The following is a 288,358-nucleotide window of genomic DNA, read 5'->3' as shown; positions in this document are numbered from 1 at the left end:
TCAATAAAATACTTAATGAGATTGAACAGAAAAATCATGTAATTGGAATATTTATTGATCTAAGTAAAGCATTTGACACAATTGAGCACGATAAACTCCTGCATAAACTTGAACACTATGGAGTAAGAGGTATTGCACTAAAAACTCTTGCTAGCTATCTAACAAACCGTAGCCAAGTAACTTCTTTTCAAACTGAAAAATCGGACAAGTGTTCAGTTGAGTATGGTGTACCCCAGGGGTCAGTGTTAGGACCTCTACTATTTCTGATTTATATAAATGATATTGTGAGCTCCTCATGTTTGGCTGAATTCGTCCTGTTTGCTGATGATACAAATATTTTTGTGATAGGTCGTTCAGCACAGGAAGCTTTTGAAAAAGCTAATCATGTAATGAAACAAGTCAGTAACTATATGGAGTCTAACAAGTTACATATAAATGCAGGGAAAAGTTGTTTTATGCATTTTCAGCCAGGTTTGTCAAGAGCAATACAGACCTGTGCTAGAACACGGCCCTTTAACAGGAATCTAACGATTTCAATAGATGGCAAAAAGCTAGAAAAAGTTCAATGTACAAAATTTCTTGGGGTGACAATAGACGAACAGCTATGTTGGGAACCACATCTTAATCATTTATCTTTAAAGCTGAACTCCAGTATTGTATCGATTAAGAGAATTTGCAAATTCATTCCCAAATCTGAATATTTGAAACTATACAATGCTCTTTGTATGTCACATCTTAGCTATTGTATAAGTTGCTGGGGTGGGATCCCTAAACATAAGCTGAATAAAATCTTTGCTATTCAAAAACGATGTATACGACTGCTATTTGGTAACATTCCCAATTTCGATCATAAAGAATACTACTTAACCTGTGCACGTTCAAGAACTTATAACGAACATATGGCTAAAAAGAACTACTGTCTTAAACACACTAAACCGCTATTCACTGAGCAGAAAATTATGAACCTGGAGAATCTGCACATGTACCATACATTTATGGAGCTATTCAAAATTCTTAAATTTGATGTCCCCCAGTCGATTAAAGATCTTTTCAAGTTCTGTCCTAGAAATGAAAAACTTCGTCTGATTGTCCCATTACTGAGGTTAGATATCTCCCAACAGAACTTTTTGTACACCTCTACGAAAATATGGAATGATCTCATCCCCTATGTATTCGAAATATGTGATGCTAATATAGATGGGATAATAATCCCGGGTTCTTCCAAAAATTCAGACTTATCAGCCTCGTCAGGTATTATTAAATCTAACCTTAAAAAGCACTTGCTATCCCTCCAAAATCGAGGTGACCCTAATATATGGTAACTAATCTATCACAATGCTGGCAAGCATGACCGTGCCTCTTATATTCACAATACTATTTACCCCCTTTACTATTTACCCCCTTTACTATTTACCCCCTTTACTATTTACCCCCTTTACTATTTACCCCTTTTACTATTTAACCCCTTTACTATTTACCCCCTTTACTATTTACCCCCTTGACTTTTATACCCCCTTTACTATTATACCCCTTTATTGTTTTTCAGGCATTAAGACTCATCGAAAGTAGTTCAGCAGGTATATTTATGTTCAAAACAGTCTAATTTAATGTTAAATATGACAGGAATAAGAAATAGTTATGTGAAGGTTTTATGAAATTTGCGCAAAATACGCGCCAGCATGTTATACGAAATTCGGTAAAAAACCCAAAATCGCCATATTCAGGTGCCTTAAAAACCATGTTAAAATTGTGTTAGAGATCTGAAAATTTGCAGGGCGTCTAGACGTTGACCAAATCGACTGCAAAAAAAGTTTCAAGTTTCCGGAGCATCGGGAAATGGGTTTTCTAGAACCCCTGTTTTACGACAGATTGTCGGGACATATACATCACAGTGCTGGCAAGCACGACCGTTGCATTTATTGTAGGTATACTATGTTCCCCATTTACTATTATACCCCCTTTACTATTATACCCCCTTTACTATTATACCCCCGTTACTATTATACCCCCTTTGGTACACGTTACAAGCCTCTTTCGTGCACGCGAAGCGTGCACTCCGGCCGGAGGCGGCGGCCGAAGGCCGCCGCCTCCGGCAGGAGTTTTTCAGGCATTAAGACTCATCGGAAGTCGTTCGACAGATTTATTTTTAGTTCAAAACATTCTAATTTGATGTCAAAGATGACAGGAATAAAAAATAGTTATGTTGAGATTTTTAAGAAATTTGCATAAAATACTCGCCAGCACTGTTTAGTTATACGAAATTCGGTAAAAAACCCAAAATCGCCATATTCAGGTGCCTTAAATTTAAAAACCATGTTAAAATTGAGTTAGAGATCTGAAATTTTTTAGGACGTCTAGACGTTGACCAAATCGATTGCAAAAAAAGTTTCAAGTTTCAGGAGCATCGGGAAATTTTTTTGGCAAGTTGCAGACTATATAGCAATTAAACTACAGCAATCGTCAGGAACTTAGATTAGATTTTTTTTTGGAAAACGAAATTAGATATATACAGAATAGTATTACAGGTTATATATAATGAATATCATCATTGTCAAAAATAAAAACCAGTCCATGGGACTGAAAAATTTAATTAACTTTCGATTCGAAAGAGTTAAATTCTAAATCATCCATGTTAGATAATTCTACAGTTCTATTTGAGGTTTTTCTAGATCCTCTTATACATAATAAAATCATTTTTCTAATTAAAAAAGATAACTTACACCGATAATAATTAATAATATCGTTGTAATTCTGTTTTTGTTTATATGCAAGTTTATTACATAGTAGTTTCTCGAACGTCTTAGCCTGCGGTCCCATGCCACCCGTCACTGAGTAGATTAATGGAGCAAATGATCCGTGCTCTACATTTAAAATCCTTTCGTTGTAACATCTGGATTTCTGTTTCTCGGCATTCTCCATGACTTTCTTTGTCGAATGTTGAAGGTAGGAATTAGAATTAGGATTAATTACCTTAACATCGAAAAAAGCCACTTGGCCTGCCCTATAGAAACCACGAGCTTTTATATCCGGTCTCGCCTGGTCACCCGTAAGTGTCGAAGACCTCGTGAACTGCTCTCCTTCTAGTTCTTGAAGCTGAGGTTCAACTTCCACGTCCGAGCAAACCGTCTTCAACAAGCCTGCTAAAAAATCCCTAATTTCGTTGTGTCTGATAATGATGTAGCCACCAAGGTGGCAATTCAGAGAATGGTTCACATCAAAAGTTTTTCCGCATGGACATTGTGATGGTAAACGATCCAGATCTAAGTTGTACCGCAATCTGATAGAATCCCTAAATTCAGATTTATTTAGAACGAATCCATGTTTTCTTAGTGGTAGACATGAGAGCCAATTTGAGCTCCCTGGTTCGCTAATCTGATCCAAAACCCTTGCAGTCTTCTTATCAACCTTTTTAAGTATGTTCTCTTGTTGTTCTTTATATTCAGAAACACGTTGTTTTAATATATCTTGAAGCTCATCTGTCGATTCCGAGAAGGTTGTAGCAAGCGATTTGCCTTTCATGGAATTTACCAGTCCCCGAGTTACCAAAAGCGATGCAGCATGCTCTCTTTTTGCCAAATACTCCAACTGTGGCATTCCCATACCTCCGTTCTTTAATGGTAATGACATAAGCTCTCGGTGTATAGGAGATATTGGACAACCAAATATAGTCGGAATGAGCTCGTGGGTGATAATTTTGTCAAGAGGGCCCATATAAGAGCTGATATCTAGTGTCCTCATAAAATATGTAAATTTGTGGCGGACACCGTGTGTGAAACAAGCGTAGGCTGCCTGAGGTTGTGATTTGGCAAAATGTACTAACTTTTTTAGCATATCACTCCACTCAACTACCAGGTTGTTAATGTAGGTATCCTTGAATTCAGGCGTCCCCAGCACAGCTCCTAAATGCCTTTGACCATCTACCCTGATATCTTTATTGCAATCTGAAAATATTTCCTGAGCAGAATGTAAATGTTCAGGATTTTTCAGGATTAAGCAAGATTTCTCCTGGTTCACGAAGTAGCCATACTTAAGTCCTTCTACAATGATATCTTTCCACCAGCCTAAAAGTGCGTGAAGAGTACCCACCCCTGTGGCGTCATCTGCTAACCACACTTGTGCCACTTTTTCGTGATCTTCTAATTTCCGTAGTACTGGTAAAGTTGCAATGGCAAAGAGCGACATTGCCAGGTTATCGCCTTGGGTTGTACCCTCCCGACTGGGGATTTCTGTTCCCCCAACAAATAGCCGACAAGGTTTGCGGTACATGTTGATTGCAATAATGCTCAACTCCGGGCATAGTACTCTCACGTTGTGTAAGAGAGCTTGTCTGTTAACGGAATTAAAAGCGTTACTGGCGTCAACTAAAATCACCGCCTCCGCAGATTCTGTTTCGAATTGTTCCCGCATGTAATGCACTGCAGCTTCCGATCCACTTTTTAGTCCTGTACAAACCTGCAGTGGTCCAGCCGCAACTTGGATGGCTGTTTTCAATTCCCAACTCAAGCATTTGCCGACTATTCGTCTAAAAGTCTCCCCTATTCCTATTGGCCTCACCCCTGGGCACTTGTTTAGCGGGATGAGTCTACTGTTAACGTAAGAGTCCAACAGATCAGGGTTAAAGGGTTTTGATGCTATCAACCTTGCAAACTTAGCTATCTCCTCTCTCAATTTCTTTCCTTCTTCTTTAAAATTCTTATGCGTCAAAATGAATCTAAAAAATTCCGCATCAGTTTGTGATGGTCCAGCAGACCCGTTGGTAAATTTTGCCGCCCTCAATACCATTGTCTCATCTATATTATAAAACAACGATTCTTCTATTTCTTCGATTGGTCCAAAAAGTAAACTATTATCCATTATAGGCATTGGTTTTGGATGTTTCTTCAATAGCTGATCCATAGTCTCTGTAGACATTTCTAGTATTCCTTTATTATCATTATCGCACAACATGCGCACTGCAGAGCTGACTTTCCCTTCAAACATGAGGTTGGCAAATGTTCTCGCACAATCCTTTTCTTGCTTCCGAGAGCTCCTCGCTAGCTGTCGTTGTATAGTTCTTGCTTCCCTCATAAGTGCAGAAATATTCCCCTGCCTCCATAATTCTATCCTTTTTTTCAACAGGACTTTATGTTCAGCTGTTTTACTTTTTGCAGATGGCTTTTGCAGAAGCAAAGCAGGAAGAACAATAAATGTTTTGATTGATGAACCCTGAAAAACTGATCCCGTATTAAAATGTTCAAGCCAAGTAGATAATTCCTTTACAAATTCCCTCCCTATCTTACATGTCGGGGGCTCAAAAATATTCTTTTTCCAATGTACAATTTCCTCATAACAACTGTCAATTTGTTCTTTAAACTCCGTGCATTCTGCTGGTAAGTCATCATGCTCACTGTTTATTGGTGATGGTAAATACGGAGTCCGTTGATGTATTCGAATCGCTGTGTCTGAAACCTGGCACGATTCCAGCATTTCATCCAAAGGAGAGTACTGTCCAATGAATGAAAAAAAAAGCAACTCAACTTAAACGACCACCAAGCAAACTTTTAAAATCGATTTTACACCATCAAGGAGTTATTTTATTCAACATGTGAGGGCCTAATGAAGTTAGATAATTCAAGCAATTGAACAAAGAGCATCGGGAAATGGGTTTTCTAGAACCCCTGTTTTACGACAGATTGTCGTGATACATACATACATATACATATACATATATCCAGGGAAAGACGCTTTGCCAGTCAATTATAGGCTACATTCAGGTGTCTGTAGATTTGTACCTATAAAAGATACAGCCATTTCCGACCACAGGTCTTGCAAATAATTGTTTACAATTTAGTTTACATTGTATAAAAAAATTATTTGACGTCATAAACACCCCTTGATGACGTCATCAAGTTAACCGTTTTTAAAACTTGATTTTTGACAAAGTAATAACTTTTAAAATTAATTTTAAACCATTAAGATGTAATTGTATTCAAAATCTGAGGAAATTTTCATCTTAGATAATTGTTCAAGCATTCTGAAAATCTACCGGAAAGTTTTTCTAGCTTGCTCCTTCATAAAGATATTCGTTATTGAAGTTTGTGCTTTTTTGAAGAATTATTTTATAAAAACGTCAATTTTGCGATTTAGTATTCTCTGGTGTTGGGCCATGCCTTGGGTTGTGGAGCTCAGTTCGGCTTCCTATAGGTATAAATTGTGCATTAGGCTAGTTTTAAAGTTGAAAATCGAAAAGTTGCACACGTGGGTCACGCCCAAATTGAAAGAAAATTGCTAAAATCACTGAAAATTGCTGTTTTCGTCATTTTCTGTCAACTTTAGAGTGCCGTTGTGATTACAGTTCTTCTTGAAATACTTTGAAACTTTGCATGCTTATCAAGCTATATATAAAACAATTACATGCAAAAGTTTACGGTGATTCAATATTGGATGCGCACGCAACGTCCACTCAAAGTTTGCACGTGCGAAAGGTGAGAATTTTGATCATTCGTGATTTCCAACAAATTCTGCTTTGCCAGGACAGTTTAATGTCATTATATATGAATTTAATGCCAACTTGAATAAGTATTAAGTGGCATATTCAGTCAGTGATCGACCGATATGCTTCCCTAAACACAAGGATATGTTTTAAAGGAAAAATTTCGAAATCGTTGAAACTTCCTCCTTATTAATGAAGATATCAGTTTATATTTCGACTTTATAAAGTACCCTGACATTATAATCAAAAAGAGATGATATTTTACCAAAACCCATAATCATGGGTAGAGTGGACCGCTGCCAGTGTCTCTCTTTCCCAAACAAAAGGAAATGATATTAATTTGATTGACCGTTCTCAAATGCAAAAGATACCGAGAATGAAATCGGTCGCTCGCGCTTTTCCCATTCATTTACAATTGTAATAGATTAAGAAGAACTACCCAAAGGCAGCTGTACTCGGCAATGAAGATTCAATAAACTCCAGCTTGTTCAATAAGTAATAACTACCACCCTTGTCCCTTACCCCGAAATACTAGGTATCCGCGACCCGAACGCAACCCAAAGAGATTTTTACAGCATCTGATTGATGTAATCAATCGAAACTTATTTATACAATTCGTAAGCCGTGAATGAATGGGAAAAGCGAGCGACCGATTTCATTCTCGGTATCTTTTGCATTTGAGAACGGTCAATCAAATTAATATCATTTCCTTTTGTTTGGGAAAGAGAGACACTGGCAGCGGTCCACTCTACCCATTATTATGGGTTTTGGTAAAATACAGATATACAGATATACATATATATTCAGGGATAGACGCTTTGCCAGTAAATTATAGGCTATATTCAGGTGTCCGTAGATTCAGAAGCTTTAAAGATACAGCCATCTCGGACCACAGGTCTTGAAGATAATTGTTTAGACTTTAGTTTACATTACATTAAAAAGTAATTTAACGTCATCATTACCACTTGATGACGTCATCAAGTTAACCATTTAAAAAACCTGTTTTTTGACAAAGTAATCACTTTTAAAATCGATTTTACGCCATTAAAGAGTGATTTTATTCAAAATTTGAGGGCATATTGAAGTTAGATAATTGTTTAAGCATTCTGAAAATCTACCGGAAAGTTTCCCTACCTTGCTCCTTCATAAAGATATTTGCCATTGAAGTTAGTGCTTTTTTGAAGAATTATTTTATAAAAACTTCAATTTTGCGATTTAGTATTCGCTGGTGTTGGGCTATCCCTTAGGTTGTGGAGCTCAGTTCTGCTTCTTATAGGTATAAATTGTGCATTAGGCTAGTTTTGAAGTTAAAAATCGAAAAGATGCACACGTGGGGACACGCCCAAATTGATTAAAAATTGCTAAAATCACTGAAAATTGCTGTTTTACCATTTTCTGTAAACTTTGGTGTGCCGTGGTGATTACAGTTCTTCTTGAAATACTTTGAAACTTTGCATGCTTATCAAACTATATATAAAACACCAACACGCAAAAATTTACGGCGATTCAACATTGGATGCGCACGCAACGTTCGCTCATAGTTTGCACGTGCGAAAGATGATAATTTTGCTCATTCGTGATTTCGAACAAATTCTGCTTTACCACGACAGTTCAATGTCATTATATATAAATTGAATGCCAACTTGAATGAGTATAAAGTGGCAAATTCAGTCAATGATCGACCGATATGCTTACCCAAACACAAGGAAATGTTTTCAAAGGAAAAATTTCGAAATCGTTGAAACTTCCTCCTTATTAATGAAGATATCAGTTTATATTTCGACTTTATAAAGTACCCTGACATTAATCAAAAAGAGATGATATTTGACCAAAACCCATAATCATGGGTAGAGTGGACCGCTGCCAGTGTCTCTCTTTCCCAAACAAAAGGAAATGATATTAATTTGATTGACCGTTTTCAAATGCAAAATGATACCGAGAATGAAATCGGTCGCTCGCTTTTCCCATTCATTTACAATTACAAATGTAATAGATTAAGAAGAACTACCATACCCGAAGACAGCTGTACTCGGCAATAAAGATTCAATAAACTTCAGCTAATTCACTAACTACCACCCTTATCCCGAAATACTAGGTATCGACCCGAACGCAACCCAAAGAGATTATTACAGCATACAGTGATCGATGTAATTTATCGAAACCTATTACGGTACAATTCGTATAACTATAAGCCGTGAATGAATGGGAAAAGCGAGCGACCGATTTCATTCTCGGTATCATTTTGCATTTGAAAACGGTCAATCAAATTAATATCATTTCCTTTTGTTTGGGAAAGAGAGACACTGGCAGCGGTCCACTCTACCCATGATTATGGGTTTTGGTCAAATATTATATCTCAAATTCTACATCTGGTACGGCTCTGCACACATGATATCACTCTCTGCCATGAAACATGGCTAACCTTTCAAACTATGATTTAAAACATAAACCTAAACTAAAACTCAACTGGGCTTTCCTATGTCACCAAACTAGACCAATAAGCAATTTTAGCTTAGATAATTATATTTTTCTATATTTGTATAATAAGTATTATATTGACGTAGTGGATGGTTGAGGGGGTTTCAAGCACAGGTCACTCTCAAATCCTAAAGATAAGCAGTGGCCTTCGGCACTTGAAACCTCTTCAAACCTCCACTGATTTATTTATTATTGATATTGTTTGATTGTGCCGTAAAAATAAATATTTGTTTTATTAAATATTTGTTTTATTTTTATTATATATACTTCACGACAATCTGTTGTAAAACAGGGGTTCCTGGTTCCAGAAAACCCACTTCCCAATACTCCTGAAACATGAAAATTTTTTAACAGTCGATTTGGACAAGGTCTACACGCCCTGCAAAGTTTCAGATCTCTAACTCAATTTTAACATGGTTTTTAAGGCACCTGAATATGGCGATTTTGGGTTTTTTACCTAATTTCGTATAACATGCTGGCGCGTATTTTGCGCAAATTTCTTAAAAACCTCCACATAACTATTTCTTATTCCTGTCATCTTTAACATTGAATTAGAATGTTTTGAACTTAAATATACCTGCTGAACTACTTTCGATGAGTCTTAATGCCTGGAAAACAATAAAGGGGATATAATAGTAAAGGGGGTAAATAGTGTTGTGAATATAAGGGCGACGGTTATGCTTGCCAGCATTGTGATGTGACGAAATTTACATTTCTTGCCCCTGCCCCCTATTTTGAAGAATCAGATTAAAATATAATGTTACCTCACCATCATACCTATGTCGATAAATTAGTTATTTTGCCGACAAGGAGCAATTAATAGAGTTATAATTTGTTTTGTGACAAAATTGACATATTTTTACCATGTTGAGATGGTACATATAATTGTGCCAATGTTAACAAATTACTGCCACATAATAATTAATGTGACCGGTGAGCGGTGCGTGGTTGAAATAGTGTTGTTTGATCCATAGTGCTTAAGCTGGTAGTGGTATATCAATATTTGCCCAATTTTACACATGTTGAGATCAGAAATAACTATAAAATCGATTTCGAGATAATTTTGATGTGATTTAACTGTGACAGAAAGTTACAATTGTCAGTATTTTATAGAAGTAAAGAACATCTGGTAGATCTTGCTCTCCTCTTTTAGAAAACGTCACAAAATCAATCCATAATCGAACCCCACACCGAAACAAGGTTCCGGTAAAGCAGCAGTACACAGTTTAAATTTATTGGTGATCTCCATCGTACCTAGAATGGGATGTGTAACTTGAATTTAAACGATCCACAGTTTTTACTTGCCAGAGTTCAGAGTTGATATCATATTTGATGATGAATCAATAATTTCGAATTATGTTGTACGTTTAGTTACATCTGATTGAAAGAGAAACAGAAAAACGAGGCGAATTGAATAATAATCTAAATATTTTGAAAAAATTTAAATTCCCGCAATCAGGAAGCTTTTCTCTCCGCAGGTGACGGTGAGAAGCTATAGGAGTCACTATGATGCAGTAACTGATGTGATTAGGGCATATTAATACAAAAGTCAGCCGCCTTTATCAAACTAATTATACAAGCCATCTTAGAAACTGCGTTCGCTCTATTTCTTTTCTTGCATTGACCCTCATATATCGCTTTGAGGCACCATTTCAAGTCCCCGCACCAACCTTTTCTCTTGCATTTTCTGAAATTATCCTTGCACTTCTGTTTCTCGCATTTTGTTGCTGCGACATTCAAAGTTTGAATCAATTTTTCATCATCGATTAAATCCTCATCTAAAGTACCCCAACCAGTATCGTCGTCTTCTTCGAATTCAGACTGCACCAGGAAGACGAGAGAGGAGACAAGGAGGATTAGTATCAGAGTGCGCTTCATCGCCAAGTTGTAGAGAAGTGTAGAGTGCTGAGTCGAGGAAGAGTTATATAGTTATAGTTCCGGTCGGTGTAAACTAACGTTTATAAAGCTATTAGCCTCTGAGTTAAGAAAGTATAGGTGTTTAGCGGTTATAGTCGCTCTATTACACGAAGCATCATGGAATAGTGCAGGTTCTTTCTCTACAAGTACAACATATAATAATGCCTCGTTATTTAAGAGAAACAGAAAGAGAAACTCTAGTTAATAGTGAGGGTTCTTAGTACGTTATTCAAGGGATAGAGAAAGACAAACTTTAGTCAGAGATTGTTCTTACATTACGTCAGCCAGCCTTGGGGGTGGGGGAGGGGCCGGGGTGTATTGTATGAGCTGTTATTTCTATACACTTATACAGTAGCTATGTGCAAATTGGGTCTAAAAAGTGGTGTTCTAACATGGCCGAAATCTGGCTTACAGAGTAACTGATATCTTAACTATTCCAAAGAGAAAATGAAGTGTACCATTTGTCCACTTACTATCAATGATATTTCCGCACAACTAACTTTAACCCTAACCATTACCATATCACTACCGCACAATTAACCAAAACCCTAACCACAACCCATATCTTAACCATATAAACCCCAAACAATCGAATTTCCATTTTACTATCCAGGCCAATTATTCAAATGCTGTTCCCTTAATTCAAACCCCCGTGGCCCGCGTAGTAATACTTCAAATTATTTGAAGGATTAACTCATCACTAAATATTTCTCCTAAAACTCTTGGTCATTGTTTCTGTATTTAAAATAAAAAGGATGTAGGACTATAATGATCTCAATACATTCCTCATTCCCAGAATGTAAATGTTAATATTTGCAGTAGAATTATTGGAATGCTATAGCTCATTTGTCAGACCGGATTAACTCACGTGCAGACGCCTAATACCCTGTAAAATATGGGTCTGGCATAACGTGACTAAATAAACAGGCATGTACGCAAAGTGAAAGAGAAACTGATATCTTTAGCTAGCTGCAATACTGCAACTGCCCATCTCAATAGTCAATCGTAAGAGAAATGCGTTATTTTTATGGCTGAGAAGGTTAACAAAGTTAGTTTTCAAGGATATATAATTGTGATCTGATCTAATAGGGTAACTAGTCACTAGTCATTAAATTACGGCCAAGATCGAAGATCAAATATTCCACCTTTTGGTATTTCGCCCATAGCATATTAAGCAACATTTTTTTGTTAGTATTAAATCTATGGTTAAGTTAGGGTTATAGCCACAACTTTATCCGTAACCCAAACTTCGACCTTAAGGCTTAACCATACCACGTCAACACCAACACCAACACCAACACCAACACCAACACCAACACCAACACCAACACCAACACCAACACCAACACCAACACCAACACCAACACCAACACCAACACCAACACCAACACCAACACCAACACCAACACCAACACCAACACCAACACCAACACCAACACCAACACCAACACCAACACCAACACCAACACCAACAGTCAACACCAACACCAACACCAACACCAACACCAACACCAACACCAACACCAACACCAACACCAACACCAACACCAACACCAACACCAACACCAACACCAACACCAACACCAACACCAACACCAACACCAACACCAACACCAACACCAACACCAACACCAACACCAACACCAACACCAACACCAACACCAACACCAACACCAACACCAACACCAACACCAACACCAACACCAACACCAACACCAACACCAACACCAACACCAACACCAACACCAACACCAACACCAACACCAACACCAACACCAACACCAACACCAACACCAACACCAACACCAACACCAACACCAACACCAACACCAACACCAACACCAACACCAACACCAACACCAACACCAACACCAACACCAACACCAACACCAACACCAACACCAACACCAACACCAACACCAACACCAACACCAACACCAACACCAACACCAACACCAACACCAACACCAACACCAACACCAACACCAACACCAACACCAACACCAACACCAACACCAACACCAACACCAACACCAACACCAACACCAACACCAACACCAACACCAACACCAACACCAACACCAACACCAACACCAACACCAACACCAACACCAACACCAACACCAACACCAACACCAACACCAACACCAACACCAACAGTCAACACCAACAGTCAACACCAACACCAACACCAACACCAACACCAACACCAACAATCGAGTCGAGTGATATAGAAGAAATGTTTTCAGGCAAAAAAGAAACGCCTCCTAATACTGCATTGTCCGGGTCACGAAGCTCTGTGCATTTGTATATCTCTGGGTTGTCTACTAGCTCGGCATAGCAGACAAGAGCTTTAAGATCATTATACACGTACAAATTTATCATCCTGTCCTCTCAGCGCTAATTGTTTGAACATTCATAACTCGATAATGATCAGCTGAGCTCAGTTGTAGCTCACAATGAGGAGGTTCTCTTTCTCTTTCTCTTGGCAAAGCTCACAATGAGGAGGTTCTCTTTCTTTTTCTCTTGGCAAAGCGAACTACTCATCTCTGTATGAGTAATGAACAGTATGCGATAATCCATCCTGATGTAGCAGGAGGCCCACACGTGAGTCCTTGCTGACTGGGTGAGTGGGGCTATGATATTTTCATATTTCAACAATTCCACTACATTCGAATTAGTCTGCGGTGCATTCCGATGATAAGTCTAATTGTTTGGATTGAGATCATTGTGCTGTTTGTGTGTTTCTGTAGCTCCGCAGGTGGAATGCGGAGAAGGACAAATATTTAGTGAGTTAAACCGAATAGGAGGAAAGGAAGATAAACATTTAGCGAGTTAAACCAAATAGGAGGAAAAGGGAGGAGAAATATTTAGTGAGTTAAACCGAATAAGAGGAAAGGAGGAGGAGAAACATTTAGTGAGTTAAACCGAAAAGGAGGAGAAATATTTAGTGAGCTAAGGGGGACCAAAATTCAGAATTTGGCCGCCAAATTTTTGTGGAGGCCTAAATCAAAAATTTGTTCTCAAAATAAGGTTGAAATGCAATTTCAAGTCGATTCCGAAAATTTCACGCAAAACTTTTTAAAACTGATTGAGTTGTTACAATTTTAATGAGATCAATTCCGCAAATATCGCGAACCAAGATATGGGCAATTTAGTTCATTGTTTGTGGTTTTTTCGCCTTAGTATCCACATTTAAACAAATATAAAGCTACAACTTACAGAGAATATGAAGTTTAAGCTTTCCTTTCATTAAAAGTAAGTCTCATTCAAAAATATTGATATTTGACCAATTTATGGGACGAAATCTACCAAATTTGGTGCGTATGCCCAAATATGGGCATATTGTTTTTGGCTCATAACTCAGTCATTATTTGTCCAATCTTGACGAAAGTTTATATACAAGTTCAGGAGACCACTAGCTACAAGTAAAGCACCATAAACCTGGGTTTTGGGCATGTTCAGGGTATTTGGCTAAATTGGGCCTAATTTGGACCAAATGTGGGTGTGGCTGCCCTGCGCGCACCGTTTGGCGGTTGGGATCCGGGACCCCCTCAAAAGTTCGGTTACTGGTCCTAGTTTGTTGGTTAACTGCTATCTTGAAATCAAGTTTCACAAAAAAATACCCATTGCTTTGCCAAGAGAAAGAGAAAGAGAACCTCCTCATTGTGAGCTTTGCCAAGAGAAAGAGAAAGATAACCTCCTCATTGTGAGCTTTGCCAAGAGAAAGAGAAAGATAACCTCCTCATTGTGAGCTTTGCCAAGAGAAAAAGAAAGTGAAACTCTACATTATGAGCTACAACTGAGCTCAGCTGATCATTATCGAGTTATGAATGTCTAATTGTTTGGATTGAGATCATTGTGCTGTTTGTGTGTTTCTGTAGCTCCGCAGGTGGAATGCGGAGAAGGACAAATATTTAGTGAGTTAAACCGAATAGGAGGAAAGAGGAGGAGAAATATCTAGTGAGTTAAACCGAATAAGAGGAAAGGAGGAGGAGAAATATTTAGTGAGTTAAGGGGCCGGGGTCCAATGGGTATTTTTCTTGTGAAACTTGATTTCGAGATAGGACCAGTGACCGAACTTTTGAGGGGGTCTCGGACCCCAACCGCCAAACGGTGCCCGCTGGGCAGTCCCGCCCATATTTAGTCCAAATTAGGCCCAATTCAGCCAAATACCCGTTACATGCCCAAAACCCAGGTGTATAGTGGTCTACTTTTAGCTAGTTATAGTGGTCTTCTGAATGACTGAGTTATGAGCCAAAAACCATATGCCCATGTTTGGGCATATACGCACCAAATTTGGTAGATTTCGTCCCATAAAATGGTCAAATATCAATATTTTTGAATGAAACTTACTTTATATAAAAGGTCAGCCTAAACTACATATTCTCTGTATTATAGCTTTATATCTGTTTAAATGTGGATACTAAGGTGAAAAGACCCCAAAAAATGAACTGAATTGCCTGTATCTTAGTTCGCGGAATTGATCTCATTAAAATTGTAACAACTCGCAATCAGTTTTCAAAATTTTTGATTTAGGCTTCCAAAAAAAATTGGCGGCCAAATTCTGAATTTTGCTGAGCAAATTAGGAGGAAAGGAGGAAAGGAGGAGGAGAAATATTTAGTGAGTTAAACTGAAGAGGAGGAGGAGGAGAAATATTTAGTGAGTTAAACTGAAGAGGAGGAAAAGGACAAATATTTAGTGAGTTAAACTGAAGAGGAGGAAAAGGAAAAATATTTTAATTTAGTGAGTTAAACCGAAAAGGAGGAGAAGGAGAAACCCGATTGGAAATTTGCAGGATTGTTTAATATATGTTTTCTTGTTTTTATCTTGCTGTGGATGATGATCATAACTTTAAGCTGTGTTCAGTTTCCCTTATCACGGATAATTGGTCACAAATTTGAGCATTTTAGACCCCCTCCCTTTTCCGTATGTTTTAACAGTTTATTTAATAATGAAAATATTGTTGCTTGTGTGGGTGAGGGGCAGCTCAATAACCGTGGATTGAGGTGCCCGGGTGGAAACATTACTGAAGAAGAAATTATGTCTGAATGTAATTGAATCAGCCCTTTGCATCCGATAGCCCCAACGCTCGATATTGATATACATAAAGCTATTGAATAGCTATCACCTTTACAAATCATTATCCGGTTCCATTCACAAAAAATAATACGACATAAAACACTCCTTATAACTTTCTCGGGACGACACTTAATTAAATTGATATCAATGAACTATTTTCCCGTCATAAACGTAATTATACAGGCTGCTAACGACTCACCTCTGGTATTAAACCACAGACCCTCCTAAAACTTGCTCCAAAATCTTAGAGCCATTTCCCCCGAGTGAAATCGGTCGGTCGCATTTCCCATTCATTTACAATAGTAATAGATTAAGAAGAACTAACCGAAGGCAGCTGTACTCGGCAATACAGATTCAATAAACATCAGCTAATTGGACTGACACTAACTACCACCCTTATCCCGAAATACTAGATATCGACCCGAAAGCAACTCAAAGAGATTTTTACAGCATGTGATTGATGCAATTAATCGAAACTGGCAATTCGGTAATGTAGCTACGCACGGTTAAGGCACGGTTATAAAGACACGGTTAAGGCACGAATCCCGAGATTCATGCAAACTAATTATGTACCCACTAGACGGAAATTTTCTTCCAGTTCACATCTGCACACCTGTTTATTTGAGTGAGGTGATCTGCACAACCTTATACTTCGCAGTCATGTACCAGTAGCTCAGATCACATCACTCAACCAATTGCTGCGTGCTTACACCACCCGCACACCTCACCAATTCTGTGAAGATTGTCAGACCTATACATGAAGCTGAAGCCCTGTTCCCCTTCCAGCTGTTCCGAGATGGATTCTATTGGTCCTGTGCTGGAGGCGGAGCTGTACACACCCTCTCCATCGGAGCTGGAAGTATCCTCTCAAATCGGAATATCTTATTATCCTTATTTCTACATCTATTGTGGATATTCTGCAACGGTACAAGTGTGGCCAATGCTGTTAAGTTCGCACTAAACTTATTATTCGAATTAAATTCGCATACGAAATTTTCTCTATAAATTGCCACATTTAAAAAAATATACCAAATACGGGAACAGGGAATCACTTGCCCACATCAAAATGTTCACAATCACTATAATTGGCTTTGTATGGTGGAATATTGCCAAAACATGTGTTTCCCGCAACTCATTCGTGGTTTATTCACTGTGCCATACCTCAGCTTTGTTCCCTAACCGACAACCGTGCCTTAGTTAACCACTTGTATGTTTATAGGTTATATTTCCCCAACCGTGCGTTAACCGTGCCTTAAGCGACCATAATGGTTGCTTATGGGCAGTTTGTGCGTTAACCGTGCCTTAAAAGTGCGTTAACCGTGCGTTAACCGTGTCTTATTAAGTGACCGTGCCTCAACCGTGCCTTATGTAACCCTTGTGCCTTAACCGTGCCTTAACCGTGCCTTAACCGTGCCTTAACCGTGTGTAGCTACATTACCGAATTGTCTCGAAACTTATTAAAATTTGTAAGCCGTGAATGAATGGGAAAAGCGAGCGACCAATTTCATTATTGGTATCATCTTGCATTTGCGGACGGTTATTTAAATTAATATCATTTCCTACTGTTTGGGAAAAAGAGACATTGGCAGCGGTCCACTCTACCCATGATTATGCCTATGGGTTTTGGTCAAATTCTTAATACATGTATCAGGTGGCCAAGGAGTGTAATTTAAAAAATAAAATAAAACTTTTTAAGAATGACACTCCTTGGCAACCATATACAATTTTCATACGTATTTTTTGCTTACAAAAATAGTCTTATTTACATACTGAATAAAATATAATATAGTTATACGTGACACTGCATCAATTGTGTACATAGTAATTTATTTTTATTATCAAACTATATCCCAAAGTAAAACTAGGTTTGAATTTATTAACCGAGCGTGCTACATGCTAAATCACTTTACACTCGACCTTCAAGATTTTTCTAAAAGGGCCCCCCGACAGTTGCATTGAAACCAACCTTAACCGATGTATTTTCGGACGCTGATTCCGAATCACCCCATAATCCACATGACATAGGGTTAAATGTCAAAATGCTTCCCTGGTAGTGCGTAAGATATTGGCGAAAAAAATGTTCGATCATGCGTGATACGATTATGACCGTACAAGGAAGTTGGTCTAATTTCTCGTTAGGGTTAGGGTTTCAGCAATTAATCATTAATGCTTTTGTTAGGGATTGGGTTAGGGTTCGGGTTGGGATCAGATTAGAGGATTAGGATTTGCATAGTTGGGGAAGTTGGTCGTTTACCTCCGGACAGTCTATGCAACGTCTATGCAACGTCCGTGCAACAACAAAAGAACCGTCTATGCAACGTCCCTGCACAATGAACACTCTATGCACACTCCCTGCACGGTCAGTCTATGCAACGTCTATGCAACGTCTATGCAACGTCTATGCAACGTCCCTGCACAGTACCATATGAACACCGGCTACTAGCCGGCTACTAGCCGGCTAGTAGCCACTTTTGTAATAACAGCTCCTCAACTTCACATTAACAACCGGCTACTAACCGGCACTTGAAAAGTGGTCACTAGCCGGCTACTAACCGGCTACTAGCCGGCTAGTGACCACAAAGTGGCTACTAACCGGCTACTAAGCGGTCACTAGCCGGCTATTAGCCGAGCTCTAAAGCAGACCTACTAGTAGCCGGTTCCGGTTAGTAGCCACTTGGTGGTTACTAGCCGGTTAGTAGCCGGTTAGTAGCCGGCTAGCGACCGCTTTTCGAGTGCCGGCTAGTAGGTCCGCTTAAGAGCCGGCTAGTGACCGGTTAGTAGCCGGATAGTAGCCACTTGGTGGTTACTAGCCGGTTAGTAGCCGGTTAGTAGCCGGCTAGTGACCGCTTTTCAAGTGCCGGCTAGTAGCCGGTTTAGAACCGGCTACTAATAGGTCTGCTTTAGAGCTCGGCTAATAGCCGGCTAGTGACCGCTTAGTAGCCGGTTAGTAGCCACTTTGTGGCCACTAGCCGGCTAGTAGCCGGTTAATAGCCGGCTAGTGACCACTTTTCAAGTGCCGGTTAGTAGCCGGTTGTTAATGTGAAGTTGAGGAGCTGTTATTACAAAAGTGGCTACTAGCCGGCTAGTAGCCGGCTAGTAGCCGGTGTTCATATGGTACTGTGCAGGGACGTTGCATAGACGTTGCATAGACGTTGCATAGACGTTGCATAGACTGACCGTGCAGGGAGTGTGCATAGAGTGTTCATTGTGCAGGGACGTTGCATAGACGGTTCTTTTGTTGTTGCACGGACGTTGCATAGACGTTGCATAGACTGTCCGGAGGTAAACGACCAAGTTGCCCATAGTTGTTTAGAGCCAGCTAGAGAACAGATTGAAAAAGTCGAGTGTAGAGTGATTAATCACTGATTAATCATCATCCTTTATTAAAAACTATTATAGATATAAGTATAACACATGCAAGTATGAAAATGTAAATATTTTAATTTTTCTATTATGATTCGAAAATAAGTCTCACTAAAAGAGCATGTATCCAACAAAGACAGCAACAAGACAGAAAGACATTGGGAGAACATTAGCGCTACTTTCCCAGATCATGTCACCGCCTTCTCCAGAGTGTTCTCCTTCTCCTTCTCCTTCTGATCCTTCTCCTTCTCCTTCTCCTTCTCCTTCTCCTGAGCTTCCACCTTCAAAGTCGGCTGAAAATTTGAATTTGTGACGTGGTTACCAAGTGGAAATACCCAGTAGATACTGAAAATTTCCATTCCACAAGAACTAGCCGACGTAGCCATAGCCATAGCCATGATATTAGGCTTACCTCTTATAATAAAAAACAAATCTAATTAAAAGCATCCAGTAGCATTAAAATAGGAATTTTACCATCGAATGTTTAATCGATACTTATGACTTACCCATGATTATTCCTCGGTATGCTTCAGTCGCCGTGTCGCTGTTGTAAACCTTTACTTCGGTTGGAAAATTAAACCAACTGACTTCAAACGCCTCATTGCACATTTTTGTCATGTCAAACCTATACACTTCCATGTCTTGACACATAAAGACCAGCTCTTTTTCTTCTGTTCTTGTGATCGTCCAAACCAAAGAGTCTTCTTGTGCAAACTCCTCTGTTATGTCAAATGAATCAGTAGTACCCGCAGGTGAGCAATACTCCAATTTGATTACAACTGAGTTGCCTCCCTCAGGCATAGTTAAAGTCACCTCCATGTGGCCTCCATTATTTGTTCCGTCATTTATTGCGACCCAGATTTTTCCTTCATTAATTTTTTTTGCAGCAATTTGTAAAGAATGCGTTTCGAATGCTAGCGGGACATATCCGCTGGTTTTGGGGGACCAACCGTCCGAACCGACCGACACTGCCAGGAAATCATCTGAAATACACTCATTTGCTATTTTTTCTATATGAATTATCATTATGAATATCAATATGCACTTAATATTCAGTTTGTCAAGAAAACTCACTAATATGAAAATAAAAATAATTCAGGTCATGTTTATAATTAATTTGATAACATAATGTATTTTTGTTGGTTTTCCTGTTTAGCGATTTACTACTACCTCTATTAAAGGAGTGATATGAAATGGTGATATTTTTATTACCTGAGTACTTTCCAGCGTAGGCAAAGGAAATGATGCTAACAACCACCAGGGTCAATCGAGTCATACTCATCCTTGCTGTTTGAATCTTGATGCAATATTATTTTAAATATGGTCTTATACATTATATTAGTATATTGAACTATTTTAACAATACCAAGTACTATCACAATTTTATAAAAATGTATAACTATATAAGTATTACATTTACAGCTAGGTAGTGCGCCATCGACAGTGAGCCGTGCGTGCCGACTGTAGGATGGTTTTTTAGCGCTAATTTCGGCCAGCACAATTTTCTTCAAACAAATAGATATTGAGTATCCTTCCCGACCTCCGATTACAAGCATATCCAACCATCAGACACTTCGAACTTTTTGTCCAGAATATGAAAAAGATGATAACTTAATTGTACCGTAAGTTAACAACGGAAAGGTTCTCCTTGGTCTGCTGGAGGCACAGCAGAGGGTTTTCAAGGTTCACTTGGCGGAAAAAGTCAATAATAAGTGACGTTCAGGAAAATTTGATGGACGAAGAAAATTGAAAATTGAAAATAAGTCCAGAAATGAGCTGGCAGTGGGATCGAATGATAAATTAGCTTAGCCGACTGAATGATTCAATGAAACAAGAAATATTGTAAGACTGTATTATTGGTGTGGAACAGCCCTTAAACATTTTGCAATTTTTGAAGTATTTCTGGAATTTCTGGAGGATTTCTGGAAATGATCTTATTCTTACTTAACCTCACGTTTGCACCCCGACACTAAGTGGACCGACAATGGTATGGGGGTCACGACAATGGTATTGGTATGGGGGTCAAGACTTCATACAAATCTTAATCAGGTAACCGGAAGTTAACCCAGTAAGCAATCTACGAATCTTTCCTAGCCGTAAACATCTACGGTAAGGTAATATTAAATAAACATCTACGGTAAGGTAATGCTTCCGCCTTCACTTGACGATAACCTAGCCAGCGGACATACTAGGTATGTTCTAAGATAAACATAATATATGCGGCTATTTCTATCCTCAGGATGCCAGATAATATTAATGTGAAAAAACATTTCAGTTTATATTGGTCATTTGCTTTTCTTATTCTGATTCATTCACGGCCGATTTCATTCTCGGCAACATTTTGCGTTTAGTACAGAAGCGGTAATTTAAATTGATATCAGTTCCTTTTATTTGGAAAAGGAAAATTTTGTTACGTTCCATGCACTTTATATTATTACCCAATTTTGGTTGAAAACTATTTCCAATGGACATGGAATTGAACATGAAATAATTTAAATTTAACTACATGTATATTGTAAAGTGTCAGTGACAAATAAAAGTGTCAATGCAATGCAAAGATTTATATGTGCCAATAATTTACGAGAGGGCCGCCAAAATTTTTGTCGAAATAATTTTTTGGGAACTAAGAGTAAAATAATAAACTTTCTAATTGTGGTACGAGAGAACATATAATTGTTAAGAAATTAATACTATCAAAATTCTTGTTACTAAGCGGCGCTTGGCCTATCAATTGTCATTCCAATATATAGTCAATCTGTTTATGAACAGAGAAGCCTCGAGGTCCCCAGGTAAAATTCTTGGGGAGATATAATTAAATTTCTCAATCGTGATGTGGTAGTTGTTACCCTGATTTTTTTTATTTTTATTTTTTTATTAAATACTTTTCAAATTTTACAGAGTACAGCAATAGATGAATATAAAATAGAATTGTTCAAAATATCGCCCCCATCTGTAAAATATGATGGGCACCCAAACACGGTAAACACATAGTGAACTATGTCCGCAGTAACTTGGACCCATTACATCGAATTAATCTAAATCCAAAAATTTATGAAAAACTATTTAATAACAAACAAATCCATGGTGAATAACTGTGGATATATAGTCAAAATTGGTATTTCAATACGTCAAATTCCAGATACATTAGATACAGGTCTGATATGGTCGTTAATGTGTGAGGTGTGCGGGTGAAGTGTGATATGATGTTGAAAGAAAGGGAAGGTAGATAAAAAATTAATAAAACAAAAATAATAATAATATGGGGAGCAAAGAGACTAGGCTAGGCTGTTGTTTCACTATCCAATAAACATTTCCATAGATGCTTAGTGACCTCAGCTTTGAAAACACTAGTAGACACAATCTGTCTTACCTGTAAAGGGAGTCCATTCCACAGTATATGAGTTCTGTAGAAAAATGATTTTGCCAGTGGGCTATTTGAGGTACATAAGGTGTGTGAATTCTGACTTAACTTAGGTAAAATTGATGACACAATAGACAGACTGTCGAGGTGGCAACGTCTTAGTCGAGAAGTGCCCTGATATAAAGTGAGATAGTGAGGCAGCGATACAGGAATTAAATTGTTCAGAACTTTGTGGAAAAAAATAAGATCATTCAAGTCAAACTTTTGAGACAAAGGGAGAATGTCGACAAGCTTGCACTTTTTGACATATTGCTCAGGTGGATAACTGCGGCCCTCTTCAGACAGAATCCATTTAATAGCTCTCTTTTGGAGACTTTCTAATTTATCACTAAGTGATTTATTACAAGGGCGCCAGATTATGGAACAATTTTCGAATTGGCTACGAACTAGGGATAGGTAAAGCGCCCGGCGACGTTTCAGATCAATGACAATATGGCCATCTCTTCTAACCATACCAAGTTGTTGGCAGGCCTTAGTATAAATTCTGTTGCACTGACTATTCCAACTTAGCTTAGGAGTAACATCGACTCCAAGATCTTTTTCTAACTCTACATACACAAGAGGAGAGCCATCAAGATTATATGCGAATGGAGGAGATAAAGATGGTTTTCCTGAAACAATAAGCACTTTACATTTTGCTGGATGGAATCGCATTTTGTTTCTAAGTGCCCAGTCAGAGAGATAGTCTATATCCATTTGTAAATTGGTATTATCAGAAGATGAATGTATTTTACGCCAGATTTTTGTATCATCGGCATACAAAACAATATCAGTATTATCCGAAAGGCCAAGAGGAATATCATTGATAAACAATACAAAAAGTAAGGGACCAAGGATAGAGCCCTGGGGGACACCAGAATTAACTGAGAGGGTAGATGACATCTCATTACCAATAACCACTCTTTGGTAACGGCCTTGAAGGTAATTGGTAAGAAATTTGAGAAGTGTACCATCAATGTTATATAAGGTCTTTAGCTTATGAAGAAGGATATCATGATTTACAGAATCAAATGCCTTAGCAAAATCAAAATACACAACATGATTGATAATGTTTTCGTTAAGAGACAATGCCAGGCTATCACAAAAATCAACCATATTGGTTGTGCATGACTTGTGCTCTAGAAAACCATGCTGCCTGGGATCAAGAAGGGTACTTGTCAAAGAAAGCAGTTTACGTTTAACAATGCGCTCAAAAACTTTCATGACTAAACAAGTAAGGGATATTGGTCTATAGTTTTCAACCTCACTTTTCTTACCTTAATGACTTGTAAGTTATACTTATACTTAAACCCATGTCTATACTGGTGCTACGCGTTTCCAAGAAAGTTTGATTACTTGATTCAATTTTTATTCAATTTCCCGTAAAACTAAAATAATTCCTCCTGTCCTACCCCTAGATACCTTGCAATGTTCACATTTAATAGCAGATAATTCAGGGGTGTAGGAATGATTTTCTGTGCGCCACAGTCAGAATTTCAAAGATTTTATAAATTTCAATACTATAGTAGAAGTACCGTAAAGTTAAAGGTTGCCGAAGGCAAACATTTTTGAGCATTTTGCTCGTGCAAAACGCCTGGAAGCAATTTGGAAATAGAGACATTTTTTAACTATGCTTGTACTGTACACCATTAAAATATTCTCAAAAAAAATATAACTCTACTAGTATATGATGTTTTCAAGGGTCACTTGGCGGAAAAAGTCACCGAAATTATGGCACTCAACAACATAGTTCAATTTCATGAGCTATAAGTCCCCGCCATCATGACAAACTTGTTCCAGCCTCTAGATATTACGGTAAATTGTGTTGCCAAGGACATTGTCCGACGTTGCTATAGTTGAAGTTCATATTACTCAGGGGAGGTAATGAAACAGTACTAGGAAAGCTCCACGTGATGTTAAGGTTAACCTAAAGTTACCTGGGGACCTCAGGCTATCATGTTTATAAATAGAGATTAGGCGGAATGACAGGCTGAGCGCGGCCCAGTAAACCTAAAGTTGTCTAAGATAAAACCACTTCACGCCGAATGGCTTGTAAAAGTTAACACTGAAATGTAAGACCGGGGTACTGGGGTAGTTTGATAAAAAAGGTTTCCATAAAGCTAGAAATCACTGATGCTTTAAGGGGACATACACCAAAAGCTTTTATGCCGTGGCCCTGTTGTTAACTTCATATTAAAAAGTATACATAAAAACAATAAGATTTGATACATTAAAAATTATTTTTGAGAGTACGCACATTCGAAAAATAAATTATTTTCCTTTTTCCAAGGTTTTGGAAATTTGGAGAAGTCACTGTAATACCGATATTTTAGTCATTTTAAACGTTTTTTGACTGATTTATTTACTGAACATTACTTACAATCCGTACAAGAAGCCATTGAAAGGATTATATAATCAAACAATAAATGACAAAGTTACAGGACAAACAAGGTCGAAAAAAGAAAAATTGAAATTTTCGCCTACTTCTAAAGTTGTACATTTCACCAATCGCCCGGGTCAGCAGATATCGCTTCAAAAATTCTTGTGAGTGTACCTGATGATCATATTAAACTTTTTGGAGTAGGATTTTGCTCAGATTTGAGTTTTAAGCTATGAAATGTGGCCTCAAACGACTTAGTAAAATTCATCGTAAAAAGGACCAAAAATGGCAGATTTAAGGATTAAAATGCCTGTAACTCAAAAAGTGTCAGCTTTTTTGAAATAATTTTTACAGAATCGTAATCATTTTGATAAGACGAATCTTTTAGTACCAAAAAGGTGATTTTAGAAGACAAATTGTCCTAAATAATTTTCTAGCTAGAACACTTGTATAAATTTAAAAAAAAAACAAATTTTGTGTCTTTAAGTATTATAAATTTGGTACTAAAAGATTCGTCTTACCAAGCTGATTACGATTCTGTAAAAATCATTTAAAAAAACTGATGCTTTTTGAGTTATAGGCATTTTATGTCTTTAAGTATTATAAATTTGGTACTAAAAGATTCGTCTTACCAAGCTGATTACGATTCTGTAAAAATCATTAAAAAAACTGATGCTTTTTGAGTTATAGTCATTTTAAGCCTTAAATCTGCCATTTTTGGCCCTTTTTTACGATGAATTTTAGTGACAGACTTCTCAAAATTTCCAAAACTTTGGAAAAAGAAAATAATTTTTTTTTTCGAATGTGCGTACTCTCAAAAATAATTTTTAATGTATCAAATCTTATTGTTTTTATGTATACTTTTTTAATATGAAGTTAACAACAGGGCCACGGCATAAAAGCTTTTGGTGTATGTCCCCTTAAGCATGGACTATTTCATGCACGAAAACCCATTTGATGAAGATGATATGTGATATTAGACACTGATCAAGTACACATATTTTAACATTTTTACTGCTTAACGACTGCCTTTCTTACTTACTGTATAAAAATGGATTTAAAAATCATTTGCTGAAATAAAAAAACGTCAACAAAATTTAACAAAATTCGGATTTTTGATGGTTTGAATGCCTTCTAGCGTTCATATTAATGTCCATTCATTTAATGTCCGTCCAAATAAGGTCCGAAAAGGTAAATACAATAGTTATAGTAACACACTGCACTACGTATAACTGTCATGACTAGTGCTCAGTAAACTAGTCACCCTGCAAAGCAAAACTTACTTTGTAACTACCCACAGCTGTAACTGATAAATAGCCTTTGTCAGCTCAGTTTTTTGTTGGTTTAACGTTTAGAGTCGTGATGTATGGTGCCGGTGGCTATTCATCAAGCTGTACCATCTCACTACGCATTTATACTTATATATAATATATATTAATACTATTATAGTGTGGTCGGTACAGTCGAATCGGGCTTCCAATGACCGTCTTTATAATTAGTGCCCAGGTAATTGATGGACATAGTGTTTGTGACAGAAAATGGACTACCCCCGGCTTGTGGAGTGAACCCTTGGTTAAAGATCACAGCCATGGTACGTCACGGCACCACGTGAAGCCAATGCCATATTCAGACAGAATTACCTACCTAAGAGTAACTCAATAAGCCCAAGGGCAACTCCAGGATATTCACGCAGAATATTGCAGCCACCTGATATGATTTTATACCACTAAGACAGTTTTTCCCATATAGGAGACCCTGTGAACTAAAAGGCTAGTCACTGGATGCGATCGTCAGACAGGCTGACCATCTACTAGTACTATAACACACATAACCCCGGCATGCGCAGGGATTATATTTCAATTTTTCCCGCGACGCGCGGGAAAAGTTTATAATAATTTCGAGTGCGAAGCACGAGGGATTATTATGAAAATAACCCCGACGTGCTTTAGCACGAGGGGTTATTTTAATATAACTTAAGCGTGCCGGTGTTATGTGTTATAAACCCCTCCGGGTTAGTGCTAGGACCAACAAATTTGACATTCTACTCTTAAATATAGCTATATGAGATCATTATGGAAAATATGAAATGGAATTGGGGACTACCAAATAAATACAACTAAGGTACTATGACTTTTGAAATTGGCGTTATATCTAAACATTATTCCTCAGTCAGAACGTTGAATGAATATCGATAAGGGGCGTCGAGTTAAGCCTGGCAAGCGATAAAAGCTAATAATGATATCGTGTCATGAAGTTTATCAAAGTAGACGACTATAATACATGGCTTATATCAAACACGACAAAATTAACCGAACCGGACAAAATCAAATGTAACCGTCGAGACAAGTTTTGGAACTGGTCCAATTAATGTAAGAGTTTAAGTAATGTAAGCAGTGTGCTGGAGTTTTGCCAGCGCCTGCAATTAGACCGATACGTAGATCGAGTGTATTTATAGTTCTTACGTTAAGCCATTAGGTGATAATCAATAATTATTTTGTTTCTCGGATTTATAAATTTTTGGTATCATGGTATAGTTCTAACGATGATGAGATCAGAACACACGGCCATAATTCTGGGAAAACTTGCATTGTTGGAATATCGTGATTTTAAAACGGCCTTGAATCAAAAAAAGTGTTACGAAAAAACGGCGTTATTTTGCTGAAATTTGGGCTCAGCGTCGGACTGTTTTCAAAAGCTCATGATAAATTGTAATAAAATGATGCAATCATGAAAATTTCTGGAATCTATGTACAAATAACTTTTCCAAACGATAGCATAAAGTATGATAAGTTTACAAATATCCGTGTATTTGATAAACGCAATAATATAAGTCAAGTCAGAAACACGCCTACTCGCAAACATTTTGAACTATAACTCGAGCTACAAACGTCGCAAAACAACTGCAGTTTCGGTGAAATGGCGCCAGAGAGTCTGTGGAACGCGCAGTAGAGCTCTCGCACGTGAGAAATGTTCGAGTCAGTCTACCTTGTTTGGCGCGTTGTTTCGTTTCCGTTACAAATGTTGACCTTGTACGCCATTTTGTCGCCATTTTGTCAATTTATACGTAATTTCGTAAATTTCGTCAATACCACGTTTAGCCGAATTCCACAGAGAGCTTATAATTTACTTCCAACACGAAATAAACATTGCTAAGGCCATGAAGTTACCTAATGGCTACTTTTAACGGAAAATCAAGTCATTCTGTGACATGTAGCGTCCTTTTGTCAATTAAATGGATGACGTTGACTCTAGAACATCGTGAAACTTTCCATCAGTAAAGCTAAAAGTATTTCCATTTAAAAAAACTTTACTTCAAGATAATTGCACGAAAGATGAATAAGTGTCTAAAGATCCATTTGATTGAACTTGTCTTCAACTTTTAAGCTGTATTACGTCTCGAAATAAGCGATCGACCGCGCAGGATTACCACCTAAAGCCATAGGTCACGTGACATTTTTTACCAATGCGCGTCGTAGTAGTTAGTCACGTGATACACCTCATCAAAACACGTGACAGTACGCGGTTGAAATTCTCATGGAATGTCAAAACAAAACAAATCTTGTTGAGCCAAATTAGCGGGGCGGGATTATAAAAGCTGTGCCGGGGTTATTTATTCAGCGGGAAAAAACTAACAGCGGGAGCCGGGATTATCAGAATCTATTTAGCGGGAGCCGGGATTATCAGAATCTTATTCTATCCCGGAGGGGTTTATAAGGGCGATCAACAGCTTAAATTAATGCAAAGCGAGGACAAGGGAAATAAACCAACTAAGCACACCGTTAAACAATACCCCCGCCCCCCCCCCCCTCCCTATATAGCTATATGACCATTGCCCCTCCCCCCATGATCAGCCCACATCAGCTCAGGAAATTTCTCACATTGTTGTAAGATATTTCGTGGCCTGGCTAAATTGGTTCATAATGTCATTTTGCACGAGTTTTAATCGAATAAATTCGTCCAACTTCCGGCCCAGGGGAAATGAATTTCGTTGATATACAACATACATTTTTTCGTCTCTAATTGTCAGGCAATTAGAGCTTTAGACTTCGAATCCTTATCACTGTATCACTCGCAAACGGATAAGTTGATCCTGATAAGTTGATAAGTCTGAGCTGGTATCAGTGGAACTGGGCTTGTAAATTATACTTACTAGCAGGAACCCGTCTAACCCTAAAATCACCGACTCAAGCAATATATTGCTTGAGTCGGTGATTTTATATCAGTGAAACAAATCCCAAAGACCATTTTATGGAAATTTTGTCTCCTTACTCAACTGTAATTCCGCAAAATCACCAGAGCCTCCATATAATATTCACTGCCACCGCTCACTTAATATTCAACCAAACACCCCACAGTATATTCAATTTCAAGAAAGGCGCTCCTATGCTGTCAATTGTGTGTGCACTTACAGAGCTAATAGTAAATTGTTTAAGTTTCGTGCATTTGAGTTGACGCATATCTTGATCGGTGAATCTATTTCGCTCTTCGGAGCAGCGAAGGAAATAGTAATACTATCAAAGTATCAATTTGGTGAGAACCTCGCGAATTAGTCATAACTAGCAGGAACCCGTACAAGGTTTACAAGGTTTACAAGGTTTACAAGGTTTACAAATATAGATCTATATATTACAGTATAATAACGTTAGATCGGCGTTGCTAAAATAAATCCAAATTCCGTAATCCAAATGGGAGAGAAAACCATTACCAAAATGTCGTGGTGTCACTCTGAAGCCAGAGTCGAGTGCAAATCGATCAAGATAGAAGCTACCAAAAAGAGCGAGAAAAGCACGCAAACCCTAGCAGGAAAACAACATCAAAGTGAAGTGTGAAAAATAAAGATGCTTGATGTGTGATTGTGTAGTCGACGATGTGATTGTGTTGGAGTGGAGTGCAAATGTAAAGTGCAGATGAAGGTGATGCGATGTAAAGGTGATGTCTCGTACTGTGATACTAGTGTTTGTGTTTCTTCTTCGCAGGAAATCGTGTTCTGCATAGCTGAGCGACGAACTTGGTGAATTCCACTATGTGTTCCGGGAGAAAGAGGCTCTTCATGTCATGAAATAGCAAGGACTTTGTGGGCTCCTTCATGTTAGTCCTACTGGAATGGTACCTGGGACATGTTCTAAGGAAGTGTTCTTCATCTTCTATGATCGGGTCGACACCTGGAAGGTTAAGGAGGAGCTCCATCACGGGCTTCTCGCTGCAGAATTCACAGATTCTATAATGACGACTACCAGTTCGTCTCCCATATCTTCCTGTTTCTACGTTGAGCTTATGTCCACTCATTCGGATCCTAGCCACGAGGTTGCTTCCAGTTCTCGACGGTAGAGTGAGGTACGGCTCTGCTTTGAAAGCCTCTTTAACTTTATTGTAGAAAGTAAGCTTCTTATTGCTTTTTCTTTCTCTTTCCCATAGATTAATAAATCGATTGTGTGCCCTTTCTTGACACAGCAATGGGTTGTAAAGTTGATGTTCTAGTTTGTTCTCGTCGAGTATCATTAGCATCGATTCTAGTGCTCTGAACCATCCTAGGTCAAGTTTCTTCTGCTCCACAAATGCGTGCCTGGCCAGAGCTGGCGAGTCTTCTAGGTTAAGTCTTGCAAGTCGATTATGGAAATCAGTGACTTGTTTGACATATTGAACTACAATAGGGGTTCTTCCGCAGTCTCCCCAAACCGCTGCGTTGGATGTAGTTTTGCCAACTCCAAGGGTCCATTTAAGGATGGTGAGATGCATTCTTTTTAATATAACCCTAAAACGGTGTCAAGACTCAAGAGACTAAAATAATTATTACCTATTTAATTTGCGTTTTTGACACCGTCACCACTTGGGGGTCCAAATTTTGGGCACTTAAATTCTTATTCCTTGGCCAATATTTTATTTTTCATGCTAATTTGAAGGCTATTAACTTATTAAAGCATTTGAACCAGTCAAAAAAGTTTAAGTTGTATATCATTTACGTTTTTTTGCGGAAAGTCGTGTTAAAGTTGATGCCGTGGTGTCAGTAAAATGGTTCGGATAAACATATATCTTACTTCGGATAAACAACAAAGAATTGTTTTTGTAAATTGTACGACCGCCCACGTGCAAATTAGGTGAATTAGGTGTCTATCACATTCTCACATTCCATACCTAGAGATCGAGACTGATCATATTATGTTTCCGGGAAACAACATTGAAAAGTAAAACTTAAAGCTTTATAGGATGTCTTCTAAGATAAAATGTATTTTATAAAATTATCAAATTATGGTCACTACTTGAAGAATTATTTACAATTATGTCACATTTTTATACGCATGTCACTTGTTTTTCTAATTTCCCTCGCGCGTTATGATATCAATTATCATCAATAATACGCACCTTGGCCATGATGAGGAAAGCCTCATCTTAATTTAATTTCTAAATAAAAGTAATTTATTTATTATTATCCCGACATCCCGTACAATCACCAATCTCTCCTCGTCAAAACAAGCGTCGAAATGCTGGTATAATTCCGATTAGAAAATAAAATTTTGTTAGCAATAAGGAATTGAAAGTTTCATTCCCGCTCGTTGCCACTATTTTTTAATCCTTAAGGAGTGTTTTCGTGTTCTTAAAGTTAAACCATCACCAATCAATTTGTCGTAAAATTTAATTTAGGTCAGAATGATTGCAAATAAAGTTCCCATTAATGTTGGTGCACGTTAAGTACTTTTCTCAGAAAACGAAACTTTCAATTTCAAATTTTTTATTTCAGCGTGTCCCAATATTACAACCAGTGTTTCATCACAACATTTTTAGGCTACTTTTTGTTATATTTTTGATGACCAATGGTCTGAACGGGTCATTTTCATCAGAAGATGGAGTTTCTGCCGATGTGGCTGTTCTTAAGTACTTTTCTAAGAAATTCAAACTATAATTTGTGATTTTGAGGCAGTAATTTCCGAGAAGTTAGGATGATGAAACCTTGTCATAAGTCTCAAAGGTCGACAAAGCACCTTAAAACATAGTAGGTGCAGTTTAAATTTGACAGCAGCTATTATACTTATAGCCCAGAGTAATTACAGAATTGAAATCTTTAAAGTCAATTTGCTCAAAATGATCCTTGTGTTACTTAAGCACTTTTGTCAAAAAACGGCAGACGTGACGTCATAAAAACACCACGTGAAGTCATCACAACACCACGTGACGTCATAAAAACACCACGTGAAATCATCACAACACCACGTGAAATCATCACAACACCACGTGACGTCATCACAAGTCACAAAACCACGTGATGTCATCACAACACCACATGATGTCATCACAAAACCACGTGATGTCATCACAAAACCACGTGATGTCATCACAACACCACGTGATGTCATCACAACACCACATGATGTCATCACAACACCACACGATGTCATCACAACACCACGCGATGACATCACAACACCACGTGATGACATCACAACCCCACGTGATGACATCACAACACCACGTGATGACATCACAACACCACGTGATGACATCACAACACCATGTGATGTCACTATGACAACAGACATGTCTACCCGTTACCAGATCTCCATCTAGAGTAACACATCCGTTACAGTCATTTTCTGCTTTTACGCCGCCCCACTAAAACTACCAGTTGTAATATACTGTGATTCACGATGTCAATCTTTCGCAGCTCGACGTGGCCCATGAGTGCTGGTGTGTTTTGCCGATCTACCGAGATGTGGTTGCGAGAAACATTATTCAATGCGCGGCGCGACCCAGTGGCAGTGGTGCATCGGTTGATTTATATTTATTGGGTTAAAAATAGAGATACACGTTTTGAAATTGAATTGAATGACTTATTGTACAGCTTTACAATGTTATTATGCATGTATTTGAATAAATTTAAAAAGCCAAGATATATGTACACTTACTTATAGTTATATATTTAAACAGAAACGTTATTTGAATTTCAGTCACGTGTCATTAATGCTTTCGTCATTCATTCGGTGAGGAAAAACCGAGATTGCCACTAGAATACAAAATAATAATAATTACTTTAAAGATTTTTCATTTTATACTCGTAATATTTTATTATATTAGCTGAACCGGAAGTGATTTAATAAGCTATTCTACCAGCAACGTAGCTTGACAAATGTATTACTTTACTGACTTTAGATCATTAATCATTATTTAATTTTGTTCATCAAATTATGAGCACGTGTCAGTTTTTTAAAATAAATCTAACTACATAACAATAACTAAAAATTGACAGATTTAATTGTAACTTGCCAATAAATAATTCAATAATATCACTTAAATAATTAATCTATCAGCACAAATAGATAACTAAATGGAGCCATTCGATCCATTTCCAAGGATATGAAGTACGCGGCACGCGGGTTTTTATTTAACACGTGACAACTAGTATCCAATCAAATTGCACGATATTTTTGTGTGCCCAATCAAATATTAATCCGCAGGTCTTCAGATAGCGCCATGATATTATTTACATAGTCGTGACAGTGCGACTTTTGAAGCACAAACTAAATAAATATACAATTACACATGTTAAAACTAAAAGCGGGTAATAAAACTAAAATCGTCGTAATATGTTGAAAACGTAAATGAAAAGCCCCAACTCCGATATATCAATATCAAGATGTCCCCGTTTACAAAATAACGTGTGTGTTGACACACATATAATAAAGGGGTCGTTCACATATTATGTAATCACGTTTTGGCCAATTACTGTCGTTGTAGAAGATAGCTGTGTCGGGGGTGGCTATGTGCACTACTTCCCCTCCCATAGCCCGGATTATAGCGTGCGGTCCACACGTGTCCCATTGGTTTGTGCTGCGGTGAAGAAGGTATGGTTACTAGCGTTACTATGGTAACCACGTGATGTCATGGTTACCACGTGATGTCATGGTTACCACGTGATGACATGGTAAACACGTGACCACGTGTAATTGTTGAGACGTTATAATAACATACATCATCCAAATCACAATCATGAAAACATTATTAAATAGTTAAATGTTCATATTTATTATTTCCTTTTTAATCAATATTTTTGCTTATAAGTACTCTATACCTTTTCTTGGAAACGTACTAAAAAGAGGCTGTCCCAAGTATTATACCGCCTAATTTGAATCCTGCCCCTGTTGGTGTTTCCACCTGAAGAATATTAAATAAAGTTATTACAAATTATTATAAAAATCAGTGTAATAACTACTTAATTCAGCTGGATATCTTACTATATATAAAGCGAGACGATATATATCCGTGCTATTTTACTGACACCACGGCATCAACTTTAACGCGACTTTCCGCAAAAACCGTAAAAGATATACAACTGAAACTTTTTTGATTGGGTCAAATGCTTTAATGGCCTCCAAATTGCACCACGAAAAAATAGAAAATTGGCCAAGAAATAGGAGTTTTAGAGCCCAAAATTTGGACCCCAAGTGGTGTCAAAAACGCGAATTAAATAGGTAATAATTATTTTAGTCTTTTGAGTCTTGACACCATTTTAGGGTTATACGGGTTCCTACTAGTATAATACTAAGTGGTAAAAGACGTAAAAGTTTTAATGAACTTGAATTCAGTATTCAGATGCCAACAGCTCCCATTTTTCCTCCCAGCTTTGAATCTGTGACGGATGTGATGGAAGGCTTGCGTTCACTTTTATCCCTACATGGGCTCCCGGCCGCGCGTCCATGTAGGAGCTGTGGGGCCTTCCGAGTGATAGGGTTACAGTGACTGCTAGTAGAGAAAATATGAAGGTTCCACCAGTAGACATAAGTATCGAAAGCAGGGCATTGGCTCGACCTCCGAGGCGGGGTATCCGCGAGGACCCTGGTCGTAATCAGCTCTGCACTGTTTCAGTGTATCCTGATTCCTGAAATCTCGGACACTGCCTACGTACGGGGTAGACAGCCACGGATGATTTTGTCTGTGAGCTTTTCATCACTTCCTGACATGAGCCAGACCTCAGCTGGATCCTTCCTTTTCCTTTTTCTTCACTTCCCGTTCAGTCTACCTCTTCATCATCAGTTTGAGTTGCTTCGCCTTGCATTCGAACTTAGCCTCGACAGTTCACCACGCGACGGCACCTCTTTTGGATGCCTCCTGCCGGGGAACACTAGCTCTCAGACACTGGCTAACTTACCGCGCACGGTTTAGTTTCTGTGTCTTTTCTGTGGCCGTGTATTCCGTTTTATGCCACCCTCTCTGCCGTTCTCGCGCCTGCGCTCACCCACTCCTCAGTGGGCTGTTCATTTGACAGAGTTACTGGCTGGCACTCCCATCATCTTCTCACTCACCATCACTGCCCAATCAAATTTATGCAATCAAAATCACTATACACCCATAATCATATGATCAAAACACAAAGCTTTGAAATATACTTTTTTTGTTTGAGATTTGAATAACGTTACTGTAATGTTCCAAATTATATTTTAAATGTTCAAAAAATGTACCACAATTTGCGACGTTGTACTTTATCATGTTCTTGCCCTTGGATATCGGAACTCCTTCGACAACCGTCCCGGTCCAACCGAAAAATATCAGCGAAACTCATGGCATACACTACTCAATCTGCTGAAAAGTATTAGACTTTGTGATTGTCCAAAAACTAAAAAAGGAACTGGTAACCAAATCAAAATGACCGTTTGCTCAAAGCAACGAGGATTACCAGAACTAACCTGTTTGATGTGTCAAGTGTCCTCGCATTCTGGATCAGGAATATGGAAGAAGCCAATTCTGGAGGGCGGAGAAAAGGCAAAATACCGAGTTGATCGGAATTCGTGGACCGGAACTATGAAACTCGGGATCTCAGTGATGCTCATTTGGGGTTGGGGTGGGGTTCATTTTAGGATAAACATTTAAATTTGTTATTCAATGTTCTGTGGTAATTTGAAAATTTCCAAGAATCTCACATAATTAAATAAATTCAGTAATTCTGCAGTATTTAATCATTTTATTTGTAGCCATGAGTTTTCTTTCACAGGGGAATCCATAATCCATATTCAGATTTTATCAGCTCTTGCGAAAAGTGCTGCTTAAAATAAGTTTTAATAGTCTCAACAGGAATTTGTTTTCAGTCGGATTTTAAACCGGGAATGTAAAATGTAAGTCGTTAAAAAATTGTTGTGCTAAATTTTGGGGGTCAAAGTACTAATTCCGGGAATTTTGGGAAACAAATTCTAGGAGCAAGATTTTATTTAGGGATGGATAAACAATTTTTGTGGGTTAAATTTAATGAGAGCACAATCATATTGGGGAGGATGGGTCAAGATCTTTGGGTCCCCTCCTAATTTTCATTGCTAATTCGGAGGAGGGGGATGATAATACATACCCCCGAATTTATGGGTAGATATACACCCCCGAATTTAGAGGATGGATATATACCCGATAACTCCGAATTTGCTGGAAATCAGGAGAAGACCACCACTGAAATTCCGAGGAAAACATTGCTCAGGTATTTCTTCTCTTTAGTAGCTGTTTAGTCGACTGAAAATATTCGGATTTATCAATCAAGCTGCAATAAAATGTTCAGGCGGAACTAATCCCTAGAGGACTAGTTCCATACCACTTATATAACCCGTCAATCACCCTCGTTTTAGTCCTACATGTTACCCTTAACCCTTACATTATAACACTATCCCTACTGTAAGTTTTTAGGCGGTATTCGGTCGGCTTACCAATAAAACAAATCAAGCTTTCATTGCATGTGTATTGTATCATTTTCTTCATTTTAATGGAAATATGGATAAAAATAAAAATAGATCCTGTATATAGATATTAGGTCTGTGGCTATATCCATCATCAACCAGCTGTGACTGAAGATTCCGTATCATGTTTGACGTACATTTCAAGGGTGCTTTCCTCGCTAGGATAAACTGAAATAAATAGTAATTATGTGAACAGCGGGGGATCAATCAAATTCCATATGTTTTATAAGGCCCCTTCCAGCCATTGCCACTGCGAATTTAACCTAAAACCTGCCCAGTTAATAGCGAAGACTGCGAAATTACCACTCCTGCCTAGTAATCTAATTTACCCTGTCCAGATCAGCAGTATATTACACTAAATCCGCAGGTTTTCTCTTAATTTTTTATGTCAAAACCTGCCTAATTAACTAGTGATCCTGCATCAACAGCGCAGGTATTTGTTATTTGGCAGGTTTTCTATTAACTTGGCAGGATTTGCTATAAAATTATCAATCCTTTCCGGATGGATTACGGCAGTGATAAAGTTAAATCGGCAGGTTTTCCATTAACTTGGCAGGATTTTTTATAAAATTATCAATCCTTGCCGGATAAATTACGGCAGTGATAAAGTTAAATCGGCAGGTTTTCCATTAACTTTGCAGGATTTGTTATAAAATTATCAATCCATGCCAAATAGATTATAATGCTATAATCTTATTATGGCAGCGTTAAATTTATAAATTGGCAGGTTTCTTTTATCTTTCTTTTAAGTTCTTAAGTTATTTGGAATTTTGCTTATTTGGCACCAAAACTAAAAGTCAATAAAACCGAGTTGATTAGCGCAGTCAAGAAATTGGCCGGAGTTGATAAAAAGCTGACAACCATGGCACTGAATCTCCAAATGAGAGGTATAGTACGCTATATACTTATATAGTACGGTACCGCAACAATTGACCCCCCCTCCGACAAATGACCCCCTGATGCAATCTACCCCCGACAATTGACCCCCCATGTAATTACACTGGGGTCAATTCAGGGTTAGGGTCAGGGTTAGGGTCAGGGTTAGGGTCAGGGTTAGGGTCAGGGTTAGGGTCAGGGTTAGGGTCAGGGTTAGGGTCAGGGTTAGGGTCAGGGTTAGGGTCAGGGTTAGGGTCAGGGTTAGGGTCAGGGTTAGGGTCAGGGTTAGGGTCAGGGTTAGGGTCAGGGTTAGGGTCAGGGTTAGGGTCAGGGTTAGGGTCAGGGTCAGGGTTAGGGTTAGGGTTAGGGTTAGGGTCAGGGTCAGGGTTAGGGTCAGGGTTAGGGTTACTGGGTAACACGACTCCTGTCAGCGACATCTGTCCGACAGCGACATCTGTCCGATTTCTGTACGACTCAGGGTACCAGAAAAAACGACATTTGTCCGAAATTGTGATCTGATTTAAATACAACACATTTCCAATTAGAGACGTGATCTGAACTGTTAATTTGAATACGTAACATTGCCAATTTGAGATATGATCTGAGCCATAGTGTACTACTAGTTTATTTTCGACCTAGGCAGGCAGGCATGAAGCAACTGCGTTGTGAATGGCGAGCTCGTAGTCCATGAGAATGTATTGTGGTTGGTAGCCCCAAGGCCTCAGAAGCCCAGGTGTCTATCTCCTCGAACATGTTGCGGTAGAGGGTCGTCGATTTTCCAGGAATGAGTCCTTAGAAGAGGGGGAGGTGCCAGCCGTCAGGGAAGAGTCCGTGGACTGTGAAGAGCTGATGGAAGAGATTAGGTGCGGATTTGAAGGTACCGTTGGGCGTTGACTACGCAATGCTCCGCGTCCACCATATGATCTGCGTTCTTAGGAGTCCCCCAAAGGAATGATCGACGAGTCTGTTGATTGTCCCATCCAGAGTCCCAGAGCATCATTGGACTGTTGTCGGTAGAGAGGATTTAGTTTGCAGGAATAGATAGCGTTTCCAGATCTCTCGGGTATGTTTGCTGCAGATCTGGGTCTGTTTACTGAAGATTGGTTGCCATTGTGGATTGCGATAACCGATCTCCATACGGCTGCTATCCTTAAATAGTCAATCACGTATCGATGGATCAGATCTCAATGGATCAAATCAGCATTCGAACAATGGGAGCAACGTCACGAAATTACCCGTGAGTTTGTGAAATACGAATGTGAACCGAAATTACAATATGATCCGAAATTCGGACAGATGTCGCCAAAAACGACTCCTGTCCGACAGCGAAATCTGTCCGAAATCCCCAATTCGGCTGTCGGACAGATTTCGCTGTCGGACAGATGTCGCCCAATCGGGTTACTGTTAGGGTTAGTATAATAAATATATTTGTTTGGTCAATTGTCGGGGGGGGGGGGGGGTCAATTTTCAAGTATTATATCACTTGCACCGTTTAGCTCCACGTGGTTTCTTAAGCTTAAATACTTAACTGTCCTGTCAAGATAAAGTAAATCACTATCACCTCTCATTCTTAATAAGTTAGTAAGCAAGCATCTGATCATTTTAAAACAGTCACCTCCCAATTTAGCAAGTTCTTACATCTATATTACAGTCTACACCCTTCAATAATGAGATAATATGTTTGGCCGGTGGAGGGTCCGCAGTAGTCCCATTAGGTACAGCATTACCTCATTACCTTAGCATTGCTGTACAGTGTACAACTACTATAAGAGTATAAGATATACATCCTTCACCAAAACTGGTTTGTCCGCTTTCTATTACTAATTTTCCGCTGAAAGTGCCACATCAGTGATCAATTAATATTGGTAAATAGCAATAATTTGAGTTATAGGTTGACCTCCCACTTAGAGCATATGTGGGAGGTCAACCTATAAATTATAGTACGAGCTATTTCCAATTCGTGAATACGAATTTCGATTAAGGTCCAACTTATTAAGTGTCACTTTAACGTGTGACAAATTTCCGATCAAATATCTCATAATCTGAAAATAACTGCATATTTAGAACTATTATATTAATTGTAATTGAAGATTCTTTCAGAATCACTTCATTCACTAAATCTTACAATGTGAACAATGAACAGGTAGAGGCACTGCAACTGAAAAAGTGCTGTCCTCACTACTTAAGAACATAGCAATCTAATCTAAAAATGGCAACCTAAGAACTGAAGTTAAGCAAACAGTTATTTTCCAATAATCGGTTTTTGTTTTTGTATTTTTATACTCAAACTTATCATAGACCCCGTGTTGGTAACAGTGGATAATATGCAGTGGCGAAACGTACCTAAGAGGCCGCAGCTGCACCCCCCCCCCCATCCCCTTCCGCATAGCAGGGGTTGCCGGAGTGTCGGGCGGTCGTTTCGCCACTGACTAGTGACTGCATGTATAAAAGTATAAACTATAGAGCCATGTAGGCATGTAGCATTCTGTACTTCTGTAGCTTTGCACAAACCAAGTCTCAGTCCTACACCCTACCTAGTAATAAGGTTATACGATCATTACAGTATTCCACATTGTACACTCAAATTATCCAAAACCCCTGCCAATATAGGTTTAATCACGCCACAAGTTGATTCAAATTATCTCAACTTACGCAGGATTTGCGTTAAATCTGCAGCATTCGACTTTATATTTAACGGAAAACCTGCCAAAATAGAGCAAACCTGCCGAGAGTAGGTGAAAGGTGAGGCAGGTTTTGTGTTAATTTTGCAGGCTTTTCTATAAATCAACAACTCGATTAAATAATTACGTGAGATAAATCTCTGCACGAATACGATAAATAGGCAGGTTTTCGGTTAATTTTGCAGGAATCATTTTAAGACTTCAAATTGATTATCAGTCTTAATGTAAAACCTGCCAAATTAGGTGGCAGGTGGCAATGGCTGGAAGGGGCCTTTTATAGGAGCTCGTAAGTAAGAGATTTAAACTGAGGTCTCCTCAAGCCAATCTTATACATAATGTACATAATCTTATACATAATCTTAATTCTTATACATAATCTTATACATAATGTCACAGAGCAAGCAAGGGTTTCAAACTGCAATTGAAACCAGGAGTGACACGAATGTCTCACTCTCAATAAATCAGACTATGGATGACTATGAAACAGTGCAGGGAGTTCACGTGTTGTTGCACTCAGTGAACCGGAGAATGAGGAGTCGAAACCAAAGAAAAGGAGTAAAACAATATACTCATGGTCATTACGTCAAAAGCCAGCTAAACCAAAGCGGTTCGGTTTTTCACTAGTATCAACTTCTATAAAGAGCTCTACCAAAAAGAAAGAGAATCTTCAAAGTAAAAGGGGGACGAGCGAGAAGTAAGATACGTTTATACATTATTATTCAGTCGAAGTTCTAAAGGATCTAGGTAGATTCACGATCAATTAAGAACCACTAATAATTTATTTAGTATGCTATCGTTAGCATATTTAATTTAATATAGCAATTACGGACGTTGCAACAGTAATCACTGTGCACTCACGCTAGATGACGCTAGATTACGCTAGATTACGCTAGATTACGCTAGATGACGCTAGATGACGCTAGATGACGCTAGATGACGCTATCTAAATCTAATGCGCTCAATTTGAGGAGTGCGCTTTCGGCAGAGATCTAACCTGCGCCTTTCAAATATCGGTAAAGGTTCATATTATATAGCTGTCTTACTTGTACAAACCAAAAGTCAAATCAAGTAAACTACTTAAGACAAGTGTTCGCACTTAAAACAAGGGTTAGACGGGTTCCTGCTTGTGATTATAATATTGGAGGCAGCCGAACACTGGGACGCAAGATAGTGTGAGTTTGCTCTGAAACACACAAGATATTATGAGTTTGCTCTGAAACACACAAGATAGTATGAGTTTGCTCTGAAACACACAAGATAGTGTGAGTTTGCTCTGAAACACACAAGATAGTGTGAGTTTGCTCTGAAACACACAAGATAGTGTGAGTTTGCTCTGAAACACACAAGATAGTGTGAGTTTGCTCTGAAACACACAAGATAGTGTGAGTTTGCTCTGAAACACACAAGATAGTGCGAGTTTGCGCTGAAACACACAAGATAGTGTGAGTTTGCTCTGAAACACACAAAATAGTGAGAGTTTGGTCTGAAACACACAAGATAGTGTGAGTTTGCTCTGAAACACACAAGATAGCGAGAGTTTGCGCTGAAACACACAAGATAGTGTGAGTTTGCTCTGAAACACACAAGATAGTGTGAGTTTGCTCTGAAACACACAAGATAGTGTGAGTTTGCTCTGAAACACACAAGATAGTGTGAGTTTGCTCTGAAACACACAAGATAGTGTGAGTTTGCTCTGAAACACACAAGATAGTGTGAGTTTGCTCTGAAACACACAAGATAGTGTGAGTTTGCTCTGAAACACACAAGATAGTGTGATTTTGCTCTGAAACACACAAGATATAAGTGTGTGTTTGCTCTGAAACACGCAAGATAGTGTGAGTTTGCTCTGAAACACACAAGATAGTGTGAGATTGCTCTGAAACACACAAGATAGTGTAAGTTTGCTCTGAAACACACAAGATAGTGCGAGTTTGCGCTGAAACACACAAGATAGTGTGAGTTTGCTCTGAAACACACAAAATAGTGAGAGTTTGGTCTGAAACACACAAGATAGTGTGAGTTTGCTCTGAAACACACAAGATAGCGAGAGTTTGCGCTGAAACACACAAGATAGTGTGAGTTTGCTCTAAAACACACAAGATATAAGTGTGTATTTGCTCTGAAACACGCAAGATAGTGTGAGTTTGCTCTGAAACACACAAGATAGTGTGAGTTTGCTCTGAAACACACAAGATATTGTGAGTTTGCTCTGAAACACGCAAGATAGTGAGAGTTTGCGCTGAAACACACAAGATAGTGTGAGTTTGCTCTGAAACACACAAGATAGTGTGAGTTTGCTCTGAAACACACAAGATAGTGTGAGTTTGCTCTGAAACACGCAAGATAGTGTGAGTTTGCTCTGAAACACACAAGATAGTGTGAGTTTGCTCTGAAACACACAAGATAGTGTGAGTTTGCTCTGAAACAATTAACCGTATAATTCGTACTATCGAATCCAGGTATTATTTAAAATATCAAACTCACCAGATTTCGCTGTTGATTCCTGATCAGATCAGTTTTTCCCGCAGATTTCGTCCCCATGATGACTTTAGCGCGTGTAGAAGGGAATAATCTCAGGTCGGATAACACTCTTCGTTTCGGCTAGGTATCCGTGTTCAGCGAAAAGGAAGAATTCACCCTGTCAAGACAAAGTAGCCAACGAATGACATCGGGAGCGGAATTCCTGAAATATTCGTTCCTTTAAACATTAACAAGAGCAATCCGAGGAATAAATAAGTTCAGCACCAAAAATAGTACTAACGAAATAACATTAAAGTCATCAAAATAGGACAGTAAAAGTTTTAATGAATTTGTATTCAGTATTCAGATGCCAACATACCACAATTTGCAAGAATTGTACTTTATCATGTTCCCTCGACAACCGTCCAACCGAAAAATATCAGCAAAACTCATGGCATACACTACTCAATCTGCTGAAACCAAGTATTAGACTTTGTGATTTTCCAATAATTAAAAAAGGAACTGGTAACCAAATCAAAATGACCGTTTGCTCAAAGCAACGAGGATTACCAGAACTGACCTGTTTGATGTGTTAAGTCTCCTCGCATTCTGGATCAGGAATATGGAAGAAGCCAATTCTGGAGGGCGGAGAAAAGCACAATACCGAGTTGATCGGAATTCGTGGACCGGAACTATGAAACTCGAGATCTCAGTGATGCTCATTTGGGGAAAGGTGTGGGGTTTATTTTAGGGTAAACATTTAAATTTGTTATTCAATGTTCTGTGATAAATTGACAATTTCCAAGAATCTCACATAATTCAGTAATTCTGCAGTATTAAATTATTTTCTTTGTAGCCATGAGTTTTCTTTCACAGGGGAATCCATATGCAGATTTCATCAGCTCTTGCGAAAAGTGCTGCTTAAAATAGGATTTAATAGTTTTAACGGGAATTTGTTTTCAGTCGGATTTTAAACCGGGAATGTAAAATGATAAATCGTTAAAAAAATTTTGTGCTCAATTTTTGGGGTCAAAGTACGAATTCCGGGAATTTTGGGAAACGAATTCTAGCAGCGAGACTGGAGCAAGGTTTTAGAAAGGGATGGATAAACAATTTTTGTGGGTTAAATTTAATGAGAGCATAATCATATCAGGGAGGATGGGTCAAGATCTTTGGTTCTCCTCCTAATTTTCATTGCTAATTCGGAGGAGGGGGTATGATAATACATACCCCCGAATTGGGGGGGGGGGGGGGTGATATATATTCCCCCGGATTTGAAGGATGGATATATACCGGATAACCCCGAATTTGCTGAAAATCAGGAGAAGACCACTACTGAAATTCCGAGGAAAACATTGCTCAGGTATTTCTTCTCTTTAGTACTTTAGTAGCTGTTTAATCGACTGAAAATATACGGATATATCAATGAAGCTGCAATAAAATGTTCAGGCGGAACTAATCCCTAAAGGGCTAGTTCCATACCGCTATAACCCGTCCCTCACCCTCGTTTCAGTCCTACATGTTACCCTTAACCCTTACATTATAACACTATCCCTACTGAAAGTTTTTAGGCGGTATTCGGTCGGCTTACCAATACATCGAATCAAGCTCTCATTGCATGTGTATTGTATCATTTTCATCATTTTAATGGAAAATATGGATAAAAATAAAATTGATCCTGTATATAGATATTAGGTCTGTGGCTATATCCATCATCAACCAGCTGTGACTGAAGATTCCGTATCATGTTTGACGTACATTTCAAGGGTGCTTTCCTCGCTAGGATTAACTGAAATAAACAGTAATTATGTGAACAGCGGGGGATCAATCAAATTCCATATTTTTTATAGGAGCTCGTATAAGTAAGAGATTTAAACCGGGGTCTATTAAAGCCCGTGATAACAGGGAGGAAGATAATAGTAGTTTTTATCGCATCAAAAAATATCCGCCACAACCAAAGATACAGCTGATTAAAATGTCGCTTGCACTGAACACAACGTATAACTGTATAATTGAGGGACAACATGCAAAACTGGTATATCTGAACATATACAAATTTTGCGCAGGTAGCACATAGTCTTCAGGGTGAAAAGGTGCATCTTAGGAACTTTTTTTGAACAATTTTGAAGAAATTTTTGAAAAAAAGTGAAATTTTATTTTTCCAAAACTGGTATACGTTAAAATATACCATTTTAGCTTTTAACAATCATGAAAACAAAATGGTATATCTGCAGATATACCACCTTCAAGAAACTTATCTTCTATAAAACCGGTATATCTATACACATTTTATAGACTTTAGCCAACCCAAATGGTATATCTTTAGATATACCATTCTCAGTTAAATTATTTTCTTGTTTATAGTATAGAAAAAATGGTATATCGTGAGATATACCAGTTTGGAACAATTCTAGTTTTAAAAATGGTATATAGACAGATATACCATTTTTTAGAAGTTTTTTTACACATGAAATAGAATCTTTTAAATCAGTAAAATACGTTTATCTCAAAACTATCAAAAACAGATATACCAGTTTTGCATGTGGTCCCTCATATATATAAATTACCACAAAACCGATTAAAATGTCGCTCGTACATCTATGCGATTGCGATTATTTAAACTATTAAATCTTCAACTAACTTGGTTCGTAGTTAATAGTGCATCTCTTTAATTAAAGTTAAACTTGAACTCCTCCTAGAGTTAGAGTGAATGCAGCTTCTTATCATCCTTGTGGCTGAGCAAGGGTCTGTAATAAAGTGTTGTAATACTTATCGTATAACATAATAACAGAATAATAATAATATAACATAGTAACAATGCATTAAAACTTTTTAAATCTTTGAATTGATTTTAAATATTTTATGTTAAATACCTTGTTAGATGCACCACAGTATTTAGGTTCCTGCATGCTGTTCCCTGGGTGGAAATCAAAGAGAAGTAATCTTCGCTGCTCTTCCTGGACTTCTGGGGACTGGGTTCTTGTTGTCCTAACTTTCCATTTAGGGAAATTTGAACTTATTTTTAATTATTTAAATATCTACGTTATAGATTACAGAATCATCTGAGCTGTTGTAGGATTTTATTGAATTAGTGTTTAGTAGCCAACTCTTCCCATTATGTTATTATTTAACCCCCCTTTCCTTGGTCCTGATCGATACTTTTACCCTGGGTGTATATAGAGTAAGGTTTATCCTTTAGTGGAGGTGATTTAGTTATTGTTTACTGCTTTAATACCTTGATATATACACTTGGGCTCATTAAATTTGAAATTAAATTCTGTTTCTGAGATGCAGGTCACTTCACTGCTCCCTTTATTTAGAGCTACAGAGTCAGAACAAGTCACTTCCACCACAGTTCCTGGGTTTACTGGGAACTGTGTTGAGGTCTCAATCGTACTTTTCCACTCATTTTTCAGTCCAGTGCAGCTCACTGAGATTGGTTTGTGGTAATTGTGGTTTAATGAAGAAGAATTGTTGTATGGTGAATAAAGTAACAAGTCAAATAAACACAAAACACGACACAATAACATATTAAACAGCTATGTCAAATAATCAAAACAGATATGTTAGCACGGTTTAATGAAGCGCATTACGTGTTACCCCACTAAGCTCCACAAGCTAGTTTAAGACCTCTTGCCAGTTGTACCTTGGAAAGACTTCTCACAATGTATGCAGGTCACGTTGTCTCCATCTTTTTTGAAACGTTTCCAGATCTCTTTGGTTGCCATATCAAATAAAACAGTTTTCATGTGACACGACAGGGAACAACCAAGCACCTTATCAGTTAACAATTTAAGCAAATGAGCGATCAAATGTTGTTTTGAAACTAATTATGATGTCATAAAGTGTATCAGATGACTTTATTCGTGAGAAGTTTTAATTTAAGTATAGAATTAGCATCTGACCAACCGACGTAAAGATCCGGTGACCGACAACCGGGAACCTCTCATTCCGGGCTCCCACAGGTATCACATCACATGGCCCAATCAGTGACGTATCATTTGTGATGTGATCCGCTTCTAGAATTTAGCCTTTAAGGGGGGGGGGGGAGGTTCACCCTGATTTTTTTGTGAAACTTGGCTTGAGATAGCAGTTGACCAACAAACTAGGATCGGTGACCGAAGTTTTGAGGGGGTCCCGGACCCCAACCGCAAAACGGTACCCGTGGGGCAGCCACGCCCATATTTGGTCCAAATTAGGCCCAATTTAGCCAAATACCCTAAACATGCCCAAAACCCAGATTTTAGTTGCTCTACTTGTAGCTAGTGATCCCTCAACCCGTGTATGAAATTTTATAAATATTGGACAAAAAATAACTGAGTTATAAGCCTAAAAAGCTAAAACTATATGCACATTTTGGGCATACGCACCAAATTTTGACCAAATTTAAAGCTATAAATTGATCAAATATCAAATATCAATATTTTTGAATGAAACCAACTTTATATGAAACAAGCATGTCCAGGGCCAGAAGGCATCATGAATTGCGTCGTTAGTGTTTCATGAATGTTTGCGCCTGAATGAAAAAGTTAAAATAGCTACAAATGTATTGTACCTGTACAAAGAGAGTCAGAAGAAGTGCCGTATACTTGAATTTCTGCTAGATTCCATTCACCCACCTTTCCCTCCTGACTCATCTCAATTACATTTCCGGTTCCTTCACAGTTAAAAGTGTATGAAGTTTTTGTACTGCTGATCTTACCACAATCTTTAACATAACTATGTCCTGCCTTTATGAAGATTGAAGCTCCAATTATCCTTTCTTTACAGCAATTGTGCCTGTTGTAGACGGTCACTTTAGTGACAAGAGAGCACTGTTCTAGATTTATGCGTATCCACATACCGTCTTCAGCTCCAAATGTGTGCGCATAATTGTTTAGATTTCCATCGATGAGATTTGGAGGAGGGTAGTCAGGCCAGCTGCTCTTCATCTCTGCACTTGCAATGTTCAATCTGCCTACTTCTGAAACGTTCTTTAATTAGAAACTATACATCGCCCTATAAATATTATCTCTATTATAATTCAGAGAATTGTTTTTGTTGTTTGTACGACCGCCCACATGCAAATCAGACGAGAAATAGGAAGTTGCGTAGTTACCATGGTAACGAGGATTGTTACACGCACGTACACACTACACGTGCAATGATTGTTTTAACGTCATTTTGATCGGTTTTGTTGATATTACGCTGTGTTTAGTACAAGCAACATTTAAATCGGCTGTATCTTTAGTTGTGACGGATATTTTTGACGCGATTTAAACTTACTAACAAGTACTATTTAACGTTTAACAACGTTTTATATGTAACCTACATACAAGTACAACCTTAAAATGTAGTTGAATTTTGAACTCTGCTTACAGTTAATAAGGTAACCTTGATCTGACGTCAAAGAAAACCTTTAAGTTTAACCAACGTTGGCTATTTAACGTTAAACAGCGTTTTATATGTAACCTACATACAACCTTAAAATGTAGTTGAATTTTGAACTCTGCTTATAATTAATAAGGTAACCTTGAATTTGATCTGACGTCAAATAATAACGTTTCGCAACGTTAAAAAGAAATCCTTAAAACAACGTTAGCTATTGAAGTTAGTGCTTTTTTGAAGAATAATTTTAATTTTATAAATTAACACAAAAGTTGTGAATTAGTATTCTCTGGCACAAATAAATCATAAGGAGGCAAATTAGGTAGTGCGCCATCGACAATCGACATTGAGCCGCGCGTGCCGACTGAGTATGGTTTTTAGCGCTAATTTCGGCCAGCACAAAATTCTTGAAACAAATGCGTATTGAGTAACCTTCCGTTGAATATTGATCCAAATTTAACAAAAATTGGTTAGCTTACTCATAGACTTACAAGGAAAGTGTCCAAAAAATTTAAAGCATATCCAACCATCAGACATTGTCATTATGTTACAGCTGAAAGTAGCGTATTTTACCCCATTTTGCCCCATTTTGGCATTTTCATCACTATTGACTATGTCAACTCCGATATCCACTAAATTTTTCGGACAGTTGTGAAAGCCCTATTGGAAGGTCTTACAAATTAAAAAAAAAAGAATTTTAAAATCATTTGCTCATTTGTCATTGCTGAACTTCTCGAAATAATGTTTTAAATTGGTAAATAAGTTAAGTTTATAAATTCTCAACCTGAGCAGTTTCTTTCGTCTGACCCATCTTTACAATCATTATCTCCATCACATACATAGCTAGCAGGGATACATTGTGCACCGTCCGAGCACTTCAAATATCCTTCTCCACACTCTATCTCTGGAGAGTAGTTGATTATTATTGATTATTGGATGCTATATCATAATTACAGAATAATATACTTTTGTGAACTATAATGAGGGCTTCTATTTTGGTCAGGAAGTCAACACCCCTATCAGTCGGTATGATGGGAATAGTGAAAAGTTAAATGTAGCAAGAGAGATCAGTCAGCACTCTCACTCCACATCTATGAAAGGAATTTTGAATATTTTGATCAGTAACTGGAAGACGTCCGATTTACCATATTGCAATAGGTCATTTATACAGAGGCGCCTCGTGGGAGGTGGCTGGCAGTTTTGTTGGGTGTCCAATCGACGGACTGGGGAGGGAAGGGGTGGGGGGACTTGGGGCCGGCCCAAGCTCCCTCCAAACTACCGATTGCATTACACACAAGGCCTCATGTATGTAATGTGTCACACTTCACAGGCGACAGCAAACAAAAACAAAAACTTATAATATGGGTGAAACTTGGAGGACTTCGCCGCTTCGACGCGCCGCGCGAACTAGCATTCTTGCTTCGCAACGATCTCGATGGGTTGACATCGTCAACTGCAAGGTGAAACAAGACACCACACGTGTACGATCTCAGCCGCGCACTCAGTATCATAACAGTCGATAGTCCAAATTGCAAGGTGTCCTGGACGAGCAAATCATATAAATTACCTGTATAGTAGTGGGATGCGCTTGATGTGCTCTGTACCGTTTAAAATTAACTATGTGTTAAAACTGCGCGGCTTAGTCGTCCAAACGTAGGATTGGACGACCAACAACAAAAAATTTCAAAAAGATCATGCGTTCGCTTTCACTCGAACGTTTGAGTAAATAAAGAGCCTTATATTGCGATAAGATATTTCCGAACACTATTACTAATCACTATTTCTATTTTTAAGCATCAGCCACCAGATGGGTGTCCACGGACGCCTGGACGCCCTCAATAGCCGCCTCTGGTCATTTAATCCGGAGTATAATCTGAAAAGATGGCGCGAAACAGATTTAAAATGATGAAGTTATCAAGCAATTTGTTTATCTCGTGTAACAACTTAATAACCCTCGTTACCATGGTTACTATGCAACTTCCTATTTCTCGTCTAATTTACACGTGGGCGGTCGTACAGCAGAAAGAATTCTCTGAATTATAGTAGAGACTAGAAAACCCGTGGTCACAGGGAGGAACCTAATACTCTAATAGTATTCTTTGGAAGTCAGTTTTAATCGTGTCAAAAAGTATTCATCCCACCGAAGATACAGCCAATTAAAATGTAGCTCGCACTGAACAAGTGAACACAGCGTAATATCAACTATACCGATCAAAATGACGTTAAAACAATCATTGCACGTGCACGTGCGTGTAATAACCCTCGTTACCATGGTAACTACGCAACTATCTATTTTTCATCTAATTTGCACGTAGGTGGTCGTACAGACATACAGAAAGAATTCTCTGAATTATAGTAGAGATTTTAGCCTAAACTACACATTCCCTATGATTATCAGCTCAATATCTACCTAACTGTGGATTCTGTGTGCAAATAATCGCAAAAATGAACAAAATTGCCCATATGCAATAAATGCATTTCGACAACGTTAACCATGATATATGCACATACTGTCATACTGTGTAAACTCAAAAATAATCTTGAACCAAAACAGTTTTGAGTTTACAAGATTTATAAATTATAGTTTGCTATTTAATTTTGTAATCCGCTATCGCCAATATAGCAATATGATTATAACTCTGCCTTCAGTGAAAGAATGTGATTTTATCTCATTCGGAGAACAGTAATTGATAAAATTATGACCACCTTATTAGGTTATGAATAACAATATGCTTACTATCCTATATCCCATATCCTAAATATGTGTTATATCTTATTACTTTATTAGTATTCTTTGAAATACATCACATACAGACATATTCATCCCAACTGAAGATACAGCCGATTTAAATACAAACAATTTAAACACAATTACGTAATTACCACAAAACCGATCAAAATGTCGCTCGCCAATCTTTGCACGTGCATGTACTTGTAACAACCCTCGTTACCATGGTTACTGTGCAACTTCCTATTTTCACCTAATTTGCATGTGGGCGGTCGTACAGACATACAGACATTCTACATACAGACATAATTCTTTGAATTATAGTATTAAAGCACTAACTGCACTTCTATCGTATTTCACAAACAACGCTCTTTTAAAACTAGTATTAACTAATTATAAGTGTTACTGTATTTACATAATATATTTACCTGTATTTACTGATTAATGCTAAATGTAACGCATAACGGCATAATGTCTAAGACTAAAACATTTTAGTCAGAAGTGTTACGTAGTTACAAGTGTTATATTATAGTGTTACGTAGTTACAATTGTTATATAGTGTTACGTAGTTACAAGTGTTATATTATAGTGTTACGTAGTTACAAGTGTTATATAGTGTTACGTAGTTACAAGTGTTATATAGTGTTACCTAGTTACAAGTGCTATATACTATATAGTGTTACGTAGTTACAAGTGTTATATAGTGTTACGTAGTTACAAGTGTTATATAGTGTTACCTAGTTACAAGTGTTATATACTATATAGTGTTACGTAGTTACAAGTGTTATATAGTGTTACGTAGTTACAAGTGTTATATAGTGTTACCTAGTTACAAGTGCTATATACTATATAGTGTTACGTAGTTACAACTGTTATATAGTGTTAGGTAGTTACAAGTGTTATATAGTGTTACGTAGTTACAAGTGTTATATAGTGTTACGTAGTTACAAGTGTTATATAGTGTTACCTAGTTACAAGTGTTATATACTATATAGTGTTACGTAGTTACAAGTGTTATATAGTGTTACGTAGTTACAAGTGTTATATAGTGTTACCTAGTTACAAGTGCTATATACTATATAGTGTTACGTAGTTACAAGTGTTATATAGTGTTACCTAGTTACAAGTGCTATATACTATATAGTGTTACGAAGTTACAAGTGTTATATAGTGTGTCTTTATATTTACCTGGTGCTGGTCTGTAGTAGTCAGAAGCTGTGTCCGAGGAATCGAATTTGATCTGCTCCACTTCTTTACTCCAAACCTTGCTCCAAACATTGCGATAGTGAGTACTACACGCCTGATCTGACATGGTAATATCCACTACTTTTACCTCGTTACAGTGCACCGTTATCCTTGGTCCAGAGAACTTAGTGATCTTCCATGTTTTATTCACGTCACTAAGAAGGGCGGAGAGGAGTCGAGAGAAGAATTTCGCGCATGAGCCAATACGGTACTGTGGGGGAGAGAAGAACTTGAGTCTGAAAATCCCTGCTAGGTCACCCTCTGCAGTGTAGAACCACACATACACTAGTTCCCCACTCCCATCAGCACTATTTGTCCGTATCTCTAGCGGAGTCCTTGTCAGGTTGTGAGGTATCTTTACACCACGTATCACTGGTTTCCAAGTTCCTGTAAAACAGTATTCTTTATGAGTTCCATTTATTATGAATCCGGGTTGACCATATAGGTTCAATATAAGCCAATGCTGAGAATGAGACAACTTAGTTTTCTTGATACAACGCCTATTCAACTTAACAATTTTATTATATTATATTGGTGACCAGGAATAGCAACTGACTGGAGATTAATGGAGATGAGCGGACTCAAGCAGATGGTACATGGATTTTCATGCTTATTTAATGTTACTTATCTATCGTTATTTTACTTATATTTGCAGTAAAATGACCAATATTAGGGAAACCCAAAAATGTTGTTATCATTGACGAGAAGAATAGACAAATTACTATTTTTCAAAACTACTGTCGTAATGGGAATTCCGTGAACATAGTGACAAAGAGATTTTGAAATATTAGGAACGTTATATGATTTACCACGGGCCCACGGCACTCAAAAATGGTGGACCATACTATTTATACTGCTCGAATTATAGGCATGCTTAGTCGTCTGTCAGCCTTTATTTGCAGATAGTCAATATATCACAGCTCACACATAAGTTTTTATCAATCCTATGTCGTAAACGATACCATATTTAAATTATTTTTAGTAGAGATGTGCATTAGAATCTAATTTTTAAACTTCTTCTCATCAGTACCAATAGGAGGAGGATAAAAATAAAGAATCTCATAAGGCCTTTATAGGTCATCTTTAGTATATTAGGAGATTGCTTGAAATTCTATGAAATTTATACAATAAGTTTACTACTGCTAGAGTCTTATCGAATTATTATATAGATTATAGGGTTACTGATAGGAGAAGTCAGACAATAGCTACATGATATAATTATATGTGCGATGGATACAAAAAGGATCATTTGTCTAAAATATTTGTCGTTGTTTGACATTAAAGTACAAATTCTTACCGTCGTTCGTATCAGCACTTGCAGTCCCAAATAAAAAGAGAAACGAAAACAATTTCAACATTCCTAATTTTAGAAGACATATTGAGATGAGAGAGACAGATAAGTCATAAGAGGGACGCACGAGGGACATAGTTCAGGGGGTTAAAAGCAATTATATTTATAATTATAATTATTTAATAAAAGTTCTAAACAAGGGATAGTTAAAAACGAGCGTGCTCAATCAATCTACACTCGAACATCGACATTTTTTCCTAAACATAGGGTTAAAATGCTCCCCTGGCGAGTTATCGACGAAAAGCTGTTTCGATCATGTGGCGTGACCACCATATAAGGAAGTTGGTCTAATTTCATGTTAGGGTTAAGGTTTTAGCATATCCAGATCCTTCAGTTAGGGATTGGGTCAGGGTTAGGGTTGGAGTTTTGAATAGTCCCTCATCTAGAGGACGTTTTTAACTTTAAGTGAGTCACGTGATAGTAGAGTGTAGAGTGATTGATCATCATCCAGTTAAAAACAATGCCCAAGTCAAGCTTCACTGTAGTTTTGGGCTGCTTTAAAACGAAAGCAGTGTACTGCTAGCTGTTCCTATGGCCTGTTCGTACTTTAAAGGATGAGGGGACCTTAGAAAAAGTTTTTATCTCGTGCAAATCCTTTTATTACATTAATCGTATAAACCACTTTAGTGAAATCCGCAAAGTTGTATTTCATTCGCGCGCCGAGGTATCCAGCCAAAACAATTTGAACCTGTGACGTCAATTATGTGAGTTGCTCTGATCCGCGCATATAGAAATACAGGTAAAATGAGCGTGCGGGCCGACTAAATTACTAATTAAGAATAAATTAACAATTTACGATACTAACGAGCCTATAACCAATGGAGAGGAGACTTTTTATGACCGGTTGAAAAAAGAATTATCACCCTACGATAACCATGAGCCGAGATACACCTGGAATAAGATTGAAGTCACACAGAAAGGTATGTAAATTATGTATATTTATAGCTCCCAACGTAACACCTAGCAACTCCCTGTTTCGTACCACAGTTGATATATCAACATGTCATATCAACACAACACGGTCCTAATAAAAATGGATCGGGTAGGTATGAAATGCATGTCTTCATTCCAGTTGGACAAGCACCAAGCACCAAGCTTTTAAGTTCTAACTCACTATGTGACACTACTTATAACGTAAGCAAGATTTGCAACTATTACACCAAGCAATATTATACCAAGCATAGCAGACGAACACATCCACATTCGTTACGCTTTACACCCAAGTCACAGCAAACTAAAACGGTAAATTATAAATGAGTGTACAACTAAAGGCCGGTACACGCGCAGTGTCAAACCGCACGTGCGTACTCAGATAGGACTAGAGGCGCCAAGGGCCAGCTAGTAAAATGTCTTCTACTACATCATACATTCTTTTTAATTGTGTCCATATCGGGTTTCAAACAAGTCAAAACAAAATAGCAGTTTGTGGTTTAGTTAGCGGATGCTACTTATCTTAGCTATTTATAAATAGAAATACCTACTACAACTACAAGAAAGCCTTTCTGAGTTACATTTAACTATTATTATTAAAGAGAATTATTCGTAACTTAGACTAATTCAGTGCAACCAAAGATACCGCTCTCGCAAACGCCAAAGGTAACACGACGTAATTAAAACAGAACAGAACAAAATGTTGACACGAGCAAAGGGTGCGCGCGCACGTTGGTCTTAACACATAAGTGACGTCACAGCCCAAAATTGCTATCAGCCAATAGGAGCGCGGCGTGATATTGCACGAATTATCGATTTCACAGTCCGGCGTATTTTTTGATTCTACACACTTTCACAGGACTTAAACGCGAATATTTGGAAGTAAATTCTAAGGTCCCCTCATCCTTTAATTCTTGGCCAAGGTCATATGGGACAAGCAACCGATGAAAAACAGAAAGACCACTGCTCGAGAAGGTGAAGGTTATCAGGTTTCAGCGTGGCTCAGTCCAAATGGAATGGAAATCAGAGTACAACGAGGGTTACAACGAGCTTTTCTTTACAGACCGGAAGGAAACGAGGTTTCCTTTCGTTCTACTCCATTTCTGCGGCAGAAAGAAAAGAGATTGATCCGGTTAGGGTCAATTGTTTTTCTTTGCCTTGCGCGTTACGATATCAAGTATCATCAATAATACGCAAACACCTTGTCGTATATGAGAATCAAAGCCTCATCTTAATTTAATTTCTAATAAGAAAAGTAACCCGTACAATCACCAATCTCTCCTCGTCAAAACAAGCGTCGAAATGTATAATTCCGATTCGAAATTTTATCAGCATTAAGGAATTGCAAAGTTTCATTTCCGCTGATCGTTGCCACTATTTTATAAATATAATCCCCCGGGAGGAGGGAGTGTTTTCGTGTTCTTAAGTATCACCAATCAATTTGTCGTAAAATTTTAGGACAGAATGTTTCAGTTTGCAGATAAAATTGATCCCACTACTAATGTTGGTGCACTTAATCATTAATCACTTTTCTGAGAAAACGACATTTTCAATTTCAAATTTTTTGTTTCAGCGTGTCCCAATATTACAACCATGGTGTTTCATCACAATAGTTTTAGACTAATTTGTTGTCATATTTTCGATGACCAATGGTCTGAACGGGTCATTTTCATCAAAAGATGCAGTTTCTGCCGATGTGGCTGTACTAAAGCACTTTTCTAAGAAATTCAAACTATAAGTTGTGATTTTGAGGCACTTTCCGAGAAGTTAAGATGATGTCAAAATCTTGTCATAAGTCTCAAAAGTCGACAAAGCACCTTAAAAACATATAATTAGGCGCAGTTTAAATTTTACAACATCCAGCCCAGAGCAATTGCAGAACTGAAATCTTTAAATTCAATTTGCACAAAATGAACCATGGTGTATTTAATAAAATATAAGCGCTTTTGTCAGAAAACGGCAGAATATTAGACTATAGTGGCTTAGTGGCGTAGTTCGTTTACGTTAGTCGACCTGCCTTACTCGTGATATGCTGCTCAATCACGAGGTTGCGGGTTCGATCCCCGCCTGTGCCACTAGCCATGGGGTGAGCGGCGTTGCTGCTCTGCGAAGGGTTCCGATGGACGGTGGACCTATGCAGCCCCTCGGTCTACTCAGCCGAATACTCGAGAAATCGTGTGTGAGGGTTAAATGAGGAGCTGTACGTGATCTACACAGCGGAGCCACGGGCGAAGAAAGTGTGGTATAATACCTTAACCGTCGCTGGCCTTTAACTTTACAGTTATTGACCCTTCGGGTTCCTGTTAGTGTTGGTGCCGGCCATGGATGTCCGAAGTAAAAGAAAAAGGGTGGTTTTCATAGATGACCCTGCTGCCTAATTGCAGCTTAACAACGTAAAGTAAAGTGGAGTAAGTAAATATGATAGCTATCGCTTAATAACTTATATCTAGCGCTAGTTGTCGGAATATAATTATCGCTAGATTTATTTCTATATCGAAATAGAATTTTGCGATTATATCGATTGTCATCTAGTGACAGTGCTGGTTAGCGTCAGTAATAATACTATAACTCTATAAGAGTATAAGTATAATTGTTTTAACGAGTAATATCGCAGAAACTGACGCCTGCGCTAGCTGTAAGCTGACGAGTAGAAAAATTGTAGTTCGATATTTTACGATAATTAGCGCTAGCTAGCGTTAGTTAGCGATAGCTATCGAATATCGCAGGCTCTTCAAACTAGCGCTAAAGCTACCGCAAACTATCAGGTTCACATAGCTAGCGCTGACTCCCTTACTTATACACTGTACAGTAAGCTCTTGAAGCAGCAAATAAAATTGTGCTACCCTAAAATGAGAGCACGGTCTCTACCCGATCATATTATAAATCTCATGTGTGCTGCGTGATTCAAGTGTGTCACGTGATGAACGTTGGTCAGGTCTGCACTGGGTTATCTCTTTCCGTAGAAGAGTTATAGCCGAATAACCTGATGACTTGAGAGATACCAGGCAACCTACCACTGAATAAGTCAATAGCTTGTGAGACTTGGAGGGGGACCTTTGATATAAGCTTAAGAAATAATGTAAAAGATGTCAAAGCTTGAAGGTGAGATTTTGGGCAAGTATTGTTTCCCGATGGGTAATCGACGATTAACACAAGATAGCTCATTGCTGAACGGCTTGTGGGAGATCGATGACCCTCGTATTATGTTAATGAAATTAGGAACATACCAGAATTCTCACCAAACCGATAACCGCACTGGTAACAAAATTATAGAAAATAGGGCACAATTAAAAGTTTAATTAAAATCATATTATAGTAACTGATATTTAACCCGTTAGCGAGTTTGATACTCCCATTGTTACACGGATATTGTTGTATTTATCAAATAGGAGATAAGTCACCAGTTAAACTCAGTCTGAAAGTAGAAATGATAATTTAATCGCATCACAATTAATAACAAGACGTGCTGATGAGAGTATTTTAAAATAGGGAGGAGAGTACCGGGGTATGTTGATCGTGTTCATTGCAGGGATCGACCGGGGACGACATTTCACCATGACCGGTTAATATTCAAAAACGATATGCTGAGGCCGGGAGTTCGGAAGTTCGACGGGGCCGGGATATTTAGGTGAATTTAGCCGGGGCCAGGGCCGGAATTTGTTCACTCAATTTCGATTTTTCTAGTACTCGAGGTTGACGTTAAACTTAAATCTTTTGATAATCTCAAATCATGTTACATGCATGAATTATTGATACATTCATTTTGTTTATCACAATCTTTTAAAATTTTAACTTAAATTCTATGAATTTTTGAGCAAAATCTTCGAGTTTTTAACCTGGAAATAACCAGTTAATTACACAAAATAATCTGGGAAAATCCCAGCAAAAATGTGTTAATTAGCCGGGGCCGGGGAGAAAACGCAAATCCTAAAAGGAAGTTGCCGCATCACGTACATGGGGCCAAGGTATTTCAAACGTTTTGCACCATGTTATTAATATTATTAATTATTATTACTGTTTTTATCAAATTATGGACAATATTTTTTATTAGGTGATGACACTAGATCTGCGGTATACTTATAGGACTTGTGTCAAAAACCCAAGTACGGATCACCAAAATTAATACGTTGTACTTTTAAACGACGTCTTAATTATATTAATAGGAAAACTTATAACGTTGCATTATTTTTTGAATCACATAGAATATGTAGAACCTCAATTAATCAACAATTTTCATTTTGCTCAATCTAATATCATTTTGTAGAGCCTGTACTGGCTGTACTGGCTGTACTGGCTGTACTGGCTGTACTGGCTGTACTGGCTGTACTGGCTGTACTGGCTGTACTGGCTGTACTGGCTGTACTGGCTGTACTGGCTGTACTGGCTGTACTGGCTGTACTGGCTGTACTGGCTGCTTAGTGCTTTCCTGTTAATACCAACCCTTCATTGAACCTTGCTTTTCTATAAGTTTCAAATTTGTTGCTTTCTAGAGTCTAGCTTGGATCATCAGTTTTATATTTTCTGCCATTTCAAATAGTCGAGTTTTTGAATATTCAAATTTTAGGGCGTTGACTTTGCCTACGAAATGTTGGTAAGCTCAATCCCCCGTGAATAAAATTACAGATCTATTGTTAGGTGACTATAAGATATGGGTGCATGATATGGAACCGGCTCAAGGACGTGGACTATCACCGAGGAGAGTAATTTAGTCAAGAATTTAGTCTCTTTTCTCAAGTTTAGTTAATCAATATTCAAAAGTAAGACCCGAGATGAAGATTAACTCGCGTGTATTCTAATGCTGGACCAAATGTTAGTATCCCAAGGGTCCTGGGTTCTTGGATTAAATATGCATATTTCAACATTCAGAAAGCCCAGAAGATGTGAGAGTCCTAAAAACGATTTGATAATTTAAATCTATGTATATTGCACATTCTTTATCAATTACAAATTTACATTATAGATTTACAACTTATTGTCATCAGACAGGACGTGTTTTATAAGTTGATTTCACTATTTTAGCGTTTTTCCTGTTACGAAATGAAACAGTCCATTTTAAATAAGGTTGAAAAATGGTAATAAGGCAACATAGATATTCTTATATTATCAAAAATGTTCTTTAAGATGTCAATCAATGAAATGATTCAGTAGCACTTAACTCGAAAACCAAGTTGAAATGTTTATCGATACTAAAACTAGGTAGATACTTAAATAAAATATACGGATCAGGGTTTCAATTTAACCACTGCTCAAATGAAAAGTATACGATGGAAAATAAAAGAGGTGTATCATATTCTTCAATTTTCATATAATTAATACATTGGCGTTACTAATAAATCATCAAAAATTGAACAAAGATTAAGACTAGATAGGGGGACTAGATAGATCCTGCACCCTTTGAACATCCTCGATTTGCTTGAATCTCAAAAATTGCGATCTGTGGGCCAGTCTTACAAGTCGGACGTACCAAAGCTACTTCAGCGGGTGAGTTATGTCAAATTGAAGGTTAAAACTGGATCTGTAGGAGTCATTTTATCGCCTACGAATAAGTTTCCTTCGGTAATTTGACGAGCTGAACATCCTGCACCCTTTGAACGTCCGTGATTTGCTTGAATCTTTAAAATAACGAGCTGGAGGCCAGTCTTACTCTTACAGGTTTTATTCCGACGTATCACTATCAGAGCTACTTGAGCTAGTATTATAGTGAATAATAGTTATGTCAAATTTAAGGTTCAGATTCAAAGACTGGATCTCTAGGAGTCATTTTAGGGCCTACGAATAAGTTTCTTTCGGTAATTTGTCGAGCTGAACATTTTGCACCCTTTGAACATCCTCAATTTTTGTATCACGTTGCGACCCCCACGGCGTCTCACTATGGTCCTGACGATACAGGGGGAGCCGCGCACTCGTGCGCGGCGGGTCATACAACGTATGACAACTCAATTTGCTTTATTCTCAAAAATGGCAAGCTGTAGTCTCAGGTTGAGGAATTGTGAGTTTCATGTCAGTTATGTCAAATTTAAGGTTAAGACTGGAGGATCTGGAGAATTTATTTTAGGGTCTTCCCTGCAAACCTTACTGGCGTGGCTGAGTGTGTTATTAAATTAAATTAAAAGGTTATTGCGTCTTCACATCTAGTTCATGCTTGCACGAGCGCTTAAGTTTACTGATTGCATGCTTAACAGTTAAAACATTTCGATGTTCAAGCCGGCCGGCGGCCAACCCAGAAGGCTTGCTAGATACTGATAGAAATTGTATTTTTAACAGCCGGTTTGAGTTCGCGCGCAACATTAACAATTAAGTACGCTCGGCACATTCCACATTTCATTGAGCACGCTGCATGGCACGTGGTCGTGACACAATTCGGAAGATCAAAAGACGGGAATCCGCAAAGTTATACTTATAGTTAAAGTTGCAAGCTTCTATTTGGCCCGAAAGAAGACTTTTTGAGATAACTCAAAACCTACGTTGTCTCAAATTATGCTTTTATAACTTTTAATTTGCGAGACGAATATTTTGTTGAAAACTGGAGTTTGTTTTATTTTCGAAAGTTCCACTTCCCACGTAACACGATTCAGAAAATCAAAGCACAAAAATTTACAAATTGTTAAATTTGCAATTTTATATTTTTCCCAAAATAAAACTTTTTGGGACATTAACTTTTATTCATTATTGGGTATTAACAATGAACTTTTATTGGGCGTCGCTCATCCTGTCATTTGGTCGCTTAATTTTTATTTGGGCTGAGTGAATTACGCACTGAAAAAAAGTGCGAATACTTTATATAGGCAGTGCGCCATCGACCGTAAGACGCACGCGCTGACCATTGAATGGTTTTTTAGCTCGTATTTCGGCCAGCACATTATTTCGGATACAATCAAAAAGTTATAATACTTCCCATATAATTATAACAATTTTGTTGAAATTTGGTCAGCGTACGTAAACATTTATGTTCTACTGAACCTAAATTAGTTTGAGCAATTTCGATGGTCATAATTTGAGTTATCAACGAATTTATACCTATTTTGTCATTTTTAGACCTCTTAGTCAATGATCAAGGCCAATCTCTCACAACTAAATTAGGTTCGGTAGTTAAGTATGATTGGAAGGTTCTGACAAATTTTCAGCATGATTCATGTTCAGGAACCGAAGATTGGAAGATATGATAAAATGATACGACAAAAATCAACGAATTTGGTCAAATTACGCAAGTTTTACACCTAATTTTGCTCCAAAAGCCGCGCACCATCAAATATGGCACCTAGGCAAAACTCACTGATCATTCCAAAAAAATATGAAAAATTTGGTACTGTGAAAATTCTCACAGTCTCTAGAAAACAATGGTACACAAATTTAAAAAATCTGAGCAAGTTTATTTTTATCGTGCACCCCCTACTTTATATTGAACGAATGCCAAAGTCTCCAGAACCAGCAGTCCGCGTTATTTCAACATTTGGCAGCGATCAAGAGTTAGTTGAATCGGTAAAAAGATTGGAACCAGAACTCAGTAGAACCAGGAGCTTCTCAGGATTATCTGGTTCCCATACAAGTGGAAACACCCCAGGCTCCCCAATATCATCTAGAGCCAGTACATCACGCCCTATCTTCAAATTCGTCAGACGTACTGGAACATCATTTAGAAGGAAGTTAGTCAAAGCAAAACAGTTTGCGGATGACTTAACCCAACCTCACACAAGACCATGTGGGGGCAGACACTGCGGTACCTGTAACATCATATCTCCACATCCATCAATAACAGTCAATGGACAGCGAGCCAAAGCAGTGTCTGGTACATGTGTCAGCTACAATGTTGTATACATCTTCAGTTGCCAACTTTGTAATATGTGTTATGTAGGAAGAACGGTGCAGCCCCTAAGGGCACGAGTAAACGAACATCGCGCCCATTACTACAAACTCATTTCGGACAATACGTTTGTCCCTGAAGAAAACGACGACGGATTCAGCTTGGGCAAACACCTTGTAGAAGTTCATAACATGAAACAACGTGACAATTTCAACCATGCTTATAAAGTGTCAATTCTCAGTAATAGTAGCCCAAGAACTCTAGAAGTGGATGAACACCGTTATATTCAGAAACTAAGAACTATACGTCCATTGGGGCTCAATGCCGTGGACCCGTTTGGGATCCCATTATTGGATTTATCTTAAAGGTTTTCCATTGCATTGGGGCACAAAAGTTATGTTTTTAAAAATATTCATAGGTATCGTTTTTAGTTGTGTCATTTCATTTCCAATGTTACACTTTGTAGGAACTGATATTACCGAGTTTCTGATTCAGGATGTTACTGAAGATAGTAATGAAATGTTTTAACACCTCAGTACTGTGTTTTACTACAGCTCAACCTGCTCAGTCTGACTATTTGGGAATTTAAACTCTTGATTGAACGAATGCTTTTATATTGCGCGAGTGACCAGCATATTTACTGTACTTAATTTAATCATTTATAATTAATCAATTGCAACCTCAAAAAATATCACGTGCACTGCCTGTGCACTGTGCACAATGCGCTAACCACCAATTGTAAACAAGTAACGTTGAACGTATACGATACAAAAGCCGTGCACTGAGTTAGATCATTGTTAAATTTGATTATATTGCATTGCTGATTGCATGGATTGTAAAATCGCAAAAACGCGCCCGCTTGCGCGTTTGAAAAGGTTTAACTTTAAATACGCCAAGCTATGTTTGGGCAGGTAAAATGTGACAGGCTAGTGAAACATATGAATTTTTTGTTTAGCCTAAACAATGTTTAGGCTATACTTGTTTACGTACTAGGGCCAAGCTCGGGTTATATTAGGGTTGAGGTTAGGGTTTTGGACAGCTTCGGGCCGGGTTATGCATGGTTAGGCTTGATTGACGATGTCAACCCTTCCAGATCGTTGCTCTGCGAAACAAGAATGCTAGTTTGCGCGGCGCGTCGAAGCGGCGAAGTCCTCCAAGGTTAGGCGGGTTAAAATTGGAATAAGGGTTTATGTAAAACTGTTTTGTTCAGCTGCAAAATCATAAAAACCAAAGCAAAGTCACCGTCACGATTATGGATTAGATTTCGACTTTACTGGGCCGCGCTCAGCCTGTCATTCCGCCAAATCTTTATTCGGTTAAATCTTTATTATGTTAATGAACATAATAGCCTGGGGTCCTCAGGTAAATTTCGACTGTTCTGTGCACATTTGTAAATGCCATGATTTCAATTTGAATGGTAACTCAAATTTGTACTTTAAATCTTTATATAAACATAATAATAATAAAGTTAATAAATAATATTAGCTAATAAATAATATTAGCTTTATAATTGCTTTAAAACCAAAACTAATTTTTATCCTAAAGCATAAACAGGTTAAATATCGTTTTACAAGCCTGTCATGTGCGCGCGTCTAGGTGGCGATTAAATTTAAACCGTTCTGTGTACATTTGTAAATGCTAATTTTGATTTTTATGGTAAGTATTTAGATTTGTACTTTAAATCTTTATACTGTCTTTAAAATTATTTAAAAACCAAAACTGACTCGAATCCTAAAGCATAAATAGCTGAAATATCGTTTAACAAGCCTGTCACGTGCGCGCGTCTCACAAAATTTGTTACTTGCTTATAAATCGTCAAAAAATGATTTACATGCTTAGTAATTTGTAGCGCGATGCGTTACTGTGCCGCGCCGAGCTGCGATGAATTGGCATCGTCAATTAACTAAGTAATTTAATAGGTCTTATTCGAAATCAACATAAAAAGTACATTGGTACAGTATAGCTTACGTACATTGGTATAGTATAGCTTACGTTCACAATCACTCAGCTTATTTATACATTAAAAACGTATAAGCATATTCACAGAACCAAGAACGGTCCAATCAAATCTAATCACCATTCACCACCCGCGTCTGACAAAAATGGTTATTTGCTCATAATTAATAGCTCGCCAAGAAATGATTTTAATGTTAATTGACGATGTCAATTCATGGCAGCTCGGCGCGGCACAGTAGCGCATCTCGCCGCGCCGATCTAGCCAGAGAAGCCTCATTGAGTGCGCGGCGCGGCACAGTAACGCATCGCGCTACAAATTTTAATGCTTCGTAATAAGTTAGTTTTGCAGTTTTAAAGTAATCGTGAAGATAATATAAAGATTTGAAGTACAGATTTTTTGTATCACGTTGCGACCCCCACGGTCGTTTCACTTTATCGTTCTGACGATACAGGGGGAGCCGCGCACTTCGTGCGCGGCGGGTCATACAACGTATGACAACAGATTTTAGGGTTTGAATTTGGGTTAGGGTTTTAAGGTTAGGGTAAGCGGTGTGAATTGCTATATATTTGGTATATATATTTATGATAATCGATATAATATATACTAATTGTGTTATATTTCAGAATGTACCACAAACATGTTGTCTGTGCGGTTTGATAATTGCTTAGTACTAACTGGTGTTTCATTGCATTGTGATTCCTATAAAGTTAACAGCGATTGGCATGACATTGAATCGAATGCTTCGTCTATCGATAAGTGGGATAGAGGTAGGCAGAGCATTCTAATGCTATCCGCTCGTGGGCTATCTTAGCCCAGCCTCTCTAAAAAAAAGAAAAAAAGTGGGATAGTTCGAAATGGGCTCAGGTCGAATTGGTGAAACTTAAATCAGAAAATAAATCGGAAAGAATGATATTGTGTCACTATATAGAGCTATTTGAGGTTAACTCTGGATTGTGAAAACTATTTGAGCCATGCTAAGCATATTTATTTTGTAGCACATTCTCAAAGAATGTTGACATAAATGCACGTGTAAGGGGTATCCTAAGAAGTTTTTGTGTGGAACTCCATTGAAGACGATTTTGTGCCAGGCACAGTGGTGTAACGTTGCCTGTTGGTGCCCCCCCCCCCCCGCTGAAAAAGCACCCCCCCTGTTGGCGCCCCTCCCCTTTTGGCGCCCCTCCCTAAAATTGAACAAATTAGATGATTTTAGAGGATACGCCCCCTAAGATTGCGCCCCGATGATAACTTCCGGTTTTTCAGTTTCCTAAGTGAGTGATGTTTAGCCGGTCTATGATCTAATTACAGTAATTTAAATCCTGAACAGTGATATCTTTGATCCCTGTCCTGGTGAGGCAAACTTGATAAGACACATCAAGCCTAGAGTTGTTGGGCACCCAAGGGATCTGACGCAGCCTAGATTGGTTTTAAACCAGTGATAGTAACTGTATTATATATATTATTCAATTACACAGAAACAAATTTTTGTAAAACTTTTAAAATTAATGGGGCTCAAGAAAGCTGCACAGGCATGGCTTCTGTAGTAGTTGTACAGCAATACTAAGGTAATGGGACTACTTGTTAACAAGGTTTGGGTGGTAGAGGGTCCGCAGTAGTCTCATTACCTTAGTATTGCTGTACAACTACTACAGAAGTAATCCCAATAACACTCGACCTCTGCCTGATCCAGAGGATGTCATCATTTTAACTTCACACAGACATCAAACGCTGTAAGAAGATGCCGATCAGACATCGTTTTTGTTATATTATATTTGTTCACAAGGAACTTGTTTCTCTGAGTTTGATTGATTTGATTTGATTTCAGTAAAATTGTTTGAGTGTTTCCAAAAAGTTAACGAATTATGAATTATTATTATAACAAAAGATCTTAAATCTTGTAAGGTTAAGTTCAGTACACTTTGAAAGGGAATATTAGTCAAGTATCTATAATTGTAAATTAAATTGGAGTGTATTGAAAACTTCATTGATTAACTCATTACTGAATTCATGTGACAGAGTACTGTAAAGTATAGTCTGTAAAACTAAATTATCCGTAAAATAAAGTAATCAATTTTATGCCAATTTTATAAATAAAGAATGAAAATCACATCCTTAGAACTAATTCCCTAGACTAGGTGCCACTGGGATTTTCGGACACTAGACTTAAAATTAGTAGCCATCTGAGTGTTTCCAGGTACAGAAGTCCTAACATTCATTTATTGATTAGAGAAATGCAGCCAGATACTCTGTGTTATACTCTTTTGGTTTAAGTTATACAAGTTTTTCATTAGGCAAAAGAAGTACCATTTTCGGGCTTTAGTATTGACGATTTATTTTCAAGCATATGTTATCTTTTAGCTCAGTATTTATGATATTTTCTGGGATTACTAGTTCAAACACTGCTGAGTATAAGTTTTATCTTAAAAGCGGTGTTATTAAATTTCAATTTATTATTATTATTATCTTCTCAAAGCTAAAATCATTCTCAGCATGATATTATCTGTTTTGAAGATTTCCTTTTTCATCTACCTTATAGCAGCTGACGAAGGTAAGACTACTTATACTTTCTGTTTTTGAAGTTTGTACTGACTTATTTTATGGAAATATAAAATTGGTTCACATTACCAAAAGTTGTGTCGCAAAAGAATATGGACACTTAACGAAGTCTATTAAGTTACAAATGGAAGTAGTTAATCTAGAACATGGATTTTACTTTCAAATGTGAAAACCTCACTTTTTCAGTTACCCTATTCAACCTTGGAGAAACCCATCAAGATGATTGGTACTCCACCCAGAATGATCAAGATGATGATCTGGGTGCAAAGAAGTGGATGGGCGTAAGCAATCCTTTCCAGTTTCATGTGTGCCAACTGTCTGGAATAAAACAAGATAATTTTCTCAGAACACCCTTCATTTATACACGTGATGTGACCTTTGTTTATGTTAACATTCAGTACACACTCACTCCGTGTACAGAAACTAAGGAAGGTGTACGTCGCGCAAACTGTGCTCAATCCTTTCATTTGCATCTAAAAGAGGTAAAGTTTTGAATTCTGGTAGATAATTGCTTATTCATTATGAAATCTATTAATCATAAATGCATTACTCTGTCAAATCATAACTGTCCTCTGACAATTATATATTGATTTATAGCTTGGTTTCTGATTTTTTCTCTATCTATGTGTTTTTTAATCAGAACTGATAATAGTTAGGGATTGTCCACATCTAAAGCCAGATTTTTAACATTTTAGACCCCTCCCTCCTAATCAGCCACTTTAGTAATATTACATCTATTGTTTTTCCAAACCACAACCCCACCGGCTGTAACAGTTGTCTCATGATTTAGTCATTCAAATTAACATACAGTTTAAGTTAAAGTTAAATTCATGTAAAACAGAGCTCCTTTAATTAAATCTTACAACAGAGCGACAACCCTAATGAGCTGGGTACAGTTGACGAGTACAATTACCGCCTCGCTAATGAGAAAGTCACTGCCATCGTACCCTCAGCGTTTAACACCTATGTATGGAACACAGTTGAAGTTCAGCTCTCAGGTACTTTTCAATTTCTGTATTCTTCTTTTAGCTAGAACTGATACTCAGACCTGAGATCGGTATGTCATGGTCGAGCAGGTTTTTACCTTACCAATGGCCGTCCGGTCCCATCTGGTTTTGTCCAAGGTTATAAAATATTATAAATAACTGACTGTATACTCTTCTCATAGTTGCTGCATTAATGTCAACACCGAGTCATTCAAACTCAAAGCTCCCTAGCCTTCACCACACACAAACATATCCCTTGGCTTGCTGCAAAGCACAGTTATTATTTTAGTAGTAAACTAAATTTGCTCCGACCTACAATAGTCAGTGCAACATAAATTCCAGTCAGTATCTGAGTGAGTTAGTGCCCACTTCCCCACTGTGTTTCCCACTGTAACACAGCATGACATAAGCTAACACTTGACACCTGGCCATCTCCAGACACACGAGCCAGAACCTCCCACCTACTTAACTCTCGTTAGAGCATGAAATGATGTCCAGACATATGCGCACTTCGTTGGCTGGTTTTAGTCACGTGATATGTGTCCTCGTTGCTGGTTGGCTGATGGCACAAATTGATTCACGCCGGAATTTTATTGGATATGTCATCGCTTTCATTTCGTTCATGTATTTTAGTTGCAATGCGGATCTGGAAAACCCGCTTTTCAGGTTCATCCATGACGTTATGTCCAGTTGGATACTATCACCAAATATTTTCGTAACCTTCAAACAAACTCACATGATTTCAAACAGTTTAACTGTTTAAGTTGACCTACTATCAGCCATCTTATGTTACCAGACATAAATCCTCATTTAAAAACTTAAATAACCTACTCATTTATGCTATAAAGTAGGTGTCATCTTATAGGATTCCTTAGAAACATTCTATTACAAGTAGTGACCGATCCAATGATGAAGGATAAAACTCAACCACATTTTTCTACCCACATTTTCTACCCACATTTTCTACCCACATTTTCTACCTATATTTTTCTTCTCACCAGGTAATCATGAGGGAGTCTTCTTCGCTATACGAGATGTAGGCGCTTGTATCCGTATAAAGAGTTTCCTTGTTAAGTACAGATACTGCCCAGATAGGGTTATCAATGCTGTGAGGTAAGGGATTATCTCTCAATTATTTGATTATGATTATTTATTAATTATTTAATTACTCTCTTTAAATAATTAATCAAGTTGTGGCAGTACAATGTTAATGATTCAGTCAACTATTAGGGATCAAGAGTTAAGTTGTATAAAATCTTGCTGGGAAGATATGCTTCTCTATTTACGTGTGTCAAGACATTATATTAGATTGCCTCTAGGATATTATGTTAAATGCAACATATTAAGTTAATCAAATTATTTACCTCAACATTTTGGATACCATTGCTTTGCTTCACAGGTATAACGAGACAATACTAAACGGAAAACAAGATATTCAGGTGGCTGGTACTTGCGTGGACAACTCCACACATCCTGTTAATCGTAAGTGATTAAGTGATTAAGTGATTAAGTGATTAAGTAATTACCTTGCTGTATCATTATTTTATTGAACAATTGTCAATTATTTAATTTTGTTTGTTATTTATTTACACTGGAATGTTACGTACTTTTTCTTACGAAAATCAAGCTAAGAAGCTGTGAGGCGTGAGCTCATGAGGGAGTGAGAAAATTGAGCTATGTCATGCATTTCATATTTGTAGACGAAATTCGCGTACAGAGGAAAATACAATATTAAAAGCTTATTTTGATATTTGCGAAATTCCTAAGGAAGATTGATTATGATATTTCTTGCAAAAACTTACGTTAACTCTGAGTCTACTGTGGAAATGATTTAACAAAGATTTGTACCTCTTCTTTATTGTGTAAACTAAGAATGCTCAAGTCTCTCAGGTCCGATACCAGACTTACGTTAGTACGACAAAATAAAATGTTCCATTGTTATGAATTCTTAGCACTTACTTCTCAAGTCAATAAAATGTACATCAAAAATGTAAATCGTGTAAAACTTATTTCGGTGTTTTTTCCGGTCCTGTCAAAATTAAAGTACTTAAATCTTGACTACCCTGGTAATAGTATACTACATACTTAAATCTTGACAATTCTGTTTAAAAGGTTGACAAGATATCCCAAGTATTGGTTTATTTATAGCCTATCCCCTACACGCATGATCGTTAATATTCCGGAACAACACATGAAGAACACGGCCAATTACGAGGACTACAACTCGAGCGGACCAATCAGGAGCCAGTATTTCGCCCACGTGATCCCTTATTTTGCTCACGTGACTCCCTGAGTTTACATGTGAAAAATGACACGTTGAGCTAGCTTGGAGAACGGGAGCATGTTGTACTGTCTTTTACCCGGCAAACTACCGAGAGTTTTCCGGAGCTGCTCCCGGAGATGTGCCGGAGTTGTGCCGGAGTTTGCGGCAAATTTCCGAGGGTAACGAACTTTGGTGTAGAGATAATGTTTGTGTCGTGGGATTAGTGAGATTAATTAATTTAGATACAAAACAAACTGATGAATCGCTCATTCCTAATACCATGTAGGTCGCCATGTGTGGCTATGTTTGGAGTTGGATTATGTTATTGTCCAGTGTTGATCTGAACAACGTTTTAGTAGGTAGAATAACGCATAGTTCTGCACTCACAATAAATATTATGTGGAACTTATTTCATTCCCTGATTCCCTAATAGTTCCCTAATATATACCCAACATTTCCCTAATATTAATAGTTCCCTAATATTTCCCTAAAATATTTACCTAGAATATTTACCTAATATTTCTCTAATTATATCCTGCTTCTCCCCGAGTCGAGTCCTTAAAATAAACTCAACAAAAACAATTTTCAAGTGTTCTAGCGACAGGCGACAGCCTAACGATGATAAATTGAAGTTTTCAACATTGTTCATTGTGCCCCGTACTAGCAGTTAACATGAACTGTTTAAATAATAAATCAAATAAACAAAAGAAATAATAATCATTGGTATTTAATAGTTATAACCTCCTCCAAAATAAATTTTAAATTTTTACGTGAAACCCAACACAACCCGTAAAAATCCAAATAATAAACTTTCAAAGTTTAAAAAAAATTAATTCTACAGGTATAACCCTTTTAATAACTTAATTATCAAGGTTTTTAAAAATTTAAAACCTCTGGGTTTGGGAAAACCCCCCAATGTATAAAAAAAAAAAAGAAAACCCAATTTTTAAAAAAATTTTTTTTTTTTTTTAAAAACCCCCCCTTTTTTTTTTTTGGGGGGGTTTTTTTTTCCCCCCCTTTTTTTTTGTTTTTTTCCCCCCCCCCTTTTTCCCCAAAACCCCCCCCCCCCCCCCCCCCCTTTTTTTTTAAAAAACCCTTTTTTTTTTTTTTTCCCCCCCCCAAAAGGGGTTTTTTTTCCCCCCCCTTTTTCCCTTTTTTATCTCTCTCACTCTCCCCTCATCTCTCTTTTCTCTCTCAAAATCTTCTTGTCTTTCCTCCTCCTCCCCTTCTTACTCTTTCTTCTCTCTCCTCTCCCTCCTCTCTCCTTTTCTTTCCTCCCTTCTTAACTTCACCCTTTTTCTATTCACGCTTCCTCTCTTCCTCTCTCTCTTTTTACACCCTTTTTCCTCCTCCCCCCTCCCTCAATCCCCTCTTCGTCTCCTTCTCTTTTCTTTCTTCTTCTATCCTCTTTTCCCTTTCTTATTCCTCTTTTCTTCTCTTCTTCTCTCTCTCTTCCTTCTTCTATTTCTTCTAACCCCCGTTTCTTTCTTCTTCTTCTCTTTAATTTTTTCTTTTTCTCTTTTCCCCTTTCTTTCTTTCTACATTTTTCTTTCTCACTCTCTCTCTCTCTCTCTCTCCCTCTTCTCTCGTCTCTTTTTCATCCTCTCTCTCTATCTCTCTCCCCTTCTCCCTCTCTTCTCTCTCTTCACCTCTCTCTCTCTCTCTCCACTCTCTCTCTCTCTCTCCTCTCTCTCTCTCTCTCTCTGCTCCTCTCTCTCTTCTCTCTCATCTCTTCTCTCTCTCTCTCTCTCTCATCTTCTGCTCTCCTCTCTCTCTCTCTCTCTCTCACTCTCTCTCTCTCTCTCTTCTCTCTCTCTCTTCTCTCTCTCTCTCTTTCTCTCTCTCACTCTCTCTCTCTCTCTCTCTCTCTCTCCTCTCTCTCTCTCTCTCTCCTCCTCCTCTCTCTCTCTTTCTCCTCCACTCTCATTTCTCTCTCTCTCTCTCTCTCTCTCTCGTCTCTCTCTCTCACTCTCTCTCTCTCATTCTCTCTCTCTCTTCTCTCTCTTTCTCTCTCTCTCTCTCTCTCTTTCTCTCTCTCTCACTCTCACTCATCTCTCTCTTCTTTCTCTCTCTCTCTCTCCCTTTCTCTCTCTCCTGATCACTCATCCTCTATTCTCTCGTCATCTCTTCTCTCTCTCTCCTACTCTCTCTCTCGTCTCTCCTCTCGTCATCTCTCTCTACTCTCTCTCTCGTCCTTTCTTTCATTCTCTCTCTCTCTCACTCTCTCCATTCTCTTCTCTCTCTCTTTCCTCTCTCTCTCTCTCCTCCTCACTCTCCTCTCTCTCTTCTTTCTTTTCTCTTCGTCCATCTCTCTCTTCATCTTTCTCTCTCTCTCTTCTCTCTCCTCTATCTCTCTCTCTCTCTCTCTTCAATCTCTCTCCATCTCATCACTCCCTCTCTCTCTACATCGCTCTCTCTCTCTCACTCAGCGAGTGTGTCCGGCCCTTGTCCCTGATAAGATTTACCTTCTCCTTCACCTCTTCCTCCTCTCCCCTCCTCTCGTTGCATCATGCAATTTAATTGGGTTTACCTTCAACACGGAATTTAGCCCGCTATTTGGAATGCAGGGTATAACCTCAGTTCAGGCTGAGTTCATGCTTCATGATGTGTGATTAATGGTTCAGAGCTTGTCCTGTGTTATCGTAAAAACTGTGCGTATGTAAATCAATGATTTGTTACGGGGACCACTGAACTATAATAAGTGCAGATCTAATTTTTTATTGTTTATTGGAAAAACGAATTAATTCTCGTATGTGATGGTCTACACTTGAAGCGGGTACTACTGGTGGAATGTATTCTTTACTAGGGGACTTTCGTAATGAGATAGGTGTCTGTGTGTAAAAGTGTAAAGTGTGTAAAGTGTATGTAAATTGTGTTTTTTTCAGTGTGTCCCTTCTCTCAGGTCTGGTTACGTTATTCGTTTCAAAGGAATGATGACGAAATAGTCACTATATCTTAATCTAATGTACAGGGTGGACCGGAATAAAATGAAAAATGAGCGAATAAGAACCAGCAGTATTCACAGATTAAGTTCATTTTGGTCCACTGTGTTTGATAATTTAATGTATATCTAGTTTATCTACAAGACGTCATCATGGCCCTTTATCGATTTATAATGCTAAAAACTTTTATAAGTGCAAAAGAAGTTCCCTTAAAATCACTGCGACACCACCTCTAACTTGATTTCTTGCTTTTTTGCCAATTATACTTAAATGATATAATATGATGAAATAACATTACTATCACTGACTTTAGACTTATTACATAATATACTCTCTCTTGCAGCAAGGCGATGCAATAGCAATTAAACGCATGCAAGAGTTGCACAATATTTGAATATAAAGCCATCGTGCACCCTCATTACCTACTGTTAGTATAATAAATCGATATATAGCTTGTGGGTGCTGACGTGTTCTTTGGGCGCGGCAGAGGCATTTCATTTGATTAATTCCAGAACTTTCCTCCTAAATCGACCTTCTCAAAATACTGTCGAGAAATTAGTTTTTATATAATATTATATCGGAATGGAACATTATTGTCGAGATAACAAAAACTGTATCATTGTACTAAGGATTTAATTTTTCAATAATTACTAGAAAAAGATTGATAACGGCCTCTCATGGTCGTAAGTCTTTGTGGTAAACTTGTGACACAAATGCTGGTAACCTGCCAACATTTCAACCCACCCAAAATTGCAAGATTCAAGCCCTAAAAAAGCAGGATTGTTTCTCTGAAGTTAACCGAAATTCCTCAACTACCGAGCGTTCAGTCAGATGACTTTCAGGGCTGTTCATTGGGTGAAATTTATCACGTGATGCAGAAATGCAGCATTTTAATTGGCTGAGAGAAGTTTTCCCAGGCAAAAAGGCGGGTTAATGTGTTTTTAATTGCAATAATGGTAATGGACCTGTCCAGTGTACATCTATTTCCGAAATGTTCTTATTAATGGTTCTAATTAAAGTTCCTAATACAGAAACTTTATGAAGGAGCACAGAAACATGACTCGTTGAGAAAAAGATAACTTTTTGGTTGATGATAGATAAAAAATACGTTGAATATTTGTCATACCCATCACCAATCAATTACATCACCTCAAAAATCTTCAAAATCTTTTAATCTCCCGATACTTATTTCAATGAATTTCTATTCACAGAGCCATTAACGATTACAATTTTGAGAATTTTGAGTCGAATCACAGATCCTCCTAAATCAGAGTCCTTATGATTCTTTATTTTATGAAGGAGCACATAAACGTGTTGTAAAGCCGCATCGCTGGTAAACTACAGGTATTACTGGTAACACCTCTCGTCGTTATTACTTTATTACTGTACTGAGAGGTGTACAATATAATATTATATATTTATGAGAAGGATATTTGAACTATTTATTTAACCAGAGATCAGATGAGGATCTAAACTTGAGTTTAGAGTATTGCAGTTTTAGTATTTTACTTTAAAAGTAGCTATAACCTTACTTAGTTGTACTAGATTATATTATTTAAGAGAATAAATCTGTAAAGTATACTGTAATAATGAGAATATGCAAGTTATTTGAATAGATCAAAGACCAAAGTGGTTTACAAGATGTACGGAGCTGAATACTTTCAAAACGGATATATATAACCGTTTACCGGTGATCCTGTAAAACGGTTGTTATTGTCACAGCAGACACCTACCATAGTTGTGGTACTTTGGATATTAAATCGAGCACTGTTTTATCCCAGGATTCTGCTGTACTGATAGATGATATCATGTTTTATAGAAAGTGTACATTGGTTTGTACCTGATACTACCACCAAACAAAACAAATCATTAGTAGTATTTAATACTACTACTACTGGTAAGTAATGCTGGTAAATATTACTGTTAAGTGTAAACACGGTATCTACATTTAGTTTTACATTTCACCCCTTTCCACCGGTCAATTTTCTTAGTTTTTGAGAGCGCTAATAACGTGTTAGTAAGGGTCGGTGGTACCGGTAGTCCTGTGGTCGTATAACTACACACAGTAAATACAGTATAGTTAGTAAGGGTCGGTGGTACCGGTAGTCCTGTGGTCGTATAACTACACACAGTAAATACAGTATAGTTATCGTTCAATGTTCAACCCAGTCACCATACTTACCATTGTACACGCCACCTGTGTACACTGACAACCAATCAGAGCCCAGTATGAGAGCTGACAACCAATCAGCGGGCTGGCTTTCAGATCGTGTGTATGTCCGACAGTGTAGGAAACGGTCTTAAACAAACAACCTGTACTCGGGGTGCAGCAGAGATGTGGCGGGAACTGGCCAATCAGTGAGCTGTATTCTCGCTGAGGACCAATCAGAGGGCAGGGAAATGTGCACGTGCGGGGAGGTAGATGAGGAGATTTTAGTATAATTCATATTTGCATAGTATTTAATGTACGAAGGGATTATCCCTATTGTCCCGGGAAGAAGCCTGGAAGGAGCAATATGTGCAGGGGCAACTAGCCGGGAACTAGTTGAAAAATATGGCAAGTAGGTGTCATAGTTAGCTGAGCCTTTTTCCTGTAAACTTAGTAACTTTTTAGTTTATATTATGTTATAATATTATTATATTGTTCGGTAAAGTTGTGTAAATCTTACTGAAGAGTTAGAATGTGTAATTTCAGACATGAAATCAGAATAATATTGCTTTTTTGATCTCAGACATAAAAAAGGACAAGGTCAGATGAAAAGACATGTAGTTCATCAAAGAAAAAGATTTGTTATTAATATGATTAAATGATTGTTCAAAAAACTTTCGATTCAAGACGGTTCATGAAAAATCTTAACTTTTTCAAAAACTTTCAAGTTCAAAAATTAAACATTCTTGACCTGGACGACGTTCCCAGACCACAAACTTGTAAATAATTAATAAACTATTAAATGATTAAATTACATACTTCGTAATAATTATATCAAGTGTGTCCGTGGGAAAGTGATATTATTATCTTACTGTTTTATCATTAATTATAATAGCCATGTTACCATAGTTACCATAGCTAGTTACCATAGTTAGTTACCATAGCCTTGTTGATACGGGTCATTAATTTTATCAAAGCAATTTCATTGAGGTCCGTTAAAGAGAGTCTTAAGTTTAGATTCCGATTCAATTACTGGATATAGAGCTATCCAGATTACAATGAATTAAGTCACTAAAGTTGAGATTAAAGGGATTTAATATTATATAATATATTAAAACTTGCTGCTAAGGTGATATCAATAGCTTAAAGATGATATAGCTTAATAATAAATTCCAGTACAATTCAATTGCTACTAACCAGTTCTTTTACACTTCCAATCTAAATAATATGACGGATCCATTATTCAACAAATTTGAAAATATTCTGACCATTTTTATTGTTTGATCATTTACCACAATATGGCCTTGTAAGATCGTCTTCCAGCTCTTCCTGTTACCATCTCATCAGCTCAATCTCTAGAATTTTTAAAGCTCTTTTAAAAACGTTCCTATTTTAACTGTCCCTTCACGAACTTGAGAAAACGTATCGATAAGCTATTTTAGTCATAACTGGACGTGATAGGCCCTTAATTACTTGCTTCCATACTATACACCAGTGCAGTATTACAGATAATATCTTTTCAAGTATTTAAGTATCCAGTCCTTGCTTAGTATAAGAGGTACTTCCCCAAGTTCGCGGCCCGGTAAGCCCAAAAGTTAAACACATCCTTTATCAGTGACTAGAATTTCACAAAGCATTCAGTCAATAAGAAGAAAAGAAGGTCCTAATTAACGTGGTATGTACTAGTTCCACATACTGTAGAATTATTCAAATTGCACAGTACTCTCTTCAGCTTAGAAACGGATTTTTAGTAAATTAAGGCCCTTGGAAGCTAGCCAGATTATTATTTAAATTTTAATTATCTCCTCAGTTCCCGGCCAGTCTTAACATGTATTCTTCTTCTCTTATAATATCATTCATGCAATATTCAGATAACTTAACCACACACTTCATTGCCAAGACGTATCAAAGACGAGATTGATATCACAGTAAAACCGTCTTACCACAGCTGTTTCCTCTTAACTCTTACCACAGCTGTTTCCTCTTAACTCTTACCACAGCTGTTTCCTCTTAACTCTTACCACAGCTGTTTCCTCTTAACTCTTACCACAGCTGTTTCCTCTTAACTCTTACCACAGCTGTTTCCTCCCCCAAAATCCGCGGTAAATCAGGGTTTCACACGATACATCTAAATATATCCCCTGATAGCAACCCTGCCAATAATCCATATCACTTGACTCGTGTATAATATCTTTCTACAGACAGACCCTAGAAGATATTAGATACGGTATTGTATCTCTTATCTCCGTTTAAACTCATTATCACATTTTCTTCTGAATGAAGTGAAGCGTGGTGAAAGTGCCCTATATATTGGGTATTATAAGGGGTCTGTTTATATAGAGGTCACGTGATAGTGCCCTATATATTGGGTACTGTAAGGGGTATGTATGTTATATATAGGAGCTGGGGTTAAGTTATGGGGCTAATGTGATAATGTGTCATTATCGGTTTTAAGGAAGGGTTAGGTTCTCACGGCGAGTAAAGGGACAGCTCTGGGCAAGTTTCTCAGATTTGCTCAGATTTGCTCAGATTTGCTCAGATTTTTCACATTATGAAATGGTTTGATTTAAAGAAATGGCTTGAGACTTGACTAAACTACAAATTCTGCTTAACATAACTACATAACTGGCTGCGGACAGTTAATAACTCCCTACAATCTACATTCCTGTCTTTTAAGTAAGTTAGATAAGTTTAAGTTATTTAACGTCTGCTTTTCAGTTAAGTAAGTTAAATAAGTTAAAGTTATTTAACGTCTGCTTTTCAGTTAAGTAAAGTTTTTACCCACACAGCATACACTCTGTGAAATGTACTAGAGAGCTGGACTTGTATCTTTATAATATAAACAGTGCTGTTTATAAATATAAACACTACGATTATGTCTGCTTAATTTAACTGTTAAGTGTGTCTAATGGTCCTAATGTCCTGTTATTACTATCTAGATAATATAATGTACAACGTGTAACTTAGTGGAGTATACATATGTATGTGTTATTAAGTATTAAGTATCATCAAATAGTGGAACTGATAGTAACTAAGCGTAACTAGCCGTAAAGCACCCCGGAATTTTACCCTCCTAAACGTATTTCAATATCTCTCAAAACAGTCTCAATTGAGTAGAAGTCAGAAGAAAGTAATCAAACAAATTAACAGATTAGACATAAGAATATAAAATAATGTATATTATATTTGACCCGTAATTTATACAAAATTGGACAATTTTGGTGTAAAAATTTTAAAATCGTTTGGGTGGGTGCAAGACGCAAGTCCAAACTAAGTGGGTGCAACATCCTTTGGGTCGGTGCGCACCCACCCGCACCTACACAGTGGAGCCATGCCTGACAGTTATACTAATAATATCCTCACACATTAAAAGAATTACTAACCATGGATAGGAGGGTATTTGTTTAAAACAAGTGATACGAAAGGTTTGTTGTAGCAGGAGCTTTCAAAATACATATCATCTTCAGCTGTTAGTTACTAACCATTGTCCTCTTCAAAACGTTATTTCTCCTTGACACTTACAGTAGGGTTTAACACAATAAAAACTGTTTCTTCTTCTCCGATGTAATATATTGGACAAGAAGGTACATCAGGTAGTATAGTACCAAGCGAGAATTGCTTGCGGAGGTACCTGCTCTGTTTCTACAGTTTCCACTTTGAGAGACTAGTTGCAATTTAAATATTTTTCATTTTTGCGCTCCTAAGTAGAGAAAACATGATTTAAAAGTTTAAATCAAAACCTAAACTATTCTGTTAATAGCATGTGGAATGTGGAATATAAATAATATTTAGTACTGTAATAATATTTAGTACTGTAATATACGAGCTGTGCGAGGATTACTTGCGGAGGTACCTGCTCTGTTTCTACAATTCTACAGTATCCATAATGTGATTACTGTAATGAGGCTGGTGGGTATAATAATAGTGGGTCTAATGTTATCATCCGTTCTGCAGAATTGTAAACTAGCTCCTCTCAATCTGGGATATAAACGTACTATGACGTACCTGTACAGTGTACATGATATATAATGAAAAGAAGGAGCTATCAGTGCTAGAGCAGATGAAGGCACTGGGCATGGTATTAAGTGGGGTCAGCATCTGTTCTGCAGAATAATGTAAAGAAGCTTCTGCCAGGTCCGTCAATGTCTTGTTAAGAAGGTCCCTGACTTTGTGACGAGCAGTGAAACTTGGACCTCATGGTTTAGGTCCGTAGTTGTTGTTGTTGTTGCTAGTTTGGTGTATAGCTGGTTCAGTTCCAAAGTAACGCTTTACATTGAGTTGCAGGGTTGGGGTACGTGGGTATATTATTCTGTTGTTTTCCTGACAACATGTCATAATTATGTTAAATATCCTCCATCAATATCATGTATGAACTGTGAAGATAAGGAAAGTTTGACGTGTGAGATTAGTCTAGAAAATACCAGAACACAATCCAAAATACCAGAGCACAGTCCAAAATACCAGAACACAGTCCAAAATACCAGAACACAGTCCAAAATACCAGAACACAGTCCAAATCTGCTCTATCACAATATCACAACGTACACTCAGTCACAGTTACAAGCTACACAGGCCGTGATAAAGTCTAGACGAAATTAGATTCACACCAAATAGCTGGTCTTTTCAAATTTAGAATTTATTAAACTTATGAAATATTATTTTAGTTCGGTATGTAAAAATAGATTTTTTGCATGACATAATTTCTTCTTTGAACGAAAGGGTTGTACCTATTAGATTGATTTTCACATTGACTAGGGATACTAAAGTATTTGTGGTCCATAATTATACAGATATATCCAGGAATTCAGTGCATTTGTTGTACTTCTCAAATAGAGGATTAAATTTTTAAAACTTAATTTTAGTTTGGTACGGAAATAGATTTGGCCTTTACATTGCATAACTTCGTCTCGAATAAACAAAAGGCAACCAGTAAATCAGGGGTAAGGTCTGTGCAATTATGCGTTAATTATTAGAACTACCCTGTAAAGTTTACTTAATAAACTGAGGTTCCCAGTAAAGATATCTTTAATTATAAACCCAGGAACACGACCTCTGACATAGTACTGGACTCATTAAGTAATAAGTACACACACACACACAAGATATCAGACATATCTAACATAACAAAACACTGAGTTGTAGTTTCTCTTCGTCCAATAAAATGGGGTTAAGAGAGATCACGTGATCAATTTAGTGGGGTTTAGTAAGGGTCACGTGACTTGTATACAGCTCTGATTTACTTTCCAGTGCTCACCAATTGTAGTGTATCTTGTAGAAATAAAGTACAATGACATTGGTATTTGGTATCCATGAAGTAAGATCCTATTCAATGATTGTACCCTCGTTATTGTTTGGAGAACACACTATGTTTCGGAGATGGGAGAAGTCTGAGTTACAATGTGAGATTATTTGGATATAGATAGTTTTGTGAAACAACAGTTAATAATCGAAAATCCAAGTTACAAACCCAATGACCCTTATTATATACACAATTGTTTCTGATCTAATGTATCTCTACCGTGAGTGATAGTAAGTAACATATTATCTCTTGAAACTAAACTCTGTCTACATGTTATCATCCCAGCTTGTACTGCACAACAATTAGTAGTAGAATAGTAGAATAGTAGATAAGATAAGAGAAGATAAGATAAGTAGAGCACCTGTCTGCTGAAGTGAGGACACCAAATGAGCCCCTCCCTTTACAGTACCAACACTGTTCACAGCCTTGTTGGGCTTCATACACTCTTTCTATGTAGTGAATTAATTGGATACTTTATTGAAAACTATCATAATATTAAATAATATTATATTAATTAATTAAATATGCTATTATATTATATAATATTAAATATGCTATTATATTATACAAGCTTCTCCGCAGCAGATGATGTTTTAACGTGTTTGGAGGTTAAGTTAGGTGTACTTACCTGTGGTGTTGGTTTTAGAGAGTTGTAAACCATTTTTAGATGCATGTTTGCATGATACACATGAAATATAATTTAATATATATAATACAGTCTACAATACTCTTCAAACAGAGAAGATGGCATGAACATTCGGTTTTGGAAATAGATGCTTTGCAAAATATTATACACTCCAACATTGAGGGTCTTGCTTACATTGCATCAGGATAAATAACTCCGAGTATGATAGTTATACTGTTCAGCTCATTTAGTATTTACGGATGATTCTATGACGATAGTTTCCAATCCAAACTAGTCCCCAATCCAAAACATTATCATTCATTAGATCAAGGAGGAAAATTATAGTCATAATGACTTCAAAATATATGCAGTACATCAATACAATACATCAAAATATTATTAAACCAAAAATTAAATATTTCACAGATTAACTTCATTGCAATCTAATTTTTACAAATATTGGCCTTGAGAGCTCCAGCCACGTACCGGCACGCCTGCACTTCACACAAAAGTAAACATGCACCAGGTGCATTGCACCTTCACAAAATATGTAAACAATGCTAAACATGCTCCTTCATTCAAACCTCTGGCACAGTTCTGTAGTGAGTAGTCCGGCATAGGTACTGCAGTCCCGTACTTTCCTGCTGATATTATAGCTACTTCTTATCTGGAGAATAAACAAAAAGAATAAACAAACATACTCCTTCATATAAACACAGCAGAGCATTATTCCGCGGAAACAAACACACAAATTGTTTATTATTTATTTAAATTATCATTGCTTTATTCTAGCAGCTTTGTTGATACGGCCAATGCCTCCGCAAGCAATCCATGCTAGTTCTCTAAACTGATTGTAAATTCTTACCGACCTGGAAATCTTTTGCCGACCTAGAGAGATTTCGTTTGCCCGTCTATTTCATGAATTTTTAATCAGCAGGGGCTATATTTTAATTTGTAATATATTATTTCTAATATAATATTACTGATATTGCTTTAACGTCCCTTATCGCAGGTCTAGAATCACAAATACAATCTCTCTTTTCTAAAAATACCATATTAGCCGGACGGAAAAGTCCAATAATAATCACATAATCGAAAGAAAAATTCCTAAAGAAAATTCCGCCCCTTCCCCAGAAACTATTAATTATCCGTTATTTTTAATCGGGGCAAGCCGTGCCTCTATACTAATTACAATAATCATATTATTATAATCATATACGGCAATAATTATTCACATACGGCATATTTTGTTGCAAAATCTTTTTATAATCACATAATTTCGTTACATAGTTTATGATATATTTTGAGATACAGCTCGTTTTCGCAATGACGGTATATACCACTTACAAAAACCCGCTAGCAGGTTTCACATACTGCCCGCTTACAGACGAAAGATACTAGTAATAATAGACTAAAGATGCTAGGATTCACGGTAAAGTCATTAGTTTCCTTGTTCATGGACGTAACAGGGTATGTTCTCTTCATTTTCTGACGCCTCTTATGACTTTCCGTTTTGTAATCAACGGTATTTTCGGTTGAGTAGCGAGGGGACCCCCCCCCCCCCCCCAGCTACTTATTGTAACGAGATTTGTATCATATTTAATAAGGAAAGATGTTTAGTGTTTACCTTAATGAAATGCCATCAATGGGTGTTACAGACCGTAGTCCTTCTTTACATTTATACATTTTTTATAAAAATATTTGATTATTCCGGAAACGTAAGCAGACCGTTAGTCTTGATAATCCAATAGACTGAATAACGTTCTACTTTAACTTTTAAGTAGTTAATATGAAAATGTAAAAGGATGTAATTGTTGGAATCAGTGGTTTTAATGGTTCTAAACATAGATTTAATGGTTAGTTCCCTTTCATTATGTAGTTAAAATCTATAAGTAAAGTATTACGTGGCTTCCTTCATGTAATTAATCAGTTAAAGTCAAACTCCAGTAGAATCTAAAGATAATTAGTTATGTTTTAACTACCCACAGTTTTAAGGGTAGTGATAAGAAAGGGAAACGTTCATGTTTTGCTTACTTCCATGGTTACTTAAATTACCTCAAAACCTGACTACCAACCCATTGATTATATTTTGGGTTGACTAAAAAGTCCAGTGTTGATATACCCTAAAGAATGGCTGTAATATGACACGGATCACTGTAATGCAGCCTGGGTCGTGTGCCCCATAGTAAAACTACCAAGTGTGCACCTGTAAAATATCGTAACTGGATTTCAACACCTCACTTAGGAGATCAAGAGATTATAAACCGGTTTTATCCTGATTTTATAGGTATAGTGATGGATTACAATAGAAGAAACAGTCAGAAAGTAATTGGTGGTCTATTGAAAATGTGTAGTTTAGCGACTGGGGAATTCACCGACCTCACCCTGCAGCTACTATTAAAAATAGAGTGGATATGTAATTTTAGAAATAAAAGTGTGAGCACCGGATCATAACATTTCAACACCACTGCAGTGCGTAGTAGTGGTGACGTGGCGACGTCTCTTTAGTGGTCACGTGATGTTGGTGGTGCGTAACATTGAGGGGATTTGTCGCTGTAGTTAGGGGGAGGTGTAATTACTAATTAATTATGTATTTTATGTGCTCTAGTTGAGGGGAGGTGTAATTACTAATTAATTAAATGTATTTTATGTGTTGTAGTTCTTCTTAATTGTAAGTATGAGTCCTGTTATAATGTTGGAGATCGTATTATTTGGGCTGACAGTTCAGAGAATAATTATGATATTTATGGGGTATATGAGTGTTGGTGCGTGGGAAAAGATGGAGTTATGCGGCAATTTGTGGGGTATTTAATGGAGTAATCAGCCAACTATCTAGAAAAGAGGTATTTTGTCATGTAATTGAGATAACCCTATTGAGACAGGTTCCTAGTTAGTATGGTTTCGTTATTTTTACACTTAATCTCTTAATCAATTGACAACGTTTTCTAAATATAAAATGTTTTTGAAATATAAACTTATAAAACATTTTTCTCACGAAACGAATTAGGAATACTCACAGAATTAATTGTTCTGCTACAATTAAATTATCGTAGACATGTTTATCCGCTACCCAGGCAATAGGTATTATTCGGAAGTGTTAATCTTCAGGTTTACATCCTAAATGAAATGGATAACTTGCGACCAAAAAACGACGGAGAAGTTTGGTATTGTAACTTGCACTGGGATGTAAATTCAGTTATTCCTGGACAAAAATCCTTCATAAGTACAGGACTTCAATGTTCTATCTTATAGTAGTCATCTTGATCCCAGCCCCAGCTACGAAGAAAAAGAGAAATCCTGCCCATAGAAAAACATGATATTAGTTTGATATGTATTCCTAATGTAACTAGCCAAATCCAATTAGGAAAGAATATAATTGTACATATTGATAAGTTCACTTACCAAGTCAATATTTAAGTGAAATAACCAATCTTCTAATTAGCTGTTTAACTAATGAGCTAATCACCTCCAGGACCCCCTATAACACTCTGCAAGACATCAGCTGATAGTAACGCAGTACCAGGATACTGGTACGACAGCTTCCAGAAGTCTGGTTGTTACTGCGACCGAGGCTTTTGGCTGAGCAACAACGTTTGCGAAGGTATGTACTTAGATCTAGTTATACCATCACGTACGGATGGGATAGATGTTTACCATCTGGAATTTGGAGATAGTAATTAGTTTTGAAGAAATCAATATTATATTATATTGATAATAGTTTTAGATATAAACGTGATGACTTCAACTCCGCAAATCGAATATGAATTATGATGTCGTTGGGTCCGGTTATTTTGGCTTCATTTTTTGGTTTGCCGCCAAAAATATACATTTTTGTTCCTAATTGGAATGCCACGAATAATTAATAGTAGTTCTATGAAACATCATGCAGTAAAAATGACCTCCCTAAATAGAGTTAATGTCGGTAATTTTTAGTTAGATTGTATGATGAGATTAGAAAGGTTGGATTGCGGTGTTTACGGAGAATTTCAAAGAAGTTTGTAATGTTTAGTAACAAAACGATGCAATGGCTGTGGTCGATTAGGATATGATTAAGATATTCTGCAATCCGTTGATAACTAAGGACAAGATAATAATTATGTCCTCATTTTATAATGACATTATCATAAAATGTCTACCTTTCCAAGTTACAGTGCTAAGACCGTCCAGAGTGTACAAAATGGTATTATATTATATTGTAACCTAAGTTAAATCATCCTCAATTATATGACTTACAATTCTCAAAGACTGGTATGAGATTATTTTTCAAATGTAAAGTAATTTTCAATATGCATAATTTTGTTATCTTGATTAAGTTAAATATTTAAAACCTAAAAATTTTTACAAATGAATTGCTCGTCTATCAAAGTAACAAATTAGCCCTTTGTTAGTTTTTACCCGATTACACACAAAATCTCAGTCTAAAATCAATCTTTATCATAAAATCCCCTCTCACAAAGCACCTACAAAGTACAAACCCACCGCCACCTTTAAAAACTTGATTTTCAAATAACCAATTCCTTATCTCTGTCTTCCAGAGTGCGAGTCAGGGTACTACAAGAAAAGTCCTGGAAACATTGACACGTGTCAAAAGTGTCCCCCTAACTCCTTCTCCATGCCTGGCTTCACCTATAAGTGTGAGTGTCAGAGAGACTATCAGAGAGCTAACGCTTCCAACTTGGATGAAGCTTGTATTGGTGAGTTTCTTCTTAATTAATTTATTCATTATGGTAATCGACCGGTTATGCAATTAACTAATTAACTAATTAACTAATTAACTAATTAATCAGTTTTGTAGACAACCTTAAAATTGGTGCCGTAAAAATAATTCTTAATCGTTTCTTGGCGGTCCATGTTGACCCTTGGAATGTTGAGTGAAATCATATCTTTATTTCTAGTTACCTTATCATGGTATTGTATTATTGTGGCGACTGCATGCCATAATTTAATGACTAAAATTACGTATAAATTTATCGCACCTTATCGTCCCAATAAATGTTACCAGTGAGTCATAAGTCTTGATAATTATTTGGTAATGATAACAATGGGCCCAGGAAATGACCGGAAACTAATGTCAAGGCTGGTAAGACCAACTCTTTAGTCGACTGACTCGCAACATTAACCACCTCTACACCTCTAAAAGTAGATAAAAACCCGGCCTCAGTATCAGCTTACTACCAGACACAGGCTGCGATCGTTAAGACCGTAATTGTTTTGGCATAAAATGGATAATTGCCCAAAGGTGTTTCCATTTTCTCCATAGAAATTATCTCCATTTAATACCATTGCCACCCCCCCCCCCATTCTCCTGACGGTGAATGTTACCACCTACTGCAGCTCTAGACTAATGATGGGGGGCTGATTGAGGTTCAACTAGCAGACTCTCAGATCATATGTCATCTGTATTCTGATAATTGTATTGGCGAATGTAGCCGGGACAATATTAAAGGCAGTGAGTACAAATTCTGAGGAGATGTTGGGATTTTCTTAAATTCTCTTGAGCTGAAGGTGTAGGGTTCAAGTTAAAACAGGTTCAAGTTACTGGTTTATAGTGTTTTTAAGGAGTTAAGGTCAACATGTTCATTAGATTTACTGGTTAAAAGTTTCATGGCCCTTGTTATATTTACAAAGGCTTTAGTTACCCGCTATATTATTTCTGACAAGTAAGCTACATTTTTAATACTTTCAACACTACTATATTATAACAAATAATTTGAGATCATGAATACGATGTTGTCACATTGAAACGTTGAATAATTCCTTTTCTGATAAGAGCCTTTTCCTTACATCGCATCACACGGGATCAATAGAAATTTACCCAAGAAAACACTTCAGCTGTGCTACTCATAAATAATATTCCAATCCGGATTTTACATACATTTAATATGATCAGACAGAAAGTGCGTAACAAAAGAACCTGTAAATTTAACCAAGGCCCATGGGGCCGTGTAACTTTTTAACAAGGCCATGAAACCTTTTTGAAACCAAGCCATGAAGCTTTTTGACCTGTAAATCTAATGAACATGGTGAACTTTTTAACCAGTAACTAACACCAGTTTTGATTTAAGCTGATTATCAGATAAAACTTCAACGATGATAATATTATGCTTAAAAAGTTATTTAAACATGTTTATTATCTTATAATATGGTTATAAAAAAGTAATCTTTTGTTCTGAAAATATAAACTTCAAGATTGAAGTGAGAGTTAGTTAAAACTTAACTCACACTACAAAATATTATATAAGTTGTAACTCTTCGTATAATTTACAGATAAAGGTTACATGATAATATTATGCTAAAAACAATATAAACATATTTAAAAGTATTAAAATATATAAAGTTATAAAAGTTATAAAAAGTAAAGTCTTGAAAATATCAGCCGGTGAAGTGTGAGGTACATTCCCCCCAATGTACTACACAACTTACACAATACCAAACTCCTACCCCCACCAACCACAGCCCTCCCTCACCCCTGCTCAGCCAATCAGCGTCCAGTATTCTCCCTCGCCTATACTTTGAGCCGCGGAAATACTCATTAAGTTGCAACGAGTTCCAACAATTATATATTGGAAATAATTACATGGGGGAGCTGAGAATTGGTCTATATCTGACGAGAGAGCTGGAGTTGTAGTGTAATTAGTAGCGTAATTAGTAATTAGCTCTTTATCATATTGTGTAAGTGAGTGGTAATGGTTTTAACTACAGACCCTGAAGAATTCTGATGATTTTAAGGCTAGCATGGTATGAATATTCGTCATGATGCACACGAAAGCATGCTCTGAAAGTCTGAATGCACTGGCAGGGTTTTAGTACACGAGTAATTTATTAATTGGCGTGTTACAAAACACACGGGCTTGAGTAAGGTCTTGGATTGGCTTTGGTTGGGTTGCGCTGCTAGCCCGCTTTAATTCGTGTAATTTTGGAGAAAGTCCGGTATTAGCTGAACGAATATAGTTTACTGTGGGTGTTGACTGTGGGGGTTTGGAGTGTCATACCTGTGTCGTACCTGTGTCATACCTGTGTCATGCCTGTGTCATACCTGTGTCACACCTGTGTCATACCTGTGTCATACCTGTGTCACACCTGTGTCATACCTGTGTCACTGTGTGAATATGGGGTGAAGTGAGTGAGATTACAGCTGTCTGAATTATGAGACAGTTGGGAAGGAATGTCCGGTCAACGCCCAAATATCTCATAACTATCTTACAATTTAATCGGGAACATCCTAATTATCGTAACTTAGAGTTAGACAAACTATATAATGTTGGGATTAATTATAAAATCTGAAACAACAACAAAAAGATCATCAATTCCACAAAATTGGAACGTGAATACCTAAAAAACTTTCTTACTTTATACCCTCATTTAACCTCATTAACCCTCATTTAACCTAATTTTCCCTCAGAACCCCCGGACCCACCAAGTGGGATCGTCCTGCTGACCAATAGCCCGACCTCTCTTATCTACCAAGTTCCGGAGATCGCTCCCGAACTTAGATATCAGATCCGGATATCTAGGAAGGATAAAACTACGGGCAATGTTTATGATATAGAACGGGAGATTGAGATGGAGATTAACCAGGTCTCGATTGCAGGTAAAACCATGTCACTTGATCATTTGTATTGTAGGTAAAACTACTGGTTATTATTTTATGTGGTCGACTGATAAGTAATGATAAAATACCATAATATTATAGTATTTATAATTGTCAGTTGCATTCTTTGATATGTTGCAGTCTGATAGCAGACATTTGTCACTTCCACGTGCATTTTGTCTGCAACGTTTATAGGTGTGTCAGCTGCACTGATATTATAGCAATCATATTAATATTATAATTCGTCTGGTTTAGCTTAATATCTGTTTATCTTCTGTGGTTTTCTGCGAATATACTAGTTCAGACTAGTATGATACTTATATTACCATCTTGATGGATACCAAGTAATGCGGCCTAGTATAATGTCAAACGTACGCGTAGGTAAATAGTACCTGATATTGCTCGACTCCAAATTCAAGAAAGTTATTATAATATTATGTTATGCTCGAATCGGTTAAGAGCTTCCTTTGCAACTAATATCCTTGTAAAGTTACTAGATCCGAATCAAGCACATGATAATAATATGAGCATTATTTAAGTTAACATGAGCATTATTTAAGTTAGCATGAGCATTATTTAAGTTAATATGAGCATTATTTAAGTTAATATGAGCATTATTTAAGTTAGCATGAGCATTATTTAAGTTAGCATGAGCATTATTTAAGTTAATATGAGCATTATTTAAATAAGTTAATATGAGCATTATTTAAGTTAATATGAGCATTATTTAAGTTAGCATGAGCATTATTTAAGTTAGCATGAGCATTATTTAAATAAGTTAACATGAGCATTATTTAAGTTAATATGAGCATTATTTAAGTTAACATGAGCATTATTTAAGTTAGCATGAGCATTATTTAAATAAGTTAATATGAGCATTATTTAAGTTAGCATGAGCATTATTTAAGTTAGCATGAGCATTATTTAAGTTAATATGAGCATTATTTAAATAAGTTAATATGAGCATTATTTAAGTTAACATGAGCATTATTTAAGTTAGCATGAGCATTATTTAAGTTAGCATGAGCATTATTTAAATAAGTTAACATGAGCATTATTTAAGTTAATATGAGCATTATTTAAGTTAACATGAGCATGATTTAAGTTAATATGAGCATTATTTAAGTTAACATGAGCATTATTTAAGTTAATATGAGCATTATTTAAGTTAACATGAGCATTATTTAAGTTAATATTGGCATTATTTAAGTTAACATGAGCATTATTTAAGTTAATATGAGCATTATTTAAATAAGTTAATATGAGCATTATTTAAGTTAACATGAGCATTATTTAAGTTAACATGAGCATTGAGCATTATTTAAGTTAATATGAGCATTATTTAAATAAGTTAATATGAGCATTATTTAAGTTAACATGAGCATTATTTAAGTTAATATGAGCATTATTTAAATTAACATGAGCATTATTTAAGTTAACATGAGTATTATTTAAGTTAATATGAGCATTATTTAAGTTAACATGAGCATTATTTAAGTTAACATGAGCATTATTTAAGTTAACATGTATGAGCATTATTTAAGTTAGCCCGAGGAGTAACTACTACTTCTACTTTGCTGCTGTTATTAATAAGCATTCAAGTACTCTCTATTCAGTATGGAATATCATCTAACAGAAATGTTCGCATACGTAACAATCCTTGTTACACCACCGCATGTGACAAAGAGAGTGTCGGCGCATTTGTTAGTCAAATATTAGTCACTAACAGCTCTAACTGCTTTAACTTGCGGCAGAGCCTTGCAACTTAAAGTAATGTGTCAAAAAGTCCAGAATTTGTCTGTTGTTTCAGTAGGTGATAAGTAGTGATACTCATAGCTTAATTGAGATAAACTAATGTTTAAGTATTAAGGTGAGCTAAAAATAAGATAGTTTAGTTTTTATCTTGTATGATCAGCCAGTATATTCTAAAGTTCTAAAACATAAGCGGTAAAAAAAGAAATCCCTTTTAAAATTCAGCATTCAAAACGTTACAAAATGGTCTGGATGACTTAAAATGTTTCATTGTACCCAACATCCCCCCACCCCAGAACAAACAGAACACCCAACATCCCCCACCCCAGAACAAACAAACACCCAACATCCGCCCACCCCAGAACAAACAAACTCCCAACATCCCCCACCCCAGAACAAACAAACACCCAACATCCCCCACCCCAGAACAAACAAACACCCAACATCCCCCACCCCAGAACAAACAAACACCCAACATCCCCCACCCCAGAACAAACAAACACCCAACATCCCCCACCCCAGAACAAACAAACACCCAACATCCCCCACCCCAGAACAAACAAACACCCAACATCCCCCACCCCAGAACAAACAAACACCCAACATCCCCACCCCAGAACAAACAAACACCCAACATCCCCCACCCCAGAACAAACAAACACCCAACATCCCCCACCCCAGAACAAACAAACACCCACTCTTCTCAGAGCAAGCAAACACCCAACATCCCCCACCCCAGAACAAACAAACACCCAACATCCCCCACCCCAAAACAAACAAACACCCAACATCCCCCTACCCCAGAACAAACAAACACCCACTCTTCTCAGAACAAACAAACACCCAACACTCCACACTTCTCAGATCTAGATCCAGATGAAGACTACATTATCTCCTTCAAAGTATGTAACGGCTCCGTTGAGAGTGTCTCTGAGGTGTTCTATGTGACGACCCAATCAGATGGTCCCTTCATGAACATGTACCTCATCATCATTGCATGTTTGGTGGGGCTTGTATTCCTCATCGTTATCATTGCTATCGCTGTCTTCTGTAATCGCAAGTAAGTTATTCCTGGTGTGTTATCATTGCTATCGCTGTCTTCTGTAATCGCAAGTAAGTTATTCCTGGTGTGTTTTTCAGACATTCTGTTGTTTGACTCGCTCTGTTTTTGTCTTGGTTTGTCTGTCAGTTGTTCTGTATCCACAGCGTACGTTTTACATGTAGATCCTGGTTAAGTTGTATCAAATTTGTTGTCGCAAATGGAGTTGGAACCTCGCAATTTTCAGCTGGGTTGTTAAAAAGGATAGGAATAGAATATAGCATTCTTAGAATTTTGATTAAGACTTTAGATTTTTTATAATTAACGTCGAAAGTGAGGTAAAATTAACGTTAGAATAATGGCTTTATTTTAGCAAAGGTTCACTGCGTCGTTACTTAGCAACATCAAGAGATTGCACGTGCGCGAGAAAGAACAGATTAGCAACGCGCGTTGCCATGCTTTATACTGATATTTTATACTGTATTTGATACGTCATAACTAGCTCACATTTATGCTCACGATATCACTATTTATAATTTTGGTTGTGATTGATATTTTTCAATGCGGTAGAAAGTATCGTTTAGAGAATCTGAATACATACAACTGTGTCGTCATTGTCAAATAAAATCCATACTTTCTACAGTACAGAGCTTAGAGCTAGATGATCAGAGATTAGACAAATTTAAACATAAATGATTTTTTAAATTTCCTCGAACAAAGCTTTCGACTAGCGGGTTTCTAGTGTATTATATGATATGAATAAATAAATAGGTAAATTCTAACATTTATTACACGCTTCGCCATAAAAAACATATTCTTAAGTCATTCAAGCGAGACTAAGTGTTGAAATAATAAAATTATGCACTTTAAATCAGTTCAGACTTAATGGAATCAAAATATTATCAAAAGGTGGAAATAAATTGTTTTTACGGAACATTTAATATTGTATATAACTGGCAGCCAGCCACGCTTACCAGCAATCATTGTGCTTTTCTGCAGTTGCAGATAACAAAAAGACTCTGGGACAAAACTAGCATACGAGATAGAAATAACATCATCAATTGTCCTCCAAACTGCATGATCGATCATTGCAAACCGTCCATTATCTAGAGCTGCAGTATCTAGCAATTGATAAAATAATACCGTAGTTGATAATACTAATACCTCGTAGCAGAATTATGTTGCAATAACTTACAGTTATCAGCCATCGTCCAGACTCTACTACCTCAGTGCATAGCTTGGTATTGATCACGTCCATCAATAATTATAAAAAGTTACTTATTTTAAAAATTAGGCTCCCGACTCCCAGTAAATACCACACATACTATAACCGTGACTGTTGGGTTGAGTAACGGTGATATTGCTACGTAATGTTGTAATACCGATTATAAAATTCCTTTGACATTTGCCAGCGCTCCAAAATCAATTCCGTGCTAAGGAAACAGTGGTAAGGAAAGCAGGAGTTTAATTTGGGGTGCCTATGTAGCGAGCCACGCCTTGTTCCTTTGTTACGGTAACCTCCGGGGGTGTTCCTGGACAATTTAGCCACTCCCTACTTCAGTTAAGAGCATTGTGACACTTGGACGCGATATGCGGGGATATTATGTTATACGGTATGTAGTATGTTATACGGTATGTTATACGGTATGTAGTATGCCGTCAGGAGAATATTATGTAGCTGATATATCAACCTCACTCCATGATCCTGTGTCAACATCTCAGTTTATTTCTGATTGTGAAACTGGAGTATAAGGATTATAGACGTTAACTTATAAAGAGTTTACAGAAGATACGAGACGATAGTTAGCAGTAAGTAGTAAGTAACTACAATTAGCAGTGAGCAGTGACACAGTGTGAGGCAGGTTTATTACTGCTGACACATCTATCTCGCTGTTACCTGGCCCGGATTAATGAATACCCAGCTCGGTGGTGTGACGTGTCAACAAGGGTCCAGGGCTGGGAAAAGTGGAAATAGTGTCCGGAAGTTCACGTGATTTGTTGTTAGGCGTGTCACTTGACTGTGGAGGGTGGAGGTGCATGCTCTAACTGCTATGTGAGCTGTGAAACTGTAAGGAAGTAAGGAGCACAAACTCTACTGAAACTGGGAGTCGCCAGAGTCCTGAGCCAGCTTTTACAGGAATGTGATTAGTACGTGCACATTCCTTTACAAAGCTTACTGCTCCTTTACAAAGCTTACTGCTCCTTTACAAAGCTTACTGTTGTCCTGATACGGCCCTCGGCTCATGACATTGTGATAATGATGCAATAAGAATGATAAATGTTACTAATTTTAGTTGACATATAAATTCTAGAAAAGTATCCTAAAACATGGATACTGTGAGCAAGTGTAAACTGTGGTCATTAAAAGGATAATAGTTTCAAATTTCGTTAAATTCGATTTTAGAGGGTAAGCCAATTAAAAGTACATAATTTTCCATGACCATTAAGTCCTTCAGGTTCTCTTTATAATTTCGTTCATGTGGTACATGCCAAAAGGGGAAACATACAAACATTGTGACATTTCTGTAACATCTTCAAATTTTGAAATCAATGCTCCACTCTAAGTAATTACTACTAAAATATTGATAGTGTGTCGAAATGCCTCGTAATGACGCGCACTATGTAGGGGGGAAAGCCAAGGGGTATTTTGGGGTATTTTGGGAAATGCCTTAATGGATTTTGGAAATCCCACATAAATCATAATAGAGTCCCACATAATACCCCAAAATTCCACAAAATAGCCCAAAATTATTCTAAATATTCATTGTGGGCAATAGTTTGTACGTCTTGTAAAACAGTCGTTATTAAGAATTATTATTTGGAACTTTAAAATGTATTATCACAACTACAATTAAATACATTTATTAAGAATAATTGTGTTATGGGATGGAAACTTTTCAACCAGGCTTATCCAGTCCACACCCTGAAGAATCTGTTTCACTTCTAGACGAAAAGCTCGAATATAACCAACATGTTCAAGAGGGGATCTGTAAATTATCTGAATCAATATCAGCAAGCTAAGTACGCAAAGTAATCTCCGTTAAGATATGAACCTGGCCAACACTAGATAACTAATATCCCGGTCACTTGTAGTGTTCAGAACTGTAATTAGTTGCGTTGGCTGAATATCTCAATACAAACTGACTAATGCTACTTGTTGTGGTGGGTGGTATTAGAACTTACTCTATTTTAAATCTGATACTCTGATATAGTGCGATGTTGCCTGATTGATTGTCTTTTGTCTGAGATGCACTTGAGGGTGTGGTGAGGTGCGAGCGTCGTAGCTATTGTTCCGCAGATAGATAACATAATAGAAGCATCATGGGGGTGGGACTCCAATTATAACGCTTTGTGCTGAAACATAGATCACGGAGCTCATTGAAACAGCTAGATCTATGATTTACAACTGCACCATTGCTGCAAAGTGGCAAAAGATTCCTTATCTCTGAAAAGTGTTACTGGGAGAGGGGGAGGGGATTACGCGCTCTATGCTCACTTCACAGACACATGTATTGAGATTAATACAGTGGTTTGGTGAAGACTCCTATCGAGTGCTAATCTATTTTATATCCCATTTTCCAATTCCAGAGAACCGTATGAAGTATTCTCTTTCTCTCTTTGAATCTTCTCCAATTTCTTTGCTGTGTATTTTGAGGAGCACACTGGAAAACTTTTCGCCTGAAAATTAAAATTGTGCCCTGTGACGATAAGATGATGCACCTCATTCAATATTGACTCTTCGGAGTCCAGGAAGGTATGATTAAGACGTTAATCCTCCTTAATTAAATAAACAACAGATCGGGATACTATAATTAATAAATAAATAAATTCTAACATTTCGTACTTCGTCATTATAAATATACTGGTAGGAAGACAATCTTAAAGTTACAGAGATTAACCACTGTCACGGGTCAAACAAATTATTATAGTTCCTACTCAATTGAATCCTCGGACTTAACTATTTCCTGTATCATAGATGTAAAATTTTAGAACTCAATTTTGTCAGCTAAACTTTTCTAACGACTATGTAAACATGATTCGAACCAGGCGGCACAATGTATGATATTACATGGTCCATCCTGGTATGGGTTGAATAATGATATTATCATTAAATTAAGTTATTTAGATATTAATATTAAATACCATTACGTCATAATTTTTTCTAACAAAGCTAAAATACTGACAAAATATATCCATCATTACCGTTAAATCCCCAACTTAACACCGTATGGTTGTGCTCCAATAATTTCCTTAATAAAATTCCGGGAGTCCGATAATTTAATATAAGTTGGAAAATTTAATATAAGTCAAGTTTAAGTGCTCACCATGACAAACCAACAACGTGATTAAAAAACCGCAGTGCAGCTCAGTTCAATATTAACTTTACATTATTAATCGTTGAAGTATCATCTACTGCACTGTGATTCATGATTTAATTAAAGTTCCAGTCAACTGCCCATACTTTTTTCCATGTATCACCATCAATCGGGGGTTTGTTTGTACGGTATTTTTGCAACCTTTCTGATATTTCCTTCGGTAAAAGAAAACGAGAATCTGGGTCACAGCAAGTTAAAGATATGTTTTAGTTTACGTGTTAAATATCTTATTTACAATAATTGTAGTGTCACGTGATCAGTTTAAAGTATATTTCCCCTCGATGAATAGTACGTGGGCGAATAGGGAGGTTAGATTGGTTGATAACATGTCACGTGGGCGAATAAAGGGTCACGTGGGCGAATAGAGGGATCTGGTTGACTGAACACCGGTGTATGAGTACGGTAGTTGCAGATCCCTGCTAAGAGCATAATATGAACATCAAATAGATAGGGTGGTAAATCATGGATAGGTTTCATTAATGTGAGAGAGTTTTGTTAGAGCTTTATGTGTCCCTTTTAATATGATTAAATTAATGAGCCGTAATTAAGTTATATAGCACACTAAATTATGTATCACACACTGTGTGTAAACTTATGTGATATTATCTTTAATTCCTTGTTTGTTATTTCCCAGGTATATCGTGACCGGTGTACTTTATTTTGAAATGGAAATACCGATCATCCCGAAATTTGATTTGAATTAGAAATGTTAATACATTAAACAATATACCGCATTCCAGCACATAGCAATATAAATTTCATGATATTGAATATTCGAATAACATTATGATATGTAATCGTAGTAGGCTTAAGTTAATAAAAATGTAAGAAAGTAATACACTTTTCTGTGTTAAATTAAGCCGTGTTATCGCTCTCATATTTTCAAGTTACCAGCAGTCAGAACGTATTAAATAATCTTACTTATCTAAATTAAATCAAAATTTCATCTATAAAAAGTTAAGTGTGCACTGTGCAGACAACATCAATTTCGTGGAGATAAGATTCATATCAGTTTGTTCACAAAAATGTGGATGTGCAGTTAGAATTGCTCTTGTGCAGGCAAACAAGGTTGCCAGGTTTTAAGGTTTTTTCTACCCATGCACACATGATCAAAATTATTATCGAAATTTGATAAAAATATCTGCTGTTTTTCTGGATGTAGGCCCATCAGATTCCAATATTGAAAAGTAAAACACAGGACGTCTGTCACGTGTCAATTATCTGAGACTGAAAGTAAACAACTCCGACCTTTTCTCTAAGGTTTTTTTTTTACAAATGTCTCAGACCCATAGCTAGATCTGTGAATTTTAGGCAGACCCACTCGACAGCGGCCAAATTTTGCGCATTATGAGCCCCAAGCCCGATACCCACTTTGCCTCCCAATTATATTATCATCTCGTAACTCCATAATAAAGGTTCCGTTATTCATTTAAAGATTAAGTTTTTTCGATTCTGGGCACGTAGCCCGACACGACACGTAGCCGGGGCGAAGCTCCTTTGGTTGGCTAGGGAGGGTAGGGGAAGAAGGCGCAGCCCCCCAGAAAATTTTTGAGAAATTATGTGTTTAAGACGACATTTGGCGTTAAAGAAATTTGTAGGACAGTAATAATCAGACATCACAATGATACAAAGTTGGGGGGCTAGGGGGGCGCAGCCCTGGCCTTTGGAAAATTTTTGAGAAATAGGGTGTTCCAGACGACATTTGTAGGACAGCAATAATCAGACATTACAATAATACAAGGTTGGTGGGCTGGGGGGCGCAACCCCCGAGAAATAGGGTGATTAAAACGGCATTTGGCATTAAAGAAATTTGGGGACAGTAATAATCAAACATCACAATAATACTAAGTTAAGAGGCTAGGGGGGCGCACCCCCCGGAAAATTTTTGAGAAATAGGGTGATTAAGACGACATTAGGCATTAAAGAAATTAGTAGGGCAGTAATAATCAGACATCACAATAATATAAAGTTGGTTGGCTAGGGAGGGGGGGCAGCCAATCAGAAAATTTTTGAGAAATTATGTGTTTTAGACGACATTTGGCATTAAAGAAATTTGAAGGACAGTAATTATAATCAGACATTACAATAATACAAGGTTGGTGGGCTGGGGGGGGGGGGGGGGGGGGGGGGGGGGGGGGGCGCAGCCCTGGCCTTCGGAAACTTTTTGAGAAATAGGGTGTTCCAGACGACATTTGTGGGACAGCAATAATCAGACATTACAATAATACAAAGTTGGTGGGCTGGGGGGGGGGGGGGGGGGGGCGCAGCCCTGGCCTTCGGAAAATTTTTGAGAAATAGGGTGTTCCAGACGACATTTGTGGGACAGCAATAATCAGACATTACAATAATACAAGGTTGGTGGGCTGGGGGGGGGGGGGCGCAGCCCTGGCCTTCGGAAAATTTTTGAGAAATAGGGTGTTCCAGACGACATTTGTGGGACAGCAGTAATCAGACATTACAATAATACAAGGTTGGTGGGCTGGGGGGGGGGGGGGGGGGGGCGCAGCCCTGGCCTTCGGAAACTTTTTGAGAAATAGGGTGTTCCAGACGACATTTGTTGGACATTAATAATCAGACATCACAATAATATAAAGTTGGGGGGCCGGGGGGGCGCAGCCCCCCAGAAAATTTTTGAGAAATAATGTGTTTTAGACAACATTTGGCATTAAAGAAATTTGTAGGACAGTAATAATCAGACATCACAATAATACTAAGTTAAGAGGCTAGGGGGGCGCACCCCCCCGGAAAATTTTTGAGAAATAGGGTGATTGAGACGACATTAGGCATTAAAGAAATTAGTAGGGCAGTAATAATCAGACATCACAATAATATAAAGTTGGTTGGCTAGGGAGGGGGGGGCGCAGCCAATCAGAAAATTTTTGAGAAATTATGTGTTTTAGACGACATTTGGCATTAAAGAAATTTGAAGGACAGTAATTATAATCAGACATCACAATAATACAAGGTTGGTGGGCTGGGGGGGGGGGGGGCGCAGCCCTGGCCCCTGGAAAAATTTTGAGAAATAGGGTGTTCCAGACGACATTTGTGGGACAGCAATAATCAGACATTACAATAATACAAAGTTGGTGGCCCGCAGCCCCCAAGAAAAATTTTAGAAATTATTTGTTTTAGACGACATTAGGCATTAAAGAAATTTGTAGGACGGCGATAATACAAAGTTGGGGGTGCAGCCCCCGGAAAATTTTTGAGAAATAGGGTGTTTCAGACGACATTTGGCATTAGAAATTTGTAATTTCAGACATCACAATAATACAAAGTTGGGGGCTAGGGGGAACTCAGTACTTGTCACATTGAATGGAATAAGTACATATTGTATAGTGGGATTTGGGAATAATTTACGAAATGCTAAAGTCGATTGCCTGTCGTGTCGTTTAATCAAACAGTCATAAACACAGCCCACTTACCAGGCGACCATGGGGACTAGGGGGCTTATTTTTTTTGGGGTTCAATTTTTTTCCGGGGGTCTTCCCCTTGGCTACGTGTCTGCATTCTAGTTGCCAGACCCACTCTATTAGAGTGCAGACTCAACATTTTGGTTGCCAGACCCACTATTCTAGAGTCCAGACCCACAATTCTGGTTGTCATATCTCCTATATTCTAGTTCATAGACCCCCAATTCTGGTTGACAGAGTGAAGAATTACCATTCTGGTTGCCAGATTCACTCTTCTAGAGAGGAGACCCACTCTTCTAGTAGGTATAGAGTCAAGACCCACTATTCTAAAATGCAGACCCACCATTCTGGTTGCCAGATCCACTCTTCTAAGGCGAAGACCTACCATTCTGGTTGCCAGCCCCACTCTTCTAGAGTGTAGACGCACCATTCCGATTGCCAGACCCACTATTCTTGAGTGAAGACCCACCTTTCGGGTTGCCGGACCCACTATTCTAGACTCTAGACTCCAGACGCACAATTCTGGTTGCCATATATCCTATATTCTAGTTTAGACCCCCAATTCTGGTTGACACTTGACAGAGTGTAGACTTACCATTCTGGTTGCCAGACCCACTCTTCTAGAGTGAAGACCCACTATTCTAGAATTCTTACCCTCCATTCTTGTTGCCAGACCCACTCTTAGCTAGAGTGAAGACCCACTATTCAAGAATTCTGACCCACCATTCTTGTTTCCAGACCCACTACCCTAAGGTGCAGACCCACCATTCTGATTGCCAGACTCACTCATCTTGATTCCCTTGATTGCAGACCCACTATTCTGGTTGCCAGACCCACTCTTATAGATTGCAGACACACCAATCTAGTTGCCAGACCGGCAGACCCACTCTTCTAAAGTGTAGACCCACCAGACCTATTATTCTAGTTGTCCAAACCCACAATTCTGGTAGCCAGACCCACTATTCCAGATTGTAGACCCACCTTTCTGGTTTCCAGACTCACCCTTCTAGGACGAAAATCCACCATTCTGGTTGCCAGACCCACTCTTCTAGAGTGTAGACGTAACATTCTGATTGCCAGACCCACTCTTCAAGGGTGCAGACCCACATTCATGTTGCAAAACCCACTTCTAGATTTCAGACCCACTATTCTAGCTGCCAGACTCACTTATAGATTGCAGACCCACCATTCCAGCTGACAGACTCACTCTTCTCAAGTGCAGATCCACCATTCTGGCTGCAAGACCCACTTTTAGATCGCAGACCTACCATTCTAGCCGCCAGACCAACTCTTCTCAAGTGTAGACCCACCACTCGGGTTGTCAGACTCACTCTTCAAGGGTGTACGTACACCCACCATTCTGGTTGCCAGACCAACTTCTAGATTGCAGACCCACCGTTCCAGCTGCCAGACCCACTCTTCTCAAGTGCAGATCTACCACTCTGGTTGTCAGACCCACTCTTCAAGGGTGTACGTACACCCACCATTCTGGTTGCCAGACCAACTTCTAGATTGCAGACCCACCATTCCAGCTGCCAGACCCACTCTTCTCAAGTCCAGACCCACCACTCGGGTTGTCAGACCCACTCTTCAAGGGTGTACGTACACCCACCATTCTGGTTGCCAGACCAACTTCTAGATTGCAGACCCACCATTCCAGCTGCCAGACCCACTCTTCTCAAGTGCAGATCTACCACTCTGGTTGTCAGACCCACTCTTTAAGGGTGCAGACTGCAGACCCACCGTTCTGGTTGCCAGACCCACTTATAGATTGCAGACCTAACATTCTAGCTGCCAGACCCACTCTTCTCAAGTGCAGACCCACCACTCTGGTTGTCAGACCAACTTCTAGATTGCAGACCCACCATTCCAGCTGCCAGACCCACACTTCTCAAGTGCAGATCTACCACTCTGGTTGTCAGACCCACTCTTTAAGCCTGAAGGGTGCAGACCCACCATTCATGTTGCCAGACCCACGTCTAGATTGCAGACCCACCATTCTAACTGCCAGACCCACTTCTAGATTGCAGACCCACCATTCTAGCTGCCAGACCCACTCTCCTCAAGTGCAGACCCACCACACTGGTTGTCAGACCCACTCTTCAAGAATGCAAACCCACCATTCTGGTTGCAAGACCCACTTTTAGATCGCAGACCCACCATTATAGCTGCCAGACCAACTCTTCTCAAGTGTAGACCCACCACCCTGGTTGTCAGACCCACTCTTCAAGGGTGCAGACCCACCACTCTGGTTGTCAGACCCACTCTTCAAGGGTGTACGTACACCCACCATTCTGGTTGCCGGACCCACTTCTAGATTGCAGACCCACCATTCCAGCTGCCAGACCCACTCTTCTTAAGTCCAGACCCACCACTCGGGTTGTCAGACCCACTCTTCAAGGGTGTACGTACACCCACCATTCTGGTTGCAAGACCAACTTCTAGATTGCAGACCCACCATTCCAGCTGCCAGACCCACTCTTCTCAAGTCCAGACCCACCACTCTGGTTGTCAGACCCACTCTTAAAGGGTGCAGACTCACCATTTAGCGGCCAGACCCACGCTTCTCAAGTGCAGACCCACCACTCTGGTTGCCGGACCCACTCTTCTAGAGTGAAGACTCATTATTCTCGAATGCAGATCCACAATTCTGTTGCTAGACCAACTTCTAGATTGCAGACCCACCATTCCAGCCGCAAGAACCACTCTTCTCAAGTGCAGACCCACCATTCTGGTTGTCAGACCCACTCTTCAAGGGTGTAGACCCACAATTCTGGTTAACAGACCCACTTCTAGATTGCATACCCACCATTCTAGCTGCCAGACCCACTATTCTCAAGTGCACACCCACCACTCTGGTTGTCAGACCACTCTTTAAGGGTACAGACCCATCATTCTGGTTCCCAGACCCACTTCTAGATTGTAGACCCACCATTCTGGTTGCCAGACCCACTTCTAGATTGCAGACCCACTTCTAGATTGCAGACCCACCATTCTAGCGGCCAGACCCACTCTTCTCAAGTGCAGACCCACCACTCTAGGCAACAGGGGTGAATAATATCAACAAATAAAGATTGTTTAATTTTTGCAAAAAATTTCTCGTCATGTGACAACCCTTTCCAACCCCCCTCAACCCCCTACCCCTCCCCCCTAAAAAACTCATCGGATTTTTGCTTCCCGCGAACATGATTTTTTCTGAAAATTTTTGTCAAGCCAGATCTGTAAATCTATCAAATATGTAAAAAAAAAACCTTACTTTTCTCCCAGACCATTCTTTAACTTAATTCTTTACAATTACAGAAACTAAAAGACCAGTACTTACAAACACCCCCAGAATGCCCTATTTCCCACGAACACCATAAAATTAAATGAATGTTGACAGAAGTCAGGTTTCCTAAACGCTCACTAATAGGCCAGACAACAAAAATAAATAAAACAATAAAATTGTTAGAGTTTTAAACTACAAATTGTTGGGTTATTAATGTATTTTCAGGTTATAATCTATTGGATAGCCATGGCAATTTGATTACTGTTGAACCCTCTAAAGCCCGTCAAAAATGTTAATGCTGAATTAAACTTTCGGTCACGCTATGATACAAAATATGCGACGAAAAGAGCGGTTGCGGGCCTTGGTGGCTTATTGCGGTCGGAGTAGTAAATTACAAAAGTTGGGCGGTAACTGTATTTTTGGGTTGGTATCTAAGTGAAACGTCTAACAATGCCCATTAAAAATTTTAATGCAGAAATTACTGACATTATTATAATTATATCTTGTCTATTGTCTAATACATTCAGTCTCCCATATAAAAATCTAGTGATAATTTAAGAGATCAATAATCCCTTATGACCTGAACAATACGTTGTTATGACAGTCTTAAACCATTACAGATTAACAACACTCCTCACTCCAACATGCACCCCTTTAATTTGATCACCTCATCTTGTCACTCTACACCTGTAATTATCGGCCAATTACCTAATTACCCAATTAATTAAGTGATAAGTGCTCAATTGCTGCCGCTGTTGGGTGATGAGAAGGATGTTTTTCCGTGATAATTGGTGGACAGACGCGCTGATTGGGCGACATTGTAAGGGTTGATGGTAACTGGTTGATTTGTAACTGGTTGGAGATCACTGTTAGTATCTAGGTTGATTTGTTATGAGGAAACTAAAGATTATGGGAGTATCCGGGGGTATTATCCGAGATTAAGCCTGGACCTCATTATTAGTATTACACTAAATGATCAGGGATCAAGTCAGATTACAGATATAATTAGTAATCAGTCAAATTTTTCCTACGAAAAAATTTTTCCTACGAAAATGCGAAAATAGCTCCAATAAATTGTCAACTTCTCTACATCAGAAGATCAGAATATTTGAAATTCTCTCTATTAGAATAAACCACTATAATATTTACTACAAGTTTACTGTAACCTATATGTTTAGTGTAAACTTCTCAACCGTGTAGTGTATTACTCCTGTTGCTCCTGACACTATAATCCCCGAGTGTGTACTCAGTGTATTGCTCCTGTTGCTCCTGACACTATAATCCCCGAGTGTGTAGTACTCAGTGTATTGCTCCTGTTGCTCCTGACACTATAATCCCCGAGTGTGTACTCAGTGTATTGCTCCTGTTGCTCCTGACACTATAATCCCCGAGTGTGTAGTACTCAGTGTATTGCTCCTGTTGCTCCTGACACTATAATCCCCAAGTGTGTTGTACTCAGTGTATTGCTCCTGTTGCTCCTGACACTATAATCCCCGAGTGTGTAGTACTCAGTGTATTGCTCCTGTTGCTCCTGACACTATAATCCCCGAGTGTGTACTCAGTGTATTGCTCCTGAGTGTGTACTCAGTGTATTGCTCCTGTTGCTCCTGACACTATAATCCCAGAGTGTGTACTCAGTGTAGAGCGTGTAACTGCAGTGAAATTAGCCGAACTGAAGATTACATTGCTGATCGTCTGGCCTAATTCAAATATAACAAGACAGTCAACTGCAGTCCGACAAAATAGTTCATATCAACCGATGAAACAATCTTCATCGTCGGGAAGAAGCCCAAATATAGTCCAATATGAGCATGCTTCATTATCGGCTAATGAGGTAGATTTAGCATGAATTATTCTGAGGGTCCTGACTCTACGGCGTGAAATGTTTTGGTGGACCTGAAAAGTGAAAGTGGACCTGAAAAGCTGAAAGTCTACATTACGCCTTCGTAATGTAGACTTTCAGCAGATTAACAAGATAAAGATAAGATAAATACGGTCCACTCATCAAGCGTCAGTATCTCCGAATATTCCAGAACCATTGCTCCCTTGGCCTTTTTAGAGTGAGCTGATAATATTTAGAAGAACGGCTCACGTGCGAAACCCCAGATCAACTCTGTCATTCTGACACGTGTTGTCATGCCACGTGCATTCCTTTTCTTACTAGTTTCATGTCCACATTCATCGGCTGCACCTTTGGCTTTTATTGCCCGGTCTTTATTATCGGCTGCCCCTTTATTGTATCTGACTTTCTGGGAGAAGTTTCTGGGAATTTTAATCTGATTTTGAGTTCTGATACCGTTCCGGTAATATATTGTTGAAATTGTTGATATCATGAGTTAAGTAATTAGTATATTGCCAGGAGCTGTAAGATTATTATCGTACTGTAAGTATTTACTAGAATGTGGGCGGGGCTGATCAATCATAAGAGAGACTTCTGGGCAATTCTAGCAAAGATATTATGCGAAATATACAAGCTAATGATACGCGAGATATCTTATTTATTGTAGCCAATAGGATGCGAGATGGGCGATCAGTTCTGACCAATCAAAAGTGAGTGATTTAATCAATTCTAGCCAACTAAATTCAAGATATCTGAATATTGGCCAATCAAAAGTAGAGTTAATGTAGTGCTATCTCTTCATGGTTACCAATCCTAATATTTTATTATATCCTCTTTCTTATCATAATACACGATAAAATGCGAGAAAAATAATACTCGTATATACGAAAATGTCCATTTTCCGGAAGGCGTGCTCGAAAAAAGTGATAGCCAAAATCATGGATTTGTCAAAATTCAAGAGATTCAAAAGTGAGTTTTTATAATCTCACCGCTCCGGTAACATGATTGGTTAATTTGTATCACGTGACATTTAATACAGTTCATTAAGTGGTCTATTAGACTTAGAGGGGATGAATAGAACTCAGTCCGGACAAATAGACAAATGTATACAGTTACAGATTAGGCATCATCACATTGGCTCATTGGGGCGAGGGGGACAGTATTAGGGGGACTGTATTAGGGGGACAGTATTGGGGTCAGTATATTGGATTTAATTAATTTATCAGATTTCTCAGAGGAAGAGTGTGTATAGTATGTAGTCCTGGATCACACACCGGCGCGGCAGAGAGAAAGAGAGAGAACGAGAAAGAGAAAGAGAGGGAGAGAGAGAGAGACGTTCATTATTATATATAATATCTAGTATCACAGCGGGTCATTATATAGAGATTTTATAAAACATTTAAGTAGTAAAAATGTTAAACATGATAAAATGGGGGAGGTTTGCGGGGAGTTAGTTTAATTGTAAGTGGCAACAAGGTGGGGAATGCGGTGTAGCTGTCAGATCCCCCCTCATCTAACTCGATATTATAACTTGTTACATTTGTCCCGATCAGCTCCCCGCTTGGCAGGTTCCAGTGTTGTGCCACTGAATTCCTGTCTGCAAAAATAGCTACATCTTGCTGTGCTTGTGTTATATACGTAACAGTGTAACGCTATTTATTTTCATCCAGTGACATAGGTATGAGAATATACAGATAATGTAATGGGTGAAAGGTATTTGAATGTGATGGTGAAGTCATTGACCCATGGAGAGGGGAGAGAAATTCCTCAGATTGGTACTAGAATGTAGGGTATTTTAAGTGTGAACCAGAAAGAGGTTTTGTGACCACAGTGATAATCACCGTGACAACAGATACCTTGTTATATCCGGTACCACTTTAACGATATTATCTCGTAAAGCCATACGTTGTTAATCTCGTTATTTGGCCTGTCTGTAAGTGTGGTAATCAGTAGAAAGCGATAATGAGTAGGGTGGTTTACAAATTCATATGGTAAAGGTTAAATTAATTAGAAAAACAAGGTTATTTGTATTTCAAATTATATAAAAATATATATGAAGTTAGAATATTTTAAAAACATGATCATAGTACGGTCTACGATGTGACACCAAAAGATCGTTTATTTTCAATTTCTTCGTACATTGAAATTCAAGCTCCGATCTGTTTTTACCAGAATATTTCAGTCTTAGAATCTGTTTGGTTCATTTACGATGCACTGTGTGCTGCCGAAGATTAAAATAACTTTATTTAATTCACGGGGTAAACATATTATTCAAACATAGCATAACTCAAACTGTATAAATTAAATCTAACTTTAAATTTGTCAATATATTCATTACGCCCTCAAATTCTGTAGACCAACCTTACTTGATTAATTTACACTATCAAATAACGGAGTAGTTCGCTGTTTATTAGTCTCATGATTGAAATACTGATATCTGGATATTATCCGGTTGGAAGAGACAAGGACAAGTGAAACAAGGAAGTTAGGAGTCCTTCACTTGTCCTTGTCTCTTCCAACCGGATAATATCCAGATATCAGAATTTACACTATGGTCTATGTAGTACAGTGTAAATAATATATATATATAATATGTACATATTACTACAGCTGCAAAACTGCTCTTGAGTCATCTAGTAAACTCTGAAGCCCAATCAAAAGCCTCCAACTTTTATTAAAAGCTGACTTTCAGACAGAGGCTCTGGATCTATCGAAAGATCGAAAATTTTGATCACAGATTAAATTCCTGATTCTAAGGTATCATAAATTTATTTTGCAAATCCTGTTCAGAAGCGCTGATATTTTCAAGGAATTCCGAGGAATTTTGCCTAAAGCTCCGGCCATCAATGATTCGGCTCCAAAAGTCTTATCTGCCAATAATATTTCCTCAGCAGGAACATCCGGAATAAAACGTATTTTAAGTTATTTTCATTAATTTTTCAGTCATGTATGCACATGATCTGCTCCTAACCTGCAAATTCTTGCACATTTTTGACCAATTTCGGCTTTTAAGCGGGTCCCAAAAGAAGGTTTTTGGGGGATTGATTCTAATGATAGTTTTAGGGATAGTTTTTGAGTCAAAAAATAAATCTGGGCAAAAGATCCCCCATTTTCAAAAAATTGTCTTTTTTGTCACATTTGTCAGAAAGCGGCAGAGATAAGGGTTCTAATGAAGTAACCACGTCATTAGGCCATGATGTTTCAATATGTAGGGCCGGGCTGCCTTTTTTAACACTTTAACCTGAACTTGACATGATATAAAAACATTTGACCGGAAATGTGCCGGAAATATATTATCTCAAATTCCTATTATAGGGGTGGGAAAGGAATCGTATTATATAATATGTTATACTGTTAGACATATTTCTCATATTTACTTCTTATCTCCCCTTAAGAGATGAATCGTCATGTTATTTATCGCTGTTTTCATTAACTCGTTAAAGTGAGCCGCCGTTGGTTAACAAAGTACTTAAATCACCACGTCCTGCGCTATTTACAAGCGTTGTTGTTTTTAGTTGTTTAGTTAAATTCCTGTGGTAACTGGAATTTATTTTCTTATTTTATTCGCGAGACTGCTAAACGTTTCCTGACAGGCTCGTGAAATTTACTATTTAATTTGGATTGCAACCAGCTGTTAAACTGGCCTATTAATTAACCAATCCATACAATATATACTTCAGCTGTTGAGTGTATTTTTAATCAGATTTTATTCGGGTTGCGATTGAATTGTTATCGATAAAGGGAAGGTAGACGTTGAGACGACGGAGGAATGGTGACCGGTTAGATCCAACACCGCCACACTACCCATTACGTTTTACGAGCTGATAAAAGGGGTTTCATCTCATGGAATTATAAAATGCCATCGATCAGACTGTTGAAGATCGCTATCTGTGTTGGGACTCCGAACCAAACTAACAACTCTAACGAATCTGTTATCGGGACCAGTTTGGCAGTAAGCCAAATATTTATCGACCAGCATGGCATTTAATATAATAATAAGCGATCACCGGACCAGTGAATGCAGTTTCCCCGTACATATCATTATAATTCCCGGATGTGTTGAGTCGCGAATTAAAATATGATCAATATTTCATAACTCATAAAACTGTAATATTAATGACCCTGGAATATTCAAGTGCAATAAACGACATAATTAATAACTACATAATTAATAACGACATAATTAATAACCATAATTAATAACCATAATTAATAACCATAATTAATAACCATGATTATAACGAAATTCATGCCTTGAGAAAGGTTAGTATGCAGACAACATACAATTTGTACAGATAGGATTCATATCAGTTTGTTCGCATAAAATGTGGATGTGCGGTTATTCAGTTAGAATTGCTCTTGTGTAGGCAACAAGGTTACCAGGTTACCAAGTTACCAAGTTACCAGGTTATCAAGTTACCAGGTTAAGGTCTTTTCTACTCATGACGAAATTAACATTATAATGTAATACACTGTAACATTAACTTTCAATACGTCATGTCGACTATTCAAATATTAGCACTTTTTAAACTTGGAAACTTAAACTCTGGTTAAAAACATCTTTAACACAGCTGCCCTATAACGGTGGGGGATCAGATACTAAGTTCTGTACGTGACGTCGACTAAGTGTAATTTTGGAATTTACAAAAAAGACCCACCCACCCCCGCGCCGGGTACTAACTTTACTACAAAAAAATACTAACTGTGTTTTGGAAGAAAATATGGTACTAAGTGTATAATCCCCCCGCCTATAACTCAAGTATATGTAATATGTAATAACTTACAGCAAGATTCTTCCGACCACTAAAGCACTAAGTAGTTCGAAGTCCCAAATCCAGAACTTCATGACTGTTGAGTTTTCTTTGGTCTATGAAGAAGAAGCCACCGGTCTTAATTAACACCACTGGCGAATAATGCGGATTTCTAGATCAGACCATTTTGCCATTTTGCCATTTTGCAACTTCCTGATGTTTCTGCTGCAGATTACCCGTGGCAAAACATACGGCATCATCGTAAGTATACTCGTACATGTAAAACACACACACTCTCACCTTCACCTCTCCCGCCTCAACCTCCCACCTTATTGGTGGATACCTGTCACGTGCGCGTTTCCTGGGCTCTCATTGGTTGTTGTGACAACCCACGTGACAGTTTCCAGCAGATAACGGAGCACATGCAAACAGTTTTACACGCTCAGTCAGAGAGAGGCCCCGGAAAGCTACTTTGGAAATAGCGTGTATATTTACATGGTGTGTGTGCTTGGGAGTGTATCCGGATAGGGTCGGAAGTGACAAGATATGTAAGATATGTAAGATATGTAAGATATGTAAGATATATGTAAGATATGTAAGATATGTAAGATATGTAAGATATGTAAGATATGTAAGATATGTAAGATATGTAAGATAGGTAAGATATGTAAGATAATATGTAAGATATGTAAGATATGTAAGATATGTAAGATATGTAAGATATGTAAGATATGTAAGATATGTAAGATATGTAAGATATGTAAGATATGTAAGATACGTATCTGCACGTGCAAATGCATCACATTATCACTGAATCCTCCCGAATTTCACTTTTTCTAACGCTATTTGCCCTTCGCTCGTCTACAACACTTTTACACGTCATAATATAACAACATATTTCACATTCTCTGTTATATTTCTACGAGACCATGGTAAATTGACCGGGTTAATGAAGATACATATTGAAAATAATATGTGTTACAATTACCACTTTATTACCACATATTACCACATATTACCACATATTTCTAATATATAATGTGCTGAGCGTGCTTGACACTGAAACGCTTTATATCGCTGCTGAAGTGGAGCGTGTAATAAAACACACTCAGTACACAAGCAAGTTTGAGTATGATATTATACGTAATTATCCTGGTACATCTCCATCAGGATGTCTGGTAGAATTCCTTGACCATTTTGTTTAAAATTATCTTCATCCAAGAAGTTCGATGCTTAAAATGTCTCAGAACATGTACACAGTATTTATGGTACTCACAATCTTCTCTTTGTTCTGGTACAACGTAAAGTAGGCATGTAAGTAATAAGTATGCTAAAGTAAGTACATGCTAAATATGCTAAATATGCTAAATATGCATGGCAACTTCTTCCACCAAAGATGACTTCTGTTTCTGTTTGCTTTCCACATCGAATTCCATCGTTTGTATACAATATTATGCTAAATTTGGTATTCGTCAAGTTTCCAAAACTTGTCATATTCTGTCCCCTCCACGCAATGCAATAGAATTTTCATAGACTCAGAAAACTTTAAAAACTTAGGAAACTTGTTTCTTAAATTTAAAGAGAGTATCCAATAAAAGCAACTAAATGTATGATATACACTCCCAAGAATATCTCCTCTACGTAACGGTACAGTGACATAACATGATGTTACGTAGGCATGTAAGTAAATATAAATATAATGTTAAGTAAGTATGCTAAATATGCATGACAATTTGTTCTGGCTGAAGTATTTTAGAAATGTCTGGTGGTATGCCTCTCTTAATAAGTATTTCGGTGTTTAGGTATAAGAAAGTCTGAGAAATAGCAAGCATATATATACTTCATCATGGGGCTATCTCTTAAAACTATTAGTTGTTAATGTGTACAACTCCTTCATAAAACTATTAGTTGTTAATGTGGGTGTTAGTATTACTCCTTCATAAAACTATTAGTTAGTATATTAGATACCATTAGTTTCAATAGATCTGGATACTGGTGAGGAGGTGAAACATATTTTGTATAACACGTGACAGGTATTAACCAATCAGCTTCCAGCATTGACCAATCAAAAACCAGAATCACAGATCACTGTCACGTGTCAAGACAAGTTTATGTTGTCCATTGTATAATTATGCTTTTAGTTTTAAACAACTTAAGTAAATAAATTATCCTGTCAACGCGTATCTTACAATATTTCTACTTGACAAAATTCCTAAAATCTCTTCACGAAATTCTTGAAATCTTTGAATCCTGAAATTCCTGAAATGTGTTTTGGCACACGTAAAGTAGTAACTATGACATGTATTATATGTATATATGATATGTATTACACGTACGTCGTACCTGTTAAACCGGGCATGTCATTTAGTGATCCATCTTTTTATTAGTTCATATTTTATACATTTCCTCGCCCATACCTTCTCCCAGGAATTTAATCTGGGCCTCAACATACTTTAGAGTTCAAGAGGCATATTTCTTGAACCATTCCAATAACTTGAAATCAAATCAGCTGCTGTTTAATGTATTTAAGTAGAATAAGGGAGTAATGTGAGTAATGTTGGGAGTGTTCTTGAGTATATTAAAATAGTACTGTGAAAATCAGGGTATAAAAAGGGGGGTACTAATTACAGATACTAGAATATCTCCGTGGCTCGTGATATTATAAAGCTATTTTGGGTTATCTGATATCGGGGAGTTCCCAGAAACATTTTCTGGCAAAAACGTGGGTAGTTCTCCGTCCTTTCCTTATCTGATTAAATTAATTAAGTGGAGAAAAATGAAATGTATTTGTGTGCCACTAACTAACTTTATATAATTTCTATTCAATGTTAGTTTCTTGGCCTTTAAAAGTTTAAACACTCAGTTTGGCTCCCTCCGTCTCCCTCCGTCTGTCCTTGCCCTGTGAGAGACTCAGGAAGCCTTCCTTCCGTCTACGTAAAACTTTATTTAGTTAAGGAATGTCTAACATAATATCTAGACTGTTTTAAATGATTTGATGGCGATCGTATATCAAAATCGTCTATAATGTGGTTTTAAACCTGTCGCGAATTTAAACTGAGCAGGATATATTTTTGGTCGACCATGGATAGTTATTGCAGTAAATATAGGACAAACCAAGCAGATCAACATTGTTCACTTAGCTCACTAGAATTTTAAAAATGCTAAAAATAAATGGGGTTTTTCAATTGTGATACTGTATCGGAGTTTGAGAGTCACGTTAAGGTTGAAATCATGATAAAATTTTAGGTTACATGCCAAGGATGGTTCAACTACGTCAACTCGGAAATGTTCACTTAGTTCATTGCTACTGGACACTGTAATGTTTGTCTAACTCTACAGTGTCCATTACCATACAATTCCCACAGAATCTCACAGTAAATACCAACTTAACCTTTTAAAATACCTACTTAAAGTTAACCTGCTAACCAGTCAAACTGTCTCCAGTTAGTCCAGTTTCCAAAAAACAACCCACATCCAAGAATCTCATTATTAAATTATCATGACATTGTACTCCTTCATAAAACACGGCGTTGTACACTGTGTGGTTGCACGGTGTGTTCCAAACAAGAATAAGTCTTCCCGCAAATTTCCCCACAAAACGAACATCAAGCATACACACACACAGACAATCTGAGATTTACCATGTAAGGATCCATAGTCTAGGCTCTTCACGTTCACTTTAACTATTTACAGTGTAATTAACACGGTCATCACCGCAATTAACCGCATCTAATTACCATTAATTACCGCAATTGGTTGCCTAATGAGGATTCTCTTCACCACAATTGTCTGGTTGTGGTGATTCTGACCACCGTGTATTTTTAGTTACTTGTGGTGATTTCGTTAGGGACTGGAGCATTGGAGGTTAATGCTGTAATGGGCTTCTATAACTCTCATTAGGGACTAGTAGTAGTAGTGGTGGTGGGGACTGAAGAGTGAGGCAATGGATCTGTAGGGGTTTCATTAGAAGTATGCTGTTTAGTTCTTTAGTTGCCTCTTGATTATGTGATCTTGTTTGTTTGATTATGAAGTTATGATATTACCCCTCCAGCTCCCCCTCCCCCCTCCCTCCCTCGATATTATAATATGACATATGACTCTTAAGCAGAAAAACATTTCATGAAGATGAGGTGATGAAAGGACAAGAGACGTGGTGAACTGTCTGTAACACAGGGCTATAGTATATATTATATGGGTCTCACTTGTGACGTTGTGAGGTGCACTGTTGAGCCCTTGTTAGGGACCTATTAATGTTTCTTAGTTGAGGGAGCTGATAAACACGTCAGCTGGAATGTGTACTAAATAATAAGTGTGTTTAATTTGGAAAACTCTCTCAAGTCTCAGCACATGATACTCCTGTAGAGCACCATCTAGACCTCACTATAACTTCTCCCATATTATGGACTTTATTTCAAATTACGCGCTAATTTCCTGAAAATTGTCGTATTGATTAATAGATCTTTCTGAGTGAGACAATCAGTGTTACAACTTACAAAATCAATATAATAGTTCAATAGTAACCGTTTTAATGAAAACAATCGGTCTAATCAACTGAAACAATTAGTGCACTGTAACAATTGCGCGGTGTTCATAAAACGTGCATTCCACTCTGTGTCTCTGCACCTCATTATGCATTGAATAATAATAATATGTAATGCTTTATAATAAGCTGTCACATGGTTTGGTTGGCTGGTCACGTGACGGATTGAGCTTTGTGATTGCGAATAATAGCAGACAGTTCTGTGAGTATTGTTATTGTTATTCAGGCTTAGAGCTGCATTTGTGCAACAGTTGCACAGTATTGTGATGGTTGAGTAAGTCTGCTGGTATTTCTACTTGAAGTACAGGTAATATTTACCTGGTTAAGCTCCGAACTCAGTTTTACTGAATTTTATTGGGTCGGACCACTTATGTACAGATGTATAACTGTAACAGTTGAATTACAAATTCCATACCATACCATTAGCAAATGTGCCTGAACTTCATGAGGTCCGGCAATTAAATTCTTTTACAAATAATACGTATTTAATGTAAGTACGCTTAGTTAAACCTCCGGAATCTAAATCACTAATCTTGTCAGTGATTTGCTGTTCAGCTTTGACAAATCACAGCTCCAAAAAGTGGCACTTCCACATCTTCAACATCTATTATTATCCCAATAACAATCCCACACACTAAACCCTCATCCACCCCTATATTTGGAGGTGCATCTCAAAGTTAGAGCGCACAATTGTGGACTGATGGGAGAGAGAGAGAGGTGGGGTACCTGGTGTATATCGCTTACCCTCTCACGTGGTAACCGAGCATGGTAAACACATATTGTGTTAACTTGGGTAATGTTGCGTTATAGTTGTACGTGCACTGCATACCTTCTAGTAACTGTATCTACTAGTCATGTCTGGAAAAGTAGCAGTAAGATCGAGTCAGCAGTTAGAAATGTCACTTATGTTCAGTTTATCAGGGCCATCACATCTGTTATAACCGAGAGGGAAAAGAAAGATTTATAATAACATAATATATGTGTGACGAGATAATGGAGTATAGTAAACACTGTTCCGTACTGTTGGAACTGTGAAGATGAGCTCATGTCACGTGGTATGACGTCACGTGGTATGATGTCACGTGGTATGACGTCACGTGGTATGACGTCACGTGGTATGATGTCACGTGGTATACCACGTCATAATAGAGCACAGTAAACAGAGTGCAACACAGCACGGCCGGTACTGTACTAGTGGTGCTGTGATAATTTCAGTGGTGTGGCTTGGCTTGGCGTCAAGTCAGCGGGGCTAATTGATTTGATAATTATTTGATTAGTTAATTACAGGAATTGTGAAATTTGGAACAGTTCAGATTGGTTGCTTGATCCAGATGTTCGTTGGTAAACAAGACATTTATATCGGTTATAAGCTTGTTAACTTGCACACGTCTTAGCCAGTTAACAGTTAACAACCACCATAAAAAGTAGGGTTTAAATTAAGTCATCATAGAGAGAGCGGTATGAGCTATTTGGTCTAAAAATAGCTCACGGTTTAAACCAATATAAGAATATAAGTCAATTACTGTGCTCTTATAATAATAGTCAAAATGAGCACCACCTGCCTACAGCCTACGTCTTAGTTGAACCTGAAGCAACATAGATGTTATATTATACATAATATGATAAGGTACTCAGGGATAGACGCTTTGGCAGTCAAATATATAAGTTATGTTCAAGTGTTCATGGATTCAGAACTATGAAAGATACATCCATTTCAGATCCCAGGTAAGAACTAGTAGCAATGGTTGTAGTTTAAATAGTGAATTGAGTATGTCTACATCTTGAGTATACCATTTAATCTCAATCTAGTCTGCATATTATCCAGCACTGCTCAACATTTACTACAGAACTTTAACACAGATAGTTGTATTAATAATCGTAGCTTTGTAGGATTTTCATAATATACAGATCTCCTAATTTAAAGTCCCAATAACCAATAAAATTCTTTGTGCCAAAACAGAGCTAGTAAATTATAATAGATTATGCAGACTACACGTCATCTGTAAATAACATTAAGCACAGGTTAAAAACAGACGAACACACTCACAAATAAATTATAACTTATAAGTAATAGCTAACTGAATACTAATCCAGCTCTAATCCTGCCCCCATTAATAGAGTCTACACCGGATGTGATGATGTGATCTGGATAACTGTAATGTTGTTACACTTTTATTTTTTGGGTCTCTTCCAGCAACTATGTGTGGAGAATATCTCATTATTATTAAGGTGCATCAGCTGTATAATGCTCATCAATAGTTACATTTTACTGTTCCTCCTCACCCCGGCTTAATTGTAACTTCTGGTGAACCTCCTTACGGATCTGTCTGTCTGTCTGTCTGTCTGTCTGTCTGTCTGTCTGTCTGTCTGTCTGTCTGTCTGTCTGTCTGTCTGTCTGTCTGTCTGTCTGTCTGTCTGTCTGTCTGTCTGTCATTCGTAATCTAACAATTATCAGTATATCATTCTAAAACGACGAGTATGTTATATCGGTAGCTTATTATTATATTTTTTAAATAAGTTTTCACAAGCTTGAAACATTTCAATGATAATATACTTTTACAACATATAAATAATGAACCAATTTTAACTATTGTCATTAATCATTATTATTGATGTTATTATGTTCTATCTGTATAACCAAATTGGAATAATTCAAACAAATTCCCTAGACCAGTTACGTATTTCAGGCTATAAAAAAACTCAAAAGAACATAAATTTAGGTTTGTTTCTTTGTCAAACATTTCTAAAGATATAACGGTAAGTTGAGCCTAACCGCGTCCACCCTCAGAAAGAAAGAGAGAAAGAGACGGTTTGGTAACTTTGGGGACGCCAGGGACCCAATGTTGGAACATGGCAAGCTGGGAACAATATCTACCCGGAGTGGGTCACTACAGTACAACCGCAGAACTTACGTTCCTATTACCAAATACGCTGATCCTCAGGTTTGTTTATTTGTGTTTGTTGGGGTGACGTCACACCACGTGACATGACGTCACAACACGTGACGTGATGTCACACCGCGTGACATGACGTCACAACACGCTATATGACGTTACAACACGCAACATGGGCGGGTTTGTTTTTGCCTTAACTTTAACACTCCGCGTGGTTTAAGTTAATGTCGTAGTTTCTTTCCGTTCCGGCTTTTAACTTCTTAATTTTAACTTCTTAATCTTAAATTTTAATTCTATTTACATTTTACCGTCGGTACTCATACTAACCAGTTAAAACCAGTTTGTGTTATGTTTACAATTTGTAAACTTTGTTATGTAGGGCCTGTCGTGGAACTTATTTGATCAAGGACAGGTCGACAGGCCCTATCTGTTATCTGTTGTTAAATAGGCGATAAGCGGATGTGTGCTCACGTACTCGAATTTTACATAATATCCAAATCATATTAATGCACAAAATGGTACCTTGAGTTCTAACAAAATAGTCGAGCGTGGATAGCTTGTTATTGTCTGGTCAGTATAAATACTTAAAATATGCAAGACATGAGCTGTTCACCTGCATTTTATAGTAAAGGGTGTGACGTCATGTCACCTGTTGTGACGTCCCTTCACGTGACATGACATCACAACATCTCAGAAATGAGATGTTCACCTGCATTTCATAGCAGAGGGCTGAACAATAATTTTTTGGGACCTCTAGCTCTCCAAGGTCGAACAAATTCAGACTTCCTCAGAAATAACCAGTATTCTTGCCTGAAAACGGTCCGAACATTTCTCTCCATTCTTGTGCCGGATTGTGTTAAACTGTTCACAAAATCTCTCCGAGAGTATCCTCTATCATAACTCACATCTGACTCGAAAATTGACACTTCAAAACATCTGTAGCATCTATAGTATTTTTTATTGTGTCGTGGATTTTCCCACCCTCGATTATAACTATCAACTTATCATGTTACCTGGTGTAACGAACAGGCCTAAATCCTTATTGTAATCAACACCGTCTTAATAGCACCAGCGGGAAGAGGGCCGAGGGGTGATATATAGCTCTGGATACTTGTTTTGACACGTGACAGCCATTCTAAGTTGTCATTGGTAAATTCTCGAAGCCGGTTGGTTAATAGCTGTCGAGAATTATTTCTGGAATATAGCCTTTTAATTATTCTCATTTTTTTAGGGATAATTGGCAGAAATATTGCTAATTTTAACTAACATTTTACGACCATTCTGCCAGAAATCTGTGCCACATTTCATTATTCGAGGAGCAAGCCACTAATCACGTAAGGTATTTTAGGTACTAGGTGGGTCTTAAATTTGAGAGAAAATCAATGTTAGAGCCGTTGAGGAATTCAGATTATGTGATTTGTTAAGTTGAATTACTCCTTCAAATTTCTGCTTTTTTCTGAATAGACTCATGTTGTAATAAAGATAAGTAGATTACGTTACGACATACAACGTCATATTCATATTGTTCTGAAATTGTGTTGATTAAATTTAGGCTCTCGAGATGCAAAATAAAAATCTGCTTTAGTAATAATTTCACATATTTCTGGTAGAATGGTTGGGTAGGTGGACACAGAATCATTACCCTAACCCCATCCCTAACCCCATCCCTAACCCCATCCCTAACCCCATCCCTAACCTCATCCCTAACCCCATCCCTAACCCCATCCCTAACCCCATCCCTAACCCCATCCCTAACCCCATCCCTAACCCCATCCCTAACCCCATCCCTAACCTCATCCCTAACCCCATCCCTAACCCCATCCCTAACCCTATCCCTAACCCCATCCCTAACCCCATCCCTAACCCCATCCCTAACCTCATCCCTAACCCCATCCCTAACCCCATCCCTAACCCCATCCCTAACCTCATCCTTAACCCCATCCCTAACCTCATCCCAAACCCCATCCCTACTGGAAGTTATTAATCCTTAACGATTCGGTCCGCTTACCGATTGGTTCAACTCCACCTTCACCAATTAGTTCATAACATTACTGCATGTAGTTCAAGTAGAAGTTTGTAAGTTAAGAACATCTGTTGCACTAAGATGATCAGTGCTCGTTTTCACATTGTTACAGTCATGCACATGAATTTAAAGTTTCCCCTTATTTCAGGACGCGCTGTGCAAGATGGCGAGAAACCTTGACCCAAATCATATTCAGCTGGACAAGGTCTGCGGCCAGGGTGAGTTTAACTTTCATTAATTAATAACCTAATTTCATTGATTATAAATAACCTAATTTTTTTAATTAGTAACTTAATTTCATTAATCAATAACCTGATTTCATTTAATTATAACCTAATTAACTGTTTAACTGATCAATTCATTAATTTAACAAGTTATATTAAAAAATATATTAAAATAAGATGATGCTTTGAACTCTAGACTTTTATTTATCGCTCGATCACAAACCTCAATAATATAATACCTAATCCCATAGCTTCTATATAACGTTAGAACTTTATATATTATATAATATTTATTACAGCTATAACAGCTAATTGTAATTCAACAAAATTTACGATCGTATTAAAATAAGCTTTATTAGATTTTAAACTAGAAAAGTTGATTCAACTTAGCGAGGTATGTAAAGGCGGATGCTTTGGCCTTGAATATTAAAACGTGTTACATGATAACAAGTTTAACCAAACGTTTTTTTCTTTTCTCATTTGATTTACACTGTGACGTGTTAACACTGTAATGTTTTAGTCCTGATCAGTTGAATTGCCCCATTTTCTCTGTTCCTCTGTTCCAATTAACTAATTAACTAATTAACTCGTTATAATTAAATAAAATACGACACTTTAATAAGATACATTGAGTTAACCTGAGAGTTTAGTTCGAAAGACATTGTATCCCGTGTAAAGACCAGCCCGAATATGACAATAGTTTACTTAAATTTATGTGTAATAATAAAGTATAACATAAATATAACATAATAATATGTAATATAATATATTATATTCGTTATAATATTATAATGTAATATTATCATAATATCTATATATTAATCAATTATCGGACCCAACCCGTGAATATCTATAATGATCTATCTATACTATATTGTGCCGATACAGACTACAGAGTGGCACGTTACATGCTCCTACTTTTCCTATTCGCACACACCGTCAATATCCCGTATTTCCCGCGTCTTTTAAACCAATCTAATTAAACTATAAAGTTCATCGGATATGATCCAATCATGTTCGAAGACTATTCCGTAATATTATGCCTAGGAGTTAGGAGTAGTAAGCAATGTACTACAGGGCCAGACAGCGTGTTCTTATAGTTATTTATAAATTAAATAAACTATTTAATATGTTCACGTTCAGGTCAGTTTGGAGACGTCTGGAAGGGTACGTTTACACTGCCAGGCTGCAAGCCCAAGGAGATCGCTGCCAAAATACTCAAAGATAGCACACTTCTCGATCAGAAACGAGAATTCCTTGCCGAAGCCGCAATCATGGTAAAAATATGTCAGCTCGTTTATCATTAGCAAGGTCACAATGTGCTTCTTTCAGTGCATTTTTATGATTCAGTGCATTTTTAAGGGTCGGTATCGATCCCGATACAGTTGGTATATGCTCGTATTAGTCCGCAGTTGTTGAGCTTTTTTCACGCGTCGTGTTAAAACAAGGCTGTCACGCGCGCCGCCCACGTGATATTTAGAGTGAAGTCACGTGACTACCACAGTGAAGTTGTATCGGAATGTGACGATGACTTGTCAGCAGAGCTATTTGTAACGTGGTGGTATGTTTAGAATGGAGCTCGTGGAGTTCGCTTTTAAATTGCTGTGGTGTTGAGGCTTACTGACAGTAATGGTAACAACTTTCGGAGTTATGAGGATCGTGACGATGCAGCGTGTTTGTGATTAGTTCTGTAAATATTTAAGCTCTGGTGTATTGTTACAGTTGGAGATCGTCACATCAAGGATGCGTGATGATTTGTCATTATTTTTTGACAGTGCATAATTTGTTCTGTCAAAAGATGACGACTAATGTAAAAGTTACGTATCCTACACTGGATATTATGTTATATTTTCTAATCATTTTATTTACTTTCAGGTACAATTTGAAGATCCAAATGTTATCGAACTAATTGGAGTTGTAACGCGGACGGATAAATTCATGATAGTAACAGAATTTATGAAAAACGGTAGTCTTAAAGAGTATTTAAAGGTAAATCACAAATGACAATGAAATTCTTTATTCTCGTTACACCACGTGACATAACATCACACCACGTGACATGACATCACATCACGTGACATGACATCACACCACGTGACATGACATCACACCACGTGACATGACGTCACACCACGTGACATGACGTCACACCTCGTGACATGACATCACACCCCGTGACATGACGTCACACCACCTAACGTGACATCAAATCACGTGACATCACACCACTTGATTCCACAGTGCAGCATAATATCACAAAATCTTAAAGAATATTTAAAGGTAGATTACCTTACAAGGGTTAATTGTCGCCGTTTTCCGAAGTGTAAAATCCGCCAGGTTCGTTTTAGTACTTTAAATAAAGTGTAGAACGGTTTTATAAAAGTTATATTGTAAGCTGTGGTCATGTAGTAAGACAGGGCGGATATTTATAGTAATTTAAGGTAGATTTTAACCCTCTCCTCCTCTCCTCCTATTTACTATTCTTGTGTCTGGTATGATGCCTCCAGTAGGTCAGATATTGGCAGCAAGCCTTTTCAAGGTTGATCGTGTCCCTGAGAGGACCTTGTGCCAGCTTTCCTCAAGGACTCTACCATGATGGTGATAACAATAGAGATTATCAACTAATAGACCTGAGATTGACACTCCCTTACGACCACAAGGAAAAGTCGCTGGCTGCTATTTTGAATAGGAAACCCAGAAGAAGAACAGAAGCCATCTTGCTATTAATAGAGGTGGATCAATGAATCTCGGTTTGAAGGAGCATATTTTGGTAGCTTATTGGTATTTAGTAAGCTAATTAACCTATAAGTTAACTAATTAACTGATAATTAGCCATGTGAGGGAAAGTTTCTACACTCTACAGTGTTATACAATGAACTTGATGCGCGTCTTTAGTTCAACTAAATGAATTTAACACGTTTAATATATATATGAAACTTGTTAAAATTCCTCCGGTATTTTCATACCTGGAACTTTTTCATTTCTTTGAATTCCTCAGTGCAAATTCCTCCGATCAAAATACATGCTCGAATGTTAAATTTTAATCTATATTCTGTTGGCTTCAAAAGTTCAAATATCATACTATGCAAAACAGATCCTGCTCCCAATCTTAAACAAGTTTACTGTAGACCAAAATATGTTTTAGCACGTCTGCAAGAATAAACCACACCGCTAAGTATGTAAAACCACGTTGTATGACGTCACATCACGTGACAGGCGCTAAGTATGTCTACGTCATTTAACTCTTCACGCTCCATTGAACATTGTTCTAATTCACATGCAGGCCCAATGGCCTTTGAAGAAGACGACGTGTCTGTTTGTGTATCTTTGCTACTTTCCTTATACTCTACTTCCGAACAATGTAATGATCTGACTGCTTCTAGACTACACATGTAAACAATAAAGTTAAGTAGCTTCACTATCTCAGCTGTTGTTATGTCGGATAAAGCTAGGTTTGAAAGGGCTGAAACAGTGTTTTACCTAGGCTAGGGTAAGGTAGTTGGTACTATACCGTAACTTATATCTGAACTAATGTAGTAGTTAGTACTTTAATTTGAGAAAACGTTATTGAAAACATCTGATTTCTGACTGGACTTCAGTTCATTCGTCAGAAAACAATCAGTACTTGAGTAGTTGTTACCAATTATCGGTTGCTAAAAGTTCATTAGGGTTATAAATTTGATTTGTATAAGACTATGGCTATTATTCGTTGAAAGCGAATCCGCCCTGAATTTAAATTGGTAGAAATTGATCGAATTTGTGGTGAAGAAGAAACTCAGATTCAACCTCATTTCACATCTTTAGGCATGAAATAATTACATTCTTTGGGACCATTACATGTACGTGTGCAATAAAATGCTGATCTAATAAACTGGATCCAAATCAAGTTTCAATTCTCTAGAGCAGCTGTTCCCAACGCACAGTCGATTATTATTATTATCTATTATTATACATTATATAGTAAAATGTCGCAGAAACGAATTTTGCAACAAAGTTCGTTGGTCATCACACCGCATTTAATGAGAACACTTTCATACTTAATCATGAAATGACAGAGATTGGATTATTTTACATTATAATATTTAGATACCTGTAACATTGTTTTAAATAACATAATAAATGAAAATGTAACGTTGAATATTATTAGTCACGATTAAATGTTAGAATTAATTTATTTAATTTGTTTATATTTTCAGGAAGTTAAATGTTTAAGGACAGTAATAGAACTGCTATCCATGGCTCGAGGGATAGTATCAGGGATGAAATACCTCAGTGAGATGAATTTTGTTCATCGGGTAAGTTTCATCAAAACTTCCACACATTTTTAAGAATTTCAAACATGAAATCCCTGGAATTTTGATCGTATGGAATTCCAGATATTTTGAAGTTGGTACCGTGCCCTTACCAGCTTTACCGTCATGGCAGTGCCTGTCACTAAATCTATCTGCGGAATCTCGTAGATTTGCTCGTTAACATAACTATGTTTAAATGTTTAAGTCTTGAACTTCAATTTAATTTTAAAAGAAGACCATGTTAAGGTGCGTGATTTAGTTCACTTTTGGTACGTTCGGTATTCAGTAACCAGCCCTTATTTCATTTCAGAGCTATGGGTAGTCTACCTTACTAAAACAATTACCTTACTAAAACAATTACTGTATTAATGTGTCTAAATTTCTAATTCGAATTAGTACTCGACTCATATTATACACTGTTCTCAAGAATAACAACAAAATTGCAATAGTTTACGATTTCACAGATATTGCAGTTAATGTTTTAAATCTCCTGCTTCACTGGAATTCCCGGTATGGTATCTGCTAGTCTGCTAAAATTACCCATTCAATTATTTAACGGATCTATAAGTTAATCCAAGCGCACTTGGAAAATTTGTCCAGAGCTTTTGTAGGTAAAATTGTCCGGGACTGTAATTATCTAGATTCTAGCAATATTACGAATATCATAAGAAGTTATTAAATTTAATGATACAATTGGAATACATAATTTATATTATGTTCTTATCATATCATTTACTTCTTGATTATACTGAGAAGTAAATGATATAATTAGATGTAAATAATATACCAGGTAATATAAATGATTGAAACAACAATTGCAAATCACCCAAAACGATGTAAATTAACTCTATTGAGTTTGTCGGCCAGAAAACATTAATGCCAGCTCTACCAATTGTTATAAGTTAATTTATAGTGAATCATTGTGCAAGGTATCTGGACACTAAAAATAGAAAATTTTAAATAGCGGGTTAAGGGCTCGGTATTAATTTATCCTGACTACACTGTTTAATTTCAGATCTGAAATAATTCCAAATCAACCTCACCATTTTGATCTTCTCACAGTTTCCTCAAATTAATTAACATTAACCTAAAATTAATTAAAATTAACCTCGAATTAGTTAAAATTAACCTCAAATTAGTTAATCTATTTAAAACTCACAGTTCCCACTACCTCAGGACCTCGCAGCTCGGAACATCCTAGTGGACGAGTTCGGTGTTTGCAAAGTGTCCGACTTTGGGTTGTCCCGCATGTTGGAAGAAGATTCTCAGTATTATAAGCCACATTTGGTAAGTGCTACTGTAACCAGTGGTAACCAGTGCAGGTAACCAGCTACTGTAACCAGTGGTAACCACCAGTGGTAACCAGCTACTGTAACCAGTGGTAACCAGCTACTGTAACCAGTGGTTAGTGTGTATAGCAACCACGCTTTGGTTACTAACCACATTCTAACCACGTACTTTGATGATACTATAATATTATTGTTGCACCTAATTTAAAAAGCATTGAATGCGTGATTAATTTTGAGAACGGTCTATTTTGAGCTATGAGGAACTTAGTTTCATACTCTTCTCAATCTGTTTGCCCCAGTTATTTCCCCTTTTTCCCTCTTTTCTCACCTCTAACCACACTTCTCTACCTATCAGGGCGGTAAAATCCCAGTGAGATGGACTGCACCAGAAGCTATAACACACTGGATGTACACACATTACAGTGATGTGTATAGCATGGGCGTGGTCTTATGGGAGATCTTCACATGGGGAGCAGAGCCCTGGGGCAACGTTTCTAATGATATGGTGAGTTCGTTACTATAGTAGCAACCGGGGCCAGGGGGTGAACTTTTATACTGTACTACTTGTTTTTCATCCATCTAAACTTTTCATGTTACGGTGGCGGGTGGGGGTCTTAGGTCTGTTTTCACACATTGTTTGCTGATGTTTATAATCATGATAAACATCAGATCTTACATAACAATTTGGAATCATCAACATGTTTAATTGAGAACATGTTTTATTATGTGTGCTTACCAGTTCTATTCTCTGTGATATTATCAGTTATCTTCAAATAAGCCTCAATAATTATAATCATTACCCCCTCCAGCTCCCCCCCCCCCCCCGCTTTGACCCCCCCCCCCCCCCCCCCCGGGCCGCTTTAATTTGGCTCTACATTGTATTAAAAAGTACAAATTTACAAGATAGGAACTACCACGTAGTTAAATAGTTATATAAGAGTAGCACTGCAAACCTGGCAGGAAATTAGGAAAGATCGATTAACCACCACCACGTGATACATTCTGAGCGAGATAATTGATAATTAATTACTTAATTACAGTACACGGCTGATTTTTCCTTTTCTTGTTAAGCGTGCTGTTTGCTGAATTTCGGGTTTTGTGAGGAGTGTTCCAATAATATAACCTAATTAAAAAATAAGAAACTTATTTGAAAATGAAGGGAAAAGAGTTGTTTTAGAAGGGATCTGAAAAATAGTTTTGCATTTATCCCTCAAAACGGTAGGTACTAACTAGGAGTGTTTACTGGAGGAAGGAAATGTTTTAAAACTGCGTAATTGGATAGTTTATGAGGGAGCCGTGGTTTGGATAAATATAATATCTTTATATTATGTTTCGGCAGACGAAAGACGCTTTATTTTTAAATGTCGCAATAATTATTTTTTGAGTGACTTTAAAACCCTAAAAATATTTGGGTTTGCCTACTGAAATTTGCATGCGACGTAGATAACGTAAATTTAAAACATATCAAAGGCTCGCCAACCTTTTTAAAGTTGTCAGCCGGCTCCAACGATTATTATTACCAATCCTAGAGTTTTGAGCGTACATAATTTTGGCTTTTAGTATGTACTTATATTATATATATAACTTGAGAGTTTAGCTTAGCTTGAATAAACTGTAGACCATGCTATAGGTATATAAATATAATCCATGGTTTTTAACCTAATTATTAATCGACCTTGAAAAGAAAGAGAACAAGACATAATACGTTAATACATATTATCATAATTCATTACAAGACATTATAGTACCATACCTAATTGTATGTTAGATACAAATTAAGTAGGGGGTTTTAACTGCAGCTGTCTACCGCCAGCTGTCTTAAAAATACGCTTTAGAATACACTGTATTTGTAAAACACTCTAGTAACTATTTTGTTACAAAGTTGAGTATTGTAAAAGTATTATAAAGGAGCTGTCGTTGTGTTACTGTTAACCACCAGTTACCCTTAAATTCCACTTAAATTTCTCGGTTTAACAAAAGTTTTAAAATTATAGGCCATAACATAACACTGCATAAGTGAGTATAAGTTTTATCTGCTAAGTGTTGTTATTAACTTCATTATTTATTATTATTGTTTTACGGGATCTGTTTGAGGTGTGTTGTTAATGAAACAAATGATTTAATAAAATAAATAATTCGATGAAACAGGTGATCTGATGAAACTTTTAATTTAATGAAACTATATTAGAAACTATATTTAACATAGCCTGTAACCCGAACTACCCACATCCCCTTTCCCGTCGTGTATTAAATCAATTTTAGGAAAACCAGGAATTTTTAGTAAAATGTAGGAATCTCCGTCCAGGAATTTGTGAATGGTCGCTATGGCGACAACCTCCCTCATCACACACCAGCACACACAAACGTGTACACGTATAAAGAATGCGTACTATGTGTACTCCCCAGGGAATATAACCCTCTCCGCCAGCTCCCAGTAACTAGTTGTCATCCGAGGTTATCTTGTGACATGAGGCTGTCATTAAGGTAGCGCTCTCTGCCAACCCGCCATTCGTCACCGCATAATTCACATATTTTGCACCGCATAATTCACATATTTTGCATGAATATGACTGTGCGGTTTAGGGATTTATACGTGTTGGAACGCATTGGGTGGGAGTTATGTTACGAGATATAGTATCCACATGAGTTGTATCAAATTATAATAAATTAGATTGATCATAATACGACCCTATGATAAGTTTTGAAGTTAAGCAATATTGAGGACTGAGAGAGGTTGGCATTGGTCATATTGTACTGTATCAATTTGCGATTTTGAATTTGTGAACGTCCTTAGAAAATAAATCGCTGTTTAATCGTGTAAGACCCTTACATGTGGTGATTGGGCCGACCTAGCTCGTCATTCACTGAACACTCTAGTGTATACAGATAAGATAACTACTAAACTCTCGTGCTCCTTTATAAAGATAAGATAACTACTAAACTCTCGTGCTCCTTTATAAAGATAAGATAATTACTAAACTCTCGTGCTCCTTTATAAAGATAAGATAACTACTAAACTCTCGTGCTCCTTTATAAAGATAAGATAACTACTAAACTCTCGTTCTCCTTTATAAAGATAAGATAACTACTAAACTCTCGTGCTCCTTTATAAAGATAAGATAACTACTAAACCCTCGTGCTCCTTTATAAAGATAAGATAACTACTAAACTCTCGTGCTCCTTTTTAAAGATAAGATAACTACTAAACTCTCGTGCTCTTTTATAAAGATAAGATAACTACTAAACTCTCGTGGTCCTTTATAAAGATAATATAACTACTAAACTCTCGTGGTCCTTTATAAAGATAAGATAACTTGTATTCTTTAATTCAGGGTAACATTTTTAGTTACATTAAACTATTAAAGGTAATTAAGAGGTAAACGTTTGACTTTTTCAGTAAAATAAATTACACGAATTAAATCTGTGTTTACTGTGATGTAGCCAAATATGCTATACGAATATCATCCGCACAGTCATAAAACGTTCTTCCAACAGATTAATTTCCAGGTTACTTCCTTACCTACCTATTAGAGCTTTTCATCTAGAAGTGAAACGAATTCTTCAAATTGTGGAGCCAGGGTGTGGACTAACTACTCATGGTTACAACATTTCCATCCCATTACATACTACTCAATAAATGTGATAGATTTGTGACGTTGTAATTAGTTTAAAACTAAATTATATCAATACTAGAAAACCCGTGGTCACAGGGAGGAAGCTAATAGTATTTTTTGTTAGTAAATTTAAATCGCGTCAAAAAATATCCTACACTACCGAAGATACAGCCAATTAAAATGTTGCTCGTACTAAACACAGCGTAATATCAACAAACCCGATCAAAATGACGTTAAAAGAATCATTGCACGTGCACGTGCGTGTAATAACCCTCGTTACCATGGTTACTACGCATTTTCATATTTTTCGTTTGATTTTCACGTGGGCGGTCGTACAGTGTACAAAAAGAATTCTCTGAATTATAATAGAGAGATGCATTTTGAGGTAATGTTCCTCTTGATCATAATCTCACATACATAACATACCTAACATTAATACAGATCTAGACATAATTACCAACTTAATACTGAAAAAGATAATATAATTACTTCTATAAATGATTAATTCGCTGTGTGGCTGAAAAATAACTAATTTCTCAAAGGCGGAACCCTAATCCTAATTCCTAGGACCAGCCTTTCTGGCGGTAATAAAATAATTTAAAACAAATATTCAACCAGCAATCGGATCTCATGTTGATTGATTGAATTGATATTTATATTTGAGTGTACGAAGGTACATTACGATATCTTTACTCTACTTATCGAGTTATTGTCTGCCAAAAAAAGGGGTCTGGACTCTGGTGTCGGTATAAATTTTGAAGTTATCGCTATTAATAGTTTGATGAGGTATTTCCGGTCAAGTTCTTCTCCTTACATGGGAATTTCACCGACCCATGTTTTACGTTTTTACATAAATTTAGGATTTGTGAATCTTAAGGGGGAGAGATATTGGACTGGGAGGAAATTTAAAACTTTTTTGATTGATACAGTAATTTAGAATAATTGAAATAGTTTTCTTGCCATTTATCAGTAATTAGTCTAACCATTAACATTTAAAAATAAAAATATTGCCCAAACTGTACTTTCACCTTTGTTCCAGAACCTCACTGAAAATTCGGAAACTTTCGTTTTTTTATTAGCATTTCACATATTAGAGCTGGGGCTTTTCCATATTTGTGGAATGTTGTTAATACTTTTAATTCTTAAAATAGCTGTAATATTTATTGCGTAACTGTGCGTTAAATTCTGTGGAACTAAATTCTTGTCTTGTGATATTATAGTTAATGTCATCATCACATTCATTTAACATTTTACTCAATATAAACATAATATTATATTATACATAATATATTATACATAATATATACTATGCATAATATATTACATAATTATATAATATAACAATAAATGTCTACAAAGTCTAGAGTCATAATCACCATCAGATACACATACTTATTTCCGACCTAAACGAATTTATATTGGGCTCCCATCCGGATTCAATAAGATTAAATGGTCTTAATGTCATTAACTCAGACCCAAGAAGCTAATACTATCTACATTACCATACCTTGAGAAACTTTAAGTGTGCAAACAACACACATTTTGTGCAGATAGGAGAATTACTCAAGGGTTTTTCCATTTTCTCCATAGAAAAAAGTCTCCATTTTATGCCATTTTATGCCCCCCCCCCCCCCCCCCCCCCCCCCCCCCCAGGCAGGGCATATCATACACACACACTCACTCAACTGATTTAATTCCAGTAATTAATACCCCAACATTCGATTAGATATTACCCGTAAATACCCTTGGACTGAATAGCATATTTTAATATATAACTTCTCCCAATTTGAACGTAAAAGCGCCCGTTTTCCCGTATGAAAACTTCAGACTAAACAATGCATCTGAGCATTAGGCTGCAAATACCTGGGATACCCTCCAGACTCCACACATAGCGTGGCTACATATTATGTGTACTCAGGAGTCAGGACTCTGTGTTTAGTTCAACTATACCAGCTATATTATATCTGACAAGTCTGTAATGTTACAGAGTGATCGTCAAACTAGGTTTAATCTGTTGATTATAGTTTTCAGAGCCATAAAGTCCCATGTAGGGCGTAGGGATTGTAATATCGTTACATTTCTCTTTACATTCCTAAGAGAAGGAGTTTTGATCAAAGAGTTCAAAGCGGAAATTAGGTTTAGTTTTTATTGATCAAACCGATCTCAGCCAATAAAACGAAACTACACGTGGCCGTGGGAGGCATTTTTCCCGGCCCCGGCCAATTTACAATTGACCAGGAATTAACAATGACCAGAAATGCGCTATTAAACAGTGAACTCATAACATCTTAATAACTGTCCAGTAGATTCTAAACTGCTCTGATAAATCATCAAAACTCAAAACCGATCAGTTATCTGAGGTTAAAGTTGTAAGAATATAATATTGTATAACGAGGACGTATCCCTGATATTCCCAAGATATCGCAAACAAGCAGTATTAACTATGATTTCCTGTTATGCCCGGGCCTGCATTCATACACCTCTGTCTTTATTTACATAACATTAAAGATTTAATTATATTACCTTTTGTGTATCAGTAAGAGAAATTATAAAATGTAATAATCGTAAGTAATGGATTTACCAATACAAATGAACCTTGAAAATAAACCTTATCAATGAGTTAAAACACCATTTTTCTACTGATCAATACTGTGCGACTATAATATCATGTCACGTGGTGTGACGTCATGTCACGTGGTGTGACGTCATGTCACGTGGTGTGACGTCATATCACGTGGTGTGACGTCATGTCACGTGGTGTGACGTCATGTCACGTGGTGTGACGTCATGTCACGTGGTGTGACGTCATGTCACGTGGTGTGACGTCATGTCACGTGGTGTGACGTCATGTCACGTGGTGTGACGTCATGTCACGTGGTGTGACGTCATGTCACGTGGTGTGACGTCATGTCACGTGGTGTGACGTCATGTCACGTGGTGTGACGTCATGTCACGTGGTGTGACGTCATGTCACGTGGTGTGACGTCATATTATAATAGACTTCTCCCCGGTCCCCAAACCCAGCCCCGTACAGCCCAAATGTACATAACTCAATATACCGTAGTTTGAAATGAGATTATCTCTGTAATACTATACCTACTCACCGCTCTTTAACAGGACAATATATATATATATATATATTTTCGGTCTTTATCTCAGGCGGTGGAAGAAGCTTGAAATTATATTATATAGTGCTATTAATGGAAATACAGTGATCTATATTGTAATATGTAATGTAGCAGTGTATAATCGGTATGTTGTGTGCAGCATTGAAGTGAGTGGAAGGCATTCTATTTCGGAGCAGTGATTGATTGGTGCGGTATTCGGAGTGGATAGTGCTCCTTCATAAATATATTTTGTACCTGGAATTTGTGGTAGTTAACGAGTTGCAACTTCTTTAAGTTAGCCCTAAATTGTTGAAATTTTACACATATTTGTAACGCATCATCAAGACTCGTGTGTGTGTTTGTGTGTGTGTGTGTGTGTGTGTGTGTGTGTGTGTGTGTGTGTGTGTGTGTGTGTGTGTGTGAGTGTGTGTGTAGGAGAGAGCGCGAGCGGTGCTTTTGGAATATTTTAGAAGACTTCTGGAACTTCTGGAAATATTACATGTATCTTACACGATATCTTACACATATTTTACACACATTTTACAAACATTTGACATATATTTCTATATTTGTAACGCATCACCAAGGCTCGTGTTTATGTAAGGGAGGGGTGCTCTTGGAATGTACGGAACTTTGAGATAAACACTCCCAGGATTATTACTGACTTGAGTTGTAAAGGTTATGGGTCGCAGGTTTGGGGGTTGCAGGTTTTTGAGTCGGAGATTTGTTCAACTCCTCTGTATAAAACAACATGTTATCTTTTTTATAAGCGTAAATTATAAATTATAGTGTTCCTCAATAAATAATTTGTAGTCTAGATAATATTACTGCAATAAGATTAAGTCTATGTAACCCTACATCTTATCTTGTTAATGAACTTACTTGAAGAACAATTCACATATTATTAAGTTATTACATTTATTTTTATTATAAATGTTGGAAGTTTTAGACCCTTCCTTCCTCTTCCTTACAGCTTTAGAAGAAGGCTGCTAGTTCATAATATATTGTCCAGCTTGATAATATTGCTAGTAATTGTAGTTTTGGATTCTTGCGGGGAGTTGGAGCACGCGACAGTGATTCTGGAGCTTTATTGGTCAATACTTGATATATAATAATGATATGTCAGTATTTAGAATACTGAGTATTCTCTGCTGCGTTTGCTGATTAGGGTAATCCCAGATTTGACACACTTTCAAATACAAATACAGAAACTCAGCATATTCCCGGTCTGCCTTTCTGCCAGCGAGATTTATTATTATGTCGCATTTGATTGGACAGATTCTGAGTCTTCAAAGACAAACACAATGTTCATTATGATTGTCTGTAATGCTGTGTAAAATAGCTCCAATACCGTTGACTAGAGCTTATGCAGAAATTGTACAATTTGCTTTGCTGTGCAGGAATAACCTCCATCACGTCAAGCTTGCTGCAGCGACCTATCAAATTCTTAATTCCCTGTCAAAACAACGCTGTATCGTCTACAGACTTCCTGTCACGTAGTATGACTTTATGTCGCGTCAGTTATCAAACCCTATTTTAATTTAAAACACTTTGAATGAACCCAAAATTATGAGACATACCACTACAGTACATGCTATGAAGCTTATGACGTTACGATCAGCTTTTTATGTCTACCCACATTTTAAAATTCACTAAAGCAGTCGTTGATAATGATCGTATTTCTGGTATGTGAGGATAAATATTATATAATATAGTATGGGATGTGACGTTAAGGTTTTACCTGTAATTGTAAAACTTTGGTTAGGGTACTGTCGGGATATTGCTACTAATCTTATCCACAACAATTGTAACTATTCAGGCAGTAGATCTTTGGTCTACAGTAACTGGTGGGGACGTGTAATTTGTGTTATTTTATTTCTGACACTTGACAGCAATTAACTTTAATCACACTTTATAACCTGAATAAAAACTGTCCAAACACAACACGTGACTAAAACACGCAACACGTAACTAAAACACACTATCCCGCAGGTTCTAAAGTACCTTAAAGACAACATAAAGCTGCCTAAACCAGAGGCTTGCCCGGACGTGGTTTACAACATTATGTTAACCTGCTGGCTGGACTACACCAAGAGGCCCACTTTCCACCAGCTACACTCTGAGTTTGATAAACTTATCCTCTCTTCCATTGACAGAAACAGGTTCGTGCTTTGCTCGTTTTTAAAAAATATTTCTTTACAAAAATGATGGGAATCTGAGGTAATCTATCTTTTAATTAATCTGAACACATCTATATTCGATCCATCTGAACATCTCTTGTAATACTATAATCTTAACCCGGATCATCATTTTCTATACAAACCAATACTAGAAACAATCCTGACAAGAATAATCTTTTTTAGGACCCATATCTCATGGTAAATACCCATTGTAGGATCCATATCTCAAATTCTAGAATCTTGACTCGGAGCCAATACTCAATACCGGACCTCCATGGGTGGTCCATTAAAATGTAAACTTTTACCCCATTAGGAATAATCTGCATACCTCTCATGCCTATCCTACTAATATAGCACGTGACATGCAATATAGCACGTGTCATGCTAATATAGCACGTGTCATGCTTATATAGCACGTGTCATGCTAATATAGCACGTGACATGCTAATATAGCACGTGTCAAGCTAATATAGCACGTGTCATGCTAATATAGCACGTGCCAAGCTAATATAGCACGTGACATGCTAATATAGCACGTGTCATGCTACAGGGGGGGGCAAAGTCAGTACATATATATGTTAGGTTAAAAGACCCAACGTATGTTTACTGACTTTTGGCACGTGACTAAAAACACATCATTCTTAAAATACAGCTACAGTAAAACCCTGATTTACCGCACAATTTGGAGGAAAGGAAAATAATACGGTAATTCGGGGTGTTTTGACCTTTTAGCCCCCGTCGGATGACAGTCCCCGCCCAGTACTGGTTCCCAATTATGGGTTATGGATAACAAGCACTCAAATAAGGGGTAATAATCAGCAACGAGCCTAACAAGCTCGTTTGACATCAGGGACCCACTTATTGACTTATATATATATATATTGACTTATATGCCGTATTTTGAAGGATCACGTGATAGCAAACTAAAAATGTGGACATTTTCCCTAACTTTGTGGAAGAGGGAAGAGTTAAATCGGGCTTTTATTGTATAAAGTGTATTATACAGTGTATAAGTGTATTACACACTTTATACAATAATGTTTACTCAACACCATAATATCATCTATATATTCTATAACTAAAAACTGGTGACTCATCTGATCTTGTTCTGACACCTTTAGTATGTACTTATAGTATGTACTTATAAGATGTATTGTGGAGAGCTGAAAACTAATCGATTGTCGTGTGAAATAGAAAAGTAAACAAAAATCTGATACTTGATGATGGTATGTAATACACGCGCGTTTGTAATAACTTGAATACTTTAGTCAATTTTCTTGGCCCTTATTGAGGGCGGTGATAGAGCTGATTGCTTCCCAACCAACCAGCGGAAACTTTTTGGTCACGTGATATTTTCAAAAGTATGCATATGGTAAAATTTTGATGTCTATTTGCGTTGGTTTCAAAGCCAGGTGAGCTTGATTAATTGACAATAATGTTTATTTTACTCCATCGGAGTGTGACGCTGCGGTTTTAGCTAAAGGAATCTCTGGAGGACGCGGTCATACTTTTTGTAGATTTTGGCACAGTTGCACGCGCGTTCTTATTGCGCGCTGTCTAGAAAATTGGGCTTTTCAGCACGTTGAACTGACGTTAAACTCGCTGGATCAAAGAGGCCGGAAATGCTGCGGCACTTCAGACCTTAGATTCATGTAGACAATCCTCGATTGCACTTCTATTGTACATTATTAGTTGTATGGTTTACAGGTCGTCTCTGGCAAAACAAGGATGCCACAATTTGGTTCAAATTAGGTCTGCAACACTGCAATGTTTTGAAAAATGAAGTACATTAATATAACGTGAGAAAGAGTGGCAACTACCGCTAGTTTCACTTATTGTCGTAAGTCCGTGTTAATAGTGTTAATCTGATCGAGTAATTTTTAGAAAATGACACAACGATTAGTAAAATGTGAAGCGAGTAAATATGTACTCTACAAATAAGTTAATTGTATACCTTGTGTAGTTGCTCGATTATAAGTCCTGGTATAGCGTCTTAAACCACATTACACAGTTTAATTCTATGCGACTAAAAACTTTATCAACAGGTCAAAATCAGCTCATCTCATGACATAATTAATTCTTACAGGTAGTTCAAAAACAACTAAAAAATTAAAAGTGTCAATTTGGTTTCATGAAATTAAGCTAAAAAATTTTCAGTGGTTTTCCTAACCTAATGAAGCAGTATGCAAACACTGAAGATCGGCTGATGTCCGTATCTGAGTGGTTACATGGGATGGGGCTGGCTCAATATGAGTCCCACTTTATGAACACAGGTATTTCCTCTTTTACTTAATTTACAATATTCCATTTTTTCAGAAGTGTTGGAATTGGGCGGCTGCTGCGAATAATTTTTTTTGGTTTTCTGTGGTATGCAGGTGGTTAAAACTGAAAATTACACGCATTAAATTTCAAACTTAAATCTCATTTTCACCGGGAAACACCACAGGATGGGACACTATCGACAGAGTTGTTCTGATGGAGGACGAAGATCTCCACAAAATCGGCATCACACTTGCTGGTCACCAAAAGAAGATCAAAACTGCCATCGACTTCATGAAGTCCAGCACCAAATCCAGCCATCACAATTTCCTGAGCATGACCCCGGAGGGGTCGCTTCCGCGGTGCAACACGCTGCCCCCCTCGCTCTCGTCACCCTGCTTACCAGCGCCGCGCTTTGGGACTATGACGTAGGAACTAGGTGGCGGGAGGCGAGTTCTCCCCTGCTGAGTGAGATTTGTTTTGTTTTTAGAGATGTGCACTCCGAGGTAAGATCAGATAGCGCAGCTCTCACCCTGAGCAAGAGAGAGAGATAATGTTTGTGTGTGCAAGAGATTAGATCCACATAAAAACTGATGAAGTGACTGCAGTACGTGTCCTTCACGTGCCCGTCACGTGTCCGAGGTGATTTAAGAAGTGCTGAGATGAAAAAAGATTCTAATCGTTTGAGAGATTGAGTTGTGTGGCAGAGGTCGCACCTCCCTCCCTCAACACACTGACATGCGACGCGATCACGTGATTGGAGTTAATTTAGACTGCTGTGCAGATTTATTTGCAGAAACTGTATTAATATCTATCGTTAATTTTGCTTCTTTGTTTCTATTCCTCGTGTTCAAGGGCTTGGAATTTGATTGTTTTTTTGATGAATTTCCCCTTTCAATTTTGATTTTACAAACTTTCGCAAAATATACTGACTCGTTGCGTTTGGGATTCAAACAACCTTTTAAGCAATATATAATTTATCAAGTGATATAGCAAATACGTTATGTTAAATAGGAACGATTTTTAGGGAACACTTTTGCATAGATAGGTTCAAATATTTGATATATTGATATGGTAACTGTAATATACATACATTAGGCGATGTACATTGTACATTAGGTGATGTATTCATTTAGGTGATTGATTTTAACGAAAACCTTAGATTTAATTAGATTATCTATATTATATTTGGCAACGTTTTAAAAACTAAGATTGTTGCCGTCTCTTCAACTAGACAAAGCGGCCATTTCCGAACGAACATTCCTTCGTTTAGTGTTTTTCCTTCTAATTCATGAATAATAAGGGGGTTATTATGGATTTAGGGTCTGAAACGGTCGCTTATATAGACGAATTTGTAAATGTAAAGATTTTCACAGAGTCATATTATTAGCGCCATTCAAAACAGTAGCGAAATACATGATCCTTCCGAAAACCACCATTTTGGTAAGAGTTTATGTTTTGTCCTCGCAGAGAGGAACCATCTAAAAAATTTGGTCGACAATTTTAGCATGACCAAATCCCGCTTCTAATCTCTAGGAAGGTACCGTGTAGTTCGCCGAGATGTTTGGTTTTATACAACCGAAAGTCTCACTTTATTTTTGTTTGATTTTTACAACGTTTTTATTTATACCATAATATATAGACTCATCGACATGATTTATATAATTCAATGTTTATTGCGTTTCATATAGTTTATCTATTAATAGATATATTAAATATATTATTATATTACTCATCTTCACCGTAACACGTTACAACATTTTTATTTTGTCCAACTCTGATTTTTCATCCAATTTATATGTTCCGAAACCGTTATTCTTTTTTTGTTTTTATGCGCTCAGGTCATTGATACGTTTTACCGATGATTTGTCACGCAGCAAATTTAAATATTAAAGTGAATTAACTTGGAAATAGATAAGCTGACTGTTGAAAAAATATTAAGAAAGCGTTGCTTGAATATTTTTAGAGTGAAGCTTAGTTTTTGAAGTTTTTTTTTCCATTTTTGAATGTTAAGTATTTAATGTGGAAGGTTTACAGATCAGGCTACGATTTGTTAATTAATTAACTAATTAAATAAGTAATTAGTTAGTTAATTAAGTAATTGGTCAATCAGTAGAGTCAACTGATGGGTAAAATAACCGATCAGTAATTTTAGCTAATATTTAAAAGAATACAGATACACTGTACGGGAAAACACAACGACCATTTTCGGCCATAATTGTCGTCGACAATAAAATTTGGCCTGACTGACATTTTGAAAGATGGTGGTTGTGTCACGCCCATCTTTATCAGAGTTGTAGAGTCTTTAGTTGGTTCTGATCTGAGAAATCCAATATAGCTCATACATTATTTGAAACTGTTATGTTTAAAGCTAAATTATCATCTGCTGTGTTTTATTTGTTCAAAATTCTTGAAATGTTTGTACCAGTGCTAAAATTGTATGATTTGAAGTCGATAAGAAGTGTGCTTAAAATTGTAACTGTACAGCTCATATCATTTCACTCGCCCGTAATTTGTCAGGTGTCTTTGGTTTTTATGGTTGGCGCAGGTTGTATCTCCATCGAAAGCCCATCCAATTTGATAGACCTGTATGAAATATGTATGTAACTAGCTTGATTCTGCAGCAATAAGTTGGTATTCTACTACCAAAATTGAACATGGAATCGTTGAAGATTACTTTCGAGGCACCTCAACAAAAGCAACTCACGATATTGTGCTTTTCACGGAAAATACGTCAGTAGCGTTTTTGAGCTTGTTAAGAATAAGGGGTCACGAGATGGTATGTCTTTCTCTATGATAGTTAAAAACTAATGAACTAGCTATTCATGAATTTATTGGGCAGCGCTCAGCCTGTCAATCTGAATTAGCTCTGATACGTCCGGTGGGAACCTGTAAGACTGGCCTCAAGCTCGCCATTTTTGAGATTCGAGCAAATCGAGGATGTTCAAAGGGTGCAGGATAGGATGTTCAGCTCGACAAAATACCGGTAGAAATTATTTCGTAGGCCCTAAAATTACTCCTCCAGAATCCAGATCCAGTCTTACTCTTCAATTGGACATAACTCAATAGCTGAAGTCGCTCTGATAAGTCCGATTAGAACCTAGGTAAGACAGGCCTCCAGATCACCATTTTTGAGATTCAAGCAAATCAAGGATGTTCAAAGGGTGCAGGATGTTCACCTCGACAAAATATCCGTAGAAATTATTTCGTAGGCCCTAAAATAATTCCTCCTTATCCAGTGTTACCCTTCAATTGGGCATAACTCAATAACTGAAGTAGCTCTGATACTTAGTGTAAGACTGGACTCCAGATCACCATTATTGAGATTCAAGCAAATCGAGGATGTTCAAAGGTATAAACTATAAGTCATGTGTTTGAAAATATTACCGTAGACACGTCTTTACTCTTTCGCCCCAAGGTTTGAGACCTGGAACGGCTCAAGGGACCCATCAGAAACAAATTTGGCTAGGGTAGACTTTCTGAATATGGGGCAGTTTTGCGCAATTGACCTCGCCATTTTTTGGTGCTTTTGCGATATCCAAACCCACATATCTCCACTTCTGATTGGAGAAAGGAGATCAACTTGGGTATGCATGACAGAATATTTTGACGAGCTCAACAAACCTTTGGTTTACAGTAAATGTCACATCGCAAAGTTGTGAAGTTTAATCTGGCCCACCAATTGATATAGATTTCTGGAGTACTGATATGAGGGGTCGTTCACATACCTTATCGGACCTTATTTGGACGGACATTAATTAAACGCTGGAGGCCTTAACGTTCATTTTAATGTCCGTTCAAATAAAGTCCGTTCATTGAAGGTCCGTCCAAGTTAAAGTCCGTTGAACTTTTTTCAAAAATTCGAACTTTTTATCAAGAATATGACAACTATGAGAACTTTATTGTGCCGTAAGTTAACGGCGGAAAGGTTTTCCTTGGTCTGCCGGAGGCACAGAAAACTTTACTAGTATATTATGTTTTCAAGGGGCACTTTGCGGAAAAAGTCAACGAAATTATGGCACTCAACAACATAGTTCATGAGCTAGTCCCCGCCAACATTACAAACTTGTTCCACCCTCTACATAATATATTAGTTATTACGGTAAATCGTGTTGCCAAGGACATTGTCTATTAGACGAGACTAAAGATTTTCTCCAATATAAAATTGATTTATAGATTGCAACAACCTTAAGCGCTTGGTACATCGACTTTAATTCTATTTTAAGTCTATATAATTAATAATTATATGCACCCGGGAATTGAAAACTGCAAAATCTTGCAGCTTCGGCGGGAAATTAAATTACCACAATGATATCAGAGTTCAGACTACGCAATATGTAAGTCAACGAAAATAAATCCCATGGAAAAAGCGCTCTTGATGAATCGCTAATGAGAGCGGGAACTGGAAAAAGGACGGTATTAAGCAAAACCCTTGCAAATCTGATCGAAGATATCTGATATTCCCTCTAAGAGTTACTCCCAAGCTCCCACACTGTAAAACACTAAATCATGTTGAGTCCTAAATAATGGTGATAAGTGCAGACCAAACAGCAAAGCCAAAAAAAAAGAAAAGGGGGGACCCCCAACCCATGTAGGCGTAGCTGAGACACCTCACAGCAAGTAGACCAAAGTGGCTCTTGCTTGTGAAAGGTGTATCAACTCCCCGCTTGGTTCAGCTAGGCCTGATGGAGTTCTCTTCCAATTATTCAATTAGACAGTTATATATAGTCATGTGAGCCTAATGACCATTAATATTATGAAAGTCTGGAAATGGAGATCAAGTTTCTAGCTGACTCATTGAAACTGAAAAGACGTTGAAACTGGGATAAAAAACATTACACGAACGCCCAAAAAGATGAACCAATTGATATGAGCAACGTTTAAAATTGAACAGCGTTTTAACGTTGTATTTAATTTTAGATTGTGAATGAAAAGTTTTTAAACGTTTTGAAGGCCAACGTTGGTTAATTTTAAAGGTTAATTTTTTAACGTTGAACTATTTCATGCACAAAAACCCATTTGATGAAGATGATATGCGATATTAAACAGTGAAACACTGATCATGTACACATCTTTTAACATTTTTACTGCTTAACGACTGCTTTTCTTACTTACTGTATAAAAATGGATTTAAAAATAATTTTCTGAAATAAAAAAACGTTTAAAAAAATGAAAAAAATTCGGATTTTTGATGGTTTGAGTGCCTTCTAGCGTTCATATTAATGTCCGTTCATAATTATGTCCGTTCATTTAATGTCCGTCCAAATAAGGTCTGATAAAGGTATTACGTAATCAACTGAGGGGGAAGGGGGGTTTCCAAATGATTATGCTAGTGTAATTTTCACACAATATTTATGTGTAAAACTGATTACTGAGAGGGGGGGGGTTAAAAATTGTCCAAAAAGTGATTACGTAATAATGTGAACGACCCCTAATAGTAATATTGCTAAGTAAGACTGTAAGAGGGTTTGCATTTGTGCCAGCGATTAAAATATCTTAAACTGGACTTTTCCGGAGATTTTATGGTTTAACACCAGATCTTTCGTTCAAAAAATTTTGATTTCATTTTATAGCTAAAAACAGATTAAACGCGATGCACATGCTATTATATTATACATGTTAAGTACCTAATATAATTAACCTTAAAGATGAAGCAGCAGAATTATAGGGCCGATAAGGTAATACATATTACCGGTGTATCGTATACTGCATAATTTATTCACCTTACTTAAAGCGGGTTTGATTGAACATTTCAAAAAGATATTTAAGTATAGGGGATAGTTCAAAAATTTTGGCGTACAACTACAATTGTGAATGATCTATTGGTCTAAAATTTGGTTAAAAATTGGCCAAAAAGTGATTACGTAAAATTTGAACGGTTCCTTAGAAAATTGTGAACATTGTTACTGTAACGAATTATATAATTTATAACCAGAGACACAATGTAAAAGTTTGAAATTCTGTACTGATTTATCTTATTTCATTTACTACTAATAAGTAATTTGCCCAATTACTAATTATAATTATTTCCAGGTTGTAAGAACTAAGATCAGTGAAATTTTAAATGTAAAATAAATCTACCTTACTCGGGAATATTATGACTGGGATGAAGTGTTGGGTTTTGGAAAATTTCGTCATATTTTTCCCGGTCATTAATTTTCCAGTCATAAATTAACCCGCTATAATGTTCCCGAGTAAGGTAAACTAATAGTAATACATCTTAATGCTTGGTGGGTTTTGGAAAATTCCGCCATATTTTTCCCGGTCATTAATTTTTCAGTCATAAATTAACCCGCTATAATATTCCCGAGTAAGGTATTCAAAAGAATTATACCCTCTAATTTGAATCCCAACTTGTTGTTAACACGCTACCGGTCTCGTGTGTATTATAAATAACTTCGTACCACGATAAGACTTCTGAACTTGGGGCGAATCCTCGCCTGATCTTAAAAATATGAATGATAAATTATCAATTTCTAGACTGCTAGCTCTATGAGGGTTTTCGTGCCACCCCGTTACATTATCTAGCGTTAAAATGTTAGCGGTTCCATGTAGGTTCATATTGAAACAAATCAGCTCTGCTCTCGAAAGTTCCAACTTTTGTGTGACACCTCCGCATACTCTGACTAGATAATATTAGCTTCAATTCCCGCTCGCAAACCGCAGTTATGTTCCTCTTGTTGATCGTCGTCATCGTCTTACCTACTGTTGCCTCTGATGATAAGCAGTACACTGCTCTTCACTTTGGTACCTCCAGTAATGACTACATTGGATTTACTTATAATATGGCCCCGTTCCAAGATTCCTTTTCCATCTGTAGTTGGATAAAACGTGTAGACACCTCTAACAGTTACCCGCTAGTGTTTAACTACTATGCAAGTGGCAATGAGATCTTGATAACTTCTAATGGGCACTACAACCACGTAGTAGGAGATGGAGATTTGAACTATAAGGAGAGTGTGTTCACAACACCTGTCAGGAGCTGGTTTCACTATTGTATTACTTGGTCACTCGCCTCGAGGAGCATCAACCTGTATCTTGACGGTAATTTGATAGGCACAGGTACGACAGATTCTGGAAGAACACTGAAAATGGGAGGAACTCTGTTCTTCAATAGATTTTCTTACAGTACAAGTTCTAGTAGCATTTTCGGAGGCCAGATTTACCAGTTCAACATATTCTCTGAGGCACTCAGCTCGGCTGATGTAAAGAAAATAGCAGAAGGTGGAATGTGTTCGGACCTTACAGAATTCTCTGGAACTGGGGATCTGCGATGGGAACACATACTGTCCCAGTCCAGGAGCGGATCTGTGAGAGAGGTAGAGATTGATGATAATGATATGGTGGAGTGTTTAAAAACTCGATTGAAGAGGTCACAAGAGGAGCTGGCCAATGTGACTGGACGGCTGAACGAAACGGAAAGTCAACTAAGTGAGACGGAGGATAAACTGAATACCACTATTGAAGAGCTAGGAGCTGTGAGAGGTGAACTGAATACCACTATTGAAGAGCTAGGAGCTGTGCGAGGTAAACTGAACTCTACTGAGGAGAAGCTAGACGTAGTCACCAGGGACCTCAACAAAACAGACGCTGCAATGGAATCGGTAATCGGACAGCTGAATTCCACCCAGGAGGAACTGAATACCACTCAGGAAGAGCTAGGAACAGTAAAAGGTGTACTGAATGTCACTCAAGAAGAACTGCAGACAGAGTCAGCGCAGCACAACAAGACAGGGGAGAAGCTGGATACCTGCTCAACTTCCCTAACAAGCACACTGACCCAGCTGGAGACCGCCAGGACATATAAGTACATCACCAGGTGGGATGTCCTATACACCACTCCCTACTACAACAAGGTGCTGACGGAGGAACTGTTCCAGCAACTGTCTTCCAGTTGGGGACTGTTGGGTAAGAGTAAACTTCCTTTATAATTATTATTAACACTCATTAACCTTATTATCACTCCAACTTCTGAACATCTAGCTATATATGTAATATGCATTTACTTTTTAAAAGAATTCATTTCTTGGATAGTAAGTACTTCATGTCAGGGAAACATTTAAGTGTACTTTAGCTTGGACGGACTGTAAACGGACCAAGTTTATTTGAACGGACAGAAATATGAACGCTAAGGCTTCCAGCTTCCACTTAATTTCCGTGCAGATAAAGTTGGATAAGGTAACGCACACTAATTAAGTTTAAGAGCACGGTGACCTCATAAACAGACTTTAATTTACAATTTTTTTTTCAGGGAAATTTGTTGGCACGAATATAACCGAAGGTATTGTCGACCACTTCCGCCAGTACCACCAAGAACCTGTGTGCGACGTCTTCGAGCAACTCTCATATCCAATGCTTAGTAAGTCATAAGTTTTACTTTAAATTTAATCTGAAACTGGTAAATGGACATAGTGGGCTGAGGGGCATTTTTTATTGACGATGTCTTCATTGCTAAGTTAACGATACTAATATAATCTAATCTAATCTAAGTACAGTTTCCTTTTATCCTCACTTCGTTAAGGGAACACTAATAATGTAATATCACGGAAGACCAATTAGACCATATCGAACGTTAATTTTCACAAGAGTTCCTCATTTCCCTTTATAGTTTGTAGACCAACAAAAATGTTCAGGACAGTTTGAAGGAGTTGAATGGACAAAGAATATAAATGATCACCTCAGAGACACTCACCTGGTGAACCGTGAAGACTCACCATGCGAGAGCGGTACGGAGAGCTAACTTATTAAGACATAACTGGACACGTGACTGCAGCATCAGTAGTCCTATTTATAATTTTATTGAGACCCTTAGTCAAGGAACAATAAAATTTTATTATGAGCTTTTTTAAGGCGTGATTTATATCTCCGAACAAGCATACTCCTCAAATTACACGCATTCAGCATTGCAATAACTTTTATAAATGTAATCCCAATCAGCATAATATGCAATTATGAAAAAAATGCAGTACACTTCATGCTTTCGAGAAAAATAAAAAAACTCAAGAACGTCGCTTGTCTTATTAATATTTTTCCTCAAAATGAAATAGTGTTCTTTTTGAGGTGCCTCATAAGCGCTTTTAAACGATTTTCCGTTCAATTGTGGTATGCACACATTTTAATTTAGTGCACGTGCAGGATCATTTAACAATTTGAAAAAATATTTCATACGTATAATGTTGGTCATGGTGTGCTTTTTTAAATTGTATAAGCAATAAGAGACACAGTGCATAAAAATTAGCACCTTTTTAAACATTTAAGCAGTTTACTATAACTGAGAGTGAGATGCACACTTTGTAGAACTATAAATCGTTTTTACATTAAAAATTTAACGTTTGATATTATTGCAAATATCTAACATTTTAGCAGATTCGATATTACAAAAACGTTATTTTCTATTAATTTGTATACTGATTCCGAGCTTTCATTCAATTTAAACTAATATAAACTATAAAGATTAAATGATTATATATTAATAAAACTCTAGATAGTATACAGTATTCCCACTCCATATATAATAATAATACATCTTGGGCTTTGAATAATTGATAATGGTCAGAATCATTACATTATATTAGTTAACGGGTGAAACTCGTAAAATATCTGTTCCATATACGAGTCCAACTCGGCGCGTGTCCTGGTTACCAGCTCAGGACGCTAATATATTGTAGGTTTACAATAGGTGATAATCAATAATTATTTTGTTTCTCGGATTTATAAATTTTTGGTATCATGGTATAGTTCTAACGATGATGAGATCAGAACACACGGCCATAATTCTGGGAAAACTTGCATTGTTGGAATATCGTGATTTTAAAACGGCCTTGAATCAAAAAAAGTGTTACGAAAAAACGGCGTTATTTTGCTGAAATTTGGGCTCAGCGTCGGACTGTTTTCAAAAGCTCATGATAAATTGTAATAAAATGATGCAATCATGAAAATTTCTGGAATCTATGTACAAATAACTTTTCCAAACGATAGCATAAAGTATGATAAGTTTACAAATATCCGTGTATTTGATAAACGCAATAATATAAGTCAAGTCAGAAACACGCCTACTCGCAAACATTTTGAACTATAACTCGAGCTACAAACGTCGCAAAACAACTGCAGTTTCGGTGAAATGGCGCCAGAGAGTCTGTGGAACGCGCAGTAGAGCTCTCGCACGTGAGAAATGTTCGAGTCAGTCTACCTTGTTTGGCGCGCTGTTTCGTTTACGTTACAAATGTTGACCTTGTACGCCATTTTGTCGCCATTTTGTCAATTTATACGTAATTTCGTAAATTTCGTCAATACCACGTTTAACCAAATTCCACAGAGAGCTTATAATTTACTTCCAACACGAAATAAACATTGCTAAGGCCATGAAGTTACCTAATGGCTACTTTTAACGGAAAATCAAGTCATTCTGTGACATGTAGCGTCCTTTTGTCACTTAAATGGATGACGTTGACTCTAGAACATCGTGAAACTTTCCATCAGTAAAGCTAAAAGTATTTCCATTCTAAAAAACTTTACTTCAAGATAATTGCACGAAAGATGAATAAGTGTCTAAAGATCCATTTGATTGAACTTGTCTTCAACTTTTAAGCTGTATTACGTCTCGAAATAAGCGATCGACCGCGCAGGATTACCACCTATTTACAACCTACCAGGCTGGTAGGTTGTAAATCTACAATATATTAGCGGTCGTTCACATATTACGTAATCAGCCGAGGGGGGTTTCGGGGTTTCCAAATAATTACGCCAGTGTAATTCTGACGTGACACGATAGCTATGTGTAGAACTGATTACGGAGGCCGGGGGGGGGGAAGTAAAAATGTTCTAAAAAGTGATTACTTAATATTATGTCAATGTGAACGACCGCTTATATTACCCCTTGGCCCTTATATCTTACTATATATAAACTTGAAGCGAGACGATAGTTTTCCGTGCCATTTTACTTGACCATTGTTAATGATCTGGCCCGGCGCGCGCTACTTCGTAGCTCGTGCCGTCGGGCATTTCGAGAAGAAAGCGGCGCGCGCTATTTCGAAGAAATTTAGACGAGTAACATCCGTCAACATTTTACTGACACCACGGCATCAACTTTAACGCGACTTTCCGCAAAAACCGTAAAAGATATACAACTGAAACTTTTTTGAATGGGTCAAATGCTTTAATGGCCTCCAAATCAGCATGAAAAAATAAAAAATTGGCCAAGGAATAGTAATTTTAAAGCCCAAAATGTGGACCCCTAAGCTAAAAGTGGTGTCAAAAACGCAAATTAAATAGGTAATAATTATTTTAGTCTCTTGAATCTTGACACCGTTTAGGGTTATATTATACGGGTTCCTGCCTTGTAGCGCGATGCGTTATATACTGTGCCGCGCCGCGCACTCAATGCATGGAGGCTTCTCTGTTCTCACAGCGACAAGATCGGCGAGATGCGCTACTGTGCCGCGCCGAGCTGAGATGAATTGACATCGTCAATTAAGTTCCTACTGCATGCTTACTGGGCCGCGCTCAGCCTGTCATTCCGCCTAATCTCTATTCGTTTATAAACATGATAGCCTGAGGTCCCCAGGTAAGTTCCTGTTATATATATATGTGTTATATTAAACTAGGGGGTGCACGATAAAAATAAACTTTCTCGGATTTTCAAAATTTTTGTACCATTGTTTTTTAAAGACTGTGAGAATTTTCACAGTACCAAATTTGTCAAACCTTTTTGGAATGATCAGTGAGTTTCGCCTAGGTGCCATATTTGATAGTGCGCGGCTTTAGCAAGCAAAATTAGTTGTAAAAGTCGCGTAATTTGGCGAAATTCGTTGATTTTTGTCGTATTATTCTGTCATATCTTAGGTTCCTGAACATTGAACATGAATCATGCTGAAAATTTGTCAGAACCTTCTAATCATACTTAACTACAGAACCTAATTTAGTTTGGAGAGATTGGCCTTCATTAAGTCATTAAGAGGTCTAAAAATGATAAAATAGGTATAAATTCGTTGCGATAACTCAAATTCTGACCATCGAAATTGCTCAAACTAATTTAGGTTCAGTACAACATAAGTGTTTACGTAAGCTGACCAAATTTCAACAAAATTGTTATATGGGAAGTATTATAACTTTTTGATTGTTTCCGAAATAATGTGCTGGCCGAAATACGAGCTAAAAAACCATTCAATGGTCAGCGTGCGCGTCTTACGGTCGATGGCGCACTGCCTAATTAAACGGGTGATACTCGTAAAATATTTGCTTCAAAAGACCGTCGACGAGTCCAACTCGGCGCGCGTCTTGGGTATGGTAGGTTATAAACCTACAACCTTATGTAAAAATTGTAATTTGTAAAAATTGGCCAACCCAAAAAACACAATTTGTTTCATGGAGAAGCTATAATTTAACTATTTTTTAAAGTATCGACTTAAATTGTTGCTTGAAGTTTATAATTAAAATTATTCATATCTAGTATTAAGATTTATGAGAAAAATGTAATTTTTGGCCATGGCCTTTGCTTATTGAAAATAAAAATTGTTCATTAATAATGGACTAGCTCGGTGCGCGCTACTGCTTAGCTTCAAAGAAATTTAAACGAGTAATGCAATAATAGTTTGTGGCAGTTAGTGGCAGTTTGTGGCAGTTAGTGGCAGTTTGTGGCAGTTAGTGGCAGTTTGTAGCAGTTAGTGACAGTTTCTTTGCACTTAGCTCCTCCTGTGAGGGGGAAATTTTAAAACAACGTAGATTTTGAATTATCGCGAAAAGTCTTATTTTGGGCCTTATAAAAGTGCACAGCTTTAACTTTGCAGATTCTTGTTCTCTGATTGGCTGAATCGTATCACGTGGTACGCGGTACAATTGCATCTTTGGAATGTTTGAAGCGTGCAAATGCAATGAACTTACGAGCGCGCGCGTAGCTCAACAAGCTGTGAAAAGGCGATCACCCTGCATGTAGTAATATCGCTAGCCGGTAAGGTCTGCTGGGTATGAGATAGCCGAGAAGCTGCAAAGGGGGGGGGGGGCCGGGGGGGGGGGGGTTAATGGCGGGTTATGCTTTGTCAAAGTGGATGCTTTTAAAAGTGAAACCGAAAGTCTTTAAACTGCGCGTTGTATAGGTTTTATGTATAAGTATAGATTCGCATGACTTGTGACGAAATACCCAATTAGAGTTATTACAAGCCAAACACAATACAAGGATATCTCGTGTCACAGATCATATGCACCTGTTGCAGCCAGTCGACAGACCATGGTCGCTATAATTGAGCTCTAAGTGACATTAAGTGACCAGTGAGCCACACTTCTTGACAAATTTTGTTTAGAATAACGACCCAATCATAAGATGTAAAATAAAAAGTGTAAGCTGTATTTTAAGGGCTAATCTCAGTCCATCTAAGTCGTACGTTTGGAGGAATAATACGGCCAATTTTGCGATTCTTTAAAGTCTTGAACCAAAATACCCTGCTACGCCGTAAACTGGGCCCAGGAAACCTTACTGGTAGGGGCCTAACTTCGAAAATAAAAGAGATAGAAACGTCTGGTTTTCAATAAAATATTCGCCTTGTAAAAGTAATGTTTCCCCCCCAGCTAGGGGGAAATTTTAAAACAACGTAGATTTTGAATTATGGCGAAAAGTCTTATTTTGGGCCTTATAAAAGTGCGCAGCTTTAACTTTGCAGATTCTTGTTCTCTGATTGGCTGAATCGTATCACGTGGTACGCGGTACAATTGCATCTTTGGAATGTTTGAAGCGTGCAAATGCAATGAACTTACGAGCGCGCGCGTAGCTCAACAAGCTGTGAAAAGGCGATCACCCTGTAGTAATATCGCTAGCCGGTAAAGTCTGCTGGGATTGCATTGTTGATTATAAAATCTAATCATTTGATTGTAAAATCGCATAAACGTGCCCATACCACTTATGCGTTTGAGAGGGTACAAATAAAGCTAGCTAGCTATGTGGTGCATTTCGCCGCGCCAATTTACCGAACACAGGGAGACTAAAGTGCAAAGAAACTGCTGACTGTTGCTGACTGCTGCTAACTGCTGCTGACTGCTACTAACTGCTGCTGTCGCGCGCGACATTTAAAGCAGTTAGCACATAGCATCAGTCAGCAGCAGTTGCGCGCGGCGCGCGCTGCTCAGTACACAGGGGGACTATAGTGCAAAGAAACTATTGCTAACTGCTGCTGACTGCTGCTAACTGCTGCAAATGGAGCGCGCGCGACAGCAGCAGTTAGCAGCAGTCAGCAGCAGTTAACAGCAGTCAGCAGAAGTTAGCAGCATTTAGCAGCACTTTCTTTTCACTGTAGTCTCCCTGTGCGAAGTGGTGGTTTTGAGAAGAATTATTTGATGCGCGCGGCGCGGCCAAGTAGTTGATCGCGCTACAAGCTCTGTTTATAAACATAATAACCTGCATGGGGTTGGGTCTTCAGGTAAGCTTTGAGGTGCAAAAGATTAACTGTCCAGTTGCGAATAAACACATTTTTGAGGGCATCAAAAAATGCGCAAGGATTCAGAGAATGCAATTTCATGTCAAGTAAGCATCTAAATAATTCAATGTTCCCTGACCGACTTTTTGGTCAGAATAATTTTGAAAAGGCACAGGCCAAGGACAATTTTCAGCTTTTGACTTATAAATTATATTGACGGATGTTACTCGTCTAAATTTCTTCGAAGTAGCGCGCGCCGCTTTCTTCTCGAAATGGCCCGATGGCAAGAGCTACGAAGTAGCGCGCGCCGGGCCAGATCATTAAAAATGGTCAAAAATTATAAAGTCAAAAAGAAATATTTATAAAAACGCATTCTTTTCATATACGATATCAAAATTTTACACACATCTTAAACTAGATAGGAATGAACTTCGAGCAAAAGTTCAACACGATACGGCAATACCACATTAAATTATTAACTTATAACCTCTCCAAGAATTAACGAATTGTGTTTTTCCAAAAAATGCATTTTGACCAGGAAATGGTTGATTACAGAAATAATAAAATGAGTGTTCTCGAAATGAAATTTTTTGGATTGGAATCAGTGTGCTAGATGGTCACTGAACTTCCTGTGAGGTCATTTGGGTTGGCCGACACACACCCCTGTTTTGGTGTATACTGTACTCCCTGAAGTGGGGTAGAGCATGGTTTTAAAGTCTACAGACTTCAGACTGTTAAGTTATTAGGTCAAACCCAATTCTTACGCTATTGCAAGTAGCAAGATTTTTCAGAATGTTCGGAATTATCACATTGAGTAGGGTAGAGCACGGTTTAAGTCTATAGCAATATACCTCAGGTTGTTGAGTTATTAGGTCAAACCCTATTTTTACGCTTATGATAGAGGAATCGGGTTATTTTAAAGAACCAAAGTCAGAACTTTCCCTATGTTAGGTTTTATAAAATAAGCAATATTAATGGCTCTTACTAAATCGCTCGCCCAAAAATTTCACGTGACTTTGGTTTTTTTGGTTTTGCAGCCGTACAAAACGGTTTTACATAAACCCTAATCCCAACCCTAACCCTAACCATAACCCCGAAGCTATCCATAATCTTAACCACAACCCTAACCCTAACCCGAGCCCTAAATAATCGAATTCACGTTTTACTATCCTGTCACGTGACCAAAACGGTTTTTTGCCCATAACTCTCCAGGGAAGCATTTTAACCCTACGTCATGGGGGGTGATTCGGAATCAGCGTCCAAAAATACACCGATCTAGATCACTTTCATGCCTAAAGGGCCTTTTCACAAGAATCTTCTTAAAATTTGGGCGAGCGATTTAGTAGGAGCGAATATTAATATGAAAGAGCAAGTACGAATATAAATATATATAAATATTCGTAATTTTTGTTCGGACAACAAAAAGTGACGAATATTTGAGATCTGATGTATAAGTTGTTTTCTTTACAAGTTCCTACAAGCATGGGAATTGATCATTGAATGTTAGTAATATAACATTTTTAGTAAAAGTTGCACTCCCCTCCAGCATGCATTAATTGCTATTTGCAAGAAAATTGGGTTTGACCTAATAACTCAACAACCTCGAGTCTGTATACTTACAAACCATACTCTACCTCACTCAATGTGATGATTCTGCATCTGACCATTTTTATGCCCAGGATGAGTGCTTAGCTCCAATCAGAAGCTGAGATATCCTGAAATAAGTGTGATAATTGTTAATTGCAATACCGCAAAAGGGCGTGGTCACATAACTCATCAACTTTAAGTGTGAAGACTTTGAAATCATATTTTACCCCCCTAAATGTGATGATTCTTGCATTATTTCTTTCTAATGGATGCTGTTACAAGCTAGCAGGTCCGTGATACACTGCTTTACTGCCTATCCACTATCTACTCTGCCTATCATCTATCGACTCTGTCAGTTCCTATCTGGTACACCAATCTCAATTTATGGCGTTCTTTTCGAACTTCTTGCAAAATATACGTGAGAGTAGCAAGGCTCCCTCCCTCCCTCCCTCCCTCCCTCCCTCCCTCCCTCCCTCCCTCCCTCCCTCCCTCCCTCCCTCCCTCCCTCCCTCCCTCCCTCCCTCCCTCCCTCCCTCCCTCCCTCCCTCCCTCCCTCCCTCCCTCCCTCCCTCCCTCCCTCCCTCCCTCCCTCCCTCCCTCCCTCCCTCCCTCCCTCCCTCCCTCCCTCCCTCCCTCCCTCCCTCCCTCCCTCCCTCCCTCCCTCCCTCCCTCCCTCCCTCCCTCCCTCCCTCCCTCCCTCCCTCCCTCCCTCCCTTCCTCCCTCCCTCCCTCCCTCCCTCCCTCCCTCCCTCCCTCCCTCCCTCCCTTCCTCCCTCCCTCCCTCCCTCCCTCCCTCCCTCCCTTCTTCAAATTGTAAATGGCAAATTGTTAAATTAGAAGAACCCTCAGTTGTGCTACCATTCAAATCTTACAGTTAGTAGGCGCCCTGACCATCCCATAACACAATTCCAAGATATAATGATCAAATTGATGGAATAAACGGAAAATATAATATTGTATCCTCAAATGAACAATAAAGCTGATACATTGAATGAGCTGAGATAACATGAGAGCGTTGAGTAGGTTACACACACCGTGAGTCGTGACTTACCCTAATATCATGTGATTGTGAGGGCACTGTGTAACTGACTAACACCTCTGTCATGTGACAGTTACCTGAACAATCCCTCTCATCTCTGATCTCAACAGAGAAATTATTAGAGTAGATGTGATTCTCAATAGAGTAGAATACTAGAACACAATAGTGTTGTTAGGGCTGATGTGCTACTCAATAGATTAGTTATTAGGGTTGATTTGTTGCGATCAAAGCATGGTGTTCAGTTTGTCTTCTCCTAACGAGATCTTTTGTATAGCTCATTGTTAGAGCAGCTATGTGATTATGTCAAGTTGTTACTTTGTTTTCTGACCAGATTGCTCGTGGTTTGTAAAATGTTTGTAACATTTTGTTCTTCTTCACATTTTTCCCATTTGTCCCAAAACTCTTGTAGATTTTACCAATATAGTAAGTAACTAACACCACTAATGTCGTGAAAACAGTGTTTTCAGTTAAAGGCAGCTACAAATTAAAACCTTCCTTGTAAAGTTGTAATGTTCACTTAATTGGCTCCTTTTATCGCTCAATAGAGGCTAATAAGAGTAGATCTGTGCGCTCCAAGCAAGGTGTTCAGTGAGTCTTCTCTTAACAAGATCCTTTGTGTAGTTTATTGGCAGACTAGTAGTGTCATTATGTAAAGTAGTTCCTTTGTTGTCTCAGTTTGTGAGGTTTGTAACGTTTTGTTTCTATGATTTCTCACCTGATTGTTCTCTCACTCCTCTAAGATTTCTTTTGAGTTTGTGTGCGGATGATGTCGTTGCATCATTTCTAATAAAACAAGGATTACGTGAGCTTGTCAATGGTGACATTTCACTGGAACATCAGCTATAGCCTTTACTCATAATTACATCATTTGACTTGTGATAATTGTTATCAAATAATGTAGAGATTGGAGCTGAAGACCATCAAGTCCTCCAACAGTGTGGCAGATTAATAATGAAGTAGTCTGAGAGTTTGGTAGGGGTGGGTATTAAGTGTCCTTGTGTCCGTGACTGATAAGACTTGTAACTCTTGTATGGTTTGACACTTTGCCGTATAATCAATATTATTATTATTATATATCTCTCTCTCGTGTTTATCTCAAGCGTCATGAGCATTTATTTGGTAGAGTCATCTTTAAGAGTTCGGTTGTTTCCCTAGAATTTGTTAAAAATTTACGTCACCTCACCGCAAATATGTTTATTATTTGACAGGCCTGGGATTTAGAATTGGATACAATTACAAGATTGATTCCACGTCCGAATCAATATTATATGGTGATGTAATGTCATAACGCAACGAACATTAATTGTCTGTGTGAATTATTCGGTAATATATAATACACATTATAAAAAGCCATCTTCAGGAGCCCGGTTATTTTCCACAGAATTTGCTACAGTCACACATTTAATTGAAATCCGTCACAAGAAACGTGTTTCATTAGAAATACAGTTAATACCGAAGCAGGGATTTCAGGTTCTGTACAATCGCCACATTTACTCCTTCTGGTATGCGACCTATCAACCATATTACAATAACCTCTTCCGTATTATCTGTATTTCTACCCTGATATATTATTTCATACGAGTAGTTATTGCATGTTATTCATTATATTTATTATTTACTTAAGATTTTAGGTTATAGACGGGTTGCTTTTCTTCATTCGATACAATTTTATTTGATTAACAATATTTCCGATACATTTCATTTACTTATCACATGCAATATACGCATCACGTGGTTGTAGAATATAGGAAGGATGAATAAAATATGCGCATATTCAGTGGTTCAGAAATATTATGTGGACATTTTACTTTGGTGTTGATTTTTAATTTTCACAGTACAGCGTGAACTAAGAAATTTGCTCATTTGATTTCTTATAATTTATTGTAGGCTTGTCACTTTTCTGGCAATTTATCATTAAAATTTTATATCTATATTTAAAGCTTTCTTTTGGTTACCGCATCAAAATTACAATATGTATCATTTAAATTCGTCAGATGGTTCGGCTGCCCAGATAATCTAGGTAATGAAATATATTTCATTAAATTCCGTCTGACATTTAAATATTTCTTTCCTAACACGAGGAATGGAAAATCTTAAATATCCGTTCCTTTCATTGACTGTCACATTCATAAAACTCGGGTTTTGCTATTTGAAGTAATATTTTCTAACTTACTTAATGCCTAATAGTAATAATGTTAAATAATGGTATAATAGTAATAGTGCTTACCATAAATGTAATAATTTCATAAAATGTGAAGATAAGATAATATATCATCAATACCTATTTAAACTTAGTCACTTTAATAATAAAAAGCACAAAAAATGTATGGTTATCATTTAAGTTGTCCCAAAACTGTCAAATAACTTAAAACTTGTTTACCCTGCAGTAAATTACGTTAAATAAACAAAGCTGGTTTTACGACTATTATCCAACACAGACGAGACGTAAGTGGCCTGTCACACTCGAGGACTTTGCACTTACTTGAGCACTTTGCACTTACAAATTTGAAGTTTAAGTACTTTAAATAATCTACAAATTAGTAAATCGGCCATTATGAGTTAAATTGTAGCCACATAAATCTTTGTTATTATATAAATCTTTGATGGTTGCATAAAGAAATCATTATTACTTTATTACTGTTGCCCCAGGTCCTTATCATTATAATATCTGCAAATAAAAAATAAATAAAATCTGCAGCAACAAATTAAATTATTTTATAACAGTGAACGAATTCAGTAATTAATAGATGATTTAACTGCTATTGTGAATTTGGTGATGAGAAGAATTCAGTCACGACTCTATTAAAGTTTCAGTAATAATATCAGGTAAATTCTCCCTTCCTCCTGAGCAAACCAGATGCTCTCAACATGGCTTGCTGATTAAATTGTATTATCAATACAGTTTCTCTTGTGTTAAACACAATGTTGTGTGGTATTGTTATACCAGTTATACCATTTATACCTGCTACCTGCTATTGTTGGGAGGTATTGACAGCCTCTATTTGGTGTTTGATAAAGCACATTTTAATTAATTGTTCCTCTCAGTCATTTATCTCCCAGTCCACTTCTGAAGACACCTAATTAACATCTAATTAACACTTAGTCCACTACAACATAATCCAGCTTCCGGTTCTGCCGTTTTCTGACAAATGTGCTATAACAAGGATCTGAAACTACTAGGTTCCGTACAGACTCAACTCTGCACCCGTGTCAATATGTTCATTATATGCAAGCCTCTTGATTTATAAGTTATAACGACCAGGGACAAAAGGATTTCGCGATTATTTTGGCCAAAAATCGCGATACCGCGAATTTTAACAGACTATACATTAAACTATACATAAAATTTGTCGCAAATAATGGGAAAAATCGCGATTCCGTACATGCCGCGATTTCCTTTTGTCCCTGATAACGACCGTTTTTAAATTCTGAATTCTTTAAAACCAATTTTGTTATGGGTCCAGAACTGAAAACCATCAGAAACCATTAGAACCAATGGCTGGCCCCAGAAAACTCCTTCTGAAACCGTTTAAAATGCTAAAATCTGTCAACAATGTGTCAGAAGTGCTTGAAAAATAGTGGTATTTAAAATTTTAAGCACTTTTGCCAGAAAACGGCGTATTATACCTGTTATAGTTTATACCTGTCATACTTGTGTCCTGTTACCTAGAACTTGCTACATTTCCTATAAGGTAATACAGCTCGTGTAGTACAATACCTCACCATTTATCTTACTTACATCATATTATCATATTGTACGGGTTCCAATTATTAGTCCATGGATGAAAAAGGGTTAATTATTAACATAAATGATCAAACATTGAACCCTTTGAAGCACTAAAAGGTAACATTACATCACAACCAACTGTTTTAGAAAAGAGACATTACCCTGTTGCCATATTTAACCCATATTTCTCCCAGAAAACTCACTTTTATGCACCTGTTTATTGGCTTCACAGTGCCCACGTGCAGCCCACGTGCAGCCCACGTGACTTCTACCCTGGCTTCTCATTGGTTAACCACGTTGCTGAGGAGCCACTTGATTGGTTGCCTGGCAACAGGATGCGTTACCGGACAGTAATTAGGTCTCCCCTGCTCTTACGTTAATTATTTGCTTTATTTGGGTTTTTGAAAGCCAATTTTATCAATTTCAATAACTACAGACGGGACTATTTTATTGAAAATTAAGAATTTGGTTCCAGTTTGCGATATTTAGTAGATATCTGCACTATTTTTGCAAATATTCCACACAACTAGCAGCTTATTTTGTTCGGCACTTTCTCTCTCTCTCTCTCTCTCTCTCTCTCTCTCTCTCTCTCTCTCTCTCTCTCTCTCTCTCTCTCTCTCTCTCTCTCTCTCTCTCTCTCTCTCTCTCTCTCTCTCTCTCTCTCTCTCTCTCTCTCTCTCTCTCTCTCTCTCTCTCTCTCTCTCTCTCTCTCTCTCTCTCTCTCTCTCTCTCTCTCTCTCTCTCTCTCTCTCTCTCTCTCTCTCTCTCTCTCTCTCTCTCTCTCTCTCTCTCTCTCTCTCTCTCTCTCTCTCTCTCTCTCTCTCTCTCTCTCTCTCTCTCTCTCTCTCTCTCTCTCTCTCTCTTTGTCAATATCAACACATTCTCCGTTTGTTGTAAATACTTTAATAGTTGTTAAATAGTCTCAGGGTAATTTCAGGTATATTTTACCGGTAGTAACAGGTATAAAATGGGTATAATAATCGGAGGAGATCTGGAGTACATTCCTTGTGCTGCTCGGTTATAGTGGTGCTACTATTACATACTAGCCTTGTGCTGCTCGGTTATAGTGGTGCTACTATTACATACTAGCCTGGTGCTGCTCGGTTATAGTGGTGCTACTATTACATACTAGCCTTGTGCTGCTCGGTTATAGTGGTGCTACTATTACATACTAGCCTTGTGCTGCTCGGTTATAGTGGTGCTACTATTACATACTAGCCTTGTGCTGCTCGGTTATAGCGGTGCTACTATTACATACTAGCCTTGTGCTGCTCGGTTATAGAGGTGCTACTATTACATACTAGCCTTGTGCTGCTCGGTTATAGTGGTGCTACTATTACATACTAGCCTTGTGCTGCTCGGTTATAGTGGTGTTACTATTACATACTAGCCTTGTGCTGCTCGGTTATAGTGGTGCTACTGTTACATACTAGCCTTGTGCTGCTCGGTTATAGTGGTGCTACTGTTACATACTAGCCTTGTGCTGCTCGGTTATAGTGGTGCTACTGTTACATACTAGCCTTGTGCTGCTCGGTTATAGTGGTGCTACTATTACATACTAGCCTTGTGCTGCTCGGTTATAGTGGTGCTACTATTACATACTAGCCTTGTGCTGCTCGGTTATAGTGGTGCTACTGTTACATACTAGCCTTGTGCTGCTCGGTTATAGTGGTGCTACTATTACATACTAGCCTTGTGCTGCTCGGTTATAGTGGTGCTACTATTACATACTAGCCTTGTGCTGCTCGGTTATAGTGGTGCTACTATTACATACTAGCCTTGTGCTGCTCGGTTATAGTGGTGCTACTATTACATACTAGCCTTGTGCTGCTCGGTTATAGTGGTGCTACTATTACATACTAGCCTTGTGCTGCTCGGTTATTATAGTGGTGCTACTATTACATACTAGCCTTGTGCTGCTCGGTTATAGCGGTGCTACTATTACATACTAGCCTTGTGCTGCTCGGTTATAGTGGTGCTACTATTACATACTAGCCTTGTGTTGCTCGGTTATAGTGGTGCTACTATTACATACTAGCCTTGTGCTGCTCGGTTATAGTGGTGCTACTATTACATACTAGCCTTGTGCTGCTCGGTTATAGTGGTGCTACTATTACATACTAGCCTTGTGCTGCTCGGTTATAGCGGTGCTACTATTACATACTAGCCTTGTGCTGCTCGGTTATAGTGGTGCTACTATTACATACTAGCCTTGTGCTGCTCGGTTATAGTGGTGCTACTATTACATACTAGCCTTGTGCTGCTCGGTTATAGTGGTGCTACTATTACATACTAGCCTTGTGCTGCTCGGTTATAGTGGTGCTACTATAACATACTAGCCTTGTGCTGCTCGGTTATAGTGGTGCTACTATTACATACTAGCCTTGTGCTGCTCGGTTATAGCGGTGCTACTATTACATACTAGCCTTGTGCTGCTCGGTTATAGTGGTGCTACTATTACATACTAGCCTTGTGCTGCTCGGTTATAGCGGTGCTACTATTACATACTAGCCTTGTGCTGCTCGGTTATAGTGGTGCTACTATTACATACTAGCCTTGTGCTGCTCGGTTATAGTGGTGCTACTATTACATACTAGCCTTGTGCTGCTCGGTTATAGCGGTGCTACTATTACATACTAGCCTTGTGCTGCTCGGTTATAGTGGTGCTACTATTACATACTAGCCTTGTGCTGCTCGGTTATAGTGGTGCTACTATTACATACTAGCCTTGTGCTGCTCGGTTATTATAGTGGTGCTACTATTACATACTAGCCGTTATAGTGTCCAACCATTAACCAAGTATAGTGCACAGTTAGTATTAGGTATACTAGTCAGTATTTCCATTGGTTCAACAGTTCAACAGTTCAACACGTCTTGTAGCCGACCAGTTAACGAAGTGTTACGAAGTTTTACGGTGTGTGGTGTGAAATTGGGTTAACCAACAGTTCTGTGTATACCAACTATATGACATTATCTATCTATATTATTTATTTTGATAATTCTAAATTTGTGTGTTTTAGATTAAATTTGTGTGTTTAGATGGAGGTGGTGTTAGTGAGTCTGGGGTAGAAATATTACCTGTAATACGTATATCTCCAGAACTTGTGCCACTTACCCATGCTTTTAGTATATTTTATACAATATGGTCTACGACTTTTACACAACATAATGCCTCATGATGTCGTTTGTTTTTAATTCTCTTTACTGTATTGTATATTAGGTATTATGTACTATTTGTAAAAGTTTCAAATCAAATCATAGTGAGTATCAAACCAGTACTCTCCCTCTGTATTATAGTTATATGTATACCAACTATATAATATCTTAATATAGTGAGTATAAAACCATTATATAATATTTAGGTACTCTCTCTCTCTCTCTCTGTATTATAGTGGTAGGTACTCACTACTCAGTGAGTACCTTCTTATCTTAAAGAGAGTACTGATCACCCTGTACAGCTGCATAATATGTAGTTGATACAATATACATGTACTGCATTATTTACAATATACAAGTACTGCATTATTTACAATATACAAGTACTGCATTATTTACAATATACAAGTACTGCATTATTTACAATATGTAGTACCGTATTATTTACAATACATGTACTGCATTATTTACAATATAGTACCGTATTATTTACAATGTACATGTACTGCATTATTTACAATATACAAGTACTGCATTATTTACAATATGTAGTACCGTATTATTTACAATATACAAGTACTGTATTATTTACAATATGTAGTACCGTATTATTTACAATACATGTACTGCATTATTTACAATACATGTACTGCATTATTTACAATATAGTACCGTATTATTTACAATGTACATATACTGCATTATTTACAATATGTAGTACTGTATTATTTACAATATGTAGTACTGCATTATTTACAATACATGTACTGCATTATTTACAATATACATGTACTGTATTATTTACAATATACAAGTACTGTATTATTTACAATACATGTACTGTATTATTTACAATATACAAGTACTGCATTATTTACAATACACGTACTGCATTATTTACAATATACAAGTACTGCATTATTTACAATACATGTACTGCATTATTTACAATATAGTACCGTATTATTTACAATGTACATGTACTGCATTATTTACAATATGTAGTACCGTATTATTTACAATATACATGTACTGCATTATTTACAATACAGTACCGTATTATTTACAATACAATGCATTATTTACAATATACATGTACTGCATTATTTACAATACATGTACTGCATTATTTACAATATACAAGTACTGCATTGTTTACAATATACATGTACTGCATTATTTACAATATACAAGTACTGTATTATTTACAATACATGTACTGCATTATTTACAATATACATGTACTGCATTATTTACAATATACAAGTACTGCATTATTTACAATACATGTACTGCATTATTCACAATATACATGTACTGCATTATTTACAATACATGTACTGCATTATTTACAATATACATGTACTGCATTATTTACAATATACAAGTACTGCATTATTTACAATATACAAGTACTGCATTATGTACAATACATGTACTGCATTATTTACAATACATGTACTGCATTATTTACAATATGCAAGTACTGCATTATTTACAATATACAAGTACTGCATTATTTACAATATATGTACTGCATTATTTACAATACATGTACTGCCTTATTTACAATATACAAGTACTGCATTATTTACAATATATGTACTGCATTATTTACAATACATGTACTGCATTATTTACAATACAGTACCGTATTATTTACAATATACAAGTACTGCATTATTTACAATATATGTACTGCATTATTTACAATACATGTACTGCCTTATTTACAATATACAAGTACTGCATTATTTACAATATATGTACTGCATTATTTACAATACATGTACTGCATTATTTACAATACATGTACTGCATTATTTACAATACATGTACTGTATTATTTACAATACATGCACTGCATTATTTACAATATACATGTACTGCATTATTTACAATACATGTACTGCATTATCTACAATACATGTACTGCATTATTTACAATACATGTACTGTATTATTTACAATACATGTACTGCATTATTTACAATACATGTACTGTATTATTTACAATACATGTACTGCATTATTTACAATACATGTACTGCATTATTTACAATACATGTACTGCATTATTTACAATACATGTACTGCATTATTTACAATACATGTACTGCATTATTTACAACATAAAAGTACTGTATTATTTACAATACATGTACTGCATTATTTACAATATACATGTACTGCATTATTTACAATACAAGTACTGCATTATTTACAATACATGTACTGCATTATTTACAATATACAAGTACTGCATTATTTACAATACATATACTGCATTATGTACAATACATGTACTGCATTATTTACAATACATGTACTGCATTATTTACCTGATTGTTTGAGTAATAATCACTCACATTATGTGTTCAGAAGCGCAGCTCAGTATATAATTTTTGTATTTCAATATTATATTATTATATTATATTATAATATTATTGTATTTCAATATTCACTATATTAACTATACTCACTGTATTCCAGTTAAACCCAGTTACTAGTGAGCTAGTAGCTACAGTGTCAGTTAGCTACTGCTAATGGTTACAGTGTTAGTGGCAGTTGCCAAGTGCAGATCTATATATTATCATTAGATTGGGAGTTGAGCTCCTTTTTCCGCACAATACTCACTGACTGCCAAGTCTAATGTTGCATTTAGAGCATGAATATAAGGGATCATTTTTCAATGAGGTCCCTGTATTATAGTATTATTGCAGTGTCGAAGGTGCTCTGTAATATCACGTATTCCTCGCAATCACTCACATGTTGTGTTCCTGTGTTTCTGTATTTCTGAGAGAGAGAGAGAGAGAGAGAGAGAGAGAGAGAGAGTGTGTTTCTGTATTTCTGTCCTGTGTTATATCTGTATTAGGTGTCCTGCAGTAACGTTATTCTGGCACTTCATTTAATGATGTGACTGTGTGCACTACTGAAGTAGTGTTTCATTGTTCATGTTGTTGGTGGAGTTGTTAAATAATGGTTGGAAAGTGGTGCGCTTAATTTATGGTAAATATAATAATCGTGGGGCAGTGTGTTTTGAGCTAAACGCTCTATTTATCTCTATCCTCGTAAATCTAGGGCCCTCACCGCACCTCTCTAAATGAACCGCAGCTTTGCTTTTATGAGTATAATGTCTTCTATAAAGCTTATAGGGCCCGAGGCATGAATCAGGCACTTGCGTAGTACTAGTACCTCCTGCGCTGAATAAATGTCAGTACTTCAGTAAGATTCGCGGCACTTGCGTAGTACTAGTACCTCCTGCGCTGAATAAATGTCAGTACTTCAGTAAGTACTAGTACCTCCTGCGTTGAATGAATGTCAGTACTTCAGTAAGATTCGCGGCACTACAAGGTGGGATATTATGTAGAAAGCGGGAAATGAAGTCACGACCTTCTGATTAATTTTCTTATTTCTGTTGACGTTTTTATTTGACAAGATCCGATCGGCAATCTTCACTATTAGAGCGAACAGGGAAAACGTTTTGATAGGTTGGTTTATGTCACGTGGGTTGAATACTGTGTTCTGATTGGTTGGTTTATATCACGTGGTTTGAGTACGGTGTTATGATTGGCTGTATATAAACGTCAGAATCATATCAATGTCGCGCCCTGTTCCTCAACTTTTTATAGTTCACTGCATTTTCAACACAATTTCTTCACTTTATTATACCATTCAGGCAGGTCTTTTAGCAAAGTTTTGCTCGATTCCCGATTTCTTATTTGTTTTCATTGAAATAGATCATAAGCCTTTAATCACCAAAACAATGATAAGCACCCAGTTTTACATTTGATGGGTTTATTTATGATTCATTCAGACATGTGAGTCAATTCAGATATCATTTATGATTCAATTAGATGACTAAATGAATCATAGATGGTATCTGAATTGACTCATATGTCAATTAAATCTGTTGTTTCCGGTACCAGGACAGTTATAGACAAACCAGAGTTAAATTTCAGAATACTTGGCATTCGGCGATCAAATAGGGATCACTCTCATCACTGTACACTATACTGAATATAAATATTGTAAGTAAGTTATAATCCAATTTATATCTGCATTACTCGTTTGTCTTATAGTTATAGTTCATAGTTACTAGCTAGAGAGTGTGTATCACCAGCCGAAGCTGTACCAAATCACAGCTTGGTAACTGGCCTTTATGTTCAATCTTTAAATGGGCTTTAAAGTCGACTTTACCGTTTGGAGCATACGGACATTAACCTCATAGTATCAGCTTGTAGCTTTGCTGGAGCAACCATCATGTCATATAACTATGACGTATAATAAAGATAAGTTGTTATAATTGTCAAGCTCTGAACTCTTTGTTGATATAATAAGCTTATTATATGATTTAGCAACCTTTATATTATGTTTTCGCTGTCCGTATTACATTTATTACATTAATCGGCTTGAATCAAATTATAGGGGAGAAAATGCTTCAAGGTTAAATCTATTCGACCACCTCAATACAGTGACGACACGTTCAAATATTTTGAAATGTTGTTACATTCTGTATCCGGTAGCAAAGGCACCCAATATTCGTGGAATTTAAGAAATTCCGGTCAAATCTTAGGATGAGTACTATTTAGGTATTTATTAATAAACATGATCAAATAACAGCATCTTAACAGTTGAGTAACTCTGGGAATTGAATGTTACGTTTACTAAACTGTGAGTGTTAGTGACCAGTGTGATGTCCGTGTAGTCACGTGACACTGATACCCGAAGCAGTGTGATGTAGTCACGTGGTACTGTGAGTATTAGTGACCGCTTGACCTGGTCAAGCGGTCACCTCACTGGTCAAGTTGACCAGTGAGGTGTAGTCACGTGACACCCGAAGCAGTGTGATGTAGTCACGTGGTACTGTGGGTAGTGTCTACACTCTAACACTCCAACAGTAGTATAACTGTCGTCAGATCATCTTATCTGATAAGATATCATATTAAATCACCTCGCTGTTTTGTTACACACCATTATATTATAACCTTCTTTAAATCACCTCGCTGTTTTGTTACACACTATTATATTATAACCTTCTTTGCTACTAGTTGACCTCGCTGTTCTGTTACACACTATTATATTATAACCTTCTTTGCTACTAGTTTACCTTATTGAGTGGTTTGTTAAAGTGTACTTAGCAGCTATAATTACTGCACAATACCATCGTCAGTCGTGGTATTTTAGCCGGTTTGTTACACGGTGGTATTTTCAATTTTTAGTGAGCGGTTTTAGCGAGTGTTGGTAGATTTTAGGTCGTCATAAGTAACTGTCCTATACCGCTATTTTAAGACAAATGATATTTCCAAGATACTCCTACAATACTAGCATCAAAACAAAAATTTAAAATAAATCCTATCCCTCCACTAATAACTTCTACTACCATTAACTCTAACCCACACATTTACCCTAAAGAAGTTAATAAAATCCTACTTAAAATAAACGGTTGATAAACGCCAATAAGATCAGCACATGTCTAGACGACTACAAGTTTAAAGATGTGGAGTTTTGTGATTTTTATAACATTTTGATGACACGTGACAGCAAATACCCAATCAGCGTCCACTATTGACTTAGATCAATCTGTAGCAAGTTGACTGATGTTATTAATGACATGTACCACATGTTCATGAAACACTCAGTGCTTTAGATGCTTAGCTAATGTTTATTAAGATTGATGATCGCATAGGAATTATTAATTCGACTATAAGATATAAGATAAGTTTGCCATATTTCCATAAGTTCACCACATTTACAGACAGCAATGTTCGGTGATGTGCAGGGTGCCCCTTATCATGCTTGAATTGATCACGTGTTACTACGTCATAATGTCTATTTTGGTTGATAATGGCATAGTTTGTATTGGTTCTTGCTGAAAAGGATTGCATTTTTCTGGTGAAGTATCGCCACACAACTATAATATGCTGACTATGCAGTATGCAAGGGTTTTTTGGAATTTTTTTTTCTTTCTTGAAATTGTTGTTTTCTTGAAGAGCAACTCTTATCCTGGTCTCAGAAGTCCATGCAGATTCTTTAATAAAAGTGAATTAGATGCTCTCAACTATTCAGCCCTTTCCTCAAGTAGTTCAGCTTATCGTATATGCTGTCGCATCCAGAACTGCAATATGAACCTGCTGTGAGTGCTGAAAAACTTTCTATATAATGTAATGGCTTTGTTGTTCCCTTTGTTTGAGAAGCTACATCAGCTATACTCTGTAGATTTGTTGGCATCCGCTATTATTGTTTATACTTGCTCTCGTTAAATGAGTGCAGATCAGAGGAGATTTGAGGAATTGAAGGACAGTAGTACTACACAAATTTATGTGATCAAAACGTACTTCATACCAGCTTATGGCCAAACAATGATCTGGAAAATTCCTAAAATGCCAACAGTTTTAAACTTTAAGAACAATAGGCTTCCAGAGAACGTACCCTCTTCAAGATCAACCCCCTCAGCACCAGTTTAGGTAGCATTTCTTGATAATGTTTTTGATGCTGTAACTTTTAGTTAAGATTTTAAGCACTTAAAGCACTTTTCTCAGTCATTTAGTTTTCACAAAAGTGCTTAATTATTATTTTATATGTCATTTGTCAGAAAAGAGTTGATTAAGACATGGTACTGAAGGATTGTTACTGCAGACTGCAAAATGCAAATCAGACTTCATATTATCACGCTCGAGCCAGTTTTTGTTATTTATTTGCCCAAAACTTGGTAAAATATCTCTAATTAGTCTGTCAGTTTATAAGTTTAATTATTTAAATTTGTCAAAATCTCTCGGAATCTGTCAAAATGCTGATATTATGCTCTGATAAAATGATAAATGATAAGCATTTTTGCTCTGTCAAGTCTCAAGATTAGATGACCGGAATTAGATATTATTATAACATAATGCTTAAAACTCCGTAGAAGTATGATTTTTGGCAAAATACCACAGTGCTTTTAGAGTTTTGCAGACTGATTTGCATCAATAAACTGACTTATCTTAGGTTCTGTCAAAAATTATGAATTGTTTTAAATCGAGTACTCTATTTCAGTAGTTCATTGGCAACATGCCCACAGGGAATATTAGCGAGAATGACAGCGTTGTGTATCAGTTCTCACATTAAAAAACATTTAACCCCACCAGTAACCACATCAGTTTTAAGGTTTTGGGACATATTACATATTATTGATAAACCTATAAACCATAAAGTGACAAGTACTTTGGCTCTGTCACTTACTTTTTCTGGTTTTCTGGCGTTTTGCCCGGAGAATACAAAACATTACGAGATGCCTCCGAGGGAAATACCAATCCTGCTTTACATCGAGTGCTGTGGCTTGTTGGCAACATTCCAAAGCGAACATTACCGAGCATGCAGGTCTGCGTATCCCTCACTGGTTACCCCTGCATCAGTTTTAGAACTAACTAGGTAATAATTGTGCTTCGGATCCGTCGCAACCACTCTGGTTTACTGGCAACATGCCAACAGGAAAGTATTACAACCTACCAAGGGAAATATTACCGAGCATGTCATCGTAGTGTTGTGTCACCTCCAAAAACTCTCCTGACACGAATGTTTACAGTTGCCGATAACGTCATATTGTAAACTTAACAGAGATGTAAGACACTCATAATAAGCGGTAACCACTCTGTTATGTTTACAGTCTACAGTCATTGCATAATGCAGATAATATGAGTATTTCACTATTTGGTATCCTTTCCAAAGTTCTAAAGTTTTATTAGCCTGTCTTGAACTGACGCACAGTACCACTGCTGTAAAGGATTTGTTTTAAGTCTCCAGCAGTAACTGCAGCCACGCTGTGACGGCATGTAAAACATATAAACACGGGCTGTAAGACATTTACTTGTAATGTCCAGTGTCTGCGTTCATTGCTGCCATTGCATTCTTTAGTATTTTCATTACGTCATAATACTGATCCGGCACCCTATACAGTCTGCAGCTACGGAGCTGTAGGTTACCAGGTTACCAGGTTACCAGATTACCAGGTTACCAGGTTACCAGGTTACGGAGCTGTAGGTTTCATTGGTTTTGAACAACTTTGCTTTATAACAACATTTTCCTTGATTAGTTTTAACAACTCTGCCTTTTATCAACTTTTTCCTTGATTGCTTTAATAAAAATTTTGCTTTTTAGCCACATAATATAACCAATTCCCAAATTCCGCTATGGTGTTCTTTCTCCATGATTAGTTGAGTATATCGTACGATCCCCCCCCCCCCCTTTAAAAAGTTCCACCGTAGTGTCCTATATCCAGGCTACAGTAGAGGAGTAGATGATCTGACAGTTATCAGGTTACCAGGTTACCAGGTTACCAGGTTACCAGGTTACCAGGTTACCAGGTTACCAGGTTACCAGGTTACCAGGTTACCAGGTTACCAGGTTACCAGGTTACCAGGTTACCAGGTTACCAGGTTATCAGGTTACCAGGTTACCAGGTTACCAGGTTACCAGGTTACCAGGTTACCAGGTTACCAAGTATCCAGGCTACAGTGGAGGATCTATCAAGTGTAGGCTTTAACTTGTTGTCGTGCTTTATGATTTATACCACGTGATGCCCTTATAAGAAGCTTTGTTCTGGGACTACTCTGAACACATTCTTCCCATACCTTGATTGGCATTTGTAATTAAAATAAAGACTCTTTTAAATTCTTTGGAAGCTATAAACGGAATTATGTCATGACAATTTAAACCTTAGATCGAACTTTCTCGTAAGGAATAAATGAACGGGACGGAGGTCGGACAGGTCAGTCAGGCTTGACAGCTCTCAGAATCACAGTCAGGCCCTGCTCTGGGAATCAGAGCCTGGTACATTCTCCTTTGCCAACATGTCACTGTCTTTCTGTCACAGACAAATGGATCTTTTGGAAGGAATCTCAGGGTCTTTAGCTGTGTCACTCTGATTCCTGGACTGCTGTTTAATAACGGTATGTTGATTGGGAATCGAGCGGTTTACTCGATTAATGTTTACTCAAAATTATAATACAAACAGTAATAGATAGAAAATAGTAACGTTAAAGAATTCTTTTAAAAAAACCCTCTGGAAAGGGCACTGCACACGGTTTATCAAAAAGTACACTGTGATCATGAAGTACTATGAACTACAGATTTAAAAAACACAACGCTTCACGCTACACATGATATTACACATCCATAACCTATAGGTTAAGAAGTTTAGAATTGCACTGAACAGCTTGGACTATTGTTTTTAAAATTTTGTGCAAAATTTTACCATCAGTGATTAATGATTTTGGCCGGTAACTCAGCGCTTACAGTAATTATGAGTGCGCGATTGAGATTAATGTATGGAAAAAGAATTTAGCGGCAGTGAAATGCTTGCTTATCTACGCTAAGTGGGGGTAGTTATGCGAGCGGTTATTATATTGGTAGTCAGTAATTGCGAGTTGTCATTTAAATTTGTGTCATTTAGTGTAGTTTCTATGTGCTGGGTTGTGTGATTTTCATACTGCTCCCTGTTGCAAGCCATTAATTAGACAATAGACTTAATTTAAACTTAGATTATATTCGTTTCAGTTGAAATTCGATTCAGGTTAAATGTTAAAAGTTTAAATTTCACGTCTAGACTGTCTTAGGCCAGGAACATTGTGCAGTAGGAATGGTTGCCACTCGTTAACATCACCATCACTTTGAAGATTAAGTAGCATTTTCTTGGCACTACTCTTGAACAGATTTATCGAAAATAATGTCGGAAGTGTAGTAACGTCTGCTTTGTCTGCGAAGACAGAGAGCAGTGGTCCCTTGTAGAAAATACTGTTTTGAAAGTGTCTTTTCCCGTATAACTGGAGCCAGGAGCAGGCTGACGTGTGATCAGAAAGTTTTGTGGGTATGTCGGCGGGAAAAGCTTGAGAGATGTTTTTGGGGACTAATTGTGGCATGTTTTTAACTTTATGCATCAAGATAATTGAGTTGTAAACGATAAGACCATGCACAGTGAGAATTTCATGTTCACTGAAAAATGGCTTTGTGTGTTGTGGTAAGGCACCTTCCTTAAAGTAGTAGTTTACGAAGCCAGGCATAATAGCCCTTATTCCTTGCTTCTGTTTGCTGAATAAAGCATCTATATGGCTTTTTGCAGCAAAACCCCATATCAATGAACAATAGTTTATATGAGACTGTACAAAGCTTTGGTATATCTGGAGTCTAACTTTAATCGGCAGCCGACTTTTTATTTTGTACATAATACCAATATACCGCATCATTTTCGCTTTAAGAGCAGTAATGTGACTGGTCCAGGTCAATTTTTCGTCAACAATTACGCCAAGAAATCGGGCCTCAGTTTTTCGCTCAATAGTGGTGCCTGCAATTTGAATATTTACGTCAGGTGTTGAGGTTCTGTTGGGTGAGAGGAGCATGTAGCTCGTTTTCTTAAGGTTTAACGAAAGACCATTTTGATCTACCCAGTTTATCAATAAAGGTGAAAATTCGGTCATCTTTTGTAGTATTTCTTGATGATTTTTACCTGAGATAATTATGTTTGCGTCGTCAGCATATAAAACAAATTTAGCGTACGATTTGATTTTTGGCATGTCATTGATATATATTATGAAAAGTAAAGGTCCTAAAATACTGCCTTGCGGCACTCCGTGTCTCATGGACTGTGAGGAAGAATTTGTGCCCCCTATTGAAACATACTGACTCCTGGAACTTAGATAAGACTTGAACCATTGGTGTGCTAGTCCTCTTATGCCATAATGATACAGTTTGTCTAAGAGAATATCGTGGGAAATTACATCAAACGCTTTGCTAAAATCAAGTAGGAGGAGTAGAGAGACCTCTTTTTTGGAGAGGTTGTGTCTAATCGTGTTGGTTGCATCAAGGAGCGCATGTTCACACGACCGACCCGGCCGAAAACCGTATTGTCCTTCAAATAAAGTGCTATGTCGCTCCAGGAAGTCAAGGACTCTTCTGTGCATGAGTTTCTCATAGATTTTTGAAAAGGTGCAGAGCAATGATATTGGTCTGTAGTTTTTCACATCTAGTTTTGAGCCTCCCTTAAGGATAGGAACTACCTTTGCAATTTTCAGTGATGTCGGAAAGCAGCCTTCATTGAAGGAAGAATTTACTACATTTGAGAGTATTCCACAAAACTTAGGACAATCCTTGGCAATCTTGAGCGGCTCAACTTTTACATCCTGTGTGGCCTTATTTTTCAAGGTACATATTGTTCGTTGGATTTCGACAGGATCAGTTGGCGAGATGAACATGCTCTCCTCAACCTGGCTGTCTAAATATCTTGCATGCCCGCCAGGGTCGAAAGTGGTACGCGCACTGATCTGATCTTTGATTCTAGTTGCTATATTAGCAAAGTACGCGTTGAAATGTTCAGCAACATCGCGGTTCGAATTTATCAAGTTTCCATCATCTCTCCTCAATTTGAATTTGGAATTTTGCTTAGCTTTCCTGCCTAGAAGTTTATTTATCATCTCCCACTGTTTCTTGGAATTGTACTGATATTCTTCAAAGTATTTTTTGTGGTATTTGTCCCTTGCTAGATTGATATGTTTTTCACAAAAATTTTTCAATTTTTTGTACGTAGCAACATTTTTCTGTGTGGGGCAAACTGTGGATTCAAAATACATCAAGTTTTTTCGAGCACACGCGTCTTCAAGCCACGGCAGAATAAAAGGCTTGGGGTTTTTCCTTTCATTCATCCTTCTGACATGCTTAGATTTGATTGGATACGCGGTGTTATAGTGCTTGTTGTAAATTTCGTTGAACTTATCATACTGCTCATTAGCATCCATGTTTGATGTTATTTGCTCCCAATTTTCAGCGTCGATCAGTTCGTAAAATTTTAAGTTATTAGCGGCGTTGAATGCACGTGTATCACGCTTTTGTGATCGTTCGGTTTTGGATCGATCATTAGCAGGACTGTAAGAGAAATCACCAAGAGAGATCGTAGTCAAGGTGGCAAAATGGTCTGAAATGTCAACTGTCAGGACATTGCAACTGAGAGTATGCTGAACATCGTTGCTGTAGACATGATCAATTAAGGTCCTGCTGTGACTTGTAACTCGTGTTGGTCGTGCAACAAGCTGAAAAAAACCGTATTTCGACATGGTGTCCACTAGATTTTGGCAATGTACATTGTTGCTGTGGTTTATGAGGTCTAAATTAAAATCTCCAGCAAACATTATGTGTTTTCTGTTGTGACGGTCTAAGCTTAATAGTACGGAATCAAGTAAAGCTATGAACTTATCGGGGTCACGTGATGGAGACCTATAAACGTCAACAATTAGTTTGGTTTTGTTGAGTCCTTTACAGTTGTTAATTTTCACCAACATGAATTCACCTGCCGATTTGGTGATCTCATCTACGTCCCGGAGATTAGGAATAAATTGTTCAATATTCTCAAACTCACACACTCGCTTATTGATATAAATTGCAAGACCACCACCCCGACCCGAAGTTCTGTTTGGGCCCTTAAGTAGAGGTTCATGGAAACCCTCGAGTAAAATATCAGTTACGCCATTGGGCAAATTGGATTCAATGAGATTGGTTTCGTTCAGACATAGGACATCGTACTTGCAGTATGTTTCTATGTTTTCTCGCAGGTGTTCAATATTCTTGATCAGCGATCGAATATTCAGTGAAAATAATTTCAGCTCGTTTGCTCCTGAGTTCTGTACGTGCTTCTGTTCCTTATATCTACATTCTACCAGTATATTTGAAATTTCATCAAAGTACTCCCTGTCCTGTTCATCATCAAGTTGATTACCTATATCATTTGCAATGTTTTCTCTATCATATGGATTAAAAAATAAGTCATGTAGGTGGCTGTAATCATCAAGTAGATGGTGTGGTTCGTAGTTGAAACCAGGAATCATAGATTCACAACATGTTTTACAACCTAACTCGTGTTTCATACACTTGGAATGTATACTTTTTCCACACCAGTTACAATATCTTAGGTTTTTTGGTGAATAGCACCATCCTGCACAGGAATTGCATTTAACTTTGAATACAGGCCCGAATGCAGGCTTCTCGACTGGTGAATGGCACGCATTGATAGGGAGGGCACTGGCTAAACAATCGTAACAGGTCCAAGAAAAGCCTGAAGATATTATGTGCAGGGAATCAGATTTCGAGAGTCTCATACATTTAGGATGCTTGGTGTCGTTGCAAAGTGAGCAAGTAAGCAGAGGCGCGGTTTTTGGAATACGTTTGTTACATTTATCACAAACTTTCGCTTTAGGTAAGCTTGACATTTAAAGATTGCAATTACCGAGATTCACCGATAAGTATTTATACCTGCGGTCTCTATATATAGATATACCAAGAGAAAGAAAAAGGAGGAGGAGAAAAGAGAGGAAGAAGTAAGAAAAATAAGAAAATTAATTTGATAAATCTAACGAGAACTTTCAGTTCTGTGTGAGAGATTATCGTCAAAAATTAAAAATTGAAAAACGAAAAACTGTGTTTACAATTTACTCTTTACTAGACTGAAAATTCTACTTTTTGGTTACCTAGCAACCGTAGAGATTCAGACATTTTATGTTGCACTTGGCAACAGCTTGCTTGTGTTGTTGTAAGTCACTAGTCAGTGTGTCTGTCAGTGTATCTGCATAGTGCAGAGTGTGTACAATGTATTTCAGTGCCGAGTACATGGCACCGGAATCGCGTGTGGCAAATTACGTGTACTTAATTACTTTTTAATGTAAGTCGCCTTATCATCGGCGTTATCTCTCTAAAAAGAAGATTAGACATTTAAATTCGCTACTCTTGCATCAAGTTACAAGGCCGAGCATAAAGTTTGTAGTAAGTATTATTTTGTTGGAAATTGATTTTGTTTCTTGTGTTCAGTGCATTTCTAAAGACTTAAATATTTGGTCACATACGATTTATACTTTGATCTCTAAATTGAAACTTTACTATTCTGTTAAATGGATTTATCGTTCATTTCCAGGACTGAGACTCTTCATGCAATTTCACAAAGTCATAACGTAGTGGTAAAGGGCCACGTCTAAATCCAAGGCAGACTAATACAACATGGACCCAGGTATCAGACGTGACTTTCTGTCCGCTGTAGTTAAAGTGTAGGCCGTCACGTGCTAGATGACCCCATCCGAACGATAGGTTATCAAACAGATGTATGTTGGCATGACGAAGGGAGCATTTAAACATAAGCTGATTGAAGAAGTTAATGTTCGGGTTCAGTTCATTGTACGGGTCTGCATTCATGGTCACGTTTGTAACGGAATCAAATAGAAACTGGGTTTTCGGATACTGTACGACAAAGTTTCTGACATGATCATGCAAAATTTGGGCGTTCACACCATTTTTCCTCATGTCGTTTACCCCAGCACTAATAAGAACTATGTCCGAGGATTTGATAGATTCTTTGTGTTCCTCAAGATCGCGCAGCAGGAAGAGATTTTCGCGGAAGGCAACTACGGGCGCTTTAAACTTGGAACAGTCGAAAGAAGAGTTTTTACTGTCTGATAATACTAACACCCGTTTGGGTCGCTGAGGTTCATTGGCGGGGATTTGTGGGATGTTAGGGGTCAATTTTCGAAGTGTTATACTAATCCTCGGCCTGTCAAAATTAGCAGGATCAACCTTGGGGACGGCATGGTCAAAACTATCCTGAGATTTACGTGACATGACGTAGCACTCGCCGTGCTTCACAGTTAAGCTCTGTTTGCGGTATTCGCCAGGTGGGCGGCGACGGAAAACAACTTCTCGAGCTCCCCCGAAAGAAACTGTGAGAATATTACTATCTCTAGCTATACACTGTTCATCATCCGAGTGAGGGGGTATGTAATCGTCGGGGGTATCATACTTAGTCACCATGAAGCTATTGAACTCGGAGTAATCAATATCATTTGATTTGCACATATCCGCCACAGCAAGTAGAATTTCAGTGAGATATGAATCATTTGGCAAGGCCTTCTTCTTGTGATAACCCCCAGTGTACTTGTAAGGTAAATCACCGAAGTAAGTTACTTTCCTATTCGCAAAGCTGCACTCAAAAGTCAGTTCAGAATTAAGCTTTTCAAACTCAAACCTCTCGAGAAAGCTACCGGAATCCAGTGCGATGAAGGGCTGCTCCTCTATATCTTGAACGTGAGAAGTTGTAGTTGTTGCAGTTGTAAATCCTAATCACAGCCGTGTTTAACCATTGACAATATTATGTTAGTTAGTAGTGACTTGTGTGACACTATGAGCTAAGAACTGTTCATTTTGTTTAAAGGACCAGTTAACTAAAAAAAAAATCATCCTCATATTTTGACAGATTGTGACAAATAGCAAACTAAGCAACGAGTCGAAATTCCTAAATCTCTAACTGCTCTCTAACGCGTGTAAATAGCGTTTGTATTATTTTGGCGATGACGTCATAAAGTCCCTTGCGCGCGCAGAGGAGCTTGTGAGACTGTATTTTACAGGTAGAAAATGGACATAATACAATGTTTTTCCCCGAATAACTCGAAAAGTAAGTAATTTAGGGTACATGTTGCTTCATAAGTTGTATATAAACATGGCCATTCTGCACAATTTGCACACATTCAAAAACCTTTAGGGCCTTCATAGCCCAATTTACCAGATACCCATAGTTTTGCATGATTTCTGGAACCGAAAATCAGTTTTTCGCCAATAACTGAAAAAGTAAGCACTTTAAGGCATATGTTTGTTTGTAAGTCATATATTAATATGCTAATTGCGGTTCTTTTGCACTCTGTCTAAAGACTCTATCACGATCCTATCGAAAATTGGCTCAGCACCACGCCCAAAATGGTTTTTGGCGAATTTATCGAAAAGTAAGGATTTTAGGCCATGTGTTGCTCAATAACTCCTATATAAACATGCATATGCGGCTTCGTTTAAGCCTATTTTGAAGTCTCTACGACCTTCAGAAGCAAGCGGTCGGTTACGTTATTGGGTCAATATGGGCGTGGCCCTTCTGGGTTTTCTTCACGGTCAAAAAAATGTCTCCAAACGAAAATCGTTTATTCATACCTTCGGGAAGGTCTGTGCAAAGTTTCGTGAGTATCTGAACATTTGCGGGTTCATTTCCATAAATGTCCATAAATGACTGGACAACACAACTTTAGAGTTAACTTTAGAGAAACTCATAATATATATAAGTCATTTATCTCAAATTAAGCTGTTAGTGTCCATGATCAGCCTGTGGCGACAATGTTTTACGTGAAATGTAAAAATCAGGAGTAATATAAAAAGTGTATTTTTAGATTAAAGTGCTAGCTCATAGTTTTAGAATTGTATAGATTAACGTTGGTCGTTTAGCCATCTAACAATCGATCGTGCCGTAATATATGGCCAAAGAATAATAGGGTCTTGGAAATTATATAGTTGTTCAGTGGGTCGATTGACTGAACACGTTTGCACTTGGTATTTAAACTTACCAGTAGTTTATTTACGTTATGTACCGATGATAATGCAATTAGGATAACAACTAGGTAAGCTGTAAGTCTAATTCAAAACACACCGCACACCGTACACTCCAATCACTATTACTATTTGGTAGACCGGGTATTTTGGCGGGAATTCTGTTCCCATGGCACTGTTCTGATAGAAGCTACTTCTACTAATGGTCCCTGAGGAACGGCCGTAAAGTAGCCAGACTTCTTGTCTCCTAATGTATACTGGCTGACACATGCCATGCGGATTTAGGTTAGAAATTTCGCTATGCTATAAATATAATTGCTATCGGAATTGAACAAACTCCTACTTATCTAGATCCTTTCTAAATTCGTTAGAGTTTCATGGACTTGGGAAAAATAATCGGTACAGCCTCCCTGCTTGTGTATTGTATAACTAGCAATGAAAACAATCCAAAATTATCACATATGACATAAGTAATTGTAATAGCAGAAACTTTCTAATCGTACATTCACCCGCCACTGTTCAAGAACCTATATCACTGTTTAAAATCATGACGTGAGCACTGTACATCCAATCAGCTATTCCTTTAGTTAGGATGATAGCCAAAACTATAAGGATTTTGGAGAACTAGGGAAATAGTCATAATTCTAAAATTTGAGTGAGTTACAGGTGTTTTATTGACAACGATAAACATTTGCAACTTATAATACGCTATGCCAGCGCGCACTGAGGGACTTTATGACGTCACGAGACCACAGCTTATTATTGCAATAACACGCGTTACACATACGCTAGAGAGTTGGTTCTTTCGGCGATACGATTCTTTACCGGTTTGTCACAGCTGATTTAAATCTTAGCCAAATTGGAGACTACAAATTTTTCAGTTAACTGGTCCTTTAAGCAGGAAATGGTCACAGATAGCTTTATTATTTGTAAAGAGTCTGGTCTATTCTTTACAAGTGTATCTTAGGGCATTTAGCCGGGTTTTCATCAATTTTAATGAGTGTGAGCGCAGAAAAACATGTCACAGTCGAGCTGTCACAAACTACCACGTGATGCCCTTATAAGGTCACAAACAACCACGTGATGCCCTTATAAGGTCACAAACTACTCACTTCTTCAGAACGAGTCTGTTCTACCCTCAGCTTTTAGATGTTTAGATGGGAATTGTTTTAACTCCGTGACTTCCCGGCTAATAATGTCAGGGTATATTTATGAAGTTTAAATTCACAACAACCTTGCTTTTGACATAATAGCTGCAATACCTGATAGCTCAGTATTGCGTAATATGCCTTCCTGTTGTCGGCCTTGTTGTAAAACAGCTGCTACGTTCATGGTATGTTGGTTCATAAAGTTTAAAAGTTCTAATGCGAAACTTTTCTTTTGGCACGTATTACGTAATAAGCAGACTACTAGTAAGCATGAGCCCTGGGGCACATTTCAGTTATCTTCGTTTCAGTTAGTGTTACAATTTTATGTCACATTATCCTCTCCCTCGATCTCACGTGATGCCCTTATAAGGAGGTAACATCTCCCTCGATCTCACGTGATGCCCTTATAAGGAGGTAACATCTCCCTCGATCTCACGTGATGCCCTTATAAGGAGGTAACATCTCCCTCGATCTCACGTGATGCCCTTATAAGGAGGTAACATCTCTCTCGATCTCACGTGATGCCCTTATAAGGAGGTAACATCTCCCTCGATCTCACGTGATGCCCTTATAAGGAGGTAACATCTCCCTCGATCTCTCAATAACACCGGATTTTCTCCACGCTTTTGAAGTACGTTTACCTCGAGAACCCCGGTATAGAGAGGTTTTACTGTACTTGGTATCATCTTAACTTCAATGAGCTTGAGTATGGTGTTCACTTTGGTTCCGTCGTAAACGGTTTTAAAACTTTCTCTCACGCACGCAGCGCATGCTTTGACAACCTCAATCAGTCGCTAAAATCAACACTCACTGTACTTCTCTCGTCATTCCCGCACTTGTGTTTTAATATGCTCCGGGCTCCCTGCGGAACATGCTCATCATCTCCAGAGTATTAGTGATTTGGAACTAGTGCTGGTATAAACTGTAGTCGATACTTGTAACCTGCAGTTATCAACTCAACCCTTTCTATAATATTAAAGTCTTCTCACCTACTTGCTATTTAGTTGGCACACCTTATTATGAAATACTTGCAGTAAATCACAACTTATACATCAGACAATTGTCTAGCAGAGAATTGTAACCGCACCTTACCTCCAATTATACTTTAATATCACTGCTTTAGTAACCCTAGGCTGTAACTGTCTCCCTTTCTATAGTTTCTCAACACAGGAAACACGCCGAGCTAGGAGACACTTCTTATCTCACTATAGCACTCTTCACATGTCTTATCTCTATACACAATCTGTCATCATGGTGTGCTGTGTAGATAAGGACTAGTCCCTCACTCCTTACACATGATACCAACCTGTCCCCTTACACACACACCCTAATCAGTAGTGTCTGCAGCTAATTGGGGGTCACTTTTAATAGGGTTTTAGTGTCTATATTTGCGGGGGAGTGTACGATAAAACCACTCTCCCAAAGGGGCATCTGTCTGCAGCTAATTGGGGCCTCTCACTGAGGGTCCGTGTTTCAGGGCCTCTCACTAAGGGTCCGTGTTTCAGGGCCTCTCACTAAGGGTCCGTGTTTCAGGGCCTCTCACTAGGGTCCGTGTTTCAGGGCCTCTCACTAGGGTCCGTGTTTCAGGGCCTCTCACTAAGGGTCCGTGTTTCAGGGCCTCTCACTAAGGGTCCGTGTTTCAGGGCCTCTCACTAAGGGTCCGTGTTTCAGGGCCTCTCACTAAGGGTCCGTGTTTCAGGGCCTCTCACTAGGGTCCGTGTTTCAGGGCCTCTCACTAAGGGTCCGTGTTTCAGGGCCTCTCACTAGGGTCCGTGTTTCAGGGCCTCTCACTAAGGGTCCGTGTTTCAGGGCCTCTCACTAAGGGTCCGTGTTTCAGGGCCTCTCACTAAGGGTCCGTGTTTCAGGGCCTCTCACTAGGGTCCGTGTTTCAGGGCCTCTCACTAGGGTCCGTGTTTCAGGGCCTCTCACTAGGGTCCGTGTTTCAGGGCCTCTCACTAAGGGTCCGTGTTTCAGGGCCTCTCACTAAGGGTCCGTGTTTCAGGGCCTCTCACTAAGGGTCCGTGTTTCAGGGCCTCTCACTAAGGGTCCGTGTTTCAGGGCCTCTCACTAAGGGTCCGTGTTTCAGGGCCTCTCACTAAGGGTCCGTGTTTCAGGGCCTCTCACTAGGGTCCGTGTTTCAGGGCCTCTCACTAAGGGTCCGTGTTTCAGGGCCTCTCACTAGGGTCCGTGTTTCAGGGCCTCTCACTAAGGGTCCGTGTTTCAGGGCCTCTCACTAAGGGTCCGTGTTTCAGGGCCTCTCACTAAGGGTCCGTGTTTCAGGGCCTCTCACTAGGGTCCGTGTTTCAGGGCCTCTCACTAGGGTCCGTGTTTCAGGGCCTCTCACTAGGGTCCGTGTTTCAGGGCCTCTCACTAAGGGTCCGTGTTTCAGGGCCTCTCACTAAGGGTCCGTGTTTCAGGGCCTCTCACTAAGGGTCCGTGTTTCAGGGCCTCTCACTAAGGGTCCGTGTTTCAGGGCCTCTCACTAAGGGTCCGTGTTTCAGGGCCTCTCACTAAGGGTCCGTGTTTCAGGGCCTCTCACTAAGGGTCCGTGTTTCAGGGCCTCTCACTAAGGGTCCGTGTTTCAGGGCCTCTCACTAAGGGTCCGTGTTTCAGGGCCTCTCACTAAGGGTCCGTGTTTCAGGGCCTCTCACTAAGGGTCCGTGTTTCAGGGCCTCTCACTAAGGGTCCGTGTTTCAGGGCCTCTCACTAGGGTCCGTGTTTCAGGGCCTCTCACTAGGGTCCGTGTTTCAGGGCCTCTCACTAGGGTCCGTGTTTCAGGGCCTCTCACTAAGGGTCCGTGTTTCAGGGCCTCTCACTAGGGTCCGTGTTTCAGGGCCTCTCACTAAGGGTCCGTGTTTCAGGGCCTCTCACTAGGGTCCGTGTTTCAGGGCCTCTCACTAAGGGTCCGTGTTTCAGGGCCTCTCACTAGGGTCCGTGTTTCAGGGCCTCTCACTAAGGGTCCGTGTTTCAGGGCCTCTCACTAGGGTCCGTGTTTCAGGGCCTCTCACTAAGGGTCCGTGTTTCAGGGCCTCTCACTAAGGGTCCGTGTTTCAGGGCCTCTCACTAAGGGTCCGTGTTTCAGGGCCTCTCACTAAGGGTCCGTGTTTCAGGGCCTCTCACTAAGGGTCCGTGTTTCAGGGCCTCTCACTAAGGGTCCGTGTTTCAGGGCCTCTCACTAAGGGTCCGTGTTTCAGGGCCTCTCACTAAGGGTCCGTGTTTCAGGGCCTCTCACTAAGGGTCCGTGTTTCAGGGCCTCTCACTAGGGTCCGTGTTTCAGGGCCTCTCACTAAGGGTCCGTGTTTCAGGGCCTCTCACTAGGGTCCGTGTTTCAGGGCCTCTTGTAGTAACATTCCACATGATAATCTGACACGTGTAATACTGTAGATTTGTTTCCTGATCTGGAATATGTTTCAAGTTGACTGGTTTGGTGAGTTGATAATATGTCAACACTTACCTCACCTGCTACTGATAATCACTGCTAACTCCACTGAGTAGAGGCCGTCACGCTAATCTACTAGTCAACTACCCAATATCTACTGCTAACCGTGGTAACCTGGTAATCTGGTAACCGTGGTAACCTGGTAACCTGGTAACCTGGTAACCTGGTAACCTGGTAACCTGGTAACTTGGTAACCACACGTAGCTAATCTACTAGTCAACTACCCAATATCTACTGCTAACCTGGTAACCTGGTAACCTGGTAACCTGGTAACTTGGTAACCACACGTAGCTAATCTGCTGGTCAACTCTACCCGCTATCTACTGCTAACCGTGGTAACCTGGTAACCTGGTAATCTGGTAACCTGGTAACCTGGTAACCTGGTAACCTGGTAACTTGGTAACCACACGTAGCTAATCTACTAGTCAACTACCCAATATCTACTGCTAACCGTGGTAACCTGGTAACCTGGTAACCTGGTAACCTGGTAACCTGGTAACCTGGTAACCTGGTAACCTGGTAACTTGGTAACCACACGTAGCTAATCTACTAGTCAACTACCCAATATCTACTGCTAACCGTGGTAACCTGGTTACCTGGTAACCTGGTAACCTGGTAACCTGGTAACTTGGTAACCACACGTAGCTAATCTGACCGTGTCAACTCTACCTGCTATCTACTGCTGACCGTGTCAACTACTGCAGTACAAACACACGGAACAAACATTTGTCACGGTCATGCTGTATTGCTGTGGGGAGTTAACTTTTTTGTTTAAATAAGTCGCTTGGTTTTTGGCAGGTTTTTGGTAAATGGTATGTGCCATTTCCGCATTTCTATCAAATGCTCAAATGACACCGGTTAACACTCGTAGGTATTCACATAATTTGATGATTGATCTTCATTATTTTGATGATAACTTAGATGACATCGTCCAAGAACTCTTGATAAATATAACGTCCTCATAATATTATGCTAATCGTTATTCGTTAACCGTGCCTTTAGTGACTACTGTGGCTCAACCATGGGTAAAGTTGCGTGCTAATGTGTGTCACCCAAACTTCAAATGATTGTCAAGTGTTCAGGTAACCAGGTTACCAGGTTACCAGGTTACCAGGTAACCAGGTTACCAGGTTACCAGGTTACCAGGTTACCAGGTTACCAGGTTACCAGGTTACCAGGTAACCAGGTTACCAGGTTACCAAGTTACCAGGTTACCAAGTTACCAGGTTACCGAAAATATATTCCTCTTGCTTGTAAACCTTTCCAAAGTTCTCGTCAGCTAATTCTCATACACGTAGTGATTTCCTCCATTAATCTATACACCCTGCCTTTAAAATTAAAGATTTGCCTTAAATTCTACAGGAATTATCCGAAGTGCTTTATAAGTGGAGTCTGCTACGAATATCAATTAGAGAATTTATAGAACTAATCGAACATAATTAAATACACACTGTACAGTGTACACAGTGCAGGCTATATATGATTCAGCGACGATCGTATAATGATTTTCACCATTGATCATTTGACGTGAGCTTAAGAATTAATAATTAACAATAATCCACACCGCTCCATTACTCTTTACGGAGTCTCCTCCAACTAGATGACTAATTAAATAATCAGGACTAATCACACGATGTACAGCCGGTCTGTGTACGTGGTGTTTACAACTAGTGATCAAAGTAGACCACTTGTAAACCACCACTCTACTTTTATTTATTCTGTGGATTATTCTCTATTATTATTATATAACTAGACCTGCATGAACCAGGGGAACGGGCACATAGCAGGGTAATTAAGATGACTTGGTACCAAAATCCTAATAAACTAGCAAGGATAAAAAGGTAACAATAGGTAAAAATAGATACCAATACTATAAAAGTATAAAGCTTTAACAACATAAGAAGACTATAGTACAGAAAGATGAAACTGAGTTGTTTCTTCTGTAAGGCTCTGTAACTCTACTTAACTCTACTTTAGTATATCTTCTGGTAGACTGCTCTAACTCAATATAGCTCAGGTGACCTCAGTAAAATGCGTTGTACTTGTTTCTGTCGTTTTGTTGTTGATGTACTTGTTTCTGTCGTTTTAATGTTGATGTACTTGTTTCTGTCGACGGTATAAGAACGTTGATATTATGTTATACGTCATTTGGTTTGTGTTATAGGCTATGTTACCATTAATGTTGCTTGGCAAGCCCTCCATCATAGCTTCAATGATTGTCTCGCCGTTTTAATATTTGTTTTCTACAACCTTATAAACTTATAAAGCCTCGATGCATCTTCATTCTACTCGCGTACCTCTTCTACCGGCCTCAGCTTTCTAAAGTAAAGGAAGGAGGGTTACAATATAAAGGTCCGGGCTCCGGAAGTGAGAACTAGCAGATATTTGGTAAACTTTAACGGTGTCTCGTGAAATAGATTGTGAAGGAGAAGACGAAGAGAATCATCAGGGAACTGACCTGAACTCTGACATCTTAAGAAAGAGGAGACTAGCTGCTGGACAGCTGATTTTATCTATAAAGGATTCCTATGTCATTACATACAGCCACTGTAACACTGTAACACTGTTACACTGTAACGCTGTAACGCTGTAACACTGTTACACTGTAACGCTGTAACACGCCGTGTAACGTGTTAAACACTGCAGCTACTTGACAGCCTTATTGTTCCTTATTGGATATTTCACTTTTCTGGGTGTGATATTACGTGCGTCACTATACAGTCACCACAGTCACGCATTGTGCGTGATTGAAATACTTTAAATAATTGACACGCTCTACATAACACAACTTAACGGAATATATCCTTACTTACTTACGTTACATAACTCTTCCTACGCTCGGTGTTAAAATCCGGTCTGATGTAAAGTTGGCCCTATCACAACTCACAAACCCGGTTTACGAGCCATGCATACTTCGTGACCTGTACTGTTATCTGTAACGTACAGAACCCCACACACAATCACACACCGAGTGTACTATCACACAATCACATCTCACACCCTGCAGTGTACTATCCTAGTTGGTGTGTATCACAGCACAGTTGGTGTGTATCACAGCACAGTTGGTGTATGATTGTGAACCACCCCTCAGTGGTTGGTGTATGATGCCTTTATACGAGTTTAACAGAGGAACATGTCGCCGGGCGGGTTGACAGCGGGAGACCCTCTAATCTCCCTTCCACTTCGCATCCCGGGTATTTGTCAGGGATCCCTCTCGACTGTGTTACATTATCTTTTATTAAGTTATACATATCTTTTATATAACTTAATATTTCGCATGAATATGTTGTTATTACGTTTATTTTGGTGGCGTCTGACCTGGTCACATCTCACACTCGCCCCCAGTGATTTTTGTAGAGCCTTTGTTTAATCCAATATAACATATTTCATTATGATTAATATCGTAATAATATAATATGCAAAATAGCTGACACGAAAATTCTTGTGATCTCATATAACCACGTAATCGCACAACATAATATACATCCCCAGTTAAAATCCTCGCTTCTCATTGGTCTATTTCACCCACGTGGGCGGAATCCCAGGACACGTGGGCGAAATCCAGCTCTCTGATTGGCTGGATACGTGTTGACAGGGCCGCCAAGAGAGTGAGTCGTGAGGGCTTGTCAGGGTTGATTCCGACAAGTTCGAACCAGCCCGGCTAACACACATGTTGCTGGTAATGCTTGCTCCCGAGGGCTGGTCTTGAGCCGGAAGTGTGGAGTTGGTTTTGTTGCTGTTTTGTGAGGTAAAAGTGAGGTAAAAGTGAGGTGTAAGTGAGGTAAAATGAGGTATTTGAGGGTGAGATGTGAGGTAATTAGGCTGGGAGAAACCTCTGTAGGTCAGGGCGGAGAGAGAGAGTCAGTTTGACAGTGTTGGCTACGTAAGTGCAAGTGTAGTCAGTTAACGGAGGACCCCAGCTTCTCTTGCTACATGTTTGTCGGTTTGTGCGTCTGTTTGTCGGTTTGTGCGTCGGGTTGTGCTTCTGTTTGTGTGTCTGTTTTTCGGTTTGTTTGAGTGGTAATATCATATTGAAGGCAGGGTTGTGTGACTGCCATCTTTTAGAATCTTTGACGCCAAAACCACTAAATTTCTGTTGTTCTGCGTTATTTTTGTCATGGTAATTCAGTAATTTGCACCTGTACCGGTTTGGAAGTGGCGCTTTTCCGCTATTATCACCTTCATGACATACATTGGTCACTTTCTTGTACTGCTTTTACATGTTGTATTACAACGTATTATACTATTATGATGTATTCAACACCTTTTATTCGTTTATTCAACACTATTCGTTTATCTGTTCCTGTTGTCGAGGGTAGTCGCCCGGTTCAACCATTTCGTTAACTTTTCAACAATTCCTTTTTCTTTTTGAACGATTATTGTGAAAATTTTACAATATTGATTATATTCTTCTGAAGGTAAAAGAGGTTTTGCAGTTAACATTCTGATCTCATCGTTAATAATATAACAGCCAAGCCTCTAGATACAAACTTAAAGAGGGTATTACTCAAATCCAAAAGAGCATAACAATTATCTCTTTAGTAAGCAGTTTTGCAGTCTTGATATCCTCGTCCTCCCATGCTGCCTTTGGTTCAATTACTTTAATTAATTAGTTTATTTACTGTCAGTGACTGGGATTTAATAATTTAGCTATATGATCGCATGTAACGCTTGCGGAGAAGATAGTCGCCTGCTAAACCCCTAGTTATCCCATATAATCGCTTATAATCTCCAACATTAATAACAGTAACTTTACTAATCCGGTTACTGTTACTCAGTCTCTAGGTTTACTCTCTTAGTCGACTGCAACGCTTGCGGAGGAGCTAGTCGACTGAATTGATCTTTTAAAGTGTATTAATCTGCTAACGTATGTTTACCAACCACTTCTCCTACGTAATGCCTCATGATGTTGATTATGTTTTATTCTCATTGCTGGATTGTACAACTTTGTAAAAGGTTCCAATCAAATCAACGTAATTAAGAAGGATTTTAAAATTTCCCAGGATCTTAACATTTTATTTCATTTCATATGGTTTAGTTCTTTAAATCTGGCTTAATCCCTTAAATTTCATTTCTGCCAGAGGGCGTCTTCCAGGCAACTACTAATTAGAAAGATATTTAATTTTACAGCACACAGTTTCTGTGTGTACTGTGAATGGCAGACGAAATTTCTCTGCAGTTTTAGTTTACAGGTAGTGTTTACCGAGTAACCTCTGTTTTACGTACATTTCTAGTTTCTTGATAGTTAGCTGAATATTCCTTGTCACAGCTATCCGGGATTGCATACGTTAAAAGCTTCTATAAACTCTGATTGACATAATGACAAATTTCTCATTATCTAAAAATGCATTTGGAAGCATTTTCGGAGCAGCTGAATTTGGGCGTTTTAAAAAGTTAGTCATAGATATGTCTAGTGTTCGCTGAAGAAACCCTGTAACCATGAAACCCTGGAACAAACAGCAGACTTCTCCAGACGGAGAAGATGGAAATGGAAATGATTCCCGGATTTAGTACGTCTACTTTTACACACCGCGGGTGTAGAAGTTGGCTGAGAAGATACTGGAATGGAACTGATAAGTTACGTTTGCTTATGTGTGATAGAGATAATAGAGAGAAGCGCGAAACTCGTTTCAGACTACATTTATAATAATTACTCAAACCAACCACTATATAATACAGTTGTCAGTTTCAGTGGTTTAGTTGTAAAATGGTAAGAAGTTAGCAACCAGGTAAATGGTCCTTAGTGCACTACAGTCTCCCTTCAGACATGTGTACACTAGACGTCTGGAACGGGATTAAATGTTTAATTAATTATTTAATTATTCGATTTATTATCTGAGCATTTATTCATTTTGCTCTGGTAGATCTTTTGGTTGTCAGATCGCTTTTATATAGCGGCGTAAGCTAATGTTTAATATTGACATAATGGTCACTCTCCGTTTTAATGTTCTTATATTTTAACTTCTTCTTCTTATATTCTTATATTGTAACTTTTTATGAGTGAATAATCTTTCTCTGTAATAAAGTGACAGCAATGAATATTTCTGAGAATGACTCGCGTTATTATACAGGTTTTATAGCAGATATTATAACTTAAAGTGACAGCATTAAAGGATTAACTGCATTTCTATGAAAAGTTTAATGGTTTTCTCTGCATGTCTCTGAATAGTTGAATGGTTTTTTCTGTCAAATTGTTCCTGTTTCCAGCCTCACAGTTCGCTCAGATTTTGTGTTTAAACGTTTAACAAAATTATGCCTTTTATAACCCACGTAATATTTCATTCACATTTCCAGCTCTTTCCTCTCAATATTTTACATTGAATGTTTGATAAGTGATCCGGACACTATAAGATTCTTATCTTGTTTGAATATAATGAAAAATTCAATTGAGAATATCCCACCATCGCACTGACAATCTTTTCTGTTGTTTGTTTTGCTTGCTGGTGCGGATTATCTGTTTACTGATGATAGGTTTTGCAGAACGCATAAAATAATGACAATTTAACACAACCATTTTATTTTTTTTGCAATTAGCTTTGATAACCACTAGTCTATTGAAACAGTATACATTTTACCAAAGCAAATTATATAATGCATCGGCTTAAATATTACAGTTTATTACATAATATGATTATGGGTTATACACAAGTACACAGTTTAAATAACACTATTGACACCCGACATTAGTTACAGAATTGTCAACTATAATTGCAATCTGATAGTGCGAGATCAGTTACATTCACTCTTTCTTTTGTAGTTTTGTGGAAATAAGTTATCATAACCTCTGAATCCTGATTAGAGACCAGGAATCACATCTGATCCCCTCTGATCCTTCACATTATTTTCACTATTATTCTCTATTTCATTAGACCAAAAATGACTTCAAAGTTTAAGCGTGAGTCAACCATTCTGCCGTGTACTGTACTGACTTGTGCTCCTTCATAAACCTCACAATACTCAGCTATCTGCCCTTCTTTGACGCTTATGACGGTCTAGTACTCTAGCAGTAGTGGTATTATGTGGTATAGATGACGGTCTAACATCCAATAAGTCTGTCAAGAATACACCACTCTCATCGGGGGGGGGGGGGGGAGGGATCATGCACTTAGTACTTGGTACCCCCCCCCCACTCTCATACTGCACACCATGACCCTCATCAAGTATGATAATATAATACCTGTGGTAATAGCATTACCATTTATATATGTCTTGTTCTTCGTGTTCTTGAGGGGGTATGAGAGGATGGGGTATGAGAGGGTGGGGTATGAGAGGGTGGGGTATGAGAGGGTGTGGTATGAGAGGGTGGGGTATGAGGGTGGGGTATGAGAGGGTGGGGTATGAGGGTGGGGTATGAGGGTGGGGTATGAGAGGGTGGGGTTTGAGAGGGTGGGGTATGAGAGGGTGGGGTATGAGAGGGTGGGGTATGAGAGGGTGGGGTATGAGAGGGTGGGGTATGAGAGGGTGGGGTATGAGAGGGTGGGGTATGAGAGGGTGGGGTATGAGAGGGTGGGGTATGAGAGGGTGGGGTATGAGAAGGTGGGGTATGACTTATGAGAGGGTGGGGTATGAGAGGGTGGGGTATGACTTATGAGAGGGTGGGGTTTGAGGGGAGGGAGGGGAGAGAGGGTATAAAACCCAAAGAAGACGGTGCGCCATTTGTCCATTCTCTCTTAAAGTATAATAGTATAATACTGCTGCCCAGTGGTAATAAGTATTACCATTTACATGTCTGTATCATTTACTGTATCACACGCTGTGTCTTGTACTGTGTAATTATTACTGCTTTGTATGATTTGTATTTGTAATGAGAGAGAGAGAGAGGGAGGAGAGAGGAGGGGGAGATAAGAGAGGCGTCCAGTTTGATGGGCCCTATTCTTTGTGAGCTTTCTTGTGATACTCGTCATTGATCTTGGCTGGTAACAGATGGGTGAGACATGAGAATCTAATCCGAAATATTAAGAGATCCACCTTACCACCTGTATTTAGTAGCAATCCCCTCCTACCTGTACACAAGTATATATTTTATAAATATTAAATGGCCTCCTTGTACCACACGTGGTAATACTGGTTATTGTAAGGAGGGTGGCAGACCTGTTCTTTGTGCTGAAAGAGGAGGCTACACACCTCCTGTAATACAGGGGAGAGAGAGACCCTCCTTTAATACAGGGGACCCTATCCTGATTGTACATGTGAGATACCCCCTCCAGACTGTCACGCTGTACATAGTGCTGCTGCTGCACGTGTAACCATTATGGTAAAGAAATAACGCATTTATATGCATAATACATGTAACATGGTCCCACTAGCTAATGCACAGAGTCTAGGCCTTTATAGTGGAGACCGTGAGCTTTAAAGATTATATTAGTTCTCAACCTTTATACCCAGCCTGTCTACTTGTAAAACACGTGAGGCTTCCTGTGGTTAAACTGGTATTTTGAATTTAGTTTTTTGATCCGCCAACTCCAAAATTGGTGTTTAAATATGCAGCGAATCTTTGGAATATCGGCGCGATATGCCGTGGTTAGTTACTTTAACTGATTTAGTATCTTTCCTTTTAATTCGTATTACTTAGTAGCTTAACCACAGTATTTTATACTGGCTGTTCAGTAATATCCGTGTCACGTGATAGAAAACCTAACGCATTCCTTGCCGTTTAGTTGGGGTTTTATATTTTGTATTTTATATTTTAATTGATCATAGTTTTGCAATTGAGACAGACACACTTTCTAGCGAGTGTGTCTGTCATTTAACATTTTCGTTTTGAATTACTCCTTTTTTCAGTTGTTTGTAATTCATTTCAGTGCTGCCTTGTGCACAACTTTGCAGTAAGAGGTTCAAAATAAGAACTAAAATCTGTTAAACTTGTGTTTTAACCGTTTCTCTTCTCTAGCTGCAAATATGAGCTGAAGTTGTCCTCCACGTGATGCCCATATAAGGAGATACGAGAATACACTCTACTGGTTACTGTAGTGCGACTGTAATATACATCTTACTCCAGTAACAGCAGACACTTCCCAGCCCTCTTCGAATCTCCAACAAAAAATATGCGTGAGCGCAAGAGATTGAAGAGAAAATATTTAAACATATTTGGAATCTCTGTTTTACAGTTTACCCATGTTATACGGCTCCATCTCAACGCTGTCGACCTGTCGTTTAACATGGGGAGACCTCTACTTATCTGTTAATGCTGGGAAGTTGGTGGTACTGAATATTTGTACTGCATGCTATTGGGTACAGTGAAATATTTAGAATGCAGCATAAATGTACCGTTACTAAAAGTTACAGTGCATACTAAACAGAAAGTTGTAAACATCAAGTTTACAGCTTTATTAAACACAGGAATAACATAAATTAAGTTTTAGCATCTAGTAACATAGCGATTAGCGATTTGTGCAGAATAAAGTTCGCAGATGTGCTGTTTATACTGCACAATTTTCAGTTAATAAGTTAATACAGAAAATTTGTGTGCTCCTTTGCTGCACAAATTGTGCTTTTAACTGCACAAATTGTGCTTTTAACTGCACAGATTGTGCTGTTAGTTTCTATGGGGGTATACCTGAAGTATTGTCCAGTATTAGTCGTTCGTTACCATCACGACATATTCCTGTGCATGATTTATACTGCAGTTTGTTTTGAAAGGTCAGATAAATGGTTTTACTTGATTTTCAGATTAAGGTTAGAAGTCAAACGTTGCAGCAAGATTCATTCTTAGGAATAACAAATTAACGTCGCATAACTATCAAGATTCAGTATCTTTACTAAATACGTGTAGTCCGTTACTGCCATGACAGGCTCCTGAATAGTTGCATAGTTGAATATTGTCATTTGTCAGGTGTCCCTTTTTAACAGCCTAAACTGAGTCAGTGCTACCTCATAACGTCATAACTTGTCTCCAACCCAGGAGGGACCGGATGTGTAGGAGTGATCGGAGGGAACACGTGACCATGACAACCGTAGAGGACTTACCGTTGTTTGGGTTTCTTTACCTGGCTAGAGGTGTTCGCATTGCTTCATAACATTTTTTGTCTTCTGCTGTACTTGCTTTTATTTGTAGCCCAGGACGTAATGTTCTTTTGTTGTTTGTTGTTTAATGTTTGAAGCATTTTTTGGCTTCAGCTTCTTAAGGCGTTGTCGATACAATGTTAATGGTTGTTGTTGGGCTCTGACCTGCAACCTGGTGCACACGCTTTGTGACTTTCAGTTTTAATAATTCAGGAGTGTTTAATACTTTTACGTTTAACTGAGGCATAACGTACCTATGGTCACACGTTTCCCTTTTAAAAAGTTGCAACTCAAAAAGCAACATCACTGATGACTTGATGGAACTTGTTCCGACTTCATTTGGTAGTCACATCCTTGTTGCAATTACAATCACCATGATTTAATATAATATCTACAGCTATAAGAACTGTAAATAGATTATGACTTGACGAGTTGCACTCTCTGTCAACATATAACATGCCATGATAATCTAACCATTATATTTAAGTACCGACTTAGTACGTGTCACTCATTGGCCTTGTTGTTTTGTTGGTAACATTGATTTGTCTGTGTTTCTTTGCACATGGTATAGATTTAAATTTACATTCTGCCTCTGTTATGTTTCTTGATTTTGGAAGACTGAATTTGAAAGATGAACAATGAAGACAAGATTTGACCATCAAAACAAACCTAAGGATGGAATAATTAGAATCATTTCATATAATCATATCATAGTCATAGCTTCTGAATGTATATCAAGTGGGGATGGTGGAATATTACAGCCTCTCACACTGAGTCTCAGTATATTTCTACACATTATCCTAGAATCTGATATAAGTTTCTCCGTCCGTCCGTGCCAATTGTTTATCATACTACTACTCAGAGTGCCCACCTTGAATACTTCACTGTCAGCATCTACTGGTATAACCATATTATCAACAGAGCTGGTGGACCGTACTGTTAAAGCCACCGCTTGTCTACGCTTGTCTGCACTACGAATGCTTTTCTACGTCTTCCTCTAACTCTCTAACAACTCTCACGCTTCTCCATATCTACCACCCAGTCTACTATTCGCGTCCTAATCTAACCATGATATTTACCGAGTTGTTGGTTGAGTGTGTTGTTAAAAACCCCCTCCTATTCCTGCTGCAACTCCTCCCTGTCCTCACCGTGACTGCTATCCTCCCTGTCCACGCTTAAGCGTGTCGACCATCTTACCACCCCGCCTACTGTACCGCTGGTATATCATGGGCAAGTGCCAACTGAGAGTCCCATTCCGCAACTCAGAGAATGCACCGTTCAATAATTTATATCACTCACTGTCAACTTCCTGTATGCTTTCTTGATATAGCCAATGGTTAGTAACCATTTTGAAATGCACTGTTGGTCGACCGCGTGTTGTTAAAACCCCTCTGTCGTTGCTTCCCTGCGTCTACCACTATTATCTGTCTACCAGTCGCGCCCTTATGTCATCATCCCTACTTCACGGCACTATCCCATACCTCCCTTCAATCCTCCTTTTAATACTAAACCTTAACAGCGCTCTAAAACCCCGCTGTTCTAGCGTTCTAGCGCTTCTCTTATAGTATTATGTCAAGGGAACTGGAGAATATACTCCACATTGGGCAGCTAGAGAGACCTAGAGAGAGCTGAGAGAGCTGGAGAGAGAGAGAGAGAGAGAGAGAGAGAGCTGGAGAGAGAGAGAGAGAGAGAGAGGTAGAGAGAGAGAGCTGGAGAGAGAGGTAGCAGTGGAGCCTACCCCTCCCTGGCTGGACAGATAAATTAGTGGGCTGCTAACAGGGCAAAAATGTGTGTGTAGGAATTGTAGGAATTGAGGTGAGTTTTAACAGGTAGTGTGGGAGTGTGTTCTGGCAGTTTTGTGACAATATTGTTGTGTGTTACTTAGTTGTAGAGAGAGAGAGGGAATACCACAGACAAAACACACCCTCAACACTCACTTCCTTCTACCTCTCTCTATCTCTACCTCTATCTCTCTCTCTCTCTTTTGGATCAGAATCATCAGCCACAAACCTGACGCACAAACATTACACACTATTCTGGCAGTATTATAATATTATGTATATTATTAGAGATGGTGACTGTGTGCGAAAAATACAGCTGAACTTACCTCAATGAACGAAATATGTAGCCATGATAAGCGTGCAATCCTCATCTCTCTCAAATACTTCTAGATTATTTAGAGATTTAGAGTCAGTAAAATATTTTGTTAGCCTGGTTCGAGTGTCTTGTTAGAATGTAGACTTTTTCTACATTTTTTCTCTAGTTTTCTTTTCTACATTTTCCCTCTTGTTTTTATATCAATCTTTAACTTTTATAAAGAGAGATAGAGAGAGGACGTTACAGTGTAGAAATAGTGTTACATTGTTACACACTAAGCACTTACACGTAACAATCCAATGAAATACCTTTATTTTCGTTGTCCACTGCTTTTAAAGATTCAAAGACAATCTAATTAATCTCTTAATGAGTTAAGTAAACTTGGTTTAACAAACTTTTTTGATTAATTAATTATTTACTTTTTTAATTAAGTGCTGCTTGAGTCTCTTCTTGATGACTTCAAACTGCATACTGTAAATGGTCGCATAGTCTAAGCGATATGTCTTGAAGATAATTGCAAACTTTGAAGAGATTCAATGACTCGCTCATGGTTAAATTTGCACTATCTGTTGAGTTGAGCCTGAATTAGCAAATTGAATAGCTGGCTTAGATGCAGTATGCACCAAGTAACTTAAACTTTATTTTTCTCTTTAATAACATTCTTGCTCGAGTCCAAGTGTGAGTATCAAAATCATAATTTGAGTTACACACTAAACATTAAATCACTCGCTGAAGCCTTCTCATGCATTTGTATCCTCCGCACACAATCTCAAATCCCTCATCGCCCTCCTATCTCTGTAATACTCCAGTATTGACACGTGACATAGTGTTGTCACGTGACACAGATAAACATACATCCCAACCCATTCTAACTATACATGTTAAACTGTTAGTAATACTCCCTCTCCCTCTGCCTCCCCCTCTCCCTCCCTTTGCCTCTCCCTCTGCCTCCCTCCCTCTCTATCCATCTCTCTGTACTCAGAGTGAATATTTACATAATATGGGATATATTAAGGGGAGATTCACTTATTATGTCCTCTACTTTATCATGAAAGTAAGAAATATTATAATACAATATTATGCTAGATATTACTTACATAACATAAAATGTCTCTCTCATAGTGAGAGGAGGGTGGGAGGGTGTATGCTGTTCGGCTATCTTACTAAAGAATCCAGTAAAATGTTCCCATCTGGTGAGTGTTCTGTGCTGTATGATTCCTTACCAAGGTATCTGTTTGTCGTTTACCAGCGTTGATGTTTCCTGTTTTCTTTGTCTCGGAACATGGTTGTCAAGGTCACGTGATTCAGATGACTTGGTTGTCATGATCACGTGACTTTTCTGTCTGAGTCCAAGCGGAAGTGAGTTTCAGACCGTTTAATCTCAAATATTGAGGAACTTTTCAGTGTTGTAAAACATTCCAGAACATTCCTCGCCTTCTTGACGTGTTTGTGTGTAGGAATGATGATAGCACCACCCAGTGAGAGATGACTTGGCAGTGAATCTGTTCTCAGTATTCACGCCCTGTATCTTCTACCTCTCTCTCTCAACATGTATCTTAGTGAGTGTTATTATAGTGCATCTCGTGTTATACTTAACTCATAACTAGTGCAGCTGTGTGTACCTCTGATCGTTGTGTTGTTGGCACGGGAAACTTGTTCTCATGTGTGTACAACCGTTTATTTTGTAATAATTTTCTCTGTTTTACAGTCAATTCTAACCACAATTCTTCGCACTACATCAGCCCTAATCTCCCCAATCTTATATAATTGTGTCCCAGAATCTCCAGAATTTAATTGTCAGAATTGCCAGAATGTCCAGTTAAATCCAATCTCCCCACTCAAGCTCCCCACCTCACCCAACAAGACATCAAATTAAGTGGTGACAGTTGACAACACCACTAACAGGTTGTCACGTTATATTAAACTGTTGGTGAGAATGTGAGGGAATGTATGGAATGTGGCGGGTACTCGATCTCCAATTACCCTCACACCCATTTATAACAACTACTCACCGAGTTAATACTGGTGCACAGTATTTGTCGTGTCAGAATGACAAATATAGTTGAAATCACCTAATTTCTACCCTTCTTTGTGCTCTAAATAAGTGCACTTCTTTTTGATAGTTTGGTCAGTATGAATCTGTCTGGTAGTGTAGCCCCTCTCAAATTACCACTACTATACTCACTCATCAGCTCACAACACTTACATTCACATTCACAACAGATCACATGTCACATGACACTTAAAATCACACTCTCTCATCACGTGATAGGACGCGTCTCTCATCACGTGATAGGACGCGTCTCTCATCACGTGATAGGACGCGTCTCTCATCACGTGATAGGACGCGTCTGGAGTTTCACCTGATTCCTGTAATTGCTGATTTGGTAATATAAATGTGTGGTTCATGGTACACTTCTTACTTTCTTAGTTTTCTGTTACTTTACTTTCTTAGTATCCGCTATATTTTGTCTCGGCTTGGTGCTACTTTTCTATTTTACCATATTTTGGTTAGCTTTTGTCATTTTGTCCTTTTATTTTGTTTGTATCCTGATGTTTGTGTCGTATTTTCAGTCTTCAGGTGATGAAGATTCTCCGTCAGTCGGTCTCACCTTAGCTCTCACAAGTAAAGAAGTAAGCTCAAGAACATTGACCCCGGCCCCAGACCGGTTTTATAACTGATAAGTGATAACCAGTCATCCTCTGTAGGGTACGAATATATTATCCATGTCAGAATGTTCCCGTTTCAAGGATGACTACTGCAAAATATATGGTCAAATATTTTTTACTTTTGATGACGTCTTTTCTGTTCCGACTGGTCAGCGGCCGCAAGACAGACGTGCCTGTCAAACCTGATCTAACCTCGAATTCTAAGAATTTCTTTATGAAATTACGATAGAAATAATTTCTACATTGCAACTTGTAAGGTAATTCGAACCAATTTATGCTCAGCTCGATATCGAGTTAAATTGCGCCATTGCCATTGGAAACGGACTATTAAGTGATTCCCAGGTTTGCAGCATTGCAGGCCATATATAATATACACATACACATCCCTGCTTTTATTCTTTTATTTATTGTGAAATGTTTATTTTCATTTTCATTTACCTAAAATGTACTGGTTAAAGTAAACCAGTTCGCTTTAGATTGGTAAGCTATTATAACTTATACGGAGCCTATTCAATAAATGTACCCTCTGAAAATATAAATGTAATGTATTGTTTTGTTCGACCTTGAATCGCATCTTTGATTTGATGTATTGTCTTCAATGACTGATACATACAGAATTATTTTTTGGGCATTTTAAGGAATGACATAATTCGCATTCCAGTCCTTCAATCCTTAACAAAATTCAACTATAGGGGAGACGCGTGCTAAATTTAAATAAATTTTAACCGTTGCACCAAATTAGCTGTCACATAATTTTCCTGGAAAGGAACGTAAAGATGTCATGAATTAATTCTCCAACATAAAATTACCATATTAAGTAAAAACTTTAAAATCTGATCATTCAGCCTGATTTCACAGATCTAGGCACGGCGACAAATTGCTAAATCGAGAATTCTCGATTTCATTAAAATTATCACAAAATTCTCCTTCCACTTTCTCTCCGTCTCGCCTTGAATAATCTTTAATGTTTGCTCAAATATCACCCGGTATTATCATCCATTTGATCCTTTATTCCAACAAACTCTCGTTAGACGCCCACGTGCTGCCCACGTGCTGCCCATGTGCTACCCACGTGACAAGGCCACTATATCACGTGCTCAGGGCTGACAGTTAAACCTCTTTAACCGTACTCAAAAAGACATAATCCGCTCTCGGAGCAGCTCCGGGAAAATAATTTTGTCGCCGCTGAAAGCACAGTTAAACAGTTCCACCTTTCCTGGTACTATTATACCTTTGGTTTTACCGTCATGTGATTGTGGGGAGCCAATCAGAGCGCGGTATTCTGGTCACGTGGGGGTCAGAAGACCAATCAGGTGGGAGGAGTAATAGTATCGTAATTGAGCTCTGCGCGTATTGTTCAACTGCCTGTCTTAAATATTTTATGTTGGTTAGTTAATATTATATTTTTGATATATATTTTCTGTGCACACAGCTTATGGTATGCTGTTTCCATTATTGCTTTAATGGATTTTTAAATATTGATGATTCTTGTACGTGGTTGAAACAAGATGTTTCCCCGAATTTTTAGATTACCTCTGAATTAATTTACCTGTTTGTTAGCTTTTTATCCAGTTATAAAAAGGGAATGTAAAAAGGGAATGTCACTGGTTGTAAGGTTAATAAATCCAGTGCCTTTCCTTGAATTTAATGTGAAATTCAATAAAGTTTTCACGACCGTCACATTTTCTTGCTTACGATATTCTCGCGACTTCAAAAGATTTCACTACAAAATCTCCACAAAGATGTGTTTTTGACGTGCATCTTTGGCCCCAAATATGTAAATATTTAGTCCAGATGATGTTTCCTAAATAAATATAAACATAATCGTTTATAAATCTGACCCCATATGAACATAATCATCTGCTGTAAACAGTAAACTCATATAATAAATGTTAGAACCAGGTACTAAGATAAGCTTTAATTTAAACCAGACACGATGTTAAGTGTGGGATGTAATTGTACCTATCTTTGATGTTAATCAAACGGTACAGTCTCCCATATTATATTAATTGCAGTTATACTATTACTACTTTATTACTCCGGTCTCAGATTTGCTGAACAATAATCGGCCTTGTCTCAGATTTGCTTAACAATAATCGGCCTTGTCTCAGATTTGCTGGACAATAATCGGCCTTGTCTCAGATTTGCTGGACAATAATCGGCCTTGTCTCAGATTTGCTGGACAATAATCGGCCTTGTCTCAGATTTGCTGGACAATAATCGGCCTTGTCTCAGATTTGCTGGACAATAATCGGCCTTGTCTCAGATTTGCTGAACAATAATCGGCCTTGTCTCAGATTTGCTGAACAATAATCGGCCTTGTCTCAGATTTGCTGGACAATAATCGGCCTTGTCTCAGATTTGCTGAACAATAATCGGCCTTGTCTCAGATTTGCTGAACAATAATCGGCCTTGTCTCAGATTTGCTGAACAATAATCGGCCTTGTCTCAGATTTGCTGGACAATAATCGGCCTTGTCTCAGATTTGCTGATCACGCACTGTAACATTATGTACTGTAACATCACGCACTGTAACATTATGTACTGTAACAGAAGTGTAACAGTGTGTCCTGTTATATTGAGCTATTGAGCTATTTAGTTACCATGATGTCATGTTGTTTGTGAATGGTCTGAATAGCTTAGCCGATAGTTGGAGCCTCACATTATGATTATTAAATTACTACTTTCTTATCATTACAAATAAGTGGTAAATTGTGGTAAGTGGATGTGTGTAGCTATTATGATTTACTGATCATAGCAATTACATCGGACCAAATCGATGTGAAATTAGCAGCTACAGATTGCTAACCGTTTAAATGGCCTTGAATTATTGGATATTATAATTATTGGTAAACGTTCACCACTTAAACAGCTATTGTTATTTAAGTGTTATTTGTAACCTTATAAATAATTATTATTTTTGGTAATTTTACTCTTACTCTGGAGCTGATTGCCCACCTTTTACCTTTACCTGGATCAAAACCTTGATCTTAAGCAGGGTTATAACCCAGTCCCAGTCCCAGTCTCAGTCCCAGTCCCAGTCCCAGTCCCAGTCCCAGTCCCAGTCCCAGTCCCAGTCCCAGTCCCAGTCCCAGTCCCAGTCCCAGTCCCAGTCCCAGTCCCAGTCCCAGTCCCAGTCCCAGTCCCAGTCCCAGTCCCAGTCCCAGTCCCAGTCCCAGTCCCAGTCCCAGTCCCAGTCCCAGTCCCAGTCCCAGTCCCAGTCCCAGTCCCAGTCCCAGTCCCAGTCCCAGTCCCAGTCCCAGTCCCAGTCCCAGTCCCAGTCCCAGTCCCAGTCCCGGTCCCGTCGTCCAGTCCCAGTCCCAGTCCCAGTCCCAGTCCCAGTCCCAGTCCCAAACCCAATCCTCGAACTTTACAACGTGAAACTAACCGGTTAATTCACCTTAGGGTCACAATGTCTGAAGATTTCGAAGAGCAACTGGGGGTAAGTAGAAAAACTGGTTATAAATACATTATGTTTAGAATAAATTTTAGTTTAGATTTTGACAAAGCATATTGTTTTAACATCACAACACCAGCTAGATCTTAAAATGAGTTCTCAACACTCTAAAAGATCATTAACATGCTACTTTATGCTCAATTTCTGATTTGAATAAAGTTATATTATATAATTCACATAAATTCACATAAAATGGAGCTATACTCCACGCACGAAAAGTTGGCACCTTAGAACTTTACAGAACTCAAAATAACAATAGTGTTTAGCGTTTAGTAATACACACTTCCGTTACGTTGCTGAATTTCGTGTCCGTTATCTGTGCTCATCTGTGAACATCGTACGTATCGTGTGGCTCTTAGTTTACTTTAATACAATACAAAGTATAAGAGTACACATCATGCCAGCTTCCAAAGACCGCCTCTCCCGCAAATTTGCTGAAATTGAAGCAGACAGATCAGCTTGGTTGGAACAATGTCTGTTTCTAACCGCGTCACGTGACCTAAACTCTCTGTCAAAACACAGTTTCTCTTACTGTAACAGTGAGGAGGTCTCTGAGTTGCTGTTTCAGGGTGTGAAGCTGGTGAACAGACAGAATCTGCTTATAGCGCGGCTCAGGGTTCAAGCTCAGGTGCTTAGTAGGGTAGTGTAAAATAGAGGCGCTAAGTCCCGCTGTAACCAGCTTACCACATTACACTAAGGGAAACTATAATAAGCACTACATTAAGAGAGGGATGATATGATTGACGGTCAATATTTTTTTAATTTTCATTGGTTAGTTTAGGTTATAAAATCAAATGAAATTCGTGTAAAAACTAACTGAGTATGTAGGGTTGAGTCAATGAAACGATCTAATAACTTAATAAGTCAAAAAAGTATAATATGTCTCTACAGTGAGTCTACTACAGACCGTCAGACCTATCCCCCTCTTATCACTGTTGTGTTGACATTCCCATGAAATGATTGTCATGTTATTTGGGAAGTTATGTTGGATTCTTCAGAAGTCCTTATAGTGTCTTTAGGCCCTCCTGTACAATTTCAAGGGTTAAACAGCAAAACAAACATAAATTTTACACATAATAAAGTCATAACCTCGAAATAAATGCCAGCCTCGTGCGTAGGGTATAGTAAAACACTTCCAATAATATATTCGAACAGATTTAACCGGCAACCTGTCCAGGCTGGTGAATACGACGTAGCAGAACAGATTCCCGGATCAGAACTCCCCGGAGATAACCTCCACCCTGAAGAAGAAGAAGCCACTGATAACGGTCCCGCAGATAACGGTCCAACAGATAACGGTCCCGCAGATAACGGTCCAACAGATAACGGCGATATTGATAACGGTTTAGCTGCTGAGCCCGATGTTAATATGGACCAGATGAGTGAGGAGGTAGGTTCCTGTCCGGTTGTGTTAAGTTGGGTTTTTTGTGAGGTTTTTAAAAATTAATTAAATAATTTGTTAGTCCTGTAGTTTTGTGGTTTCGATATTATTACAGTGTAGAATATTTGTAGAGTAGGAAGTAAGAGAATCATAAAATTTGGGACATGAAGCAGCTATAACGCATGCAAGCTGAACTTTCATCATCCCTTTTTAAATAATAATAAGATGAATTAAAGTCTATCACAGCATCTTTTTTGCTGAGCTATTCAGCTAATGTAGATGAACAACTCTTGAGACTTCCATTTACTCTTTTCTATAAAAAAGTATAAACTTCTCGAGATCGTTTATCGTTTCTTTCAAACTTGTCAAATTCTTCTGCACAAGTTTTGAAGTGTAGCATTTCAGCCTAGCCTCGCTAATCTGGATGATGTCACTCTGGAAGTAGACCAAGATACTGTACCGGATGAAAACTGCGCTGCTTGCGACGAACACATGGATATTCCTAGCCATGAGGATGCGCCCGCTGAGGAACACTCTGTTGATATTGGTAGCTTGGATCAGGATGCTGAACTCGCTGCCGCTGAACCAGTTGAAGCTTCTTTTGATGACTTTGCTCACGAAGAATCATCCCCACAGGAGCCAGCCCCAGAACAACTATCTCATGAGGAAGTACCTGAAGTAGATGCTGCTCCTGAAGTAGATGCTGCTCCTGAAGTAGATGCTGCTCCTGCAGAAGAAAGCCCATTGGAGACAGCCCAAGACGAAATAACCCCAGATCAAGGAACTCCAGAAGAGGTAGTACATGAAGTTACCCCCGAGGAACCCTCTCCTGTAGAACCTTGCCCTGCAGAACTTACCCCAGAAGAACCAATCCCCGCAGATTCCGCCCCAGAAGAACCTACCCCAGAGGAACTTACCCCAGAGGAACCTACCCCAGAGGAACCGACCCCAGAGGAACCTACCCCAGAGGAACCCACCCCAGAGGAACCTACCCCAGAGGAACCTACCCCAGAGGAACCTACCCCAGAGGAACCCACCCCAGAGGAACCCACCCCAGAAGAAACTCCGCTTAGCCCTGCTTTTGAACCCCAGCCACTTTCTGACAACCTTTCAACAGAGGCAAGTGAAGTACCAGAAGAGCAAAGTGAAGCAAAAGCAGAGGAATCAGCCGACCTCTTATCTCTTGATAACGAGGAAACTTCAACACATGAAAACGATGTCGTTATGACATCGGAGCCTGAAGCTGAAGCTATTATTGAGCCTGAAGCTGTAACCGAGCCCCAAGGAGCCGAGGTTGTTTGTGAAGCACCTTGTGATGTAGCAGATGAATCTAGCAGTGCTATCGAGGTAAATTGAATGTGTATGAACCGTGTTTATTCGTTTTCTAGTCACATTAGCTTTCGTCAATATTTAAATCGTTATTAAGCTCAATTTAAACCTACTGTGGCGTGATAAGCAACATGATAGCAACATGATAACAACATAAATACAACATTATAACAACATAATAACAACATAATAACAACATAATAACAACATAATAGCAACATAATAACAAGATAATAACAACATAATAGCAACATAATAACAACATAATAACAACATAAAAGCAACATAATAGCAACATGATAACAACATAATATCAGTTCATAATAGCAACATAATTGATTAGGAGAAACGTGTAAGCTATACCTACGTATTATGCACCTTTGGACTTAGCACATGTATTTCTGGAATAATCTACTCATTTAAATCCATAATCTTTGTTGCATCTTTATGTGTTTACTAGGTTTACTAAGCCCTTCCGGTATACTTTCTATGTTGCTATGAAGCCCTTGGGTTTACTTTGGAGCCAGGGAACTGAATTGTATCCGATAAAGTTCCTGCTAAATTGTCACTGCTGAGTGCATGCAATCAAGAGTGTTAATGCTTGAATGCTTATTTCAGATTTCAATAAGGCTGAAATATCTTTGTCATAAGATTCAATGTTTTGTATTCCGGATTGAATGTATCGTGGTAGGTTGTCGTGCCAGATAATTCAAAAATTATTGAGAACTAGATATCCAAAATGTACTCGTGAACCACCAACTTGTTAATTTAATCAATATCTCGTAACGAACCTACTATAGTAACTATAGTTACTATGGTTACTACAGTTACCAATAATTACAATAGTTACTATAGTTACTATAGTTACTATGGTTACGAACCTACTATAGTGTAGTCACCCGCATATTCATACAGGAATCGGTAACGGAGGAAAGTGAGTCCCTTGGTCATATCGAATCACCTGTTGATCCCTCTGAGTCAGTCTCATATGTAGAACCTGTTTCTCCGGGATATAACATGGAGGATGAACCTGACTACGGCTATAACATGGAGTCTGATGTCACGCCTGTTCTAAGACTAGAATCCACAGAGGCCATCTCTAGGGTAGATTCTACTGGACCAGACACACCTCGATCAGATTCATATGATTTTCTACGTTATCAGAGTCAGCCAGAGACAGATCAAACAGACGGTGTGGAACAGTCTGACCAAAAAACAGCAGATTTGGAAGAGCCATCTTCTGGTGTGGACGATACCCCTTCAGATCACTGTCCAGGACATCTACCATCAGAGGAGGAACCCTTCAGACATACACCCTTGCTGGCAAGTATGGTGTCTCAACCAGGTTCTGAAGATCAGCCTGAACAATCTAAACAAACCATTGATGAAATTATCTCAGAGCAAGAATTAGGAAAGCCCACTGAAGACTCAGAGTCGGAAGAAGAGTTTTCATCAGAAGCATTAGATGATATGTTAGTTGACATGACAGATCTTGATTCCGGTGTCAGTGAACCGAGTCAGCAACCAGAAGCTGTTGAAGCTCCAAAGCCTTCAGTTGAAGAACCTACAAGTGATGCTGAACAAGAGCCCATGTTCGATCTTGAACCTGAGCCTACACCTGTTGTTGAACCTGACGCAGTTGAAGAACCTGAGGAATCTGAAAAACCTGAGGAACCATCCTTCGAGTTCATGTCTAAACATTTAGAGCCCGAGTCAACTGATGTACTTTCTCTGCCAGACACCGTTGAAACAACCTCAGAGCCAGATATTGTCGACACTCGTGCGGAACCTGAAGAACCAGAACCGGAAACTCCCTCTGAAATTGTTGAACCACCCATGGACACACCAACCGAAGCGGAGGATGAACCAGAATTTATTGTTGGAATACCCATGCAACCAGAATTTGATGAACCTCTTGAGCCAGAAACCATTAACGCTCCTTCAGAATCAGAAATGGATGGAGCACCTTCAGAACCAGAAGTTGTTGAAGCAATTTCAGAAGAAACAGCTGAGGAAGAACCACCGAAGTCACCCACTTATGCAGAAATTGTGGCTACTCCTTCAATGTCAGATTCAATTGACGAGCCCACAGAAACTCCTGCAGAACCAGAATTAGATGAAACGCCTTCAGAGCCAGAGACTATTGAGGAACCGTCAGAACCTGAGATCATTGAAGCACCAGAGCAAGAACCATTTGAAATGGTACCCGAGGCTGAGCCAGTAGAACCAGTGTCAGAATCTGGACCTACCGAGGAAGAACTTGCCTTGCAAGAAGAACTAGCCATGGAAGAGGAACTCGCCAGGGAGGAAGAACTCGCTGCACAGAAAGAACTTGCCGAGCAAGAAGAACTTGCTAGGCAGGAAGAACTAGCTAGGCAGGAAGAACTTGCCTTACAGGAAGAACTTGCCAGGGAGGAAGAACTCGCTAGGGAAGAAGAACTCGCTGCACAGAAGGAACTTGCCGAGCAAGAAGAACTTGCCAGGCAGGAAGAACTAGCCAGGGAGGAAGAACTCGCTGTACAGAAAGAACTTGCCTTGCAAGAAGAACTTGCTAGGCAGGAAGAACTAGCTAGACAGGAAGAGCTTGCCTTGCAAGAAGAACTTGCTAAAGAGGAAGAGCTTGCCAGAGAGAAAGAACTTGCTGAGCAGGAAGAACTTGCCAGGAAAGAAGAACTGGCCAGGCAGGAACAGATTGCCTTACAAGAAGAACTTGCCAGGGAGGAAGAGCGTGCCGCACAAGAAGAAATTGCCAGGCAGGAAGAACTTGCCGCACAAGAAGAACTTGCCAGACAGGAAGAATTGGCCAGGCAGGAAGAGCTAGCCTTGCAAGAAGAACTTGCCAGGGAGGAAGAACTTGCCAGAGAGAAAGAGCTTGCCGAGCAAGAAGAAATTGCCAGGCAGGAAGAACTCGCTAGGCAGGAAGAACTTGCCAGGGAGGAAGAGCTTGCCTTACAAGAAGAACTTGCCAGGCAGGAAGAACTTACCGCACAGAAAGAACTTGCCAGGCAGGAAGAGCTTGCCTTACAAGAAGAGCTTGCCAGGGAGGAAGAACTTGCCGCACAGAAAGAACTTGCCGAACAAGAAGAGCATGCCAGGCAGGAAGAGCTTGCCAGGCAGGAAGAGCTTGCCAGGCAGGAAGAGCTTGCCAGGGAGGAAGAACTTGCCGTACAGAAAGAACTTGCTGAGCAAGAAGAACTTGCCAGGCAGGAAGAACTTGCCAGGCAGGAAGAACTTACAGCAGAATCGGCAGCAGAGCCTGACTATGAAGACCTTTCTGCAGCACTCTCAGAACCAGACACAATTGAACCATCCGAGCCAGAAGTTGAGTACAGAGGACCTTCTGTAGATTCATATGAAGAGTTAGCACAAGAGCCCAATGTGGTACCGGAACCCACTGCAGTATCTACTGAAGATCTGCATGAAGTACCTTGTGAGTCAGACGTTCATCTTCCTCCTCAGCATGCTGCAGTGCTTTCAGATGATCTAGACGACTTGATTGATGTCAATGATGAGACAGCGGATAACTTATTCATGGAAAATGGCTTCCATGACACAAAAGAGGATGAACAGATAGAGGAATCTGTCCTGAATATTTCCTCAGAGGAATCAGCCAACTTGTTGCCCCGCACATCTATTGTTCCCCGGTCATCTATTGGATCAGAGTCAAAGTCAGAGCCCGAATCTCCATCGACCATTATTAGCGCACCCTTCATTCCTATTACTGAGCCTGATCCTACTGGACCCAGCGAGGAAGAGCTTGCCAGGCAGGAAGAACTTGCCGCGCAAAAGGAACTTGCCGCGCAAAAGGAACTTGCCGCGCAAGAAGAGCTTGCTTCACAGAAGAGAAAAGAGGTAACCAGCATCTGATTCAGAGAGATTTCCCTCCACCTGCCCTAGTCCTGCGTGTGTTCTTTTACATAAAATACAGCAAATCATCATTGGTTGATCCTGTCGACTATCCTTATCCGATCCTACCTCTCCCTTTCATTTGCACAGTTGCAGTTCTGATGAATTTCACTTGAATTTCACTTGAATTTCACTACATCTCTAGATTTTCTGTTGCAACCTCTGTATGATTCACCAATCAAATGTATATAGTTGTTCTAATATATATTTGATATTTTGTACCAACCTTGTTTTAAATATCCCCGTGGAGGAGGTTTACTGGCCTCGAATTTCATTTTGCAACTTTTTTATCTTGATCTTCTTTTGTCTGGTCTTCGTAAGCCGCGGTCTAAAATTTACTGTTTGATTCTGGTTTTAAACTCTCTGTTGAAGAACCCAGAAACCTGGTATCACACACTTGTTGGTGTGAGATACCAGGTGAAACTCTACCATACGGACTTAATCTTACTTCTTGGAGATTATACTTGATTATTAGCATGCTTTTTTCAACTTCTACCCTGATTCCATCTACTGATTCGCATGAAATGAAAGTTCAGTATGCCTCCCCAAAAATTAAGAAATTGTTACACCGGTATGTGCTGTTAAATGTAACTCAGTATAAAACGTAAACTTAACGAAACCTTCTAAACCAGGAACTTAAGAAGGAAATTGAGAACCGTGATGCTATTATTGCTGCGGATAAGGCTCAACTCACTGATCTTCTGGCCAAGATCGCTGAGATGACCGCTGCAATGGAGAAGCTGCAGACTGAGAAAGCTGCTCAAGATGAGGAGATCAAAGCTATGCAGGTGCGTTTTGGCTTGTTTTCTCCATTTTGACATTTCAGTTCAAGGCAATGTTCAAGTTATATATAATTCTATGTGCTTTTTGTGCTCAAGCACTGAAGTAATGACAATTTAATGTCTGTGAAGCATACCATTTATATTCTACATTTTACATCTTGTGCTCACTGAATTCATTGAAATACCACATTCATTTAAATGTTACTCTTTAAGGAGAAAAAAGCCACTAAGGCAGAAGCACCCTGCAAGAAATCAGCGGTATGTTGTAATGTAAATGCTGGAACTTATTACACAGGGACCGTTCACGTGCTACCCAACCTTGGGAGAGGGGTTTGGGAAAACTTACGCTGGTATTATTTTTACACACAATTATAGCTGTGTGTCACGTGGCTATTACGGAGGGGTGTGTAGAATTGGAGGATTGTGGCTTACGTAATACGTGAACGATCCCTAAGCTTATTAGACAGAAGCATGTTGAATTCAGGAAATAGCTAGAATATTTGACAGTAACGTGCAATATATGCATATTTTGAGTGACATTCCATCTTTTGTAAAGCTGCATGGAATTGTGGAAATGACGCAACGACATCAAAATTTCGCTGGCTATACTTTTCTCTTGCTGTGAATCCCGCTCATACGCAGTACCACCAGTCATACTACCAGTTCTAAGTCTTTAAGGCTATCAATTCTTGAGTTAAGTTTTTCATTTATGACCAAGTACCAACGCTTCCTCGCGATTTTCACGCCGTCTGCTCTACAAAATTTTTAGCGCGAAAATCGAATGAAAATATTGTACAACAAGTCTACTACAATGTTTGCAAATTGTTGCGCGTTGAGCCGCGCATCCACATTTTTCATGTTTTCTAACACATGATAATATTACTCCTCGTTGTCTGCTTCAAACTGACGAGAAACTTTATCAGACCCCAGCTAAAGCAGGCAAGCCCGCTACCCCCAGTAGGACGGGCACACCGAGTAAAACTGGTGCCAAACCGGCCGCAAAAACGCCAGCCAAAACCCCCTCCAAGGTTGGTGCCAAACCTGCTCTTCCCCCAAAAGCCAACGGAAAACTTAGTCCCCCAGAGTTGCCACCTAAACGATCAAAATCCCCGGCTCAAGTTTGTGGCATGGCTCTCCATGTGCGCTAATCGCTTTAGTTTTTATGGGAAAATAATGTGCTTGATTTGTGCTGTATATGGATGTATGGCATGAAAATTTTATGCTGATTCGCATACAATATTGTGTAAATTGTTTTTGATGATTATGCTCTCATAAGTAAATAAAGAAAAACCAAAGGAATATTATCAAAAAGATTGGTCGATACTGCTCATTCGGTCTCATTAAAACAATATTCGTCTTTCCATTTGCCCACTTATAACTGCTTCTGAAACTCTTAACTTCTTACCCTTTTGAGAATCTATTAAATGTTTTGAAGGTATTTAACTATTTAACAACAGCATGGCTGCCCTTTTCTGACGAGTGTGCTTAAAGACTATTTTAAAATTCTGAATTATTTTACCCAAATTTCTCTTTGGGTCAAGAGCTAAAAAAAGTGCTTGAAAACCTTTGATTTTTCAGTGGTATTTACGCATTTTTGTCAGAAAACGGTAAACAGTATCTTGAAACCCTTATTTTCTCTGTCACTTATTTTGTTGATTTATTGGATTGTTCTGATTGATTCGAACAGTCCTATGTTTTTTATCAAAAACCCCCCTCCATCTAACTCCCCATCTTCACTCTTCAGGACAAGAAGGCCGGTGCAAAACCCGCTACCCCTAAAGCAGCCGCCAAGAAACCTGCAACTCCCGCCAAACCTGCAGCCAAACCTGCAGCCAAACCCGCAGCAAAACCCGCAGCAAAACCTGCAGCCAAGCCCGCAGCAAAAACACCTACAAAAACAGCTGGCGCCAAGCCAGCTGCTAAGAAGCCACTGACGAATGGTACGGGTAAACCGAAGGCAGGAACGAAAAAAATAGGTTTATATAGTTTGAGAGTGCGAGAATGCTGCATGTTCTGACTGCGGTGGAGGACACTTCGGTGGACCACTGCAGTGTTTTATACCCTCCTGCATGCTGCACTGAGGCTCCCTTCTTCCTTCTCCTGTCAGGGTGGTACTTGCACTTGCACTTGCACTTGCACTTGCACTTGCACTTGCACTTGCACTTGCACTTGCACTTGCACTTGCATTTGCACTTGCACTTGCACTTGCGCTTGCACTTGCACTTGCACTTGCACTAATTGCACTGTTTGTTTAAGATCAGAATCAGATAAATAGACTTTGTCCTGTCTGACTCTGAGCAAAATCTATCAGAAATGTTTTCTTGAAATACTCACAGTGCACATCAGACTTATGTTAACACTATAGCTGTAACCCGGCCTTCTGCCTTAAAGTATAGTCCCGCTCAGTCTAAAACCCGCATCAAGCAATCAAGATACGTTACTTCATTTCATGTGACAGAAGAACATACCTAAAACAAAATTATGAAACATTACCTGTGAGGATAAAGAGAAAACACTTAAACTTGATTAATGTATCGAAACTAAATGTTGTGCACAAATTGAACTTCCTATAAAGCACCATTCCCCGGACAGTTAGTAGATAGCCCAAGCATAATGTCACCAATTTAACCACTAACCGTATAGAAAACCGGGTTTCTGGGGTTAAACGTTATATTACAACAACCGGAGGAAAAACATTTTTTTATTTACTTCCTCAGAGTTTTGTCGGCAATATACCGAAAAAACCGGTCCCCTTACTCCTACCGTTTTCTTGATTAAGCGGTCCGTAAATTACAAACGTACGGACAGATGCAGTTCCTACCATTATTGTTAGTTATTCTTGTTTGGCAACTTGAGTTAGTTTGAAATGCGTTTACTTTCTTACTCTGGCGAACCTCACTTTGCTCATTTTCCTCTTCTGAATTTCCAACATATTCTAAGATGGTTTTGAGTGTTACTCGTGGTGTTGAATGTTATTCGGGGTGTTGAATGTTATTACAATAGGTCTAGAGAAGAAGCCCCTTACGAATGGGACCAGTAGAGTCAGACCAGGAACCAAGCTAGGTTTTTAGTGTGCAAAGCTGCATGACTTACCGGCGGAGGAAACTCCGGCGGAATGTTTTAGTGTTCTATACCCTACTGCATGCCCAACTCTGAGGCAATCTCTGTCCTTTATATTTCAGAAACATGGCCTCAATGTTTAGACCTCTCTTTCTAACTTGCACTTGCACTTGCACTTGCACTTGCACTTGCACTTGCACTTGCACTTGCACTTGCACTTGCACTTGCACTTGCACAACCGCGGACCGCCGTATGAGCCCCAATAACGGTGCACACTGCACATCTACATTTGAAGACTTTTTGTTTATTTGAGTTGAGTTGCTGTTTTAGTTACTAAGTTCAGTAGCAGTATTGATTTTAAAACACGTCGGATACAGTTATGATATTTATTATTTATGACACATTTGGAATGGTTGTATCCTCTTAATCTGAACAATGTCGGTTTTCTCTTTCCCCTCTTTTGTTGCCTAAGTACCAACTAAGTTGACGTTCGTTCTGGGTTCTGGACAGTTCTCCTTCTCTTCTGTAGCCTCAAGCTGTTGGTTTAAGTTTTCAAACGTTGTTCACAACAGAAAATACACGTCGTTTCAAAGGGGTCGATCTCGTGGGAATAAAGTTCAAGATAATTATGAATTTCTCATAAATCTATCAGCTAATTAGTTGATCAATAAGTTAATAAGATGATTAATATTATTTTGTTGCAGGAGCCACGAAGCCCGCTACACCTACCAAGAAACCTGCTGTAAATGGAGATAAGAAAACGCCGAGTAAGACAGGTGAGAAATAGTGATTAAATTATAAAATAAATAGATTTTACTATTAATAAATAAACAAATATATAAATAAATAAACAATTTATATTCATAAACAATATAAGATGCAGATTCTGGTGGGGAGGCGAGACATATTTTTTGACGCGTGACAGTGTTTCTGGTGTTTGATCGGTCTATAGTGGAAGCTGATTGGTTTATGTTGATGTCACTCACCTCCCCATCAGAGTTCAGGGTTTTTAAACTATTATTGTTACTTTGTTAACATTAATTATTACAGGCGTCAAGTCCGCTAGCAAAGTTGCCGCAAGCCCAAAGTGAGTATTTTTCTGCCCGCATTATAATATAACATCACCTTTACACTTAACAACTAGATGTATTTAAACCAGTTTGATATTCTACTTTAAACTGACTATAAGTCGTTTATGATGATCATCCATTCTCGATTTCACAATGGCTTACAAGGCCAGAATAACTAGATGCTCTATTTCAATCACATCAACACTTTAATTCAACTAACATGGTTAGTCTACTTAAGACTTCTCAGTATTATCTCTCAACAAAGTTCGGTAAATCCATGTTCCGCTGAGCTGACACATCACAACCTCCTTCACCAAAATAACCGTGCTCCTTCACCAAAATTACTGTTGCACTTCTACCATCTTATAGAGTTAGACTGGTAGAGATGGGCGTGGGTCACGCTACCGATAATCCTAGACATCAAACAATAGGGTCCATAACGGACACCTCGCCACAATCGCGCTTAATCCCATCACGTGACATAACTCTAGCATCACGTGGCGTCAATATTTGGTCACGTGGGCACTTTACAGTAATTCAACTGTTGATTGGTAGCTGGAAGTTTCCCGCTAAGCGTCTGTGTGGAAATTATTAATAGTACAGATCGTTAGTCTGCAGGCCGTATAATACCTGGTGTTATGATATTATAGTGGATTAGTAGTGCAAATAACAAACAAACAATTGCTTGTTATTCTCTCACTGGTGTTTGTTAGACACGCAGCTTGTTTGTTGCTGTTTATTGTAGCTTTAATGGAATTGCGGTTGCTTTGTGTTTTAGATTAATCTTACTTGGTACTACTCGTGTTATTTCAACCTAAAGTTTAATACAACTTGAAACTTTTAGATAATATTTCAAAATCTCTCGCTCTCACCTCATCAACCTGTTCTACTCAACCAAACTCACGTTTTATAAAAGTTTCAGCAGCAAACTGAGCTTTATTGAACGGAGAAACACCTTATATTCCTCAACGTGAACAATTTCATAGTTACAGGCTCAGAATCTCCGAATTATAACGCCACGTGACTTGACACCACACCACGTGACTGCACACATTGCCATGGCAACACAACCTGTCCGATGGGTTACGAATTGTAAATGTGCACGTGTCCTGCACCTATTATGATTAAGGAGGATCGCCCCGGACGGTGATTGGTCGACTGTAATCACGTGTTCTGAATACTCTCCTCTGATTGCTCCAGGTGGTGTGACGTACACTGAGAGACATAATCGATTGCTGAATACAAAATAACGTATTATATCTGACCTGAGAGACATCTTCCATTTTATTTTTTCTAAAAGACCAATCAAATATTAATACAGATAGCAGCTCCTGTATAATAACTGTTACTATCTGTGTCACGTTACCACAATCTCCTCCTCTGTAGGTCTGTAATTCTAGAACCTTCGGGTTGGAGAGAGTTTTTACAATGTCTCCGCTACATTCCTCTCTGTGCTACTCATAGCTATTATTCGTTGTTGTTTTTCAGGGCGGGTGTTTTGTTACACACTGCTTTTGATACATCAGCTGCACTTCAGAACATACAACTTCTTATGGTCAGCCTGCTTATGGTCAGAATTTGTTGCACCAGGGTAGTTATAAATAGCTCTTGCTTTCGTCTGCGGTTATCAAACGCACAATTCCCTTATCTTATAATCTAATAAACCTATATCTTACTTGATATAAAGTTTGTAAGTGTCACCTTATGAGACATATTATCAGTCTTGTCTGAGGGAGCTCGGAACAATTTAAAACTGCTACCTGGGGGGGGGGAGGGGCAACGCCCCAAAAGCGTTGGCCCCCCTACCTGACCTGTTATTCACCAGCTGTCACGTCATCTGGGATCGTTCAGACAACAGCTACAAGCTCATAGTAATATCTTGTCACCAGCAGATACCCTAAAACCATCTGTATCTCTACATTAAGCTATAAACCTACTAGGCTATTATACAACTCTGTAACTATGGTAACTGCGTTACCCCAGTCTGACGTTAGTAGTGGCTATAAAGTCCTTGCCTTCGTCACAGCACTGGTCTTGTAAGTGCTGGGTCTTTAGACGTATTCACAGCTCAGCGCACGTACTGCACTGTGTCAGGGACAAAAGGATTTCGCGATTATTTTGGCCAAAAATCGCGATACCGCGAAATTTAACAGGTTATACATTGAACTATACATAAAATTTGTCGCAAATAATGGGAAAAATCGCGATTCCATACATGCCGCGATTTCCTTTTGTCCCTGCACTGTGTGGAGCGCACGTACTGTAATGCGTGGAGCGCACATGCTGTACTGTGTGGAGCGCACATACTGTACTGTGTGGAGCGCACGTACTGTACTGTGTGGAGCGCACGTACTGTACTGTGTGGAGCGCACGTACTGTACTGTGTGGAGCGCAAGTACTGTACTGTGTGGAGCGCACGTACTGTACTGTGTGGAGCGCACATACTGTACTGTGTGGAGCGCACATACTGTACTGTGTGGAGCGCACGTACTGTACTGTGTGGAGCGCACATACTGTACTGTGTGGAGCGCAAGTACTGTACTGTGTGGAGCGCAAGTACTGTACTGTGTGGAGCGCACATACTGTACTGTGTGGAGCGCAGATACTGTACTGTGTGGAGCGCACATACTGTACTGTGTGGAGCGCACATACTGTACTGTGTGGAGCGCAAGTACTGTACTGTGTGGAGCGCACGTACTGTACTGTGTGGAGCGCACATACTGTACTGTGTGGAGCGCACATAGTGTACTGTGTGGAGCGTTCCTGGTTGCCAGGCTCCTCATTTTGGGCATTTTTATTGAATTATAACGAATATTTGTTGTTTTTTTACGCTTTTCTAATTGGTAAATGGTAATATTAACTTTTGGAGATATTTGGAGATATCACTATAAACCCAAATACTCACATAGAGATGTTCCAAAGTGCTCTCCAAATAAATTATATATTTCTAAAACCCTCTAACAGAGTAGCCGTTAACTTTTTCCATTAATAACGCTACGGGTTCCCCAACAACTTGCCTGTCGACAATTGGTGAGCCAGTAAAACCCCGTTAATCGGGGTTTTACTGGAGCTGTGACTTTGCCAGCTTTGTACAGAGAACTAGTTTTTACATGAGAATGAGGCTAATAACTGATACAATACCTAAACTCTCAGAGAGAACAATGAAAACCCCGTCTTTACTCCTTCTTTAACACACCATCCCTTTGATGATTAGTCTCCGATTTTATTTAAAAGGCCAAAATTTCCAAGTGTTAAAACCTCATCCCTATTCCTTCTTTAACAAGTAGCATCCCTTTGTTATAATGCAGTAATGAGTCTCAGATTTTGTGTAAAAAGCTAACATTTCCAAGTGTCTGACGTATAGGTAGGTAAAGCTGTAGACGATATCCTTCAATGAAGCGTAAGGGTCTGCTCTTCCTTTTTTTAAATACAAAAAATGGTCTCAACTGTTATAGTACAGCTATATTAGCCGTTCTTGCTGGGGCTTATCCACAACTTGTTAACATTAGCAAGTTTAAAGAACTGTCACGATGTTTAACTAGTTAGTGAACTTACTGCCATGTCGGCGGTACCTGAACTAGGGTGGAAGCCGTTTATCTGACCACCTCAGAGTTCAGACAGTACTTCAGACTTGCTAACAGTTACTGCTGTTGGTCTGACAGAAGGTTTAGATTTTCTGGTTTTGACTTTTAATAATTTGCTGTTTTTTCAGTAGCATCAGATTTGAACCTTGTGATGATTGTAATTTTCGGGCATTTATAGATTTATAATATTATTTGAAATCATCAAGTGCTACCCAGAATTTGGCTTATCAATATAATATGGTCGATATAAATAATATTAGTATACATACGTCATACCGAATATAAGATTTGTCGTTAATCTAATAAGAATATTTTGATAATTTCTCGAGCACTAAAATGAAGCACTTTACAATATAAAATCCGTTAAATTTAGTCTACTGGAGCACTTCGTAAACCTAACAGCAAGTGTAAATGTCTGTTATTAAATTAGTGTTAGGGGTATGATCCACTAAACTAAGTATTACAATGGTTACCTTAGTAACACCTTAGTAACACCTTAGTTGCCTGCAGTAGTAGGGATACAGCCAGGGTCGGTTTAAGGTTTATATAATTGGCCTGAATTTTATTACAACGTCTGAGTCGGAGTAAGGGTTTTTATCGTGGTTCTTGAAAATGGCACAAATATACTTGTATTTCATTGTTGATCATGTCTCTTAGTTTTCTATTTGTTGCCGACTATTAAAATCTCAAAATAAAAATAAAGCGATACCTGATTCATTTTTAATCAGGGTTTCGATATCAATTTTTATTTCCCCCGATTTTTCTTTGATTTTTCTATTGACATCAAACCACAGAAGATGGTAGTAGTCTTTTTGTAATCTACCTTCCAGTAAGTCTCTTAATACTGAAAACATATTAGTACTGAGTAGGTCTCTCAATCAAGCTTCAAACAGAGGAGCGATAATCTAGTATCAACCCAAAAGTCACTCCTCCATTTGCGTCACTCCTCCGTTTGCGTCACCTTTTGTCTAATTTGCCTTGCGATAAAATGGATTATAATCTGCTACTACAGCTAAAGCACTAGTGCTTGGCGTAGAATCTTCTAGTATCTATTATCTTCTAATCTTAAGTATTCGACAGAGCCATTTAGTTGAATTAAGCAACTGCAAATATTTGTGGGTAATAAAATTAACCTGTACGGGCAACGTCATAAAGTGAAAGCCATTCTGATGAATAAACAAGCCCGGTTATCACAGTTAACTTATCAACCTTAAATATTGAGACCAGTGTATCCTTTAAGGCCGGGTGTTAGTTGATAGGACACAATAGAAAGTTCTAGAAGCTTCATTAATCTAATTCAGATCTTCATCTATTTTATAATTCTATGAACTGCAACCCATTCTATGAACTTCAACCTATTCTGCGACACTGCAAGCTATTCTTATTATCCATATACTTCCCACTATACAGGTATACAGTATACCTGTAGGTGATAGGCGCTAAATTCAGCCAGCTGAAAACTTTATCTATTTGCTCAGTAAGACTGATCATTACGTGTTATACCTGTATAATAACCTGTTATGTATTATAACCTCTTCGTGCTTCACTCTATACACCTATTGGAGATGGACGTTGTATTCAGACCTGAACACTTGATTTATTTGCTCACTACCATTCAGTATGTGTTATAGCTTTATAACCTCTTACTTAACCATTATAAACGGCAATTCAATACTACTGATCTAAACATGAAATCAATAACATGACCTCAGTAAATTAGTAGATTAACTGATTAATTTTCTGACTTCTCACGCTTATTAAACCACTATGAGGCTCCATTTTTAGGCTTAAATGACATTACAAGAAATTATGATGTCTTTTCATGTGATAAGTGTCATTATGACTGTCATTAGGTTCTTAAGTCCCGACTCAATTAATGTCTAGGTATTTATAAGCAGTTCTATGAGACAGGTCCTTGTTTGATTTATTTGTAATTACTGTTTAACCGTAGTTTAACCGTAGGATTAGGTGTTCTGTGAGGCCAGGTCTGTATATTACAAGTAGTCATATGAGGGTCATATGAGGGTCTTATGAGCATATATATTACGGTTATTAGTACTAACATTGCTTTGGGTCTCCTCTCTGTGTTAGTAACATTAAACTGAGTCTTCTCTGTGGTGTTCACTGTTGTGTTGTTCACGAGACTACTAGTTAACATTGCTTTGAGTGTACTCTCTTAGTGAGTCACTGTAGTCTTGTAGTCTAGTTGGGGGTGGTTGTTGCTAGTTGTCATGGTGACATGGTGACATGGTGACATGGTGACATGGTGACATGGTGACATGGTGACATGGTGACATGGTGACATGGTGACATGGTGACATGGTGACATGGTGACATGGTGACATGGTGTCATGGTGACATGGTGACATGGTGACATGGTGACATGGTGACATGGTGACATGGTGACATGGTGACATGGTGACATGGTGACATGGTGACATGGTGACATGGTGACATTGCTAGTTGTGTCTCTAGATCAACTGAAACTTTAACTTTACTTATTACTATCATAATTTTAGCAAATTCCTTTATCCAACAAAAAACTCATAATTTTACACTTTACAGCTTTTCGTCTCATTTATACCTCAAACATCGTTTCTAAATCTCCAAACTTCATGAACCACTACGATACATTACCACGAGGATTGCTTGCGGAGATGTAATGTATAGCTAGCCTGTGGTCAATGAATGCGCGGCGCGAGTGTATTTTAATATATACTATGTAATGTATACATTACCACTAAATTACCACTTCTACCACCGTGTTACCACCAATAAGGCGGAGGCTGAGTGTAAAGGAAGTGAGACAGTGTGGAGGTACGTTTGTGTGGGACTGCGCTCCGTCCGAGATATGGGGTCCAGCCCATCTACCTTCTCTAGTAGTGTAAATATACCACTGTTGTCACGTGACATGTTGTCATGGTGACACATCTTATCTGGGAGCTGTATTCTGGGGGCTGCGAGCCGCCACCATCCCTTTAGTTGCTAAATTTTCCCGAATATTCGGTCTCGAACCCGAACTGTTTGCTTTGGTAACCGGCCCACCTAGGATTCGCTTATAGTTAGGTAGACAAGCTGTCTGGTTTTCTTTGTCGTATTCGAAGAACGTTCCCGAACTTTATAGATTTTGGTGTCGGCTCACGGCACTCTTTATTCGTCCTAACCAGCGTGTGCCCATGTTGACACGTGACATGTCTTGTGTTTTCATGGTGACACCACGTGGCAAGCGTATCCATGTTGATTTGGGGATTATCATTATCATGCATCTGCTTGTTATCCTTCCCTCTAATTATCCTGAGATGCACACTTTTTATACTCGGCTGAGGAAAGAAAGAGGGTGATTGTTGAATGTTGATGACACGTGACATTTCATGTGTTGTCATAGTGACACGTGACATGTCATGTGTTGTCATGGTGATTTGATGTGTCTTGCTATGTAAAGCCCAGTTTTATCCATTGGTCATATCTTCGGGTAACCCGGGTAACAGTTGTTATGTTAATCTTCGGGTATAGCGAGTAGTCCGCCGGTACTTCAACCGAGCGTCCTGTCACGTGTTGTCATGGTGACACGTGACAAGCGCCATGTCACGTATTGTCATGGTGACACGTGACAAGCGCCATGTCACGTGTTGTCATGGTGACACGTGACAAGCGTCCTGTTTCATTCGTTAAAAGCTCCGGTTGCATGTACTTCCCCCTTTAATTCATGTATCGTTCATTTATTTCAGTCATTTATTCATTTCAAAGTTCCATGTAACGTTCATCAAAATTCACTTCAGTTTTTAATTATTTGAATACACGACATCTTCCGGAAAACGTTGTGACATATAAGATTCTTCAAGAGAAACCTTATTTGAAATAATTATAAATTTAGTAATTAAAATTTACACTAAATTAATGAATCCGAAAAATAATGAATTCTGTAATCCAGACATCATGTCTCCATGGCTACTGTCTACATGGTTACAGACTAGTAATACTTACAGTAGACACGTATTTACTGCATTAAATCTGCCAACATCAAGTCAGTAGGAGGGACTTATGATATGTGAGCATTAATTAACTAGAGTAGAATTAATTTCACGTACGCAGCAGAATTGTCTACAGAATTTAACAAATTCCTGCAATTACCTAAGGCTAGTTTATATCAACTATCGACTTTTTAGTTTAGTTTCACTCAATCACTCAGTATTTAAGTTTAACATTAGTATACGATAACCATCATTGAAAACGCACTACTTAAACAAATTATCAGTATTAAAACTGGTCATCAAATGTGTTGTCATGGTGACATGTCTGTTGTCATGGTGACACACTCCAGAAAATGGTTGATTCACGTTCTAATTGGCCAGTGGCTGTTATTCCAGGTGATTCCAGGGCGGCAATTAAGTAATTGAGGGCAATTATGTAATTACCGATCTGGGTTTTGCTGGTAAAGTTATGGCTATGCAGACGACTATTACTCTAGTATTAGCTAATTAGCCGACCGTATCTGTAATTAGAAAACATGGTTTGTCTCGTGATCTTGTTTATTTATTTTTTTTTGACTTTTCGACTTTTCATTATATCTTTTTAATTTGTGTCTTTAGTTTTCTTTATTGCCATAAACCTTAAAAATTTAAACCGAATACCATTTCCTAGAAAATTTAGAATACGAATGAATTTCTTCAAGAGTTCAAGCATATCATAATTCTGCCTGCGTCCTGTGATGGTTTGTGTATTAACTTATTAAGTTACATTCTACCATTTCCCAGTTCTAAGTACTTAATCAGCTGTATTAGTATCACGTACTACAGTAGCTGTAGATAGTTAAATATGATATTTATATCGGTCCTTGTAGTACGTGCAATGGTTGTAGCACGTGCAATTGGCGCTCTACTCCAGTACTCCTCAGCACGTGCAATCCACTAAACCCTCTACTTCACGCTCCATCTTCCTAGTAACTACTCGTTAAACCAGTTTAAAACACTTCTATAATTACCTCGTTAACTCGTTAAGTTATTATCTAGTTACTTTATTAGCCACTAGACAGTTCTTTAACTTCACTTGCAGGGGGAAACATATCAGATATAACTTCGTCGGTCGACGGTCATCCTATTTCTTATTACGTTCTTCTTTTCTTACTTCGCTGTAATTGCTGCATCAACGACAGTTGGACCAAGTAAAACCCTGCAAATGACTCTGCAGTAACAAATTGGTAACAGTATTGATGAGATATGGGTAACAGGAGCCCAGTCCCGCAGCTCACATAGTTTAACTCTTTGTTGGTGGGTTAAATGTGTACAGTAAAACACAACACCAGCTGTTGTTAGCCTCATATAGTGGGTCATATTCATAATGTACGTGATGTGCAGGCTATACGTGTCATCTGCTGGTTGCAATGTATTGACCAGCAGTGGATGTACGCATCCACTATTTCTTACCCTGATCCTTGCGTTATAGTCACGAGTTTTGATTCGAATAATTAGTCATTTTCCAGGTTATTCGAGAACGACAGCGCATTCTTTGTACTTGTCGCGTGTCACCATGACAGGGCATGTCATGATTTTAAATCATCAGCTTTTGGCTTTCACCTCCACAACATCATGGCGCGGTATCAATAGTTCTAACTTTTAATAAATGGTTTGCTCGGTAGTTTGATTAAGAGACAACGAGCTTGCATAACTTCTAATATACTAACGTACAGATCATGCCTTCATAGATCAATGCTGGGAACATTCCTGGATCATTCTAACCCAGGAGCCAATCATAATTCACCGATGAAATTAGTGCAGGAGCCAATCATGATCGAGACAAAAAATGCGTACACACCATCTAAATGGTCTGACAAAAGACAGTAAACGTGTCATTACATGATTCATCACCATGACTACTGCTACTATTCATCACTATGAGGTTTAATTATTGTTACGTAGTTAGACGTTACTCCTTGAGAGACGTGCGTTATTTTCACCATTAGTCCAATTCTACGTAAACTGTGGTTTTGGTAACTTGGTGATCTTGGGATCTGGTGACGTTCCTCTGCATACTTGTAGTTGTATGGTGAGATCTGGTGACGTTCCTCGTACTTGTAGTTGTATGGTGGGATCTGGTGACGTTCCTCTGCATACTTGTAGTTGTATAAGTATATAAGAGGGATCTGCGGTGGTTTACTCAGACGTTTAATGTTTATACTCCCTGTTGTTTCACTTATGATTTGTATTTATATATATTCTACATGCACTGAAATAATTCTTCTCGTAATATAAATATCTCCGGGATTTCGACGCGGGATCATATTATCACTCAGCCCGGCCCGCTGTTAGATAAACATCTCAAGGTGATATCATCCCGCCCCGGAAATTTGTATAAACCCGGCCCGCTTTTTAGTCGTAACTGATGTTTATCATTCAATTCTCCGACTTACAATAATCAATGATACTGCTGATTAGAACTCGATAATAGTAGAACAGTTATACACGCGATCACGTGGGCGCGTCACGTGCGTACCACGTGCCACCAATAGCATACGCCGAGTCTATACCACGTGACTGGTGACACGAAAGCGCACCACGTGATATGAAACATCGTAACCGTCCACTTCTTTTACACGCAAATTCCTGGGAACGTTGCCAAAGCAGCTAATTCTTGGAATTTCTCCAACGCGTGGCGTGAGAAGTTGGCGACTTGCCAGCTACCCTTGTCCGTGCCCTAAAAATAGTATTGTTTTGCTTGCTCTCCTTCCAGCTCTTGTTCCTGCTAACGTTCAAGCTATTGCTCCACTATGACAGATCGGTTTGACATTCAGATTGATGAACTGCTTTCCAATCGTGTTCCGGACAGTACAAATCCCTTGTCGAAATCGCCGGAGATAATTATAATCCATAAACACTTCACGCTCAGGGCTAAAATAACATAAACCCGCCACGCAAAGGGTTTATATAACAGATCATCCCGCGCTAGCGGGATGATCTGATAAACACATACGAGTGCGCGCAGCGCACGAGTTTTGTGTTAATATGTAATCCCGAAGCGCCAGCTGAGGGATTACATTTATTTAGCCCTGAGCGTGAAGTGTTTATGGATTATAATTATCTCCGGCGATTTCGACAAGGGATTTGTACTGTCCGGAACACGATTGGAAAGCAGTTCATCAATCTGAATGTCAAACCGATCTGTCATAGTGGAGCAATAGCTTGAACGTTAGCAGGAACAAGAGCTGGAAGGAGAGCAAGCAAAACAATACTATTTTTAGGGCACGGACAAGGGTAGCTGGCAAGTCGCCAACTTCTCACGCCACGCGTTGGAGAAATTCCAAGAATTAGCTGCTTTGGCAACGTTCCCAGGAATTTGCGTGTAAAAGAAGTGGACGGTTACGATGTTTCATATCACGTGGTGCGCTTTCGTGTCACCAGTCACGTGGTATAGACTCGGCGTATGCTATTGGTGGCACGTGGTACGCACGTGACGCGCCCACGTGATCGCGTGTATAACTGTTCTACTATTATCGAGTTCTAATCAGCAGTATCATTGATTATTGTAAGTCGGAGAATTGAATGATAAACATCAGTTACGACTAAAAAGCGGGCCGGGTTTATACAAATTTCCGGGGCGGGATGATATCACCTTGAGATGTTTATCTAACAGCGGGCCGGGCTGAGTGATAATATGATCCCGCGTCGAAATCCCGGAGATATTTATATAAATGTAATCCCTCAGCTGGCGCTTCGGGATTACATATTAACACAAAACTCGTGCGCTGCGCGCACTCGTATGTGTTTATCAGATCATCCCGCTAGCGCGGGATGATCTGTTATATAAACCCTTTGCGTGGCGGGTTTATGTTATTATAAAAGTATAAAGTATGGGTTGAGAGACAGTACCCTTATCGCTAAACTTTAAATCCCGTTGTGACTGATTTATTTATGGGATTCAAAGCTTGTGGTTGCATGATTGGAGGATTTAGAGGTCTCTGATTGCACGATTAGAGGATTCAGAGGTCTTTGATTGGAGGAGATGAGGCACTTCCACGGTAGTACCACGAAAGTGTCTTATTATTGGTACTTACATGTTGGCTGCTGCCATAGTGATAATTGCCAATTTGACACTTTATCTTTGATTCTTTGTGCCTCCAATACTCTTTAGCTGCATGAACACTCAACAGCTTAACTAGAATGCTTTTATTACATATATTTATCTAGAATGTTTTTATTACATATGTTTATCTAGAATGCTTTTATTAAATATATATATTTAACTAGAATACTTTTATTAAATATATTTAAAGGGGCACTGAGTTTTTTGTGTTGATAATCCACCATTGCAGCACCGTTATAATATAATATTACTGTTGTATTACCTTATTACATACCCTTATCCACTTTATAACCAGGTGGTTTGTGAATACACCAGATTTGAGAAGTTCTTCCCCCTGCACATCATATCACGTGATACGTTTAGAGGGTCCTTATTTGCTAAGTCCACTAGATCACGTGTTGGTGCAGACGTAACGTGGTGTCACCATGACAACGTCTCAACATCTGGCTCCCCCGATACTTATTCTCTTATTGCACTTTTTAGACGGACCTTTAGCTTTACAGCAGTGTACTGTCAGCAGAATACCTTTTAGACGACCTATATTGTTTATTTATTTTTATTATACCTATCCGGCTGTGTCCCTCCCACTTAATTTAGGCTCTTTTTAAGTGTTTAGTACCCCATTATAACTTTATAAGTTAATAACTTGATAACCATGCCAACAGCTCCTTCATAAAGTTTACAACTCTTGTCTAGGAGTAACTTATTGACAACTGTAAAGTTAGTCTAACCAATACCTCCTCCAAAGTAATATAAAGAGATAAGAAGGTAAAAGTAAAAGGGAGTTAATGCTTTGGCCTTGCTTATTCCATGCTCATTTAGTTGTCTGGTTGTCCATTACCATAACATTAACAAGTTAACAGTGTCCCCTTCCAGCGACCAGTTCGCAAAGTCTCAACAATGTTTGATGAGTGTCTACTAGTTCATTACCCGTTATGTCTGCTTATAACGGTCTTCTTGTTTCTCCCATTTCATTAAAGTTGTTGAGCACTAAGAAAGTTGACCATTTTGTCTAGGCTATCTAAATAGAGTGGCAGGCTGTCTAAAACCGTCTCTCCAACACACCTGACATTGAGAGTATTAACAGTGGAGTTTGTGTGGAGTCAAACAGAAATTGCAAGTATTAGTTCGCAATTGTAGTGAAAGTGAAGTCACGGTTTGAACAGCCTGGACAAAATTATTTGTACGTGATTCCCCTTTAAACCCCTTTTAAAATGGGTTTGGTAGACCCCCCGCGGTTTTTAACCCCCGCAGAGGTCACAAGCCCATGGGGAGCCCCAAATAAAGGAAACCCGGGGAAGGCCTTAGCAAACCGGGCCCAAAAGGGATTTGCATCATTTGCAGCGAAAAACGGATATACTCTCCCTTTTACATGCTTTTAAAACCGGAAACCCAAACCCAAAACCGGGCGCTGTTTTTTAAAAGCCCATTTTCCCCCATTTTCCCAATTTTCTTCTCCGCAATAAAACGGGCATCGGCAAGGGGCGACACTTTTAAGACTCAAACCCGGAAGGCTTGATCAAAGTTTCCCCAGCCAAACCGAAAACCTTTTTCGGGCTTTCATTGCGATAGGGGTTTTCGGTTTTGGTGCCCCAGCGGGCTCTTTTTGGACCCCCCCAATCTGATCTAAACATCACCCGAGGATACCTGTTTATGCTCGGGGTTTTACAAAGGGGTTTTTTAGCTTTTGGCCCCTTTTGGCTTTTAGGTAAAATTTTCAAAAAGCTCAAAAAAGCTCTAAATCTCCCACTCTCTTGCCCATTCAGCAGATAAATCCATTTTGAACAAGGGGTTTTAATCCTTCCCCAACCCTTGACCAACTTCTTGAGGTTTAAAAATTCAGCCCAAATCTTCCTTGATGACACCCCAAACTTTACTGGGGACCACACCTTTTGCACCAACCAAACAGCAAAGCTAAAAAACATGCCCCCCCCAAATTGGGTTTTGTATTTCCCTTTAAGACTATTTTTCCGATAAAAGTTTCCCCCCATGGGAGGGCGGGCATTCTCTTTTCCCCGACGGAAACTTTTAAGCTCCCACCAAATTACTCTCCTTGGAAGCTTTCGGGGGGAAAAAACCAAACTGGTTTTAAATTTTCTGGTCGTGCTAAAATCCACGGGAAATTTAAAGTTGTTTTATCCAGGTCTGCTAATATTTTCCAATCAGTGGCCCTCCCCAAAATTCCCAAATTTCCATTGCCCTTTCGCCTTTCAACCCCCAAAAAAACCTCCCTCCTGCCTGGAAACAAACCCCAAAGGCTTTTTTTCCAAATTGACACAAACCCCTTCCCCTTTTGTTGACTCCCCCCCGCTCACAAGGGGAAATTTTCCCATTTTGGTCGCTATTTGTTTAAGCCCCTTACCCGTGGGGGGCCCCATCGGTATCCCCTTTGGACTTAGTCCCCAAGGGAAAAAACCAGCCAGAAAATGCGGCACATTCCCCCAATTGTCCCCAACACAGCTTCCCAATCCCATCCTTCCCCCCCTTCCCCCCCCCATTTGGGAAATGCTAAAGCGGTGTAACAAAGGGGGGCCATACACAGCCAAACCAAAAAAAAGGAAAAAGGTTTAAAAAAATAAAAAAAGTTTTCCCCCAATTCTTAAAGAGCGTGTGCCCTCATGTCAGCCCCTTGACCGTTTCCTAAAATTTAAACCCCACCGTTGCATTTCCCAAATTTTTCCCAACTGAAACCCTCTCTTTCCTTCCTGATTTCCCCTTTAAAACCCCTTCCAAAAACCTCCCTCTGCGCCCCCCTTTTTCTGACATTTTAATTTTTCTAGGTTTGTCAAAAAAAACCTACGGCTTTCCCCCTTTTCCAACCACACCCCACCCGCCCAACTACTTTTTCCCACCCCACACAACCCTCCATTTTTAAAGTTTTTAAAAAATATGCACGTGCATTTTCCCCACGGGGCAGTTTTCCGGGCGCTCTGATTGGTTACAAGCCCCCCCGTGACAGGCTGCTGGCACGTGCCGCATTGTAACACCGATTTTCATTACTGATCCTTTTTCTGCTTTTTCCCCCATCTCCCCACCTTTTTGGCCCCCCCTTTTTAAATTTTGGGGGGGGATGTTTGTTTTTCTAATTTGCCCCCGCTTGAAAGGCACCCCCTCCCGGGTTGTTTCCTGCCTTTTTAAATTGGAACCTTTGTTAGGAAATCAGGGGGTCTAAAATTTTTAATTTTTCCCTCCGTCTTTTTTTTTCCCCGTTCTTTTCTTCAAAATTTTCGAAATTTTTAATTAATTTTTCGGGTTTGCCGTCTCGACCGGGTGACAGGAATTTGTTAGTCTCTGTGAGGTCACTTTTTTGACGATTTCCTTCAAAAATTTGTACCCCTGTAGTTGTTCCATTATACTTCTTCAGCCATGAATTTTAAAAAACAAAAATTCTGTACCCCCCAAATTTCCCAAAAACCGTGTTACAAGCTTTAATAAGCCTCATCCCACGGGGTTTTTTTAAATCAAAAAATTTTGTTATCAAAACGGTTACTTTTGTGCGGGATTATCAACTTGTGGAATACGCACAGTTTTTTTAAGCATCTTAACTCCCAAACTAAAAACCTGTAGTTATTCATTAAAACGATTTTGAAATTCTTGCTCCCGACAATCCTCCCCTTTAAAAATCGTACAAAGCAAAAGTATTTAATCCCTTTTTTTATTGAGCACTCCCAAAGGTTGCACTGCATTTTTAAATTGGGGGAGATTTTTCCCTATTTGCTTTACCTGGAGTTTTTTTTTCCTTTAAAAGGAGGGGTTTTGGAGACTTTATTTTTCCCTCCCCTTTGCCCCAGACAGTTTTCATTTTTAAATTTGTGCTCCTTTTCAAAATTTAAATCTGTTTCTTCCCAATTTCCCGCCCATTTAAATAAATTAGCTGCAGCTTTGCATTTGGACCCCAACACTGACAAAAATACCCCGATACCTACCTTTTTGGGTTTAATTTCCCAGGCAACATAACCTTATAACGTATAACGTAGCCAAACAACATTTTGTGACGTCACGTGGTGTTTTGTGACGTCACACGACGTGAACCCCAACTTTCTGACAGATGTTGTTGTTGTTGTTGAGAGACTTATTCGTTGTTTCATTCTGATTCATCATATTATTATACAGTAAAACCTTGCCCATTTCATTCTCTTGATCCATAAAATACTCTGTCAATTAGCTGAACGCGATATTTCGCAAACATATATACACATATCCAAATTATATGTGTATTTTAGGCTGATTATAAGATTCGTTGAAACGTCTTTTAGAAAGACGATTTTAAGAATACAAAGTTAAATTTCATTGGGTTGATAAGAGTTTGGATGCTCTGTGATTACTGATAATAACTGTAATAACCGATAATTACTTAAAGTAGTAAACATGATTAATCTATTAATGATTATTCTACTGAGTTACAGGTTAACAATCATTACACAACGTTTTGTTAATCCCTCTTGTTATCCAAAAAAGACACACAGTATTATGACTTTATAAGGAGCATTAGTCCTGAAACAGCTTTAATCTTTTCACTCCTCATCAATTTGGTGACGTCACGTGGTGTTTTGGTGACGTCACGTGCAGGAGTTTTATATTGTCTGTGTTCTATCTCAGCCGCATTTCAATTACCACACTCCCTCCAGTTTATTTCACTAAGCGCCAAAAAGCTAAGTTTGAACCAGTTAGAGTATACTCTTCTAGACCACCCCCGGACCAGCCAACCAGAACACACCTCGTGATCCTGACATGGAAACCAATCAGGGACCAGTATGTGATGTTGGGAGCCAATCAGAGTGCAGTATTGGGTGAGAAGATGCCACTGTGATGATATCAATCATATTAAGAGTCTCAGTTAAAAAGAGAGTCTGACTGGCAGACCACTATTATAGCCTGTCTTCAGTGGTGAGTCAGTGACAGATATGTTACTATGGTTACTGTCAGTTAGTGACATTTCTCTTATCAGATATACGTCTCATCCACACATTGATAGGGTCTAGGTCACTGTTTGTGTTTGTAAACTAGAGGGTGTGTAACTAGGTCGGGGTTACTGTGGTTACTGTGGTTACTATGGTTACTGTGGTTACTGTGGTGACTGTGACCCGGTCACTCCAGGATAATCGGTATATTTTAAGCGGCTCTTTTGATCTACTTTCGTATTATTAATTAATACGTTTTTTTCAGTCGTGCACTACGTAGGTAGTTGCCATGCACAACGTGCCAGATGCCACATCACGGTTACTGCTGTGCGGCAATAGCTTTTCAGTTAACTTCACTGCAGTTATTCGTGCTGTGAAAAACGTGTTTTTAAAGAGACAAGTCTCTCTGGTTTTGTAGGGGCAATTACCCTGCACTCCCCCCCCCCCCCTCTTCATTTTACTGGGGTTATAGTTGTTTTAGTTCAGTCTCAGGTATATGATATATTATATTATAAACGTGCTTTCAACATTCAAGTGCTCAACGGCCAACTAATATGTAATAGGAGCTATTATGGATTATAGATAACTAATATTTGTTGTTTAATGTCTACACAATTATGTAAATACTAAATACCGACCAGCAAACCCCTAACTCGATCAGTTATTTTTTAATTGTTCTGGGTTTGGTCCCGATCAATCGAATCAATAAATCATGTCGTTTCCAATTATGTGTTCATACTCTAAGTGCAAAGTTCAAAGTTTAGGAATTTTATTGGCCTAGTTACCTATTTGCTAGCCTAGTATTTGCTAGCCTAGTATTGCTACCCTTAGTTTTTTGGAACCTATTTTTGGGGGAGCCTATTTATTTGCAAAGCCTAGTATTTGCAACCCTTTTAGTATTTGCTCCCCCTAGTATTTGTTTACCCCTAGTATTTGCTTCCCTTTTTAGTATTTGCAGCCTGGGGATTTGTGGGCCTAGTATTTGTACCCTTTGTATTTGCTACCTGGGTATTTGCTTACCTAGTATTTTTTTTTTTTTTTTTTTTTTGGTTTTGGTTCGGCGGGCCTTCAAACCCCCCTTTTGTTTAACTTCTCAAATTTTCCCGGTTCTGAAAGGGGTCTCCCAAGGGGGAAACCCGGGGAATTTTTAAGTACTATATAAGTTAGAAATTATAACGCCAGTTTAACGTCCAGTTAATCCCCCCCTCTCACCGGCCCATCTTTAAATGACACGGGGAAAAAATTTGGGCTACCAGAAAAACCAGCTACTTTTTAAAAAAGAGTATAAAAAAGTTATTAAAATTAAACCTTATTTGGCCCTTTTCCCATTTTATTTCCAATGAGCTGTGAGCTGCTCTACAACGTAATGTAATATCAGACTGAAATGCGGTATTTTATATATACAATGAAAACAACGATTCTACAAACTCAGAGTTTCATGCAAATGCAATCATCAGTGTATCAGAATAACTTACTAAATTAATAAATCCATGTTTTCCCTTACAAGCTCCTGTCATAAAATTAACTTAACTAAAACTAAATCAAAAACAAACGAAACGAAACGAAATTGAAACGAAAATGAAATACAAGAACTAAAACTAAAATTAAAATAAAATATTCCTAAAAGCATTTCTTCAGCATAAACTTGTTGGTGTGGCCCTACATTTACTTATGAGTTCCCTCCTCCTATTTAATAGATTGCCATCTTTATTTAAAATAATATAAAGTTTTTCAGTAAGGCAGAGATGACAATCTTTCGTACCCCCCTTTGTACGGATGGGCATGTTTGATTATTTTCCAAGATATTTTATATGGTGTTTGTTATCTTTCAACTCCCATATTTTCTTAGATAGCTCCGTCTGATTTCGTAGCTTCTCGAGTTTGAAAGAGCTTGTGTGTGAACTGAAACGGGTCTTAAAAGTGTTTTCAGTAAGCCCAATATATTTGTGCTCTTTCTAAGATTGTCATCTCTGCCTTACTGAAAAACTTTATATTATTTTAAATAAAGATGGCAATCTATTAAATAGGAGGAGGGAACTCATAAGTAAATGTAGGCACACCAACAAGTTTATGCTGAAGAATGCTTTTAGGAATATTTTATTTTAATTTTAGTTTTTGTTCTTGTATTTCATTTTCGTTTCAATTTCGTTTCCTTTCGTTTGTTTTTGATTTAGTTTAGTTAAGTTAATTTTATGAAGGAGCTTGTAAGGAAAACATGGATTTATTAATTTAGTAAGTTATTTCTGATACACTGATGATTGCTATTTGCATGAAACTCTGAGTTTGTAGAATCGTTGTTTTCATTGTACAATGCTCCCCTCCCGGGGTAGAGCACTCTTGAAACTGGATTTCTCCAAAAGAAACATCGTATTTTATATATATATATATAATAATATAATAAAAAGATACAATATATAGTGTGCTTATATATATTTTATAGGGCGTAATCTGACGTCACATGTACTCAAAATTAACTTAAATTTGAGACATTCGTGCCAATTAGAGCTTTGGACGTGCGTCATCTCATTATATTTAATTGTTTAATTAAGTGACCGCGTTATATAATCAAAACACTTTAAGTGTATTTTGTTTTGGCGCGATTAGATAGCTCTCTATATCTTGTTGCTGAGGGAAGTGGGTCTCTTCGTCAACGTTTTAAGTTCATTTAAGTATTTTTACTGCAAATAATTTGACCTTCTCTTAAGAATTGTTCTACTTTGCTAGGTATATTGCTAGGTTGCTATTCCCTGTTCAAGTTGAATTAGTTTTTAAGCTAATTTCCTTACATTCCCACCAAATTATGGAATGTTTCTGATTTCATGTTCCTATAAACAACATGGAAAGTGATCAGACAAGAAACGTGAAACTTGTTTGAAGAATGCATTAGAGGGGTCTGTTACTTGTAAAGATACGGATCAGGCCCTCTTAAGCAATTAGATTTATTGGCCCCTCATTCAAAATGTTGTTAAGACTTTCTGCTTATCGTCTCTCTCTCTCTCTCTTTTGGATAAGTTCCAATTCCGATTTCAAATTCCGTCCATCTTGCTGTTGTAGATTATGTTATTTTGGCAAAGCCTAGTTTTAGTTATAGTTCTTGGGCTGTTTTCAGATATTATTCATATTGTTTCCCTTCTGTAATTTCTTTAATAATCGTTTTCTGTTTCCGGTCGGATTCTTTTCGTGTTCTACTTATTAACTTATTCGCTGCTATTTATTTTGTATTACTTATTTTCTAAACTATGTTGGCTGGTAGGAATAATGAGTGAAGTGGCTACGGAACAACCCCCTGTTGTCAAGCCACAACCAACAGAACAGAATGGCTCTGAGTAAGTTCAAACACAAGGAAATATTATTGTTAGGCATTGGTAAACACAAGGAGATATTGTCGTTTAAACTTTTGTAAACGCGAGAAAGTATCATTACTACTAAGAATAAGTACTATAAGAATCTGTCGAACACAAGGAAATATGATAACAGCTAACATAAACAAGACCTGAAATTGCGCTTAAGTACTTAACAAGTTTATATTCTAAATTAGACAATACACAGACTTTAAGTAAAACAAGTCTTCCTCTGAGCAGCAACCCAAATAGTAATACAACCAAACCCAACTTTAATTCGAAATGTTGAATCGTGTAACGGTTTATTCATAGACCTTGAAAATTCAAAATATTCTTCGTTCAAAATAACATTCGTTCCAGCTATCATACCTCACGCATAGCTTTCATACCACAAGCATAATTTCCGCACCCACACAACAGACAACCCTCGTACGCACCGCCTCGTTATTCTATCGCATAATCCCGCATTATTATAAAGTAATAACCCACATAACCAATCCCCGAAACTAACCACCTTCCCTCTTCAGAACTGGTTCTAAAACTGATGCGACTAAAAAACCAGTGAAGGCTGCGGCAGCTCCTCCCAAAGCGGGCACCGGACGTAACGTAAGTAAAAAGTAATACCATATAAGGGCTTACGACGTCACCTTATGTAGGCATCTCCTTATATAGGCATAACAAATAGGAGATGGTTTGTTTGAGATACATCCCTGACAAGAACAAGAACAACAACCCAGCAATCGTTACACTTGCACTACACACCATGATATATACATATATATATATTAACTAATTAGTTAACTTTAATTAGTTAACTAACTATTGTTATGTTAATTATACGTCACGTACGTTAATTAATATAATAATGTTTAAAGTTGTTATATTAATCTCTCAGTTGATGTTATGAATATTTGAAATGCCTGGCTTGGCACACAGAGAAGCCAAGTTTCTTGTTTTAATTATTTGGTTAATTAATTTTAATTAATTAATTTGGTGAATTACAATGACAGTTATTATGATGCTAATTAGTATAGTGTGGAGATTAGTGATAAGTGATTGTAGAGTGAGATACGTGTGAAGTTGCATGGTTATTTTTGAGGACCGGTCATTTAACAGCCATTAACCGGTCATTTAACAGTTAATTAATTGATATTTAAATACAGGATTTGAGCACTCTTGAGCAAGTGTTTTCTACAATTTTTATATATTGTAAAAAATGTACAAAAATATAAGGATAGACAAATTCGCTCCTTATGAGAACTATAATGTGACCGTACATGGGCATATCCCTGGTACATTGATTATGACGCGTGGACGCTTTTGACGTTTTCCCTTTACGAAATGTTGTTTTTCTTAAATGTGACGTTTTTTCTTTAGGCTCTAGATGCTACATATTATAACCATGACTTGCTAATAATATGTGGACGCGTATTCCTTTATTTCGCATTGTTTTCCTCTGTAACAATAATTAGTTATATGATAATATAATTAATTATATGATATCATTATTTTTGACATTATTTGATTAATTAAAGATATTTTTATATAATTTGATATATAACGCTCAATGTTATAGATTTTACAAAATATGATGAAAGCTTATTTTTTGTTTCAAACGCTGAATTCCAACTATAAGCGAGATCAGTGGCATGTGTAAAAAATAAAAAACATTTACTGAAGCGTAGATGTCTTAGTAGATGTCTTAGATGTCTTAGTAGATGCTGAAATTAATATGCTTTAAATAAAATTGTAAATGGTTGGGCTCCAAGAATTTAATTGTCGCCCGATTTAAGAATTTAAGTTTTTCGATTTACTTTCTATGATTGAAAATTAACTGAATTCTCACAGAGACACCAGATGAGACGAGATACTCCGGTGGTAAGTTAACCGCTCAACGCTTCATATATGGGCATATCATGTTGCCATATATGGGCATATCATGTTGCCAAATATGGGCATATTATCATGTTGCCATATATGGGCATATCCTGTTATCATGTAACTATGTACGACCTTTAGTGTAACCATATATGGGCATATCCAGCCTCACGCTTTCTGTACTGGCGTAACAGCACGCGTATAAGGGCTACGGTTATCATGGTTACACCTTTTAAGGAGTTAATAATAAATAATTAATTTAATCTAAATCAATTGTGTGAGAAACCTTTAGGGGGTTGGGGTAAAAAAATAACATCGTTTTTCTTTTTTAAGCTTTTAAGAAGCTCTATTTTTTTAGTAAGTTAGTAGGGGGCACTAGTTGTTGAACCCCAAAAACAAAAATCTTTGTCAATGGTTTGATTAAAAATGTTTTAATGTAATTGTGGGCCCATCGTGGTAAAAAATTGGAGGTAAATTTTTTTTCACTATTTAGGGGGTTTATTTTGGGCTTTTATAATGTACTTCAATGTCAATAGTGAAGGGGGAGCTTCTTCTTTTTTTTCAATATTCACCGAGGTTTAACTTAAATTTTTATTTTAAAAAGGGCTTTTTAAAAATTTAAGGGGGTATCGAATCAATAAAAAAAAACCCCCGTCAAAATTTCATTCACTGTTGAATATGGGGTTTCGGAGGGGATTTTAAAAACTCAAAAGTGAAAAAAATCACGTAAAAGGGTCTAAATTTTCAATAAAAATTACAGTAAAAACTTTGTTTTCCCAATTTTAAACCTCATTAAAATTCCTAATTTTGGAATGTAATTACGTTAAATGGAAAAACATTTTGGGGGGGCCCAAATTTTCGTGGCGGTAAAGTGGTAATGGTATAGTAAAAAAATTTTATTTTTAGCTTTAAAAGTTATCGGTAAAATGGGGAAGCAATTTTAAACTAAGCCCCTTTTGGGTTTTTAGGTTCAGTTCGATTTCAACCGTTTTTAAAAGACCAAAACCTCGAACCGGACCGTGAAACCCACTATAATTCCGAAGGTAATTAAATGGCGGTTTTTAAAAAAATGTGTGAAAAATGGGAAAGGCCCCCCTTTTCCGATTGTTTCCGGCCCTTTTTTTTTGTCATTAGCTTGCAAAATGGTTTAGTTAACTTTCTCTCTGTAAGCCCGGTTATTTAAGGGTGTAAGCCCCGTTAAGGGGTACGCCGTTTTTTAAGTTTTTTTAACCCGTGAAAAGAAATTCTGGAAACTTTTTGGTTTTTCACGGTCACATGCCGGCACAATTTATGGGCCCTCCCCACGTTTCTATTTTAATTTTTAATCCCTTTTTCATTTCCCAAAATTGAGCCCCCATAAAAAAAGTTTTCGTTCCATTTATGGGCATAAAACCTGTTCCTACACATTGTTATAAAAGGGAATTTCCGGTTTTGACCCATTTTAAAACCCTTTGTTCACCAGCCCCAACCCCCCTTTGATAAACATAACGCTAATGGTCCCCCGGGAAAATACTTGCGGACGAATCGAGGGGTTTACTGGATAGGGGGGCTGAAAAATTGTAAAGTTTAAAAAACAAGGAATTTTAATTTTTTTTTTAATTGACGTTAAACACAAGGGTTTTATTTTAGTGAATTTTTAAATTATTAAAAAAACAAGGGTTTATTTTAGTGAATTTTGGGGATAAAAACAAGGGTTTAAATTTTTGTGAATTTGGTTTTTAAAACTCAAAGGGTTTATTTAGTGAATTGAGTATAAACCCCAAGGATTTATTTTATTGAATTGATTATTATAAACACAAGGATTTATTTTAGTGAATTGAGTATAAACACAAGGATTTATTTTAGTGAATTGAGTATAAACACAAGGATTTATTTTAGTGAATTGAGTATAAACACAAGGATTTATTTTAGTGAATTGAGTATAAACACAAGGATTTATTTTAGTGAATTGAGTATAAACACAAGGATTTATTTTAGTGAATTGAGTAGATAATAGTGAATTGAGTAAATATTATAAAGTACGAAATGCAAACTTCTCATTTTTGTTTTTCCCAGGTAAAACTAAAGAGGTTCAGTGTTGATTTGAACCTGATCTGGCACTATCGAAGCGGCACCAAAGTGGCTAAAAAGTGGCTGCAAAACGGTTAAATAGCAGCTACAAAGCGAATCTGGCACTGAAGATTACTGGAAAAATTTACTCCTACCAGCACACTTGATTTGAAGAGATGCTGTATACCAGATTCGCTCCTTATATTATAGTTATAGACATGTTCGCTCCTTATATGGACATGTTCGCTCCTTATATAGACATGTTCGCTCCTTATATAGACATGTTCGCTCCTTATATAGACATGTTCGCTCCTATATGGAGTCGTGATACCAAATAAAGGTAATCATGCCCTTTTTCTCAAGAGAAAGTGTTGTATTACAGATTCGCTCAGATGCTGCCGAGATTGTATTTAATTTTCCCTTTTAAGCTTAGACAGGAGCGAAAAATATTTGAAACGTAGGCGTGACTAATTTGATCACTGAAATAATCTTACAAATTTAACGTAGGGCTTTTGTTTGGCTTAAGTTTGACTTAAGTTTTTACGTTTAAGAGATGTTCATGTATGATGTTCGGGAAAAATTATATAATATTCTTTAAGTATGAAGTATTATACGTATTGGATCAGTACAAAACAGTTTATGATGGTTGTTTGTATTGATGTATTGTTTGTACGGCAAGAAATTCCATCACAACTGTAGTTTTGTCAGAATGATTTCTTCAACAAAACCATTGGGATTATATTTTTGCCCCACCTTTTAAAAGGGTCAAAAAACCCTTTTTCCCAAAGTCAAAATTAGGAAAGTGGAAAGAAAGAATGAATTAGAAACGGGGTTTATCTTTTTCTTTTCTTTTTCAAAATTTTATATTCCTTTTAGCAATTTTTCTTTTTTCATATTTCGATTATATTTCTTTAAACTGGGGGACCCCCCGGGTTTTTAAAGTTGATAAACAATTTAAAAGAGATTTGGGGGGAATGACAAGGGGGAGCGCGGCCCAGGAAAAGTTACCCGGGGTGGGGGTACTTGAGTTGGTTTTAATTTAAAGACGGTTGAGTCCCTTGGGCCTCGCGCGCGACAACAAAACAGATTTTCACGCTTTGGGGATTCCAATGTTTAGGCGGCTTTCCACGGGAACCCCCAATTCCGGCCAATCCCAAGTACAGGTATCCGCAAAGTTAAATTTTCAAACTTTTTTATCGGCCCGAAAGGGGCTTTTTTTTGGAGATTTTGAATTTAATAAGATCCAATTACGTTTTTCTTGAATTTTCCCCCTGGAGAGGTAAAGTTTACTTTTTAAAAAGAACATTTACAAAAAAACCGGAAAATCTCCAAAATCTTTTACTTTCAAAATTAAGCCCCCCCCAAAACCGGTTTGGGGTCCTGGGGGGCCCAGGGAAATATTTCCCGTTCCCCGTAAGTTTCCGGTTTCACTTACAAAATTTTATAAAACTGCCTGCTGCCCTTTTAATTTTATTACCCGGCACCGGCACGCCAATCCCTGTTAGGGGGGCCCCTCTTTTTAAGTTTCCCTACGTAGGAAATGCGCCCCCCCTGCGAGCCAAAGATTTTTTGTACGGAATTCAAAAAACCCCAACGTCGCCTAATTCAGGGGCCTAAAAATCTTTTTTTAAAAACTTTTGAACGGGGGATAGCCCAACCCCATACACAAAGTTTTTTCTATCCAGAGCCCTTTTTCCCCTTGCGTGGGGGGCGGGGCCCGCCTCACGGCCCGGTTTTTTTGACTTTAACAAAACCCCCGCAGTGGCGGGTAAAGCACATGGTTTTGGTGAACACATGCCATACAGGGTTTAAAGGGATTATCGGGGTTTTATTTTTTAGCAAGGACATTGCCTAATATTTAAAGGGTCTAAAGGGCCTTTTTCTGGGTTTGATACGCTAGGGACCCAGATACATTTACCCAGACGTATTTTTGACCGTAGAAACATTAAAAAGTGGTTTTTAAGATTTTTGGACCCTTTTACAAAAATAGGGCCCCCAAAAACCCTGTTTTTTTATAAAATTTTGGGGAAGTTAATATTTTGGATTTTCCGGGAAAAATTGCAAAAAGTAGCTAAAAAAACAGCCCCCACAAGATGGGATAAAAATTTTTAAAAAAAATCCCTCATTTTAAAACGCAGGTAAAAATCCAAAAAAGGGTAAAAATTTTTACTTTTTTTTCTTGAAATTTGAATTAAGTTTTTGCAGTTGTATTAAATCAACCCAAAAATAGTCACAAACTTGTTTGTCCCCAAAATTTTTTTTTCCTTTTTCCCAAAAAGTACCCCACTTCATAACTTTTAAACGAAGTTTTTAATATTTGTCCCTCCCCAAGCGTTTTTTTTAAATTTTCGACGCGGGATACGCCCCCAAAAGCATTTTAGTTTTTATCAATTGGGGACCCCCCGCGTTCATCATAAATTCAAAAAGCTAAAATCGCGGGGATTTATGTCCCGGGTTCAAACTCATATTTTCCCCCAAACAAAAGAAAAATTTTTGGGAAACTTATTGGCTACAAATATGAATTTTTAAAATTTCTTTTTTTGCCTTTAGAGTTAAAAGAATCAAAGTTTAAAAAAGTGCATTTTGGGATAGCACTTTACTAAAAAAGGGAAAAATTTAACTTCTTTAAATATTATCGATCCTTAGGAAAATAAAAATTTTTGTTTAATTTGCGGTTTGGTCTCAAAAACCCTAGCAGGGAAAAAACGTTCCCTTTTTTCCCCTTTAAAAGCTTTTTAAATATTTTTTAAAAACCCCAAATAAACTAAAAATAAAAACTTAAAAAAAATATGGACGAAAGGGCAATTCATCGCAGCTCGGTGCGGGAAGGTCCAGTAGCGGGATTCGCCGATTTTAGCGTGAAGGCAAAAAACATAAAAATAAATTTAAAAGCCCCGGGCCCAAATGGGAAGAGGGAACGCCCTCGCGTATACAAAGAAAAACTTTGTTACAAAACCCCGGGGCCCCCCCTCAGTAAATTTCCCCCAAACCCTTTTAGAACCCCCTCCACTACCCTTCTCCTTTTTCATGTGGGGACCCCCACTGGCGCTTCCCCTATAAGTAGCTAGTTTCGACTGGGAAGGGTTTGCATACAGGGGGGGCCGCGCAACGTCCGGGGCGCGGCCGGGTTTTATAAAAAACGTTTTTGACCAAACCCTTTCCCGGGGCCTTGAGGAGCTGGGTAAAACCCGATTTGCTCCTTTACCATATGCACATGCGGGGGTTTACCTTGGAGTGGGTGGAAACATTTAGTGATAGTCTATTAAATTTTATAGGCCCGCAAGTTTTTGCTTAAAGGTTCCCGCACTCCTCCAGGGAGTCCCAAAAGCTTCGAATATAGGGCCCCCAGGTCCACACTTTACCAGCAACTACCACAGAGATAGGTCCTTGTAAATTCGGGGGAAAATTTTCCCGGTACAATACTTTTTAGTTCAGAGAAAGTACTGGGACAATGGTTGTAAGTTCAGAGAATGGGACGGTTTCTTTCTTGTTGTTTTAGAGAAATACTGGTAATTTCTCATTTGGGGCCCCATCCCTGAGAGTTGTCATACGAAATTTTGTGACCCCTGCGCCGGTGTGGCCCCCCTGTATCGTAAAAAAAACTACAGGCGAACCCCTTTTCATTTTAGTGAAACGACAATTTGGGGGGGCGACGTGTTTCAAGGGGAAAAGGGCTAACCCCCAAAAGGGAACCCCCCAAAAGGGAAATGCTCAAAAAAAGGGCCCGCTCAGATCGGAGGGACTACTCCCGAAAATTGGGGCGCTCAGGGGAAAGGGCCCGGGGGGCCCGCTTTAGAGAGGGAACGCTCAAGAGGAATTGGGCAGAGAGGGGAAATGCTCAGAGAAAGGGGGTTTCTCAAAGAGGGACGCTCAGAAGGGGGCGCTCAGGGGAAAGGGACTTCTCAGAAGGGGAAAACCCCAAAGGGGGGACCTTTCCCCGAGAGGAAAAAATGGGTCAAAGGGAACGCCCCAAAAGGGGCTTGGGCCCCGAGGGGCTAAGAGGGACTTCTCAAAAAATTTGGGGCTGCTCAAAAGAGGGAAAGCTCAAAGAGGGACTCTCAGAGAGGGAAAGCTCAAAAAGGGGGAAAGCTCAAAAGGGGACTTCTCAGAGATAGAGAGGGACCTTTTCTCAGGGGGATGGGGGGTTTTTCTTCAGAGTGGGGCTGCTCAGAGGGGGGGAAATCAAAGGGGACTGCTCACCTTTAAAAAGAAAAAAACCCCGACCCCAAAAGCATATATCCTACAAAATATCTTAAAAAAAAATTATTCAATTTTCTTTAATTTTAAATTTGCTCTAAATTAAGGAAACTTTTAAAAATTAAGGCCAAAAGGGGGGGGGTGGGGTTTTAAAAAGGGGCCCTTTAAAATTTCAATTTTAAAAATGTTTTCTTGTTGCATGTGGCCAACGCCTGGGGTTTTTTATGTTTTTGTTCTCCAAATTTTTAAGGGAAGGGGATTTTTTTTTTCACGATACAGTCCAAAAAACTGGGATTGAAAAATTGGGGAAAAAAGTAACAAATAAAAAATTTTGGAAGATTTTAAAGTTTCACCAACACAAACAAAAAAAAAATTTTCAAAGCTGAAAAATTACGTCGTGTTTCTAAAAAACAAAACCTTTGATTTGTTTTAAAATTTATGGAAAAAATCATTTTAATCATTTTATTATACCTAGTTGGCAGGGGTATTTAAACATTTTTTAATCTTAAAAAGGGGGGCTCAATTCGTTAAAAAACTTAAACTTTTTTGGGAAAACCAAAATTTTTTTGTAAAAATCATAAGGAATATTTCTCACAAAGTCTAATGAGACTGCAGAGAGTTCTAGCAGAGTCCAATGAGACTGCAGAGAGTTCTAGCAGAGTCCAATGAGACTGCAGCGAGTTCTAGCAGAGTCCAATGAAACTGCAGCGAGTTTCTAGCAGAGTCCATGAGACTGCAGAGAGTTCTAGCAGAGTCCAATGAGACTGCAGCGAGTTCTAGCAGAGTCCAATGAGACCTGCAGAGATTTCTAGCAGAGTCCATGAGACTGCAGCGAGTTCTAGCAGAGGTCCAAGTGAGAATGCAGAGAGTTCTAGCAGAGTCCAATGAGACCTGCAGCGAGTTCTAGGCAGAGTCCAATGAAAACTGCAGCGAGTTCTAGCAGAGGTTCCCAAGAGACTGCAGAGAGTTCTAGCAAGAGTCCAATGAGACTTGCAGCGTGTTCTAGCAGAGTCCAATGAGACTGCAGAGATTCTAGCCAGAGTCCAATGAGACTGCAGCGAGTTCTAGCAGAGCCAATGGACTGCTAGGAGTGTTCTAGCAGAGTCCAATGAGACTGCAGCGAGTTCTAGCAGAGTCCAATGAAACTGCAGCGAGTTCTAGCAGAGTCCAATGAGACTGCAGAGAGTTCTAGCAGAGTCCAATGAGACTGCAGCGAGTTCTAGCAGAGTCCAATGAGACTGCAGAGAGCAGTTCTAGCAGAGTCCAATGAGACTGCAGAGCGGTCTAGCAGAGTCCAACGAGACTGCAGAGAGTTCTAGCAGAGTCCAATGAGACTGCAGAGAGTTCTAGCAGAGGTCCAACGAGACTGCAGAGAGAGTTCTAGCCGAGTCCAATGAGACTGCAGCGAGTTCTAGCAGAGTCCAATGAGACTGCAGCGAGTTCTAGCAGAGTCCAATGAGACTGCAGAGAGTTCTAGCAGAGTCCAATGAGACTGCAGAGAGTTCCAGCAGAGTCCAATGAGACTGCAGCGAGTTCTAGCAGAGTCCAATGAGACTGCAAAGAGTTTTCCCGTCCAGATTCTTGAGAAGAGCGACGAGCTCGTCGAAATAGCCGTCTAGAGTGGTCTCACAGTTGGAGATGGGAAGAACGGTGCAAATCTCGGAGATGACCCCTTTCAAGATAGCGTCTACCTGCTGGTTCTCTAGAAGGGTTATCAGCTCCCCTGCTATCATGGTACACTCTGAGCACGTGTCTCCTACACTGCTGCTCACTTCGTAGCTGCTCACTGTCTCATGTTTGGAGCTGCACAGGCCAGCGTAGCCACATACTGTTTTACCGTCCATCCCTGAGATGAGTGTTTCTATGATGACCATGTAGCTGTGTAGAGTCTCCTTGCAGTCCGGTATGGGCAGGATAGAACACGCCTCGTCCAGCACTGCTTCTATCTGCTGCTGCACAGCCGGGTCCTGTAGCTCCTTTATAACAAGGTCAGCTATCTGAGCACAGTCTGAGCACACATCCCCCATTCCTACTACTGATCCCGAACAAGCATCCAGAGCCACACATGTCCCCTCTACGTCTAGGTTCTGTGCCTTTACCAGGGTCCCCTCGAGGAGCTTGGTCATGAGTGAGTTACAGAAAGGAATAGAAATCACCTCACAGATAACGGGAGCTAGGTCTTTGTTAATAGCGATCGTGTCAGGGTCATTAGCGGCTTTCTTCACTTCACCTAGCAGGTCCTGACAGCCAGCACAGAGGGGTGAGTCGTCCTGGAGACCCTTCTTTATTACCTCGAATAACTCTGTACTTTCTATGAGGTCCCTAACTTGTCGAGAGCAGAGTCCTATCTTTGAGCAGAGTTGCTGCACATCAATCGAGCCTACAAGCAGGTCGAGATAAAAGTGTCCGTACTCCTTGACCAGGGCACTACACTCATTAGAAACGAAGGGGAGCTCACTACATACCTTCTCAGCAGCAGCCACTACCTCGTCTATTGTAGCGCTAGTCAGCACTCTCTTCACCACCTCATCCCCCAGGAACTCACAGAACTCGCACTGTATGGAGTCTTGAAGAGGGGCCATGGTAGTAGCGCACACAGCAAGTTGAGAGCAGGCAGCGCCAGGATCCAAAGCTTCAACCACACTCTCCAATTGGGACAACTCACTATCTACCCAGTTATCGCAGTCCTGTATGGGCACATTGGCGCACACAAACTTCTTCAGCACGCCCAGCAGATCTTTAGTGTCTTTGTCTTCCATTATAACCTTGAGTTCGGACACAGCTGCTTTACAAAGCGTACACTTAGCTGGGTCTATGATCTGCACAGCTACTGAGCTGACTCCCAGCACTAAGAGTGCTCCAATTAGTACTCCTCTCATCATTACCAGCTACACAAGAGATAAAGGGGGGGTTTTTAAAACCCAAATTTGTATCCTCTAAACATTACCAGCTACACTAAGGGGATAGGGGGGTGTTAGTTTTAAAAAAAATTTGTACTCACTTTTCAAATTTCCACTTCCCTAAGGGGAAAGGGTGTTATTTTAAAACCCAATTTTGTACTCCTCTTTAAACATTTCAGGCTACGCTAGGAGAAAAGGGTGTTTGTTAAAACAATTTGTACTCCCTCTTCAATTTCCAAAACTACACAAGGATTTGGGGGTTAGTTAAAACCAGAGTGTTATTTAAAAACAAAGGGTGTTAGTTAAAAACAGAGTGTGTTAGTTAGAAACAGAGTGTTAGTTAAAAACAGAGAGTGTTAGTTAAAAACAGAGAGTGTTAGTTTAAAACAGAGAGTTTTAGTTAGAAACAGAGTGTTAGTTAAAAGCAGAGTGTTAGTTAAAACCAGAGTGTTAGTTAAAAACAAAGGGTGTTAGTTAAAACCAGAGTGTTAGTTAAAAACGAAGGGTGTTAGTTAAAAACAGAGTGTGTTAGTTAGAAACAGAGTGTTAGTTAAACACAGAGAGTGTTAGTTAAAACCAGAGTGTTAGTTAAAAACGAAGGGTGTTAGTTAAAAACAGAGTGTGTTAGTTAGAAACAGAGTGTTAGTTAAAAACAGAGAGTGTTAGTTAAAAACAGAGAGTGTTAGTTAAAAACAGAGAGTGTTAGTTTAAAACAGAGAGTTTTAGTTAGAAACAGAGTGTTAGTTAAAAGCAAAGTGTTAGTTAAAACCAGAGTGTTAGTTAAAAACAGAAAGTTTTAGTTAAAAACAAAGGGTGTTAGTTAAAAACAGAGTGTTAGTTAAAAACAGAAAGTGTTAGTTTAAAACAGAGACTGTTAGTTAAAAACAAAGGGTGTTAGTTAAAAACAGAAAGTGTTAGTTAAAAACAGAGAGTGTTAGTTAAAAACAAAGGGTGTTAGTTAAAAACAGAGTGTTAGTTAAAAACAGAGTGTTAGTTAAAAACAAAGGGTGTTTAAAAACAGAAAATGAGGCCAGGGTGTTACTTAAAAACAAAAAATGTTAGGGGTCGTTCACATAATAAGTTATCACTTTTTGCACAAACTGTTCTGAAAAAGAAGGAAGAGTAGTATGGCATGATAAGCAGGTAATTTGATACTATCAGTTGAGTTGTCACCTGAGTAACTCCCTAGCTGCAGCTCTATTATCTTTTAACTTGTCCCGAGGAATCAACTTCTCTAATTTAATCTTCTTATCACAAGCTTTCCCAAGATATTGCGTGTCATTTTGTTACCTATACCTACTTTGAGCGTGAACAACTGATAAGAATTTGTCATTCTGTGTTCTGTGACTGTACCGCAGTCATGCATCACAAAAAATTTTGTGACCGCGATACATCAGAGGACAGCGCTTATATAATGAGTGGCGTTATCAGAGCGTTATCAGAGCAACGCGTATTATAATATAAATAGGGGTATCCTGGAGGTGTTTACAAATAGCGGTATCCTGGAGGTGTTTACAAATAGCGGTATCCTCCCTAAAATTAGAAAAATTAGGTGAATTTAGAGGATACGCCGGCAAAATATCAAAAATATCTGCTTATTTTGCTAGTACTGCATGGCAGTTAAGTTTTTCAAAATTGTCTCACATTCAAACGATGCGATTTTGCGTCCCCCTAGGCACAGCGGGTCAGCGGGGCTCTTTGTAACGCCACTGCCCCCCCCCCCCCCCCCGTATATAATATAATTATTATTATAGTATGTACGTTGAAAAAATTGCACAAGAAATATTTAAGTTATTTTTCCGACCGAAATATGGAATTTTATTAATGTTGAAATTTGCATCACAGGACCCTGCTGATAAAAAATATTATCTCATATTACAAAAAATGGAAGTGAAAAGATCAAAAAGAACTAGAATATTGCAAAGAAACATTCGTCCAAGGCACGATAAATACAGCATACAGGGTAGGCCAAAAGTCATTGGGCATACGTTGGCCTTGAATTTAATAGCTCAGTCACTGAGTGCCCAATTGAAATAATTCTTTTTGGTATGACTTACTACCACCACTGGTTTGGGGAATTTGTCAAATCGAAAAATATTCGAGTTCTAGTTCATTTTTTCAAATGAAGGTTCATTTTTGCATTTATTTGATAATTTGGATAGTCGGATCGAGCTACATTTCATTGAATTGTGTTTGGTCATTTGGATTACGTTTGTCCTGAAAAAATTAGAGTTGTAGCTTCTCAGATGGCTGAGATACGAAGCATAACGAGTTTATTCATTACGTATGATCAGGTGATTGGCTTACCTGATCACGTGATAAACTGATAAGGTCACCCCGTTAACCAAAGTGTTGTGTCAAGGTGTCACATAATGACATAATCACCGAATCAATTTTGCTAACAAGATAAACTAAATGCTTGATAACTCATTCGTTTCAAATCTGTTTCACGTAATTTTTTTAATCAGATGCAACATGTTACTAATAGTAATAATCTACCGTCTCTGAAAAAATTAGACGTCCAGCATGTTCAGAGAGAACAATATAGGTGTTTTAATAATGAATGGGCGTGGTCTAAAATATTCGAATTTTCAAATTTTGACCACAAAATCTTCGAACCAGAAGGTACAGTATGCTATCTGCAAAGCAACAGCTCTCAAATATAAAACACGGCGGAGCTAAGACCAACGTATGCCCAATGACTTTTGAATAGTCACAATCCTTTATAATAGTCACGATCCTCTAATAGTCACGATCCTCTAATAGTCATGAATCATGATCCTCTATTTTTAATAGTCGCGATCCTTAAATAGTCGAGATCCTTAAATATTCACGATCCTTAAATAGTCACGATCCTTTAATAATCACGATCCTCTAATAGTCGAGATCCACTAATAGTCGATACATGCTTATCGTTACAACTGGGCACAAATGATTAAAAAAACTTTATCGGACGTTTTTTTTTACCGGAAATTATACTTATAGGTAAACGTATAATGTTTGACGGACATTAAAATGAACGCTCGGAGGCATTCAAAAAATATCTGATATCTTTTTGGGCGTTTTTAAACAATTTAAAGATACATTTTCGATCGATTTTTAATACAGTAAGCAAAAAAAAGTAGTCGTTAAACAGTAAAATGTTGATGATAAAAATTGAAATCGAAAAAATTAAAAAGTCGTCATATCCTGGACAACTAAGTTCGTAGTGGAATACTTTTGGGAAAAAATCAACGGACTTTGACAGTTGGACGGAAATTTTATTTGAACGAACTTTATTTGAACGCTATAGGGCCTTCAGCATCCAATTAATTTCCGTTCAAATAAAGTCTGATAAGGTAGCTAAATATTTGTTAACGGTAAGGATATAGATTTGTAACAATTTGACCAATGTGCGAGTACGGGTCATACAGTGGGAGAGTGTGAGAGTGTGGGAGAGTGGGGTTATTGCACTTTTACTACTCAACCCAAACTTACAGGTGACTCTCTGTGTAGTGTAATATATTATTTACAGTTAATTTGTGTAGTACATTGTCCAGTATGGTATTTTAAGGTTTTGCAGCCGATCAACACTGAACACGGTTTTAAATCGGTTCAAAACGATCAAAGTGCTACTAGAGGTAAACCAAGATTTTATGAGTTAGGGTGTTACTCGGGCAGTTTTTGTGTTACTTCGGAAGGTTTCGAGAACCACAAATAGAGAGAGAGAGAGAGAGCTAGGGTTCCGATTATGGCTGCTGAACCCTTCCGAAGTAACGTTACTTCGGAAGGTATGATGTTCTGGTAGTAAACACGTGGTACAGTTCCACCTGACATGTCACGAGCAGGTCAGGTTTTGATCAAGTGGTACAAAAACCTTCCGAGGTAACGTTACTTCAGAACGAAGGGGGACTAACCCTAACCGAACCCCAATAACAACAAAAAACAGACGAAACAATTTATTATATCATATAATTGTAAAAATATGGCTGATAAAAATCCTAGTCCCAACTCAGATCAGCAAGAAAAAATAACAATCGGACAAAATTATAACCAATGAGATATAAAATGTTGAGAATGTTAGGAAAAGAGACTAAGAATATAATTATTCCAGCCAATCTGTATCGGCAGCCCAGAGGTACTTGATCAGATCGGCTAACACATACTATCGACCGCCATAGAGTTTTATGAAGTCAACAAATCCGGCAGTATCCAACCCTTCATGTTCAGTTTGTAGAGCTCGTGAATCGGACCACATCTTTTAAAATTACTTTTTTAGCCCTGTTCTAATTACATCAAATTTAAAAGCAACAGCCTATAACGGAGTTTGTAAAGCAAAAAAACACGTTAACGTCTATTCAGGAATTCATTGCCACTGATATCATTGATAGCGACATTCATGGTATCAGGACCCCTCCCAGGCAGGGTTTCCGGCCCTGTAACTAAACTAGTGTCACTCTGCCCCTCCGGTACGAACCCTCCCTGTGTCCTCCTCCCACCAGGTCTGCACAGAATAGCTGCTAGTTTCAACCGGGGCCCCTGCAGGTTAAGAATTAATATTTCCCGCAATCAGAATAAATGTTTAAAAATTCCAATCAAGTCTTTGTAAAATTGGTCGAATATTGTTTTTCATAATCAGTATTCAGTACCTAATCAAGATATGATTATTACTCCAATAAATCAAAATCATTTCAGAATTCACAAAAGGATGATGACCTGAGGATGCGCCATTAGTCGGTCGTTGGTAACTATGTGGTAACTAGGTGGTAACTAGGTTGTAACTAGGTGGTAACTAGGTGGTAACCTGAGGATGCGCCATTAGTCGGTAGTGGGTATGATACTTCTCTACCTTCCTCCCCAAAGGGTACGTGGTAACTAGGTGGTAACTAGGTGGTAACTATGTGGTAACTAGGTGGTAACTGGGTGGTAACTAGGTGGTAACTAGGTGGTAACTAGGTGGTAACCTGAGGATGCGCCATTAGTCGGTCGTGGGGATGATACAGCTCTACCTTCCTCCCCAAAGGGTACGCCTCTGCTATCTTGTGTTTCTGTAGTTCCACAAACCAGTTGCTTCTTGTCCACCAGGGGATTATGAGCAAGACCTTGCAGTAGGACCTGGCAACCTGAGCTGACACCTGTTGTGAGGTTCTCTATTAGGGTCGAGGATTTAGTTAGGTTTTTAGAACAGTCTGTACTTTAAGTTATATTTGCTTATCAGTTTAGTTTATCACCAGCTTACTACAGTGATATAAGTATGACAGAGGACAGCTTTTAAAACAGAAGTTTTATGATTTTACCTTGCTGAAAACAGACTCACGGGAAGAAAGCAGTACACACATGTGGTAACTAGATGGTAACTAGGTGGTAACTAGGTGGTAACTAGTTGGTAACTAGGTGGTAACTAGGTGGTAATTATTTGGTTACTATTTGTTAATCCTTTTACCTTGCTGAGAACAGACTCGCTGATAGGAGGGAAGCAGTACACACATGTGGTAACTAGGTGGTAACTAGTTGGTAACTAGTTGGTAACTATGTGGTAACTAGGTGGTAATTATTTTACCTTGCTGAGAACAGACTCGCTGATTGGAGGGAAGCAGTACACACAGTCCCAGGAGTCCCACTTCTGCTTAAAAGCGTTCACAGCAAAGCTCTTCGGGTCGTCCATCTTGCTGACAAAAAGCGGACATTTAGAAGTGATCCACGAAGCAAAGAGGTCAATCTCAGGTTGAACATCAAAGTGGCTGCAGATTGTATCGTACAGCTCATTAGTGATGGTCCAATCGGTGGAGTCGACGGGTAATCTACTCATGGTGTTAGCTGTGATGCTCTTCCCACCATCCATGTACCTGTAAACGGTGTGATTCAGAATTTATTACTTATCATTGTTAGTTGATATTTACTATTTATTACTACACTAATATTAAAAACTACTAAACAATCAAGTAAACGGTATGATTGACTATTTCTTATTTTACCAAACAATTACTTAACAATCAAGTAGACCTATCTAAAGTAACCTAGTAACCCACATCAATAAGTAACAGGAATATATGCTGCTAACGTACCGGGCTGTTAACGTTATGTTGAACTGCAGGACCTGCTCCCAGATCTTACGGTGGTAACTATGTGGTAACTAGGTGGTAACTAGGTGGTAACTAGGTGGTAACTAGGTGGTAATATATGCTGCTAACGTACCGGGCTGTTAACGTTATGTTGAACTGCAGGACCTGCTCCCAGATCTTACGTTTTAGGAAGGAAACTGGTTGCGAACTTTTCTTGTTGTCTGTACCGTTGATAACGTCTACTGCGCTCTACGAGGAAGAGTGTGTTACCGTATATGGTAGTGTTACCATGGTTACCACTCCACTCTACCAGGAAGAGTGTGTTACCGTATATGGTAGTGTTACCATAGTTACTAGTGCGCTCTACGAGGAAGAGTGTGTTACCGTATATGGTAGTGTTACCATAGTTACCACTACACTCTACAAGGAAGAGTGTATTACCGTATATAGTAGTGTTACCATAGTTACCACTGCGCTCTACGAGGAAGAGTGTGTTACCGTATATGGTAGTGTTACCATAGTTACCACTGCGCTCTACGAGGAAGAGTGTGTTACCGTATATGGTAGTGTTTTTATTGGAGTTTTTACCCCAACTGAGGATGGACGAAAATATTTTACCGATGTTGTAAAGATGTTGTTGGAAATTTGTGGTACTCATTCGTTGTTTGATTTTCGGGAAACATTAATCTTGATATGGTAGTGTTACCATGTCCATAGTTACACTTCCATTTAAGGTAATGTTATCATATAATATACATCTGCATTCTGCAATACATACTTTGTAGATGGCTTTTTATCTGATTGGATACCAGTTACTAAGAAACAGTAGAGAATTTTAATCAAATTATAGACATGAATTTCAATAAATAATTGAGTTCATTTTTCTGCAATAATAATATGAAGGTACGAGCGGTGAAAGAAACAACGCGGTAGTCCGGTGCCATTCACGACAGCATTATGCCAGGATCATTGGCATCAAATATAATCAACATTCTCTAACAAAAGCGTTACCATAGTTACTACTGCACTCTACGAGTAAGAGTACAATCTCTAACAAAAGATACAATTTAAAGTTTAATCCAGAACACCCCTGCAAATTATAATATCATCATCAAAAGTCCTGCAGTTCCGTTGAAAAGGAACTCAATGGAATTACGAAAATTTGATTAATTTGATTTGTTGATTTTCTCTGATCAGATCAGTATTGATGAAACTAAATAACTGTACGCCGCTGTTGGAGAAAGGTTATTAACAGTCGTTAGTTTACCCGGATACATTTTGGGGAGCTGCTTCGAAACATGCTATTGTGTAGTTCTAATATATAAACAAATCTCGAGATGTATTGTTGAATTAAGTTTCGATCGAATAGTATTTGTTAAATGTTTATGGCCATTGTATGATTGTATCTTTGGAAGTTTCAAAAGTTTATCAATGATCACATAAATAGATTTATTTTCAAACTAAACGTGACTTTGTTTATACTATTGTTTTGTTTCGGAGCAGTCAAGGAATGTGTTCTCTGGTCGCACTAGCTTTGATAATTGTTGCAGTAACAGCTGACTCCGGTAAGTCATGACCAAGCATTTCTATAGAGTCAGAACTAAATTGTTATCATATTTGTCAAGATCCTTGTCCGTGCGTCCTTTAACGGCTGGTAAATATTTTCAGGAATCTGGGAGAAACACCGTGGAAAATATTTAAGGGGAAGAAACAGATCTGGAGTTTCCGATTACGACGATTTAGAACAAGCACAGACTGGGTGTGTCAAGCGTTCTGGTTAGTAAACAGCTGAAATTCTGTTAATGACTCTCATCTTGATCTACATTTTTACAAATTATAAACCGTAAGTTTTATTTCTTATAAAGTTGATTTATAAAGTTGATCCCTTCACTTCATATCTGTTTTACCAGATTGTGGTGGCATCACCTACATTAAGTCCTCTCGAAGGTACTCCCTGAGAAATGGTGTCAACCCCGTGGACTCTCCCAAGGGCAAGAAAACAATTTCGTGGGTTTTCAAGATTAGGACCCTAGAACCACCTATAATAATCGATGAGAAAAGTACAGAATGCAATTTACTTCTATAAGAGTGGCCCATAAGTGACTACCCACACGCAACCTCTTAATAGCTCACGTAATTCGTCTCCAAATTGCACCAAAATTTCAGAGATTATAGATATGGGTCAAACTTAGATTTTCTGAAAGTTTCGTAAGCCACGCCCAATTACAGTGGGCGTGGCGTGACACTCCCTCTTTTTCACTATTGTCTTCATAAAATGAGAACGCTTTAAGCTAAGAACTCCAAATTTTTTGCACACATTTGGCTTGATAATTGAAAACTTTTCCAAAAGTTTCAAGTTCATTGGTTAAAATATGGCTGAGTTATGACCATTTTAAAATCCATCGGATATGTGATCCGAGCACTCAGTCAGTGATATTTGCACTCAATTAGTGATCTCGTCACCCAATCTGATCAAGAGTAAGGCGTTAGCGTGTATTAATGAGGTTCATTAGGCTTTGATTGGATACCGATGATGTCTTTGCTAGAAAGGAAAACACAAATTTTTAGGATAAATCAATAAATGAAATGTGCACATTAATAAATGCAGTTTTTAGAATTTCTCGAAACCAAATCTTATTTTCCAGGACTTGAGGCGGAACACGCTATCAGCGTAGACAAGTTTACGAAATGCTCTGGGCCCGAGATATACGTAATGGATTGCTCTTGTCTAGCATATCTCAACAATATAAAAAAGTGCGGATCAAGCCTTAGCTACGGTAAATAACGCAATTCAAATGGATGCAGATTTTTAATTGATACACAGCCCCTTCATGTCTTTCTGATCACCTCTAAATATTAATATGAAGCATCAAATCTGACAAAGTTATTTTCAGATCCGTGGAGTTGTGTTACGTACAATCACCACTGTACCCGACTAAAGGACGGGAAGAAAAAGGAAAAGACTTGTTGCAGAGCTGTCATGTGCTACATGGATAAATATAACTGCTAAGTGAAGGTTTTAAAGTGATTAAACGTCTAAACTATAAAGTGTATAGATTTAAACTTTGAAATCTGAGTGAAACTGTTTTTCTTTGGTCTTGATTTTGATTCCAACTCGACTCTTGAGATTAAAAACAATTATAATTTAACTTTTGAGAACAATATTATTATTTAGTTTTTGTTTAAAAAGTACAGCACAGTTAAACCACGATTTTTCCGCGCCCCTATTTACCGCAAACCCCGATTTACCACGGCCGGCCATCTCCTTCTCCTAAATATAAATAGGGCTTAACATGTTGATGTATAATGTAAACAAACAATTAAAGCCCGATTTACCGCGAACCCCGATTTACCGCGAACCCGCATGTAGTAAGTTCTATAATCTACAATGCAAATTTTAAAAAATGAAAAAAATAACAGTCATAGTTACTTGATTTTTTGTAAGAAGATATTTCTGATATCCGAAAAACAGTCCGTGCAAATTAATGAATGAATTTCACCTGATCATCAAGTAATTAGTGGGTAATTAGTGGGTAATTAGTGGGTAATTAGTGGGTAATTAGTGGGTAATTAGTGGGTAATTAGTGGGTAATTAGTGAGTAATTAGTGGGTAATTAGTGGGTAATTAGTGAGTAATTAGTGGGTAATTAGTGGGTAATTAGTGGGTAATTAGTGGGTAATTAGTGGGTAGTTAGTGGGTAATTAGTGGGTAATTAGCGGGCAATTAGCGTGTAATTAGCGTGTAATTAGCGTACTGTTATTAGCGTGTTATTTCACCTGATCATCAAGGTTGACTTGCATGTGCACGTTTTGCTGGAACTTAGAGTATATCTTGAGGGACAAATACACAGCTTTCAGTTCCAAGATGTGTTGAGGTAGAGCTTTTTCTTCCTCCCTCCAGTAACCCCTTACACTGTAACAATTAGTGGGTTACTATCAGGCAATTAGTGTGTAATAACTTGTAATTAGCTTGTTATTAGCGTGTTATTTGGTGTTTACTTGTGGGAGAAAGGTGGAAGAGGTAGAAGAAAGCGTTAAAATTCTTAAGTGGAAAGACTCTTTACAGTTTAAATGCAAACCTTTTCTTAGTGTTTAAGTTAGTTGCACCCCAGCCTGTGTAACTAGCATCTGTTATGATAGCTACATGTGCCTGAAATTTGGGGCAGACAACTTTAATTAAAGCTTTAAAACATCTTAAAATGATTGAAAGCTTATGGCTTATGGTGAAAAGTGGCTGAAGTTAACATGACTTCAATGAATTATGAAAGTATAAAACTCCGATGACTCCTCTGTAGGAATCACTACAAATGGCAGTAAGACGATTTATTTGATAACTTATAAAGCTACAGAAAGATAACCTTAAGGGGGGGGGGGGGGGGGGGGGGGGGGGTTCACCCTGATTTTTTTGTGAAACTTAGTTTCGAGATAGCAGTTGACCAACAAACTAGGACCGGTGACCGAACTTTTGAGGGGGTCCCGGACCCCAACCGCCAAACGGTGCCTGCGGGGCAGCCACGCCCATATTTGATCCAAATTAGGCCCAATTTAGCCAAATACCCTGAACATGCCCAAAACCCAGATTTTAGGTGCTCTACTTGTAGCTAGTGGTCCCCTGAACAAGTATATGAATTTTCATCAAGATTGGACAAAAAATGACTGAGTTATGAGCCAAAAACCATATGACCATATTTGGGCATACGCACCAAATTTGATCGATTTTGGCCCATAAATTGGTCAAATATCAATATTTTTGAATGAAACCAACTTTATATGGAAGATAAGCCTATACTACAGATTCTCTATGATTATCAGCTCAATATCTACCTAACTGTGGATTCTGTGTTCAATTAATTGCAAAAAATGAACAAAATCGCCCATATCTCAGTTCGCGATATTTGCGAAACTGATTTCGTTCAAAACAATAGAACTCAATAGGGTTTCAATATTTTTACATGAAATTTTCAGAATCAACGTAGAATCGCATTTCGACCTTAAGTTTTAATATGGAATTTTGAGTTAGGCCTTTAAAAAAATTTGGCGGCCAAATTCTGAAATTTGCCGGGCATTTTTCAGTTAGGTAGATATTGAGCTGATAATCATAGAGAATCTGTAGTATAGGCTTATCTTCCATATAAAGTTGGTTTCATTCAAAAATATTGATATTTGACCAATTTATGGGCCAAAATCGATCAAATTTGGTGCGTATGCCCAAATATGGTCATATGGTTTTTGGCTCATAACTCAGTCATTTTTTGTCCAATCTTGATGAAAATTGGTCAACTGCTATCTCGAAACCAAGTTTCACAAAAAATTCAGGGTGAACCCCAGCCTTAAAGGAAACAAAATGTATCAAACATAATCCATGTAGTACTCACCAGAATATTATCAGCAGTCTCAGTAAGAGTAGATTTGTTGTGGGACTGTGTCCACAGGGCCTCCCTATCATACACTGACTGATCAAAATCAGGACTCACGTACTCTAGGGAGCTGCCCGGTCTGGGTACTTCGTATGTGAGATCTGGACAGGTTAAACTTAGCTGTCTTTTAAGAAACTTGAAGAATTTTTTTTTCTTAGATACTCTCAGTGAGCTGATAAAACTTATCGGTAACGTATTTAACTGTGTATTGTTAACGTTCGTGACAATTTGATTCTAATCTGAAGATAAAATTCATTTGCTGTTTATGCTACGCCTTATTGGGGCTATTTTTTTAAGTGAGTTAGCACACAACATTGATTATTGTCTCACCAGTGTCCTCTCTACATATCACGAGAGGCTGAGATGTTTTGTTAGCTTGTATCATCTGATCGTCCTCAAATACTGCTTGTATCGCATCTCCCATGTCCTGGTTAGGAAAAGGTGAAAGTGAAAGTGGAAGTGGAAGTGAAAGTGAAAGTGGAAGTGGAAGTGGAAGTGGAAGTGGAAGTTGAGACCTAATTATTTAATTATGAAGACATCTGAAACAAGACTAATAAACTATATTTTGTAAAACTGCGGCCAGTAAAGAAGCTATATTTATTTTTACTTACCAATCTTTTTCCATTTTTCTTTTTAGGAGATGCGAGAATCTCCAGCAAAAAGACTAAAGCAGCGAGGACTAGGAGGGGAACACAAATAATGAGTAGTCCTGAAAGCCATTTGTTAAAATAACGCCCTTAGTTACCACTTAGTTACCACCTAGTGATCACCTAGTTACCACCTAGTTACCACCTAGTTGCCACCTAGTTGCCACCTATAAGTTACCATCTAATAAGTAATTCTGAAAACCAGTTGGTAAAATAACGCCCTTAGTGCTTTAGTGGCAAGTCAATCTGTGGAAGTGTATAACTCTATAACATACCAGGGACAAAAGGAAATCGCGGCATGTACGGAATCGCGATTTTTCCCATTATAGCATTATCTGCGACAAATTTTATGTATAGTTTAATGCCATAAAATTGTCATAAGGATCTATCTCGCGGTTTGGTGGATTTGTTGCTTTATGCTTCTTATGCTCTTTTGATCCCCTGCTGTCCGGTAGGTAATTAACAGGCTTACAGCTTTTAGTGTATTAATTGCACTAAACAAAATCGGATATCTTTCGTAAATGTGCATAAGTCACATTTTTGGAATTTTGGTTATTTTATCTTTATTTTATCCATAATTTATTCTATCCATATTTTGTTTTTAAGTGGAGACTTATCCCCAATCAGAAACATAAGAAATTCCGAAATTGTGACAGAAGTATTTAAAACTTTATATTTTTAGACCTTATGAACATATTTGTCAGAAAACGTCAGAAATACGTATCAATTTATAATATTAAATTACTAACCCAGCAAGTTGACTACTTCAAGACTGTCTGCTTCAGCATCAAAATCATCATCTTCGTCGCAATGACCTGATGTTTATGATTACGATTAAACATTTTAAAAATAAAAGTTGAAAAGGAAAACAATTTCAAATTGAAACTGCGATATATAGTATGTACGTTTTCATTTTGATTTACCAAGTACAGTAAAACCGTGATATATACCGTATTCCACCATTTATACGGCACTATTTTCCTTTCCCCAAACTGTTCAGTAAACCATGTGAATGGTTTGTGTAAACAATAAATATTTCATAATTTAATTGATGATTTGATTGATTGAGGAGCACTACCCAGAGGCATTACTCGGCACTAACGCCTTAAAATCAAAATGATGATGTACAAGTTATTGAACTGTTGGTTGAATTTCATAGCCATCAATGGAAGTAAACGAATAATTGTCTGAACGATGACCATGAATGCAGCTGAGCTAATTGTAAAAATTGACCTTTAACAAATTTTTGCCACAAGTCCTTTATCATGCCCCTCTCCTGCAGGATCAGCATTTCTCTGTTGAAAAGTTCAATGTAGGGAGAGTCGATCTGAAACGCAAATGCGTACCTGAAAATGTTAAAATTGTTATTCTGGCAGGAATTATAACTGGAAGCTAAAATGAAACACTGAAACAGTCATTCAAATGAAATAACAATAACTGGTAAAACGTAACATTTCATTTCCACCTCTTCATATACCTTTTTCAAATGGATTTTTAACAAATTTAAATTTATCAAAAAACCAATAATTTCTTCATACCCGAAATCTACGAGGACATCGCCAATTATTTCCAAATTGCAGTTAATTGAGGTGGTTAGGTCGAGAGGACCGTTACCGTAAAGAAAAATATACTTTCCCAGCTTCATCCGTGTAACTCCTTCTTTATAGGACTCAGTTGATGCACTACGGTCGTACAGTTTCCGTAATTTGGCGTTCTGGTTGTTTGGTGGATTAAAGTGACTTGGCATTCTGATAATTAAAAATTTAGGATAAAAAAGAAATAGAAGGGCAAAAACGAAAAGCGGTGGCGGTGGAGGCCAGGGTTCTACAAATGTAATTGCTTAATTAATAGGTTGTTGTTCAAAATTAAAAATAATTAAAATATCAAATAAGACTTGTTAGTCGTTCTCAGCTAGAAGAGTAACTAGTAGTAATAAAATCAACTAGTAGTAATAGAATCAACTATAGTAGTAATAGAATCGGAATCTTAATGTCTTACATCACTATTGATGAACAGATTCTCTGTGATCGATCCTTCCACTGTGCCAAAAGCGTACTCTTGTTGGCCCAGGAGATCATCCACTGAGCGTATATCAACACCTTTACTGGAAACTGAAATGCAGTTAAACTAAATCATCCACTGAGTGTATATCAACACCTTTACTGGAAACTGAAATGCAGTTAAACTGAGTGTATATTAACACCTTTACTGGAAACTGAAATGCAGTTTAACTAAATCAGAACTCATCCACTGAGTGTATATCAACACCTTTACTGGAAACTGAAATGCAGTTAAACTAAATCCACTGAGCGTATATCAACACCTTTACTGGAAACTGAAATGCAGTTCAGAACCATTCATCATATCAGAATGCTTCTGACATGATTTATATTTGCAAATACAAGCTGATTTCTCTATTATAATGAGGTTTAGTGACGTTTTACCATATCTACTACAAGAGGAGAGGGTTTCAGAAAATGTTATAGCTCAGATAAAAAGAAAGAAACGAACTCATCAGAACACTCAATTATACCAGACGTAAAGTGGTAGCAGGGTCAATTCTCAAGATGGACATAGTATCAATTAAAGGTGTTCACTATCTCCTTTATTTTTCTCTTCCTCCCCTTTTCTGTTATCTATCTTACGTTAAAACAAGTGCAAGATAACATTTAACACGAAATAAAACACAGGATAAGATTAAACACGTAAATAGTAAACACATGATGGTTACTTTTGTATGCTGCACCAAGACATAAATCTAATAATACCAGCATAATCATGAGTTAGTGTTACAACAAAAACTGCAATAAATTTCAAACATAATCGTAAACTAACTATATAATAAATATTGATCGTTGATATTCATTATATAATCTGTCTTCTTCAAAAATATGAAACAATTAAAGGTATTTACAAAATTACTGCAATCTACTGACCCAGCTTTTGTAACCGGGTAAAGTGATAATTGTCTGTATACTGATCCAGAGTCTAACAAACGAAATACTATGTCAAAATGAGTCAAATCTCACAGAATAAGTATGAAAAGCACTAATTTCGTTTAGCGACCAAGTAATCAGCAACATTGTAGTCTACAAAACGTGCTTCATACTTCCAGTCTGTTATGTCAGCTGGTAGCCACTCCTCCCACCACTTGCACCTCCCTACCACTGTTACCTTGTAACCAGCAGGTGTGGTACCTGAGTATTTATCATACCATTTATATATTATATATTTATCATACCAGTCCATGTCACGTGCGGATATGACATCATGATAATGTAATCCTGTGTTCTTGTAGTCCTCACCTTGTGTGCACAGTGTAGTGGTACTGTTACCTTCATGGCTAATATTTCTCAAGATAAAACCGCACGTACTATCAGACTCTGTGCAGGTTCCTGTTCCAGGATGTTTGAATTTAAACAGGATTTTGTACTCCTTTTCCGCTGTTACTTTATTTATTTTATGATGTTTTATTGTAACGATCTCATGGTGCGTACAGAACGTCTCGTTCTTCTTCAACTCCTTCAGCAGCGTGATAAGCTGTCCTGATTGTTCTAGAGTAAAGTAGTTTAAAGCTGTTATGATGATATCTAAATAATATCTAGATACCTTTTGTAGCTCTTTAACACTGCAAATATTTGTGAGTGCAGTCACAAATAGTTTAACAGTTTCTTGATCTTTGTTAGCTGCATCACCAAGGAAAATCCTTATCAACACATCAACTACCACTAATATGGATGTTATGCGGCCTTTATCTACAGCTTTAGTGATATCATTCAATGTTTTACAACTATTCAGAAGGGAAATATATTCCTTAGCATCATACACAACACATGTTCCTGATTTTATTTTTTCTCTTCTAGAACTGGTTAATCTTGTAGTTTCTAACGTGAGTTGGTGAGTAGATTTCAGATCAGCAACTGATATCCCGGACAAGTTCGATATAACTTCAAACACTTCAAGATACAGCTCCTCATTTCTTTTACAACATAACGCCAAATTTATGTTTTCAAGAAGATGTCTCACTTTTTCATTCAAAACTTTTTGACCGGACAAGTTGTGCAAAATGATTTGGAGGAAGTGATCAGTGTTGCTTCTTCCAAGTTTGACTAGCAAATCTATCTGCCCTGTCTCCAGTTTGTCAAGATCTGACATATATTCTGAGATAAACGATGAATTGTCCTTCAGAGCCAAACTTGAAACCAGTTCATTTGTCATTTCTTTATCCTCCCACTTTTTGAGAATATACCAGCATTCGTCGAATAGGAACTTTATTTCATTATTTTCTGCGATGGAGTCCATTCTGCATTTTAACCAATTGCAGCATCTTTCTCTCAACCAGTTGACTTCAAACACTTTGGCTATTTTGTGCAATTCTCTGAATATTCCATCTTCAATTTCACCCAGTTGTCTGTCATCTAGTAGGGTTAGAAACAGGGAAACTGTTTCAGTTGAGAAATCCTCTAGATCAAGCTCATCATATTTTAATTCCTCTATTAGATACGTAAACATACGGCTATCCTTGGTAAGTAGGTTTTTTGACACGAGCAGAGGATCACCATCCTTTATCTTAATAATGATCGTTTGGACTTCCATCGTTGCTTTCTAAGATGGTATTTATAAAAGTTTTTAAACTGTTATGATTGAGTGCCAGCTTAACGTGAATAAATTAGCTTATGCGATATGTGTATCACATATCGGGTATAGGACACGAGGGCGGAAGTCGCGAGGGCGGAGGTCTCGAGGACGGAAGACCCAAGGGCGTAGGACTCAAGGGCGGAAGTTTCCTAAAAGGTTGGACTCGAGGGCGGAGGTCGATCACATGAGTCCTACGCCCTTGGGTCTTCCGTCCTCGAGACCTCCGCCCTCGCGACTTCCGCCCTCGCGACCGATTCCCGTGTAGGGATGTGTTAATATGTGAATGATAAAATTTTATTTGATGTAGAACAAAACAGACCAAGTTTAGAAATCATTGTGAACTTAATAAGTTGATAAAAAGATATCATAAAGTTATAGCTTGTATCCTGAAGATTTACAAAAATTGAAGAGCGAAAGAAAAACAGCCGACTGAAGGAGAGCAACAAAAAGATGAACTCACAGAGTCAAACGTGCAGAGTCACAGAACTAGTGAAATTTGATAGTCACGAGTAATTTTGAGGGAAAGAGGTAAAAAACGCCGCCTCCGCCGCAAGTTTTGGCCTCGGCGTGGCGTGCATGATCACTGCAGGACAGAGAAAACAAAGAAAGGAGGAGAGGAGAGAGAGATAGGGCGAGCAAATTCGACAAACAAAGTTAACTCAAACATTCTATAATATAGGAAGGCGATTATTTCATTACACACGCAAAGGAAAAGGAGCTGTTACGTATGCTATGTGAGAATGCTGGAGTGATTTAAGGGAACTATAAAAACTATAGTTCACTGGCGAGCTATAATTTTTATAATTCTGGAGCCATTGTTATTGTACAGAATACGAGACTAGATGTAACCTGGTAACACCATATAAAGGGAGATTTAGCCGGACAATCTGCTAAAACTTTAATGTTTTCCGCTGCAATAAATATTGCGACCTTGAACCTAATGAAGAAAACGACCGTCGCGACGTAATTGCCACGATTGTAATATAGATTGCAGAGTCCATTGAGCGTAACATTATATATTAAGGAGGGGGTTTGATTTCAAGATAGGGGGTTTGATTTCAACAAACTAGGACCGGTGACCGAACTTTTGAGGGGTCCCGGACACCAACCGCCAAACGGTGCCCGCGGTGCAGCCACGCCCATATTTGGTCCAAATTAGGCCCAATTTGACCTAATACCCTGAACATGTCGAAACCCCAGGTTGTAGCTAGTGGGCTCCTAAACTCATAAATGAAATTTCATCAAGATTGGACAAAAGATGACTGAGTTATGGGCCAAAAACCATTTGCCCAAATTTGGGCATACGCACCAAATTTAATAGATTTCGGCCCATAAATTGGTTAAATATCAATATTTTTGAATGAGACTTACTTTATATGAAAGGTAAGCCTAGACTACATATTCTCTGTAAGTTATAGCTTTTTATTTGTTTAAATGTGGATACTAAGGCGAACATACCACACAAATGAACTAAATTGCCCATTAATTATATCGACAATTGACCCCCCTACAATTGACCCCCCGAGAATTGACCCTCCGACAATTTACACCCCGACAATTTACACCTCGACAATTTACACCCCGACAATTGACCCCCCGAAAATTGACCCTCACCATAACTCTAACGTAAAAGCTACAAATTGATGCTCAACAAATCCATGTCATTGTCAGTAAAGCAACCAAATTTTGTTTGTCACTCCGCAAAGTTATTTTGCGCAATATTCTGAAATCTGAATTAAATTGGTATTGGCGCGCGACGCTGAACCGATCAAATCGTTAATTTCATCCAACTAGCTTATAGGCACTAATTGATAGCATATTATTTCGAGTTAGTAAATTATAGTATTACCATTTTGCACAGATCCGTGTCATATCACTATATCAGGTTGCATAAACAATAAACATATGGTTAGTGTTACATATGACATAGAAATGTATTTCTAATTTAATATGGAATTAACTGGGCGGCCATCACGGATCGGGAAATTTAGCGGCCATCCACAAAAGAAAAGCGGCAACATTTCTTGTTAAATTGGTGGTATATGCATGCTGACCACATGAAAATAAAAGCAAAAGTGAAAGTTAACCTGTCAGAAAAGCAGCCAGGTTGGCAGTGTACATGCTGACCATGACCAGACATATCATCCACCATATGGTTATCATGATCCGACCTGGGTTGTGCACGTGTTAATATCCCAAGTAGCTGGGTTGTGCACGTGTTAATATCCCAAGTAGCTGGGTTGTGCACGTGTTAATATCCCAAGTAGCTGGGTTGTGCACGTGTTAATATCCCAAGTAGCTGGGTTGTGCACGTGTTAATATCCCAAGTAGCTGGGTTACGTGCACGTGTTAATATCCCAAGTAGCTGGGTTACGTGCACGTGTTAATATCCCAAGTAGCTGGGTTGTGCACGTGTTAATACCCCAAGTAGCTGGGTTGTGCACGTGTTAATATCCCAAGTAGCTGGGTTGTGCACGTGTTAATATCCCAAGTAGCTGGGTTGTGCAAGTGTTAATATCCCAAGTAGCTGGGTTGTGCACGTGTTAATATCCCAAGTAGCTGGGTTGTGCACGTGTTAATATCCCAAGTAGCTGGGTTGTGCACGTGTTAATATCCCAAGTAGCTGGGTTGTGCACGTGTTAATATCCCAAGTAGCTGGGTTGTGCACGTGTTAATATCCCAAGTAGCTGGGTTGTGCACGTGTTAATATCCCAAGTAGCTGGGTTGTGCACGTGTTAATATCCCAAGTAGCTGGGTTGTGCACGTGTTAATATCCCAAGTAGCTGGGTTGTGCACGTGTTAATATCCCAAGTAGCTGGGTTGTGCACGTGTTAATATCCCAAGTAGCTGGGTTGTGCACGTGTTAATATCCCAAGTAGCTGGATATCGTGTTATAATGTAGATTGTACAATGTAAGAATGTACATCATGCACATCAAAGCTATTAAAATCACTTGAAACATCTGTATAAGTGTATTAATCATTCATCAACATAATTTATTTCCAGTTATCATTTAAAACAGCTATTGTAATGGTAATGAAAGTAAAATGGTGATAACCATGATCTGACCTGACCAGTTTTTGGGGATACCGTCGGCAGGGGCAACAGTTAGGAACGAACAGATAGAGAGCCAGAGAGCGTTCGGGGCACTCATAATCGCTGAAATTGTAACTCATTTGTGATAAAATATTTCACAATTTGAGAGGGACTTAATTAGAGGTCCGCAACGATGTAACAGAGCAATAAAATAAAAGGTACCTGATTGCCAGATTACCTACCCATTTCATGTTTTAGATCGTGGTCCTCCTTAAACGGACACAGATTGTCTCTGAACCCCCCTCTCTTTAGTAGCCTTGCACAGTTCTCACACATGCACAATTTACTTTTAAACCTGATTCCTCCATCATTACCATACGGGCTGAACCTGTCCAGGAGGTAGAGGATAGCGAAGAAGAACACGATCCCACCCAGTATTGAGATCCTGAAACGGGAAGGTCAGATTATGGAATAATTATGACATACAAATAAAAAAGTCTCATTTTTTTTCGATAAATATTTATAACGGTTATATAACTATGAGTAACAGTACTATTACACTTATAAATGCTGTAAATGTTGTAAAGAATGTAGTAGATGAGAAAGAAGATCTAGATGGAAATGAGGTATGGCATCGTGTGGTTACATCTGATTGCACCCACGTGGTTTACCTTAAAAAAGGGACCACAACGAAAATGCGCGAACAAATATAAAGGACACCGAATATTTGAGATAAAAAGATAAAAGACTCAAAATCTTCCTACCACACATTTCTAGAGAAGGGTCGTAAGAAGAAGAAGTAGTCCGTGGTAGAGATATCTTTACTGGTCGCCATTCTAACACCCCCTGGGTAAAAAGATATCCCAAAGTTCACAACTTTCTCTCTGCTGTGAGACGTTCCAAACCCGACCACTCCTACATCTAGCCTCTGAAAATAAATTTCTTTTTCTTTTTATGATTTGTAAACCATTCGAATCTATCTCTACCCATTATCTTGGGACAAATTTGCAAGACTATCGATTTATAACATTATCTCAATGTTATCAGCTTTATTTTGTTGAAACTGATTTATAGCAACACTTATTTCGTCCTTCGTATCTAAATTCAATCTGTAAATCATGATCTACCCACTGAGAGAAATAATATTATTTAAGTTTTCTCAAACTTTTCCCTCTCCTGGAGAGTGTTCTTGGAAAATACAGGGTGGGCCAATACAGTACCCATACGTTGGCCTTTATAGCTCAGTCACTGCAAAGCAACAATTCTCAAATATAAAAGACGGCGGAGGTATAAGACCCAACGTATGGGTACTGACTTTTGGCCCACCCTATATAAATGACACAAAAGGTTTTATTATATAGAAAGATAGAATGAGCTTTCAAAATACATGTGTATTATATCGTCTTCAGCTGTTACCAAGACGCAAGTACTTAAACTTGGAGGCACTTTATCTTAGAAAACACTTAAGTAGTCCTACCAAAAGTAACCTGGTAATTTACGACAATGAGTAACAGGAATTTAGCCTTTTTAAATTACCTTTCCACCGATCTCATTGATAAGACCGTTCCAGACTCCATTAACCTCACTCCCAAACTTCCCATCTGGTGACTCTATAAACTCGTACTTGAAGTTTAGTTTGTTCTGAAGGTGTCTGATGATGTCAATACTCACCCCTGTGTAGCACCAGTCTCTGTTGGGCATTGCTGCAAATTATAAGTTTATTATGATGTATAGCGTGAGGTTGTGACGTTATAAATTGTGACGTCATAAATTGTGACGTCATAACTTGTGACGTCATAACTTGTGACGTCATAACTTGTGACGTCATAACTTGTGACGTCATAACTTGTGACGTCATAACTTGTGACGTCATAACTTGTGACGTCATAACTTGTGACGTCATAATTTGTGACGTCATAACTTGTGACGTATTACAAAAATAAAAAAACTCATTTTTTGAGGATGTTAGAGAGAGAGAAAGAGATGATTAAGAGATTAATGTCCTTTGATATGAACTAAACAAGCAATCGACCTCTTTTGACTTGAACATTCCATCATTTCTTTCATGAAGTTTTGCAAATAATAAACTAGATGAATCAGTAGAACTCACAGGAGCAATTAGGATACCCGTAGTTAGTATAATTGTAGATAATGAAGGGTTTGTCCTCCAATACCCCCAACCGGAGAGTAACATCAGTTATCATAGGGTTATCCGTAGGAGCATCCTCCATCCCATGGGTCCATACAGGCTGTTTTGTAAGGGAGATAGTGGGACTTCTGTACGGGTCCCAGCTCCCAATCTGAGTAGTGATGAGTTTCATGTTATGTTTATCAAAAAGTATACTCATTGTGGGGAATTTACATTTCACTCTGCACAAGCTGATTATGTAACAAGTAATCGTAAGTTAATTGTATCCATCTAAGTAGATTACCGTTGTCACCGAGTCACTCTTTAAGAGATGTCTGTTGAAGTTGACGATGTTGTACCTGTAGGAGTCCCTCTCTGGTCGGCTGTTTGGCCACATCTGATTGGTTCCTGTGATGCCCTGGTAACTCAGCTGAGGGGTTCTCAGTTTAACTTACCTTAACATTAACTCGAAGGTAAAAGTTTCATTCTGGGACTAATTTCTGTTAGACTATTCTTTATCATAACGAATTATAACTGTAGATACATTGATATATATGAATTCATAAGTTACATATGAATTTAAACCGCAGTGAACTTGGTGTAAATCTCAGTCCCTAGGATCCAATCATAAGCAGCAGCCTCGTAGCACTCCCCCTTAAAATTGTTCATCTCAATCCTGGGGTTGGTTCTGTATAGTTCATCTAGTCCGTGTGCTATCAGATACACTGAATCATACACCAGTGCGTCAGTCGGCTGAAAGGGCTGAGTTTACAAGATCTTATTATAACTTTATAATTGTACAGTGTATCAGTGGTATCCTTTCATTAGGAACAGTTAATTGATCAATTTATCACTATGATATTAAAATACTTGACAAAACAAAACGGGACTTTAAAAAAACGCACCGTTAACCGCAGATCATTGTCACTGTAAACCCTCTCTAGAGTGCGGTAGATATCTCCTTCAGTGTTTAGATAAGGAGACAGACCCAGAACACCATCGTAGTGCGACTTTATGCGACCCTCTTCAGTGTACGCGTTCAGCTGCAGAGAGAGAGATTTCTCTGCTATTTTATGCTTTCACTAGTGTAACCGGTGCATATACGGCCGGGACTTCACTATCGCAGTTGAAATGCAAAAAAGATTGAGTAAATGATTATAAATGTGTAAATATCTCACAAAAGATTGAGTAACAGCAGTAGAGGCAATCCAGGCGTACACACTGTCAATCATGTTGTGCTCCGAGGCAGCCTCCAAAATAATATCAGCAAAGTCAGGCTGAACCAGGAGCAGAGTTATTCGGCTTGAGGAGTTTATCAACTGTTCTATCCAACCTCTGGGGAAAACAATTTTTGACAAATTTTTGAACAGTTTTTAAACAATTTTAAAACAATTTTTTCAAAGTTTTTGAACAGTTTTAAAACAATTTTTTTACAGACTTTAAACAGTTTATGAACAACAAAATGTGTAACATTTTACACAGAACAACTAGTGGGAATGTAATTATTTGAGTCTTACTTGGACATGGAAGGATGGATGAGTCTCCTGACCAAGTTGTGCTCTATCTCGACCTCTGTTATCACTGTTAGCTCTCGTTTGAGGAGTTCCTCTTTTATCGCCTCCCTCAGTGTCAACCCTGAAGTTACACACAACTTGCGAATAAAAGAAATTTTTGAAGTCAAGCACACTTACTTTTTGTTATTGTCTTTCTGAATCATATTCCTTTTTCTTTGTGACCATTTAATCAAAACGGAGATTTGTTGAGAAAAACTAAGATTCGGTAACGTCGCAATATAAACAACGTATTTACATTGTTGCAACTGTTATTTGAAACAAGTGATTACCATAAGGGTCGTTGTTGTACATTAAAGACACTCTCTTCCACTTGAAATGCTCCACCAAGTCCACCAAAGCTTCTGCCTGTTTTTTGTTAGAAGGGCTGAGTCTAGCTAGAGTTGGGGACCAGTGTTGGTTTAGGAGATACGGGTCTGATACTGTTGGACCGATAAATGGTAGACCCATCTGGAGAGGGAACCTGGGTTATTCTAGACATCAAACAAGTCATACTCATACTTTTTATATTTCATACTTTTTATAATTCGTGAATTGATAAACTACATTAAAAGTGTAGACGGTTTTTTAGATGAAAAATAAAATGTTTTCCTGAAAAATTAACTGCCAATCTAAAAGCATATAGCATTACAAAAGAGTGATAAAAAATAAGGGAAATAGAAGAGGCCCGGTATATCAAAGAACCCTGTATGTAGAGGTGTGACTGTATAGCATTGTAAAAGAGTAACAAAGTAACCTGTCCTGCAATATAAGAGCACTCCCGAACATGGGGGGTAGAGAAAGGTCCCACAATAGCCACGATATCATTCTCAGTCAGTAACCTGCACACTGCAGAAACAAGTTAACTTTAAATATATATGTGCCTACATCGGTCGTTAGGAAGGTTGGTTCAAAGGCCAGTTGGTCGGAAAACATTTCAGCAAAACCATATTTGGTTGATACAAATTGTGGATTCTCTCTTCCACTTTTCAATCGACCAATGAGAATATTTACATAATTAATGATCAGAGTTTGAATTAAAACACGTGTGTTCAATTGTTTTTGATTTAAAATTTGTTGTACTTTTGTAAGTTGAATTGGCCGGATTGTCCGCTTCTGACCCGATGCTCATTGCTACCATCTCTATCTTTGTTTCTGGAAGCATCTGTAAAGAAGCAATATTGTATAAACGATTGAATCACGAAACGTAACATCAACGAGAATTTGTGAGTCCAAAATTTTTAATCAATAATCGTTATAATTCCAATAACTTTATTATGGATACCAAAGGACACCTTATAAGCACAATACTAATTAGCCCATGTAAATGAATTGCATATGTTTTGGTAAACATCAGATCTTTTGATTGAATACAAAGGGGCGTTTCCTTCTCATCATCATTCATCATTGTGTAAACAATAATGATGTGTGACGCGATAGTGCAAGAAGTAAATTTAAAGATATTAATTAAAACACCTTGTCATTGTAGTTTATCTCTCTTATAGCTTCATTGAAAGCAACTTCAGTGTTTGGCGACTCGTCAGTGAACAGCAAAGCTGGAAATATCAAAAATAATTGTATTTCAAGTTGACTCGCCAGTGATCGGCAATGATGCTAATACAAAAAATAATTATATATCTTGTTGATTTTTCAAGACGCTAAAGCAGAAGATACATGTAGTTAAATAAAATTACCTATTTTTAGATCCTCAGAAAGTGAAACTTCGAGCAAAAAAGCACCACAAAAGCACACGAAGCAAAGCCTCCACAACATTACACAACAAGTCGAGTGTGTTACACAACAAGTCGGGTGTGTTACACAACAAGTCGGGTGTGTTACACAACAAGTCGGATGTGTTACACAACAAGTCGGGTGTGTTACACAACAAGTCGGGTGTGTTACACAACAAGTCGGGTGTGTTACACAACAAGTCGGGTGTGTTACACAACAAGTCGGGTGTGTTACACAACAAGTCGGGTGTGTTACACAACAAGTCGGGTGTGTTACACAACAAGTCGGGTGTGTTACACAACAAGTCGGGTGTGTTACACAACAAGTCGGGTGTGTTACACAACAAGTCGGGTGTGTTACACAACAAGTCGGGTCAAATCAGCTCAAAATCCTCATCTCACAAAACGAAGACAACTCAAAAACCACCTCAAATTGGGGCAGTCACACAACTTCTGATGGTCTTCACCTCGCTCCGGCCCCTGCTATTGGTCTTTACCTCGCTCGGTCCCCACCTATAGGCTGGTTACCACACACTGTCTCTCCTGGTAATTGAAACTAATAAAATGTAGAAAATCCAGTCTGAGCTTCAAGGAAGCGCTGGGTGGTTGACAGGATAAAGTAATTGCTGGGTGCCGGTAGTATACACAGACACTGCTCCTGTATTATACCACCAGCTCTTTTTAGTTTTGGAATTTAAATTAGTGGTCATTTGGTGTGCGTATGTCCTTTTGAATTACCGGCTGACGCTGTTCAGTGTATTAATTTTGATAGCTTGAATTTTCAGATACTTGATTTTGAATGGAACAATATTGATGCCCTGGTGCCAGGCTGTAGATCGATATGTTAATTTTAAATGTGAGTTAATGATATATACAGTGTACTTCTGTATACGTTTACATTTTTACGATTTTTACTCATCTAACTTAGGGTACCAGCTCTAACAGACTTCGATAACTAAAATTACCAAGTTAGCCTGTTATTCATACAACAGACAAACTTGGTAATTGTTAGTGAGATATTAAAAGCACTTACATATTTTCATAAAACAGGCGTTAACAATAAGCAAAATGCAAAAATTTGATTCCTCAGCTCAAATATGTATTGGGTATTTTATGTATCAGGTATTTTTAGACTAGGTTTAATGTACCGATAATTTAAAAATTGTAGGAAATCGCAATTAAATGATTATTTCAAAATTTAGTTTTACATTGTACTGAAATATTCGTTAAATCACATTAGTCTATGTTGTTTCTAGTCGCCCGTCAAGCCCGTCAAGCTCTCGTTCTTTCTTTGATCGCTCCTGTTACTCTGTCCACACCTAATGTTAAAATAGGTGAGTGTTCAAGAGCGATAAATTCTCAATTATTCGTCCTAAAACTTAGATCAATGCCTAAAGAATCAATAGGCCGATATAAATTTAATGTTTACCGTAATCAGATAACTAGGTCTACTTCTTGATATGAAGACGTGATTTTAATTTCAGCATTACTGTACACAAATGAATCCTCCCATTCTCCACTTGCCTTCAGAAAAGCTATTGCAGAGATAAATGAAAATTCTGAGGTGAGCATTTCAAGCCATTTTTAACTTAACGCAATTTCAGACAGTCTTAACGAATTGAAAAAAGCGTCTCAGAATGCTTATATTTATTTGATGTCATCATGGCGCGGAAATTTCATTCCCCACAAATGGCGGAACTATTTTGTTCCAATAGGTTCTTGAATAACTATAGGGATCTGTGATAGATAATAATATAGTTAATATAAAAAACTAGCTATCAGTATCACATACATTAATTACGGTTGCCATAGTATATTTATATGACTTTTCATTACTATTTATTCTTTCTTCATCATCTTTATATTTACCAGATATTACCAGAGACTGTGATTGAGGAGGTATCAATTAACATTGGATCAGATAAAGATAATCCAGCCTCAGCTACCTACCAAAGTGGGCAAAAAAACAATTTTGTTTTACTTTTTGTTTCTGTCTACTGATATATTTAGGCACCTCACTCGAAATCAAATATAATAATTTAATACGAGTAAAAATACGGAAAAATGTGCATTGCGTTCTAGGTTTGCCAAGAGTGTGTAATTATCAATTAGTGTATATTAATATAATTATCAGGTGTACAATTGTACAGCGAATAATTCTACCATATTCAGTGAATAATATTAACTTTGCACTAGTGTGCTGGTTGTTGAGGGAGGAGTAATAACAAATAATAATAACTTTGCAGTGTGCAAGTTGTTGAGGGAGGAGGACATGGTTGCTGTTGTGGGACCTTTTACCTCCGCACAAACCAAGTCATGTTCCTACATTGCTGGACAGGTCAGTCACATCAGGTATAATAGATCAAACATGCCGTCAAACATGCCGTCAAACATGCCGTCCACTGCCGATACCGATCCGGTCTGTTATTTTTTGGAACAAAAACAACTGGGTTATTTTTTGTTTTATTTAAAAAGAGTAGATCATAAGTTATTTAGTTTCGCTACACTAACTCAACTAAATAACTCTAATCAACAATTATGCTGCTAATGAACATTTAAATAAATATTATAATAAGTATAACCTGATAATTTCCCAGATAGGTCTGCCAATCATATCACCCACTGCAACCAACCCTAACCTTAATAACCTCACAGATAGGTCTACCAATCATATCACCCACTGCAACCGACCCTAACTTTAATAACCCCCTCCCAGATAGGTCTACCAATCATATCACCCACTGCAACCGACCCTAAACTTAATAACCCCCTCCCAGATAGGTCTACCAATCATATCACCCACTGCAACCGACCCTAACCTTAATAACCCCCCAGATAGGTCTGCCAATCATATCACCCACTGCAACCGACCCTAACCTTAATAACCCCCCAGATAGGTCTACCAATCATATCACCCACTGCAACCGACCCTAACCTTAATAAACCTCCAGATAGGTCTACCAATCATATCACCCACTGCAACCGACCCTAACCTTAATAACCCCCCAGATAGGTCTGCCAATCATATCACCCACTGCAACCGACCCTAACCTTAATAACTCCCCAGATAGGTCTGCCAATCATTAATCATATCACCCACTGCAACCGACCCTAACCTTAATAACCCCCCAGATAGGTCTGCCAATCATATCACCCACTGCAACCGACCCTAACCTTAATAACCTCACAGATAGGTCTGCCAATCATATCACCCACTGCAACCGACCCTAACCTTAATAACTCCCAGATAGGTCTGCCAATCATATCACCCACTGCAACCGACCCTAACCTTAATAACTCCCAGATAGGTCTGCCAATCATATCACCCACTGCAACCGACCCTAACCTTAATAACCTCACAAATAGGTCTACCAATCATATCACCCACTGCAACCGACCCTAACCTTAATAACCCCCCAGATAGGTCTGCCAATCATATCACCAACTGCAACCGAACCTTACCTTAATAACCTCACAGATAGGTCTGCCAATCATATCACCCACTGCAACCGACCCTAACCTTAATAACTCCCAGATAGGTCTGCCAATCATATCACCCACTGCAACCGACCCTAACCTTAATAACCCCCCAGATAGGTCTGCCAATCATATCACCCACTGCAACTGACCCTAACCTTAATAACCTCACAGATAGGTCTGCCAATCATATCACCCACTGCAACCGACCCTAACCTTAATAACTCCCAGATAGGTCTGCCAATCATATCACCCACTGCAACCGACCTTAACCTTAATAACTCCCAGATAGGTCTGCCAATCATATCACCCACTGCAACCGACCCTAACCTTAATAACCCCCCAGATAGGTCTACCAATCATATCACCCACTGCAACCGACCCTAACCTTAATAACCTCACAGATAGGTCTACCAATCATATCACCCACTGCAACCGACCCTAACCTTAATAACCCCCCAGATAGGTCTGCCAATCATATCACCAACTGCAACCGACCCTAACCTTAATAACCCCCCAGATAGGTCTGCCAATCATATCACCCACTGCAACCGACCCTAACCTTAATAACCCCCACTGGGCTGGGACCCTCGCCCGGCTCAGCCCTTCAAACGAGGTTTTTACACTTACACTTTCTATACACTTTATAGTCATTTTTCTCTACTATTGCCGAAGGCAATAGTAGAGAAACAATTAATCGGGTTTGTTAATTGTTGAAACCGCGGCGAAATTCTTGTTTCATTTCTTTATGCTTTCTAGTAAGTTTTCCATTTACATTCTGAACTTATAACACTTAAATATTGGAAAAATAAAACCAATCATTATTGATTATAGCATATTAAAAGGTTATTAAATCATCAACTGTCTTCTCAGAAGCAAGCTGAAGCGATGTTAGATCTGCTGGAGCACTTTAACTGGAGGCGAATAGCAGTTGTTTATACTAGCGACCCTTACGGTAATTAACAAAAATATCATCTTATTTTGTCCTACTTTATTTCCACTTGCTGTGGTATGTTCATATGTTGTTCTTTTGTTGTTGTCCTTTCTTAAAACATTACTTTCCAGTTATTTAGTTACAGTAAAACCCCGATTTAGCCCCGACTTTAAAGTTGTTTTCACCCTCAAAAGGAGTGACGCTAGCAGAAGCAGTGAAAGAGCTTATTATAGAAAGAGGGTTAGATCTGATAACAGAGCTGGAGATTGATTACGAGGTGGCAGAGCTGGTGGAAGAGGGAACTAAGAGGTTAATGTTCGACTCATTCAGCGGGTTTACTATTACTAAGCTACAGCTAATACAGTAGCTACTACTTCACCAGGATATTGTCACCAAATTCCTTCACAAGATGAATTCCTACTTGCACTTTTTAACTGCAAAAGAACCCGTTTATTTTGCTTAGCATTCAGGATGTTAATCGAAATGAACATTTTGAAAAAATCATCTAATTCAGCAACATTTATTAAAATCGCCACAAACATCTGACCGAGTTAATTATCTGTCAGACAGTGGATAGCTCAACTACAGAACAGTACAACAAGGATAACTTTACTGCTCACTCAACCGGATTACGGTGAGATAATCCTCAGTGCTGCTGAGGAATACGGTATGGTGGACAGTGTTTACGCTTGGATTGCTTCTACCGCTATTTCAGAAGCAATGGTCAGTCAGTAAATCTCGTTAAATGATAATTTATTGTCCAAATGTATTGTCCAAATGAATTTTCCAATGAATTATTGCTTGTTGTTGATATGATGTTGTTGTTCAATTGGCGGTGGAATATATAAGCTGCAGAAGACTAAAATTTATGAAACATTACTTTTGGGTGTCTATTTTGATACCACACGACAGAAATGAATATCCTTACATTATAACTACAAAGGAGTTATAGATATTTTAATATATCACCAGCTATTTGCGTACAACGAGGCAGGAAGAATGAAGTCCTACTACGATGGGGTGGTGGGGCTGTCACCGTATCTTGATGTTACTGGAGGGTTCTACAGACGGCTATCCTCTCTTTACAGGGACAACGGTTTTAACGTTCTCACGGTTAGTGCTGAATTATTTAATTATTTTATTCCGAGTTCAAACTTTAAACAATGAATAAAGTATTGTCTAACTTTTAGTAATTTCAAAATCAATTACTACTGTCATAAGCAGAACCTTTCGAGGGGAAGTACATATAATTATATTAGCGTTATTTACTCAAAATTCAAACAGTTGATCAGTAAGCTACTTGTTAATCATCACCAATGATGTTTATTTACACCACTTCAAAAATCAAAGGAAAATTGCCTTCCTTCAGCAAACAGACGCGCTGGTTACTTAAAGTTATTTGATTCCTAGTTCAAACTTTAAACAATGAATAAAGTATTGACTATTGTCTAACTTTTAACTATTTAACAATTACAAAATTGGCTTCCCTCAGCCAACAGACGCGCTGGTATACGACGGAGTGTACCTGATAGCTAATAGTCTACATGAGGTGTACAAGGAGAACAGTGAGATTATACGGAACTTTGAGGGAGAGTGTTATCAGGAGACTCCAAGAAGGGACTGGCAACTTGGAGTACAGATGTTCAGAATGTTCACTACGGTAAGATATTTGCTTGGAATTCTTCGCCAAAAGTAATAAATATAAAAAGAAAAAGAAGGTTTCTTTGTTGTTAAATCTTTAAATGTTAGGCTAAAAATTGATAAGAACAGTAAATTGGTACTTATAAACAAAAACTGAAATTGTCAGTTACATTGATCAGGAATCAAACACAATGAAAAGTTAATGAAATACATGTATGACCAATTCCCGTCCTCAGTCGAAGTATACAGGGATAACGGGACACCGACAAATGTGGCCCACTGGTCAGCCCGACCCTGACACTCTGCGTTACAACATTGTCAACTTCAGAGGGGGCGACAACAACGTTACACGGGTAAATTTTCTATGGTCCATGCTAACTTAACTTCAATACTATATACATATACATGTACTATATACATGTATAACGGGTGATGAATAAAAAATGGGACTACATGTTTTTTAGCCCTCAGATTCCACCTGAACAAAATTTTGATATTTTACCACAACCACCAGTTACTCTGAACGATACTCGAACAGTTTCCACCCCCATTTGATGAAATTGGTTGATCTTTGTCCCCGATAATGGTCTCGAACTAGGGGAGGGGTCCTATAAAAACTTTACAGTAAAGCTCTGTTCACAGAAGTCGCCTCACAGGTAGTTAAAGCTTCCATACCGAAAAATATTTAGCAGAGAGTATGCCGAATGTTATGCTTAAGACGAGGGTTCAACACCCATCAGCGTAGCTAAAACCAGTAAGAAGATATTTGAGCTCAAAACCACCTGAGGGGTAAAATTTTACCGTGTGAAAGATCGAGGCTAGGTCAACTATCGGCTTTAGCATGGTTTATAATGGTACCACGTAAAAATCAAAGTGCTTGAAGCCTTGCCAGGTGTTGTTCCTACAAGAAAATATCCCCAAAGGGTGGAAGGTGGTTCGTTAGGATGGGGCTAGATCGTATTTTTCTGGGAAAACCACATCTTTATTTGCCATAAGGGCCAATTTCGTCCCAAAAGTTATCGACCAAAGTAAATTTTGACAATCTCAACCCATAGAGGACTTCTTTAGAGTCCTGGCAACACATGTACATGCCCGGAATATGGCTTACAAGCATACATGGGCCTTAGGGCACAAAAGAAGAGACTGCGCCAACACGATTTTAGGCCCAACTGTACAGACGGATTTTTGAGCTTGATGAAAGAAGCCCTCCTGAACCAATCAAAATGGGCTCATGGGCGCTTGTCATTGACCATACTCGTTCAAAATTGCCCGTTTTACAACGCTGTTTCATTGGTTTGAACCAAAAATAGTTTTATCGACACTAAAAAGACCCTTGAAAAAAGTCCCATTTTTTAGTCATCACCCGTTATAGGTAGAAGTTAGAAAGATTTTTGCAATTTAACACATGTTGTAAGATCCAAGCTGAAGTTTCAAAAGAAAATAATTCAAACAATTAACTCATTAATCAACAAAAAAAGGTAGGATACGTATCTCATAATTTGTTAATATTGAGTAGGTAGGAGTGTGGGAGCCGAAGAACAGACCTAAAGTAACGCTAACAAGTGAGCCACTCTGGAATAGTGGTGGAAGTGAGGTTCCTGCTGATGACCCGGAGTTAGAGAGCTCCACTTTGAAACTGGGTATTCTGGAGGATAAACCCTTTATCATATACAACTACACAGCGCAGGGGTATGACAATTGTGCAGGTCAGAGGCTTTGCAATTAATGATTGTACTTTCCTATTTTTACCTTATCGAACGTTATTTTACCAGAAATGGCGTGAACACTGAACAGACATAATTTTGAACAGACATTACAATGAACTCTATAGGGCCTCCAGCGTTCAATTAATGTCCGTTTGAATAAAGTTCGGTAAGATATAAAACGGTTCTTAATTCACCTGCTATACACCTACTAACCTTATATCCGGTAATTGTAAGTTAAACTGTTAAAGTTATTTTTATCGATTTACATCAGATATCATTTCATTATTTTGCAGATATGCCAAACAGAAATTGGTGTTACACTGGAGTGAGTATAGAAATAATAAAACGCCTCCAAAAGAGGCTGAAGTTTGAGTATGAGTTCGTTGAGTCACCAGATGGGAAGTTCGGAAGTGAAGTGAATGGAGTATGGAATGGCCTGATCAACCAGGTTTATCAGCAGGTAAGAAAAGGGGGATTATAATTACCAGATAATTACCGGATAATTAGTAATTAATTACCAAATAATAAGTAATTTAATTAATTACCAGATAATGACTAAATAATAACCAGACTGTGTTCTGATTGGTTGGTTTGTGTCACGTGCCATGTGAATACTGTGTTCAGATTGGTTGATTTCAGAACATAGACATAGGTGTGGTAGGGTTCGGCACATCTCACGGTCGTGAGAGGGTAGTTGATTTTGGGATATCTTTCCTTCCCGGAGGAGTAAGAATGGCCACCCAGAAGGATGCTGCATCTAAAGAGTACTTCTTCTTTCTCAGACCGTTCTCCAGTGGTGTTTGGTATGTTTAATGTTATTTCACTTAAAGCTAATTTGAGAAAATTTGATCTCTTAAAGTTTCAAGTATTGTATCAATAGACTTACAGAATTAAAACCAGTACTAATATAATATGCCTTCCTCAGAATACTTCAATTGAAATTTTCAGGGCTGCGATATTGATTGGGATGATAGTTTTCTTTCTTGCCATCTACTTCCTGGACAGGTACAGCCCCTACGGGCATGCTGGAGGGGTTAGGTTTAAATGTAAACTGTGTAAATGTGAGGAATGTACCAAACTCATGAAGAGAGGGGGGTTCAGAGACCATCTTTGCCCGTTCAACGAAGACCATGACCTCAAACATCGAATGGGTAACAAACTGTTAAAATTAACAAAATTTCAAAACTCCAGTATCGACTTTGTTTGCACACATTTTTTAAGGAAAAGTAAATGTAAAATTTGAGAGTCACTTTTTGAAAGCGCAATTTGCGTTTCCAACTTCAGTATCACTTCAGGGATAATGAGTCTGCCTAATGCGTTCTGGTTATCAGTGTGTTCCTTCCTGACATACGCACCCGCAGACGGGGTTCCCAAAAACTGGTCAGTAAAACGGAATTGCCAATTTTATACTTTAATATTGGAAAAATTAAAGAGAAAGGCAATTTAAGGTAATTTTTCATGCCAGCCATACTACAAATTGACTGCTGACTGATAGTGAGTACGTAAGCAATAAGAGGAGAAATACGTCAATTACACAATCTAACAATCCTTTTAAGAGACGTATTTTGAAACAGGACGATACAAATTTTTATGCAGGAGTAAATTTTGAAATATTACTCAGGTCGGGTGATCTGACCTAAATATGCAAAAATGGAGTGATTTTTTATTAATTTATTTCATAAATTAGAGCCATAATCCACATATTATTTTCAACTCACCATATATATAATTACTCGATGCTCAGGTCCGGTCGTATAGTTATCAGTGTTTGGTGGGTCATCTGCTTGGTTCTCGTTAGTATGTACACTGCTAACTTGGCAGCCTTTCTTACAGGTTAGTTTATCAAACACAGTCTTTACCATGTATATTTCAACACTCTAGTAAACATTTCGATATGCAAACATAAAAATTTACATACTAAAATAAAATGTAACACCTAAAATACAATTATGATCTTCCTTGCTTAGGGAAAACTTTTTAATTAACTAAATACTGATCTGTGAGGTCCTCTTCCGACAAAGTGCTTGACTAAGATAAAACAAAGTTACCAGTAAAACAATGTTACCAGTAAAACAAAGTTATAAGTAAAAACAAGTTATCAATTTTATGCCAAATGTTTTATAATAATAACGAAAACGTCTTAACAAAGTGTAAATTGATACTGTCTTGAATATAACGTAGAAATTTCGATACGTGATTTATTTATTTACCTTCATTAGAAAATTGTCATCGCTGAGTCTATTCATAAAAAAATCAGAAATTTTTCTAAAAGAATAACTGTTGTTTCTTTCATTCAAATTTCTGATTGTTTCTGAATAAACTCAGTGAAGACAGATTCGAATGGAAATAAATCATGAGACTCAATAACACTGCAAGAATCCACCAAATAACTGTTGTGTAAGTATCCAGGATGAGTGTTGATATAAACGGAGTGGAGGATCTGCTGAGCCAGAAGGAGTACTTGTTCGGAACTGTGGAAGGGACTGTCACAGAAAACCTCCTCCGACATAGTGATGTGAGCCAACATTTCAGTCAAACAACATTTCAGTCAAACAACATTTCAGTCAAACAACATTTCAGTCAAACAACATTTCAGTCAAACAAAATTTCAGTCAAACAAAATTTCAGTCAAACAACATTTCAGTCAAACAACATTTCAGTCAAACAACATTTCAGTCAAACAAAATTTCAGTCAAACAACATTTCAGTCAAACAAAATTTCAGTCAAACAACATTTCAGTCAAACAAAATTTCAGTCAAACAACATTTCAGTCAAACAACATTTCAGTCAAACAACATTTCAGTCAGACAACATTTCAGTCAAACAACATTTCAGTCAAACAACATTTCAGTCAAACAACATTTCAGTCAAACAACATTTCAGTCAAACAATATTTCAGTCAAACAAAATTTCAGTCAAACAACATTTCAGTCAAACAACATTTCAGTCAAACAACATTTCAGTCAAACAATATTTCAGTCAAACAACATTTCAGTCAAACAACATTTCAGTCAAACAAAATTTCAGTCAAACAACATTTCAGTCAAACAAAATTTCAGTCAAACAACATTTCAGTCAAACAACATTTCAGTCAAACAAAATTTCAGTCAAACAACATTTCAGTCAAACAAAATTTCAGTCAAACAACATTTCAGTCAAACAACATTTCAGTCAAACAACATTTCAGTCAGACAACATTTCAGTCAAACAACATTTCAGTCAAACAACATTTCAGTCAAACAACATTTCAGTCAAACAACATTTCAGTCAAACAATATTTCAGTCAAACAAAATTTCAGTCAAACAACATTTCAGTCAAACAACATTTCAGTCAAACAACATTTCAGTCAAACAATATTTCAGTCAAACAACATTTCAGTCAAACAACATTTCAGTCAAACAAAATTTCAGTCAAACAACATTTCAGTCAAACAAAATTTCAGTCAAACAACATTTCAGTCAAACAACATTTCAGTCAAACAACATTTTAGTCAAACAACATTTCAGTCAAACAACATTTCAGTCAAACAACATTTCAGTCAAACAACATTTCAGTCAAAAAAATTTCAGTCAAACAAAATTCCAGTCAAACAACATTTCAGTCAAACAACATTTCAGTCAAACAACATTTCAGTCAAACAACATTTCAGTCAAACAACATTTCAGTCAAACAACATTTCAGTCAAACAAAATTTCAGTCAAACAACATTTCAGTCAGACAATATTTCAGTCAAACAACATTTCAGTCAAACAACATTTCAGTCAAACAACATTTCAGTCAGACAAAATTTCAGTCAAACAACATTTCAGTCAAACAACATTTCAGCCAAACAAAATTTCAGTCAGACAAAATTTCAGTCAGACAACATTTCAGTCAGACAACATTTCAGTCAGACAACATTTCAGTCAGACAAAATTTCAGTCAGACAAAATTTCAATCAGACAACATTTCAGTCAGACAACATTTCAGTCAGACAACATTTCAGTCAGACAACATTTCAGCCAAACAAATATTTCAATTTTATGCCATTTATTACAATAAAAATGAGGGTGAAACAGTTCAATTCGATATTTAAATGAACTTGAAAGCTTTATATGCGTACTAGTAGTGGTAGAAAAGCAATGCTATCAGTGATCATCTCCGTCTATCATCTCAGTTATATATTAAAATCAAAATTTAAAAATAACACATATTCATCGCAGTCCGATAGTTTCACTGCATCATAATATGCAAAAAGTAATGTAATCGAAAATTAATCACTTACATAAACGATCGTAGACGAGGCTTTTCAATGAGATTCCAATAATCACAGATGCATCATTAAAATTACTATTTATCACACAGAGCCCTCTGATGCAAAGTGTCTTCAAGCGGACCAACCAAAGTGACTCGTTCACAGATGCAGTGAGGCGAATGCGAGAGAACAAATACATATTCATGTACGGTGCTGGACCACTAGAGTACACCTCATCCACGGAGTTCTGTGATATCCAGCTTATAGGAGAGGTACTGTATAAAATATTAAACTTTTCCACCTCCTTCGCTTTATAATTCTTCGCCCCATTATTCCCAGCTCTAGACGACACATGTATTTTGAAAGCTCTGACTCCTGAGTCCTGCTAATCAAACCTTTTGTATGATTCATATCTTTATATCTTTATATTAATGCTTTTCAAACATTAAGTTACAACGAACTCTTCATGTAGTCCATCCTGGGCTTGGACAGGATATGCCTGTTTAAAATATTTCCATCACGTTACATTACATATTTCTCAATAAATATAATAGATTTGTAGTGTTGTAATTAGTTTGTTTCAAATACCCCCTTCAGGTGTTAGTGCATTTTGGATATGCATTCGCTTTCCAGATAGATTCTCCCTACTTGGAATCATTCAACAGGGAGATGCTGGTAATGCAGGAAAAGGGTGTCATTAAGGATCTGTGGAACTACTTTGTTGAAGGTATTATGATGTGCTTTGCATTCAATATCAAATAGGAATTGTATGTCATTTTGATAGTATCACTATCAGGATGACATACGATTCTTGTTACAAGGTGAATATTTATCATGTCCACACTATGCAGGCTCCATGATATTATGAAGAATTTGTTTTAATTAAAGATAAAAAGCTAGTTCGAGCACAGACAATGACAGAAAGTCCCCCGATGACGGAACATATGGCAGATACTTTTAGGGGTATCGCCGTTCCACCGGGTCATAACAGCAATGTTATGTCCATTTGGTTCGTGCCTGCTCAGCGAGTCCCCATCCCAGCCGAGCTTTCGGTACACCTCCGCAACCAAAGGAGCTCCAAGAGACGTTAGCCACAAGGCGGACGTAGCCTCCCCGCAAACCCGGGGAGGTAGAGTGAGCGCCCATCGACAAAAAAAAAACAAAAAAAAAAACAGACAATGATTATTTAAAGTAATAAGAGATCATTTAGAAGGCGCATTATCACGCCGGTCAAGGTAACCTTATGAAAAGCACGGCAACATGCAAGCTTGGTCTCTAGCCTGGGCCTAGCTAGGTCAAATATTTGAAAGAGAAAAACCGCTACAAACACTGTCATACGTCATAACGTATGACAAATCCCAAATCAAAGAAAATCCGTTTAATCAGTTTAAATAATTTTCTCTAGTTAATAATTAACCTTTACATCAAAGCATTAACATTGTATTTAAACTTCAAAAACACAATTCATGAAAAATGTATAATATCTTTAAAGCCTAATTTAAATATATCACATATTATAGTTAAGTCAACTTTAAAGATATATCACAGGATCATGTGACGAAGACAGTGAGTTTGATGCTGAGGCTGATAGTTTGGAGGTTGTTTCCTTACTAGGTACTGTTTCTAGCTTTCTAGGGGCTACTTGTACCACAAATATCGTATTTGTGACCCTCACTGTGACACTACTACTGTGACACTACTACTGTGACACTACTACTGTGACACTACTACTGTGACACTACTACTGTGACATACACTACTGTGACACACACTACAATGACAAATTCAATCCTTTTATTTGTAAAGTGTTCCCAATTCACGTAACAATTTTTTCAGGTATCTTAATTATCTCGATCCCCTTGTTCATTATTGGACTAATGGTATTTGGTTTAGAACTTTACGCTTCCCCTAAGGGAAGAACTGGGAGAAAACTGGTAAGCTGCCAAAATAATTAACTATTTGATCAGCTTCTGATTTTGTTTTTTAAACAATTGTATAATTAAAAGCCATGATCTTATTAAATGAATGGCATGCATTTTGTTTTCGTAGTTTTCTGTTGTTTTTTTTTTCAGTTCCTAGCACATTTCTTTTGCAGTTGCAGCAATTATAATTCCTGTAACAGCAGTTCATGAAACAGTACATGATTATTCTTCAGGCTGACCAAAAGACTGAACAGACAACTTCTTTACACAAAAAGCATGATGTTTGGCTTAATTTATTCCCTGTTTTCTTATTTCTGTGTGGATTGACTGCTGGAGTAGCCGGGATTTCACATGAAAACTCCAATTTTATTTCGTTTGGATTTTGTTCGATGTTTTGGGGGATACTTCTACTACTTCATTCCATTGAAAAAGTAAAACTGATTACGATTCTCTCTGTGAATTTAAACGTCGTCTGGTGCTACGGACCATAAAAGCAAACTATGATCATTAGAGTTACACCTGAATTCTAAAGTTCTAATGACGTTGATAATAAATACATCACTTAAATTAATGCATCTTACATTAATTTTCAGGGAACCGGAGATGTAGTCAAAGCCACTTTTGATTTGAGTCCTGGTTTAGTCAAGGAAATGCAAATGGACGAGGAGTCTTTTGATCTTACGACTACTCAGTCAATACCTCCAGTTTCACTTGACACTCACGACGGTCAGTTCTGATCCATCCACAGTTATTCACCATGGATTTGTTTGTTATTAAATAGTTTTCATAAATTTTTGGATTTAGATTAATTCGATGTATTGGGTCCAAGTAATTGCGGACATAGTTCACTATGTGTTTACCGTGTTTGGGTGCCCATCATATTTTACAGATGGGGGCGATATTTTGAACGATTCTATGTTATATTCATTTATTGCTGTACTCTGTAAAATTTGAAAAGTATTTAATTTTTTAAAATCTGTATTAAGATAGAATTAATCATTACTTTTAGTAATTTCGAAATTCCATTGTAAGTTAGAAAAACGATTTGTTAGCAGTGTAAGGCATTGTTTTTTTTCTTCAACCTGTTTTATTTAAAGTTGCACTAATAAATTGTTAAAATTGTGTTTCTAAGAATGATTGATGACAACATTAAAATGGCACAGAATTTGGAAAATATGAATTTTCGTTTTGTTAAGATTTCTGCAATGAGCTTCTTTCTACCGAAATCAAACTTCCAGCACCACCTCGATCTTATCATTTGCCATTTATAGTTGACTGACTAATTCAAATTGGTTTCGGGTGAGAAATTCAGTCAAAAATGTAAAATTTCGGTCCTGGAAATTAAATTTCATCTTCAAAAACTGAAAATGGGACAGAATTTGGGACAATATGATGTTACAAGTATTTTGGGGTTTTTGACTTCCAGTACCTCAAATTGGTTTCATATCATCATCAATTAACTGACTAATCGGTCTCTGATTAAAATATCCATCTAATCTGTAAAATGTGTGTTCGAAAAATGTCATATTTAAAAAATGAAAACATATTGTCATGTTAAAATTTAAAATTCAAAATTTCAAGCAAGTCTATAAGGTAGGTACTTATTTACTTAGTTAAGCCTTTTTAGCAGCAAATTTGACCCTGACAATTGACTCTCAATCACTTGAGACCAAGGTTATTCTATTCAATGTCAACAGTCAATAAAATATCTTTTAAAAATGAGTTATATGATTATAAATATAATGTGTCGAGCGGATAATCCCCCTAAGCTTAACAACCTCTACTGGTACCAAGTAGTCAGGTAGTGCGCACTGCGCCATCAACTGTGATCATTCCAAAAAGGTATGACAAATTTGGTACTGTGAAAAGGCTAACACTAGAAAAAATGGCACAAAATTTTGAAAATCTGAGCAAGTTTATTTTTATCGTGCACCTCCTACCTTATTACCTCTTTTAGTACATCTACTAAAACTTAAATTTGCCTTTTTCTAGGACAACTAAAACATTATGATTTGAACATTGTCATTAGCTTTTTTTTCTCGATTTGGTCCAAGGGATGATATCCGTGGTTAATAGAATCTATAACTATTATAGAACAGAGAATGAGTAACCGGGACGCGATACGATAACCTTTGATAGAGCCCTTGCGCTTGCAGTGGCGTGCGCCCGCCTCCCGCGAAAGCACATGGTTAAGTTTGAAGTAAGGTGAACCATTACAAGTGATGGGTTTAACCCATTATTTCTAGATCCTGGAAATGTTTCTTTTTATAGCTCGTGTCTATAATAACATTAGACTCGGAGGTACCATTATGTTATTTTCTGAATCTAAAAGATTTGGCTAACATTGCCCATTTTTTCCGATAAGCTTTAAATTTACATGAATTATAAATGATGGAACACGAGTGAAACGAGTTTTTAGAAATTATTAGTCTAAAAGGAAAAATGTAAATGTTACACGATTTTAAAGCCACACTAAATTATATAAGACTACATTTTAAAATGTTTTAATGTATTGTACAGATCTAGGCACTGTTTTAATGTATTGTACAGATCTAGGCACTGATAGGATGATATCCATGTTTTTTTGACAGATGAGAGCGATTATCTAAACATTAGCTTCCATGTTGATAAATGCAGAAACTCAGAATCACTGTCATCAAACAAGTTGACCTTCCTACAAATGTCCAGATCTAGCGTTCTCTTGACAAGCAATTGTTAAAGGCAATATGTAAGACTGTATAGACCTATAGTAAGAGTAAATGATATAGTAACTGTAAGGATAAATGCAACTGTAAGGATAAATGCACTAATGTTTTGTAAATAGTTTCTTAATTCTGCGCTTGCCTAAAACTTTTATGCGAAAATGTGTTACGTAAATATATAAACTGAGCTTCCTGACAATAAATAAACTAGAATTAATTATAATTAATAATTATAATAATTAATAATAATGATTATAGGTAGTGATACCCTCATAGAATGTTTCACAATTACACGGGTAAGATGACTGGGGCGAGAAAAATTATTTTATAATGTTTTCCTGATTTAAAAAAATTAATTCTACTTTATAATATTTCTTATGTTACGTCCTGAAAAAAGATGCAAAAAAATGAATATAGGTCAATAGTGCGATTCCGCACCCATCGCACTTATATCTTTATATAGTTATATGTTACGCCTGGTAATTGTCCAAATCCTGCTTCAAATTCGTTTACAACCGTTTGCTGTTTTTTTAGTCGACTGTATGGTCTCAAATTCTATTCTGAGGTGAAGGCATGTTGATAAAACTTTAAATTTAATGAAAATAACTGCAAAATTCAATGTTTAAATGAACATGCCACATGAATGGTAGCATAACACAATGTCAAGTAAAATTTTCTTCTTGCGACCAAAACTTTTAAGGGAGCGTAATCGAACAGGGGAGTAACTTTTGAAAGGTAACCAATCAAATGTATGGTTAATTAACAAACATGTGTCTTCATCGGTTGATTGAAAAGTTGGTTGAAAATTCGTGGTATTCCACTATAACTACTCAACCAACCATTCAATCGACCAGGGAAGAGTTACTAAGTGAAGACTTACTTCCATGGTCATAGCAATAACCATGTTGTGAACATTTCATCCATTCGCCGAGGTTAGGATTGCAAATAGATACAGCACCGTCAGGAAGCCGATGATTCTTTCCACATCGATTGTCATTTCTCCAATCTAAAATAAAAGTCTTATAAACAAATAAAAATATCTATGTTCGGTAAATGATTAATAACGTTTTGACATACGCAGAAAATATAAAGTTTGACATGCGCAGAAAATAAAGTGAGTGAACTAGAAGTAGAAGTAGATATGATATAAGTAAAGTTCTCGTCACTTAATTGAATCAGTAACGGTCCCCGTTGTGCGAGTGCTGTGGTTAAGTTGAGTACGTTCAGTGTTAAATTTGTTACAGTTCCCCAGGTTTATGATATAACGAATAATGAGCAGAGCACGTGATACATGTGTTTGATAGAAAAATAATATCCATCGAAGCTAAAAGCTTTCAAAGTTCTTATACGACACCATCGGCTTAAGAAATGATACCGGTCAAAAAAAAATTCAGGATCATGGTATCGGTTTATTTAAAACAAAAGATAAACTTTTTAAAATTATAAATTATGTTATCCCGGGCCTTTATCTGTACTAAAGATAAGTTGGGATGCATTTTAATTAAGATACTAAACATAATGATAAAAGGTGACTAACTTGTTCTTGTTTCAACCACTCCAAAAGCCCGAACCTCACAGAGGGTCAAATATACGTTATCTTTCCCTACTATATTGATACGACTTCCAACGGCACCCCCACAATCAACTGGGTACTGACTTGTTCCTCCACGATAATGCAATGTACCACATAGATGGTCATCCACGTACACCTTTACAGAAACAGGTTTAAGATGAAATTCAACATTAAAATAGGTGGAATTGAGAAATTAAAAATGCTTGGAGTTTTACAAATTAGGAGACAACTTTTAGCACTACTTTAGGCACATAACTAATAAAAATAATTCGACGTTCACTCATCATGACGCGAGGAAAAATGTATCATGAAAGCTGCACTGTCGATATGTTTAACATCTGAATTCTGAACAACTTTAAATTATTAATTGTTTTGTCTGATTGTTTCATTTTAGGAATACTACAGCCACAGGGTGGGTCAAAAGTCAGTGGGCATATGCGTTGGCCTTAATATAAGCTCCGCCATGTTTTATATTTGAGAGCTATTGCTTTGTAGATGGCATACTGTACTTACTGGTTCAAGGATTCCGTCGTCAAAATTTGAAAATTCGAATATTTTAGACCACGCCCATTTAATATTAAAACACCTATACTGTTTTGTCTGAACATGCTGAACGCCTAATGTTTTCAGAGACGGTAGAATATTAAATGTTGCATATGATCTGAAAAGATGAGGCAAAACAGATAAGAATTGACGAAGTTATCAAGCATTTTCTGTATCTCGTTAACAAAATTGACTGGGTGATTATGTGACACCGTGACACGACACCTTAATTGGGCACCCTTAACAATTCCCATAATGTTTAACGGGGTGGTTAACGGTTTCACCTAATCACAAAAAATGAACCTTCATTATCTCGAATATTTTTCGATTTGACAAAATCCTCGAACCAGTGGTGGTAGTAAGTCATACCAGAAAGAATTATTTCAATTGGGCAATCAGTGACTGAGCTATTGAGGCCAACGTATGCCTACTGACTTTTGGCCCACCCTGTATTTTTATGGGTTAATAATCGATAGCCGACTAACCTTAACGTGGGAGAGCCTATCTGAACAGCAGTCCACCCTGTTGGAAACAATGACCTTGTGCACTGCAGCCTGCCTATACTCAGCAAAATCAGCTTGCCAAGAGGGTTTTACTTGCAATCCGGTGTGTGTGCAGGAACTGACAATGTACGATATATATATATACGTCGGGGGGAGCCAGGCTATAATATTCATAAACATAATATAGAGAATAGAGATTCGGCGGAATGACAGGCTGAGCGCCGCCAAGTAAACATTAATAAGTTCAATCCACCATAATTTGACTGACTTGCTTTCCATCGCTCATTTAGAACATAATGTGATTAAACAGACTTAACGTACTTATCTGTAGAATACCACCCACTAGTGTTACCGTCGATCGCTTTTCTTGCATATCCAGTCTTGTAGGTGGAGCTTTGTTGGGCATTAACCAATTTCAGCGACCTACTGTCTAGGTCGGACCACATGTCTAAGACTAAATCTGGAACGAGTTTCGTGTCAACGCATGTCTCCATTTATTTCTATCACTCATGAGCAGACGTATCATGTGGGGCTCTAAACCAGTATCTTTTGACATGCGTCGATTATCAAAGTTCAAATCGACATGCATTATTTGAATAATTTCCTACCTTTTCCAGAAGCTACACTGATCGCCAAAAGCGCCAAAGCATGAGTGACCACAACGATATTCAGAGACATTTTCATTCTGGGAATTGGAATATCGTAAAAGTATATTAAACAAAATTCGAAGTGGGAGACGAGGGTAAACTGATCATGTCTCAAGAAATATTTAACAAATTTTATAAATAATACCAGTCATCCTAGATGTAAATTACTAGAAATCTTGATGATAACATTTTAGTCCGTACTACTACTAAAATTTGGTAAATAAAGTTATGATGCTATTGGTGCCTTGCAATACAAATGTTATTTAGCATTATAAATGTTATTAACCGCTTTAAATATTTCCATCACGTTACATAATCAATACTAATAATCTCGATATGTGTGTGTGTGTCTGTCTGTCTGTGGGTAATTTCCGAACAGCTTAATCAAACAACAATCTGACGAAGCCAAATTAGTGAGATTTTTTAATCGGCCGGTGGTCCGTGGCGTAACGAAGTTCCCCGCCGACCCTGCTGTGCGGGGGGGGGGGGCGCAACCTTAGGGTGGTGCCAAATCGTCTTTTGAATGTGGGACAATTTCGAAAACTTAGCTACGGTACTAGCAAAACTGGAAACACCCTTTTATAAAGATTTTACTGTCGTATCCTCTAAAATCATCTAATTTGTTCAATTTTTGGCAAGGGCAACAAAAGGACAGGGGGCGCCAACAGGGGGGCGCTTTTTCAGCGGGGGGGGGGGGGGGGGGGGCGCCAACAAGCAACGTTTCGCCACTGACTACCCTTAACTTAAATCAACTGTATCAGTGTATCTTGCTTATATAGAGTTTTTCCGCCTTTCAAACCAAAATTAGATATAAATGATTCCGGCAATTCGCCCAAAATTGAAAATTTCATATAATGTGACATAATTTACCTCATTTCCCAATAACCAAGTGCCTGTATTAGCTTACTTTTCGAAATAACATATTTTATGGCTAAGATTGGTAAAAGAACCATCAAATAATGAGTTGGAAGGGTTTTGAGGACACCTCACAGTAGAAAAGAGGTATCGTATTCTGAGTGTGTCAAAGTTGGCGAATTATTGCCTTAAAACCGTTCGATGCCAATAATAGCTCCTACTGACAAAAGTGCTCGCTAACGCCGGCTAGCGCTCGCTAACGACAAATACTGAGCCAGGTTCGGCGAATATTGGAAATGAAACCAGACCGGATTGGATAAAAGTTAGCTGGATCAGTGAACATACTGGATATCTGATCTAGCTGGCCCCCTAGTTGGCAACAGAATGAATAAGAGAGTACGATAAAATTTTGTTTAAATATACTAGCAAGAACCAGTCTAACCCTTAAGTGCTTAAGTGGTGTGAGGGCAGAGTATCCTGATTTCTGTTGTAGGTGAAATTTATAACTTCCTTAATGCAGTTAATCATTATGAAATTTGCCTTGCGTCACAGCGAAGGTACGCGTTTTTCGATATAGGAAAATATTTGGAACATCATTCAAATCTAATATTAATTAGATTTGCAATCTATCGTTAGATTGTTCGTTCCACTTGTTCCTCGGAAGGAGTATTGAGAAGCTAGGAGTGTTGGAGAAGCAATATTAAGATAAGCTAGGTGCAAGGACCTCAAGGAACTTTTAATCGAATTTCAGTTCCACAATCAAAAGGTCGTATGTGATTTGCCTTGCGTTTTTCGATATAGGAAAAGATTTGCAACATCATTCAAGAATTCAGGAGACATGTACCTTGCTCGATTATTAGATCATGAAAATATGTAGAATCAATTTATCAAAGAAATGGACTAATCACCAGGAAACTTATGCTTTATATAGTACGTTGTTTTTTAGCCCGACGAAAAACCTCACCGAACCTCCACGCGGTGTGGGGTGGGTGGCTCGAACAGGAGGTGTATGGGTGTTTCTAACCTATGCAAAGGAAGGGACTAGCCATCTCTACAACAAGGAAAGGCTATATAATAGCCTATACAAACCTTAGAACCGCAGCATAACCGCTCGCGCTTTTCCCACAGGCAAATAACACCTTCCACAGGAAACTAACACGCTCACAGGCCCCCACAATCCACATGACGTGTAACCCCAGGATTTGGTTTTGGATCGGACACTGAAAACAACGATAGAGGAGCGGTTTACACGCTCACAGACTACCACGTCTCGTGTAACCCTCTAGTAACTTACATATTGAGGCACTTTCCTTGTACCTATCGAGAATGACTCGAGTCATTCTCGATAGGTACAAGGAAAGTGCCTCAATATTTTCAAAGTTTTTCTGGAAACTACTTTTCTTATTGTTTCATGCTTCCCTGAGCA

The 288,358-nt window shown here is 38.1% G+C and overlaps 7 protein-coding genes and 1 long non-coding RNA gene across 16 annotated transcripts; 4 read left to right on the top strand and 4 right to left on the bottom strand.

Annotated features, from left to right (window-relative positions):
- Nucleotides 1-47,432: 47,432 nt before the first annotated feature.
- On the bottom strand, nucleotides 47,433-49,079 carry LOC134814352 (uncharacterized). The gene is made up of 2 exons (XR_010160142.1): nucleotides 48,964-49,079; nucleotides 47,433-47,775 (listed from the first exon to the last, which is right to left on the bottom strand). It is a non-coding gene; the product is annotated as an uncharacterized LOC134814352 (long non-coding RNA).
- A 17,591-nt stretch (nucleotides 49,080-66,670) lies between these two features.
- On the top strand, nucleotides 66,671-137,842 carry LOC134813869 (ephrin type-A receptor 5-like). Its single transcript, XM_063821762.1, has 19 exons — nucleotides 66,671-66,736; nucleotides 66,931-67,226; nucleotides 67,613-67,742; nucleotides 68,732-68,843; nucleotides 69,130-69,212; nucleotides 84,481-84,609; nucleotides 85,544-85,702; nucleotides 88,411-88,599; nucleotides 91,216-91,411; nucleotides 116,367-116,520; nucleotides 118,644-118,713; nucleotides 119,863-119,996; nucleotides 120,595-120,708; nucleotides 122,916-123,014; nucleotides 124,188-124,298; nucleotides 124,656-124,805; nucleotides 133,014-133,183; nucleotides 135,359-135,474; nucleotides 135,648-137,842. The coding sequence occupies exons 1-19, from the start codon at nucleotides 66,679-66,681 to the stop codon at nucleotides 135,890-135,892; spliced, it is 2,715 nt and encodes a 904-aa protein (XP_063677832.1). The 5' UTR covers nucleotides 66,671-66,678; the 3' UTR covers nucleotides 135,893-137,842.
- On the top strand, nucleotides 131,828-231,875 carry LOC134813867 (titin-like). Of its 9 annotated transcripts, none has more exons than XM_063821755.1 (14): nucleotides 131,828-131,831; nucleotides 198,499-198,537; nucleotides 199,730-199,942; nucleotides 200,339-201,280; nucleotides 202,178-205,114; nucleotides 205,801-205,956; nucleotides 206,164-206,208; nucleotides 206,874-206,978; nucleotides 207,695-207,926; nucleotides 208,954-209,013; nucleotides 209,715-209,786; nucleotides 210,061-210,097; nucleotides 230,510-230,588; nucleotides 231,831-231,875. In XM_063821755.1, exons 2-14 carry the CDS (start codon nucleotides 198,508-198,510, stop codon nucleotides 231,867-231,869), a joined length of 4,947 nt encoding a protein of 1,648 aa, XP_063677825.1. In that variant the 5' UTR covers nucleotides 131,828-131,831; nucleotides 198,499-198,507; the 3' UTR covers nucleotides 231,870-231,875. The 9 variants fall into 9 exon arrangements, with proteins under 9 accessions (XP_063677825.1, XP_063677822.1, XP_063677828.1 ...); XM_063821752.1 differs by having other exon boundaries at nucleotides 206,874-207,068; XM_063821758.1 differs by lacking the exon at nucleotides 206,874-206,978.
- Nucleotides 142,123-144,376, top strand: LOC134814115 (uncharacterized). The gene is made up of 4 exons (XM_063822150.1): nucleotides 142,123-142,945; nucleotides 142,988-143,368; nucleotides 143,712-143,819; nucleotides 144,094-144,376. The coding sequence occupies exons 1-4, from the start codon at nucleotides 142,129-142,131 to the stop codon at nucleotides 144,198-144,200; spliced, it is 1,413 nt and encodes a 470-aa protein (XP_063678220.1). The 5' UTR covers nucleotides 142,123-142,128; the 3' UTR covers nucleotides 144,201-144,376.
- A 6,859-nt stretch (nucleotides 231,876-238,734) lies between the features above and the next one.
- Nucleotides 238,735-240,994, bottom strand: LOC134814133 (uncharacterized). Its single transcript, XM_063822174.1, has one exon. The coding sequence runs from the start codon at nucleotides 240,986-240,988 to the stop codon at nucleotides 239,642-239,644; it is 1,347 nt and encodes a 448-aa protein (XP_063678244.1). The 5' UTR covers nucleotides 240,989-240,994; the 3' UTR covers nucleotides 238,735-239,641.
- Nucleotides 240,995-245,326: 4,332 nt separating this feature from the next.
- LOC134814375 (glutamate receptor ionotropic, kainate 2-like) lies at nucleotides 245,327-265,628 on the bottom strand. Its single transcript, XM_063822474.1, has 27 exons — nucleotides 265,547-265,628; nucleotides 265,221-265,312; nucleotides 264,757-264,934; nucleotides 264,431-264,548; nucleotides 264,092-264,248; nucleotides 263,819-263,956; nucleotides 263,499-263,666; nucleotides 263,218-263,286; nucleotides 262,896-263,085; nucleotides 262,322-262,488; nucleotides 261,550-261,713; nucleotides 261,028-261,230; nucleotides 260,819-260,908; nucleotides 259,837-259,920; nucleotides 255,110-255,222; nucleotides 254,650-254,825; nucleotides 254,345-254,457; nucleotides 253,861-253,926; nucleotides 253,076-253,173; nucleotides 252,795-252,891; nucleotides 252,423-252,565; nucleotides 251,127-251,197; nucleotides 250,825-250,960; nucleotides 247,181-247,296; nucleotides 246,546-246,831; nucleotides 245,950-246,120; nucleotides 245,327-245,524 (listed from the first exon to the last, which is right to left on the bottom strand). Exons 1-27 carry the CDS (start codon nucleotides 265,626-265,628, stop codon nucleotides 245,333-245,335), a joined length of 3,678 nt encoding a protein of 1,225 aa, XP_063678544.1. The 3' UTR covers nucleotides 245,327-245,332.
- A 112-nt stretch (nucleotides 265,629-265,740) lies between these two features.
- Nucleotides 265,741-280,846, top strand: LOC134814374 (glutamate receptor 1-like). The gene is made up of 25 exons (XM_063822473.1): nucleotides 265,741-265,786; nucleotides 266,168-266,545; nucleotides 267,450-267,527; nucleotides 267,660-267,757; nucleotides 268,066-268,147; nucleotides 268,440-268,535; nucleotides 270,195-270,286; nucleotides 270,544-270,625; nucleotides 270,799-270,913; nucleotides 271,171-271,331; nucleotides 271,548-271,751; nucleotides 272,104-272,264; nucleotides 272,467-272,598; nucleotides 273,762-273,951; nucleotides 274,245-274,411; nucleotides 274,591-274,754; nucleotides 274,900-275,102; nucleotides 275,247-275,331; nucleotides 275,696-275,784; nucleotides 276,354-276,466; nucleotides 278,298-278,459; nucleotides 278,785-278,914; nucleotides 279,736-279,801; nucleotides 280,024-280,121; nucleotides 280,703-280,846. Exons 1-25 carry the CDS (start codon nucleotides 265,741-265,743, stop codon nucleotides 280,844-280,846), a joined length of 3,336 nt encoding a protein of 1,111 aa, XP_063678543.1.
- A 1,689-nt stretch (nucleotides 280,847-282,535) lies between these two features.
- On the bottom strand, nucleotides 282,536-286,111 carry LOC134814269 (uncharacterized). The gene is made up of 6 exons (XM_063822352.1): nucleotides 286,039-286,111; nucleotides 285,752-285,890; nucleotides 285,413-285,548; nucleotides 284,349-284,520; nucleotides 283,692-283,817; nucleotides 282,536-283,371 (listed from the first exon to the last, which is right to left on the bottom strand). Exons 1-6 carry the CDS (start codon nucleotides 286,106-286,108, stop codon nucleotides 283,367-283,369), a joined length of 648 nt encoding a protein of 215 aa, XP_063678422.1. The 5' UTR covers nucleotides 286,109-286,111; the 3' UTR covers nucleotides 282,536-283,366.
- Nucleotides 286,112-288,358: the final 2,247 nt, after the last annotated feature.

Source organism: Bolinopsis microptera, chromosome 4 (genome assembly GCF_026151205.1).
Source record: "Bolinopsis microptera isolate Bmic1 chromosome 4, MBARI_Bmic_1.0, whole genome shotgun sequence".
In the NCBI taxonomy this organism is placed as follows: domain Eukaryota; kingdom Metazoa; phylum Ctenophora; class Tentaculata; order Lobata; family Bolinopsidae; genus Bolinopsis; species Bolinopsis microptera.
The sequence above is the reverse complement of the archived record's forward strand: the minus strand, read 5'-3'. Positions and strand labels throughout refer to the sequence as shown.

Bases quoted from the DNA above. Each gene is read 5' to 3' on its own strand.
- LOC134813869 (XM_063821762.1), top strand. From the start codon at position 66,679: ATGATATTATCTGTTTTGAAGATTTCCTTTTTCATCTACCTTATAGCA. The intron at 116,521-118,643 runs GTTTGTTTATTT...CCCTTATTTCAG, and splicing joins CCAAATACGCTGATCCTCAG to GACGCGCTGTGCAAGATGGC. The intron at 118,714-119,862 runs GTGAGTTTAACT...GTTCACGTTCAG, and splicing joins GGACAAGGTCTGCGGCCAGG to GTCAGTTTGGAGACGTCTGG.
- LOC134814115 (XM_063822150.1), top strand. From the start codon at position 142,129: ATGTTCCTCTTGTTGATCGTCGTCATCGTCTTACCTACTGTTGCCTCT. The intron at 143,369-143,711 runs GTAAGAGTAAAC...TTTTTTTTTCAG, and splicing joins TTCCAGTTGGGGACTGTTGG to GGAAATTTGTTGGCACGAAT. The intron at 143,820-144,093 runs GTAAGTCATAAG...AAAAATGTTCAG, and splicing joins ACTCTCATATCCAATGCTTA to GACAGTTTGAAGGAGTTGAA.
- LOC134813867 (XM_063821752.1), top strand. From the start codon at position 198,508: ATGTCTGAAGATTTCGAAGAGCAACTGGGG. The intron at 209,787-210,060 runs GTGAGAAATAGT...TAATTATTACAG, and splicing joins GAAAACGCCGAGTAAGACAG to GCGTCAAGTCCGCTAGCAAA. The intron at 210,098-230,509 runs GTGAGTATTTTT...TTCCCTCTTCAG, and splicing joins AAAGTTGCCGCAAGCCCAAA to AACTGGTTCTAAAACTGATG.
- LOC134814133 (XM_063822174.1), bottom strand. From the start codon at position 240,988: ATGATGAGAGGAGTACTAATTGGAGCACTCTTAGTGCTGGGAGTCAGC.
- LOC134814375 (XM_063822474.1), bottom strand. From the start codon at position 265,628: ATGCTTCCAGAAACAAAGATAGAGATGGTAGCAATGAGCATCGGGTCA. The intron at 263,957-264,091 runs GTGAGATATTTA...CTCTCTCTGCAG, and splicing joins CTGCTGTTACTCAATCTTTT to CTGAACGCGTACACTGAAGA. The intron at 261,714-262,321 runs GTAATTTAAAAA...ATTTATTTTCAG, and splicing joins TCAATGAGATCGGTGGAAAG to AGGCTAGATGTAGGAGTGGT.
- LOC134814374 (XM_063822473.1), top strand. From the start codon at position 265,741: ATGGATACCAAAGGACACCTTATAAGCACAATACTAATTAGCCCAT. The intron at 270,914-271,170 runs GTTAATGTTCGA...ATTATCTGTCAG, and splicing joins GTGGAAGAGGGAACTAAGAG to ACAGTGGATAGCTCAACTAC. The intron at 280,122-280,702 runs GTAAGCTGCCAA...ATTAATTTTCAG, and splicing joins GAAGAACTGGGAGAAAACTG to GGAACCGGAGATGTAGTCAA.
- LOC134814269 (XM_063822352.1), bottom strand. From the start codon at position 286,108: ATGTCTCTGAATATCGTTGTGGTCACTCATGCTTTGGCGCTTTTGGCG. The intron at 285,549-285,751 runs GTACGTTAAGTC...GTACATTGTCAG, and splicing joins GGGTGGTATTCTACAGATAA to TTCCTGCACACACACCGGAT. The intron at 284,521-285,412 runs GTTAGTCGGCTA...GTTTCTGTAAAG, and splicing joins ATAGGCTCTCCCACGTTAAG to GTGTACGTGGATGACCATCT.